The sequence below is a fragment of the Somniosus microcephalus genome, chromosome 18, assembly GCF_052327205.1.
Source record: "Somniosus microcephalus isolate GS21.2 chromosome 18, FLI_Smic_1.0, whole genome shotgun sequence".
Taxonomy (NCBI): Eukaryota; Metazoa; Chordata; class Chondrichthyes; order Squaliformes; family Somniosidae; genus Somniosus; species Somniosus microcephalus.
In genome coordinates this window covers 30,681,460-30,969,817 of record NC_141004.1, presented here as the reverse complement: position 1 = coordinate 30,969,817, position 288,358 = coordinate 30,681,460, and positions in this window count along the sequence as shown.

Below are 288,358 nucleotides of genomic sequence, written 5' to 3'. Positions count from 1 at the left end.
GACGAGTCGAAAGAAGAGATGAATAAGGCTTTTATTAGCTAAGAAGAGACCATGCTTCTTCGTGAGTGACTGAACAAGTCTGAACGAAACCCACACAGTGGTGGGTGGAGTCAGCTGAGGCATGCCTCCATACACAGCGCCACCCAGAGGTGGCAATATACAATACAGTGGTTTACCACACCCCCTCCCTCCCTTTCTCCCTTCCCCCTCCTTCCCCCACCCTTCCCCCCTTCCCCTCCCTTCTCCCCTCCCCTTCCCCCCTTCCCCTTCTCCCCATCCCCCTTCCCCTCCCCCTCCCCTCCCCCCTCCTTCCCCCTCCCCCTTCCCCTCCCCACCCTCCCCCTTCCCCCTCCTCCCCAACCTCCCCCTTCCCCCTCCCCCCGCCCTCCCCCTTCCCCTCCCCCCAGTCGCTCTCTCTCTTCCCCCCAGTCGCTCTCTCTCTTCCCCCCAGTCGCTCTCTCTCTTCCCCCCAGTCGCTCTCTCTCTTCCCCTCAGTCGCTCTCTCTCTTCCCCCCAGTCGCTCTCGCTCTTCCCCCAGTCGCTCTCTCTCTTCCCCCCAGTCGCTCTCTCTCTTCCCCCCAGTCGCTCTCTCTCTTCCCCCCAGTCGCTCTCTCTCTTCCCCCCAGTCGCTCTCTCTCTTCCCCCCAGTCGCTCTCTCTCTTCCCCCCTAGTCGTTCTCTCTCTTCGCTCTCTCTCTTTCCCCCCAGTCGCTCTCTCTCTCTTTCCCCCCAGTCGCTCTCTCTCTTCCCCCCAGTCGCTCTCTCTCTCTCTTCCAACAACAGCATGCCCTCAAAAATCCCTCGGCACCGCCGGTGTAGTGTCCGAGGATCAATAATACTCAGACTGCAGGAGAACAATAAAACAGGTATTTACTGAACAGAGAGTAATTCAGGACTGACGTACAGAAGCCTGCTATGGCTTTATATACAGGGGTGGTCACTGCCGGTACTGCAGTATAGAATCAGCTCTTCTCTTAAAGGTACATACACAACAGCCGGGCACTTCAGCTAGTTAAATATAAATGAGAGGGTTGCAAATCTATTCTGTCACCAGCTTGCTCTAGTGCGCCCGTTTCTCCGTCCCCCACTTCCAGATCCTCTGCACCTCCGACTATGTCGATAGCAGCCTCCTCAGCATTTGTTAAAGTTGCGAGTGATGGTGGGCCCCCTCCTGTCCTCGCTCTCTCCCTCTTATTGTGGGCTCTCTTTTCCTGCAATGAGGGACACAAGTGGAGTTTCAGCGAGATTGATGGAGTGAGTGTAAATATTACATAACATTGAAGCTTAGAGGGAGGCAAAGATGGAGTGAGGTGCCAAAACCAAGGTGCCTCCCTGTGCCTTGTTAGTTGTTGTCATTGCATAACAGTGAGAGCGAGTGTGAGGGGTGCATAGTAAGATGGTGAAGTGATTCTGTACATAGAGAGAGGGATAGGTAAGGGTGCAAGGGAAGTAAGGGTAAGTTGGGATGTGGAGGAGTAGGTTGACAATGCAGCGTGCTGGTGATGAGAACCAATGGGAAGCAGATTGAAGATAAGTGTGATGTCATACTCACTTTTGCGGAGCTCAGCAGATTATTGTACCTTTTTCAGCACCAGTACCAGTTGCATGAGCACAAGGACCTTGCGCTTAGCCCCTCGGCAACTTGCAGCCAGGCTGCCTTTGTCTGCTGAGGAGGCTTCCTCCGGCCATCGAGAGGGAACAGAACATCCCTGCGCCCTCTTACTCCCTCCACAAGAGAATGGAGGGACTCATCATCAAATCTCGGAGCAGCCTCCAATCTTGCAGCAGTCATTCTCAGAGGACCCGTTTTCAGGAGCAGCATAAACCAAATGAAATGCTGAGGCTACATGGGCCCCATAAAAGCTCCTGAATGGAAGACGTCAGCAGAGGCGAGCAGCAGACCCGAACCCACTGATTGGGCCGGGTAGCGCGCGTCGGGCTTAATAAGCCCAGTTAAATTAAAATCCTGATTTGGGAGCGGCTGAAGCCGGCAGCGGGACTAGAAGCGCCGCCCACTCAATCCGACTTCAACGTGCCTCCGATGAGAAAATTGCAGCCTAATGACTCAACTTTCAAAATAGTTGCTATATCGCAGGGCTATTTGTAAACCACATCTGCATCACATATTCGGGCGTGTGGGCATTTGTCTGTTTTCAAATAGTGTTTGGTGTGGATCCACAAAAGTTTTGTGGTTATTTTTTTCAGGATTCCAGATATTAGCTTCAAGCTTACTTGTGGTGTAATTCTTTGGCCTAGAAATTCGGAAGCATCCATTTTTGGGCGCCTTACCCGCAGAGTGCGAACAGCCCGCGCTCAAATGGGGAGGTCTGAGGAGCCCAAGATTTTGGGCCTTGGACCTCATTATAATGTAAATGGCGCTATGGTGGGAGCCTGCACAGATTAGTGCTCCAAATTTCAGGGATAAGTGCATAAGCAGCGCACTTTATTACATGAACTGGGTAAACCAGTCTTCTAAATTGATTATGGCTATCCCAGAATTAAAAGTCTGTCTTCTTGGGGTGAGTAAGATGGACAGAATTGTTTTTTCCTTTCATTTCACCATACTTTTTAAAAGAGGTTTGTTCCTCTTGGTATTTTCCAGCTGCTGGGACTCGTCTGGCAATGTGTTTATTTACAGTATCTCTGTTGTTATTTTGTGCTGCCGCGATGATCTCTCCCATTCCTTATTGTGCTTTGAATTCATCCAAGCCCATATTTATTTGAGACCTGTCTCTTCCCAAGTTTCAAATGCTGAAGTTCTTGCAGTTGGCTGCGTGGTGCTGCTTGCAATTGGAGTGTCTGCTTAGGTGAATTTTTTAGGAAGGTTGAGAATCTCCAAGGAGATATTCCACAGAGTCAGTTTCTGCAGCATCCAGTCTGAGAACAGAGTGATTGGGTTGGATGGCGGGGGTCTAGAGGATGAACAGATGGGCCTCGGAGCCCTGGATCGGAGTGCTGTTGGGGGTCGGGTAGGAAGATCGCAGGCCTTGGGTGTATTGTTGGAGGGTCGGGAGTGCTGTCGGTGGGGGAGGGGTGCTAGGAGGTCAGGGCCGAGAGGAGAGCGGGAGACCTGGTGGTCGGAGTCGTGAGTGAGGTCGGAGATCTCTGGACCAGGACGGCGGTGATTATGGTAAGTACTTACCTTTTTTCACTTGCGTGGAGTTTAGCGTTGGTTTTCCCGGAAGCAATCAGCACTGATGCTGGCTGCCTCAGGGCAAACCAAAGTTGCAGCAGGGACCAGAAGCTGGCGTTAGGCCCCTTATTTGCATATACAAATGGCCTAATGCTTGCTTCAGACGTGGGTAAAAGACGCCTCTTGTTTGGCCTTTACTAATATGATGTCCAGTGCAGTCCGCACCAGAAGTGTGCGTGTACAGCGTGGACGCCATTTTGGACACAAAATGCCACCCGCGGTGCTGAAATACCAGGCGCTACGTAGCCGGATTTTTATCCCTTGGACATTACTGCAGCTCAACGCCAGCAGAGTTTTGACTTCTGAACTGTGCTACCTTATTCCTCCATTCCTTGATGATGGTGGGAAGCTGTACCTTGTTCAGTTATGATGTTCACAAAGATGCATGCACTATTGAGAAAAGCTGGTAAACTGCAGTGAGGAAGACTTGAACAAAAGTTGCAGATGTAAGAACTATCCTAAATTTTTCCTACAATGGTCTTTGGGCTGCTAAGTGGCAGGTAACATTTGTGCCACACAAGTGCCAGGCAATGACTATCTCCAACAAGCAAGCATCTAACCACCATCCCTTGACATTCAACGCCATTACCATCGCTGAATCCCCCACCATCAACATCTTGGGGGTCACCATTAACCAGAAACTTAACTGGACCAGCCACATAAATACTGTGGCAACAAGAGCAGGTCAGAGGCTGGGTATTCTGCAGTGAGTGTCTCACCTCCTGACTCCCCAAAGCCTTTCCACCATCTACAAGGCACAATGCAGGAGTGTGATGGAATACTCTCCACTTGCCTGGATGAGTGGAGCTCCAACAACACTCAAGAAGCTTGACACCATCCAAGACAAAGCAGCCCGCTTGATTGATACCCCATCCACCACCTTAAACATTCACTCCCTCCACCACCGGCGCACCATGGCTGCAGTATGTACCATCTACAAGATGCACTGCAGCAACTCGCCAAGGCTTCTTCGGCAGCACCTCCCAAACCCGCGACCTCTACCACCTAGAAGGACAAGAGCAGCAGGTGCATGGGAACACCACCACCTCCAAGTTCCCCTCCAAGACACACACCATGCTGACTTGGAAGTATATCACCGTTCCTTCATCGTCACTGGGTCAAAATCGTGGAAGTCCCTACCTAACAGCACTGTGGGAGTACCTTCACCACACAGACTGCAGTGGTTCAAGAAGGTAGCTCACCACCACCTTCTCAAGGGCAACTAGGGATGGGCAATAAATGCTGGCCTTGCCAGCGACGCCCACATCCCATGAACGAATAAAAATAAAATTGTACGAAAATGCGTACTGTGAAGCAAGGTTACTCAATGACTTTTTGCTGAGGATTCCAACTGCAATAGCTAACCCTCTAAATATACCATGGCTCCACCAACAGCCCAGAGCTGGTCAGCTAGTATCAGAGACACATGGAGCAGCAGATTTGCTGAGGGCGCAGTGGGCTGTAGGTGGTCCTGAGTTGCATTACAAGTACTGCTGCAATACAGAGATGCACAACATAGGGTTTCTGTCAGTGAGGCCCCTACGAGCAATAAGTGCTAGATCACAGCTTGAGGTTTATGATCCAAATATGTTGCACTGAAAAACAACTATACAGTAAAGATGTGGTTGAAATATCCTCAAAACAAAAGGTGCAAGATTTGAATGATTTGATCTGGTATTTTAGATAGAAGAAGCTCCAAAACAATATTTAAAAAAACCTAATTTTTGAGATTGCACAGAATTGTTAATAAATGCCTTAGAGACTCAGTAACAGGATATTTAATTAAGTTGAAAGTTATGAATTATAATGTTTGTGTTCTAACTGAAAGAAAGCTGTGGCTTGTTTGAGTATCTGGGGAAATTAAGTATGTATCACCATGGATACTGAAACTGAAATGTAATATTGAAGAATATTAAAAACCAGGAAAAAAAATTGCTCTCCCCCATGTCAGGGAACAAATTAACTTACAGAGGTCTTAATAATGTTCTGACTGGAAAGCTAAGGCTCGGTAGAAAATGGCTTAGAGTTTATATTTCCCCCCACTCTCTGGTGCCCCATTACTGTCGATTGATTGCTTGCAACCTTTTGTGAATCACCCATTAACATTTAATGTGCTAAAATGAATGTGGTTAATAAACTTTCTCTGCAGTGACACCAGGAACAGTCAGGTTTGATTAAGTATTCCTTTTAAAACTTTACACTGGGTAGAAGTCTTACTGTGGCTTGCCTTCCTTGATTAGTAACTACACAAGTTTTCCTCCACGTGTGAACTGGTGGGAGGCCTTCACAATTTACACTTTGCAGATTTGCTTATAAACAGAAGCATGTGCAGACAGCTCAGTCTCTGATTTATTGTTTTAGTACTGATTAGGAAGAGGGAAGGCTGCCAAGTACTGGGAAATTGAACTTTTATAAAATTCACATTTGCATTCAATAACATTAGAAATGAGCAAAGCATTCAAATTTGTCAATTTTCTACCGTGAAGAATCTCATAAGATGTATTTATTAATAAGTAGAAGTAGGAATCATTTGCTGTAATTGTCTGGCTTTGAGATTCCTTAATATTTCATATTTCTTCATAACAAAAATGAAAGCATGATCAAGTAAAGAAATAAAGGATGATGAAAATACTGTAAAGGATTAAATAGATCCATTTCTATATACAGAATGTAGCAATCAGGATGGCAAAAATCTAAGCAGGCCTCAAAATCTGAACCCTTTGCTCATTCAAACCCTGCGCTCCTAAGCCACTCCACCTCTCTACCCTCCTTTAAAATGCTCCTTGAAATCTACTTCTTTGACCAAGCTTTTGATTAACTGTCCTAATGACTCCTTCTTTGCCTAGGTGTCAATATTTGTCTGACTGCTCCTGTGAAGTGCCTTGGCATGTTTTACTGCGTTCAAGGTGCTATATAAATGCAAATTGTTGTGGTACTCTTCAGCTAGTTATAATAAAGTTCAGGGTTGCTTTACCAACCAACTTCTGACTCCCTCCCTCCACCGCCTCACCCCTGCATGGCAATACCCCCTTTACTAAGTAATCAATATTGGAATCTAAAAGACCTCTGTTACGGTGAGCACCACAAAGCATTGCACCAGCTGATCAAGAACACGTGAAGAGTTGGTTGGGTAACGAGTTAAATTAAATTGTGGCATCCTCACATCACCTGTATGTAACAACATAATAGCTCTCCTGCAGTCTTCTGTTAATGTGACAGGAATTTCTCCTCAAGGGGTCGGCCATTTAGGACTGAGATGAGGAACGTTTTCTTCACTCAGAGGTTTGTAAATCTTTGGAATTCTCTACCCCTGAGGGTAGTTAATGCTCAGTCGTTGAGTATATTCTGGACTGAGATCGATAGATTTTTGGGTATTAAGGGAATCAAGGGATATAGGGATAATGCGGAAAAGTAAAGTTGAGGTAGAAGATCAGCCATGACATATTGAATGGCGGAGCAGACTCGAGGGACCGAATGGCCTACTCCTGCTCCTATTTCTTATGTTCTTAAGCATTTGAGTTTAATGCTAGTTTGTTAACATTCTGTTAGAAATCTATATTTTGCAGATTTCTTTTCCTTGTGCAGAGTACAATAAATAATATCACATCCACGTGTATTAATTATGTATCATCATTATTATATTGTACAGATGTCATCAGTTAATAGATGTGTGTAGAAAAGTATGTACTAAAGAGCTGTGCATGCCCTAACTAAATATGGTGTTGAGATTCCTGTTACTCAACTTTAGTGTGGTTCAGTGGGTTGAATGTGAATGTGATGGGGTCTGTTTCGTCTCTAATGTATAGAGAAAAGAATCAGAACAGTGAGAGTGGGAGTTGCTATGGTTACAGCTAGAACTTGCTGGTGCTGAAAGTGGGCTGCCAACAGTTTTTTTTTAGTATCCTTTCAACTGCCAGTGGCTTGTCAGAAAGTTCTTGCGGTTTTATAATCTCTTACATGAATTCTATATCCCATGTATGTGTGGTAACAATTACTTTATGCCATGCTGTTATTAGCAATGTATAAGATATAATGCTACATTTATACTGCAGATAATGATCTGAGATTGTATACAAGACTTAGGGGGAGAAATTCATTATCGCCCCGTTTGGGGGCGGTAACTTTTGAAAGCTGGGAAACTTATTGCCGGGTGCTAATTAGTCCCAGCTTTCACGATATTAGGTTTAGCGCTCCAGGAAGGAAATGGATTGCTGTGCTCCTCTTCCTTCCTGGAGTGCTAAAGGATGCAGGCGGGGCGGTAGTGGTGCAGCGCTGCACAATGTCCCGTGCGGCACTGCCGCGTTCCGAGGCTCCTTCCCTCCCTTAAAGGGAAGGGTCATCGCCGCAGGCTCTGCATTGGGACCAGTTAGCTGGTCCCCAACGGCGGTCGCGATCCGGCTCGATCAGCCCCATGCACTCCAGCAGAGCGCCGGGTGGATCGATCGCGACCCAGGACACGTAAAAAAAGTTGAGCAAAACCATTTCAGAAATGTATGTACTTACCTCGGCTACCTCCCATTTAACTTTCGCCTCCGAAGCGCCCGGCCTGCCGAGCAACACCTCCTGCAGCTGTTGGTGTCGTCGCCTGGCGATGCTGCAGGGGGCGGAACCAAAGTTCGGGTCCGGGGCGCTACTGGGGCACTGCGCATGGCGATGACGTCACAATCTCTGACGAAGAAGACCGTGGCGTAAAGTCTTACTGCCGCCACAAATCTCTCACCGAATTTCGTGGGAGTCGTTCATCTTTCCACTCCAGGGCGGTAAGTTGATAACGCTACGTTATTGCCCCTCACCCCCGGAGGCGATAACGGGAGGCGCTAAAGAGGCCAATTTCTAGCCCTTAGTTCTTGTTGCTAATGACCGAAGGCCATATACAAGATCTGTTACCTGCAGGCAGCAAACTCAGGTGAACAGATTGGGTGACCGCTTTGCGGAACACCTCCGTTCAGTCTGTAAGAGTGACCCCGAGCTTCCGGTCGCCTGTCATTTTAATTCACCGCCCCATTCCCACTCGGACCTCACCGTCCTTGGCCTCTTGCATTGTTCCACGGAAGCTCAACGTAAACTCGAGGAACAGCACCTCATCTTCCGATTAGGCACTTTACAGCCTTCCGCACTCAATATCGAGTTCAACAATTTCAGATCATAACCTCGGCCCCTATTACAGTTTCACTTATTTTTTTATCCACACCTTTGTTTTGGTTTTTCCCCCCCCTCCCTTTCCTTTTTTTTCTCTCTCCCACATGGCAGCTGTCTCCTATCCTGCCAGCGCATTTCACACCTAATCTAGAGCTGTCTTTTGTCTCCACTAGTCCTATCACCATCTCGTCTCGTTTTGAATACCTCTTAATGTCTCTTCTTCTCTTTTGTTCTCTCCCAGCCCGGCCTCAATCTATTTCATTCCCTGTGCCTCTTTAGTCTTGATAAAGGGTTTTGACCCGAAACGTTGACTCTAATTTCTCTCCACGGATGTTGCCTGGCCTGCTGAGTTTTTCCAGCATTTTCTGTTGTTATTTTGGATTTCCAGTATCTGCAGTATTTTGCTATCGTTCAGGTGAATTGATAATGGAGCATTTGGAAAGTGTTGCAGGAGGGTCTGATTTTTCCTAATATTGAAAGATGACCATTCAAAATTGAATGCCTCCAGGAAGGTGAAGAAATTGCCCAGGGCACTTTTTCAAATGTGGCTTTGCACCTGACTGGAGTTATGCTGCTGCCAGTGTGAAGTTCAAAATATAACACCCTGATCCGGAGTACAACAGGCCTCCATGCCTTCAAACCAATACTAAAGCAGAAATTTACAACTGAATGACCAGGCTTATATTGAAATCTCACCACCTTGGCCATTACTAGGGAAGTGTTCCATGCACTTAATTAGCTGATCCCTGGCTATAAATCAAAGTAACATTTATTTCCAGTTGCTTACAAGTAAAAAAATAACATGTCCCTTGCCTACTTAATTGGAAAGCTTCCAGACACCTCCTCGGTGTATATAACTCCTGTTCAGGGAAATGACTCTACTCCTGTTATTAGTATTATTAACTTTCCACAACTTTGCATTCATGTATCAAGGGTTTACATTTATTAATTACAAATATTTATGTTGTACAAAAATTAATTTGTTTACAAAATCCCTTAAAGCTTAAAGAGCTTTCGCTGGTAGACTCCAGCAGGTATTCAAAAGCAGATACTGAACTGGCCAGGTTAAATGAACAATAAACAGTTTAGCATTTAAAATGTTTACAATTACTAGTAAGATCATTGTTTAAATGTATGCCTTCAATGTAACATGATTCTGTAGAAGTAATAGGGAATAAACTGGGCATAATTCTTAGTAAAGGAGAAGTATGCTTTAACTTCTCCCGCGACCTCTTCCACCTAGAAGGACAAGGGCAGCATGTGCGTGGGAACACCACCACCTCCAAGTTCCCCTCCAAGTCACACACCATCCTGACATAGAAGTATATCGCCGATCCTTCATCGTCGCTGGGTCAAAGTCCTGGAACTCCCTACCTAACAGCACTGTGGAAGTACCTTCACCACAAAGACTGCAGCGGTTCAAGAAGACGGCTCACCACCACCACCTTCTCAAGGGCAACTAGGGATGGGCAATAAATGCTAGCCTTACCAGCGACACCCACATCCCATAAGTGAATTAAAAAAAAATGCCTTTGAAAGAAAAGATGTTACTGGATGTTTGCACTCAGTATTCTCCATCAGTAACATTAATTATTTTCTACTATTTTGCAAACCATTTATCTACCTATCTATCTGCATAAAAGTTTTGAGAGCATCTTTCACACTTCAGATGTCACACTTTCAGACATCACAACTCAACGTGTCATTGTAACAAGAAAGAAAAAGAAAGGCAGTCATGCTGTACTGTTTTAATTGTCACAGGGTTGGAATTTGCCGAGCACTTTCCAATCTGTAAACTTTGCTCACCAAATAGTGATTAAACTTTGATTGACCTCGCGCTGTGTTTACTTGCAGGAATTAGATTGCCAGTTTAAAGGCCAGCTTAAATACCTAGCAGCAGAGTAATACAGTGTGATACACATGGTATAGCATTTCTGTAACTGCAAAGATTCCTGTAGTATTACAATAAATGCCTAATGAGATAGGGCAACTGTTTGGAATCCTGACTCAAAATGCGGTTATGTTATGTCCTTGTGCACTAGTCGCTGAGGTAAGCATGCAGGTGCAGCAGGCGGTTAAGAAGACAAATGGTATGTTGGCCTTCATAGCGAGAGGATTCGAGTACAGGAACAAGGATGTCTTGCTGCAGTTGCACAGGGCCTTGGTGAGACCACACTTTGAGTATTGTGTGCAGTTTTGGTCACCTTATCTGAGGAAGGATGTTCTTGCCATGGAGGGAATGCAGCAAAGATTCACCAGGCTGATACCTGGGATGGCAGGAATGACGTATGAAGAGAGATTGGGTCGATTGGGCTTGTATTCGCTAGAGTTTAGAAGAATGAGTGGGGATCTCATTGAAATTTATAAAATTCTAACAGGACTAGACAGACTAGATGCAGGAAGGATGTTCCCGATGGCGGGCGAATCTGGAACCAGGGGACACAGTCTAAGGATAAGGGATAAGCCATTTAGGACTGAGATGAGGAGGAATTTCTGCACCCAGAGAGTGGTGAACCTGTGCAATTCTCTACCACAGAAGGCAGTTGAGGCCAATTCATTAAATATATTCAAGAAGGAGTTAGATATATTTCTTAAGGCTAAAGGGATCAAGGGATATGGGGAGAAAGCAGGGACAGGGTACTGAATTTGGATGATCAGCCATGATCCCATTAAATGGCGGAACAAGCTCGAGGGGCCGAATGGCCTACTCCTGCTCCTATCTTCTATGTTTCTATGTGGGAGAAATGTCAGACCAAAAGCGATTGTAACGTTAAGAAAAAGGACAGGTTATTCAGGCAGAATCTGAATGTCAAATACGTTAAGTTTCAGTGATTTTAATTATGGCACATGGCTACTTTAAGCAGAGAGGCACTTAAGCATTTAGTAAACTATACCAGTAAAGTTTGTGCACAAACAATGATAAATGCTGATTTATTTACCACGTTGCTACCTGCTGGAATAGGTTACCAAGTGCTGTGAAGGTTTAGGATATTATTTTTTATATTTCAGAGCCCCTCCGTATAAGTACTTTTGACTAGAAACCCCATGGACCCTTAACAATGGAAGTACCGTGGAGCAGAACTTTCATCCGCCATTTAGGCATTGCCAGTACCCGGTCCCAAATCGGGGGAATGGAGTCATTTGAAAAATTGAGGCAGCCAACAAAGTCCATTCTGCTATACTGCCGGAGTCTGGCCGCTCTGAGAGGGGGAGCTCTATCTCAGCCCTTATCAACACCAACAACAACTTGCATTTAGATAGCGCCATTAACGTAGTACCCTAAAACGACCCAGGAGTGTGCTCAGACAAAATTGGACACCGAGCCACATTAATGGGCTGAATTTTGCCAGCGCTCAGAGGGCGGGTTTGGAGGCGGGTCCGCTGTCAATATCACAAAGATTGACAGCGGGCCGGTATCCCGCTCTGAACCCGCCTCCTTCTCAGTTTCCCGAGTGCCAGTTCTGCCTGCGCTTTGCAGACACGGCACTAAGCGGCGGGTCATTCAATTATGCTTGTTAGGAAGGCGTTTAAAGTAATTAAATCCCCATTTTACCAGTTACAAAGCATTTTGCCAAGTTTTCCACGAGGTTCCCGTCGCTCGGGGATCACGCCAGATAGGTATGTCAGGTTCTGAACAACTCTCCATTTCTTTCAATAGGTGACAGCTGCAAAAGTGGCTTAAAACCTGCCATTTTACAGCTGGTCAGTATCCAATCTCAGAAGCTTCAGCCTTCAGTATTTGGAAAAGATTTTTCAGCTTTATGCAGTTGGAAAGTGTCATCTCCTTGCAACATCATATCTCACCCTTGATAGATTGCTTCTGTCATCTCGACTTCACCTGCCATCTGAAACATCAGAATGGGCACGATTTATGCTCTGTCACCTTGGTCCTCAGAATTTGATGATGATCACCCATAGCAGCAGCAGAATCAACCACACCAGCAGTAGTAACAACAAGAGCGCCAACCTTCTCCTGAACCACCTGCTGCTCCACAGGGCAGAGGGCATCAGCGCAGGGCTGGACCGTGCCGGAGGTCATACCCACAACACAGGGTTTACAGGCAGAGGATGAGCTTCCTCAACATGACTGAGCAGCAGTGCCAAAGGAGGCTCAGGCTATCATGCCAGGTCGTCGCCGACATTTGCGCTTTGTTGGAGCAAGACCTTCAGCCCAGAGGAACGGGTGGACACCCCTTACCAATGGCTGTCAAAGTCACCCTTGCCCTCAACTTCTTCGCCTCAAGCTCCTTCCAGGGATCAGCAGCAAACTTTTGTGGCATCTCGCAGTCGGTCACACACAGATGCATCGCACAGGTGACTGATGCCCTCTTTAACAAGTCGGCAAATTATATACATTTTGCCACTGATGAAGCCACTGTCAATGAACGTGCGCTTGACTTTGCCACTCTAGCTGGCTTCCCATGGGTGCAGGGAGTCATCGACTGCACACATGTGGCCACAGGGCACCCCATCACAACCCAGTAGCATTTGTTAACCGCAAGGGCTTCCACTCCCTCAACGTGCAGCCAGTTTGCAACCATTGGAAGATTATCATCCATGTGTGCGCCAAGTTCCCTGGCAGCTGCCATGACTCGTAAATCCTGTGCCATTCCACCGTCCCTCAGCTCTTTGCACCGCCAAACAGCCTTGGAGGCTGGCTGCTTGGAGACAAGGGCTACTCCCTGAAGACGTGGCTCATGACACCTTTGCGGAGGCCAACCAACGAGCCTGAGGAACGTTACAATCAAAGCCACATCTCCACAAGAAATACCATCGAGCAGACAATAGGCATGCTCAAAGTGCGCTTCAATTGCCTCGACAGATCTGGAGGAGCCCTTCAGTACGCACCAGTCAGGGTCTCCCGAATAATCATGGTGTACTGCGCCCTGCACAACATAGTGCAGCAGTGAGGATTAGTACTGGATGAGGACGATGGCGCTGAGCGCACAGCCTCATCAGAGGACGAGGAGGAGCACCATGAGGTTGGTGACAAGGATGAAGAACGCCTGGACGAGCCGGCAGTCCCATTGTGACCAGAGCGCAATCACGTTGCTGCCCGTCATGCCAGGGATACCCTTATCAATGGCAGATTTCATTGCAGCTTATACATGTGGCTGCCGCCCGCGTACGCAGGTTTGCATCACCCAACACCAACACCACGGCCGCAAATTTTATTCCTCTGAGGGGGCGGGCTTGGAGGCGGGTCTGTCGCGAAAATCGGAGAATTTGGGAGAGGGCTGCGAACCCGCCTCCATCCCGCCTCCACGCAACTTTCGGAAGTGTCTGGTCAGCCGCTCCAGAACAGACCCGACACCAAATAGCAGGACAGGTTGTTAAGGCAATTAACAGGTCGTTAACTGCCTGGTTAATCCTATTTTAAAGGGCTGATCATATTTTCGTGGATTTTCAAGATGCTGCCCACCTTCATCAAAACACGCCTGGTGAATGGAGGCGTGTTCACCTCGGCCCTCAGTAGTTGACAGCTGCTCGAGCAGCTTTAAAGCCGTCCTGCAATGTTTCATTCTTTCACATGCCACAACTTAGTGGCTTGACGTTTGGGAGACATTTTGGTGCTCAACTAATCTGGTGAGGTTAGAGTCTGACATCCATCATCGTGTCAGCTCCTTGGAACCCCCTCTGGCTAGTTTGTCTGAGCGCTCACAATTCCCCATTCCTTGACTGAGATATCTACCAGTGGTATGGGCTCCATTTATTTCCTCTCATCCTGGTCGTCATAATCGGAGGAGCAGCAGCTGCATGGCTCAGCACAGAGATTCCTCGGAAGAAGAGGAGCAGGACTAGGAAGAAGAGGAGGAGGACTAGGAAGAAGAGGAGGAGGATGAGGAAGAAGAGGAAGAAAAAGAGGAGGAAGAGGAGGAGGAGGCATGCCTTGCGGGCCCTGTTGTGACCAATGCGGCATCCCTCCAGTTCACTGCTGCCCATCAAGCAAGGGATGCACTCTTCCATGCCACATTCGCATAAGCTTACTCTTCAACCATAGGTGGCTACCGTATGACTCTGTAATTGTAGGCGACTTTCCTCCAATGTCATACATCATCTCTGCTATAGCTGATTCTTTCCTATCACTTTCACCATCATCATTACAAATGCAAGTCGCCCTGAACGCTCAATGCGCATTTGCCATTTCCCAGAACACATAGGCCACACATTCAACTGTTTGCCATCACTTTTGTTTCCTACATTGACAAAAGGATCACAATGCAAACTCTTAAGTAGAAGCAGAAAAATCATGACAAAACACCAAAGTGAGTCCCCTTGTGACTATTTGTGCTTTATCTTCCTCTTATGCGTGCTTCTATGTGGTGCTTCCCCTGCGGCTTCAGCAGATGTAGAGGCAGCTTGCTCACTTGGATGCTGCGCCTGCCTAGACGCCTTTGGCGGGCACCCTCTGGGTTTGGGAGCTTGGGAGGGCTCTGCAACAGTCTGCTCTTCCTGCAGCGTGCAGGGGCTGAAACGGCCCTCTCGGTTGTCTCCGCAAAGTGGGTCTCTGACCGAGGGCTCCGCAGTAACATGGTCATGTGAGTGCTTGGAGAGGAGCCCACACTTCCTTGTTGGCTGCCACCAACATCCCTCTCATGAGTCAGCCGCACTTCAGTGCTAGCAAGTGGCTGGAGAGCACCTTGCTGCACATCAGTCGGGCCATGAGGACCTGTATCTGTACTGGCAGTCCTCATAACAAGGGCATCCATGAAGCTCTGGTGTCTCTGCTCAATAGCTGCCCATCTCTCCTCCAGAGATGACAATCTATTTTGAACAGTCACCATGTTTTCGTTACTCTGGCAACTTATGTCCTCCATGGCAGTTGCCAACCTATCCATGGAGGTTGCCATCCTAGCCATGGAGGTTGCCATCCTAGCCATGGAGGTATGTTCATGTGCCATTGCCTCCACAAAGGCAGTGCTCATGTTAGAGATAGACTCCTCCATTCTCTGCACACTTGCTCTTACCCTGGAGACAAACCCTTCCAGAGACTCCTGCACTTGTTCCTGGAGTTCCTGAACCACTCTCTTTCTGGATGGCCCCAGAGGCACAGCGTCCAACAAGGACTCTCCACTGCTGTTGCTGTCTCCACCATCTGCTGATGCTCACTTGTGAGCTGTGATACACCAGGTGACAACACTACTCTAAGTCGCGAGGACCCCACCAAGGTGTGCGTTTCTGCGCTGGTTCTGGGTGCGCTGAGTCCTCATGATGCTGCTCCCTCAAAGGCTGCAGGTTCCTCTGAGGAGTCGTCTGGCTGTCACTCCTGGACAGTGGGGAGGGGGGCGCTCGATGGTCCTGTGGGAAAGTAAAGGCATTAGTTAGACATCTGATTTTGATGTAGCAGACACATCCTTTTGTGCAGATGATACAAAGCAAATCTCTATGAACATCATATGCCATTGCAGTCAATCATTAAATGTAAATGAGAGGGATGAAACTCTATTCTGTCACTAGCTTCGTCTAGTGCACCCATCTCTCCATAGCCCACTTACAGATCTTCGCCACCTCCGACGATTTTGTGCGCAGTCTCCTCAGCACTTGTCAGTGTTGCAAGGGTTGGTGTGCCTCCTCCTGTCTGTGATCTCTCCCTCTTATTGTGGGCTATCTTTTCCTGCAAGGAGTGACGCAAGCGGAGTTTCAACCACAGTGATGGAGTGAGTGTGAAGAATCCCTAACATAGAAGCTTAGAGGGAGACCAAGATGGAGTGAGGTGCCAAGAAGGAGCTAGCTCTCTGTGCGTTGATAGTTGTTGTCAATGCATAACAGTGAGAACGAGTCTGAGGGGTGCATAGGTAAGATAGTGAAGTGATTCAGTACAGAGAGAGAGATGGATAGGTAAGGGTGCAAGAGAAGTAAGGGTAAGGTGGTATGTGGAGGAGCAGTCTTACAAAGCAGAGTGCTGGTGATGAGAAGAGAAGGGAAGCAGATTGAAGGTAAGTGCGATGGGATACTCACTTTTGATAATTGTAGAAGATCATTAAAGCGTTTCCTGCACTGGATCCAGGTGTGTGGACAAATGGACCTTGCGCTGACCTCCTCAGCAATGCGCAGTCTGGCTGCCTTGGTTTGCTGAGGAGGCTTCTTCCGGCCAATTGCAGGGAACAGAATCTCCCTGCGTCCTCTAACTCCCTCCACAAGAGCTTGGAGGGAGTCCTCAGTAAAGCATGGTGTTGCCTTAGCTTTCGATGAACTCATTGTGGCCTTCCCAATTCCAGACTCCAGCAGAATCAATAAATTAAAGGCTGAGGCTGCATGGGGCCCTTGAAAACATCCGCTCTAATGACGTCATCAGAGGTAACTAACAGACCTGATCCCAATCATTGGACTGGCCAGCGCGCACCACTCAACTTAAGGGGCCAATTAAACTAAAATCTCAACTGGAGATCGGATTCAGCCAACAGCGGGTCCGGACCCCACCCACCACGCAACCCGACTCCAAGCCGCCTCCTGAAATAAAATACAGCAGTCACACAATGATTCGTCCCTTGTTTTGACTCTCACCACCATTGCTGGCTGGGTGTGAAATGAGCCCTGACCCTTCACTCTGCCACTTCCATTTCATCACACAAATTTGCCAAAGACCTCCAATTGTGACAATTACATGATTTATTAACAGCACTTCATAGAATACTAACATGACATTGATAAAGAGAGACACACCTGAGTGACTACCCTTGTGACTATTTGTGTGTGCTCTTTCTTTTCCGGGTGCTTCTACGTCGTGCTACCCCTGCGGCTTCAGCAGAAGTAGAGGCAGCCTCCTCAGCTCCATGCTGCGCCTGCTTAGACGCCTTTGGCGGTCGTCCTCTGGGTTTTGGAGCCACTGATGGCTCTGCCAAAGTCTGCTCCTCCTGCGACTGACCATGCACAGACTCGGCCATCACTGTCCGGGGAGGCATCTGGGGCTCTGATCGAGGGGTTGGCAAGGGGGTGGAAATCAGAGAGCTTGGAGCAGAGCCCCCACTTTCAAGTCCCCTCCCACCATCATCCCTCTCATGAACCACCCGTACTTCCCTGCTAGCAAGTAGCTGGAGAGCTGCACTTCAGTGGGGCCATGAGGACCCACCTTTATGCTGACATCCCTCCTACAAAGGACGTCTATGAGCCTCTGGTTTCTCTCCTCCATAGATGAGCATCTATTTTGAAGAAAACCATGTTCTCATGCGACTGGCGCCGTGTCTCCTCCATGCAGGTGGCCATCCTATCCATGGAGGAAGCTATAGTTGCCAGTGAGTGCACCACAGTGTTGCTCATGCTGGAGATGGACTCCCAGTCGCAGTCACCGCGGTCGCAAAACCAGTCAGAGCCTCCTGCACTTGTTCCTGCAGCTCTGGGACCGCCCTCTTCCTGGATGGCCCCCGAGGCTCAGCGTCTGCATGCAGCTGAGCAGAGCTAGGAGACTCGTGCGCCCTCTGACGAGGAGTCTCCACTGCTGTCAATGTCTCCACCATCTGCTGCTGCTCAGTTGTGGTCTGTGAGACACCAGGTGATGACACTACTCTATCTCACGACATACCCACCGAGGTGTGTGACTCTGCGCTGGTGCTGGGTTGCCTTGTCTGAGGTGACGCTGTGCCCTCAGAGGCAGGAGGCTCCTCTGAGGAGTCGTCTTGCTGTTGCTCTTGGACATTGGTGGGGGGGCTCTTGATGGACCTGTGGGAGAGTGGAGACATCAGTTAGATATACAGGATGTCTACTGCAGACACGTACCATTATCCACATGATGAGCATTCATCTTGTCTTGACATCACACCCCATATGAGGCAGTGATGAAAGGCAAGCAATTGTATGGAAATTCATTCTGTCACCAGCTTCTTCTACTGAGACCCTCTGTCCGTCCCCCACTTCTGGAAAGTCCACCACTCCAACAATCTCCAATGCTGCCTCCTCTGCACTCGTCAGAAATGTCATGGTTTGTGGAGGCCCTCCTCCCGTTCTCTCCCTCTCCCTCTTATTGTGGGCTATCTTTTCCAGCAAGGAGGGAAAGAAGAGAAGGTTCAGTGAGAGTGATGGTTTGAGTGTAATGAATGGAATTGCAGAGAGCTTTACACTGACAATTTGATGGAGTGGGTTGGCAATACCAAGGTGCCTCCTTTTGTGCTGTTAGTTGCTGTCATTGCATAATGATGAGGCTCAGTGTGCGGGCTGCATATTAAGATAGCGACCTGATTATGTAGATAGAGTTAGAGGGATGGATGAAGGTACAAGGGATGTTGAGCTGTGTAGTGTTGTGCAGGAGTAGGGGTGGCAATGTAGAGTGGTGCAAATGTGACGAGACACACAGCAGCATCAAGGTCATTGTGGCTTAATACTCACTTTTCCTGGTCTTACTAGATCATTGAACCTCTTGCGGCACTGCAACCAGGTGTGAACCACCACTGACAGCCCCGTGACCGCCTGCGATATCTGCAGCCACGCTGCCTTTGTCTGCTGGGGAGGCCTCTTCCTGCCGTCTTCAGGGAAGAGAACCTCCCCACGTGCTCTCACTCCCTCCACAAGATGATGGAGGGACTCATCTGTGAAGCGAGGTGCTGCTCGTTGGTGCTGCAAGCTCATAGTGCAGAGACTCAAACACTGACAGCACTGAGTGCTATCAATTTGCAACTGACAGTAACTGGGGCCATGGCCCCTTTAAATAAACCGGCAATAATCGCGTCATCCGGTGATGTCACCAGACCCGCACCCTTTAATAGGGCCGGGAAACATGCAGGGTGGGCCTAACAAGGCCCATTATGGCAAGATTCGATTTAACGATGTGATCCACGCAGCAGCAGGGTCGCCCCCCGCCGACAACCTCTCCCGCCTTGAAGCCGCCCAGGTAGGCGAAATCGCGGGCATGGAGATAGTAAGATATGGTCAAAGGCTTGGTCAAAGAGGTCAGTTTTAAGGAGCATCTTAAAGGAGGAAAGAGAGGCAGAGAGGTTTAACAAGGGAATTCCAGAGCTTAGGGCTTAGACAGCTGAAGTCACAGCTGTCAATAGTGGGGCGAAGAAAATTGGGGATGCACGTAAGGCCAGAATTGGAGGAACGCAGAGTTCTTGGAGGGCTGTTGGGCTGGAATAGGTTTACCGAGATAGGGAAGGATGAGGCCATGGAGGGATTTGAACACAATTAAATAAATAATAAGTTTTAATCCCCACAGGGAAAATTTGACCAACAATTCTTTGAATATTTTTAAGGCAGAGGTAGATAGATTCTTGGGCCTAGAAATTCAGTGCCCTTAGCACCGATTTTGCGGCGCTAGAGGGCCTAGCGCTGCAATTGGCGCCGGTTCCTAAATTGCCTGGGGCCCTTCCGCGGCGGTAGACCGGTAGCGCTGCGCCGGCACCGATGACGTCATCGGTGTGCGCAGCGTCCCGGTTGCCGTGGTAACCCGGCCCCAAGCCGAAATTCAGTTGCGCCCGCCTCGCCCGTGGCAGGCGCAACTAAGACTCTGGCAACAGAGTCTTCCCCCAGTGTGCGCCGGCGCATAAAGGTGGAGCGGCGGCCGGCCGCGTTCCCGGCGGCCGCCTGCCCGCACCTCCCTTCCCGGACTCCTGCATTCCCCCCCCGCGGCCCTGATCAGTGTCTCATGCGAGCCCGGCACTTCCCCGAGGTGCCGGGCTCAGATGTCGGGTCAATCCGCCGGACAGTTGTTGGCTGCAGGCAGCTCCTCCTTAACAGGAGGAGGAGGCCTGCAGTTCCCCCACCTGCCGCACCGCATCGGGTGCCGCAGCGGGGGATTAGCGCCGGGAAACCCAAGTTCACGCCCGTTTTGAGGCGCTAAAGGAGGGTTTTAGCGCCCGCCGCCGTCTGGGCCCGGCGCACCCGAATTTTCGTCGGGCGCTGCCGCATTACCGCTGGCGCAAACTTTCTGGCGTTACAGCCCTGGCAAGACCAGAACCCAATTTCTAGGCCTTGATAAGCAAGGGGGGTGAAAGGTTATTGGGGGTAGACAGGACTGTGGAGTAATCAGATCAGCCATGATCTTATTGAATGGCGGAGCAGCCTCGAGGGGCCGAGCGGCCTACTCCTGCTCCTAATTCGTATGTTCGTATCAATTCCTCTAGGATTGATGACATTTACAAAATTTCATCTTTGGGCTTTCTTCTGACCCACAGTGGAACCCATGCTTGCTGTTAGCTCCCATGCCTGACTCGCTGGAAATAATTTACCCTGCTATAACTTTTCAGAACCTTGAATACCTTCCCTACTGCTTAACCTTCTCAGCTCTAAAAGTCTTAACTTCTCAAGTCTCCCTTCAAAACAGACTTTCTAGGACATTTTAAAGGAATAAACAATTGTCTTTGTCATATTTTTGGGTTTAATGCTAAATGCACTGCTGGGTTTCAGCTTAACTGACCACTCCTGTAAGTGGACCTCATACCCCCTATGAACTGTAGGGTACCTTTGCCTGCCTCACATCTAGGTAAATGATAGCATGACCCATGGATTGAACACAGCTCCCTTGCATACCTGCTTATCTGGATGTATGAAATGCTACCATGAGATTCTCCACACCTTCAGTAAGCAGACTGAATGTATACTTTATCAGATTGAGGCTCAGGCTATAAACCAACAGATAATTTATTTAAAATAAAGACAGAAAATGCTGGGAATAATCAACAGGTCAGGCAGCATCTGTGGAGAAAGAAACAGAGTTAACGTTTCAGGTCAACGACCTTTCGTCAGAACTGGAAAGGTTAGAGATGTAAAAAATTTTAAGCAAGTGCAGGGGCAGGGAAAGGGGGGAGGGGAGGAAAGAACAAAAGGGAAGGTCTGTGATAGGGTGGAAGGCAGGAGAGATTGAATGACAAAAGATATGATAGTACAAAGCAAAAGGAGATGGGACAAGTAAAGAAACAAAAGATGAGTCTGGATGAGGTGTAAATGGGAGTGGCAGAATCATTAACAGCTGCCATGTGAAAAAATAGGGGCAGAGGTTATGGTTTGAAATTGTTGAACTCAATGTTGAGTCCAGAAGGCTGTAAAGTGCCTAATCGAAAGATGAGGTGCTGTTCCTCGAGCTTACATTGAGCTTTGTTGGAACAGTGTAAGAGGCCGAGGACAGAGAGGTCAGAGTGGGCGTGGAGCAGAGAATTAAAGTGACAGGCGACCAGAAACTCGGGGTCACGCTTGCGGACTGAACGGAGGTGTTCCACAAAATGGTCACCCAATCTGTGTTTGGTCTCCCCAATGTAGAGGAGGCTGAATCGTGAGCAGTGAATACAGTATAGTAAAATGCAAGAAGTACAAGTAAATCGCTGTTTCACCTAAAGGAGCGTTTGGTGCCCTGGACAGTGGGAAGGGAGGAGGTAAAAGGGCAGGTGTTGCATCTCCTGTGTTTGCGCGTGAAGGTGCCGGGTGAAGGAGAAGGGGTGTTGGGGGTGATAGAGGAGTGGGCCAGGGTGTCGCGGAGGGAGCGGTCCCTTCAGAATGCTGAAAGGGGAGGGGAGGGGAAGATGTGTTTGGTGGTGGGATCACGTTGGAGGTGGTGGAAGTGGTGGAGGATGATCCGTTGAATGTGGAGGCTGGTGGGGTGAAAGGTGAGGACAAGGGGAACCCTATCGTAGTTCTGGGAGGGAGGGGAAGGGTTAGAACAGAAGTGCGGGAAATGGAACGGGCATGGTCGAGGGCCGTGTCAACCACGATAGAGGGGAATCCTCGGTTGAGGAAAAAGGAAGACATATCGGAAGCACTAGTATGGAAGGTGGCATCGTCAGAACAGATCTGATGGTGACAGAGAGACTGGGAGTCCGTACAGGAAGCAGGGTGGGAGGAAGTGTAGTCCAGGTGACTGTGGGAGTCAGTGGGCTTATAGTGAATGTTTGTCAATTGCCTATCCCGAGGAAAGGAAGGGAAAAGTCGGAGATGGACCATGTGAAGGTAAGGGAAGGGTGGAAATTGGAAGCAAATTTATTTAATATGGGACAGGTAACAAACGGTATGAATTGCAAAACATTGTATTTATATTAACTTACAATCCATGCTATCCTTCATAATGTAACAAAGTAATAAAAATGCCTTCCGTGAACTTTCTTTAAACATAACTAGATTGCTAACGGGGCTCTAAGCTCTGGAATTCCCTCCCTAAACCTCTCCACCTCTCTTTCCTCCTTTAAAACACTCCTTAAAACCTACCTCTTTGTCTGCCCTAATACCCCCTTATGTGGCTCGGTGTCAAATCTTGTTTGATAACACTCCTGTGAAGCACCTTGGGATGTTTTACTACATTAAAGGTGCTATATAAATGCAAGTTGTTGTTGTTGCTGTTGTAAAAATGGTTGCTCTCTTGTTAAATAACACAATCAGGCCATGGAGTCAATCTAGCCCAGATCCTCTGCCGGCTTAGGCAACTCCAGATACATCCACAATCAGAAGCCCTGGCTATAGAACTGTCCATCAAATGCCTACAATTAATCATTTACTCTGCCTCTTCATACAGGTCTCAGACACAGCTGTCAATCAAAACCAGCTCCTGAGGCTGGCTTCATTCTTTGATCTGTGGCAGCTAACTTGAACTACCTGCTCCAGAATCTGTGAAGACAAAACAAAAGACATTACCAAGCTATAGCACTTTTAATTACATAGATGGGCTGCCACATCGCAGTATTCAGACACAGACATTGCTGTTGTTTAGAGAAGCTTTGAAACTAAGATTAGCCTTTAAACAATTAATATATTAATCAGAAACGAATTGAAACTCAGAGACCAAAATGTATACTCTTGTGCCTTGAAGAAACAGCCCAAAGAGACTAGAATTAACCCCGTATCTACTGCAGCCCCTGATATAAAAAGCAGTCAACGAACTAACACAGACAAAAATGTTTCATCTTTGTCATAGTCCCCATTATCTGTTCCCCGGCCATTTCCTCATCAGACCTTGTAAGAGAGCAGTAAGTACTTTGTATACCAAGTTACTACAGTAGCTGTACCAAGAAAGTTGTACATTACTTCAAAGCAATTGGTTCTGCATGCAATGCAAATAAACTGTTTTGTCTTTGTTATCATTTGCCTTAAGCTCCATTTATATTAATTTGAGATCTAACAAAGCTCATACTCAGTAAATTAGCCTACCCCACAGGCATGGCTTCAATGAATGTACAGTTCAAAGAAAATTACACCAATTGTAGAAGCTTTAATGGAAGCCAACGGGAGGAAATTTTGCTTTTGAAAACTGAGGGACTTAAGAGTCAGCCAGCTACAAACAGAATTCAGCTGTGTTCAGATGGATTTACGGTAGACTAAAGGTTAACAGGGAGCAGACAGTTGAATGGCCTGCAAATGAATTTTCTGCTGTTTAACACCTGTCAGAAATGACTTTCCTGTATATATTTATATTACAGAATATCATGAAGTAGAGTTTAAAGAATTGTATGGACTAATGCAGTGTCATGAGTTGAAAGCAAGAATAAAACTTTAATGAGTGGAAGGACCATTAGGATCCATTGTGTAATGCAATCACATTATCTCATACAGATTACTAACACACTAATGGTTATATTCATTGTTGGATCCTAATGGCATATCAAAAAGGTATCCCTTTCACTATTGTTTAATCACCTGCCAGTAAACTAATCAGCTTAACATTTACGATAGCAAAATACTGCGGATGCTGGAAATCCGAAATAACAACAGAAAATGCTGGGAAAACTCAGCAGGCCAGGGCAGCATCTGTGGAGAGAGAAACAGAGTTAACATTTCAGGTCGAAAACCTTTCTCTGTTGTTATTTCAGCTTAACATTTAGTTGTGTCCATCCCTTTAGCCAAGCCTGTGAATAATCACTTGGGAAGAATAATAATAGCTCTCTGTAACCAAGTAATTGCTCAAGGATGTTACCAGCACGAATGCAGGTTAAAAGAGAATAATTCTCAATTCACAGTATTCTCAGAATAATCTACAGAACTATATATCAGGGTAGAAATTGCTTTAGGCTTGTTTCCCCCCAAATGAGAGGCCCAATTTACATTAATTGGGTGAGCTGCCAGCATCTGTTGTGCCTCTTTAAAAAGAATTTCTGACTGCTTGCCTCGCTGACAATGGTGTGAAGACATGTTCTTGGAGGCGGGAGAGTCTGATAAATGGCCCGAACCAATATCAGGTCTTTGGGATGTTGGCCCCCGAAATTGGCCCTCGTTGCACAAGTTCTGTGTCCGTAAAATGGATGTAATAAGGTCCAATTTTACCCCTATATGTTTTAAGTTTATTTTGTTGTTAAAATTCTTATCAAAATTCAAAGGTGTTGAATCCGTGATTCTTAAAGTATGATGTTTTCCAATAACTAGACGGAGGCTGTAAATTAACAATCAACAGGTGTTTACTGGAGGAGGGTAGTCTAAAGACTAACAGTACAGAGGCATGCTCAAGGCTTATATACAGGTGTGGTCACTGCCGGTACTACAGTATACAGGAGCTGTAAAAGTAGTTCTCTCTTAAAGGTACATACACTACAATTCCTCCCCTTTTAGATTAACAGTACCCATAACATTCAAATAACAGTTAACACTTCAACATGCACATTAAACAGAAATAGTCCATTTATAGATTCAGTCTTTGGGGCGGCTTCCTGATCCTTTCTGGATAGCGCCTTTCCTGAGGTTCTTGTTCTTGGTGCGGAGGCGATTCTGGCCCCCTTTCGTTGGTTAGTTCATCAGGTTCCGCTGCTACTGTTTCTGAGGTAGATGCTACCGGTATGTCGGGTTCATCCCCAGGTACGCGAGACATGGGGTTGACTCATTCCTGTGACGCTAGGATCTGGTCGACGTGGCGTCTCACAATGTTAACCCCGACATCCACTGTGTACATTAATGGCCCCTGCCGTGTGCATATCGTTCCGGGTTGCCATTTCTCTATTCGGTAGTCGCAGGCCAAGACTGGTTGTCCTACATTGAAGCTCCTTGTCGGCTTCTCATTGATGTGCTGGAATTGCTTATCCTCAACATTTCTTCGCACATTTGGTCTGAGCAAATCCAGACACGATCTCAACCTTCGGTTAAAGAACATCATGGCCGGGGTCTGGTTGGTAACTGCATGTGTCGCATTTCTGTAGGCTAACAGGAAATTGTCCACCTTATGCTGTAGTGGAATTTCATCATCGCACATGGCCCTTATCGCCTTTTAAAAGGTTTGTACGAACCTCTCAGCCAATCCATTTGTGGCTGGATGATACGGGGCGGATGTGTAATGCCTTACCCCATTCCTTCTCATAAATTTCCGAAACTCTTCGGACACAAACTGTGGTCCGCTATCAGAGCAAATCTGCTCTGGCAAGCCGTTCCTGGCAAATATGGTCCGTAGGACTGCAATCGTTTTCTCTGTGGTGGTTGAGGACATTTTGATCGCCTCAGGCCATTTCGAGTGCGCATCCACTGCTATTAAGAACATTGAGTCCATGAATGGACCAGCAAAATCAATATGCACCCATTGCCATGGAGAGGAGGGCCACTCCCATGGGTGTAGAGGGGCATGTGGTGGTGCATTTTGGACCTTCTGGCATCCTGAGCAGCTCTTTGTTAGGTCCTCGATTTGTTGATCGATCCCCGGCCACCACACATAAGCCCTAGCAAGGCTTTTCATTTTCACCCCTCCCAGATGGCCTTCGTGAAGCTCATTGAGCACTCTCTCCCTTAACTTGGGTGGAATTACCACCCAGGATCCACACATCACTGTCCCCTGGCATACTGACAGCTGTTCTCTTCTGGATGAGAATGCTGGCAACAGTGAGTCGCCATGTGTTGGCCATCCCTTCACCGTGAAATCATATACCTGAGACAGTGTCGGATCATTGCAGGTCTACTTCTCTATATCCGCGTTAGTTACTGGCAATCGTTCAATTATCGACGAATAAAATATTTCGATAGGGTCCACTGCTGGTGCTTCCTCCACAGTAGGCAGTGTCAGGCGTGATAGCCCATCAGCGTTTCCATGCTGTTTCGTGCCCTTATACTCTATTTCATATTGGTTCGCCCCTAGAAAAAGGGACCATCTTTGTAGCCGTTGTGCAGTCATCACCGGAACGCCCTTCTTTGGATTAAAGATGGAGACAAGTGGTTGGTGGTCAGTCAGCAAGGTGAACTTCTGCCCATGCAGATAGTGGTTGAATTTTTTTTACTCCCCATACTAGGCTGAGGGCCTCCCTGTCAATCTGGGCGTAGTTGCGCTCGGCTGAGGTTAGTGACCGAGACGCAAAGGCTACTGGCCTCTCCAACCCGTCAGGGAATTTGTGCGACAGCACCGCTCCAATACCATAGGGTGATGCATCACATGCCAACCGAATTGGTAGTGCTGGGTTGAAATGGGCCAACACCTCTTTTGATGTGATCAATTCTTTGCACTTCTGGAAAGCTCGTTTACATTCGTCATTCCACTTCCATGGTACCCCCGTTTGCAGTAGGGTGTTCAGTGGGTGTAATACTGTAGACAAATTTGGTAAGAACTTATGGTAGTAGTTCACCAGCCCAAGGAACGACCTCAGTTGTGACATATTTTCCGGTGCTGGAGCCTTGACTACTGCCTCAATCTTTTCAGGGGACTTATGTAACCCCTCTTCATCAATAACGTGGCCACAATACGAGATCTGCTTCTGGAAAAACTCGCACTTGTGGCGATTAGCTCGTAGCCCATATTCCTTTAATCTATTGAGCACCTTCTCCAGGTTGGCGAGGTGATCACTGTCATTTTCGCCCGTGACCAGGATGTCGTCCAAATAACACTGGGTCCCTGGAATCCCTTGCAGGACTTGATCCATTGCCCTTTGCCAAATAGCCGGAGCCGATGCTACCCCGAACACCAGCCGGTTGTATTGGTAGAGACCTTTATGGGTGTTGATCATGAGGTATTGTTTCGAGGCTTCTTCTACCTCCATTTGCAGGTACGCCTGGGCCAGATCAATTTTGGTGAAGCGTTTACCTCCAGATAGCGAGGCGAAAATATCCTCAATCCGTGGAAGCGGATATTGTACCGTGTGAAGGATTGGGTTCACTGTCACCTTAAAATCCCCACAGATGCGGACCTTCTTTGGTTCCCCAGGCGTGTTACTCAACGACCTCTTCATTACAGGAACGATGGGTGTAGCCCACTCGCTCCAGTCTACTTTGGACAGTACTCCTGAACGTTCCAACCCTTCCAGCTCTGCTTCGACGGCTGGTCGGATTGCATAAGGCACCGGTCTGGCCTTAAAAAACTTTGGGCTTGCATTTTCCTCTATTTTAATCGTCGCTGTTATGCCTTTTAGTGTTCCGAGTCCCTCCTGGAACACTTCTTGCGCGTCAGTTAGCATTTTTGACAGTCGTCCAGGTGTGACGTCGTCATCCTTTTTGGCCTCAACCTTCAGTGCCTGTATGGAATGCCAATCTAATTGTATCTTCTGGATCCATTCACATCCTAGTAGTGGTGGTCCTCCATCTGGCAATACATATAGGTCCATTTTGGGTATTTCCTGGCCTTTGTATATCATGTTCAGCCTTATTTTTCCTTTGGGGTAGACTTTTTGCCCCGTGTACATCTTCAAGACAATCTCTGTAGCTTTCAAGGGTATATGTGAAAATAGCCGCTTGTAGTCCCTTTGGTTTATGACTGTTAGGGCTGATCCTGTGTCCAATTCCATTTTCACTTGGACTCCGTCTATCTTGAGCGTGACCCAGATAGTCTGGTGATCCTCCATTTTGATTACCTTATGTAGTTTCAGACAACCCAGCTCCTTGCTTCCGGAGTCTGTATCACTTTTCTATTCGTCTGAACTACTGTCCATCACCTTATGTACCTTTTTGTACTTCTCCTGTTGAGATTTCTTGCTGCTGGTTTTCTTCCCTGACCTGCAGACTCTTGCTATGTGTCCTGCTTTTCCACACTGTCTGCACACTTGGTCCTTGAACCAACAATCCTTCTGGTCGTGTGTTGTTCTGCCGCAGCGATAACACTTCCCTGCTCCATATGACATTTCATTGGTGCCATATTCTTGCAGTCTCCGTTGTATCTCTGCAGCGCCCCGTGCGGCTGCTTCGTGTGATACTGCCATGCTGAAAGCCTTGTCCAGCGTAAGATCCTTTTCTGATAGAAGCCGTTTCTGGGTTCCTTCACTTTGAAGCCCACACACAAACTTGTCCCTTAACGTATCTGCTAGTCCCAATCCAAACTGGCAGTGTTTCGATAGCTTGCGCAGTTCCGTTAAGTACTCAGCATTTCTTTCGTCTTTATGCTGGTTTTCTTTTGTGGAACTTAAATCTTTCTGCTATCAGCAGCGGTGTGGGGTTTAAGTGGTCTTGTAGGATTTCCACTATGCTTTCGAAATTCTTATCCACTGGCTTCTCTGGGGTTATTAGGTTTCGCAGTAAGCCATAAGTTTTTGCACCCATGGAATTCAACAAAACCAGTGCTTTCCTAGCATCTGGCACTTCATTCGCCTTGCAGTGCACCTCAATGCGTTCCACATATGTCGCCCAATCTTCGACTTCATTGTCGAACGCAGTGATACTGCCACTCTTCGGCATCCCTGGGTGTGATTAAACTGTCTAAAATGGTGTCTCCCGCGCTCTCCCTTCTTCTCCGCTGGCACAAAATGGCGTCTCCCGCGCTTTCCTTTCTTCCCGCGCTCGCCCTTCTTCTCCGCTGCGGCTTCTAAAATGGCCTCTCCCTTCTTCTCCGCGGCTCAATGGCATCTCCCGCGCTTCCTTTCTTTCCCCCGCGGACGCTGTTCAGCCCTTGAGCCCTGGCTGTGCTCTGCGCGTTCTCCTGTGCGCCTCTCTTGTTGCCGCCACTCGGTCCTAAACCCGGCTGCTGCTTTACTCTCTCTCTCTTTTTGTTTTCCGTTGACGCCACTCGGTTTTCAACCCCCGGCTGCGCCCTGTGCGCTTCGCCCTCTCTCTTACCCCGTCGACGCTGCTCGGCCTTTTCTGTGCCGTCGGTCGGCTCCAGCCGCCGCTGTCCGGGAAGGGTCTGCGCTGTACCTGTTGCCAGTCTGTTGCTGGATCGTCGTGGCTGGAGAACCAAGCCCAGCTCTCAACAGCCTCCCCTGTGATGTTCACTCTCTGTCGGATGACTGGGCGGTAGCTCATGGTTGACGCCCGTGCTTCTGGCCTCGACTTTCTTCCACCGTCCTCCCGGAGCGAATCCTTGAAAGGAAATGCAGAGTTGCAGGTAGATTCAAATCGACCTCGTCGCCACTGTTGAATCCGTGATTCTTAAAGTATGATGTTTTCCAATAACTAGACGGAGGCTGTAAATTAACAATCAACAGGTGTTTACTGGAGGAGGGTAGTCTAAAGACTAACAGTATAGAGGCATGCTCAAGGCTTATATACAGGTGTGGTCACTGCCGGTACTACAGTATACAGGAGCTGTAAAAGTAGTTCTCTCTTAAAGGTACATACACTACAAAAGGATTAAAAGGGTTTGATTTTTTTTGTTTATTCCGATCCTGTTAGTCACCTCACTTACAGTCACACCTTCAGTTATAGAGAGAGGGTCTGGAAATTTTACCTAATTCTGCAGGGCACAAAAAGGAAATTGCACAGTGAAATAAATTGCAAAATTGACTAATTGTTTTCAAATTTTAATATTAGCAAGACCAAGAGGAGTTTAAAGAGATATGCACTTACTGTAGCACAATCTCAGAATTTTAATAAAAACAAAAAAATGCTGAAACTACTCAGCAGGTTAGGCAGCATCTGTGGAGAGAGAAACAAGAGTTAACAATACTAGTCGGTGACCTTTCGATGACCAGATTTTTTAAACTGACCAGAAGATAGTAACAAGAAGGTAGTATCAAGAACAGCGCAGTTTTAGCCTAGTTGAATGACTGTTTCTATGGTCCATGAAAAAGCTCTGTATGGCAATATTGATTTAGTGTTGCATCATGTGCTGCGGATGTGCTTGTAGAAAACATTTTTCAGAACAACTGATGAACTCCGTAGAAGAACCCAAGCTCTGTATATAATAATGTATGTAATGAGATATAAGTTTAAGTGTGAGAAGTTGGAAGTCGCTTCCCTAACGCTAGTGTCAATGTTGCAGTTGGGCTACTAGTTAAATCTAAACGGATTGCAGCCAGTCTGCAAGATGAAGGTTGTAAGCAGAGGCTGAGCTGTTGACTAAAACTGCATGTGGAATTACAGCTGCTTTTTTATCATCCAATACAAGATTATTAAGCACCTTAACAACAATATAAGAATACACATAGCATCCCTGAATTCAAAGGCCTATTTGAAAAGGCTTTGAAAAGCTAACTGTAGCATTTGTTGTGCTAACTGTATATTGATTTCCTTTATTCAGTAGGGTTATGGTTCCTGTAGGGAATTTTTAAAAATCCTGTAGGATTTTTGGTCACATTATATCTATTTTTCATTTATTCATTTTTTTTTTGGAATTATTCATTTATTTGAACAAGTTTGGGAAAGGCCAAATAGATTTCATTGGAGAGGCCTTTTAAATCTGTCATGTGCAGGACAGAAGCGATGTTTGAAAATTAGCTTTACTGTTTTCCCTCACGGAGCTACAACTATTTGTACTGAAACAGCGTCCACAAACTGCCGATTTCAATGATTTCCGAGCCAGAGTTCTATGAGGGGGAGGAATCGTTTGCTTTGTTATCAGTAAGCCAGGCTGGGTTTGGATTTTTGTTTCAATTTGACCTGAGCTGACCCTTGCTCAATGAACTTGAAACCAAATACAAACCGCTGAAACTGAGTCAAAGTCAAAAGAACAAGTGAAAACTTGGCTCCGTGCCACACTATCTTTTTTGTCTGCGTTAGTTGAGGGTTCGCATTTCTTGAAGAATACAGAAAGTTCCTTTTTTTACAAGAAATCTGAGCCCATGTGAGCAAACCGCACAAGTTCAAGGAAAGTTTGCCTCTTGAACCCCAAACCACATTCCTCATTGCTAGTGCAGTGCTGCCATCTCCAATGACACATCCCAAGCCATATGCTCTATTTAAGTCCGCAGCAACATTTAAGTGGAAACAGCTACACAGTGAAGCCTGTCCTTCTTGCCACCTTCATTATCTTAAAGTGATAGTGACACTCTGGTAAAGTATCTTGCGAGGGCATTTAGTTTTATGGTCACAGTCTAAATTATATGCAGGAAGACTCATATCTGCACTGAATTCAAATCTAACAATGTTGCAATTGTGCAAGTTCATGATAAGAACACTATGAATTAAATGTTCTGTGATTATCTAAATTCCTTATCCTGGTGAAGCACAGGGTTTATTCCAGTAGATTATCTCAATCATCTCACGGTTTTAAAATGTGATTAAGAAAGTCATTTGTGTTGCTTTCAACTGGAACAAATTCATTTTTCATCAAAATCCAATTATAATATTTCTTGGAAACCATGTTTCTAGCTTTCTTTATCAGACAGTTTTTCCTTAAGCTTTGAAGAGCTTCTGATGGCTGATTCTACTGCTGTGATGTTGACTTGATTGTGAATCCCTTCAGTTTAAGTTTCTAACCAGAACAAATGAAAAGCATTACTCTCCCCACAGAGTGCTGCTTCATGATATCATAATTCAGCTGTGCATTTAGTTACATCGCGATCCTCACTCTCTCACTGGCTAAACACCTTGTTGTGACTTTCCTTCATTTTAATGCATAATGCATAAAGTATGTGTCATAGCTAGCAGTGTGATATGTTAAATATCATCACAATTAAGGCTAACCAATAACTCATAAGAATGCTATGGTCAGCTTCGTAAGCAGAGATATTCATTATCTGACACTGATGGCATTTTCTACTTCTAGCATAAAAAAATGAATTTTAATGAACACTTCTGTAGGATATTTCCCTATCCCTCAATTATTTTCACGAATATTACAAATATGTGATAATCCAAACTGAGATTTTAAATGACCACTCCTGATGCTAAAGTTATCTTCTGAATATTCTATAGGCACAGTAATAATTAAAATTATGACTTCCTTTTGAGTTTACCTTCCATTGATTCTGTAGCTGGTGTGAGTAGATTATAAGATACTAGCAAGTGTATTGGTGAAGAGAATGCCAGCATTCATGCATGCCCTTCTACAATGAGTTTAATTTCCACAATTCAGTTGTAACCTCACCATGGGGGAGGATTGCCCCTTTGTGTAGCAAAATTGTAAATGTGCAAAGGATACGTTCATGACAGAGCAAACAGGAGAGATCTTTCCCTTCATGCATCTGTTAATGGTCATAATAAATTTAGCTCAGTTACAACTTAACATTATCACGGTCTCCAGCACTTCAGGCATTTATTGGGTAATCACGCTTCCAAAGCCCTCGCCATGATGAATAAGATCAGTGCAGTGGGAGCAACTCACGAAAAGGACATCATCCAAGTAATGCTTCATATTTCTCATACTTGCTTTTATTTTTGGCTCCCGCCTACTCAAGACAGGTGTGGCATGGATTTAAAGGTGTGTAGGAAATGGTTCAGATTCTCATCGTGCGTTTATCAAAGTGACGCCTGACACTCCCAGTACAAAACCACAGGAGTCGGAAGGCTAATTACACATCATTTTACACCACGACAACCATTTATCCAAGGCTCTGCTCTCCTTGGATTGTGTGGTTAACCTTTGTGGAAGCACTTATGCATATTTTGTGATCGATGCAGCCAGAGCAAACAGGCAATGGCACAATATGAACACGAAAGTACAAGATTGAAAAGTTAAGGAAGAGGAGAAAGAGTAAAGGCTATATCATTCATCCTGCTTTTAATCTCTTTGTTGAATAATGAGTCAGAATTGACTTACTGATTTTTCCATTATTCACCTGAGAGGTTTCTGTGACCCAATATATTATAAATGTTTATTTGTCTGGATGGATGGTTGGCTGCATTATCTATGGAATAAAGTAACAAAATTAACAGTAACGGAAGACCTCTCCTGGTCCCTCAACACCTCCTCTCTGGTGAAGAAGGCCCAGCAGCGCCTATATTTCTTGAGGAGGCTGAAGGGATGTAATCTGTCACCCCCGATCCTCTCTAACTTCTACCGCTGCACTATAGAGAGCATCCTGACAAACTGTATCACGGTATGGTACGGCAGCTGTAGCTCCCATGACCGGAAAGCCCTGCAGCGGGTAGTCAAAACTGCCCAACGCATTACCGACACCCGGCTACCGACCATAGAACATATATATCAGAAATTTTCATACACTGGGATTAAAGCAGAACTGTATAAAGAATTCTTGGTGCCCTGGGGTTCGGGGTCCCTCTGCACCGCCCCCACCCCCCACACATACCAATCCATTAAAAAATAAATGTGTTTTACCGGGGCCCCATATTTGCAGGGAGCCCCGAGCAGGGGCCCTATTGGTGACTTGGGCCCCTGGTCTATAGACTAGTGCGTTAATCCACCCACCAGCCCTCCGTGCCCACCGCCACACCCCCCAACCCGGTCCAAAGCATTACATGATTATTGAATTATCTTTAAAAATATTGAATACTTTATTCAGTTCCTCGCTGATTCACTGTAAAACCTGATTGGTAATGTAAGTAAAATGAAGTTGCTATTTTAACACTTGGCTTGGGGCCGACGGGGCAAGTATCAGGCTCACCCCAGCTTTCCAGTGCAAGTCCCAGGCCATTTTAACTCCCAGGCCTCATTTTGCATCAGGTAGTCCCGACTCCCACTTGAACCCAGTGTCAATGATGTGGAGCTGGTGAGCGAGTGTGGCAAGAGGCCATGGTCAAGAATGGTCCCTGGCGTTCAATCGCGATTGGGAGAAAGAAGCCCGGGGTTCTAGGGTTGTGGGGCCCAGAGGAGGGGATATAAGGCTGGAGTAGTTTTCAAAGTTATATTGGGATTATGACATGGAGCAAATTGTAAATGACGACAAGCATTTTAAATTTGGTGCACTGGTGACCAATCTTGTGTCAGTCAGAGGACAGGGTGAGGGGCAAGGTTCAGGATGTGGGCTTTTTAGACAAATTTTTGGAAGGTGGAGGTTGAAGACCATGGCTAAAGCCTAGAGGTGTCAAAAGCATGGAGAAAGGTTTTGCTAGCAGTGGAGGGGGCGATGTAAGGGGAAAAGTGGGTGATGTTACAAAGTAAAAAGTAAGCAAACTTGGTGACGGATAGGATAGAGGGATCAAGGTCCAATACTGGTTGAAACAGGATGCAAAGGATGCACACAGTTTGGCTCAATCAGACCAAGCAGCCAGGAAGGCAATGTAGTCAGTGGTAAGAAGGTAGGGGCCAAAATGATATCTTTGGTCTTCCAAATGTTTAACTGGAGGAACTTCTGCCTCATCCATGACGTAATGTCAGCCAATCAGTCTGACAGCACAGAGATTGAGGGATGTGCTGTGGACTGTAGGGTTCTCAAAATTTCTGCACAACCCCAGGACAGAAGGAAAGGTCATTTTTAAAGTGATTTTGGAACATCACAGAAGAAATCTGTAAAAAAGGACAACAGTGTGGTTGGGCCAAACAGAAGGATTTCAAAGAGTTTAATTTAAGGAAGAGATTTTTTTGGACTGGTTTCAGAGTTATTGGGCAAAAAGGATTTAAATCAAAACCCCAGGAAGATTTGGCTGGTTTAAAAAAAAGACATGTTCAGACTTGTAGGAAAAGGCTGCGACAGGAATGTGGGATTGACCTCTGCAGAGGAACAGTTTGTGTATTCGAAAGTAGCCAGACTGTCTGGGAGGAACAATAAACAAAACTCAGCCCCTATCTGGGAATTTGCATTCAATCAATAAATCAATGTAAACCCCAGCCTCACCTAAAGCCCAAAACCCATTAAAACCCATGCATAAAAGAACCTTCACATAATTTGAAGGCCTTACAGGAAATCTAAGATTAAAATACTGTTTGAGACATTCAAAACCACTTTACACCTTCTTCAACTACTCAGGAAGCTATCCCGAAACCAGTTAACTAAATGGGACCATACAAGTGGCCCTTAACGAGCCAGCCAAAAATCTAACAAGATTAGCAGGTTTCATTTTCGTATAAACTAAAGACCTGTCTCCACAAGAAGGCAGTTCATTCGATGGGTTCGATCAGTACAGTTCGGACAGACACGGAAAAAGGCACAGCTCATTCGAAAGACATCAGCCTCGGGACAACAGAAGGAGAACGGAAGGAATCACAGCAACCAAGGGCCCCACAAAACAAACAACCAGCAATATTACCAACAACTAGGTAATATTGGGCCACCGCGACCAACAAGAAACCAACCTGGAAGAAACCAAAGATCTGCAAGTTTTTCCCACTCTACAAACTATTCCTGTGTTTGGTGAGCATTTCCTGGTCCTCTGGAATTCAACCTAGTTAGTATAGTGGGATTGGGAGGGGTAAGGTATTTTTGTCTATTGTCATTCTCCCTCGCATATTCCGAAGTGTTCCCCCTTTTAGAGTGATAAGATTTATTGTGTTGTGTATATTTTCTTGTCTCAAATAAAATCCAAGTTCTTTTCACCAACTCAGTTGTCTGTTGCAATTTCATTACAACCCTCAAATAAGTCCAGGTCTAGAACCAAGGGAGTGGGAGCGATTTGAACCGCTCAAAGGAGTCAGAGGTGAAGCTGACACACACACCACCCCCTACAGGACCAGTAAAAGTGGATGTCATCAGCATGCATATGGATACTGACACTCTGTCTACAGATGATGCCATTGAGATGTAACATATAGATGAGATGAGGAAGAGGAGGGATCCAAGAATGGATCATCAGGAAATTTACTGGTGATGTGTCTGGGTGGGAGGGAAAGCCATTGATGGAGATAGGTCATAGAGGCTGGAGAGGATAGGAGAAGAAAGAGCTAGGAGGCTGCCAACAGGGAAGCAGCAGTGTACATGTGAGTGAACACTGAAAAATAAATGACAGAGGAAGCTAGGCATTGCTGGCATTGGGTTCCAGTAGAAACAACACGTCGGGTGGTCAAGCGGGCCTCTTGTTAAGGATTGATGGCTGAGGTTGATGTATTGATCAGGGCTCAGCACCTACTGTTCACCAGATGAGAGGGTTGGTCTGCTAGATGTTGTCCATCACTGTTAGGTAGTTGTTGATGCAAGCCTATCAGGCAGGCAGGTGATCTCTGGTGTACAGCTGTTTCTGATCAGTGGTGCTTGATGCTTTGGCATTCAGTGGTGCAGGAGACAGGGGAGAGGGTGGCTTCAAGAAGTCTGCTGCATGGTGGTCTCAGGTCTTCATTATTTGCTTGGTTGGCATCTACTGAGTTAACCACTATTAAGTAGCATGAACAATAGCAATTCCTACTGAGATCTGTGGTAGCTGGCAGGAGATGGAGATGCAATAAGTCATTCGATCACATAGTTTCCAGCAGAGGACTGGAGACCTGGCACAGTGGCCCCGGTTTTAATTCCATGATGCACTGGGAGCGGGGATGGGGGTGGGGTCTGATTGCGCGCAGGAAACCGGGAATTAAGTGCAGCGCGTCTCTCAGTAGCCTTTTAACTCAGTCACCTCATTATAATTTTACTTTCGGGCTTCTCGTCCAATTAGCAGCAGCGGATGTGATTTGGACCCGTGTGAAGCGATCTCAACTCCAGTATTTAAAGGGACACTCCAAACATGCAATTTGAAGGAGTTTGGAGTTGGGAACCAAAGAGAAGCAAGTGGCAGAATGGAGTGTAAATGGGCAAAGGCTGTGCCTTGTTTCAGTGCCGCCTCCCTGGATGTACTGCTGGGGGCTGTGAGGAGTCGGAGAGAGATACACTTCCCTAACGATGGGGGAAAGAAGCCCGCAGCGGAGACCAAGAAGGCATGGTTGGAACTAGTGGAGGAGGTCAGCAGCAGGAGCGTAGTGCCACGCTCCTGGCTTCAGTGCAGAAAGCACTTTAATGACTTAAGCAGGTCAGGAAAGTTGAGTACAGTGGCTAACGAGGGAAATTAGGGATAGCATAAGATCCAAGGAGAGGGCATTTAAATTGGCCAGAAAAAGCAGCAAACCTGAGGGTTGGGAGCAGTTTAGGATTCAGCAAAGGAGGACAAAGGGATTAATTAAGAGGGGGAAAATAGAATATGACAGTAAGCTTGCAGGGAACATAAAAACTGACTGTAAAAGCTTCTATAGATATGTGAAGAGAAAATGATTGGTGAAGTCAAGCATAGGTCTCTTGCAGTCAGAATCAGGAGAATTTATAATGGGGAACAAAGAAATGGCAGACCAATTAAATACATACTTTGGTTCTGTCTTCACAAAGGAAGACACAAATAATCTCCCAGAGATGTCGGGTGAGTAGCGCCACCTGTTAGCACCTAAAGAGGCAGTCAGTGGCTGTAGCGCCACTGGCTGCGCCTCTCGCGATATTCAGCAGGGGCGCTAATGGTGGTGTTAGACATTTGCGCTGCGCCACCACCGATGACGTCATCGGTGTGCGCAGCACCCCATTCACGCCCCGTTCGCGATATTTGGTAGCAAACGCCGTAGTTGCTCCGTTCGCTACCCGCGCCCGGTTCACGGGGCCTTACTGTGCCGGCAGAGGCGCAAGTTAAGGTGGCGGTGCAGTGCGGCCACTTTTTTGGCGGCCGCCTGCCAGCACCTCCGTCCCCGGCCTCCTGGTCCCCCGCCCGCGGCATTGCCATCTGTTTCCCGAGAGCCCGGCACTTCACCTTGGTGCCGGGCTCTTTTGCCGGCACTCGCGATCAGGGCTCGCGCTGTTGCAGGCCCCTCCCCCTTAACAGGGGGAGGAAGGCCTGCAGTACCGCAGCGTGCCGTGCCACAGCGTGTGGCGCTGCAGCACGTAGCACTGCCAAATTCACTTTCAGCGCCCTAAGAGGGACACGGAGCGCCTCGAGCCGCGCCCCGTCTCCCTCTAGGGGCACTTCAACTGAATTTGCGGCGATCGCTAATGCAGCGATTGCGGCGCAAATTCCAGCGCCCAGGCGAACTTTGCGCCGCTTGGGCGCCTCAGGCCAATTTCTAGGCCATAGGGTCTAATGAGAGGGAGGAACTGAATGAAATCAGTATTTGTAGGGAAATGGTGTTAGGGAAATTGATGGGATTGAAGACCGATAAATCCCCAGGGCCTGATAATCTACATCCTAGGGTACTTAAGGAAGTGGCCCGAGAAATAGTAGATGCATTGCTGGTCATCTTCCAAAATTCTATAGACTCTGGAACAGTCTCCATGGATTGGAGGGTAGCTAATGTAACCCCACTATTTAAAAAAGGTGGTAGAGAGAAAACGGGAAATTATAGACCGGTAAGTCTGACATCGGTAGTGGGGAAAATGCTAGAGTCCATTATAAAAGATGTAATAGCAGAACACTTGGAAAACAGTGACAGGATCAGACAAAGTCAACATGGATTTACAAAAGAGAAATCATGCTTGACTAATCTACTGGAATTTTTTGAGGATGTAACTGGTAGAATAGATAAGGGAGAACCAGTGGATGTGGTGTATTTGGACTTTCAGAAGGCTTTCAATAAGGTCCCACATAAGAGATTAGCATGCAAAGTTAAAGCACGTGGGATTATGGGTAAGGTATTGACTTGGATAGAGAACTGGTTGGCAGACAGGAAGCAAAGAGTTGGAATAAACAGATCTTTTTCCGAGTGGCAGGCAATGACTACTGGAGTACCACAGGGATTGGTGCTAGGACCCCAGTTATTCACAATATATATAAATGATCTAGACGAGGGAACTAGGGGGGAAAAATTCAGTATTGTCCCGTTTGGGGTGCCATTATCGGCCGTGCTCAAAAATTTAGCGCCTGCCGCTAATTATCGCCTCCGACGGCAAACTTGGCTTTTATCGCCCCTGGAGGCAATTGGAGCGCTAAATCAGGCGCTTCACACCTGCCTTAAGGCGCAAAGGCCGAGGAGCGAGGCACTACCTCAGAGCGCTGGCGAAGCAAGGAAGGGCAAATCAAAATGAACTTGCAAAGTGCTGCTCAGTACCCAAAACTCCTTCACACAGCATTGAATCTCTCCAGAAGTCTCTCTCCCTCTCTCAGAATGTGTGGTGCAAAAACGTCACCAACAAAAAAAGGCAGGAAGCGGTCGCCTTTAAATAGCGATCCCCCAGTCCGTTTCTGACTGCAAAATGCTCCCCTCAACCTGTCGTTGCTAGCGGCAGGCGGTAAGGTGGGGGCGCCACTCAATATCCGGTCCGGGGCGCTACCGGGGCATTGCACACTTGACTGACGTCACGATCTGCCGGCGCAGGAGATCGTGGTGGTAGTGTTTAGCGCCGCCACAAAATGTCTAGTTAATTTCGCAAGCGGCGCAAACATCGCCGCGCCCGGGCGCTAGTTGCTTTGAGCCCAATTAGCACCCTCTTAAGGTGCTAACGGGAGGCGCAAACAACTGAATTCTTCCCTCCAGATGTAATATCTCCAGGTTTGCAGACAACACAAAGCTGGGTGGGCGTATGCGCTGTGAGGAGGATGCAGAGAAACTTCAGTATGATTTGGACAGGTTGAGAGATTGGGCAGATGCATGGCAGATGCAGTATAATGTGGATAAATGCGAGGTTATCCACTTCGGTGGCAAAAACAGGAAGACAGATAATTATCTGAACGGCAATAGATTGGGAAAAGGGGAAGTGCAACAAGACCTGGGTGTCCTTGTGCACTAGTCGCTGAAGGTAAGCATGCAGGTGCAGCAGACGGTTAAGAAGGCAAATGCTATGTTGGCCTTCATAGCAAGAGGATTCGAGTACAGGAGCAAAGATGTCTTGCTGCAGTTGTACAGGGCCTTGGTGAGACCACACCTTGAGTATTGTGTGCAGTTTTGGTCGCCTTATCTGAGGAAGGATGTTCTTGCCATGGAGGGAGTGCAGCGAAGATTTACCAGACTGATACCTGGGATGGCAGGAATGACGTATGAAGAGAGATTGGGTCGATTGGGCTTGTATACGCTAGAGTTTAGAAGAATGAGAGGGGATCTCATTGAAACTTATAAAATTCTAACAGGACTAGACAGACTAGATGCAGGAAGGATGTTCCCGATGGCAGGGGAGTCCAGAACCAGGGGTCACAGTCTAAGGATAAGGGGTAAGCCATTTAGGGCTGAGATGAGGAGGAATTTCTTCACCCAGAGAGTGGTGAACCTGTGGAATTCTCTACCACAGAAGGCAGTTGAGGCCAATTCATTAAAGATATTCAAGAAGGAGTTGGATATATTTCTTAAGGCTAAAGGGATCAAGGGATATGGGGAGAAAGCAGGGACAGGGTACTGAATTTGGATGATCAGCCATGATTTCATTAAATGGCGGTGCAGGCTCGAGGGGCCGAATGGCCTACTCCTGCTCCTATCTTCTATGTTTCTATGTTAACTGCAACCCCTCACTCTGCCTTGTCATGCCTACTCCAGCACATCACTCCTCACATCCACTTACGTTGCAGGTGCACCCCTCCTCTTTCTATGCATATCCTCACAACCCCATCTATCCATCCACCACCCCCACTCACCCTGATCCTTATGCAATATCATGCCTCTCCCTCATAGTCACCCTCACCAAATGCAGTCGATCCATTGGATGAACACATGCCATTACACTCACTCATACATCTCTTCTTTCCCTCCTTGCAGGAGAAGAAAGCACAGAACACCAAGGAGAGGGAAAGAACCGGACGTGGCCCTCCAAACATTTCGTAGCTGACAAGCGCAAAGGCGGAAGCACTGGGGATAAGTGGAGTTTCGGTGTCCCTGGCCCTTGAAGATGGGTATCTCCCAGCTACCTGGTGACACCATTAAACTAAAGCCACCCACATGTCATATGGTGTTCAGTCATGTTGACTTGATTTCAACAGCGAGTGAAATATGATCAGCTTCATAATGATAACTTGCAACATATTCGTACCTTGCTAGGACTAATTCATGTCTTTTATCTCCCACAGGGCCTTCATGCAGTAATTGGAGGTCGCTGACGAATAATGTTTTGTAGTTGCACAAGGGCATGCACATGGGTGTCTGAGAAAAAAGTTGGTTTGATAAAGTTTTGTTATTTATTCAGATCACATAAATGGTATTTTTATCACCATTTTCCCATCTTATCCATTCTTGGGTGCTTGGTGGTAAGTGGCCTTTTAACTTGTTCGATGATGAATGTGAGGACATAAATTGATGGGAACCAATGTGGGGGGTGGTGAAGAGGTGGTTGGTTGGTTGCAGGACTGCTTTGTGTCAGTAGCATTGTCGGGGAGGAGGGGGGCAAGAGTGGCCATTGCATTTTCTGGTGACATGGATGTACTGGTGCAACCTAAGTGAACCTTGCATTAATAAGGTCATCCACTGGCATTCCACGCAGCAATGTGAGCAGCTGGGGGTGCATTTCTCTCATCACCCTCCTCCTCTTCTTCTTCCTCCTCGCCCTCCGAATCATCCGCAGAGGATCTCAGCTCTTCACCTTGTTCCTCCTGCAGGTCCAAGCTCACTGTTACTCAATGTTGTGCAGAGCCCAGCAAGCCATGACCATTCTGGAGACCCTTACTGGTGCATACTGAAGAGTGCCTCCAGATCTGTCCAGGCATCTGAAGCGCATCTTCAGCATGCCGATGGCCTGTTCAATCACATATCTGGTGGTGATATGGCATTCATTGTAGCACTGTTGGGCTTCAGTGGTCAGGTTTCTGACAGGTGTCACATGTCAAGTTTGCAGTGGGTATCCCTTGTCACCTAGCAGCCACCCCTTAAGTTTGCTTCCAGGTGCAAAGAGATCAGGGAGCTTGGACTGCCTCAGCACGACAGCATCATGGCAGCTGCCCGGGAATCTTGCGCACACCTGGATAAAGACCTTTTTGTGGTTGCACACCAGCTGCACATTGATGGAGTGGAAGCCCTTGCAGTTGACAAATACCCCTGGTTATTCTGGCGGTGCACGGATTGCCACATGTGTGCAGTCGATGGTGTCCTGCACCTGTGGGAAGCCAGCCAGAGCTGCAAAGCCGAGCGCCTGCTCATTCTGACTGGCATCATCAGTAGCAAAGTTGATATAATTACCGACGCTAGCAAACAACCCATCAGTCACCTGTCTTATGCATATGTCTGCGGCAGAGCCTTGGAAGGTTCCGGAGGCAATAATGTTGAGGGCCGTGGTAACTTTGACAGCCTCCTTCTAGGAGGCTGCAGATGTCTGATATCACCTGACATGACATCCTGAGCCTCCTGAGACACCGGTGTTCAGACATGTCAAGGAAACTGATACTTTGCCTGTAGACCCTGATTCGTGGGCAGTGCCTCCTATAAGCTGCACCTCTCTGCTGGTCCCCTCTCTGTTCATCCTCTCTCTGCTGTGCAGCTACAGGCCTGTGAGCACCAGGTTGCTGTGGGTGCTGTTGCTGGTGCTGGTGCTGATGCTGGTCATTTTGGTCCTCATCTGAGGTCCAATCTACGGCAGCATAAGTAGCACCCACCCTGATGTGATAGAGCAAACCTCCAAAGTGTAGAATGTAACCTCTAAATTGTACAAAGAAACCTCTCAGCAAAAGTACTGTGAACAAATCCTTTTCCACTAACAGGTCAGAAAGCAGCTGTGAGTTCTGAGTATTTATTTGGCATCTTTGCCTCAGATTGCTTCAGCGCCCTCAATTGTCGCTTTGCACTCGCCTTGGTTTCACTGTCGAGTTTCAGGAAGCTCGGGAAACCCATGGACCTGACGTTAAAGTGAAAACAGTGTGTCAATATTGCTCTAATTCAGCGATTAGCATATGGAAATTAACAACCCACCTCTCCCGAGGGGGTTGCGCACAGGCAGCCTAACACACTGGAGTCAAAATGTGGAATTCAATGGGTTGGAGCCGGCTTCCCGGCGCACTGTAATTTTCAGCGGTTTCAACCCCCACCTGCTCCCAAACCCACGCGCTGTTCCATGTTAAAATTCAGCCTGGTGTGTCTCCATGGAGCTATTTCCACATCTGATAGACAGAGAATTGTTCATCTCAGGGAAGAGCAATTCTCCAAGACTATTTTGATAATAATTTATGAAGAATGTAAATTAAATTAAATGTACTTTTCTCCCCCACCCCCGCCACCACCACCCCTCCCTCCCACTGTGTATTTGTCCTTTCAGTGATTCTAATGGAAAAAATCTAAGCTGTGTTGTAGCTAATGTGGGATTCTACATATATAACCATACTATCTGTAAAACAAAAACAAAGCAGAGGAAATAATGGACTCCGGAGAGTGATTAAAAGGCAGTCATTTTGAAGTTCGGATGTGGTCATAAACTGAGAGAGCTGAACCATAAGGTTATGGTGAAGGGATTATTACTAGTCCTAGCCCCTTTAGGGCTACCCCGGATCAGGCGTTTTTCTCAAGACGTTCACTTTCAACTAAAGTTTGAGGTAGCTGAATCCTAAAGATGCTCAATTGGGTCTAAAGGTCCAGACTATCTCTCCCAAAAGGAAAGGAACAACCCGAGAATGTTATCGTCCTCCAGGTAGCATGTTTAATAAGTTTAGCTAGTCTGTAACATTCCGGATATTATGAGGGTCCGGAAAACTCCCCCAGAATTCTACAACTCCTCACCAAAGAGTGTACAGAGCTTGAGTTTGCGAGTTTTTGATACAGAAGTCTTATGTGAGACGATTCTAAAAATATATAGATTTATTAAAGAGCCAACATGCAATTTACAGTTGGTGAGTCAATCGCAACATTAACAGTTCCAAAAAGAGAAAGCTTACAATCTTATTATCAGAAAACCTTACTTTCAAATCTTAACTTCGCTACAGTTTTATAGTTCTTAAAGTCTACAGGGTATCCACCAAAATCAAATACCTTTGATCCCCGAGGTACAAAGAGTGGTAGACTACAGAGCTGCCTCTGAAGCTGAGAATCGCTTTGCCTGATTAAAGCGAGTCTACTATCCCATTTGAGAGTTCAATATTTATACCCTTTTCCAGTGGTATTTCCTTTAAAGTTTTCTGCTGATGCAAGCTAATTATCTCTAATCATTTTTCTGCTGGCCTCTGCAATTCTTACTGCCAGCTCAGCCAGACTCATGTCTCATCTCTAGGTGTTCTAAGTTTACCATATAAAAATGATGTGACGGCAGGTGTTCCTTACTTTATGTCATCTTTACGAGAGCAGATGTTCCTTACTTTATGTGCTTCTTTACGAAGTGTAAATTAGAGCACCTTATCCATGGTGAACCATTGTTTTGTTCCAAAACGTTCAGCCTGTCAGAGCCCTTAACCTTCTCTTTCAATAAGGTTATTTATTCAGGGTCAACAACTACCTTGGTCTGTATTTTGATACTGGAGGCATGTAGGAGGTGGGACTACAACTTTTGGGGTTGTAGTCCCGCCTCCATCGAGTTGTGGCCAACCCATGCAATTTTCACTTGATTGACCTGCGGGCTCAGCAGGCCAATTGAGGGCCACCCGGCAACAGGTGATGTCACAGATTGACATTTCATCTGTCAAGAGCTTTTTGAAGCTGTCAAACACTGACAATCTGTACACTAAGTTAATTCCTTCCTCTCAGGCTGATTTAGAGATCTCTCCAGAACAGAAAGCTGAATGCTGCAACTTTTGACAGCTCGCGGCCATTCTGCTTTCTGTGCCGGTGAGATGAGGGTCTCCCGAGACCTGAAGGAAGGAAGGCTGTAAAGGTAAGTAAAGATAAGTAAAACTTCTTTAAACACTTTACACAGACCAAACAAACTTACCTCTGCACTCATGCACCCATCACTCACCTGAACACCGGACATCTCGAACCCTCCAAGCCCTTCATCCCGACGGTCCACCTCGCTAACTTGGCATGGTTTGGAGCCATCGGGAATTCCACACTTCAGGAATAAAAATAGGCATGAGGCCAAAAACTGCCTGTTAACTACCTGTTAACAGGCAGTTAATTGGCACTAATCCCCTTCCCGCCTCGGGGAGGCGGCTCCCAGCACAGGTCGGGTATCCACCTCCTTTGAAACTGGCATGGAGGCGGGTTTGGGGCGTGATGGGTTCGTGCCCCCGATTTCGTGATTTTAACTTCCCACACGCCTCCAATCCCGCTTCTACGGCCCAATGAAAATCCTGCCCCTTCTCTCAATAGCCAGAATGCTTTCATAGCTATTTCATCGTTAGGTTTCTAGATTTCCAAACCCAGTTTGTCATGTTTTAATAAGGCCAGAGTTCTTTCATAAGGTAGTTTATGTTTCTGAATAGGTTATATGGCTTATTCCTTCACAATGGTACCATCAATTCATTTTTATCAAGAAATTATATGATAAATGCCTTATTTCTAATGGCATTACTTTTTATGATTCTGCATAAATAACATTGTTCTTTGGAGTATGGAAAGAATTATTTTACTTAATAAAAAGTTGTATTCATTATTGTTTAGCAAATGTCAACCACAGCATATGATTAGTTTCTATACTTAGAATTTATTCACTGAAACCTTGGTAAACAATTTTAGATTGAATTTATGCATAGTTATAGGGAGGAAGTTATATTGAGCATTCAATCCCATAATAGGTAGATTTTCTATTCCCCTTTGCTGTAAAAAGTCGTATTACTTGTTGGCTTACTCAAGTGACCTTGGGTTAGATTTTCACTGGCACCACTTGGCGGAACTAAGGCAGTAGTGATCGTAAAATGATGGAAAAAGCTTACCACCCCGATCATGTTCCTGATCCATCCCCCTCCTCTGAGATCGCTCCCCCTACAATGGATTTATTTTAGGATATTCATCTGAAAATACATAAGAATTGGAACTCAACATGAGATGGCTGGGCTTCCACTTAGTGTACTGTTGCTTCTGCCGCATTACATTTCTATAGCATTCATTGCATACAAAATTATTCAGCCTTTTATACGGTGCTGCATAAGAGAAGTGGGGAGTGAAAAGCAAAAAAAGATGTTCCCTCCAAGGCCTCCAACAATGTTTATCCAACATCTCTCTATCTGAATCTGTGCTAAGTTAACCGATCTCATATGGAGCAGCAGTAGGATTCCACAATGATAATGTCCTGAGTGAGGGAGAGGGAGAAAACTCAGCCAAAGTTCCAGCTCCTATTTGCGAGCCAGTGTAATCCTGTTCGAAGTGTACATGTGTGGACATCGTTGGAGGACAGGACTGACCATTGTTGAATGTGTTACGTCCATGTAATAATAAGAAAAGGACTGCAGAGAATGGTACAACAGGTGTTTACTCAATGTGGTTCAAACTGCAACTGAAACAACAGATTACTGCTCAGCGTTATATACAGGTGTGGTCACTGCCGGTACTACAGTATACATGAGCTGTAGAAAGTAGTTCCCCCCTTAAAGGTACATACATTACAATTTCTCCCCTTTTAGATTAACAGTACCATAACACTCATTTAACAATTAAATATCAAACTAATTACAATTAACACTTTTAACATGCAACATTAGCTGAAAATAGTCTATTTATAAATTCAGTCTTTGGGGAGGCTTCCTGATCCTTTCTGGATAGCGCCTTTCCCGAGTGTCTTGCTCTTGGTGTGGAGGCGATTCTGGCCCCCTGTCATCGGTTGGTTCATCAGCTTCCGATGCTACTGTTTCTGGGGTAGATGCAACCTGTACGTCGGGTTCATCACCAGGTACGTATGGGCGAGGCATGGGGTTGATTCGTTTCTGTGACTCTAGGGTCTGGTCAGCATGGCGTCTCACGATGCTCTCCCCAACGTCCACTGTGTACATTAGTGGCCCCTGCCGTGTGCATATCGTTCCTGGTTGCCATTTCTCTGTTCGGTAGTCGCGGGCCAAGACTGGTTGCCCTACATTGAAGCTCCTTGTCGGCTTTGCATTGATGTGCTGGAATTGCTTACTCTCAACATCTCTTCGTACATTTGGTCTGAGCAAATCCAGACGAGATCTCAACCTTCGGTTAAAGAACATCATGGCCGGGGCCTGGTTGGTGACTGCATGTGTCGCATTTCTGTAGGCTAACAGGAAATTGTCCACCTTATGCTGCAGTGGAATGTCATCATCGCACATGGCCTTTACTGCTTTTTTAAAGGTTTGTACGAACCTCTCAGCCAATCCATTTGTGGTTGGATGATACGGGGCGGATGTGTAATGCCTTACCCCATTCCTTTTCATAAATCTTCGAAACTCTTTGGACACAAACTGTGGTCCGGTATCAGAGCAAATCTGCTCTGGCAAGCCGTTCCTGGCAAAAATGGTCTGTAGGACTGCAATAGTTTTCTCCGTGGTGGTGGAGGACATTTTGATCACCTCAGGCCATTTCGAGTGCCATCCACGGCTATTAAAAACATTGAGTCCATGAATGGACCAGCAAAATCAATATGCACCCGTTGCCATGGAGATGAGGGCCACTCCCATGGGTGAAGAGGGGCATGTGGTGGTGCATTTTGGACCTTCTGGCATCCTGAGCAGCTCTTTATCAGGTCTTCGATTTGCTGATCGATCCCCGGCCACCACACATAAGCCCTAGCAAGGCTTTTCATTTTCACCCCTCCCAGATGAGCTTCGTGAAGCTCATTGAGCACTCTCTCCCTTAACTTGGGTGGAATTACCACTCGGGATCCACACATCAAGGTCCCCTGGCATATTGACAGCTGTTCTCTTCTGGATGAGAATGCTGGCAACAGTGAGTCGCCATGTGCTGGCCATCCCTTCACCGTCAAATCATATGCCCGAGACAGTGTCGGGTCATTTCAGGTCTCCTTCTCTATACCAGCGTTAGTTACTGGCAGGCATTCAATTATAGTCAAATGAAATATTTCGACAGGATCCACTGCTGGTGCTTCCTCCGCAGTAGGCAGTGGTAGGCGTGATAGCCCATCAGCGTTTCCATGGTGTTTCGTGCCCTTATACTCGATTTCATATTGGTGCGCCCCTAGAAAAAGGGACCATCTTTGTAGCCGTTGCGCAGTCATCACCTGAACGCCCTTCTTTGGATTAAAGATGGAGACAAGCGGTTGGTGGTCAGTCAGCAAGGTGAACTTCTGCCCGTGCAGATAGTGATTGAACTTTTTCACTCCCCACACTAGGCTGAGGGCCTCCCTGTCAATCTGGGCGTAGTTACGCTCGGCTGAGGTTAGTGACCGAGACGCAAAGGCTACTGGCCTCTCCGAGCCTTCCGGGAATTTGTGCGACAGCACCGCTCCAATGCCATAGGGTGATGCATCACACGCCAACCGAATTGGTAGTGCTGGGTTGAAATGAGCCAACACCTCTTTTGATGTGATCAATGCTTTGCTCTTCTGGAAAGCTCGTTTACATTCGTCACTACACTTCCATGGTACCCCCGTTTGCAGTAGGGTGTTCAGTGGGTGCAGTACGGTAGACAAATTCGGCAAGAACTTATGGTAGTAGTTCACCAGCTCGAGGAACGACCTCAGTTGTGACACATTTTCCGGTGCTGGAGCCTTGACTACTGCCTCAATCTTTTCAGGGGACTTATGTAACCCCTCTTTATCGATACCGTTGCCACAATATAAGATCTGCTTCTGGAAAAACTCGCATTTGTGGCGATTAGGTCGGAGCCCATATTTCTTCAATCTAGTGAGCACCTGCTCCAGGTTGGCGAGGTGATCACTGTCATTTTCGCCCGTGACCAGGATGTCGTCCAAATAACACTGGGTCCCTGGAATCCCTTGCAGGACTTGTGTTCCATTGCCCTTTGCCAAATAGCCGGAGCTGATGCTACCCCGAACACCAGCCGGTTGTATTGGTAGAGGCCTTTATGAGTGTTGATCGTGAGGTACTGTTTCGAGGCTTCTTCTACCTCCACTTGCAGGTACGCCTGGGCCAGATCAATCTTAGTGAAGCATTTCCCTCCAGATAGCGAGGCGAAAATATCTGCACTCCGCGGAAGCGGATATTGTACAGTGTGAATGACTGGGTTCACTGTCACCTTAAAGTCCCCACAGATGCGAACCTTCTTTGGTTCCCCAGGCGTATTACTCAATGACCTCTTCATTACAGGACCGATGGGTGTAGCCCACTCGCTCCAGTCCACTTTGGACAGTACTCCTGAATGTTCCAAACCTTCCAGCTCTGCTTCGACGGCTGGGCGGATCGCATAAGGCACTGGAATGCCAATCTAGCTGTATCTTCCGGATCCATTCACGTCCTAGTAGTGGTGGTCCTCTATCTGGCAATACATATAGGTCCATTTCTGGTGTTTCCTTGCCGTTATATACAACGTTCACCCTTATTTTTCCTTTGGGGTAGACTTTTTGCCCCGTGTATGTCTTCAAGACAATCTTTGTATCTCTCAAGGGTATATGTGAGAATAGCCGCTTGTAGTCCTTTCGGTTTACGACTGTTAGGGCTGATCCTGTGTCCAATTCCATTTTCACTTGGACTCCTGCTATCTTGAGCATGACCCAGATAGTTTGGTGATCCTCCGTTTTGATCACATTATGTAGTTTCAGACAACCCAGCTCCTTGCTTCCGGAGTCTGTATCACTCTTCTGTTCGTCTGAACTACTCTCCGTCACCTTATGTACCTTTTTGTACTTCTCCTGTGGAGATTTCTTGCCACTGGTTTTCTTTCCCGACCTGCAGACTCTTGCTATGTGTCCTACTTTTCCACACTGTCTGCACACTTTGTCCTTGAACCAGCAATCATTATGGTCGTGTGTTGTTCTGCCGCAGCGATAGCACTTCACTGTTCCGTATGACATTTCATTTGTGCCATATTCTTGCGGTCTCCATTGTATCTCTGCAGCGCCCTGTGCTGCTGCTTCGTGTGATACTGCAATGCTGAAAGCCTTGTCCAGTGTAAGATCCTTTTCTGATAGAAGCCGTTTCTGGGTTCCTTCACTTTGAAGCCCACACACAAACTTGTCCCTTAAAGTATCTGCTAGTCCCGTTCCAAACTGGCAGTGTTTTGATAGCTTGCGCAGTTCCGTTAAATACTCAGCATTACTTTCATCTTTATGCTGGTTCCTTTTGTGAAACTTAAATCTTTCTGCTATCAGCAGCGGTGTGGGGTTTAAGTGGTCCTGTAGGATTGACACTATGTTTTCAAAATCCTTTTCTACTGGCTTCTCTGGGGTTACTAGGTTTCATAGTAAGCCATACGTTTTTGCACCCATTGAATTCAACAATACCAGCGCTTTCTTGTCATCTGGCACTTCATTCGCCTTGCAGTATACTTCTATGCGTTCGACATATGTCGTCCAATCTTCGACTTCTTTGTCGAACGCTGTGATACTGCCACTCTTCGGCATTTTTGGGTGTGGTTAGACTGGCTTAAAATGGCGTCTCCCGCGCTTTCCTATCTTCCCCGCTGCGGCTTAAAATGGCGTCTCCCGCGCTGCTGCCAACGCCGCTCTCGGCGGTCCTCGTGGCAAATGGTGATGCCCTGTGGGTTTCGTGCGCTGCTCCTGCGCTGCTGCCAACGCTGCTCTCTGCAGTCCTCGTGGCAATGGCAGCGCCTCGCGTTTTCCTGTGCGCCTCTCTCCCCCGTTGACGCTGCTCGGCCCTTGGCCACCGGCTGCGCTCTGCTCTCTCTCACCTCTCTCCCCCGTTGACGCCGCTCGGTCCTGAACACCGGCTGCGCCCTGTGCGCTCTGCCCTCTCTCTCTCCCCCGTCGACGCTGCTCGGCCTTTTTCTGTGCCGCTCGGTCGGGCTCTAGCCCGTCACTGTCCGGGAAGGGTCTGCGCAGTACCTGTTGCCAGCCCATTTTGCTGGACCACCGTGACTGGAAAGCCAAGCCTGGCTCTCGACAGCCTCCCCTGCGATGCTCAAATCTCCGCTGGATGACTGGCCGGTTGCCCGTGGTCGACGCCCGTGCTTCTGGACTCGACCTTCTTCCACTGTTCTCCAGGAGCGAATCCCTGGGAGGTGATGCAGAGTTGCAGGTAGGTTCGATCTTGCTCGTTGCCACTGTTACGTCCGTGTAATAATAAGAAAAGGACTGCAGAGAACGGTACAACAGGTGTTTACTCAACGTGGTTCAAACTGCAACTGAAACAACAGATTACTACTCAGCATTATATACAGGTGTGGTCACTGCCGCTAGTAGAGTATACATGAGCTGTAGAAAGTAGTTCCCCCCTTAAAAGTACATACATTTCAGAATGTCTTGTCGAGATTAATTATTCAGACTTACAAATGAAGAACACCCATTCAAGGCAACTGAGAGTGAACGCTACCTGTGGAACCACAAACCAACATGAGTTAAAGTTCAGAGCAGGATGAATAAAGGGAGAAAATGGAGAGGAAACTTAAGCAAAGCACATGAAAAAAAATGCTCTAGTTCTTTTTTGCCACACTTGGGGGGTGATTTTCTCAATGGGAAGCTTTTGGAGGCGGGACTCCCACTTGTCAGGTTTCAGTCCCGCCTCCACCAACTTCTGGCCAACCCACGCTTTAGTCCCTTGATTGACCTTGTTAAGCCCGCCCAGCGGACTCAGCAGGCCAATTAAGGGAAAGCCGGTTACAGAGAACGTCAACGTATGACGTTTCATCCAGATGAGTTGTCACCATTTGACAGCTCTGTGAAGCTGCCAAATACTGATATTCTAGACCTCATCAAACATCTTTCATTTGCAGAAATGAGATGGTTGTTGCATTGGAGAATGCAATGGCCATCTGTCATCTCCAACACGGAGATGCGAGACTCTCCGCATACCCACCGACTGAAGCCTGCAGGAAGAAACAAAGGTAAGTACACCTTCACACCACACTTTTGCACCCCCCCGACCCCCCGCAGACCCAGTACTTGCCTCGCTGACCTGGCGGGTTTCAGAGCCTTCGGGAAGCCCGCACTTGTGAGGGCAAAAAGGGGAGAATCCTATTCTCTGCCTGTTAACGCCCTGTTTAATCCCTTCCCGCCTCCAAGGACACGGGACCCAGTGCGGGACGGCTACCCGCCTCCTGGGAAGATGGCATGGAGGCGGGTTGGGCACCCACCCCCAAATTCTGCTATTTTCCCAGCAGTTCCGCCTCCAAACCCGCCTCCCCAGGGCTGGCAAGATCACGCCCCTAGTCCTACCTTCCTCTAGATGAGCAAGAGAGGGAGGTATAGCAACCAACCGTCCATCTAATGGGTAGTCAATGAAATATAGCTTAGCCCGCAAGCCCTTCACATTTATTTTAATTTTATTACAGCTCTTTTGTACTTAACTGACTGCATTTTAATACAGTGTTTTGTAAAGTAAATGAATAATAAATACTTACTTCTGAAACACTTGACAGATCGCACTTATTATTTATCAAAACAGCAGCACAATTTCAATGCTTCCATACTTTTTAATCAGCATTACCTTTTGACAGCGTACAAGAAAAGTACATAGGAGACGTTTAAAATCCTAGAGGTACACAAAAGAATATTTTGTCACTGAACCTTGGCTCCCAGTCTTGGCTTCAGTCAGCAGCAGCAGGGGATGGTAGGAGCCAAATCTAAGTGAAGAAGTATCACATTTAAACAACTAGCCCTGGAAACATGACACAGCGGGCAGCCCAAATCAGAGGGCCTGAAACCCCATAGTTATTTTTAAAAGTAGTCCAGAATATTTTTTATTTTACTTATTACATATCGATGTATACTTTTTCATATGAATCGTCAAAGCTAAGGTCACCATAAGACAATATTTTGGAGTATGTTTTTCAAGCTTTCCATTACATAGTATCTCAGACCAATTATATAATCCATTGATCTAAAACTTTATAGAGTGCCACTTATTGTATATGTATTATATGATGCTTGTGTAATCAAAAAACATTTGTTGCTATATTACAAATTATCGGAGATGGTTTAAAATAATTACTTAGAATGATCGGTTTACAAAACACAAAGGGGGCAATTTTGCCAGCCCTGGGGAGGTGGGTTTGGAGGCGGGACTGCAGGGAAAATGGCAGAATCTGGGGGCGGGTGCCCATCCCGCCCCCAACCCGCCTCCATGCCATCTTCCTAGGAGGCGGGTAGCCGTCCCGCGCTGGGTCCCATCTCCTTGCAGGCGGGAAAGGATTAAATCCTATTAACTGCCTGTTAACAGGTAGGTAACAGGCAGAAAATAGGATTATCCCCATTTTGCCCTCACAAGTGTGGGCTTCCCGAAGGCTCCAAAACCCACCAGCTCAGCGAGGCGAGTACAGGGTCTGCGGGGGTCGGGTGGGGGAGTGGGGGTGCAAAAGTGTGCTGTTAAGGTAAGTGATGGGTGCAAGAGTGGAGAGGTGAGTATCTGAGGTAAGTGCAAAGTGTTTTTAAAAGTGTACTTACCTTTGTTTCTTCCTGCAGGCTTCAGTCGGTTTGTATGCGGAGACTCTCGGACCTCCGTGTTGCAGATGAGAGATGGCCGTTGCATTCTCATATGCAACAACCATCTCATTTCTGTAAAAGAAAGAAGGTTGATGAGGTCTTGTATGCAAGACCTCATCAAACTGCAGAGAATGTCAGATTTTTGACAGATGAAACGTCATACGTTGACGTGCTCTGCAACTGGCTTTCCCTTGATTGGCCTGCTAAGCCCGCTGGGCTTAACAAGGTCAATCAAGGGAAAATAACATGGGTTGGCCACAAATCGATGGAGGCGGGACAGCGGCAGCAGTCCTGCCTCCAACATGCCCCCATTCACAAAATTGCCCCCTAAGTGCTGGATTCTCCTCCTGATGACAGGTTAAGGGCAGAGCAGGACTAACGCCAACCATGTGACTCCGCTGTTAACTCGCTGCAATTTCCTCCCGGCTCCCTCATTTGAGCTGCAGGGCAGGTTTGGAGCAGTAATACTGTTTCAGGCATGGGCCCTGGACGCCTATTTTTTCGCCTATGCCAGTATAGCGGGCGGCGCACTGAGTGTAATGAGTGTACGCTTCCTGCCCGCCCTGTTGGAGGCTTAGGTGCCCGTTTAGTGCCCAAAGAATGGTCACGGTGCCATTGCAGTACTTTAAGCAAAGCTGAGTAAAGAGATCGACATGCAGGCAAAATAACACCAACCTTCAGTAGCAGCACTCAAAATGAACTCTTCAATGTAATACCTGCCTCAGTGATACCTATCTGCAGCTCCTACTGCTACTTATTTCAGGTGAGTTTGGGGTGGAATTTGGGGGAACTCGGTCGGAAGAGTTGCTTGCACCCCCGACTCCATTTGAATGCAGCAGATTGGGTTCACAGTAGGCCTTAAAGGGAATTTATTGATAGAATAATTCTGGTGCAGTTTCTCAGCTGCTATTTTGAGGTGGTAGCCTTTAAATACTCATTTTATTCTGTTTTATGCCCCAAAATGGGTTTTAAAATTGATCAAAATTATTTTTTGCTGATTATTGTAATTAAAAAGAAATATATGTGCCTTCAGCAAGCATACATTATCTTTTGATTCTTGAAGAATGAACTGCTGGCAATTTTATTACCTTGAGAGTTCACATTCCAAGCGATCAAATGACAAAGCCCCACAGTCTTCACCTTATTGGGCAGAATAATAATAATACATATAACCGTTGGACCATGGACACCACAAATTCTATGCACTTATCACTGACCGCACTCATGATCTAATGAGGCAATACTTTGGTCAGTGCATGCTCACCTCACTCCATTACAGTTTTACTTCTCTCAACTCGACAAGATTGATCTTCTCATGGGTGCCGGTTGAACTTTACAGAAAATCACTTTTTGCAACAGGAGAGCTGTACCTTCTGAAAACAGAAAAGTTCCTTAGGAGCTCAAAAGGTGAAGTAATCAGCCACATTAGTTACACAGATTCAGTTATCTGACCTAGGGCCATTTCTGTCTGAATCAAGTCAAAATTATCTAGCCATTCTCCATTGAAAATATAGTACCATTACCAATCCTTTCCTGATTTTCGGGGGGCGATTTTCTGACGTCGGAGGAGGCAGGTTTGGAAGCGGGAAAGGTGGGAAAATTAGATTCAAAGAGGTTGGGTTCAGAACCCGCCTCCGCGGGATTTTGCCGGTGCCGGTTTTGGAGGTCGGGAAATGCTCCCGCCTCCAGCTGGCCATTGCGCTAATTAACTTCCTTAAATGCTTGTTAAGGGCCTCTCTCTAAGCCTATTTTGAGAGGTCCTCGTGATTTTTCCAGCTTTTTGGTGTGATCCACGTACCTCCTAAGCCACGCCAGGCAAACCTGACGGGTTGACTCATGGGTGGTCTCCTCACTGCTGCAGGTCTAACAAGACATCGTTTATTGCAGCAAGGATTTCTTGCGCATGCCAGACCTTGGCTTTAAAAGGTCTCTGAGCACAGTTAGAAGGCCATCCAAAGTCGGAGGTGCTGCAGCTTGACTCCATCAACTGTGGGACCTCCTTGGAAGACCCTCTCCCTGCTTGCAATGCGCGCTTCCCCAAAGGAGGCATCTACAAGCAGCATGGGAACCATTCGATTTCTTTCTGCATGGACCTCAGATGAGGATGAGGAGGAGGAGAAGGAGGATCTGGAGGAGGAGGAGAAGGAGGATCTGGAGGAGGAGGGGAAGGAGGAGGTTAGAGCCCTGGATGCAAGGGATGAACTTATCATGGCCAGATTTGCATAGGTTGCCCAAGTTGGCACATGTCCTTGGCTCCATCCTGGGACATCATCGACAATGGACATGACTCTCTGGCCTCCTTTCACTCAGGCCACCAACCAGATAATGCAAGTGTGGCGGTGCCCGCACTGTGGAGCTGCCTAAGGTGAAAGAACAGATGACATACCGCCAACATTTTGGCTTCAAATCATTTTAATGCTTTCCAACAGGGATGGCATTTCATCAATACACAGAAACAGTCTCCCAATCTGCACACAGATCGGGAAGTTATATCCCTTGCCAGCTGTACACTCACAGCCTTGATTTCTTTGGCAGGCCTCTTCCTCCGAGATGAGTGGAAGAGCACCTCCATGCTAGCTCTCACCCCCTCAAACAACATTTGCAGTGCCTCATCCAAGAGCCTCGGGTAGACCCTTGCCTTGGAATTGGACATAGTGGTTTCTCAAAAGATGTTAGAGGTGGTGCAGGAGAAGCAGAAATGCTGTGGAATGAGCCAAGGGAGCAAGAAGCCATAAAATCAGACTGGAAAAGTGCTGTCAACAGAGGCGAGTTTCAGTCCCAAAACACTCATTGAGCAAGGGCATCCCACACCTCTGAAATCAAGTGGCCAATCAGGGGAAAATCTCAAATTTTTGAAACCTATCAGTGGAGGCGAGTTTTAAACCCACCCAAACTGAAACCCGCCTCCATCTCGCCTCCAGTGGGAAAATCGCCCCCAAAGAAACAGAAGAGAAATCTCAAAATAAACATTGAGATAAAAGTAACATTATTCACTACAGTGGCAAACATTTCCTAACATGATGGCTGACTTCTAACTGGCTCAGAAATTTAGCTAAAATCTAAAATAATGTGTTCTGCTTTCTAAAATTAAGTGACAATTTACCTCAATGTAGCAACCTTTCTCTTAGTTATTAATTGTGAAAGACTATTTGACTAAGTCCAGTTTAATATTATAGGGATAACTTAGTCTTGTCTAAAAAATGCTTAATCTCAGTATTTTACTGACAGACACAATTCTACGAGTTCTTCAGTTTTCTGAACCTTGTAAAGGTATGTTGAAGAGTAGTCAACAACATAACCACTGCATTGAGCAGCTCTGTTCCTTTCCTTTTCTAATGTGCATGCTACACAGTAGAGTACCACAGTAGTCTAGCGACATGAAGTTTGCAGTTTTGTTAAAAGGGGTAAGATGAGTTGCATGGAGGATCTATGCTTGAGACTGGTGGTTTGCATAAAGTAAATCACGGATTTGCAACGTCATATCTTTCAAGTGTCACAACTACAGTGAGTTATAAAATACTTTTGTATGACAGGAAAAGCTTATGTCTAGTTTGGCGATCCATTCGATGGCCTCCTGAGATGCTGAGTGGAGAAATGAGGTGCCTCCCGCAACAGATCTTAGTGGGCAGGTTGATGTGATGTGTTCCATGGTCTGGACACATGGCCACAGTTGCACTTCGGGTCGTCTCTCATCTTCCTCTTGTGGAGCAGGTGGCTGCTGTAGGAATTAACAAGCGGGGTTGGGGCTATTGTCTCTGGCCAGTCAGAAGACTCTGAGCTGCTCCAGAGCCCCGTGCGGTTTCGAAGCGCTCCCCTATTCCTGGTTCTGACCGCCGGACTTGTTCGGTAGCGAAGTAGACAGAAAAACGTGACTCGTGGTTGGGTGCAAAACAGACCAGTATTTATTGAAACAAAAAGAAAGAAACAACTTAAAAATAATCGATACAACACACCTATGCCAGATACAGCACTTTTGCTTAACACAGTTCACTTATCGTTTACTACAGCACTATTGCTTAGTGAAACACTCCTTTACTTAAATGCAGCACTTTTAACTAATGCAGCACTTTTCTTCCCACAGTACTTAGGCCTAGAAATTCAGTTGCGTTCGCCAGCCGTTAGCGCCTTAAGAGGAGTAGACTTCGAGCGCTAGGCACTTAGCGGCCGGGCGCAGCGCGATCTGCGCCTACGCCCAACTTCAGTAGACATTTAGCGCCGGCGCAAAGTGTTTGCGCGCGCTCAGCTGCGCGCGCAGCTTATGACGTCATTTCGTCGTGCAACGCCCTTTGTGCGCCCCAAACCAGAACTTCAGTCGCGCCCGCCCAATGTGGGCGTGGCGGTGCTAAGAACTGTGAAGTGGAACGCAGCAGAGGCCCTGCGGGACTCGGGGAGCGCTAATTAAAGGGCACTTACACTGAACTATAAAGGCCAGCCATTTTGCTGCAATGACTTTTGTGCAACGGATTTCTGGACAGAGACCAAGGAAGAGACCTTACTGATTTGGCCCAACATAGGAGAGGTATTTTTGGCTTCTGGCCAGAGCTTGGCAATTTGCCTCATTGTGATTTCATTGTTTGCCAGTATATTATGGGGGCTGCATGGGGCGCCAACCCTCAGTTCCAGCATTATGTGCGAAGGGCTCGCAGACGCTGTGTGAGAGGGGCAGCCATGCCTAGACGCAGAGGGGGCATCAGGCGTCGGCAACGTAGGCCTTACCCACTCAGAGAATACCGCCAGCAGGTGTCCTATCTCACCATGACTGCCGCGCAGTGTGTTAAGAGGCTGCGCTTCAGAAGGGAGGTGGTTGCAGAGATCTGCCAGCTGCTTCACAGAGATCTGCGTCCACAGCTGATGTGCAGGACGTCTCTGTCGGTGGAAGTGAAGGTCACGGTGGCTCTGAACTTTTATGCAAGCGGCTCCTTCCAAGCCGCTGCTGGGGACATAGCTAACATATCCCAGTTCGCCGTGCATCGCTGCATCCGGCAGGTCACCGATGCCCTTTTCACAAGGAGACACCAATTCATCTCCTTCCCCATGACCCTGGAGAGGCAGGAGCAGCGTGCAGTCGGATTTGCGAGGATCGCGGACTTCCCCATGGTGCAGGGCGCCATTGACTGCACGCATGTGGCTTTGCGGGCACCTATCGACAATGCCGAGGATTACCGCAACCGGAAGGGCTACCATTCCCTCAATGTACAGCTGGTGTGTGACAACAGGCAGCGCATCCTAGCTGTCAATGCCCGCTTTCCAGGCAGCAGCCACGATGCATTTATCCTGCGCCAGACTACTGTGGCTGACATGTTCCAGGCACAGCCTCCCCCAAGAGGATGGCTTATCGGGGACAAAGGCTATCCTTTGTGTACATGGCTCATGACCCCGCTCCGCGCGCCCAGGACCCCTGCTGAGGAGGCATACAACGAAAGCCATCAAGCCACAAGGAACATCATAGAGCAAACGATTGGCGTCCTCAAGCAACGGTTCCGCTGCCTGGATCGCTCCGGCGGATCTCTGCAGTATTCGCCGGATAGAGTCTCCCAGTTTGTCGTAGTTTGCTGCATGCTGCACAACCTGGCTATCCGCAGGACTCAGGCACTGCCACCTCACGTTGGACCACCACCTCAGGAGGAGGAGCAGGAGGACCATGAGGAGGAGGAGGAGGAGGAGGAGGAGTACCAGCCCAGGAGGGAGCCACAAGGTCCAAGTGCCGTCCGTCGGCGGCTTATTGAATGACACTTCTAGGCCCCCTGTCAGGGAATGGCTTGTGGCAATGAAGGGACATGAATGCAGCCGCTCCGCAAGCCCTCAGCCGATTAACGCAACAACCACTTCAAACATCAAACATGGACAAGCTGAATAAAGAAAAAGCTTTATTGAACAAACTCAGGGCCCTTCCCACATGAAACCCCAAAACAGACAACACCCCCAAAAAACAGTCAAACACATGACTCACTCCCACAACCTGGGGAGGAATAACAAAACTTTTCCATCCAAATGGCCTTCATCCTCGGCCTTACCAAAACAACCACCCCCATAGACAACACAACCACCCCCATATAAAAAAACATTTGGCAACACCCTCTACTTTGTGTGCCGAGAGGGCGAGTCCTTGTCCAGCCTTTTCCGGCCCCTGGCCGACCTGCTGCTCCGCCTCAACCTGGGCCCTGTGGGTGCTGCAAGGCTGGGGGAAGGCTCCTGAGGGGCACATGGCATGACGGCAGATGTCCTTGGGGGTCGGCCTAGACGAGCTCTGGCCCTCGAGGGGCCGGCTGCTGACTGCTGCAGCTGTGGCTGGGCAGCATCAGTCTCTCCAGCAGCTTGTGGCAGCTTCACTGGGGGAGTGGCAGTGGCGACTAGAGCAATGGGGGCAAGCTGGCTGATGCCAGGCGCTCGCTGCTCGCCTGAGACACTGGCACTCGGCCGGGCTGGCACTGCAGCATGCGCAGCAATCTGCTGAAGGCCAGACCGCTGTGCTGCTGCAGCGCGGCGGGTGCCCTGGCGATGCCTGGCTGACACAGCGAGTGTGGCAGCAGTGAGTGCCCGTACTGCCCTGGTCTGTGCCCGCATCAGACCAGCCAGTGACTGCACGGCACCACTGATCAACTGGCCACTTGCTGCCTGTGCTGCCCTGAAGTCGTCCCGACTCGCGTCCTGTGCTGCCCTGAATTCGGCCCGACTCGCGTCCTGTGCTGCCCCGAATTGCTCGAAACCCCTGGCCTGTGCTGCCCCGAGTTGCTCGAAACCCCTGGCCTGTGAGGCCCCGAAATCGGACACACTATGAGCCAGGGACTCGATGGCCTCAGGCAACCGTGCCACAACCCCCATGAACTCGGTGTGCCGGCGATCTGAGTCCGCGGACATTTGATCGAGGAGGCGCACCTCCTGGGCGAGGACCGTCTCCGGACTGGAGGCCGGACTCTCCCTCTGGGGAGAAGGCCGCCGAGCTGCCCGACCCTTCCCGCGTGGCTGGACGCCACTGGGCCCAGCAACTACACTCCCCTGCAACACTTCCCCCCTCTGGGGAGAAGGCCGCCGAGCTGGCCGACCCTTCCTGCGTTGCTGGACACCACTGGGCACAGGAGCTACACCCCCCTCCGACACTTCCCCCTGGCTCTCCTACAGGGAAGACGTGTCCCCTCCATTGCCATCCCCTGGCGCGGATGAGGGTTCCCCCGATGGGCCGCCTTGCTCTTGCTCCTCCTCGTCCTTCTCTTCCGAGGGACTGTCACTGGCAGCTTCAGGGACCTCCTCCTCACCAGCTGAAAGCAGGAAGGCACAAGAGTAGCTTTAGAGTGAGGACAGGGCGTCAGCGAGGGAGGCATGAGTGGTGGCATTCAGCGCATTGGTCGGACAGTGGCAAAGGATGTAGATCTGAAGAGCAAGGGGAACGAGAGAGGTCCAAAAGGTGATGTCCTTACCATTGGGGCCCAGCACAGGGTCGGCATCTCCACATGCAACGGGGCCAATCAGCCGGCCACCCATGAGTCGACCCACGCGCTCCTCCAGGTCACTGAGCTGCTGGAACTGGGGATGGCCTCCCCCGGTGTCAGTCCGGCTCCTCAGATTCTGGGCCAGCTTGGCCTGCAAGAGAAAGGACGGCCTCTAAGTACAGTGTGGTGCCCTGTTGTTGTGTGCACTGCCTCCCATGGTCGAATAGCTTGGCCAGTGTGGTGCCCTGTTGCTGTATGCACTGCCTCCCATGGTCGAATAGCTTGGCCAGTGTGGTGCCCTGTTGCTGTATGCACTGCCTCCCATGGTCGAATAGCTTGGCCAGTGTGTAAAATGCAGAAAGTGCAATTGATGTTCATGCCAGTGCCATAGCTGCTGGATGAGGGCTGGCCATTAGGGCTTTGAGGTCCCTTTGCCCATAATGTGAGGTGCACATGCAAAGATGAGGAGGACACTGGAAAGGGTACTCACCCTGACAATCCGAGTGAGGTCGTTAAACTTTTTCCGGCATTGGACACCAGTCCTGGGGACATCGCAGGTGGCTGTGACCCTCTGGGTGACATCCCTCCAGGCTTTCCTGTACACCCTGGTGGCAGGCTTCTTGCCACTGTCTGGGAACAAGATATGGCGTCTCCTCTCCAAAGCCCTAACCAGCACCTTTAAATCATGGGCAGAGAAGCGCTGCGCTCGCTCACGGGCCCTCTGCATCCTTCCTGGCGCTATTTCTCTCCAGCAGCAGTGTTTAGGCCTAGCTGGAGGGCTGCAGTATCCAGGGTGTGGCAGCAGACGAACTCGACCCTTCCCCCTTTAAGAGCTGGCCGGCGCCAGGGTGTCTGCTGTCAATCAAGAAATGACCGCACCTGCGCTGCGCCCGGCCTCGGCGGTATCACTCTGCACCGCCGGCTTAGCGCCTAAAGATAGCCGTGCATCGCCAGTTTTAGCGCTCGAGCAAACTCCTTGGCCAAAGCTACTGAATATCGGTGAAGTGGCCTCCACTTTGCGCCGGGCGCAAACTTTAGCGGCCGCCCGACTTTACCGCCCCAAAAGTGGCTATACTGAATTTCTAGGCCTTAGTGTCTACTACAGCACTTTTCTGCTTAGTGCAACACTGTTACTTAAATACAGCACTTTTAACACAGAACACTTAGGCCTAGAAATTGGGTATAGCCCCGCTTGAGGCATTAGAACTGGCGCTGCGCAAAGTTTATAGCCAGACGAAACTTATCGCTGCTTGGCGCGATATTGGGTTGCATCGCCCCCAAAGGGGATTGAGGCGTGAATTCAGACGTTGCACGGGGCTCCTAAGGCACAAAAGTTCAGGCGCTACCCAATATCGGCGCGGACGGGCGCAGTGCAGGTGATCTCAATTACCGATAACCACAAGACTTCCAGGCGCTGGCCGGCTCTTAAAGGGGTGGGTCAGTCAGCCTGAGCTGCCACACTCAACGCCCTGTAGGCCTCAGAATTGGCGCTCGCCCTTTGGCGCAAAAAACTTGGTCAGGATGGAGAAGGTGAGACAGAGAGCAGAGCGCTTCAGCACTGAGGCTCTGGACCAGTTGGTGTCTGCAGTGGAGCGCCGTCGAGATGTTCTGTATCCTGACAATGGCAGGATGCCGAATCAAAAGGATTACCGGCGATCTTGGAGGGAGGTTTCTCTGAGGGTCAACTCCAGCAGCATGGCGACCAGGAGCCCTGTTCAGTGCAGGAAGAAGTTCAACGACCTCACTCGGGTCGTTAGGGTGAGTGTTGTTTATGCAAACTTCTGATTCCCTCCATCTGCACCTGACTTCGAGCACCCTGTTGCCATGATGCCCCAATGGCCATCTGTCAGCAAGCACCCATGGCCCTTTCTGGGCACACACATGGACATTTCACTCAAGGCCACATGTAAGGGCTCTTGCACCATGGGGGGCATGCAATGATCTCTCAAGGCCTCATGTAAGGGCTCTTGCACCATGGGGGGCATGAGATGATCTCTCAAGGCCTCATGTAAGGGCTCTTGCACCATGGGGGGTATGCGATGATCTCTCAAGGCCTCATGTAAGGGCTCTTGCACCATGGGGGGCATGAGATGACCTCTCAAGGCATCATGTTACAGAGCTTCCCCTTCTTTCCCCTGCAGTCCAAGCTGGCGGCGATGCAAAAGGACCAGCGTCGAACCGGTGGCGGGCCTCCACAAGTCGTCACTCTCACGGATCTCGAGGAGAGAGTGCACCAGATTCTTGGAGGACGTCTGTGTGGTCCTGTTACCACTGCAGCTGCCGACCCCATTTCCAACAGCGAGGGTAAGGCTCTCACCTTTTCCAGCTGTTTCCTTCCACTTGGTCCCCCCGCCAGCATGCTTCCTCAGTGTGCAGCCATGTCAGAGCCTTGCCGCAATCTGGCATGCCTTTCCGCCAACCTGTCTTTTGCTAAAGCCACTCTTCCACCTCCCTGCTTTCAGATGATTCATCACCAACTCGGGCTCAACGCCCTGAAGCTGCCAGTGCCAGTGCCTCCGGAGGCGAGGATCAGGAGGAAGCCGAAGCATCCGCTCCAATCTCAGGGGAGCATACACATCTGCAGACTGGGGATAGTAGTTCCCTGGAGGGGAGGGGGGGTGCTCTGAGGATGAGCCAGTTGCCGGAACAAGCGGCATGCAGCAACGCAAGGGGGGTAGGCAAGTTCGGCCACCGTCTCCCCGCAGGGCAAGGCAGGTAGTGATGACTGCTGCACAGAGTGCAGAGGAGGTGCGTCGCCTGGCTGAAATGAGCACCCAGGCCCGGCTCAGGCACACTGAGCTGATGGCTGCAGTGGGGAGGATGCCTCAGTCAATAGATACACTGGCAAAGAGTGTGTTGGACTTCGGGGCAGCAATGGAGAGGACTCTCCAGGGCTTCGGGACAACAATGGAGAGGACTGTCCAGGGCTTCAAGGCCGCTATGGAAAGGACTGTTCAGGGCTTCGGACAATCCCTGGAAAGGTCTGTCCAGGGCTTGTCCGAGGCAGTGGAACGGTCGGCACTGGCCTTGTCCGAAGCAATGGAAAGAACTGTCCAGGGCTTCTCCGAAGCACTGGCACCTGCCACACAGGTCCTCACTGCTGCCACGCAGTCACTTGCCGGCCTCGTCCACACCCAGATTGAGGCAACGCGAACTCTCACTGCAGCCACCCTATCTGCATCAGCTAGGATCACCCCGGGCCCTTCCAGTCCCATACAAGGCCAGGAATCAGTGGAGCATGCGATTGTGGTGGATGAGCCGAGCCGGTCCCCTCAGAGAGCCAGTGTGTCGTCCGACCATGGTGCAGGTGTCCGCTCTCGGCAGGTGACCATTGCACATGCCAGCGCTGGTACGTCTGCAGTGCAGCTTCCACCACCTGCAGGGCACACTGCTTCCAGCCATGCTCAGATTAAGCATCCTGCGTCTGCACCCTCCAAGCCCAGAGGTCGGCCAGGCCGTCCCTCAGGGGCTTCTGTGCTTCCACACAGTCAGCAGGCGTCCCCCAGCCTTGACCCCGCCACTGGGGTTCAATTACGTAGGAGCAGCAGGGAGGGAAGTGTCCGACCGTGAAAGAGAAGTCGTTCTCCATCAAGGGGCCAGCAGTAGAGGGAGGTGCTGAGACGTTTCTTTGGCCAAATTCAAGGACACCCTCACCTGTTGTAATTGTTGGAAATGGTTTGTTGAGTTTTGCGGCTTTGCCGAAGAGTTAACTGTTATTTTGTTAGTTATGGTTTCTGTTGACATGACGTTGTTTTGCACGAATGAAAGACTTTTGTGACAATAAAGAAAAGTTTTAATGTGCTATGGTACACGTGACTAATTACAGTGATGCTGGCCTTCAGAGGCTTTCAAACATCCAAAGTGCGCAGGAGTAAAGACACCCATCATTCCGCCAGAGGGGCCTCGAAATGAGTCCTGATGAGCCTCTGACGGATGGCCCTTCCACTTTCAGGAGCCCTTCCATCTTCCTCCTCCTCCTCCTCCTCCTCCTTGTCCGCATGCTCCTCCTCCTCCGCCTGCTCTTCCTTCTCCTCCTCCTCGTCCGCCTGCTCTGCTGGTCGTTGAGGGACAGCTGGAATTGGCTGGGTGCGTCGAATCACCAAGTTGTGGGGCATGCAGCAGACGACGACGATGTGACCCACTTGCTCCGGCGAGTACTGCAGGGCTCCCCCCGAATGGTCCAGACATCGGAAACGCTGTTTGAGCACACCAATAGTGTGCTCTACAATGTTCCTGGTCGCCTGATGGCTGCTGTTGAACAGCTCTTCTGCTGGGGTGGCGGCCACATGGAGTGGTGTTATCAGCCATGAGCAGAGAGGATAGCCCTTGTCCCCAATAAGCCAGCCTCGTGGTTGAGACGGCCCCTCAAAAAGGTCACACACTGAGGTCTGCCGCAGGATAAAGGCATCGTGGCTGCTCCCTGGCAATTGGGCGTTGACTGCCATGATGATTTGGCGGTGGTCACAGACCAGCTGCACGTTGAGGGAGTGGAACCCCTTGTGGTTGCGGAAGTCCTCAGGATTCTGGAATGGCGCCCTCAAAGCCACGTGTGTACATTCAATCGCCCCCTGCACCATGGGGAAGTCCGCAATAACAGCGAAGCCCTGCGCGCGCTCCGCCTGCTTCTCCAGGGTCAGAGGGAAGGTAATGAATTGACGCCTTCGCCTATAAAGGGCAGCTGTAACTTGCCAGATGCAACAGTGGACTGCAAACTGAGAGATATTCGCAATGTCCCCAGTGGCTGACTGAAAGGATCCGGTGGCATAAAAATTGAGGGCAACAGTCAGTTTAACGGCCACCGACAGAGAGGTCCTGCACTGTAGACGCGGCTGCAGATCCTCAGCAAGCAGGTGGCACAGCTCAGTAACAATGTCCCTCCTGAATCGGAGCCTTCGCACACACTGCTCCTCCGACATGTCAAGGTATGACACCTGCTGCCTAAAGACACTCGCAGCATACCCTCGGATTGGCCGACCTCCATTGCCCCTCCTCCTTCTGGCCAATCCCAGCCCTCTCTCCCGCCGTCTCTCTGCCCCTTCATAGTGTTCGGCCATGAGGCCGTCGCCCTCCAAAGCAGCTCCCATTCCGATGCCAGTTGGTCAAAAGGCTGTTAGGTCTAGTGCTCCAACTGCTCCAGACAGGTTTGAAAGTCCCAAGTACTCTAATGCTAAATTCCAAAAACTCTGCTCCACAGTAGCTCACCAACTCTCTCCACCAACGATCGCAATGAACAGGCCAAGTGGCTGCAGCTTTTATACTAGAGCTGTCCCCTTTAAATAGCGCCCCCCAACTACGAGAAGGGCCTGCTAACATTCCTTCGAACTGTCACTAATAGCGCTAGGCGTAAAGGTTCCGGGCGCCACCCAATATCCGTTCAGGGGCGCCTAAAAGGCGTTGCACACTGAAATGACGTCATGATCTGCTTGCGCACGCGGGCGCGCGCAAACACTTAGCGCAGGCGTTAAATGTATAGTCAATATGGGAGTTGTCACTATCTTCATTGCGCCCGCCCCAACATTGGGTAATGCCCCAATTCTTGGTCTCTTTAGGCGCTAACCGCTGGCGCTAACAACCGAATTTCTAGGCCTTAGTGTCCACTACAGCACTTTTCTGCTTAGTGCAACACTGTTACTTAAATACAGCACTTTTAATACAGCTACTTAGTGTCCACTACAGCACTTTTCTGCTTAGTGCAACACTGTCACTTAATAGGGGAGGAGAAAACGGATACAACGAGGGAAAATTTACTAAAATTACAGTTTTAACAAAATTCCCATGAATTCCCACCCCTATACCTATTCTAAGTTGCCTTGTAATGGACCAGAAAATGTATGCTCACCAATGAACGCCTGCCCCGTGCCCTTGCGGTCTTAGATTCTTCACCATCCTGAAAATGGAGATACCCCAGTGTTTAAAAGTAACTGCTGGTATTCCACTCCCTTGGGCGGGCTCCCGAGTTGTAGATGGGGCACGGAGGCGAGGCTGCAGAGAGAGAGAGAGATGGCTTCTTGAGAAGCTATCTTATACCCCATTTGGGGCCGAAATCTTCCCGCCCAAATCTGGATGTATCTGGGCTGAACAAAAGGGATCTGATGTCCCCATTGACTGTGATGGGTTTTGGATGAATTACCCATTTGTTTAAACTGGGTTGAATAAAGCTGTCTCAGTTTGAAAAAAAACATGTTTATTTCCTTAATTGCTGAGTAAACAGCCCTTGGATGTTAGTGTAAACAATCTGATTGTCCTGTGGTCACGCCCAACCACAATTGATTGGCAGTCTCAAGTGGTTAATCCTTTGTGTAAACATTGTAGCAGTTTCCTGTAAACAAACATCGATTGTCCTGCAGGGGAAACTCCCCGAACTGCCTTTGATTGACAGTTTAAATACTCCATTGCTTCAGGGGCTGGGGTTTTTTCTAAATCCTTTGTCAGCCATCTTTGATTTTCCCTTTTCATATGCACACAGACTGTGTGGTGTCTTCTGCCACGAGGTCGGACAGCCATCTTTGATTATCCTTTTTCACAGACACACACAGGCTGCCTTTCAAGTCCTTTTTGTCAGCCTGTGCTTTGCAGGGAGAGACTGTCTTTTGTCTTCTGCCACGAGGTCTGACAGCCATTTTGATCCCTGGATTTTTAAAGGTACCCAGGTCATCTTTAACCAAAAATATAATCTTCGGCTGTAGAAATTTCGGAAATTCTTGCGAAATCTCACACTGCATTGTCCATGTCCTGTGCGGGTTCGGTTGCGCGCTGGCCACTGTCATTGAGGGAGGTCGAAACCAGGGACCCCTGCTGTTGGGTCAGTGATGGGGTGTTGGTTCTTTATGTTGCATGCGTCCCACGATTCCGTCCATCCGGATAGTGGGTCGATACCAGCTGCATGAACAGTGGCTGCTGTTTCCCAAAATGGCCAGTGCGATTTTAAGCACTTTCCTGGTGGGTTTTTCAAGTCTTCATGAATGGGAAGGTCGATATCGCTCATGATTTTTTCCATCTCACGGAACATGGCAGCATCAAAACGAATGGCAGGCGGGGCAATGTGGGACAGCACTGGGAGCCACTTAGTTGGAGTGGACTTAAGCGCCCCTAACACCGTCCTCATGGTGGCGTTTAGCTGCACGTCCACGATCTTTGTGTGACAGCTGCAGGACCGTGAGGCAGAACAGTATTCTGCAGCAGGGTAGACTAGGACCACTCTTGCGTGCCAAGTGTTCTGGTGGTGGGTTATAATAATAAGACACAGAGGTTTATTTTGCATAAGGCCTTTATTTATATACAACAACTTGCATTTATATAGCACCTTTAACATAGAAAAGTATCCCAAAGTGCAATCAAAAAAATGGACAGCAAGGCAACATATTTTATGTAAGTTAACATATTTGCACGACACATTTAAGTTGTAAGATTTTAGTTTAAAATTTAAATTATTTTTTTACTTAGCTTCTGTTGATTTTAGGCAAACTTACTAATGTGGCTTTAGGAAAAAGTGATATAATTCAGAATGGCAAGAAATCGAGGGGGGGCAGAATGTTGAAAAATTAATTTAAACTTAAGAGAAATAGGACAGTTATCGTAAGTGGAGTAGGTTCTGAAAAATTAAACCTCTTCTATTCTGACAGTTTGAAAGAAAAGTTCTGGTAATGACTGAGAGCAGAGATAAACTGTTCAGTATAAACCACTGTTATTAATGAAAAAAAGAACCCTGAAATGTTGCTGTGGGACACCAGTGTACAATTGTTTAATGTGTTTGTGTGTAATTCCTCTCTGCTATTTCAATGATGGCATTAAACCCATTTAAAATAAATGAGTTAATGCCTGCATTAAAATATCAAAGAAAGATAATTTCAGACAAGCACATGAACACTCATAGGCCAGTATCCTGTGGTGTTATTTGAGGGCACAGTTTTATCAATAGAAAGAAAGACTTGCATTTATATAGCACCTTTCACAACCACTGGACGTTCCAAAGCGCTTTACAGCCAATGAAGTACTTTTAGAAGTGTAGTCACTGTTGTAATGTAGGAAACACAGCAGCCAATTAGCGCTCAGCAAGCTCCCACAAACAGCAATGTGATAATGACCAGATAATCTGTTTTTCAGTGGTGTTGATTGGGGGATAAATATTGGCCAGAACACCGGGGATAACTCCCCTGCTCTCCTTCAAAATAGTGTCATGGGATCTTTTACATCCACCTGAGAGAGCAGACGGGGCCTCGATTTAACGTCTCATCTGAAAGACGGCACCTCCGACAGTGCAGTATTCCCTTAGTACTAATACTGATAGAAATAATAAATAGTGTTAATGCATGTGATGTTTTGCCAGAATTGAATGTGTAATCTGAATTTTACACCACAGATTTTGCCAAATTGTCTTCCTTAATTCTCCATTGATTTTTTCCCTTCTCTCTCTGGCTATTTTGTGTCTTTTATGTATTTTATTTGCAATTTTTCTTGCTAGAGTCTTTCCACTTAGCATTATAAGTTAGGAGCAGTGAATTTCTGATCAGAACAATTCATCTTAGTAGCACAGATTTTTGCTGTTGGAATAAAGCGCACAATTAATTGAGCTTCCTCACAGCGAGGAGGTTAGAACTGCTGAATTCTGGATGTCAAAGTAATCTGTACAATTTGAGACTGCATTTCCTGTCATCTGTGACCTTGTGTATCTCTGCTAAAAATTCTGCAAAATAAAATAAAAAAATGATTTTGATAGGTTACAACCACATTTCTTGAAAGAATAGCTATACTGATAGGCATGTCTGAATCCTGACCTGGTTAATTCTCATCACTCAGTCAAACTGATGAGTATACTCCACATGTCACATTTCATATTTGGTCTTATCCATCTGAGACTGAATAGAGTAACAGCCGAATGCCAGAGGTCGATGTGAATTCAATCGAGGCTGGAAAAGGCCATGAATGAAACATGATTATAAAGATGCATACATAGGTATAGGACAGGTGAGTAGATGTAGATGGATGATAGGAAAGAAAGCTGGAAAACTATGTTATTTAAAGTAAGGTGAACAAGCAAGTCCCCTTAGTGAACCATCTGAGTGGCAACCTCCGAATAATTTTGTATTTCACAGTCAGAGCAATTATGATGGACAGGTGTCCTACCAAAATACATAACCCAAAGTTAATTCTCAAGTACCTCAATTGGCCCAAATTAGATACTTTCTAGCCTATGTCTTTAAAAGAATGGGAGAGGAACAAAATGGCTCTACACACATGCTCACTGCTGATTCACATTTTTCATTGTTAGTTCCCTGGCATCATAGTTGGTGGCAAGTGAACCACTAAAAGAAAATCCCTGCTTGTCTGGAGCTGGTATTTGATTCATGACAGCTCAGTTTGGGCCAGGGTGAGAGAGGGTGAAGGTCGTCTGAATCCATGCAGGCTGCACCCGGTAAGTTGAAAACATGAATTTTAGGCCCAATCATAACACTTTTTAAATATATAGTTTTGGGAGGGCCTGTGCTTAGTATTTACAAAGGAAAATAGCTGATGCATGATGAATGCAGTATTGTCTCATTAACATATCATTTGAAATTTTATTTTTCCCCAGGTGACGAGTTTGTATCCAGATGAAAGTTGGTTGCATTTCAAATGTTGCCAGAGTTATTGTTTTAGGGTGATGAATGGCAAACTCAGGCTGAGTTGTTACACTCTATATAAATATTTCAAATAGACATTATAACCGAGCGTTTCAGAGCAGCTTAAGGAGTATTAGGGAGAGGTACAAAGTATATCAACATCTCATGAAGCTCGTTTAATATTAGAGTCCATCAAGTATAAAAGTGACATGTTTTAGTGAACATTTGTTTTCTATGTTCGCGCTGGTACCACGAACCATCTGTGTCTGAGAGGGTGGGCGGGCTGTTTCCAAACCTGTGCCAGTGTTGATCAAGAGCCATTAATAGGAGGTCTGTGGATGCTTTCTGATGATGACTGATTTTCCTCTTTGCTATGGAGGAATATATGGCCTTCCCTCAATGCCTGTCCACAGCAAGGCAATTAAGACAGAGTATACCGTGTCACCATCCCTTCTTTAAGCAAGGACTACATTTAATTGGAGTGGACTTACAAGATGTATATTGGGAAGACTGAAGTCATTGGGCTGGATTTTCATTGAGGAGTCGGGTAAGAGGCAGGACTACAACTTTTGGGGTTGTAGTCTCACCTCCATCGAGTTCAAGCCAACCCATGCAATTTTGACTTGATTGACCTTGTTGAGCCTGCCCAGCGGGCTCAGCAGGCCAATTAAGGGCCACCCGGCAACAGGTGACGTCACAGATTGATATTTCATCTGTCAAGACCTTTTGACAGATGAAATATCAGCGTTTCACAGCTGTTTGAAGCTGTCAAACACTGACAATCTGTACGCTAAGTTAATTCCTTCCTCTCAGGATGATTTAGAGATCTCCCCAGAACAGAAAGCTGAATGCTGCAATTTTTGACAGATCGCGCCCATTCTGCTTTCTGTGCCGGTGAGATGAGGGACTCCTGAGACCTGAAGGAAGGAAGGCTGTAAAGGTATGTAAATGTAAGTAAAACTTCTTTAAACACTTTAAACACACCAAACACACTTACCTCTGCACTCATGCACCCATCACTCACCTGAACACCGGACATCTCGACCCCTCCAAGCCCTTCATCCTGACGGCCCACCTCGCTAACTTGGCATGGTTTGGAGCCATCGGGAATCCCACATTTCAACATTAAAAATAGGGATTAGGCTAAAAACTGCCTGTTAACTACCTGTTAACAGGTAGTTAATTGGCACTAGTCCCCTTCCCACCTCGGGGAGGCGGGTCCCAGTGCGGGTCGGGTACCTGCCTCCTTTGAAACTGGCATGGAGGCGGGTTGGGGGCGGGATGGGTTTGTGCCCCCCGATTTTGGGATTTTAACCCCCCACATGCCTCCAATCCCGCCTCCACGGCCCAATGAAAATCCTGCCTGTTGTCTTCGGTCCCGGCCACAAACTTCATTTCCTAGCCACTGACTCCATCCCGCTCCCTGACCACTGTCTGAGGCTGAACCAGATCATGCGCAGCCTTGGCATCCTATTTGACCCAGAGATGAGCTTCTGACTCCATATCCACTCCATCACCAAGACCGCATACTTCCACCTCTGTAGTATCGCCCGTCTCCACATCTGCCTCATCTCATCTGCTGCTGAAACTCCCATCCATGCCTTTGTTACCTCTAGACTTGACTATTCCAGTGCTCTCCTGGCCAGTCTCCCATCTTCTACCCTACGTAAACTTAAGCTCATCCAAAACACTGCTGCCCATGTCCTAACTAGGCAACAAATCCCATTCACCCATCACTCCTGTGCTTGTTGACCTAGATTGGCTCCCGGTCTGGCAATGCCTCGATTTTAAAGTTCTCAGCCTTGTTTTCAAATCCCTGCATGGCCTCACCCCTCCCTATCTTTGTAACCTCCTCCAGCCGTACAACACTTCAAGATCTCTGCGCTCCTCCAATTCTGGCCGATATTAATCGCTCCACCATTGGCTGTCATGCCTTCAGCTACCTCGGCCCTAAGCTTGTGAAGGAATAAGCCATTTAGCCTATTCAGAAAAAGACACCATTCTATGAAAGACTTCGGGCCTTATTAAAACATGACAAACTGGGTCTGGAAATCTCGAAACCTTAACTGAAAAAGCTGTTACAGTAATTCAGGTAATAGAGATAAGATAGTTGTTGACACTGAATCAATAACCTTATTGAAACAGAAGGTTGGGGGCTCCTGACAGTCTGGATCTTTGGAAAGAAGACAATGGTATATATCCTGGTTAAGGTGTTCTAAGTTACACTTCGTAAAGAAGCACATAAAATTAAGAAACATATGCCTTCGTAAAAATGACATCAAGTAAAAGAAACACCTGCTGTCACACCGTTTTTGTGTTAAACTTAGAACACCTACGGAGGAGAGACACGATTCTGTGTTACAACCAGCTGAGGTGACTAAGAATTGCATAGATCACCCTAGTTAAGGTGTTCTAATTGCAAGAGCACAAACAGAAGGCCTTAATAACAAAGACATCAAATAGAAACACCTGCTGTCACACCATTTTTATGGTAAGCTTGGGACACCTGGGGTAGAGACATAAGTCTGTAATGCTACCAGCTGAGGTGACTGTAAGAATAGCAGGGGTCAGCAGAAAAATGATTAGAGATAATTAGCTTACATCAGCAGAAAACTTCAAAGGAAATACCACTGAAAAAGAGTATAAATATTGAACTTTTAAATGGGAAAATAGACTCGCTTAAAGGGGCAAAGCAATTCTCGGCTTCAGGGCTAGCTCTGTAAGTCATCAACTCTTTGTACCTGGGGGATCAAGGTACTGTATTTGATTTTGGTGGATATCCTGAATAAAACTAAGAACTGTAAAACTGTAGCGAAGTTAAGATTTGAGAATAAGGATCTCTGATAATAAAATTGAAAAGCTTTCTCTTTTTAGAACTGTTAATGTTGCGATTGACTCACCAACCGTAAAATACATGTCGGTTCTTTAATAAATCTATATATTTTTAGAATTGTCTCACATAATACTTCTGTTTCAAACTCACAAACTCAATCTCTGTACACTCTTTGGTGAGGAGTTGCAGAATTCTGGAGGAGTTTTCTGGACCCTCATAATATCTGGAACGTTACAGTCTAGCTAAACTTATTAAAAGTGCTATCTGGAGGACGGTAACATTTTCAGGTTGTTCCTTTCCTTTAGGGAGAAATAGTCCGGACCTTTAGACCCAATTAAGCGTCTTTAGGACTCGGCTACCTCAAACTTTAGTTGAAAGTGAACGTCTGAGGAATACGCCTAATCCGGGGTAGCCCTACAGGGGCTAGGACTAGTAATTATCCTTTCAAGCTCTGGAATTCCCTCTTTAAACCTCTCTGCCTCTCTACCTCTCTCTCCTCCTTTAAGAAGTGCCCTATTACATACCTCTTGGTCATCTGTCCTAATAACCCCTTATGTGGGTCTGTGCCAAATGTTGTTTGATACCACTCCTGTGAAGCACCTCTGGTTTTTACTATGTTAAAGGTGCTATATAAATGCAAGTTGTAGTTGTTGGTGACTTTCTGCATAAGTTAAAGGCTACATAATACAATAGTGTAACATATGCCAGTGACAGCCCACAGACCTTTTTTAGTAAATAGACAGTTTAATGGTACCAATGAGTAATACATGAAAGGAACCATTTTTAGATATGGAATACAGAATGGTCAATGGGCAGTGTGTCTTCACAATTAAAGCCAACTTAGATTATTATCCATTAATGATATATCCATTAACTGTCATTAAGTTAATGACAGTAAGAGAAAGGGCGATAACTAGAGTACCATGTTCCATGCTTTGATATCCTATAATGTTGCTTTGAAAGAATGGATTCATTCCATTGGAATGAAGCCAGTACCACATCTTAGAAACCATACATACTTAAATAATAAGGCCTTGAAAATGCATGAGCCTGGAATCTCAGTAGCTACGCTTGGATCATGCTCGCTGGTAACCTCTGTTGCTGACCCTGAATTTCAGAGGTTTGTGGAGGTTCTTTACTTTGCCAGCAGATGGCAGGTGTCCACCTGCCCCAACCGGCCTACACATCCAGTGATTACTGAAATATCCGAGATGTGATATCGGTTCTCCTCCCGGGAAGAGCCTAGTTATACCTCCAGTTGCGCCCATTTTTTTAAGAGGGCCGCATTTAAATAAAAAATTTTTTTTTTTACTCATTCTTGGGATAATAGGCATCCCTAGCAAGACCGGCATTTATTGCCCATTCCTAGTTGTCCTTGAGAAGGTGGCAGTGAGCTGCCTCCTTGAACCACTACAGACCGTGTAGTGAAAGTGTTCCAACAGTGCTGTTAGGTAGAGAATTCCAGGAATTTGACCCAGCAACAATAAAGGAATGGCAATATATGCCCAAAATAAAATATAAATAAGATTGTTTCTTCAGGGATCGGCCTGGAACCCATAAATGGGGCCTTCATGTGCCCTTCAGTAGGCTGGTAAGGCTAGTCTCGTTGCCACCAATCCTATGCTGAGTCGCTCTGAGGGTCAGTGACATTGGGACACTCCAACTCCTCCTCAGTGTAATCTTTGATGTCAGGCCAGAATCTTCAGCTTATCAGAGTCCCAGCCTAATTTCCAGCCCGAATTCAGACACACTAACTGAGGATTTTCAGTCTCTATATTCTTAAGCCATCTACTTCTAAGGTTAAACCTGATTAAAACTAATCATTACTTATCATAGAATCAGACTTCCTGAGAGATGAATTCCAAAATTAGGATTAAATATAATAAAATCTGAAAATATCTCCAATGGCAAACTCTATTCCTGTTGTGACGCTGGCAGCCACTTTTACTGTTTGGTGCAGGAAGCACTTCATTATCTTTCTGTACCATCAGGCAGCATTGATGTTTAGCTGTTCAGTCACCTGTGTCCCCTGCAGGCAGCTGAATGATGTCCAGTTAGGAGGAGGCGGCGTTGAGGGTGCAGCTAATGTTGCTTGCCAAATCTTTTCAGTATTATACTTTGTGGAACAGTCGTAAACGTTTATTATATTTACTTAAAATATTTATTTGCTCCTCGCAAAAATAGATTTGTTGTTTGAACCCAATTTAAACAAAATGGAGTGGAAATTTCTTCAGGCCGGTGCCTGAAATGGGCGCCGCGCACAGAGCATGTACCCCAACAAGGAGGCCCGAGGCATGCCCGAAATTGGGTCTTGAGCTTCATTAACATTATTTGGGCGAGTTGCCTGTAAAGGCAGGATAATTTTTTTAAATCATCTTTTGTTGGTGGTCACTGCTTAAGCAGCTTAAGAATTCCAAACGGAACAGGCCTTCCTCCAGCTACGCTCATCGCATTCCAATTTCGGCAATGGGGTCTCAAACAGGTAATGCCGGTTTGTTCACTGAAATTGGCCCCTTGTTGCAGCCGTTACATGCCTGTAAAATGGGCATAACGAGGTCCAATTTCTACCCTAATAAGTTTTCTGATTAAAAACGATCTATTTTATTTTTCATGTGAAAAGGATCATATTAGCTGATCTGATTTCTTGACTTTAATTCAGGAAATAAAACCTGAAAATCAGAGGGCTTCACTGTGCTATTCTCTTCTTACCCTCTTTTCACCTGTCTATGCTTTCCTGAGCCACAGAGTCCTTCAGCCTCTGTCAAAGCTATTCAATAGCTGCCTGCTCAGGAGTGAACAAGAGCAAACTTTCCTATTTTTATTTTCCACCCTACAGGGAATGACCTCTGGCCTCCGCTGGGCATCTCCTGACAACGGCATGGTTAAGATCAGAAAACTCACCAGGTGTGGAATCGTTTCGTGCAACATGAGCAAAGCAGAACTCAAACACACTGCTCCCTGTACTGATTATTCCCAAGATTACCGACACTTCTTTAGTTTCACGATCTGTTGTTTGTCTGTGCAGCCAAGCAGTGGCTCTGACAGTCAGCCCTGTGAATGAAATCCGGATCCTGTAATGTGGAAGGCCAATTCCTTTTCTCTTGTGTACCTGAATTTATTTCAGCAGTAACACAGAACCTGATCTGCTGGGTCCTCAACCGTGGCGGTCTGAAAATGAACTGTTAGCAAACTACTGACGAGAACACTAATGATCAACAGCTGCTCTTGCCGACTGGAATTACTTGCACTGTGCAAACACTCGGAGTCCTATTCGCTATCCACATAGCAGGCTATAAAACATTTCCAGAATTGCATTTGTGCTGTAGAAAGTTTACTCAATACAGCAGTTCAATCACTGTTTGCAAAGCAGAACATGTCCGCATAAGGACATGGAACTAACATGGATGTCCATGCTACTCATGCTGAACTCAGCATTTTCCAAATGTAGAACAAAGTGCACATTTTACAATACGCTTCAGGCCAGTTATTTCTTTAAAGTCTTTAAACAGCTCATGTACAAACTGTTAATGCAGCTGCCCATCATATGGATTGATTATAGTTATTCCTTAATACTCCCACTCATCTAAAATTAAATAGTTGCTAAATGTAGTTTTGTATTCCATATGCTAAGAGGGATGTTTGCAATGACAACAAAGGGGTAAATGCTGAGAGGTTGTTTCCCTGGAGAACCTAGAACTAAGGGGCATAGTCTCAGGATAAGGGGTAGGCCATTTAAGACTGAGATGAGGAGGAATTTCTTCACTCAGAGGCATATGAATCTTTGGAAATCTCTGCCCCAGCTGTGGCCGAACTAACGTTTTGTACAGCTCCATCATAAACTCCCTGCTCTTATATACTATGCCTCGGCTAATGAAGGCAAGTATCCCATATGCCTTTTAACCACCTTATCTACCTATCCTGCTGCCTTCAGGGATCTATGTACATGCACATCAAGGTCCCTCTGATCCTCTGTGCTTCCTAGGGTCCTACCATTCATTGTGTATTCCCTTGCCTTGTTGTCCTCCCAAAATGCATCACCTCACACATTTTTCAGGGTTAAATTCCATTTGCCACTGTTCTGCCCATCTAACCAACCTGTCTATATTGTCCTGTAGCCTGAGGCTTCCCTTCTCACTATTTACCACTTCACCAATTGTCGTGTCATCTGCGAACTTACTGATCATACCTCCTACATTCATATCTAAATCATTAATGTACACTACAAACAGCAAAGGACCCAGCACCGAATCCCTGCGGTACACCACTGGACACAGGCTTCCAGTCACAAAAACAACCTTCGACCATCACCCATTGCCTCCTGCCACTAAGCCAATTTTGGATCCAATGTGCCAAATTGCCCTGGATCCCATGGGCTTTTACCTTCTTGACCAGTCTCCCATGTGGGACTTTATCAAAAGCCTTACAGAAGTCCATGTAGACTACATCAACTGCACTACCCTCATCCACACACCTAGTCACCCCCTCGAAAAATTCAATCAAATTGGTTAGACATGATCTCCCCTTGACAAAGCCATGCTGACTAACCTTGATTAATCCTTGCCTCTCCAAGTGGAGACTAATTCTGTCCCTCAGAAGTTTTTCCAATAATTTCCCTACTACTGATGTTAGTCTCACTGGCCTGTAATTCCCTGGTTTATCCCTACTACCCTTCTTGAATAATGGTACTACGTTGCTGTCCTCCAGTCCTCTGGCACCTCCCCTGTGGCCAGAGAGGTTCCGAAAATTTGTGTCAAAGCCCCTGCAATCTCCTCCCTTGCCTCACACAGCAGCCTGGGATACATCTCATCTGGGCCTGGGGATTTATCCACTTTTAAGCCCGTTAAAACTGCTAGTACCTCCTCCCTCTCAATACTAATTTGTTCAAGTATATCACAATCCCCCTGCCTGATTTCTGTGCCTACATCGTCCTTCTCCATAATGAACACAGCTGCAAAATATTCATTTAAAACCTCACCTACATCTTCCGGCTCTACACACAGATTGCCACTTTGGTCCCTAATGGGCCCTACTCTTTCCCTGGTTATCCTCTTGCCCTTAATATACTTATAAAACACCTTGGGATTTTCCTTTATTTTGTCCGCCAGTGTTTTTTCATGCCCCCTCTTCGCTTTCCTAATTTCTTTTTTAAGTACCCCCCTGCACTTTCTATACTCCTCTAGGGCTTCCACTGTTTTTAGTCCTTTGCATATGCCAAAAGCCTCCCTTTTTTTCCTAATCCATTCTTGTATATCCCTTGACATCCAGGGTTCCCTGGGCTTGTTGGTCCCACCCTTGACCTTTACAGGAACATGTTGGCGTTGTACTCTCTCTATTTCCTTTCTGAAAGACTCCCACTGCTCTGATGTGGATTTTCCTACATATGGCTGATCCCAGTCCACTTTGGCCCGATCCTGCCTTATCATATTAAAATCGGCCTTCCCCCAATTTAGAACCTTTATTTCCGGTCCATCTTTGTCCTTTTCCATGACTACCTTAAATCTCACCAAATTATGGTCACTGTCACCATAATACTCTCCTACTGACACTTCTACCACTTGCCTGGCTACATTCCCTAGAATTAGGTCCAGTATTGCCCCCTCTCTTGTAGGGCTTTCTATATGTTGGCTCAAGAACTCTCCTGGATGCACTTTAAGAATTCTGCACTCTCTAAGCCTTTCACACTCTGACTATCCCAGTTAATATTGGGGAAGTTGAAATCCCCTACTATTATTACCCTATTATTTCTACACTTCTCTGAGATTTGCCTACATATCTGTTCCTCTATCTCCCACTGACTGTTTGGGGGCCTATAGTACACACCCAGCAAAGTACTTGCCCCCCTTTTGTTTTTAAGTTCAACCCATATGGCCTCATTAGAGGAACCTGCTAAGATATCATCCCTCCTTACAGCAGTAATTGACTCCTTGATTAATATTACAACACCTCCTCCTCTTTTACACCCCCCTCTGTCTCGCCTGAAGATTCTATACCCCGGAATATTGAGCTGCCAGTCCTGTCCCTCCCTCAACCATGTCTCTGTGATAGCAACAATATCATACTTCCATGTGTTCATCAACACCTTCAATTCATCTGCCTTACTCGCAAGACTCCTTGCATTAAAATAAATGCCATCCAGCCTTGCCATACACCCTTGTGCCTTTACATATTTGCTCTGCCTTCCAAGCTGACTTGTCTTTTCCTCTATATTTGGCTGTGCATCACCCCCTACTATAGCTCCACTCCGTATCCCATCCCTCTGCCAAGTTAATTTAAACCGCCCCCAACGGTACTAGCAAACCTCCCCGCAAAGATGTTGGTCCCGTTCCGGTTCAGATGCAACCCGTCCGACTTGTACAGGTCCCACCTTCCCCAGAAGCAGACCCAGTGATCCAGGAAACTAAAGCCCTCCCTCCTGCACCAACTCTTTAGCTACGCATTCATCTGCTCTATCCTCCTATTCCTATACTCACTAGCACGTGGCACTGAGAGTAATCCAGAGGTCCTGCTTTTTAATCTGCTACCTAGCTCCCTAAATTCTTGTTGCAGGACCTCATCCCTCTTTCTACCCATGTCGTTGGTACCAATGTGAACCACGGCCTCTGATTGTTCGCCCTCCCCCTTCAGAATGCCCTGCAGCCATTCAGTGACATCCTTGACCCTGGCACCAGGGAGACAACATACCATCCTGGAGTCATGTCTGCGGCCACAGAAACGTCTATCTGTTCCCCTTACGATAGAATCCCCCATCACTATTGCTCTCCCACTCTTTTTCCTCCCCTCCTTTGCAGCTGAGCCACTCGTAGTGCCTTGGACTTGGCTGTTGCTGCATTCCCCTGAGAAACCATCTCCCCCAGCAGTATCCAAAACGGAAAATCTGTTGGAGAGGGAGATGGACCCAGGGGACTCCTGCACTACCTTCCTAGTTCTTTTACTCTGTCTGGCGGTCACCCATTTCCTGTCTGCCTGTGCACTCTTTACCTGATGTGTGACCACCTCGTTAAACATGCTATCCACGAAGATCTCAGCTTCGCGGATGCTCCACAGTGACTCCAGCCGCAGCTCCAGCTCCGAAATGCGTATTTCAAGTAGCTGCAGCTGGAGACACTTCCTGCACACATGTTCACCCTGGACACCGAAAGTGTCCCTGACTTCCCACATAGCACAGGAGGAGCACTCCACGCTGCCGAGCTGCCCTGCCATGTCCTACGCTTAATTTACTCCCTTTACTTCCTTTAAATTAAAGAATATTAAATACACTAGGGACCTTACTTCCCTTTAAACACTACTTACTCTAAACTAGAGACCTTACTTTGACTTTAACAACTGGACTGTAGAAATACTCACCAGGTCCTACTTACCAATCAGCTCCTTCCCTGGTTGTGACGTCACTTTAGCGATTTCAAAGTTGTTGTTGTTTGACTGCTCCTGCTCTCGGACTCTTTACTTGGTGTAAAGTAAGAACCAATTCCTACAGGGTGAAAAGTTAGGAAAAACAAAGGCGAAGCAAGGGAGCTCCTCCTTCCACTCCTCACCTAACTCCCTGGCCTAGAAATTGAGTTTGCGCTGCGCCAGGGCTTTAGCGCCGGAAGTTAGCGCCGGCACTAAGTCCCTTTGCGCGCGCCAAAAATTCAGTAGCGCCGCGCCCAAACGGCTGCCGGCGCTACTGAAGGGTTTTAGCGCCTGAAAACTGGCGCAACGCGCCGCATTGCAGTGCTATTCCGGCGCTGCGGCGCCCGCTGCGGTGCGGCAGGCTCGGGAAGTGCAGGCCTCCTCCTTCCGTTAAGGAGGAGCTGCCTGCACCCGGCCACGGCCCGCGCAAATCTCATCAAAAATGAGCCCGGCACCTCGGACAAGTGCCGGGCTTGCATCTGTTCCGGGGGGGGGGGGGGGAGAAGTCCGGGGAGGGAGCTGCGGGCAGGCGGCCGGCGGGAAAGCGGCCGGCCGCCGCGCCTCCTTAAAGCGCCGGCGCAGACTCCGGCAACACTCGTTTGCCGGAGTCTTAGTTGCGGCTGCCACTGGCGAGGCGGCCGCAACTGAATTTCGGCTTGGGGCCGGGTTACCACGGCAACCGGGACGCTGCGCACACCGATGACGTCATCGGTGCCGGCGCAGTGCTACCGGTCTACCGCCGTGGAAGGGCGCCAGGCAATTTAGGAACCGGCGCCAATTGCAGCGCTAGGCCCTCTAGCGCCGCAAAATCGGTGCTAAGGGCACTGAATTTCTAGGCCCCTGACTATTAAAATGTATGATTCAACAAATGACCAGTCAAATTGTCCTTTTTGTGGTAATATTACCAGTTCTTCAGCAGTTAATAGGATAGTTTCTTTGGTGTTAACCTTACTTTTGGTGTAGTTATCACACAGTCACATTTTCAGTTAATCACAGGCATAATGCATTACCACCCAAGGAGAAAATCAGTAAGCAGGAGACTTGACAAACAAGCCAACTAGCAATTCTGTACATCAAAGACCAACATGGTATACATGTTGCACAAGTCACAATCTTCGTAGCTACAAATAGCGTTTGCAGAAACATAGGCCCCGTAATTCCTCAAGCGTTCCACTGATCTCTTGCTGTGACTCCAGTGCGAGACTGGCAGAATGCTCAGGAAAATGGTGAAGACCTGGTTGTGACACGTCTTCAGTTTTTCCATGCATTTCCTCTTTGCCTTGTAAGGGCCGGAAACTCCGGATGGTCATGGGATGGAGCCAAAGGCAGGGACTCCCGAAGCCAGAAGTTCCTGCTCTTTAGACTGGAAGGGGTCCTGGCTTCTCGTTTGTGGCCAGAATGCCGAGTGAGTGTCACCACATCAGTCCTCTTGCTCAGGAGTCCGAGGTCAACATTGAGAGGTTTGATAGGCAGTAGGCAAATGCCAGAGTTTCCATCGTTGTGGAACAGGCAGACACCAGAGATGCACCTGCCCCATGCTAATTTGATGCCCTCCCAGTGACTCCTCAAACTCCAGGGCTGGCGACATGAACCTGGCACAACCACCAAGAACGCATCCTGTGGATTTTCGGCCCTTTTGCAACATTACAGAGCAGTAATGTCTCACGTAAGTAGAATATTACTCTATGCAGTTAAGTAACTTCTGTTAAGGGAGGAAGAACAGAGGAGAGATAAGCCAAGATATGAGGAATGTGTTTTCCCCTGATATATCAACAGTTGCACATGGGCCTAGACAACATTATACCCACTTTATAGCTGTGAAGGCCATTGTTGCTGTTGAACTTCTAAACTTTGAAGAAGGCATCTAGCAGTCTAATTGCATAGAGAAAGAAACTAACACATTGCTATTGAAGGCATTGAGCCAGAGCTGAGGTAGATAACCACTTAACAAATGTTTTATACCATTGTCAGTTTTCAACTGCACACGTTGCAAACAGCAGAAAAGAATGTCCCTCCTTAGATGATTAGGAGAGAATCTCATTCACTGAATATGCAGATGATTTATAAACCGTAGTACTTTGTTATTGATGATCAGTATTTCTCAAGTATAGGCAACAGGCAATGAGTCTTTGCATTTCAAACCTACAATTATTTGCAGCCCTTGTGAATCAATTTTTTCTTCAAAAATTAATGAATAAAAAGGATTCTTCATGATTGCAAAACGTGCATCCTACTGATGATTGCGGTCACCTTCTCCCGCAAGCTGCGATCGTAGCTCATGACTGGGGCTCAGGGAAACATATATTGGTAATATTACAATAGCAAAATACTGCGGATGCTGGAAATCTGAAATAACAACAGAAAATGCTGGGAATACTCAGCAGGCCAGGCAGCATCCATGGAGAGAGAAACAGAGTTAACGTTTCAGGCCTGGGACCCTTCATCAGAAATATTGCTGCCCTTATCATTATTTGCTCAGCTACCTCCCAAAAAAAATTGTATTAATACAGAAATTGCCCTCAGCACTCTCCATGATATTTCTATGATGTTGTTAATTGGAAAAAATGTAAAACTTTTTAGTCTGCCTCTCCAGCCCAGCCAGAAAACACCTGGAGTGCATTCCAATGGCCCTTATATTTTTACTATCCCGCTGTACAAGGCTGCAGCCTGTTTGCTCTCTTTCTCACCACTGTGACACTAATTAACGTGTGTGGCCTCTACAGATGTATGCCCTATAGTTGTAAAATACAGTGTATGGAAACTATCAACTCTGTCTAAATTCTGTTTAAAAATTGTTTGAGAGAAATTACTCCAAGCCACAAGGTCAATTATTGAAAAATAATTCTTAATCTCAAAGCCAACTTTCTTTAGCTGGGCTGAGGTGATCTATAGAATGTTGTACCTAAAGTCGATTAAAATATTTATCATATGCTACTACTGTGTGCTTTCAGGCTTCACCAATTAGTCATACAATGTTTAAGATGCTACCTCTTGAGTTATGTCATTTGGTGAATTCATAGAAGGTCTAAGGATGGAAGCTCAGCCGCTCCAAGATCAATTCAACCAGTTGCATCGGAAAGAAAGACTTGCATTTATGTAGCGTCTTTCATGACCTCAGAACATCCGAAAGCGCTTTACAGCCAATGAAATACTTTTGAAGTGTAGTCACTATTGTAATGTAGTGATCTGTGGATCACGTACTCCAAAACCTTGTCAATCTGGCTTTCAAAGCCTAGGTGATTCTCTGACACCTCCTCCTACCTCCGCCTGGACCATGGCCCCATTACCGAACATCAAGCCACCGTTTCCAAGACTGTCACTGACCTCATCTCCTCTGGAGATCTTCCCCCCATGGCCACCAACCTCATAGTTCCCCAACCCCGCACAGCCCGCTTCTACCTCCTTCCCAAGACCCACAAACAGGACTGGCCTGGTAGATTCATCGTTTCAGCCTGTTCTTGCCTCATGGAACATATCGCTTCCTATCTCGACTCTATTTTTCTTCCCCTTGTCCAGTCTCTTCCCACCTACATCCGCGACTCTTCTGACGCCCTCCGCCACTTTAACAGTTTCTAGTTTCCTGGCCCCAGGCGCTTCCTTTTCACCATGGACGTACAATCCCTCTACACCTCCATTCCCCAGCAGGATGGCCTGAGGACGCTCCGCTTCTTCCTTGAACAGAGGTCCGACCAGTCCCCATCCACCACCACCCTCTTCCGCCTGGCTGAACTTGTTCTCACATTGAACAACCTCTCCTTTGACTCCACACACTTCCTCCAAATCAAAGGTGTTGCTATGGGTACCCGCATGGGTCCTAGCTATGCCTGCCTTTTCGTGGGATATGTGGAACACTCTATGTTCCAGTACTACTCGGGTCCCCTCCCTCACCTCTTTTTCCGGTACATTGATGACTGTATCGGTGTAGTTTCCTGCTCTCGCCCTGAACTAGAAAATTTCATTCATCTTCCTTCCAATTTCCACCCTGCCCTCACCTTCACGTGGTCCATCTCTGACTCTTCCCTTCCCTTCCTTAACTTCTCCGTCTCCATCTCTGGGGATAGGTTATTGACAAACATTCACTACAAGCCCACTGACTCCCACAGCTACCTGGACTACACTTCCTCCCACCCCGCTTCCTGTAAGGACTCTATTCCATTCTCCCAGTTTCTCCATCTCCGCCGCATCTGCTCTGACGATGCCACCTTCCATACCAGTGCTTCCGACATGTCTTCCTTTTTCCTCAACCGAGGATTCCCCTCTACTGTGTTGACATGGCCCTTGACCATGTCCATTCTATCTTCCGCACTTCTGCCCTTAACCATGCCCCTCCCTCCCAGAACCACGATAGGGTTCCCCTTGTCCTCACCTTTCACCCCACCAGCCTCCACATTCAACGGATCATCCTCCGCCATTTCCGCCACCTCCAGCATGATCCCACCACCAAACACATTTTCCCATCCCCTCCCCTTTCAGCATTCTGAAGGGACCACTCCCTCCACGACAGCCTGGTCCACTCCTCTATCATTCCCAACACCCCTTCCCCCTCGCCTGGCACCTTCCCGTGCAAGCGCAGGAGATGCAACACATGCCCTTATAACTCCCCACTTCCTACTGTCTAGGGCCCCAAACACCCCTTCCAGGTGAAACAGCAATTTACTTGTACTTCTTGCAATTTAGTATACTGTATTCGCTGCTCACGATGCGGTCTCCTCTACATTGGGGAGACCAAACGCAGATTGGGTGACTGCTTTGCAGAACACCTCCATTCGGTCTGTAAGGGGGACCCTGAGCTTCCGGTCGCCTGTCACTTTAATTCTCCGCTCCACTCCCACTCAGACCTCACTGTCCTCGGTCTCTTGCATTGTTCCACTGAAGCTCAACGTAAGCTCGAGGAACAGCACCTCATCTTTCGATTAGGCACTTTACAGCCTTCTGGACTCAACATAGAGTTCATAACCTTGGCCCCTATCATATATATATATTTTTTTTTTCACACTTTTTTTTGTTTGTGTTTTCTTTTCTTCTCTCTCACATGGCAGCTGTCTTTCATTCTGCCAGCGCAATTTACACTTCATCTAGAGCCATCTTTTGTTTCTTAACCTATCCCATTACCATCTCCTTTTGCCTTGAATATCTTTTAATGTATCTTAACCGCTCCTGCCTTCTATCCTATTACAGACCCTTCCCCCTTTCCCAGTTCCTACACTTGCTTAAAAATCTGTTCCATTTCCTGCTTTTTTCCAGTTCTGACGAAAGGTCATCGACCTGAAACATTAACTCTGTTTCTCTCTTCACAGATGCTGCCTGAGCTGCTGAGTATCTCCAGCATTTTCTGTTTTTATTTTGTGACTCAATCTATCTGCTGATTTGTCCTGTTTAAATGTTGCTGGTCTTGAGATTTGGAAAGGGCTGTTTATAGCACTGTTGTCTCATTGATGGATACATCCTAAACTAAAGCACAAAAATCTGTTAATATCAGTAGCTTGAAAGACATGCAAATTAATGGGAACACCGATTTAACCTTTAGATGTGGCCTCCAGGACTTTATGGCACTCGCCTTTACAACCCATGAAGAGACACTTCGGAATTAAACCTCCTCCTTCGTGAATCTATACTCATAGGTTTTGTAGCTATTCTCTGCAATGTTATGCCCACAGTAACTGTGAATGAAGGATCTAACATTTATTTTGTTAAGATTTTGTTAATGTACTTTCATTTGATGACTTCACTTATCATTAGCAGCAAATTCAAATGAACAAATACAGTAAATTACACATTAATGCTTGGGTGGTAAATAAGGCTAATTACCCCGCATTTACCAACCAAATATCCTTAATTTAACTCAAGCTTAGGATTTTCAACAACAAACTTTAATAAGTAGTCGTTAAAAGCCAATTTATTTTAAATCTATAAGGCTTTGCAAACGATTCTTGTTTGTAGAGACTGTAAGTTCTGGTCTGACACTTCAGTTCACAGCCAAAGAGGAAATATAATTTATTATCTTGCCTCTGTAATTCTTTAAAATGATGCACACTTTGTGGTCTCTTCCAGTGTTACCATGTTGAACTGATGGCAAGAGGCAGCCTGGAGGCAGTCATTTTGAACAAAGCTCCCCCTGATGTGACATCATTAATGGGAACAGTAGGGTGTGGGCAGTAGTCCCAGACTGTCTGTAAGCAGCAGTTTCAAACATTAAAACATGATAACAAGATATGACTGAAAGACACTGGTAAGTGCACAGAAATATCTCTTTATAATGCTTGAGGTCCAAGAGGCAATTCAATAGAATTTCCTTCCCCTTTAAGAATAACGAGCTATCATTAAAAGCGTACAGAAAATAAAAATCACAATAGTTGTTAATCTCAAGATTCTGGAAATGGTAAGCATAATGGCAGAGGTATATTTGTTTGATTCACAAACTATTTTGTTATTTTTCCTATTTTTTTTTCTCCTCTTCCTCCCTTAAAGGCATTAGCTTATGTTCCACAAGTGCCTTCAACCCTCTGGTACCTCATCACCGTGCTCATTCGTCACATGAGATTCTGAAGTTGGTTGTTCTGTTGAGGTAGGACTCAGTATAGATGCAGTATAACGTGGATAAATGTGAAGTTATCCACTTCGGTAGGAAAAACAGAAAGGCAGAGTATTATTTAAACGGTGATAGATTGTGAAATGTTGATGTACAGAGGTACCTGGGTGTCCTTGTACACCAGTCACTGAAAGCAAACATGCAGGTGCAGCAAGCAGTTAGGAAGACAAATGGTATGTTGGCCTTCATTGCAAGAGGATTTGAGTACAGGAGCAAGAATGTTTTACTACAGCTATAGCATACATGGCCTTGGTGATACCACACCTGGAGTACTGTGGGCAGTTTTGGTCTCCTTTCCTAAGAAAGGATATACTTGCCATAGATGGAGTGCAGCGAAGGTTCACCAGGCTGGGATTCCTGGGATGGCAGGACTGTCGTATGAGGAGAGATTGGGCCGACTAGGCCTGTATTCACTAAAGTTTAGAAGAATGAGAGGGGATCTCATTGAAACGTATAAAATTCTGACAGGGCTAGACAGACTGGATGCAGGGAGGATGTTTCCCCTGGCTGGGGGTGTCTAGAATGTGGGGTTACAGTCTCAGGATACAGGGTAGGACATTTAGGACTGAGATGGGGAGAAATTTCTTCACTCAGAGGGTGGTGAACCTGTGGAATTCTCCATCACAGAAGGCTGTGGAGACCAAGTCACTGAATATATTTAAGAAGGAGATAGATAGATTTCTAGACAAAGGGGTATGGGGAGAGAGCGGGAATATGGTATTGAGATAGAGGATCAACCATGTTCATATTGAATTGTGGAGCAGGCTCGAAGGGCCAAATGGCCTACTCCTGCTCCTATTTTTCTATGTTTCTATGTTCAACTATGGAGAGTATTACAATCCAATCCATTCCTGCTCTCCTCTGACATCTACATATATGCTTTCTCACAATGGTCACTGGATAGCAAACAGGCGCGGGATCTCGGGATGATTTTACTCCTCCCTGGTCCAGAGTTGTTGTGGTCAGTTGCAAACCCTAGCTGACATTAACTAACTCAGCACAGTCCGGGAATTAAACCTGGAAACCTCTGGTCTGAGTGAATTAGTTGTACAGTGGGCGTTGTGTTTCTCCATCAGTGGATTCTGTTCAAAAACAAACTAAAAAGTTACCATTTTATATCTCAGCGACAGTTCAAGTCAAACTTTTTCCTAATTGGAGTTTTTAATTTGCAGTCTACTAACCCAATCTTCTTCTTCCTTCTTAGGCAGTCCCTCAGAACCGAGGATGACTTGCTTCCACATTAAAAATGAGTTCTCAGGTGACTGATGAGTCCAATGCGGGACCTACAGTCTTTGTCACAGGTGGGGCAGACGGTGGTTGAAGGGGCGGGTGGGTGGGGTGCTCGGGTTGACGTGCAATCCTTGCGCTGCCTGCGCTTGGCTTCCGCTTGCTCCCGGCGAAGAGACTCGAGGTGTTTGGCGCCTTCCCGGATGCCTCTCCTCCACTTTGTGCGGTCTTGGGCCAGGGATTCCCAGGTATTGGTGGGGATGTTGCACTTTTTCAAGGAGGCTTTGAGTACTAACCCAGTATTTCCTTAATGTATACTAGATAATATTCTGCAGCCTGATTTTTGATATGGTCTGTATTTTTTGGTCAGATTTAATGTCAACAAGCCTGGATTTCTCAATGTATTACAGAAAATAAATATTCCTACGGGTACGATGAGAGCATTGGACATTAACTAGGCAAATGTATGTACTACAGCAAAGAAGTTGCATTGGAATATTTCTGGACTTGTGATCTTCTTCAGTTTACAAAGCATTGCAATATTATGATGCAACAAGGCGGCATTGGGCTGGTCCTGAAGGCGAGCAGACAGGCTTCTCTCCATGGATAGACTGTTGCTTGGGCCATAGCTTCAACTGCTGCAAGCTGTCATCTAACTATCCTCCAAACTCCCAACAAGGTAATCAGCTCTCCTTTAAGCGTTGCCACACAAAGCTACTGTGCTCGAATGTGGAGAGACAATGGTTATTGTTTTAGAAACCAGTCTCGATTGCCACGAAGAGTGCTTGTGGGAGCACAGTAAACTGAGAAGAGCGCTGATCCTAGTAAATTTTGCCTGGAATGGGAATGTGTGTTCCGCAACCAGGGGGAGGGGAACAGATGGTGAATTTTTCTGAGCTGATTTTTTTTTTCCTGTGGAAAGCATTGCTGACAGGAGCACAGATGCTACTGAATTTGTACTCATTTGGTTTGGAGATTAGAAGTGGGATTTTTCATCAGAAATTAAAATCCTGTTCTAAAATAATAAGCTAAAACTGCGGGCCAAAGAAACCATTCTTCACATACTTTTTAAATATAGAAAAATGCTGTGGCTTTATTTGACTGCAGTGAGAGTTAAAAGTGTTCTATTAATCTTCATCTAGCTTCACCTAACAGATTCCAATGTAGCGGGCGCAGCTAAAATACAATTAGTGCTTAAGAGGATAACAAATCACTGAGATTAAGAATATTTATTTTGTAGTGAAGCCGTGATTTTAAAAGGTAAAAGGTTTTGCAAGACACCAGCTTTGTAAACAGAAGAACGGCAACAAAACCATTCATGACACAACGATAATGTTACAAACACAATGGTCGTCTCCTGCAATACATTTGCAGTATTCGATTGCAAGCAAACATTGAGGGGGGGAAAAACTCAGATGTTGTGCTGTTGTGGACATTAACATCGACTGCTCCAGTGGTCAACTTGCTGGATTTCAGGGAGAACTTTCAGAGCAGCTGCCTGTTTCAGGGGCTTGGTCTGCTTGAATAATGCCAATTGCAGTAACAGTGCTTTTTAATACGACTCTGATTTTATCAGGAATAAAACTGCATGAATAGATTATTGAGCAAAATTGAAATTTCTGATTCTTTGGCCAACAGGCAGCGCTTGCAAATTAGAAATGTTTGGGTTAAAAAGCAAATAGGAGGGTGCTTTTGATCTTTCTGTGCTTCTTCTTGTCTGGATGTCTCATGGCTGAGATAGCAGACAGTTAACCCCTTTAGGGCCTCCACATATGTCATTTTATGACCATCTGCTAGAGGGTGTGCAAGAGCAGCCCAGGGTGGCTCCCTTGATTTCCTTCACTTCTTCCCTAGGCCTGGCCATCACTTGGCCTTTCCCCATGACAGATTGGCTATGATTGGCAACTCACCATGTACAGGGAATCATCAACATGAACTTATGTCACAGCCCTCTGTAGCACAATGTATTGGAGCCCAAATTCACTACACAATGGTGCCCTCAATTCTAAGGGGGCGAAATTTGGTTACGCCCCATTTGGGGGCGGAAACCGAATCATCGCCAGAGATTTAGCGCCCGGCGTGTAAGTGCCGCCCCAGCTGCTAAATTCGGCTATCTCGGGTGCTCCACTTCCTCTCGGGGCGTTGTCGGGGGCGCAAAGCGCGGTAGCACCGGAGCGCTATGCGGCCGCACTGCGTAGCGCTGAAGCGTTTCAGCACCCCTCCCCTTCCATTAAACGGAAGAGACACTGCAAGCTCTGCAGGGCCTCCGATGGCCCACACTAGCCCACCAGGGCGGCGTGATGCTGAGGCTGCAGCCCGGCACTGAGACGCGGTGCCAGGCTGCGTGATGGCGGCCACGGACCACGTCAAGGGGCATCATGGAGGGTCGACCTGGAGGGCGGCCAAAAAAAAATTGGTGGCACGGGTCGCGGCCACACCTCCCTTTAATTAGCGCCCCGCGAGCGGAGGTCGGCCCGGCTCGTGACCCGCAAGGCTGGCGCTGACACCGCCTGTGGCAGCCTCGTGGGGCACAGCCGAATTTCTGTCACAGGGCGGTAAGGGGTCATGGTGCATGCCGAATTTCTCAGGGGGCACTCACCCCCACCCGGGTGATAAGCCCTTTTCGCCCATTAGCGCCCCAGGAGGCGCTAATGGCAGGCGCAAAGGAGCCAAATTTCATGGCCTAAATCTTTAGAGTTAACGGGCTGGATTTTAATGGGCAGACACGCTGGGAGCGGGCAAGCCAAGGAAACCCGGAAATATGTTAAACATGTCTGTCAGTAGCTTTTTAATGCAGCCACTTTATTAACATTATATTTCCAGGTTTCCCGTCCAATCAGCATCAGCGGGTGCGATGATGAACCGCGTGACGTGATCTCAACTCCAGTATTTAAAGTGACAATCCAAACATGCAAGCTGAAGGAGTTGTAGTTGGGAAGAAAGAGGAGGAAGGTCAGAAGTGGAAGCGAGATGTTCAAAGGCTGCGCCCCGCTTCACGGACGCCTCCCCTGGATGTGCTGCTGGGGGGCTGTGAGGACCCAGAGCGAGATAATGTTCCCTACCAATGGGAGGAAGAAGCCTGCTGGGTAAACCAAGAAGACGTGGTCAGAGGTGGCGGAAGAGGTAAGCACCAGGAGTGTCCTGGATCCAATGCAGGAAGCGGTTTAATGACCTCGCCAGGGCAGGAAAGGTGAGACCAGTGGCCCATTCACCTACATCCTGATGTGTGCATCACCCCAACCCCCTAACTCTGCCTTCTCAAGCCTACTGCAGCACATCACTCCTCACACCAACTTACCTTGCAGGAGAGGAAGAGAACCAGAGCACGCCAAGCTCTGCTCAGCTGGATGCAGATGCTGTGTCCTGGGGGCTGGCGATGAACAGGATAATATTTGAGCAGCAGCAGAGATTGTGTGATGTACTGGCAGGCGTTCCAAGCGCACTGTTCGCGATTGCAGATAGATTGGGGCCACCTCAAGCATGAGCTGGATGCTGTTGTGAGCGATTGCGATGATGTCTTCTTCCATGGATAGAGTGGCCAACTGCATGGAGCATCGAACACGGCAATCAAACAAGTGCATGCAGACCTTCAACAAGGCGTCTGCAGACTCTGGATGCCGCCTTAAATAGGATGAACGATACCCTATCCTTGGCCTTGCAGCACCCCACTGATCGGCAGCAAAGTGTTCTCCATTTCAGTGGAAGCAGGGAAGTGCGGCTGGGCCATGAGAGGGATGATGGCTAAAGGGGACATGGAAGTGGAGACTCCACTCAAAGCGCTTCCACTTCTCACCTGTTACCCTCCCCCTGCCACCCCGCTCCTCCCCCCCAGCCCCCCCACCCCACCACCACCCCGGCTCAGTCAGTACCCGACACGCTGCCTCATGTCCCAATGGCTGAGTCTGCCCTGCACAGGTGCAGGCGGAGCAGTCTTTGGTGGGGCCCTCACAGGCTCCACAGAACAGAGGGCATCGGCCAAGAGTATTTCAGCAGCCAGAGCAGGGATGTGAGCAGCCTGCCTCAACCTCTGCTCAAACCACAGGAGTTGCACCACGTGGAAGCACGAGGAAAAGGAAGAGTAAAGATTTGTAATTGCACAAAGGCATGCACATGGGTGTCTTATACATTGTTGTATTGTTAAGTGCTTTTTCTTCATTTGAAGCACATAAATATTATTGTTTTGCACCACTTTCCCGTGTTGCCCATTCTTGGTTGCTGGTTGGCAAGTGGCCTTTTCAATTGTTTGCTGATGAATGGGAAGACATGAATTGACGGTGGCAGTGAAAGGGATGCTTGGTTGTTTGCAGGACTGTGTTAATGGGGGGTGGGGGGTGGGGGTGGTGGTGGAGGAAGCGAAAAGTGGATTTCGCATGAGGTTGTGAGATGTGGGTGCACTGGTGGAACCTAAGTGAACCTTGCAATAATCAGGGCATCCCGGGCAGCAATATGCACCGCTGGTGGTGCATTGTCCTCATCACCTTCCGCCTCCACATCTTCTCCTCATCGGAATTGTCCGAAAAGATTCTGCGATCTGTGCCTGCTTCCTCCTGCAGATCCAAATCTCACTGCTGACCAATGCTGTGCAGAGCGCGGCACACCGCGACCATTCTGGTGACCGTGGCTGGAGCGTACTGAAGGGTGCCTCCATCTCTATCCAAGCACCTAAATCACATCTTCAGCATGCTGTTGGCTTGTTCGATGTCACATCTGGTGGTCATATGGCATTCATTGTAGCACTCCTAGGCCTCACTCCTTGGGTTTCTGAGAGGTGTCATCAGCCACGTTTTAAGTGGGTATCCCTTGTCTCTGAGCAGCCAAACTCCGCTTCCAGGTGTGAAGATGTTTGGGAGGGTGGACTGGCGCAGGATGAAAGCATCATGGCAGCTGCCCGGGAATCTGGTGCACATGTGTATAAAGATCATTTTGTGGTTGCACACCAGCTGCACTTGAATGGAGTGAAAGCCCTTGCCTTTGACGAACACTCCTGGGTGATTATTGTACTGCAGACCAGTCTCGATTGCCATGGTGCTAACAGAAGAGTGCCTTAATTGCTGCATGTGTGCATTCGATGGCGCCCTGCACCTGTGGGAAACCAGCCAGAGCTGCTAACCGGAGCGCCTGCTCATTCTGACTGGCGCCATTGCAGGCAAAGTTGACATAATTGCCAACTCTGGCAAACACGCCATCAGTACAGGGAATGGTAGCATAGTGGTAATGTCACTGGGCTAGTAATCCAGAGGCCTGGACTAATGATCCAGCAAACGTGAGTTCAAATCCCACCACAGCAGCTGGGGAATTTAATATTCATTTAATAAAATAAATCTGGAATAAAAAGCTAGTATCAGTAATGGTTACCTCGAAACTATCAGATTGTCGTAAAAACCCATTTGGTTCACTAATATCCCTTTAGGGAAGGAAATCTGCTGTCCTTGCCTGGTCTGGCCGATGTGTGACTCCAGACCCCACAGCAATGTGGTTGACTCTTAACTGCCCTCTGAAATGGCCCAGCAAGCCACTCAGTTGTAACAAACCGCTATGAATAATAAGAATGAAACCGGACAGACCACGCGGCATTGACCTCGGCCACGGCAATGGCACACCAGCTTAGTCAACCCTGCAACGTCCTCCTCATCAACATCTGGGGACTTGTGCCAAAATTGGGAGTGCTGTTCCCACAGACTAGTCAAGCAACAGCCTGACATAGTCAGAATCATAACTTTTAGCCAATGTCCCAAATTCCTCCATCACCATCCCTGTCCAACTGGCAGGACAGACCCACCAGGCTAGTACCAGGCACAGTGGTATACAGTTGGGAAGGAGTGGCCCTGGGAGTCCTCAACATTGACTCCGGACCTCATGGTTTCAGGTCACGCATGGGTAAGGAAACCTCCTGCTGATTGCCACATACCGCCCTCCTTCAGCTGATGAATCAGTACTCCTCCATGTTGAACACCACTTGGAAGAAGCACTGAGAGTACAACAGGTAAGTGCCTTCCCAGCACTGCTTGTGGATCAAGAGGAGCAGGAGTGCTACCCACCAGGTTCACCTACTTCCATCCCCATGATCAGACTCCAACCACCCCCCATCCCATCCCGATATCCAACTTCCCACCGCCCCCGATGTCCGATTCCCACCCCTGATATCTGACCTCCAGCTGCAGCCTGGTGCTGCAGGCCAACCAGCCTCTCAATCTGGCTGATTGCGGCCTAGAAACAGAATCGAAAAATTTAAAAGAGGGCCTGCTGTTAAATTCGGCAGAACCTCCGGTTCCGGTTTTCCCGACCACTAAATCTCACCCCTGCTCTCTTCCCCACCTCCCCATTATTAACTGGGTCTTGGCATCGACTGACTTAATCTTAAGCAGACCCTGTTACACACAGCATTCCATTTTTACAGAACACTCTATTTATATTTATGGAAAATTAGTATTAAAGTGTTAATTAGTTTGAAAGTTGCCTCTGTGACAAGAAATGAAGAGCTGTTCTTATTTTGACCAGATTGCAGTATCAGCAACACATACAGAACTATTTACATTTACGTCAATAGATTGTATGTGGATTGTTGGTTAGCTCTACATTTTATATTATTTCTGCCCAACACTACTAGAATATATACAGCTTAAAATAGAGGTTGTCATCTTCGCAACTCCGCAAATTTTTAACAAGTTTATGCAAGCAACCTAATTATTATTAAATTGGTGTTTTTTCAAATAAGTAGTCATACAGCACAGAATGAGGCCATTCTGTCCATCGTGCCTGTGCCGACTCTTTGAAAGAGCTATCCAATTAGTCCCAATCCCTTGCTCTTTCCTCATAGCCCTGCAAATTCTTCCTTTTCACATATACCCCTGTATATCCAACTCTCTTTGGATTATTGAATCTGCCTCCACCATCCTTATATATGTAAATGAGGGGCCTAATGACTGTTTTAGGACCACCACCTCCGCCACCACTCCCCCCCGCCCCCCCCCCCCCGCCCCGCGCTAAATTGTATTCTGCACAGGATTCTTCAGCACTCACTGCAACAGTGATTGGCTCCAAAAAATACATATATATTTTTTTAAATCTTGTAGAGCCAGGAGGAGCAGGAGTGATCCCCTGTGGCTCCACAGTACTCGTGATTGCCCCTCCCCCACACCCCCCCTCCCGTTGCCGGCCCACCCCTCAGGATTTATCTTAGTGTTGCTGCCAACAAGCAAAGTGGCCAAAATTCATCGATTTAAAATGACCGAGCTGCCTGCGGAGGCTCGAGAGGTGACAGCAGCTTGTCCAAATAAGGTAAATAAGTCCTTAGGCCCAATTCTGTGACCGCTCCGGCTCAGGCCATAACCAATTTCCACCCCTTTGTCTTGTATGATTTTTCAAATGTATGCTGTGTTTCCTAAAGCCTAATGCAATGGCAGAATATTGTATCTGTCCTCACAACTCTATTGAAAACAGGTGCAGACTCAATAACAAGTCACACACACACCACCCTTGGGCTCTGGCTTGCTTCACACAATGAGGCTGGCACTCAAATTGAAGAGCAAGATATATGACAAGCTCAGTTAAATTTATGTGGGCTACTAAGTGGCGGCTCCCCAGATAAGTGCTGCATCTCCTCACCTCTTTTTCCAGTACATTGATGACTGTATCGGTGCTGTTTCCTGCTCTTGCCCTGAACTAGACAATTTCATTCACTTTGCCTCCAATTTCCACCCTTCCCTCACCTTCACATGGTCCATCTCCGACCCTTCCCTTCCCTTCCTCGACTTCTCCGTCTCCATCTCTGGGGACAGGTTATTGACCAACATTGACTAAAAGCCCACTGACTCCCACAACTACCTGGACTACACTTCCTCCTACCCCGCCTCCTGTAAGGGCTCTATTCCATTCTCCCAGTTTCTCCGTCTCCGCCGCATCTGCTCCGACGATTCCACCTTCCACACCAGTGTTTCCGACATGTCTTCCTTTTTCCTCAACCGAGGATTCCCCTCTACCTTGGTTGACACGGCCCTCGACCGTGTCCATTCTATCTCCCGCACTTCTGCCCTCACCCCTGCCCCTCCATCCCGGAACCACGATAGGGTTCCCCTTGTCCTCACCTTTCACCCCACCAGCCTCCACATTCAACGGATCATCCTCCACCATTTCCATCACCTCCAACGTGATCCCACCACCAAATGCATCTTCCCCTCCCCTCCCCTTTCAGCATTCCGTAGGGACCGCTCCCTCCGAGACACCCTAGTCCACTCCTCTATCACCCTCAGCACACCTTCCCCTTCACCCGGCACCTTCCCGTGCAAGCGCAGGAGATGCAACACCTGCCCTTATACCTCCCCCCTTCCCCCTGTCCAGGACCCCAAACACCCCTTCCAGGTGAAACAGCGATTTACTTGTGCTTCTTGCAATCTAGTATACTGTATTCGCTGCTCACGATGTGGTCTCCTCTACATTCGGGAGACCAAACGCAGATTGGGTGACCGCTTTGCGGAACACCTCTCTTCTGTCCGTAAGAGTGATCCCGAGCTTCCGGTCGCCTGTCATTTTAATTCACCGCCCCATTCCCACTCGGACCTCACCATACTCGGGCTCTTGCATTGTTCCACGGAAACCCAGTGTAAACTCGAGGAACAGCACCTCATCTTCCGATTAGGCACTTTACAGCTTTCCGGACTCAATATCGAGTTCAACAATTTCAGATCATAACCTCGGCCCCTATTACATTTTTATATATTTTTTATCCACACCTTTGTTTTGTGCCCTTCCCCCTTTTTTTCTCTCCCACATGGCAGCTGTCTCCCATTCTGCCAGCGCATTTCACACTTCACACTGCATCCATTTAATAAATATCTAGAGCCGTCTTTTGTCTCTCCACTAGTCCTTTCACCGTCTCGGCTCGTCTTGAATACCTTTTAATGTCTCTTCACTTCTCTTTTGTTCTTTCATCCCCATTTCCCAGCCCCAAAACTGGCCTTTTAATCTGTTTCATTTCCTGCGTTTTCTCTCAGTCCTGACGAAGGGTTTCGACCTGAAACGTTGACTCTATTTCTCTCACCATGGATGTTGCCTGGCCTGCTGAGTTTTTCCAGCATTTTCTGTTGTTATTACAGCAAAAGACATTGGCTGAGCTTGGAGAGAATCAACTTGGAAAGATTATACACTCTGCCTTCCAAACGATGAAAGATTCATTGATGTAGCAATCATTGGAGGAGATGAACAATAGAAGGTTAGTGAGAATTAAAATAGAACTGAGCAAACTGGGCTGATAGCAGACCATACCAAGGTCTGTGGATGCTGCTAATTAAGCCTCTGCTCACAAACCTTTTGAGTACCTATTTCATGGTAACCTCTGACTTTAAGGCAAGAAGGCATATGTTTGAACTTGTGAAAAACAAATTTAAAACTGATATCAGGAAGAATTTCTTCACACAAAGTAATCAACACTTGGAATAGACTTTCAGATAGGATGATAGAGGTGAAAACCTTAGTCATTCAAGAGACATTTGGATCTTATACTGGGAAGACGAAGATTTTCTTTCTCTACAGATAAGCTAAGATGGACTGAATAACCATCCTTATACATATATATATATAGATATATATTTGTCTTGTAATCTGTCAAAATAAATTTCTCTCCAAATTGTAGCATAAAACTAGTGTACTGCCATTTGCTGATGTTTTGCGTATGCTACTTGCTTATGAACTGCAAAATTTTATGAACTGAATCGCACTATTAATCATTCAAACTACAAATTAGAATTCCTGTGTTACTGATTCAAATTTGCCCTGTTGCAAATTAGCACTTTGTGTAGAAATGAATAGAAAGAGCTTCCAACTCCTGTTATTTATTCATAAAATACAAATATTACGTTACAGTCCTGTTGATTTTGTTTCTCACAATGTGATTGATCTATTTTCCTTAAGGCCCATATGATAACAAGGGTTTTCTAAGTACACACAGCAGCAGCAGCGGGAGGTTGGCAAGTAGCACCATTTCCAAATGTCTCAAGTTCAATCCATTAGACAAAAGTGGCTCTCAGATCACCTGCCCATTGTAAGGCTATGTTTTGGAAAATGCTACCCATAAAGTAAGTCCTCCCACTCCAATTCATAGCCAGTCAGCCAGAACTTGTTTCCTCTTCAGCTCCTACTCCATAGCAGATCATCAGATATACTGCTCTGGCAAGGCATTCACCTTTTCCTTCAAATATTATCACAGTCAAATTTTAGGCTGATCTGCTTTCTACCAAAAGGCAAACCATTATGTAGCGGAATCCTTGCAGAGGCCTGGTCCAGTAGCTAGTGACCAAAAAATGATGCTTTCTGTTTTTGAGTGCAGTTCCCTAAACCTCAGTCCTTTATGTTTTACCACCACTTGGTATTTCTATTATTTTTTACTCTGACATTCTGATAAATTAAGCTAACAAAGCCTCGTACATCTGGAGTCTCACAGCCATTGAGAGGATAATGGATCTTTCATTCCGACTGGCCATAGTACATTTTTCTTTTAAACCGCAGCTCCATTTTAATAAGAAAAGCCACTTCTATAAATTCAGATTCAACCGCGTATTATCTAATTCGTTAGTTCACAACTCTGCAGCCCCAAGTTCAAGTCCCACAGTTGCCTCGTACTGAAATCCATCAGTCACATCTGCCATGATTATCAGCCACTCTTGGTTAAGCTGCCAGGCATCGTGAAAATAGAAATCAGAATGTGTTGGATATGTCCTGTCTTGCAGCACACGGGCTTCTCACCTCGGTGGAATTTTCAGCTCAGTGGGTGCAATTGTACGGGTGACATTTAATTAAGGTTTTGACATTGCATTTCGATCATCAAGTGTCCCAGTCGCACCGGCTTCAAAGTAGAAGCCACTGCCAGGGGTATAGTTAGGGGAAAGAGAACAAAATCCAGGGTAATGAGAAAAAAAAAATCCGATGAGCTGACAAACTCCAGAACTCAACATCAAAATGTGAATTTTGTGATGGTAGTATTTCTTGTCAGATAAGCTGCATGGGCTAGAAATGCATCTCGGGCAGTAGTGCAAAATCGGGTTGGCTGCCCGTTATACACAGCGCCCGATATTCAGTCCCATTGACTGGTCGATCCGATAGATGAGAATAGAAAAATATGAAACATTGATGAGGAGGTGAGAGTTGAACTTGCACAAGAACGTAGATTAGGCTATTTTTCTGTTCAATGGTCACAGTAATTATTACCACCCAAGCAAATACACGTTGGGCCAGAATTTATTGTAGCCAGCAAACGAATGGTACCCATCATTTGTTAGACTTGCCCTTGCCCCTTTACTTTCCATGAGCTTTTGCACAGCGAGTAGCTGTTAGTGGGAGAGCGAAATGGCACGGCGCATTCTACAGGGCACGTGGGACCTGTGTGAACAGGGCAAGCAACTGTGTGTGTCTCCTTAGCCAATCAGATCGAAGAATTGTTAATGAACAGCACAGAGTCAGAACCAGGGGCCGCAATTTCGCCAGCCGTGGTGAGTCTGGTGCGGCCGGGGCAGACAGCGGCCTCAAACTCCGCACCCGTCTTCATCCCACTTCCTCCAAGTGATTTTGCCCTGATTTGGCTTGTTAATCCCGCCCTGCGAGGTTCCCGACCAATTAAAAGGAAGTGGGTCTGATGACGTCATCAGATGACATCATCTGATGACGCGTCATCAGCTGGTTTCCTTAAAAGGGCCATGTCCACATTGATTTTGACAGTTGTTCTGTCAGTGTTCTGCAGCATTGAGGTGCTGCAAACACTGACAAGCACTGCACAATGGTGCACAGCTGCACCCAGGCTCTCCCATGACTCCCTCCATATGCTTATGGAGGGAGTCACAGCACGCAGGGAGGTTCTCTTCCCTTCCAATGGGAAATCGCGGCCTAAGATTGGGAAGTGAACAGCTGTGAAATGGTAGCTTTTAAACCACTTTTGCAGCTGTTACCTATTCAAAGAAATGGAGAGTTGTTCAGAACCCGACATACTTACCTGGCGTGATCCCCAAGTGACGGGAGCCTCATGGCAAACTTGGGGAAATGGTTTGTACCTGGTAAAATGCTGATTAAATTGCTTAAACACCCTCTTAACTGTCTCAATTGCATGACCCACTGCTTAGTGTCAGGCCTGCAAAGCGCAGGCAGAGCCAGCACTAGGGAAACTCACAAGGAGGTGGGGTTAGAGTGGGATACCGCCCTGCTGTCAATCTTTGTGATTTTGACAGCGGACCCGCCTTCAAACCTGCCCTCTGAGCGCTGGCAAAATTCAGCCCAGGAAGTGTAAGTTCGAAGTGGAATCAATGTCAAATCAGGTACAGAAAGAGAAATAGAGAGGGAGAGAAAAACTGGATTAAGAGAGAGAGAAAAAAGAGACAGAAAAAAAAGTTTACCAAAATGTAATTCATTTTTTAAAAGATTTCCAACAACATTTAAAAGCTGAAGGAATGAGACTCCTCACTTGTAAAAGTTAATTTTCAGTCCGAGAGAGGTTGTTTGCCAGTAATTTAGACTTATCACACAGTTAAAAATGGTACTTTGACTGAAATGGACAAGCCCTAACTTTCTGTGGCGGGTTTAGCCCATACCTGCCATGCAACTACAGGAACTTCACGCTGTTCAATACATTTGAATGGGGAGCCAGGTGGCGAGGTGTCGTTTCCGCGCAGCTTAAAGAGGAGTGGCACATCTCAGACAGCAACCTCTGGATTTTTGCGTTTAGCGACGCATCTGCCCTCAGCTGAGGTCGCTGTGCCATTTGTGCATAAAAAACAGTGGACGCTGTTAGCCTCACCGTTAATTTTACAGGAAATTCTGTCCCATTGCAGAACAGATAAAAAGTAATGAAAGGAATCTTATATATTCTATAACTTTGCCAAGACACAGAGGGTTGTAAGGCAGTGGAATGTACTACCGGGGTTCACAATCGAAGCAGAGATGACAACATTTAAGAATAGGTTAGATAGATGGTCGATGATAAGGGGAAATAAGGTATATGGGAACAGGGCAGGCACATGGGATTATAATTACTGCTCATGTGGAGGACAAATACCAACATGGGCAGCGTGTTTCCGTGTTGTTATTTCTCTGTAATTCGGTGTGTAGGTAAACACCTACAATGCCAAATGCTGACCATGCCTCCAGCTGCCTCAGCAACGTAAATGATCTATTAATATAGATCTCATCTGGCTAAGCAATGAGTTGGCAATATTCATGTTTTTACAGCAAGGGGACGCATATCTCACAGCGGTAACAAGCATGTACAGTAGTTAATTGATCTGGTAATTTGCTCTTTTTTTGGAATGCAGTTGCCAGTTTTCTCAAGTCAATGCTAAGTCAGTGTTTTCATGTTCTGAAAGTGCCTATCGAATTAACAGGAATTTTTATCACACTTGTCAGCTACTGATACTGATGGGCAACAATTTCTGAATTAAACTAAATGAGAACTGGGAATAATGTGTTCAGCCAAAATGCTGGTCCGGACTGATCCTCAAAGATGTTGGCATGGGTCAAAACTAGGTTAACTTTAGATGAAGACCTCTGCTACTCAATTAAATTTAACAGGATTCAATAAAATTTCCACAGTTTGCTGAACAGTGCTGCAGCACTATTCACTAACATTTCAGTACTTGCTAATCAGAATATTTAAGTAGATGTCAATGACATGCAAATTATAGTTCCTTGAATATTTGAGGGCGGGTGTTGTACTGGCTGTGAAATTGTTAAGCGTGTTGCTGAGTAAGAAAAAGGTGCTCAGAATTTGCAATAATGTCCTAATTTATTTCTTTTCCACATGCTAGCTTGTAGGCTTGTTACAAATATAACAGCAGCACAAGAATTATGAAACAGTATATAGGGCTAATTGTACAATCTTGCAGAAAGTAAAAAGGTGAAATGCTTTGAGTTCCATAACTACATAACTAATTAGACCATATCACCAGTGCCAGCTCTGTAACAAGGCACAACTTCGGTTGTCCAAGGTGGGTTCAAGCCCCACTCCAGCAGTCTTCAGCACATAATCTAGGGTGACACTTCAGTGCAGTACTGAGGGTGTGCTGCACTGTCAGAAGTGCCGTCTTTCAGATGAGACATTAAACCGAAGCTCCATCTGACCTGTCAGGTGGAGGTAAAAGATCCCATGGCACCAATGTTTGCTTTAAGCTGTGCCCCCACACAGCTGGCTTGCCGGCTTTTCAATGAGAAAAAACGCACATGCGTGGTATTTTGAGTGGGCCGCACAGCCCCTTAAAGGGGCCACGCACCCAAAAAAAATTAATGGGAACATTGCATGGCATTATTCGAAGAAGAGCAGAGGAGCTCCTCCGACAGCATTACCCCTCAGCCAATACCACTAAAACAGATTATCTAGTCGCTTATCTCATTGCTATTTGTGGGGACCTTGCTGTGTGCAAATTGGCTGCCATTTACTACATTGCATGCAAAGTGCTTTTGGACTTCCTGAAAATGTGAAAAGCGCTGTATAAATGCAAGTTTTTTTGTTTGTGAGGTAGTCTGCTACAGCATTTGGCAGGAAATGTCTGAATCGATCCAAAATGCTAATTTGGATTTCCGAGGAAAGATGAAAGATGTAGAATTAAATGGAATGCCATTGCAAATTATTGGAGAATTACCATTTACCCAGAAGATATTCAACAAGAGAAGAGCTTATATACCTTTCAGTACAAAATGGTATAATGACCACACATACCACATTATAATGCATTTGTTGAAAAAATGCTCATTATAGACAGGCGATCTCAGAACTAAATGATGAATTTAAAATTGATCCAAGACATTTAGAAAGTCTACAGTTTGATAGAGGTTATTTGATAGAGATTATATTTGCTTGAATGGCCTACTTCTGCTCCTACTTCTTATGTTCTTTCTCATGATTGTTATTGTTATTATTATTTATGTGCTGTCCTAGGAAATCAGGCATCAGAACACAGTTCCCTAACAAAAAAGTTTATCATCTAAGACATGCAATCTGGCATGCATATCTCGAGGCTGCCAGCTAAGGCCCCTGTTAATAATATTAAATGAACCTGGGGAAAAGAAAATTAGAATGGGTTTAACCTTTGCTTAAGCAGCTAACGCAGAATTTCCGAGGGTATTGGAGTGAAAGTACCTGTTGCCCTTATGGAAAGGGGACCAACACTTCATAGATACTTAAGCCATATTGAAGGGATAATTATAAGTCCTAGCCCTTTCGGGCTACCCCAGATCAGGCGTATTCCCCAGATGTTCACCTTCAACTTAAGTTAGAGATAGCCGAATTCCATAAGACGCTTAAATGGGTCTAAAGGTTCAGGCTATCTCTCCCTAAAGGAAAGGAACAATTGAAGATGTTACCGTCCTCCAGATAGCATTTTTAATAAGTTTAACTAGACTGTAACCTTCCGGATATTATGAGGGTCCGGAAAGCCCCCCAGAATTCTACAACTCCTTACAAAAGAGTGTACAGAAATTGGGTTCGCGAGTTTATACAGAATTACTCTTTGAGACAATTCTAAAAATATATTGTTTTATTTAAGAGCCGACATTCAGTTAACAGCTGTTGAATCAGTCACAACATTAACATTCAAAATACAAATATCTTACATTTCTTATTTCTCAGAGATCCTTATTCTCAAATCTTTACTTTGTTACATTTCTACATTTCTTACTTATTTCTAAATCCAGATTATCCACCAAAATCAATTACTTTGATTACCCGAGACTCAAAGTTAAAAACTTACAGAGTGTGCCTGTGAAGTTGAGAAACGCTTGCCCGTTCAGCGAGTTCTGACTTTCTGTTTGAAAAGCTCTTATTTTTATACCCTTTTTGCAGTGGTTTATTCTTTGAAGTTCTCTGCTGATGTCAGCTAATTGTCTTTATTCATTCTCTCTTTTGAATGCTTTCTATCTTACTGTCAATTCAACTATTGCATGCATAATTATGTCTCTACCTTTAGGTGTTTCAAAAACCATCATAAAAACAATATGACAGCTATGGTTTCTGTTTGATGCCATTCTTATAAAATTCTTTCATTCAATTCTTAATATTGGCTTAACTGATTTTTAGCAGACGTTGAGTCTCCTTACTGCTCCAAGTTCAATACAAACACAATGTAATTGCTTGGTGTATCTATTGAAGTCATATCTTCAAAGTGTTCTTGTTGGTATCATATTTATTATGTATATATTAAAGACACTTTGACCAGTGTGTTTCATGCATTTCTAGCTATCTCAATTGGTTGCATATTTAATCATGTTTCCTGTCTTCCAAGTTTAACATAAAAACTATTTGACCAGCAGCTGTTTCTTTTACTTGATGTCATCTTTTCAAAGGCACATGCCTCTTTTAATGTTTGCGTTTCTGTTCAACGTGTTAGCTTATAACACCTTAAACTGGGTCTTCTCATTGTGTTCTCTCCAAACTCTAGACACTGTGGAATCGCCAAACTGCCATTTCAATAGGGTCATTGTTTTAGTATATTTAACTAATTCCCATTTCAAAGCTTGTTTTTTGTTTACAGCCTGTGTCTCCGAGGCTTTAGATTTTTAAACCCAGTATATCATGTATTAATAATATCAGTATTCTGTTCATATTATGGTGTATCTTTCTGAAATATGGCTTATTCCCTCACAATATCTCCCAATTTAGAAGCAGTACAATTCGCGAAGTTGCTGCAGAATGAAACCCGCCATTCCACAAGAAGGGATAGAGCAGATTGACAACGAGGTTGATTTTAACTAACAGAAACAATTAGCTTTACAGTTGCACTTTCTATCAGTATTAATAGGTGTATGATTTTTCTGTCTTTTATTACACAGTCAATCAAAGTAATCTAAATGAATGTGCTGGCGTTGTAGCAGAAAAGGAAGTGCAGTGCCTTAAGGGCTAATATTTGTGAAAGAGTTTGCCGCTGCTGTTTTCAAATAAATGACCGAAGGACAATTACTGCATTTGTTGAACTTTGGTTAATGGGATTGTAATAAAAGCAAAAGATTTATGACAATGCCATCAGAAAGATTGCAGTGTAACATGCAGACAGGCCATAGTTTTGAAGCCTTTCATTTCATTCATTCAACGAGAACATAATAACCTCGTACCCATCTGCAGTAACCTGCTGTGTCCTGTAGGAGGGGTCATGGTTCTCTGTCTCTTGTTCTCCTCTTTTTGGTCAGTCCTGGCCTCAATTGGGATTGTGAACAGTTGGTTGCAAAACAGTTTGAGGCTAGAGCATGAAATAAATAGAGAAGATCGATTGGTACCTTTAATTAAACTGTTATATAAAACTTCTTTTGCTTACAAATTTGGAAAAGAAATGATGGTTTATCCTCCTCAGGGAACAAAAAAAATCCAGAAGCTCCATTTACACAAAAACTGCCAATTCTGTTTGTGCTGCATTAGCAGAAAAAAATAGAACTAGTTAAGGCCAAATGCACCGTCCAAAGTTGTGGTAAAGTTGAAGAAATTAATCCTACCCCCAGGCTACAGATTTCAATCTGCTCTGCATTAAAGTAATTTGACCTCTGGCCATGTAAACAGCCTGATAATACTTAATCAGACAAATTGAGCAGTAATGCATTGGAGTAGGAGGGGGGTGTGGGCGGGTGACCATTTATCTTCACCTTTGCCATGACATCACACCCCAATGAGGATGAGTTGAAAGTGCATTTACACCAGCGTTGGTGTGAAGCTACAGTTATCGTGTAAATTTGGCTCATATCCAAAGCGAAATGAAAATCCCGGGAGGATGGAGTCTTACTCTGCTTTTTTCTGGAGTCGCATCAGACCCTAACTCTGGATTTACACTGCACAATTTACCATTGGTGCAAAGCACACACTGCTAAATTTGTAGTCTAAATGTATCCTGGAACTCAAACTTTTGTTCCTTCCGGTAAGGCACAGTAACCAATTATCTGTACTAATTTCACTGTGAGTTGCAGCTGATGATTGGGTTAGTACCTGCCAGAATCAAATTGCATCCTTATTCTCTTTATAAATGAGATTTAAAAGAATGATTTGAAAAGCCACAATATGGTACACTTCAATATTTGCATTTTCATATTTTATTTATATTTGGTAAATTAAAAGGCTCCTACAAAATCTGAAGGTAATTGGATGATATTTTATTTACGCGATGTAGCTTTCATAACCTGATATAACATCCACCAAAATCACAAATGCAAAATTTAGCAAAGTACGAGAGAAAGGATTCATAGCCCATCTCTTTATTTGCAGTGTTTTCTAGCACGAAGGGGCATCTGTTGTTCATGGCACGTATGAAGATCAGAACGCAGAGGCCTGGAAATCCATCTGCACCTATTTTGGGTGCGAATGTGAGTGGTGGCAACAACCACTGCGCCTAAACTGATGGGCGAGAGGACCTTATATTGGACCCAATATTGGTCCTTTTATGACAGGAGGCAACTGTCATAAAAGCGGGCACTAGTCGTGCCCCAAGAGGCAGTTCACCGGTTGCAAAATGGGCTAGCTGGGATGCCGGCAGAGGGCCTTTGGTAAATTTAGGATCGGAAGGGAGGCAAGCGCAGGCCTGCAGCTGCATGCAGTTTAAATGTGGAACCAGAGGGAGCACTCCTGCTGGTTAGGCCACTGAAGAAACAGCGCAAGCTCAGACATGATATGACAGAAGAGGCCTGCAACAGGTACAGCATCTATCTTAGCATATTTGAATTGGGCCAGCGCTGCTTTCAGACAGCCGCTAGAGATGCCTGAAAGGAGTGCGGTCCAATATGGCGAGGGCCAAACCGTCACCACATATCAGCCGCAGGACCTCATGCACAGAAATTGGTATACATTGCGCCCGTTATGCCTGAAAATGGGCAAAAACGCTTACCACTTTCTACCCTGGAGAGCACAGTAGTCCGAGTAGAAAGGGTAAAGGGAATCCATAGTCAATTTTTATTTAAACAGAAGCAAATGTTTGCTCTGTACTGCATCTTGATCTGCAATTACTTTATATTTTGCTCAGGTTCTGTCTGATGCAACCAATCCAGTAGTAACATATGGAAACATAGACGAGTAGAACAGTGTTTAATAGACTTCTATTTTGTTTGTGATGGTGAGGAATGTTAGTTGTACCAAATGGCACAATGGCAGGATCATTCTCTCTGAGGCCATGTATAGCATAGGCTAGTTGAAGGATAAAACTGACTTCTCTCCCCAAACAATGTGAGTCAGAAAATCAACCCCTACAACCCCTATAACAGTTCCATTTCCCATATCAGCCATCCTTAGACCCTCTCCTGAAACTACAAACCTCGTCTCATTTGGAGCCAAATTATAGGCAGGTATTCTTCTTCTTCTTAGGCAGTCCCTCAGAACCGAGGATGACTTGCTTCCACACTAAAAATGAGTTCTCAGGGGACTGATGAGTCCAATAGTCTCTGTCACAGGTGGGGCAGACGGTGGTTGAAGGGGCGGGTGGATGGGGTGCTTGGGTTGACATGCGCTCCTTCCGCTGTTTGCGCTTGGCTTCCACTTGCTCCCGGCGAAGAGACTCGAGATGTTCGGCACCTTCCCGGATGCTTCTCCTCCACTTTGTGCGGTCTTGGGCCAGGGATTCCCAGGTGTCGGTGGGGATGTTGCACTTTTTCAAGGAGGTTTTGAGGGTGTCCTTGAAGTGTTTCCTCTGCCCATCTGGAGCTTTCTTGCCGTGTCGGAGCTCCGAGTAGAGCGCTTGTTTTGGGAGTCTCGTATCGGGCATGCGGACCTTGTGGCCCGTCCATCGGAGCTGATCGAGCGTGGTCAAAGCTTCGATGCTGGGGATATTGGCCTGAGCGAGAACACTGATATTGGTGCGCCTATCCTGCCAATGGATTTGGAGGATCTTGTGGAGGCAGCATTGGTGGTTCCTCTCCAGTGCTTTGAGGTGCCTGCTGTACATGGTCCATGTCTCTGAAGCATACAGGAGGGTGGGTATCATTACTGCTCTGTAGACCATGAGCTTGGTGCTGGGTTTGCGGTCCTGGTCTTCAAACATTCTCTTCCTCAGGTGACCGAAGGCTGCACTGGCACACTGAAGGCTGCACTGGCACACTGAAGGCTGTACTGGCACACATCTCACTGTCAGGCAGATATACGTATTAATGCATGATACCAGTTAGGAACTGGTCAGAGACCTCCCAAGCTCACTCCTATAATGGTAGAGAGAACAGTCTTTCATTTTATCAGTCTGAAGCAGGTTTCAACCCAGGTTTCAGGGGTGAAAGTACAGTGTGTTGACAAAATGCAAATATTTCATTTTAAACACTGGTACGCATTCTGGAAAAATGTATTAATACAGAATTATAATAAAATACTAAGTACAGTTATTTACCAACGTAATTTAATAATTATTGTACAGAGCACTTAGTTATAATAATATTGATTTTGTATCTTTCTTAAGTATGAGTGCTTAGGAAAAATATGATAGCATTGTAGTAATTTTGGGCTTTTCAGAGTACTATATTACAGTACTATAATCCTTACAAGTGCTGTAGCTTGATTTGGTTTTATGGCAAAAAATGATACCATTTCATCTTGGATCTATTTGTATGAATCTGTGTCTCTATGATCAATTTGTTTCCCTTATAACAAAGGCCCGGACATTTTCCTGACGGATGCTCGTTATCTTGAATCTGTCTGTGTTTGAGTCGTTGAAAAGTTTACATGGTGTCAGAAGTTGGATCCTATCTGCCTAGAACAAAATTGTTAACTTAAGCCATTGAAATGTTCACAGTATGCATGCAGAAAACAAGAAAAAGAAAAGCCAGTGTAAGCACTAAACGGGAAAATAAAAGCCATGTCCATTTGGGGAAAACACTTCTGACATTCCAAAATGTGAGTTAGGTGTCAAACAAACTTAAGTAAGGCAAAGGCTGATATATGTTATAGGTGTTCCAGCAAAATTACATTTTCCCAGGTCTGAGGAATGGCTGAGTTGGGTAAAGCATTTGAAACACTATTGTTTCCTACTGGAAATGGCCAATGGAGCTGAAATTAGACAAGTAAGAAGACTGATATATTGAATGGGTGATAAAGCAATGGATCGCCTGAGGGGGTCAGCAAGGAATTTTACAGAGTATTTTCCCTTACTGGCCCTGGGTTTTTATCCTGGTTTTTTTTTTTTTGCCTCTCCCAGGGGATTGCATTGCTGCATGGGATAGTAAGGGGGCGATTTTAACCCTACTCGCTCAGCAGAAACCTGGCGGGTGGACAGTTAAAATCACCCTGGCTCTTACCTATCCAAAGGCCTCCATGATTGCAACACCTGCAATTTTAACCTGAGCAGGCAGCACGCGCCCGCAGCCAACAGGGTCCGATGACATCATTGAGACCCGACTGTAATTTTAACTCGGGCCTGAGCGGGGAATCCACCTGGAGTTAAAATCATGGCCTTTAAGTGTCTGGTCATGATCCTCGAGCCATCATGAGTGTGGGGCAGGCTTGAAGAACCAGTTGGTCTTTTTCCTGCCCATCATTTTTGTATGTTCTTGAATCAGTCATTGTAACAGATGATGAAAGTAAAATGCACGATACAGATGGTAAAGTTCAATGGGTATTTCATCATCAAGAAACATTTGATTCATGAAAGAGGTAAACTTCATTAAAAAAAATGTCAGCACAGAGAGCTTGCAGAAGTTTCATAACTAAGCTTCATAGATTAGCAGAATGCTGTAAGTGTTGCCCAAAGAAGAAATGATAAATGACAAACTACTAATGGACATGCTGGATGACAGTCTGATTGAATGCCTGCAATTAAACCTAAATCTGACGTTAGAGACAATAGCGATGCAGAAAGAAGCAACTAGGCAAAAATTGTCATTGCTCAAAACAGGTGATCCATTGCGAGTACCATGAGTCGCAGTACCTGTGGATGCAATCCATGTATAATTGCAAGTATCAGAAGAACTGTAAAAGGATACAGAGCCAAGGCGGGTGGATGGACTCCCCCACCAGCGGAAAAAGTTTCTCTCCACCTACCCTATCAATTCCTTACAAAATCCTAAAAACCTCAATCAAATCACCCCCTAACCTACTATATTCTACTTGCACCTCAAACCTTCAATGTTCCTCCTTTTAAAACAACTATCTAATTCCCTTACATTTGTTACAATGACCCCCCAGCATCATCAGTGCACACACATGAAAGGTCCCTGACCCGAACAATAAAAGCCAGTGCTACCATGGGGTGGAAATCTGATGGAAGTGGATCTTGCCCCAAAGTTACCGAAACGCTGTACTTATACCCCAAATTCACCGCAAAATGCAAATGAATTCAGGGCAGACCCGTTAACCTGTTTTTGGTGGCAATGGTTGTGAAATGACTGTTGGCCAGGGCATTGGGAGAAACTCCTTGCTCTTCTTTGAATAGTGCCGTGATGTATTTTACGTCCACTTAAAGAAGCAGATTGAATCATGGTTTAATACCTCATCCAGCGGATGGCACCTGTGTCAATACAGCACTCCATCAATACTGCACTGGAGTATCAGCTTAGATTATGCAGTCAAACTCCTGGCAATCTTCTGATAAAACTTGTACACACACTTTTATAGAAATGACGAAGATGAAACTGACAGCCCGAGTGTAACTGTATAGAATGCACATGATGCAACTCGCTGGATTTTACTCAATTAAACATTGTTTATTCACTTCCACATTTGGAGCATGGATGGATTTGACCTTGACATCTTACTAGTGCAGCTCAGCGCTTATTATCATTCCTAATGAAATAGATGCACTGAAGTACATCTTAACACACACATTTACATAAAATATATATTGTAATATTAATAGCTTTTTACAAAAGAGAATAAACATCAACATTCTATTTTGTCAGTATTTTCAGATTTAAGGCATTTAGATATTCGCAAGCACTCATCCAAGAAATTAAAGCTGATGACTTATTTTTTGCTAATCTTATTATTAAACTTGCAGTGCCTCAGAGTAATTGCAGTTGATATTCCCCAAATGCAGGTTGGTTTCTTTGCTTCCATCGCCTATTCATATTTTGCTGTTTCTTCCGATTTCTGCTCTTTGCTTCTGGCTTCTGGCTCCTAAGTACCGAACAGAGGACCTCAGCGATATAGACTAAGTGCGGCTTCCTTAAATCAATCTCCACCGCTAAACTTTGAATAAGAGTCTGAATGGGGTAGAGGAGAAAAGGGATCCAGGGGTACAGATACGCAAATCGCTAAAAGTAGCGACACAGGTTAATAAGGCCATTAGAAAAGCAAATCAAGCACTGGGTTTCATTTGTAGAGGGATAGAATTGAAAAGCAGAGAAGTTATGTTAAACTTGTATAGAAACTTGGTTAAACCACACTTGGAGTACTGTGCACAGTTCTGGTCTCCATATTATAAAAAGGATATAGAGGCATTTGAGAAGGTGCAAAAAGATTCACAAGGATGATACCAGAACTGAGAGGATATGCTTATCTGGAATGGCTGAACAGACTGGGGCTCTTTTCTCTAGAAAAGAGAAGGCTGAGGGGTGACCTGATGGAGGTCTTTAAGAGTATGAAAGGGGAGATGTAGAGAAAATGTTTCCACTTGTGGGGGAGTCCAAAATTAGATGCCATAAATGTAAGATAGTCACTAATAAATCCAATAGGGAATTCGGGAAAAACTTCTTTATGTAAAGAGTGGTAAGAATGTGGAACTCGCTACCACATGGAGTAGTTGAGGCAAATAGTATTGATGCATTTAAGGGGAAGCTAGATAAGCACATGAGGGAGAAAGGAATAGAAGGATATGCTGATAGGGTGAGAGGAAGATGGATGGGCGGAGGCTCGTGTGGAGCATAAACACCGGCACAGACCAGTTGGGCCGAATCGCCTGTTTCTGTGCTGTACACTTGATGTATTCTAATGTAATGTTCAGATGGATTTAGGCAAACCTCTTTATAACAAGAACAACAACTTGCATTTATATAGCACCTTCAACATGGTAAAACATCCCAAGGGACCTCAGAGGAGCGTAATCCGACAAAAAATTGACACCGAGCCCAAGAAGAAGACTTTAGGGCAGGGGATCAAGAGGTTGGTTTTAAGCAGCGTCTTAAAGGAGGAGAAAGAGGTGATGAGGTTTGTGAAGGGAATTCCAGAGTTTTTAGATCCTTCTTAAATGTTGGTGGAGGGGGATAACTATTGTCACAGGAGGAGCTGTAGCTGTAAATATTGAAACAAATTTTATTAACTGAAAATGAAAAACAAATATCCCCCAAAATAATCATCGTATTTCATCCACTTTATTTTTAATTTTCACTCAAGCTGAGCTTGCCATCTAAGCCATTTAGTCTCACCTGCAGCAAATCTAGAAGGAGTGTCCTCAATTTGGCTTTTAAAATAAACAAATGCTATTTGAGATCCCCTGACATGGCGTATAATGATGTCGTGATTGACAGGCAGGAGCATGAGCTCGCACTGAACATAAAAAGCAATTTCTTTAAATTTAATTTAAATTCAATTCACCAAATGTTCCATTTCAACATTTCCAACCCTAAATGGATTTAAATCACAGTGATTTTTTTTTGGCAGCTCTAATTATTTTGATTGGTGTTATTGACTATAACCAGAACAAAATTGTGGTGTCCTTAAACTTTAAGAGAAAATTGCATAATGGCTGAATTTTTATTTAAATGATAACAACGCTAACCATTGCAGGATTTTCCAATGCTTATTTAAAGAATTTCATAGAAACACTTTTGTTACTGAAAATGAATAATTCAATAATTAAGACTGTTATTTAGAGCTGCATTCTACTGCAATTCTTTTTGTTAAAAGTACAAAAATAAGGGTTGGGTAAGAATATTGCTCAAAAATAATTAGATCCTGCAATGTTAGAATTAAAAATGGATCAGTGTTTGAGTTACCGATAAACTAAATTGGAATTGAATTTCATATGCTGTTTACAGCCTCGCTTCTCGATCGTGGTGTCAGTTAGTCCGAGAATAAAATGATTTTGTAATTTTTCAAACTAAGCACAGATACTTACTTTTGATTTCTCCTGTGATCTTTGGGAATAATTGGTTGTTACAGGACTATTGATCGTGAGGAAATTGAAGTACTGCTGCATATCAATAGTATTTATTTTGTAATTTTCATTCAGCATACTTAGTCAGAAGGGACAGTTCAGCCAGTGGACAGCTCCATGGATGCCATTTATGCCGGGTCTTGTTCATACTATTGCTAATACTTGAAGATCCATCATACAGGGTGTTTAGAAATTGCTCAAAGGTTTCTAAGTTGACCTGTCTAACTTACCAGTTCTAGTAGGTGGCATATACAACCGTTATTTGATATTGAACTTTTGTAAATTATACATGGTATAACAGGTTGCAGTCAGAGACATATGAAACAAGGAGACTTGTCTTATGAATTTGGCATTGGTGATTGTTTGGAGAAATTGTACTGGTTTACCAATGGACACCAGATTTCCCACAGCCTGATCAAACTCCATTAAGCTTGGTTCAACAACTGATGCGTAACTCTGCATGTATATTTCTGCATATGAGAATGAATTTCACTCATTGACTGTCTGAGACAGAGTACCGCAGGCAGGAGAACTATTATGTGAAGCTTTGTTATTGATTTTATGAGCAAAGCTGCCCACATTTAATAAATCCTAGGTGTGAGATTTGCCTCACACCAAAAACATAAGCATGGTTAAAAGTGACAAATTGCATCTGTCACATGGACCACAGCAGATGGGCAAGTGGCATTTATGGATTCTACACGCCTCTTTCCTCTGTTTTTCTCTTTTCTTCTCTTTCTTTTTGCCTATGTATGTCTTGACCAGTTAGCTGGCTATAGAGGTGCAAGCATTTTTTCTTGTTTTCCCTGTTTTGAAGAGCAAGCGACAGTTGTGCCAGCAGGCCTATAGTAGCATTAGATCCCCTGGCATGCTCTCCTCCTTCCAAATAAGAGAAATAACTTCATGTATTCGCGCCAATAGTGCTTCTCCACCATGTTTTAGCGCCTCGGCGGGGATTCCATCTGCTCTTGAGGCCTTGTCGTTCTTCAGTTGTCAGATGGCCTTTTCATGCCGGGCTGGGGTTGTGCTGAGGTGGTGGCGGGTAGCATGCTGCAGGATGGAGTTGAGGACACTCGCGTCGAAGACAGAATCTCGGTTAAGGAGATCTTCGAAGTGCTCCTTCCAGCGGGCACTGACTGCCTCTCTGTCCTTGATGAGTACCTCTCTGTTCTTGGCCCGCAGTGGGGTAGGACCTTGGGTGCTTGGGCCATAGGTGGTCTTGACTGCGCTAAAGAATCCACACACGTCGTGGTTGTCGGCTAGCTGCTGGATCTCCTGCACTTTCTCCACCCACCATCTGTTCTTTAGGTCACGAGTTTTTTGTTGGACCTCGGCCTTCAGGCATCTGTAGAGCTGCTTTCTTGCTCTCGAGTTCTGTTGCTGTTTCCAGATCAGGAATGCCTTGCGCTTGCGGCTTATTAGCTCCTGGATCTCCTGGTCATTCTCGTCGAACCAGTCTTGATGATTCCTGGTCAAGTGACGAGCGTCTCTTCACAGGTGCTGATTTTGGAGGCCTTGAGTGCAGACCAGGCGCTGTGGACATTCTGTATCTCTGCATCACTGGGAGTCGTCAGGTTGGTTGTGAAGCGCAGGCTGAATAGCGCTTTCTTAGCAGGGTCTTTGAGTGCTCCAGCATTAATTTTCCTGCGGCATTGCTTCTGTTGCCGCCACTGTTTTGGGGCTACGTTGATGGAGATGACAGAGCGGATTAGGCGGTGGTCTGTCCAGCATTCGTCAGCTCCTGTCATGGCATGGGTGATGCGGACGTCCTTGCGGTCCCTCGCTCTGATGATGACGTAGTCCAGCAAATGCCAGTGCTTGGAGCGAGGGTGTTGCCATGAAGCCTTGTACTTGTCTCTCTGACGGAACAAGGTTCTAAGCATTTTTGTCAGGAGGAGGGTACCGTTGGAGTTGGCTTTCCCTACCCCCTCTCTTCCGATCACACCTCCCCAGCATCTTCAAGAAAGGTGACAAGTCCGATGCGGTAATTACAGAGGAATCTCCCTGCTGTCTGCCACAAGGAAAGTCATCACAAGAATCCTTCTCAATCGCCTTCTCCCAGTGGCTGAAGGCCTCCTCCCAGAGTCGCAATGCGGATTCCGCCCAATAAGGGGTACAATGGACATGATCTTCACCGCGCATCAACTACAAGAGAAATGCAGGGAACAGCACCAACCGCTGTACATGGCCTTCTTTGACCTCACAAAGGCCTTCGACACTGTCAATTGTGAGGGATTATGGAGCCTCCTCCTCAAATCTAGCTGCCCTCAAAAGTTTGTCACCATCCTCCGCCTGCTTCACGATGACATGCAAGCTGTGATCCTGACCAACGGATCCACCACACACCCAATCCACGTATGGACCGGGGCCAAGCAAGGCTGTGACATCGCACCAATGCTCTTCTCGATCTTCCTGGCTGTAATGCTCTATCTCACCCTCAGTAAGCTCCCCGCTGGAGTGGAGCTAATCTACAGAACAAACAAGAAACTGTTCAACCTCCGTCGCCTCCAGTCCAGATCCAAGGTCATCCCATCCTCTGTCATCGAATTACAGTATGCAGATGACGCTTGCGTCTGCGCACACTCTGAGGCTGAACTCCAAACCATTGTCAACACCTTCACTGAAGCGTACGAGAGCATGGGCCTTACACTAAACATCCATAAGACAAAGGTCCTCTACCAACCTGCCGCCGCCACACAGTACTGCTCCCCGATTATCAAAATCCATGACGAGGCCTTGGACAACGTGGACCACTTTCCATACCTCGGGAGCCTACTGTCAACAAGACCAGATGTCAATGACGAAGTCCAACACTGCCTTCAGTGTGCCAGCACAGTCTTTGGTCGCCTGAGGAAGAGAGTGTTTGAAGACCAGGATGTCAAACCTAGCACCAAGCTCATGGTCTACAGGGCAGTAGAGATACCCACCCTCCTGTATGCTTCAGAGACATGGACCATGTAGAGCAGGCACCTCAAAGCACTGGAGAGGAACCACCAACCGCCACCTCCGCAAGATCCTGCAAATCTATTGGCAGGCTAGGCGCACCAATGTCAGTGTTCTTGCTCAGGCCAACATCCCCAGCATCGAAGCTTTGACCACGCTCGATCAGCTCCGATGGACGGGTCACATCGTCCGCATGCCCGCTACGAGACTCCTAAAACAAGCGCTCTACTCGGAGCTCCGACACAGCAACAGAACCCCAGGTGGGCAGAGGAAACACTTCAAGGACACCCTCAAAGCCTCCTTGAAAAAGTGCAACATCCCCACCGACAACTGGGAATCCCTGGTCCAAGACCGCACAAAGTGGATGAGAAACATCCAGGAAGGCGACAAACACCTCGAGTCTCTTTGCCGGGAGCAAGCAGAAGCCAAGCGCAAACAGCGGAAGGAGTGCACGTCAACCCAAGCACCCCACCCACCCGCCCCTTTAACCACCATCTGCCTCACCTGTGACAGATGTAAGATTTGCAAAATTTCTGCATTTCCCCGAAGGCTGTTATTAATAAACGGGACGCTGCGTGGACATTTTAAATCAAAAAGGGTACCCAAGATGGCGTCCGTGCCTCGTGGCAGAAAGCCTGTGGGATTTTAAAATGGACTCTGCAACGCAGACAGCTTGTGGGTTGAAACCCAAGCTGCAGTTTTCTGTGAAGAGAGACTTTGTATTTTGAAACCAGACAGGACTCTCAATTATGTATTAGACCGAATTGGAGACAAATCTAAATTCAGTTTAGGCCTATAGTTAAGGCCATCAAGCAGTCTACATATATAATCAGAAACAGATTAAGAGAGCCATCGAGGATGGACAGGCCCATCAAGGAACATTCATGACAATACAAGTCAATTATCGGGCCGATAGATGCAATTACCGGCCATCTAAAAACAGTTAGTATGGATTGCTACCATTATTTAAAATAGCCCGCCAAGATTAAGACAAAGAACTAACCTGATTTGGCGCACAGATAAGGGTTTTCAAAAGGAGTATAATTGAAGGCCCCCGGGTAGCAATGGCTCTCTTCTCTTCCCTCTCTGCTCTTCGGCCCCTCGCCCTCGTGGCTGTCGCTCTTTCCCCGTCCTGTGCTTACCCCCTGCCCTTTTCCCGTGCCTTTTGCCACTCCATCTGAAAAATCGCCCCGGCACTGCATCGGGCAGACATGGACAATTCAGGCCAGGCGAGGCGGGACGCGACGAGGGGAGGAGGGAAGACCACCGGAGGGAAGGCCACCTGAGGAAGACCGACTGAAGAAGACCAACTGAGGAGACGAACTGAGGGGAGGCTTCGAATTATCGGGCCTTCAGCCTCAGCCGACCTGCGAATATCTGCACACCAACTCAAACTGTCGGCTAGCGACGAAGAATCATCCATGCAAGGTAAAGTGCCCAAACAGAGACTTTAACTTTGGGGTACTCGAACCTGGATAACGCCCTTGCAGCGCCCAGAGACCACGTGATGACGGCAGGCTCCAGAGAGCACCAAGAGCGAACCCCGAACCCCGCCGCTGTTTTGAGTCCAACAAACACTTTTGATTGGTGAGCATGAAGTTCTGACCCCTCATAGCTTAATCTAGTTAGGTATAGGGGGTGGGATAAGGATAAGGGGATTGTTAAGATAGTTATTTTCCCTCGATGTGCCGTGTGTTCCCCATTCCCTGTATAAGTATATAGTTATTCTTTTGTATTTTTGCCTGTAGAAGTGTACACTAGTAATTTTCCGTAAGATTGTATCAGTTTTCCTCTTCAATAACATCTTGGTTTTTGTTTACATCCAACCACCTGTCGACTCGAGTCTTCTCTCTACCGCCACCTTGTACCTAAGTCCGGTGTCTAGAACCCAGGGGCGTGGGAGCGATTCGAACCGCTCACAGAACAGTCAGAGGCATAACTGACTGGGTGCACGCGCCACCACCACAGGCCACCCCCTACACAGAGACTGTAGGTCCCGCATTGGACTCATCAGACACCTGAGAACTAATTTTTAGTGTGGAAGCAAGTCATCCTCGGTTCCGAGGGACTGCCTTAGAAGAAAAAGAAGATCATAGCATTCATAGTAATAGTGAAAGCACTCTATTACAACAGGACCTATATACTGCCTCCACTGTGTTGTCTTGTTTTCTCTCCCATTCTATTGAAAGAAACTGCATTTACATAGTGCTTTTCACATCCTCAGAATAAACGGGTCTTTTTCCGAGTGGAAGGCAGTGACTAGTGGGGTACCGCAGGGATCAGTGCTAGGACCCCAGTTATTCACAATATTTATTAATGATCTAGATGAGGGAACTAGATGTAATATCTCCAAGTTTGCAGATGACACAAAGCTGGGTGGGTGTGTGTGCTGTGAGGAGGATGCAGAGAAACTCCAGTATGATTTGGACAGGTTGGGTGATTGGGCAGATGCATGGCAGATGCAGTATAATGTGGATAAATGCAAGGTTATCCACTTTGGAGGCAAAAACAGGAAGGCAGATTATTATCTGAACGGCAATAGATTGGGAAAAGGGGAAGTGCAACGAGACCTGGGTGTCCTTGAGCACCAGTCGCTGAAGGTAAGCATGCAGGTACAGAGGCGGTTAAGAAGGCAAATGGTATGCTGGCCTTCATAGCGAGAGGATTCGAGTACAGGAGCAAGGATGTCTTGCTGCAGTTGTACACGACCTTGGTGAGACCACACCTTGAGTATTGTGTGCAGTTTTGGTCGCCTTATCTGAGGAAGGATGTTCTTGTCATGGAGGGAGTGCAGCGAAGATTCACCACACTGATACCTGGGATGGCAGGAATGACGTATGAAGAGAGATTGGGTTGATTAGGCTTATATTCGCTAGAGTTTAGACGAATGAGAGGGGATCTCATTGAAACTTATAAAATTCTAACAGGACTAGACAGACTAGATGCAGGAAGGCTGTTCCCGATGGTGGGGGAGTCCAGAACCAGGGGTCACAGTCTAAGGATAAGGGGTAAGCCATTTAGGACTGAGATGAGGAGGAATTTCTTCACCCAGAGAATGGTGAACCTGTGGAATTCTCTACCACAGAAGACAGTTGAGGCCAATTCATTAAGTATATTCAAGAAGGAGTTAGGTATATTTCTTAAGGCTAAGGGGGTCAAGGGATATGGGGAGAAAGCAGGGACAGGGTACTAAATTTGGATGATCAGCCATGATCGCATTGAATGGCAGAGCAGGCTCGAGGGGCCGAATGGTCTACTCCTGCTCATATCTTCTATGTTTTTATGTTTCTATGCTTCACAGCTAATGAAATGCTTTTGAAGTGTAGTCACTGTTGTTTTGTAGGCAAAAGCAACCATTACAAACTGCAATGAGATAAATGACCAGTTAATCTGGGTTTTTTTCTGGTGGTGTTGATTGAGACGTAAATCTATTGGGGGCGGAAGGGGATGGTCATGAATCCAGGGGGGAGGAACTTGGGCAGGGGGAGAAGGTCAGGAACTTGAACGGGGTGGGAGGAGGAGGTCAGAAACTTGGGCTGGGGGAGGTCAGGCAAGTGGGCCAGGTATGGGTGGGGGAAGGTCAGGTACTTGGGCAGGGGGGAGAGTGTCAGAAACTTGGGGGAGTAGGTCAGGATCTTGGGCGGTGGGGGCAGGAACTTGTTTGGAGGGTGGGAGAAGGTGAGGGTGAGCCCTGCCTGTTCCAATGAGCTCTGTTCCGTCTGGAGTAGGCAGTCAGAATGGCTCGAATTAGACTTTGCAAAGTAACTGATTATGTAGGCAGGGAGGATCTAACTACACACTCCAGAGAAACTGCTGGGTGTGTCTGGTCCTCCAAGGAGACCAATCAGCAATCAGGACTTGTCATCCAAGGGGACCAATCAGCGCTTTTGGTGTTGCAAATAAACACGTCCAATTTTGACTGGAGACTGGGAGAACACTCCTTTGACATCACCTCTTTGCTTTTGTATTCTATTTTGTATTTGTCTTGATAACAAACCATGGATTCTGTTTGCTTACCTACTTGTGGGGCTCGATTTTGCCAGGCCCGAGGAGGCGGGATTGGAGGCGTGTGAGGTGTTAAAATCGCAACAACTGGCGGGCGGGCCCGATTCCGACTCCATCCCTCCTCCGATCAATTTTCCCACATGCGAGTTTTCTGATCCCTTCTCCATCCCGCCTCCAAGAGGCGGGATAGGCCCTTAAGGTCCTTAACAACCGGTTAAGTGCCTCTATAATCCCATTTTGAGAGGCCTTTCTGATTTTAACAGTTTTCCCACGCGCTGCACGCCTGCTCTGAAACATGCCAGTGAAACCTGGTGGCAGCACAAGTGGATTGCTTACTAACAGCTGCAGCTCCACCATTAAAAAGGAGTTTTCAGCAATCTTCATTTACAGGTGGCAGAACTTTGTTGTCTCAGGTCTGGGGGAACTTTTAACAGGCCTACTCATTGTTGTGGAAATTTGGAGACTGACACCCATCTCCAGTGTGACCTCCTGGGAAACCCCTCTCCCCACCTTGAATGAGCGCTTCCTCAACTGAGGTATATACCAGAAGAATGGGAACCATTTATTTCCTTTCCTCCTGGACATCAGATTCAGACGAAGACCAGCCGCGGCAGCAGCAGAACCCTGAACAACAGCAGCACCAACTGCAGGAGCAACAGCAGAAGCTCCAAGCTGTTGCTCACCCACCTGAAGCTGCACAGGCCAGAAAGGATGCACTCATCTTGGCCAGATTTGCTTAGCCTGCACAATCAAACACTTTTGCCTCGCATAATCTTATCAGATCATTGACAATGGCCAAGAACCTACGGATTCCTATCACTCTGACCACCATACTGACAATTGCAAGTTGCCCTAAGCCCTCAATGTGGAAGTCCCATTTGCGAAATGACACACGCCACAACTGCAAAAGTTTGCCATCAGAATTTTTTATGACAATAAGCAAGTGATGGCATTTTAAAAATAAACACATTACACCCAAGTGACTACCCTTGTCACTACTTGTGCATTATCTTCCTCTTACGCGTGCTCCTACATGGTGCTTCCCCTGTGGCTTCAGCAGATGTGGAGGCCCCTTGCTCACTTTCTTGCTGCTCCTGTCTCGACACCTTTGGCGGGCGTCCTCTGGGGTTGTGAACCTGTGAGGGCTCGCCAACAGTCTGCTGCTCCTGCGGCTGTGCAGGGGCTGAGACGCCGATCTGAGTTGGGTGTGGACTCTGGTGGGGCTCAGACCGAGGGCTCTGCAGTGGCATGGTTATGTGAGCGCTTGGAGAGGATCCCCCACATCCCACTCAGGGGTCAGCCCCACTTCAGAGCTAGCAAGTGGCTTGACAGCACCTTGCTGCAATTCAGGGGGGCCATGAGGACCCGTTTCTGTACTGGAAGTCCTACTCCTGAGGACTTGCCTGAAGGTCTGGTTTATTTGCGCAATAGCTGACCATCGCACCTCAAGAGATGTCAGTCTATTCTGAACAATTACCTTGTTTTCACGACCCTGGCGACTAAGCTCCTCCATGGCCGTAGCCATCCTCTCCTCTACGGTAGCCATCCTTTCCATGGAGGTTGCCATCCTTTCCATGGTGATGCTTTCATGCACCAACGCCCCCGTAAAGGCTCTGCTCATGTTCGCGATGGACTCCTCCATTTGCTCCACACTTGCAGCGACCCTGGAGACAAAACCTGCCAGAGACTCCTGCACCTGTTTCTGGAGTTCCAGCACCACTGTCCTTCTGGATGGACCCGGAGGCACAGGGTCGACATGCAACGGAGCCGAGCTGGGATTGTCCTGCGTCCTCCAACGAGGACTCTCCTCTGCTGTCCCTGTCTCCACCATCTGCTGATGCTCACTTGTGAGCTGTGATACACCAGGTGACAACTTTACTCTATGTCCCAAAGGTCCCACCGAGGTGTGAGTGTCTGCACTGGTGCTGGGTGCGCTTATTTCTCCTGACGCTGTAATGATATCAGCAAATAGAGATGGTATTTGCCTGTTCGATTATGATGCCTTAACAGCATGTTTGCATGTATTCATTGCTTGTGCCTGACCAGCAGAGGGCATGTGACCGAGACAAGCAAGGCAGTTCAGTTTAATTTCAGTTTCATTCTAGATACATCACTAGCATGATGTCTCCTGTAAATGCTGTATAAAGAGTTGAACAAGCTTTAGATTAAAAGACATTGGCCTATAAATTCGGTGACGCCCCGCCAGCACGTTTGCGCCGGAAATTTAGCGCCCGCCGCCGAGCCAGTTGTGCCCGCCCCAAATTCACTTTCAGCGCCCCAAAGCGGAAGCGGGCGCTGGTACAGGGTGTGCCCGCCCCGCTTGGGGCGCTGAAAGTGAATTTCAGCGCTGCCGGTCCCACTGCGCCACCCGATGCGGAGCGGCAGGCTGCTGTACTGCAGGCCTCCCCTTCTCTTAACGGGGAGGTGCCTGCAACGGCCGGAGCCCCGTTGAAAGTGCCGGCAAAAGAGCCCGGCACAACGGCGAAGTGCCGGGCTCCACGGAAACCAGCCGGCAATGCCGCGGGGGGGGGGGTGGAGGAGGCCGGGGAAGGAGGTGCGGGCAGGTGGCCGCCGAAAAAGCGGCCGGCCGCACCTCCACTTTAAATAGCGCCTCTAAGGCTGCAGCACGGCCAGGTTTTCAAAACGTTGTTAGCGGCCGCCAGGGAAGAGGCGGCCGCTACTGAAGATGGGGATCGGCATGGTTTCGGGCGGTACCGGGGCGCTGCGCACACCGATGATGTCATCGGTGCCGGCGCAGCGCTACCGGCTTATGCCGATTTAAAGGCCCACCTAATTTCAGCGGCGACGCAACTTCCAGCGCAACCCACTCTTGCGCCCCTAAATGGGTGCAAACCCAAGGGAATTTCTAGGCCATTCTCTTTCGTAAATGTCTCGTCATTGAACCCACAAAGAAATCAATACATGGTGTCAGAAGTGATTGAAAGAGATGAAGAGGAAAAATCTGAAGTTAAATCAGCTCTCCACAGATTAGCAAGCCAAAAGAGAACATTGTTACTTACCATTAGAGAATAGCTAACGAAGTGAAAAATGGAAGGTTTACACCCACCGGCGACGCTTCAGTTGACAGGTCATGTGGCTGAAAATTGGAGGAGGTTCAAACAACATGTGGGGTTGTATTTAGCGGCAATCAGAGCTGATGAGAAAGGTGATAAAAGGAAAGCGTCACTGTTCTTACATGTCGTGGGTGATGAAGCGCTGGAGGTGTATAATAACTTCACATTCGCTGCTGATGGAGACAAAATGAAGCTAGATAAAATAATGGAACAGTTTGAGGCCTACTGCATACCTAAACGTAACATGACGTTTGAGAGGCACAGATTTTTCACATGTGTACAGAAAACGGGTGAGACTATTGATCAGTATGTGACTGAACTGAGAAACAGAAGCAAATCGTGTGAATTTGGGGGACTGACAGGCTCGCTGATAAAAGACAGACTGGTGTGTGGTATTCCAGATAATGGTCTAAGGGAAAGACTGCTAAGAGAGTAAGATCTAGACCTGGGAAAAGCCATAGCACTGTGTAGGGCTACAGAGACTGTGAAGTTGCAGGCAAAGGAGCTGTTCAGTGACAATAGCTGCAACGTGGATGCAGTGAGAAAGAACGGATACAAACCGTTTAACAAAAAGAGCGCCAATGTGAAAAAAGAGGCGTGGCCAGTGAACGAAAATGAAAGGGACAATCGAAAGTCATGTAGTCGATGCGGTACACAGCATACACCAAGAAAGTGTCCAGCATATGGTAAAACATGCAATAGTTGCAACAAAAACAACCATTATGCTCGTTGCTGTAAGAACCAAGCGCAACAAAGCAAGGTCCATACAGTAGATGAAAGCGAGATAGAGGAGTTCTATGTAGATGTTGTGTCTGAAAACAAAAAAGAAGAAAGAGACTGGATGTTGACACTAAAAGTGAATGACATACACATTCCATTTAAATTGGATACTGGAGCACAAGTTAATGTGATATCAGAGACTGATTTTAAGAAAATTAGACCCAGACCAAAGATACATGGAATAAAAGTGAAAGTGACAGGATACTCAGGTACTGATATACCAGTGAAAGGAAGATGCATTGTCAAAGTAACACACAAGGACAGAGAGCACACGCTAGCATTAATCGTGGTGCCAAAGGATGTGCAAGCCATACTAGGTTTAAAAGCCTGTGAGAGACTGAACCTGGTAAAGAGAGTCCTCGTTGTGGAAAGCGAAGGAGAGACAGTCTATGATGAACTCATGAAAGAGTGCAATGACCTATTTAAGGGTCTAGGCTGCATTCCAGGAGAACACACGATCAGAGTAGATAAAAGTATGACACCGGTCATACATCCATGCAGAAAAGTCCCGTTTGCTCTTCAAAAGCAGCTGAAGGCAGAGTTGGACAGGATGGAAAGCCTGAACGTGATTCGGAAGATAGATGAGCCAACTGAGTGGGTGAGTTCCTTCGTCGTAGTGGACAAAAAGAATGGAAAGCTCAGAATTTGCCTGGATCCAAGAGATCTAAACAGAGCAATAAGGAGAGAGCACTTCAAGCTTCCTACACGTGAGGAAATCATGGCACAGTTTGCAAATGCAAAGTATTTCAGCAAGTTAGATGCATCATCAGGATTTTGGCAGATGAAATTGGACGAAGCAAGTTCAAGACTGTGCTCGTTCAACAGTCCATTTGGCAGATACAGATTCCTAAGGTTACCATTTGGCATTGCCTCAGCTCCTGAAGTGTATCACAAAACTATCCATATGATCTATGAACACCTGGAGGGAGTTGATACATCAATGGATGACATCATAGTATGGGGAACCACGAGAACTGAGCATGACGAGAGACTGAAAAAAGTGCTGGAAGCAACAAGGAAAACAAACCTGAAGCTGAATAGAGAGAAATGCCAGCTCGGGGTGACAGAACTGACATTCGTGGGAGATATCCTTAGCAGTGAGGGCATCAGACCAGATCCCAGAAAGGTGTCCGCTATTGAGAATATGCCAAAGCCACAATGCAAAAAGGACGTGCAGAGGTTTAATGGAATGATCAACTACATGGGTAAATTCATATCCAACCTCTCAGAAAAGATGGCGCCACTGAGAAGACTAACTGAAAAGAACATAGAATGGGAATGGAATCATGAGCATGAGAAGTCATGGAGCGATCTAAAGAAACTGCTCACAGAGGAACCAGTTCTGAGGTTTTATGACCCAGCGAGACCCATCAAGATATCATCAGATGCATCACAGAGTAGGCTCGGTGCTGTTCTTCTGCAACAATATGACTACTGGCAACCTATTGCATATGCATCACGCTCAATGACAGACGCGGAGACGCGATATGCTCAAATAGAAAAGGAGCTGCTCAGCATCACATACGCCTGTGAAAGATTTCACCAGTTTGTGGCAGGACAAGCAATCAGTGTAGAGACTGACCATAAGCCCTTGATTGCATTGTTCCAAAAGCCACTAAATAGCTGTCCACTTAGAATACAAAGAATGATGATCAGGCTGCAACGCTATACACTGAATGTTGCGTACACACCGGGTAAACTGATGTATACAGCAGACACGTTGTCCAGAGCTGTTGACCCAAGTGAGCCCGCAAACACCACAATGGATGAAAAAGTGAACGCCTACGTGGACATGATCACAAGTGCACTGCCCATAGCAGATGCAAAAATGGAGCTCATAAAGACTGAGACAAACAAAGATGAAACAATGAGACGACTGAGAAAAAGCATCTTGGATGGATGGCCCAACATGAAGCAAGACTGCTCACCTGACATGGTAGAGTACTGGAACTGCAGGGCGGAACTATCAGTGGTCGAAGACATCATCTACAAAGGAAGTAAAATAGTTATCCCAAAGAGTCTGAGAAAAGAGATGTTAAAAAAGATCCATGGAGGACATCTGGGAATCGAAAAGTGTAAGAAAAGAGCACGAGAGGTGATGTACTGGCCACGAATCAACCAAGATGTGACAAATGAGGTGTCAAACTGCACAATATGCCTGAAATATCGAGCAAGCAATCTGGTAGAGCCACTAAAGCCACATCCAGCGCCAGACAGACCTTACCAGAAGGTAGGCGCTGACCTATTCGTATGTCAAGGGAAGGACTATCTTGTAGTCACAGACTATTACTCCCTGTATCCAGAGGTTTGTAGACTGTACACCACCACTGCAGATGCTGTGATAACATGTATGAAAGCCATATTCTCCAGACATGGCGTGGCAAGCGAGGTCTTCACAGACAACGGACCCCAGTTTTACAATGCAAGTTTCCGACACTTTGCCAAAGAGTGGGACTTTGTCCACACAACGTCAAGTCCTCACTTTCCACAGTCCAATGATCTAGTGGAAAAATCGGTCCAGACAGTGAAAAGACTGATGTACAAGGCAAAAGACAGTGGAACTGACTTCTACCAGAGCATGCTTGTATACCGCACAACGCCGCTCGAGTGTGGTATGTCACCAGCCCAACTCCTGATGGGACGTCGGCTAAGGTCAAACCTACCCATCCCGGAGAACCTCCTGAAAACAAAAGAGGGGGAGAAAGTGAGGAAGTTCAAAGAACAACAGAAAGAAAAGCAAAAGTACTACTATGACAGAGGAACACAAAACCTACCTGAACTCCACACTGGTGACAAAGTAAGGTTCAAAGACAAAACAAACACATGGACTCAGAAGGGAACTGTCCTGAGTGAAGTTCAACCAAGATCATACACCATTCAGACAGATGAGGGTGCTGTTCTGAGAAGAAATCGTCGAGATCTTCTCATGGGACCAGCCACAGCAGGTCAAGAGACTGATACTGTTGAACAACCTGATCACACAGCTGAGAAACCATCATCTGAGGCAACAACTCAGATTCAAGGACAATCAATCAGAAAATCCTCAAGACACATGAAGCCTCCTGAGCGACTCATTGAGCAAATTTAAGGACTATTGTTATAGAAGGAAGTAATGTTATCTTATTCTTTCTTCAAGTTCTAGTGTATTGACATATTTCATGTGAACACACAAAGCAAGTTTAAAAAACCTTGATCATGATAATGATAATGTAAGTTCATTAAGTGTTACAGTTAAAATGCAGATTAATACAAAGAAAACATGTTGTTAGTTAAAAGTAAAATACTTTTGTTTTAAGAAAAGGAGATGTAATGATATCAGCAAATAGAGATGGTATTTGCCTGTTCGATTATGATGCCTTAACAGCATGTTTGCATGTATTGATTGCTTGTGTCTGACCAGCAGAGGGCATGTGACCGAGACAAGCAAGGCAGTTCAGTTTAGTTTCAGTTTCATTCTAGATGCATCACTAGCATGATGTCTCCTGTAAATGCTGTATAAAGTGTTGAACAAGCTTTAGATTAAAAGACATCTGTTTCATAAATGTCTCGTCATTGAACCCACAAAGAAATCAATACAGACGCTTCTCTCTCAGAGGTTGCAGCTTCCTCTGAGGAGTCTGGAGGCTCAGGCTGTTCCTCCTGGATAGTGGGGACGGGGGCTTTCGATGGTCCTGTGGGGGAGTAAATGAAAGAGTCAGAGATGTGAGGCCAAGGTTAAATGCACATTGAATATTGCAGATGATCAAAAGTCAATCTGTTAGAGCATCAGAATCATTATCAGTGAGAGAGATGATAAACTATTCTGCCACCAGCTTGCTCTGATGCACCGGTCTGTCCGTCCCCCACTTGCGCATCCTCCTCCACTCCCACGATCTCCACGGCCGCCTCCTCCCAGGGGGTGAGGTGGGCTACTGAGGGTGGGCCTCCTCCTGTCCTCGCTCTTTCCCTCTTATTGTGAGCTCTCTTTTCCTGTAATGAGGGAGACAAGTGGAGTTTGAGTGAGAATGAAGGAGTGAGTGTAGAGAATCCATATCATTGATGGTTAGAAGGCGACAAAGATGGAGTGAGGTGGCAAAACCAAGGGCCCTCCCTGTGTGTTGTAAGTTGTGTTGTAAGTTTTTTTCATAGCATCACAACGATAGGGAGTGTGAGGGCTGCATAGTCAAATAGTTAGGTGAATGTGACCATAGAGAGGGAATGGGTAAGGGTGCAGGGATGTCAGTGTCAAGTGGGATGTGGAGGAAGAGGTTGTCAAAGCTGAGTGCTAGTGAGGAGAGGCAATGGGGATCAGATTGAGGGTGATGGGAAAGTCATACTCACTTTTCCAGTGCGCAGAAGGTCATGAAACCTCTTCCTGCACTGCAGCCAGGTTCTGCGGCACATAGACAAAGAGTTGACCTCCTGGGCCATTTGCATCCACACAGCTTTCATCTGCTGGGGAGGCTTCTTCCTCTCTGAGGAAGGGAAGAGCACCTCCTTATTTCCTCTTGCTCCCTCCACTACAGCTTGCAGGGCGGCGTCATCGAACCTTGGTGCAGACTTTGGCCGACTGCTGGACATATTGGCTGGAGGAATCTATCACAGCAAAGGGCGTAAGTTTTGCAGTCTGCAGAAGAAGCAAGGCTGCTTGCAGGCCTTAAATCCACCAGCACTGATGATGTCATCGGAGGTGACTTTCAGGATGACGTAAGAAAACTACTTGGTCTGAGTATTAAACAAGGCTTTAATCGACTGTTTCACAACATGGAGATCTAGTTGTGTCCTTCACTAGTTCCTGTTAAAGAATGTCCTGAGCAAGCTGGGCCCATGCCCGTGTATTTATACTCTCCCTGGACAGTGCCACCAGCAGGCCACCCAGTATCATTTCATAAGTCATTTCCACATGAATGGCAAGATTCATGTCACAGGATGGAAAGACTAAGTGGGCCAGGGGTTCCCACAAGCTGGAAATCAATTGCCCAATTAGATGAAAATTGCATGTTTTTCCCACATCAAATTGGAGTTGGGTGGCTAACACGAAAAGCGGCTGACACGCCCCCAGTCCGCCCCAATGGCAAAATCGAGCCCGTGGTGTTTCCTTTAATCACCTATATATCTGGACACAAATGTTTCTTTGTTCCTCTGCTCCATTTAAAATGGATTTCCTTTCCCTATACTCTATTATTTCTTAAAAGAATTCTATATGTTTGGTGAACACAACCTGTCTTTTAGATATCTATGCCACCAGGCCCTGATTAGTTTATGGCCCATATTTTCCGATGCCTACGGGTGTGTACGAGCTGTCTACACTCCCGTAGGGACATCAGAAATGCTGGTTTCAGGCCTGCAAAGCGCATGCGCTGAAAACCAACATTTCCAATCTGTCAAAAATGCTCTTGAGAGATCGGACGCCTGCCCTGGAGAAGGGCCTCTGCGGGGGGAGAGTTCCGCTTTCTGCAGAGCCTCCGCCCGCTGTAAACCCTTAGAAATCTTACGCCTAGTAAAAACAGGCGTAAGGCTTGCTTTTACCAGCATAAGAGTTGAAAAAAGTAAAAAAAAAGTTTCATTCATTTATAATTTTAAAATACCTTTAAAACAGGTAAGTTTATTTTTAGCCCCATAAAAAACTTAAATTATTTTTTTCAAAAAATTTAATTTTTAAAAAAATATTTAATTTAATGTAATTTTAACTCATTTTAAAAACGTGATTTAAAAAAAAAATGTATTTAATGTTTTAGTGTGTTTTTGGGGTGATCTCCATTCATATATTTGACAGGTCTATCTGTCAAAAGTATGAAGGGAGATTCCCTTCTCCTGTTGGCTGGCCTGGTCCGAGTGATCCCAGGGATGTTTGCGAACCGCATGCGCCCCTGGGATACGTGGGCCCTGCACATTTCGACTGTGGAGAGGCCCAGCATCGGAAGTGTCAGGACCTTGGGTAAGGGCGTAGATTTTTTTCCGATAGGAGGCATACGCACGCGGGAAGCCTCCGCTCGTAAATTACGGGCCACTGTTTCTGCAAGTACTTTGTAATGTCATCCCTTATTATAGACTTTAATAATTTACCAACAGCTGAAGTAAACCCTTATTCAGTCTGTTCAGAAGATCACATTCCTCCACCTCCAGAACATTGCTTGATTGCATCGCGATCTTTCTTAAGCCAGTGCCTAAATCTTAATCTTCACTTTTATCGTTGAGGATGATTTCTCACAAACTTAAGCAAATCTAGAACATCTGTCTCCTTTCCTGTACTCCCATCACCTCCATCCTTGCCAAGCTTTACTGCCTTTCAGTGCCCCAGTGGATTGACTTCTAAATCATCATCCTCATTTTTAAATCTCTGCACGGCCTTGTTTGACCCTGTCTGAATAATGTTCTCCAGCTATACCTCCCTGCCGGCATCGTCCAGCTTACTGACTCATGATTACTGCAACCTCACTGCACCATCAGAGGACCATATATCAGCCAAGGCATCCCTGGTCTCTGGAACTCGTTTTGAACAGCACTTTGCCTTGCTACTCCCATCCCTGCTTTTAAAAGTCTGATTTAAAAACTCAGCTCTTTGTTTGTGCCTCCAATCTCTCCCACCCAACCCCTTTCAAATTGCTCCTTTTACAACTTGGTGTCCAAATCTCTCCAACTAAATTTTTTTTTATGGGGTGAGTACTACATAAAAATAATTTGTTATGATAGCTACGAGCAATGATAACTACTTACCCCTGGATGGGTCACAAATAATTAGTTTCTTAATCGATTTGTTTGTAAATAATCTCATTTACAGGACTCTTTTATGATGTCTCATGTTCATCCATTTCAGTAGCTGAACCATGAAGCGGATACACTCAGAGTCAATGTAGACCAAGCTGGATAAGTGGGTATAGTAGTGGTTACAGTACTGGGCTACCAATCCAGAAGTCATGTATTCAATTCCCACCATGGCTAGTGGTTGAATAATATTTAAGATGGTAATAGTTAAGCTGGCACAAAAAAATGACCATGAAAACTGCTAGATTGTTGTAAAGTCCAACTGATTTATTAAATTTGTCCAGGAAAATGGACACTGCCACCCTATTTCTAGCCTACATATGATTCTAGTCCCATATTCTGAATGCCCTTTCATGTAGCCTGACAGCCAGTCAGTTGTCAAGGCAACTTGAGATGAGCGATTACATTTTGCTTTGCCCAAATCCCAAGAACAAAAATAAAAAGTACAGCACCTTCCACTGTGTGTGCCTCTGAATACTGGTATCAGTGTTACCGATCCTTTGTTTACCTCTCCATATTTAAATACGCAATTTAAAGTTGAAAGAGCACAGATCTAGGGGAAGGGGGGAAGGCGGGGGAGGGGAGTGGAAGGCTAACTCAAACAGACAGCTTTCTCACGCATTCCTATATCTGAGCCCAGTGAAAGTTGTATAAAAACAGGCATGTATAATGCATGCGGAAAATATATATAAATGTGAATTTTCTGCCGTGTATGATGAATTTATGAAGTAAGGCTTTCCGCCGAGGTTGGGTACACTAATTACATTTCATGCCCCAGCCCGGATAAACATTAATCTTCGGTAGGCTGCTTGAGTTAGCACTGATGAATGACATGCCTTTTTTTTTTACTACCACTCTCTTACAATTTTACCTACCTTCGGGGTATGAACTAGTACACAACCAACCAGGCAGATTTACACTGCAGTTTTTAAGATTTTAATTCACAGAAATCTGGGGTTTTTCTTCTAGGCAGATAATGTTCCTTAGAAAAATATCCACAGGATACAAAATCTAATTTTGTCTGTCATTTCAGACGGTATATTGTTCATTGAAGTAGTAAAAATTGCTAAACGTCCCACAAAATATAAATTTTTCATTTCAGTCTGTGTGCCAATTTCCGAGTGTAATTCTATTACACTGACGTGAATATCAGTGGAGTTTTTTTAAAATTCAAATCCTTGAGAGCTATGTAATGTTTGGTGGAATATGCCTGCATATTTTTTTGAGCAGAATGCTTGATATTTGTCTGACTCTTTGCCACTCATTGTAAAGGATATATCTGAAAATGTTTCCTCTTGGCTAGGCTGTTCCAAGACACAAAAATAATTCATTGGAAAAACGGAATATCAGTGTATTTTCAAAATTGGTTAAATTTGACATGTGATACATGTTTGCTGATCATAATGATACTTTAAGTACCATGGAAACCCTTGAGGGCTTCTAAACCTTAGACTATTTTTGCCTCGTACATTAACTCAAGAAGTAAAAACCTTGGTGACATCATAGAAATATTAGGAATGTCAAGGGCAGGATAAGGCCAGTTAACCCACCAAGGATCTTCCTCCTTGTATTCCAACTCTGCCAGCCTAATAACCTGTGTTTTAAGTGCCCCTTAAATATCTGTATCTGCTACCCTCCCCAGCAGAATATTCCAGACACTTGTCTCTCTTTTTCTGAAGAAATTCCTTCTGATATTCGATGTTTATGACTCTGGTCCTATTATCCTGCCTTCTTTTAAAGTCATGTTCAAGATTTAGACCCTAAGCTCTGGAATTCCCTCTATTAACCCTCCACTTCTCTCTCCTCCTTTAAGATGCTTCTTACAGCCTACCTCTTTGACCAAGCATCATGTTATCCGTTCTAATGTCGCCTTCTTTGGCAATTTTTGTCTGATTGCGCTTCTGTGAAGCAACTTGGGATGTTTTACAATCCTAACACTGCTATATAAATGCAAGTTGTTTTTGTTGTTACTTTTATAAACCTTTGTTATTTTATATTTTTCATAAAGCAGATCAAAAGCTTTTTTAACCTTTCCTCATAGACATCCAGCTTACACTTGGGATCATTCTTGATTCTTTACTCTACCCTTACCCCCACCCTCCCCTCCTGCACCCCTGACTTCAATACTTGCACATCCTTTTGTAGCTTGCTGACCAAAACTCTTCACAGTTCTCCGTGTGGTCCAACTAGCACATCATACAACCAGAGGAACACTGTAGAATTATCATTTTCATGTGAAATACATATTATTAAGAACATAAGGGGCTGGATTTTGCCAGCCCTGGGGAGGCGGGTTTGGAGGCGGGACTGCCAGGAAAATGGCAGAATCCCGCCTCCGTGCCATCTTCCCAGGAGGTGGGTAGCCGACCCGCGTCGGGTCCCGTTTCCTGGAGGTGGGAAGGGGATTACAGCCACTTACAGCCACCTATGTTTCTTCCTGCAGGATTATCCCAATTTTTCCACCAGAGTTGCGGGCTTCCCGACGCCGGGAAACCCCGCTCGGGTCACCGAGGCGAGCAGTGGGTCTGCGGGGGTCTGCGGGTTCCAAAAATGCGCTGTGGAGGTAAGTGATGGGTGCAAGTGTGGAGAGGTGAGTGTGTGAGGTGAGTGAAAGTGATAGAAAATGTTTACTTACCTTTGTTTCTTCCTGCAGGCTTCAACAGTTGGGGAACCGGAGACTCGCATCTCAATGGCAGAGATGACAGATGGTTGCTGCATTCTCTGATGCAACAGCCATCTGCTTGCTGATCAGCAGATAGGTTTGATGAGTCTTGAATACAAGGACTCATTAAACGACAGAGAATGTCAGTGTTTGACAGCCTCACAGAGCTGGCAAACGATGACAATCCAAAATTTTTGACAGATGAAACTGACGTTCTCTGCAACCGGCTTCCCCTTAATTGACCTGCTAAGCCTGCTGGGTGGGCTTAACAAGATCAATCAAGGGAAAATAGCGTGGGTTGGCCGCAAGTTGATGGAGGTGGGACTGAAACCCGACAAGCAGCAGTCCCGCCTCCAACGTGCCCCCATTGGCAAAATCACCTCAAAGAATTAAGAGCAGGAGTCGGCCATACGGCCACTCGAACCTGCTCCGCCATTCAATAAGATCATGGCTGATCTTCGACCTCAACCCCACTTTCCCTTCCGATCCCCATATCCCTTGATTCCACTAGTATTGCTCCAGTTGTACAGGGCCTTGGTGAGACCGCACCTTGAGTATTGTGTGCAGTTTTGGTCACCTTACCTGAGGAAGGACGTTCTTGCCATGGAGGGAGTGCAGCGAAGATTCACCAGGCTGATACCTGGGATGGCAGGAATGAATTATGAGGAGAGATTGTGTCGATTGGGCTTATACTCACTGGAGTTTAGAAGATTGAGAGGGGATCTCATCGAAACCTATAAAATTCTGTCAGGTCTGGACAGACTAGATGCAGGAAGGATGTTTTGGATGGCCGGGGAGTCCAGAACCAGGGGTCATAGTCTAAGGATAAGAGGTAAGCCATTTAGGACTGAAATGAGGAGGAACTTCTTCACCCAGAGAGTGGTGAACCTATGGAATTCTCTGCCACAGAGGGCGGTGGAGGCGAGTTCATTAAATATATTCAAGAAAGAGTTGGATATATTTCTTGAGGCTAAAGGGATCAAGGGATATGGGGAGAAGGCAGGGACAGGGTACTGAATTTGGATGATCAGCCATGATCTCATTGAATGGCGGAGCAGGCTCGAGGGGCCGAATGGCCTACTCCTGCTCCTATCTTCTATGTTTCTATGTTTCTATGGTCCAAAAAATCTAGCTATCTCAGCCTTGAATATACTCAACGACTCAGCATCCACTGCCCTTTGGGGTAGAGAATTCTAAAGATTCACAACCTTCTGAGTGAAGAAATTCCTCCTCATTTCTGTCTTAAATGGGCGACCCCTTATCCTGAAACTATGCCCCCTAGTTTTAGATTCTCCAGCCAGGGGAAACAACCTCTCAGCATCTACCCTGTCAATCCCCCTCAGAATCTTATTTATTTCAATGATCACTTCTCATTCTTCTAAACTCCAGGGAGTATAGGCTCAATCTCTCCTCATCGGACAACCCTCTCATCCCAGTGAACCTTTGTTGCACCCCCTCGAAGGCAAGTATGTCTTTCCTCAGATAAGGAGACCAAAACTGTACACAGTACTCCAGGTGTGGTCTGTACAATTACTACCCAAATATATAGGGCGAGAATTTCACCAGGGTTCTCCTGATCTCCTGTCATAACTTCAGTGCAAGATAGGCAGAACCCCAGAGAAATGGGGTAAACTGCCATTTTTAGCTGTTTATGTCATTTCTCCGGGGGTTCCAAAGATCTCCCGCCGGAGAATGCATCCTACCCCCTCCCCACCCCCCCATGGATATTCCAGGAAATAGTCTCATCATCTGTTTATGGACATCACAAGCATGTATGAGCAATTGTGTATGTTTGTTTTGCATTTATTTTCTATGAAGAGCACTAACATTTTAAAAACTCTTCTCAGTTCAGTACAAACTCTCTTCAGTTCAGTACAAACAAGCAACATACTATTATGTTGATAATAAGCACAGATTTCAAAATCATATCCTAAACAGTGCAGTGCAAATCTGTAGAAACTTAACTGGACCAGCCACATAAATACTGTGGCAACAAGAGCAGCTCAGAGGCTGGGTATTCTGCAGCAAGTGTCTCACCTTCTGACTCCCCAAAGCCTTTCCACCATCTACAAGGCACAAGTAAGGAATGTGATGGAATACACTCCACTTGCCTGGATGAGTGCAGCTCCAACAACACTCAAGGTGCTCGACACCATCCAGGACAAAGCAGCCCGCTTGATTGGCACCCCATCCACCACCTTAAACATTCACTCCCTCCACCACCGGCACACCGTGGCTGCATTGTGTACCATCTAAAAGAAGCACTGCAGCAACTCGCCAAGGCTTCTTCGCCAACACCTCCCAAACCCACGACCTCTACCACCTAGAAGGACAAGGGCAGCAGGCACATGGGAACACCACCACCTCCAAGTGCCCCTCCAAGTCACACACCATCCTGACTTGGAAGTATATCGCCGATCCTTCATCGTTGCTGGGTCAAAATCCTGGAACTCCCTCCCTAACAGCACTATGGGAGTACCTTCACCACACGGACTGCAGCGGTTCAAGAAAGCAGCTCACCACGACCATCTCAAGGGCAACTAGGGATGGGCAATAAATGCTGGCCTTGCCAGCGACGCTCACATCCTATGAATGAATAAAAAAAAATATTGCTATAATTCAATCATATTGTATAACTGTGCACTCAACAATGTAATAAAAATAACATTATTCTGTTACATTTTCTTGGTCGAAGGCTTATCATCTGGACTATTGCTAAGAACTATCAAGGAAGAAGAAGAAAATAGTAGTGGTTGGACACGGCAATAGGGTTTCTGTCCATCTATCTGACTGAGGCATTTTGAAAATTTCTCTGATTGTTTTGAATATTGAGCTATTCAACCAACAAGTAAACTATATGCAACTGTTCTATGACAAGGCAGCGAAAATAATTCCCTGTAAATTTCCAACATTATGAAATAAAATCTGTGAAAAAGATACAGAAACTTGTGTCATATGAAGATCAAAATAAGAAGCTGCAAAACTGAAATTTAAAAAAGTAAAAAATGTTGGATCGACACTAGTACCAGCATCTATAAAGCGAAAAACATAACTTGACCAATAGGGCAGACTCTGTCCGAACCAAAATGTGTGTCATTTGGAATTCAAAGCTCTGTTTTCTCAAATAAACAGTTTAGATGGGGATTTCAACAATCAATCAAATATATTTGTCATTAAACATCGCTTTGCACAGTTCAGCGTCTGGTTTTGAAGTATTTAATAATTAAGCAATAAAGTCTGTTATGAGATAGTACATTAAAAAAACATATTGAATAACTGCTGAGATCAAAAGCCGCAGTGGCACAGGGAGCTTTTATGTCCAATACAAATCTTATAATGGATTTACTCTATTGTATTATACCTTTGTGAAGACGAGAAAAGAAGCACACTACCTTGCTAAATAATTTAAGTAAATAAAGAGGAAAACCCGTTTTGATGTTACTACCTTTTCAAATGGCTGACTGGATGACCTTTGTATAGTATGCAGCACTTTACACCTCTTAAATCTATTAACAGATTAGTTGCCTCGTTGTATAAATTGTTAGCATGTTTCAACTCTTGACCTCTACCTGCTTTGCTCTCCTAGAATCATAGAATAATACAGCATCAAAGGAGGCCACTCAGCCCAACGAGTCTGCACCAGTTCTTTCGAAGAGCAATCCAGTTAGTCCCACTCCTCTTTGCTTCTTTCAGCCCTATATATGTGCTTACCTTGCCAGTTCTGATGAAGAATCCTGTTTCAAAATGTTAACCGATTGTTCTATTTCTGATGCTGCTTGTGTATTCTCAGCATTCACTTTCTTTTTATCTCAATAATGCCCTTTTGGAGGGGGTATACACTCCAGAATAAAAGGGCATAATCAAAGAATTGGAGCTGGGCCATTTAGGAAATCAGGAAGCACTTTTTCAAAGGGTAGTGGAAATCTGGAACTCGCTCCCCCAAAAGGCTGTGGATGCTGGGCCAATTAAAATGTTGAAGACTGAGATCAATAGATTCTTGTTGGTAAGGGTATCAAGCGATATGGAACAAAGGTGGATAAATGGAGTTGAGGTACAGATCAGCCGTGAATGGCAGAAAGGTTTGAGGCGTGGAATGGCCTACTCCTGCTCCTATGTTCTCATCATTGAGATAAACCTAAAAAAAATGCTGGAATGCTGAAAACGCACATTGTGAGGATATTTACTTTGTTGAATGGTGCTCTTCTACTGCTATTGGCCCAGAAATTCGGGTCGGAGGCTTCCCGCGGGTGCAAGCCCCCGACCTGCACTTACCTAGCGCGCCTGCCGTTGAGCTGTGGGCCCGCGTGAGATTCCGATCCTGGGCCTCCTCCAGCTGCCAGCGCACAGTGCTCGCGTATCCCAGGGGCGCAGTTAGTTCGAAGCGTCCCCTGGGATCACGTGGGCCATGGAGAGCCAATGCAGGGAATGCTTCATTCATAAGTTTGACAGGAAGACCTGTCAAATCTATGAATAGAGATCGGCTCCAAAACCTAACTAAAACTTCAAATAAAAATTTTTTAATTACATTTTTAAAATAACTATAAATTACATAAAATAACTATTTTAAACAATAATTTAAATTTTTGAAAAAATTAATTACAGTTTTTAACAGGGCTAAAAATAAACTTACCTTTCTTTAAAGTATTTAAAAATAATAAACCTGTGGAAAAAATGTTTTAATTTTACTTAATTCACCACTTGCCTTGTTAAAAGCAGGCCTTGCACCTGCTTTTTATACGCGCAGCTGCTGGAGACTTACCCTCCCGGAGAAACCTGTAAAAAAAATGGAAGTTCCAGGCGTAAGTGCTGCCTCTCCGGCGCACGCGTTTGACCTGTGAACCCCTTCCTTCAAGGGAACAGAAGTTCCGGTTTCCAGCGCATGCGCAGTGTATGCACGAAACTGGCACTTTCGTTGGCCCTACGCGTGAGTACACAGCGCGTACTCACCCGTGGGGACCCGAATTTCTGGCCCAATATTCCTCATCCTATGAGATGGACAATCCTCATTCTGGTTTGGCAATGCCCAATGGACTCATTAGAACCATGGCAGAGCAGCAATGCCTCCCTCAAAAAGAAAGAAAAGAAACGGACTAACTTAAGGAGAAATCTTTTACCTGGTTTACCTGGTTTACGGTAATTCACCTGGTCAGGCAGCCTTTTGCTGCTACACTGTAAACCAATTTCCAAACAGCGGTTTTGAATCACTGCCCCACCTTCCAGTTCTGACTGGAGGACTTATAATTAATGATATATTAAAAACGGACAACTGATCTGGGTGTGAGAAAGTCAAACTTTATTAACTAAAGAAACTATAATCAAATTTTAAACTATACCACATGAACACAGTAATTACAGTAAAATTGCTTAACAGGGGAAGGCAGATGGCAAAAACGGGGGATAAATGTCTACAATGTTAATTAAACAATCTTAGCAATTTCCCCTAAATTACCACCCCGTAACCCCTTACTAGGTGCCTTGCTGAGGAGTCAGAAACCTGCTCACCTGGGGTCCAAGGAAGTAAGAGAGAGATAGCTTCTTAGGAGCTACCTTTATATCCTGCCAACTCCTGCTGTTTGGCACTGAAAAGGCCTGTGTGCAAAATTCACACCCAAAGTTCCAATACACAAGAGAAAGACCCTGATTGGCTGATTCAAAGTGGTTGGAGTGGTTTGGATGTGTCTACCTTCTGGGGCCGAAGTGTACCCGCCCACATCCGGAGTTCACCTGGGCTAAAACAAAAGGGAATCCAACTGCCCTATTGTTCAGTGATGGGTGATTCAAAAACCCATTCAATCCAAACTGTTCTCTGTCAAAAGTCCTTTTCCGGAGTTTCATTTTGTCTCAATGTGTGTAAGGGCTTTGAATGGGGCTGGATTACTGTGTAAACAGAAACCGATTGTTCTGCGGTTACTGCTCAAGTGGATAATCCCTTAAGCCAATAAACAAACATCGATTGCTTCTGAGAAGGGAAACTCCCTTTGATTGGCAGGTCTGACTGCCACTGCTTGATCCTCCCACTTACACAGACATCCACGAGCTGCTTTTGTCTTTTGGCCATGCTTTCTGATGGCCATTTTTTAAACCCCTTTACAATGACCAAACTCCAGGGAACAATTTTATTAAAATGTACTGTCTTAAAGTGTGCGAATTTTTCCACGAAGTTCCTTGATTCCGGTGTCCACATGCTGCAACACAGCCCTTTGTGGTTTTGGGCATGTTTTAAAACATTGTCCTACCCAGAGACAATTCAAATCACACAATTCTTCGTCCACGATGTGGACCAATATTTTCCGATCTTCGGGGATTGAGGGGAATTTTGTGAACCCCTACATTGTCTATAAAAGAAAGCTGTGCATCCTGGCAACTCACTGGCTAAATGCACTGGCCAGTATGGTAGTAAGCCACATAACCAGGAAAGCCTCAGTAATACAAAAGCAAAATACTGCGGATGCTGGAAATCTGAAATAAAAACAGAAAATGCTGGAAAGACTCAGCAGCTCAGGCAGCATCTGTGGAGAGAGAAAGGCCACGATTTTGCGTTCGGTGTCGGGATGGGTGCGGGTCAGCTGGTTTCTGGGTTCCGGTCCTGCCCCCAGCTGCCTCCACTCCACAGACGTGATTTTCCCTTGATTGACTTTGTTAAGTTTAACAGCCAATTAACAGGAAGTGTCATCTGCCAGTTTCCTTAAAGGAATCATGCATAATTTTATTTTGACAGTTGATCTCTCAGTGTTTGATAGCATTGAGGTGCTGTAAACATTGACAATTACTGCACAAAGGTGAACTCTTGTACCCAGGCTCTCCAATGACTCCCTCCATATGCTGCAATAGATGGCAGCTGCAGGTGAGATGACAGAAGCGATCTGTCACTGGTGAGAGAGGTTCTCCCAATGAGGTGGCACTGGACATACAGTTGGATTTAAAAACTTGTAAGCTAAAGAAATCTGTATATGTTTTAAAAATGCAGCAACCGACATTTTCTTTGCTCTGAAACTCACCAGGTGCAACATTGCATCCTTCACACCACTTCTGCAGCTGTCATCTTTTCACAAACATTACACCAGACTCAACACGCCACACTTAACTGGCGTGGTGTCCGAACGTCGTGAAACCCGACCCAGAAGCGGGAAAATCGAAAAACAGGTTGAACACTACCGACAAGTACCTGTTAATAGGTAGGTAATTGCCTTTAATCCATTTCCCGTTATTAGGTGTCGGGTCCATTCACAAATCGGGGACTTGACACTTGGGAAGGCTGTTTGGAGGTGGGTTGACGGCGGGCTCGGGACCCGCCGGCAATCAAAAGGAGTTTAACCTCTGACTCACCTCTCTGAGCACCGGCAAAATCATGGCCCACGTTTCAGGTCGATGACCTTTCATCAGATGTCTGACAAAAGGACATCGACCTGGAACGTTAACTCTGTTTTTCTCTCTCCACAGATGCTGCCTGACCTGCTGAGTATTTCCAGCATTTTCTGTTTTTATTTCAGGAAAGCCTTAGGTTTGATCCCTGGCCTATTCAGGGTTGTCAGCTCTCTGGATTTTGGCTAAACAGACTGGATTTTTTCTGAGCAGGCTGCCCGTTATATTTTTGTTTTAAATGTAAATCGAGCAGGAAATGTCCGGGTGATGTTCACCTTTTTTGTTTGGTTGCAGTGAATTTTTTTGTGCGGTATTGCAAGATTTACAGAGAAATATCAAAGCTGGACTGATTCAAACAGTCCCCATGGCTACAAAACTACCAACCCCCTCAAAATGAAAATCAACGCCTCCAGCAACGAGAGGCAGCTTGTCCCGAGAGTTAATGGTGCGGCATCTAAATCTACAGCATCTAAACAAAGAGCTGGCAAACAGGCAGCAGGCTTCCTGTAACAGTGAGAGAAAGAGGCAGCATTGAAATAAATGCACCATCTGTACCAGCCGAACAAGGTTAAGGCTACTTGAAAAAGCTCACCTTAAAAACATTTTTTTTTTAAGTGTTTTCGTAATCCGCACCCCTGCTCTACTCCCACTCCTGCCCTTTGAGTGGGAGTGGATTTGATAATAGGTGGCTGCCCCAGAGCTACTAGAGTTGACTTGACCTGCGGGGGCAGGGGGAGGATGCGGGTGGGTGGGTATATCCAGGTTTACCATTCCCAATCACTGCCAGTGACGATGATGGAAAGTGTGTGCTGGTACTATTGGATTGAAAATGGAAAATGAGTTAAAGAGATGCATCAGAAATTACATTTTTTTTTAACTTCTGTCTTTTTAAGAGGGATTGAAGACTCTTGAGTGTTGTTGGAGCTGCACTCATCCAGGCAAGTGGAGAGTATTCCGTCACACTCCTGACTTGTGCCTTGTAGATGGTGGAAAGGCTTTGGGGAGTCAGGAGGCGAGACAATTGCCACAGAATACCTAGCCTCTGACCGGCTCTTGTTGCCACAGTATTTATGTGGCTAGTCCAGTTAAGTTTCTGGTTAATGGTGAGCCCCCAGGATGTTGATGGTGGGGGATTCGGCGATGGTAATGCCATTGAATGTCAAGGGGCGGTGGTTAGACTCTCGCTTGTTGGAGATAGTCATTGCCTGGCACTTGTGTGGCGCAAACAAATGACTGGGGTATCAGGGGAGTATAAATAGACATCAGTAGAGGAAATGTTATTAAGAAGCTGGGAACACTGTAAGTAAATAATCCACTGAAGGATGGTGGTGTGGTGTATGTAACCTGTTCCACCTTAAGAGAACTTAAGCCTGGTCCACCTTAAGAAAGGTACTACTTTCTTTGGCTGCTGTATACGTAATACCGGTGGTGACCACACCGGTATATAAGCACAGTGTAATAATATTGTATTCAGTATAGTCCTGACCTCCAACCAGTAAAGACCTGTTGAATTTACTCTTGTGGTCTGTGTAGTAATTCTCACTATAACACACAGACTTAACAGGTGGCATGCTCCCAGCGATACTTGAAGAAGTAAACGAGAAAGTAGTGTAGCTTTGTCAAAACTTTTAATAGCTCATTAAAATCAGAGATGATACATGAGATTTGGAAAATGACTAACATAATTAATTTTTTAAGAAATTGCAAAGACATTATCAAGGAGCTTATAGATCAGTTACCTTGACATCAATAATAGTAAAAACACAGCAGAGCATTAAGATGCAAGGCACAGTTCTAGACTGATCAAATTGAAAATAATAAATGAACACGAGCATGTAGATTATGCATTACAAACTTATATAAAATGTAACTAAATTAAAGCACAAGAGCTCAGTGAGTAAATTCAGTGGTGTGGCACTGATCCTTACACAGTAAGAAGGTCTCAGTTAAAATTAGGAGAGAAATGATTAACGACTTTGATCCCTGGATGGCGTCAGCTGCATTAGCTGATCTCGGCTGACGCCCACAGTATGGCACGGCACTTGTTTTTAGCAATCCTGGGCTAGGAAGGGAAATAATTGGCCAGGGTTCCCATTCTTGATTGCTGTCTGTACCCCTGCTGATAATGCATTTGTGTGGTCGCAGGATTATGGGTAGCATCGGGTCACATATGATGGCCCCCAGGTTCTGATAGTCTGCAACACTCGGTGTCTAATTTAACATAAAACATGGCCATCTGCACTAGGCGCCGATGGGCTAATACTGCCTGTGAAATCCTACCCGAGCATAAATCACCATCTTCGGGTGAGGAGGATTAACAGGGGAAAACTACAAGAGGAGAATAATTTGTTGTATCTAAAAGATTGGCGTGTGGCATGCGACCATTAGAAAGTAGTGGGCGCAGGAAAATTTTCAATGTGTCCTTAAGGTGAAAAGCATTCCGACTGGCTCAAATCTTCTAGGGAGCAAATTAAAAAAAACACTTAACAACATCACTCTCTCTGAGCACACTTTCACAAAATTCTTTACAAATCTCTAAACGTTAACTCTGTTTCTCTCTCCACGGATGTTGCCTGGCCTGCTGAGTTTTTCCAGCGTTTTCTGTTGTTATTTCGGATTTTCAGCATCCGCAGTATTTTGCTACCATATTATTGTTTGGTTCACTGCCGCCTCTCTTCTAGGAATGCCCACCTTGAAGAAGTTCTGCTCTTCTCTTCGACGGGATCTCCGTTTGGCTCTTCAACCTTGCTTTGTCATCTGTTTCATTTCCTGCTTTTTTTCTCAGTTCTGAAGAAGGGTTTCGACCTGAAACGTTAACTCTGTTTCTCTCTCCACGGATGTTGCCCTGGCCTGCTGAGTTTTTCCAGCTTATTTTGTTGTTATTTCTCTTCAGGGACTAAATGGCTGAAGTTCCACGCCCATAGGTTGGTGGTGCAGGGAGACACCAGACACAGAAGGGGTGGAATGCTGAGTGGAGGGTCTTATGCTCATTTTGCCCTGATTTGCACCAGCCCTGGGTTTTCCTATAGGCCTGTGCGAGGAGGTAACAGGAGGCTTGTGCTGCTCTGTAGTCTTCAGTTAGGGGAGGGGGCGAGTTCTTGCCCAGGAATTCTGATGCGGTTCACCCTTGAACCAAGGCCGGCGCTGCACACCTTAAAATTTGAAGCAAAGCAAAATCCTGCAGGCACACAGCCATCAAAAGCACTTTTAAAGCTGACTATTTGCTGCGATTTGTGAAAGCTCATTTTTGAATCTTTCTTTTTTGCTTTCCTTGCATTGCACTTTTGTTGGCTTATTGTTTGGTTGGAATTTATTTCTGTCTCTTCTGATCTTAAATTAAAAAATGTTCTCCCCTAGCATTGAAGATAACTTGCTTGAAATAAACAACAGCACCTTGTGAGCAGGGGCATTGTTTTGGGAATTGTCCTCCAGGACTTAGCTAATTACCCCAACTTAAAAAAATAATTGTCCTCTGGATGTCGGTGACACCAGCAAGGGCACATTTATTGCCCATCTCCCGTTGCTCTGAGATGATGGTCACGAGCCTCCTTCTTGAGTTACAATGTTTGAACTTTCTAGTCCAAATACAGAGTAGAATTTCTAAATTTGGCGATAACACCAAACTTGGGGGGGGTGGCAAACAATGAGGATGATACCAATCGACTGCAATGGGACATAGGAAGGCTAGCAGAATGGGCAGACAAGTGGCAGATGGAATTTAATACAGAGACGTGTGAGGTGATGCATTTTGGCAGAAGGAACAGGGAGAGGCAATATACACTTAATGGCACAGTTTTAAAGAGTGTGCAGGGACAGAGGGACCTGGGAGTTAATGTGTATAGGTCCCTGAAGGTGGCAGGACATATTGAGAGAGTGGTTAGCAAAGCATATGGGATCATGGGCTTCATAAATAGAGGTATTGAGTATAAAAGTAGAGAAGTTATGCTGAACCTTTATAAAGCGCTGGTTAAACCACAACTGGAGTATTGTATCCAATTCTGGTCACCACACTTTAGGAAGAATGTGAAGGCCCTTGAGAGGGTGCAGAGGAGATTTACCAGAATGGTTCCGAGGATGGGGGATCTTAGCTACAAGGACAGGTTGAAGAAGCTGGATTTGTTTTCATTAGAGCAATGGAGGTTGAGGGGTGATTTGATAGAAGTGTACAAGATTATGACGGGTTTGGATAGGCTCGATGGGGAAAGGCTGTTCCCACTAGTTGATGGTACAAGGACAAGGGGACACAGATTTAAGGTTTTGGGCACGAGATACAGGGGGATGTGAGGAAAAACTTTTTTACGCAGCGAGTGGTGAGGACCTGGAAGTCACTGCCGATGGAAGTGGTGGAAGCGGGGACATTCAATGTTTTCGAGGGGAGACTGGATAGGCACTTGAGGGAAATAAACTTGCAGGGCTACGGGGATAGAGCAGGGGAATGGGACTGACTGGATTGCTCTACAGAGAGCTGGCACGGACTCGATGGGCTGAATGGCCTCCTTCTGTGCCGTTATGTTATGACTCTGACTCCATTTCAGAGGGCATTAAGGATCAATCACATACTGTAGTACTGGAATCCTGTGTAAAGCAGACTGGGTAGGGTTGGCAGGTTTCCTTCCCTGAAGCGGATTGGTGAACCAGTTGGGCTTAAGACAAGATGGCAGCTTTCATGATCATTTTTTCTGGTGCTAGCCCACGTATCACCAGATTATTTGAATTCAGTTTCACAACTTGCAATGGCTGCTTGTCCTGTACAATAAGCACTGCACTACCGTACTCATCAATCTCTGTGCGGAACACTGACTCGTGGGCCGCTATGTGCAGGGTCAGATCTTTCAGGCATGTCAAAGGCTTGAGATGTAGTGTGCCCCTTCCAGTTTGCCAAATACTCCTTTCTATTATCGCCTTCCTTTACTTGTAATAATAATGAAGAAATTGATGGGATGCTGACTGTTTCCTAAGGCCTGCCAAAGCTGTGCAATTGGTCGCTGTGCTTCCCAAAACAAGAATGCAAGAACATACGGCATGCAAGTTTGTACTGGGGGAGTCTTTAATGGACCAAACCACCATCAGTGGAAGTTTCCCTGCAAGGGTGGAAGATGTGTCACGCATGAATATGAGTTTCAGGGTGCTCCTGGTAGAGAGAGCAAAGGGATGTTCAAAGATTAAAAAGTGCATTCCACGTGAGCAAGCAGTTGGTTAAGAGCAAATGTGTATATTGCAGTCAGGTCATTGTAGATCACTGTTAGAGAGAAGTGCAGGACTCATGGTCTTGTTGAACTTCGACAGGCTGTTGCATTTCTTCCTCAACTGGCAGGATGACCTCTTTACTGCAGACACAGCAGTGGCCTACTCAGCTGCCTCTTATCAGGCCTGACTGAAGCTTGCTGAGCAGGGTGGCCATCACACCCAAACATGGCACGTCTCCTTGCCATCTCCTTCAGTTTGAGCTGCAAGACTCTCTCAAAAAAGAAAACTGCCCCTCCTCATCCCCCCTGCTCCCCCCGTGAATTGGTAAACTCCGATGCCCTTTCAGCAGAATACAGACAAGAAAAGACAGAATTCAACAATTTGCAGCCAACAGGAAGAACAGGTCACACCTTAAGGTATGGCACCTACACATTGATGGTCCCACCCAGGAAATCTTGCCCCATCCCACCCCCGGCCTCTGCGTTCCCAGTGCAGGACACAAATCGCACTGGGAGCCTATTATTGCTATGGACAATGGAAGACCTAGGGAAGATCTCTCAGTGTACTGGCAGTGTGAAGTGTGTCAAGGCAAATACATTAGTGCTGCTAATGCTCCCAAAGTGGAATTTTAACCCTTATATTTCTTTACTACCATTCCACTATCTATACACTTATAAAATAAAATATCATAGGCCTAAAAATTCAATTGATTTGTACCTCCCGAACAGGGCGCAAAGCAACTAGCGCCTGGGCGATGCGCCACCAACGCCTCCCGCGAAATTCAGCAGGAGGTTAGCGGCGGCAGTAACCATTAGCACCCCACTCACGCCCCGGCCACGATCTTTGGTAGCACCCCCTGACTTACCGCCGGACGCTATGTCCAACGAGATCAGGGGGGGCCTACCTGCGGCCGGAGTGGCGCAAATTAAAGGGGAGGTACCGGGCGGCCATTTTCGTTGCTGGCCGCCTGCCGTCCCCAGCCTCCTCCAGTGTCGGCTGCGCTCCGTGAGCCTGGCACTTCTCTTCAGTGCCGGGCTCTTTTGCCGGCACTCCGATCCCTGGTGGCCCATCTGGGCCCCGGGTCGCACTGCACTAGGCCCCTCCCCTTTAATAAGGAGAGGAAGGCCTGTAGTACCACGGCACGACGTGCCGCATCGCGTGGCGCTGCGGCATATAGCGCCGCGATATTCACTCGCAGCGCCCCAAGAGGGAGGCGGGGTGCTTCTAGTGGCACCCCGCCTCCCTCTTGGGGTGCCAACAGTGAATTTCTTATGTGGGAATGCTAATTTTTTCACCCCAGTACAGTTAGCACCACCCCAAAGGTGGCACAACCCAATTTTCCCCCCATAGAATCATAGAAACATATAGCACAGAAGGCAGCCATTCGGCCCGTCGTGCCTGTGCTGGCTCTTAGATTGGGCAGTCATGCTTAGTCCCACATCCCCACTTTTTGTCCGTAACCCTGTAACTTCCTCATCCTCAAGTTCCTGTCCAACTCCCTTATAACATTTTTATGGAATCAGCTTCCACCACCTTTTCAGGTAAAGCGTTCCAGATCCCAACAACTCTGAGTGAAAAAAATTATCCTCCTCTCCCCTCTAGATCTTTTGCCAATGATTTTGTATCTGTGACCTCTGGTTACTGACCCGCTCACCAGAGGGAATAGTTTTTCACTATCAAAACCTCTCATCATCTTGAAAACCTCTATTAGGTCACACCTTAACCTTCTCTGTTCCAAGGAGAACAGTCCTAACTTTTCCAACCTCTCCTTATACCTGAAGTCCCTTACCCCTGGCAACATCCTGGTAAACCTCCTCTGTACCCTTTCTGAGGCCTTTCCATCTTTCCTGAAGTGCAGTGCCTAGGTATGTCCACAATACTCCAGCTGAGGCCTAACCAGTGATTTATAAGCATGATGATCTCTTTGCTTTTATATTCTATCCCTCTATTTATTAACCCAAGTAACCTAAATGCTTTTTTAACCACCTTATCAACTTGCCCTGCCACCTTTAAGGATTTCTGCTCATCTACATTTTTCAAAATCGTGCAATTTGTAGTATACTATCTTTCCATATTAGTCCTCCCAAAGTGTATCACTTCACACTTCTCCACATTGAACTCCATCTGCCATGCTTCTGCCCATTTCACCATCCTTTCTATGTCACCCTGAAGCCTATAACTATCCTCATCACTGTCTACTACTGTGCCAAGTTTCGTATCATCTGCAAACTGTATAATGCTGCTCCCTACACCCGAGTACAGGTCGTTTATAAAAATTGCAAAGAGTAATGGACCCAAAACTGACCCTTGGGAAACAGCACTGCAAACCACCTCCCAGTCTGAAAAACATCCATCCACCACCACCCTTTGCTTCCCATCACTGAGCCAATTTTATATCCATACCGTCACTTTCCCCTTAATTCCATGGGCTTCCATCTTCTTAACAAACCTCCATTGTGGCACTTTGTCGAATGCCTTCCGAAAGTCCATATATACATCTACTGCACTACCTTGATCAACCTTCTCTTTTACATCATCAAAGAATTGAATCAATTTAGTCAGACATGATTTGCCTTTAACAAATCCATGCTGGCTCTCCTTGATCAAACCATGCCTTTCAAAATAAAAGTTTATTTTTTCCCTGATACTGGTTTCCAATAACTTCCCCACCACTGATGTTCGGCTGACTGGACTGTTTATCCTGGTTTATCCCTCTCCCCTTTCTTGGATAGTGGTATAACATTAGCAATCCTTTCCACACTACTCCTGTATCCAATGAGGATTGAATGATTGTGACCAATGGCTCTGCTATTTCTACCTTTGCTTCTTTCAGCTACCTAGGATGCATTCCATCTGGACCAGGTGACTTACCAACTTTCAGTTGTGCTCAAGTCTCTGGAGTGTGACTTGAACTTGTACATAAACATAATAAATGCCCCAGAATTAAAATAATTCTGATATAACTGACCAAGCTTACCAATATAGTTACCCATGCCATCTTAAAACATGTTTAGAGAAATCTGCCCTTGAAAATCCTGCCTCTTCTTTTGAGTCTTATCTTTGCATCCTGCTCATTCCCTGAGCTCCAATTTTTCTGCTGGTGATTTTCACCTTCCATGCCTGTGCAAGAGATCTGTATCCCTCACTCTCACTTTCTGTCTAATACCAACATTGTGTATTCATGCCAATCCTCCCAAAAAAGCTCCAAGCAGCTTGTCCCAGTGGCCGCAGACTCATTACAAAGTCAACGCCTTGTGTGTAGTCCCGAATGTCTGTCCAGCCTGCGAGCTTTCTTAGATTTTGTTTTTCTTCCAATGTCTGCCTTCAAATGTACATTTACATTTTTCTCATTCAACTGTAAATGTTTAATGTTCCTGAGTGTCTGCTGCAGTCATTTCTGTTTTAATGTTGTACTTTAGAATTTAGTCACAATCCTTTTATCTTTAATATCTACTGCACCCACCCACCCAGTCTTCCAGCTCCAATTGCTCTGAAGTACCACCGACTACAGTTTCGTTGGGAGTATTCCCAAATGCAATATCCTAATGAAATTCCCAAACCCTAAGGCCGTGATTTTGTCAATGGATGCGGGTTGGGAGCGGGTCAAGTGGTGTCCGGCTTCCAGTCCCGCCCCCAACTGCACCCGGCCCACGGACGTGATTTTACGTTGATTGACCTTGTTAAGCCCACCCTGGAGGCTTGCCGGCCAATTAAGAGAAAGTTGGTCAGATGATCTCATTTGATGACGCGTCATCTGCTGGTTTTCTTAAAGGGACCGCGCACAATTTTTTTTGACAGCTCATTTCTCAGTGTTTGACAGCATTGAGGTGCTGCAAACACTGATAATCACTGTTCACAGGTGAGCTCTTGCACCCAGCTCTCCAGTGACACCCTCCATAGGCTGGAACAGATGGCAGCTGCAGGTGAGGTTACAGGAGCGATCTGTTACTGGTGAGAGAGTTTCTCCCAATGAGGTGGCAATAGACATTGTTTTCAAAACTTATTACCTAATGAAATGTGGAAAAGCATTAAAAATGATTTTCCCAACATTTTCTTACCTCTGAGACTCACCAGTGCAACATTGGATCATTCACACCACTTCTGCAGCTGTCATCAATGCAGTAACATTACAGCAGACTCACAACACGTCACACTTACCTGGCGTAGTGTCCGGACACCGGGAAACCCGAGGCAGAAGTGGCAAAATTAAAAAATAGCCTGTCAACTACTCCCAACTACCTGTTAACAGGCAGGTAATTGGCTTTAATCTTCTTCCCTCGCCGCTAGGTGTCGGGTCCATGCGCAAACCAGGGACCTGACACTTGGGAAAATTGTTTGGAGGCAGATTGACGGCGGGATCGAACCCCACCGTCAATCAAAACGATGTTAACCTTTGACCCATCTCCAAACCCACCCTCTCAGTGCTGATAAAATTGCGGCCTTAATCTCTCACTACATTGTCTCCTCCTACAATGCACCTCCAATGCCAAGCACTCTTGCATTCAATCTCCTCCCCCATTGCATCAGCGTAACCTTTGACTGATCACAAGCAATGCCATGGGAGGACCACTAGTATATTTGAAGTTTTACAGGTGGTGCCTCTGGCATTGACATTATCAACTATCTCCTTCCAAGGCTGCTGTAGCATCTGCCTGGATGTCCTTCAGCCGTCTGTGAGGAAATGGGCCTGTCTCTGGGCCCTCATCTGCTGCACTAGGACCTCCACCGCAACATCACAGTGAGTCTTGGCAGCAGATATCTATCACAGAAGGAACCAGAAACCATGGCAAAATTGCCTTTCAAATTTAATGTACACCTTGCTACTGTTTAAATAGGCATTGAACCCACCGGGAATTCCACCCGCCAACGTGTGTGAGCTGCCAAATAATGATACTAACACAGGCAGCTTCCCTATGAGGTTTAAATGAGGCTAAACCCATCAAAATGGTTCAGGCCTGTTGCTACTGACATTGGGTAGGCATCTCAATGGCCCCGCCCCTTCCCGACTGCCCACCCAATTTGTTACTCAAGCTGGGGCTAACAAAATGGCCAGCAAACAAATGATCATTAGGTTAACTAGAGGACTTTGACATTTCACCAGTTCTGCTATGGACTGCTAAAACAGTTTGTTGTAGCAACACCTCCTTTGCCTTAGAGGCAAAAAAAGAGCCCCCGCCACCCCGCCCCCACCGCCCTGCCCCCCACAATCCAACCCCTCCTAAAATTAATCTGAAGGAATACATCAAAAACTGGAGAGCTGCAGCACTAATTTGGCAGTACTCCAGAAGTTTACAGAACTCTTAGAGCGACTTATTAGGTTCACTAATGCAAGATATTATGAACATAGTGAGAAATCAGGATGCTCTCTAGCTTATGCTTTGCCAAAGAAACAGATGAACAGAGTCTTCCCACTGGAGTACCTACAGGGACGAGCTGTTATGTCTGATTCAAGCAACATCAACATGGAATCCAAGAATCTTACACAACCCTGTACTGGTCAGATTCCACTTCCTCTTTGGAAACATTTCAGGAATAAATGAAAGGTTTAATCCTGGTATATAATGATAATGATGTATAACCTGGCTTGATTCCTCTATTTTGCTACAATAGCCATTAAGCTGCTTTGGGTGGATTTCCGAACAAAATAGGGGAAAAAACAGTCCCCAGAAATGACACCTTTTATGCTAGAGCAAACACATGCATTAATGCTGGCTCATATTTGCCATAATATTATCATATCACCATTGTCAAAACAGCTGAAGACCCACACAAATGTTTGACATATCTTATAGACCAATTTTCTCACTCGATATTGCTCTTATTGTTAAATTAATCCATCTAGATCACACAGAGTTCATCTGTGGGAGACACTCCCTAAATAATATTTGCCAGATCTTATACTATTACAGTGCACCAAGCTTCTAGAGCTGTGCTGGTGCCCTCTTTGGACGTACAAAAGGCATTTGGCAGAGGAAGCAGCTTTTATTGAGAGAGCATTAAAAAATTAAGTTTGTGACATTTTCATTCATTTGATATTTCCCACACCTTGGTCCTTTGTCAGAATTAGCAATATGAACTCCAAATAATTTAACCTGTTTAGGAGCATTTGGCACTGGTGACAGAACTTGTTGTCATTACAGTATAAGCAGGTTAGAACCTTCAGGGTATTCTATTGGAACTAGGGGGCCTACATTACACAGCCACCTAAAAAGAGGCCTCGCCAAATTTAGCAATGTCCCGGGCACACATACAAATCGAGCACGGGCCTTACTCCCCACAGCCTAAATCTCTTTCCCTACGTTTTGATACTGCTGGTCAAGATGATCTCATGTGCATGGCCAGAAAATGCACCCAATCACGTCCCATCAGAAAGAAAGACTTGGGGCTGGATTTTCATTCAGAGGTCGGGAAGGAGGCGGGACTACAACTTTCGGGTTGTAGTCCCGCCTCCATCGAGATGCGGCCAATCCACGCGATTTTCACTTGATTGACCTTCTTGAGCCCCCCCTAGCGGGCTCAGCAGGTCAATTAAGGGCCACCTGGCAACAGGTGACGTCACAGACTGAAATTTCATCTGTCAAGACGTGTTGACAGATGAAATATCGGTGTTTCACAGCTGTTTGAAGCTGTCAAACACTGACAGTCTTACTTCTAACCTGAGTCCTTCTACGCAGACTGTTAGAAATCTCATCGGCACTGAAAGCTGCAGGCTGTCACTTTTGACAGATCGCAGCCATTCTGCTTTCTGTGCCGGCTGAATGATGGACTCCCAAAACCGAGAGGAAGGAAGGCTGTAAAGGTAAGTACAGGTAATTTAAACTTCTTTACACACTTTAGACACACCAAACACATTTACCTTTGCACTCATGCACCCATCACTCACCTGAACACCGACATCTCAACCCCTCCAAGTCCTTCAACACGACGGTCCGCCTGCTCTAACTTGGCGTGGTTTGGAGCCGTCGGGAATCCCACATGACAATCTTCAAAATAGGGATTAGGCTAAAAACTGCCTGTTAACTACCTGTTAACAGGTAGTTAATTGAAACTAATCCCTTCCCGCCTCGGGTCGGCGGGTCCCAGTGCAGGGCGGGTACCCGCCTCCTTTGAAACTTACATGGAGGCGGGTTGGGGGTGGGATGGTGTCGGGACCCCCGAATTCGGGATTTTAACCCCCCGCACGCCTAAAAGCCCGCCTCACGGCACACTGAAAATCAACCCCTTGCATTTATATGGGGCCTTTCACGACCTCAGGATTCCCAAAGCACTTTACAGCCAATTAAGTACTTTTGAAGCATAGCCTGTGTTGTAATGTAGGAAACGCGGCAGCCAATTTGCGCACAGCAAGCTCCCACAAACAGCAATGCAATAATGACCAGACAATCTGTTTTAGTGATGTTGATTGAGGGATAAATATTGTCCCAGACCCCGGGGAGAACGCCCCCTGCTCTTATTCGAAATAGTGCCATGGGATCTTTTACGTCCATCTGAGCGAGCAGACGGGGCCTCAGTTTAGCGTCTTCTCCAAAAGACAGAGAGAACCCCAGAAGGGGTGGGCCTTTTTCATTGAAGTTGCTCAAAAGTAGATACGCAGTTAATCAAATTGCTTACTGAGTGATTGCTAACCCACCCAATAAGGTTGGGCAGGAAATAAAACAAGCTTAACTTTCCTCTCTATCTGCATTTACACCTTCTGTCTTCTCTGCACTGTTAGGAGCAGCTTGAACTCTAGATATTTTTCCTCTCTCTATTCATGTTTCCTTGATTGATCCATAATTGACTCAGATTTTATAGACATCCTATATTTAATGTACCCAGGTTGACCGTTTAGATACCTTCACAGCAATTTGGCAACAAAAAAGATCAAACAAGTTTGGTTCACTTACTAGTTTATAATGACTTAAAGCTCCAACAAACCCATATAACTTCCTTCTAAACTAATGAAATAATGTACCATATGGAAATGTTCTGTAATACTGTAAATTTATCAAAAAATGGAGAAACAAAAAAAAACTGGAGCTTGTAAAGATTTATAAAACACCATGCTGAGAGAGATTGCAGCTAAAGTATTGAAACTGAGGATAAACATACACGTGGCGAGATAAATTTTATGAAGTTCATTGAATACAGGGACTGGACCAAGCGGTTGCAGGATAGCTAATATGGTTCCAATCACTATAAAAAAACATAAGGACCTTGGGAATTAAAGTCTTCTTAGTTTGGCATTCATCTGTAGTGGAAAAAATACTGGCAGGTATTATAAAATAAATTCAAAAATATCTCATGAAAGTAGAAGCAATAAATCAAAGCCAACATGGACTTACGAGAAGTAGGTTGTAACAAAGAAATTTATTGCTGTTCTTTGATGGTGCAAAATTTGCGGTTGAGGATAAAGATGATGGATATTAGATCTCCTAACTTTTTGAAAGCAGTTGACAAAGCCCCTCACAGGATTCTTTAGCTAAATTGAAAGCTCAAGGGATCCAAGATAAATTGGATTACTAATTGGCTAGATAATAGGGAACAGAGGGTAGTTATCACTGGTCACAGTTTCAGTTGGGCAACGATGATGAGAGTGATCCCCAAGGGCTTAGTTTTGGGATTGCTGCTATTCATACTTATTAATGGCCTAAACAAAAAACATTGAAAGAATAAATGTCTATGTTTGTGGCTGACTTAAAATTGTGCAGGAAGAAGGAAGTTCTGTGGAAATGAATATCATTTAAAGAGACTGACCAGTCAGGAGATGAATTGCAAATGTTATTGCGATAAATAAAGCATTTGCAGAAAATTGGAGCGCAGGGTGTATTAACTCTATAATACATCTCTTAGGCCGTACTTACAATATTGTATTGAGTCATTATCTATATTGCTGGTCACATAAAACATTGGTCTGGGAACGATGCAGAAAACTGTTACAATGAATATTTAGCCAACTGCTCACCGATTTCTACTATGTATTCGAATGAAGTTTCAAATTTTCCTTAGGCTAATAGTTAAAGATAAAATGACTATGCTTTGAAAATAGTTTAAGCGAGCTGGGACTAATCTTTTATTTTTGTAAAGAGTGAAAATAATTAAAATTTGCATTTTAAAATAATGGTGGGAGCAGGTAATGCATGACACTAATAAATGATTTGAACCAAAACTAGAATGCAGGACAAGAAGGAAATTCACGGACTAGTTGATGATTAAGGAAAGGATCAGCTTTTCGATCAGGGCTATCAAAGTTATTACATAGTTCAGTGCATGACCAGTTCATAGAATTCCTTGAAAAGGAAGTTCTTGCTGTGGAAAGACACAGAAGGACATACACTTGAATCCAGCAGTAGGGTGATAAATGGGGTTTATGAGTTTATGAAGGATTTCAATGAGATTTCATAGCTAGAATGACTGAATTTCCTTTGAATTTGTACGTAATGTTCATGTAGGTCTGCTGAAGGAAGATTGACTAACTTGCTAAGATCCTTAAAAATAGTGTTAAGGAAAGTTAGTGGGATTGTAGTTAAGTGAGATGCTGAACAGACTTAACGTTTCAGGTCGATGACCTTTTGTCAGAACTGGTTAGAAAGGTCATCGATCTGAAACGTTTTAACTCTGTTTCTCTCTCCATAGATGCTGCCTGACCTGCTGAGTATTTCCAGCATTTTCTGTTTTTATGTTGAACAGTGCTATCGCTTGTTGTAACTGCGTAAGCTGTTCTACATTACCATAATTAATAATCTACCAATCTCCCAATTTACATGGTAATGCCCCTTTAAATTTTATATCAACATAAACTTATTGGTACATATAGGGTCAGCATATAATGATTTCCCAACAGTATTACTGTACGTTTGACTTGCAGTGTTAGCTGCCTTTGTGGTGCATGTGCAGGTTATCAATGCAATTAGCATTTTTACCAATTTTGAAATGCAAGCGGGTAGATTTTAACTATTGGGTGGCTGACTGACAGTGCGGGCAGGTCGGACACCTGATATTGCCGACAGCAGACCAGGTCCATTTTGAGGGCAAGGTGTCATTAGCATCAGGCTGGTGGGCAGTGGGCAGAAATTGAGCTTCCTGGGACAGCCCGCCAGCTCCACTGCATATTTCAGGTGGCCCTCCAGGCCTCCAGAAGGTAGGCCCTTGGAGGGGGTGGAGGACCCGATCTTGGGAGAGGGGAGGACCCGCAGCAACAGCGGCCTCAGGCTGGTTTTGTGGAACTCAGAGGAGCACCCCTGCTCCTCCAGGCCCCACAAAAATAAACACAAACTTATCTGACAGCTCCTGATCAGCCAGAACGGCCAGCTGATGGTAGGCGGAACTGGCACGGTGCTTGCCCCACCCAGTACCATCCTAAAATGGCAAATGGGATCATGTGTACGCCCGAGGTGCATTTTAAATGGGCCTACCGCCTGTCTTGGGTGAAGGTCCCTGCCGCCTAGTGGTAGACCCGAGGGAAGATTAAGGCGGCCTGCGTGATGGTGGGAATGGCGTGGTAAGTCAACCCCTGGAATATTCAGGGAGCTACCGCTCCATTTCCGCTGGGCAGGAGGCCTCAAAAATCTACTTCAGGCGAGGTAAAAATGCATAACATAAAAGATCTATAAATTGTACTGAGGAAAAAGCTATAGGGGGAGAAATTGGGTGAGTAGTGCCACTTGTTAGCGCCTAAAGAGGCAGGCAGTGGCTGTAGCACCACTGGCTGCGCCTCCCGTGATATTGAGTTGGGGCGATAATGGTGGCGTTAGTCTTTTGTGCTGCGCCGCCACCGATGACGTCATCAGTGTGCGCAGCGCCCCATTCGCGCCCTGTTCGCGATATTTGGTAGCTTGCACCGTTCGCTACCCGCGCCCGGTTCACGGGGCCTTACTGTGCCAGCAGCAGCGCAAGTTAAGGTGGAGGTGCGGGGCGGCCGCCGAAAAAGGCGGCCGCCTGCCAGCACCTCCGTCCCCGGCCTCCTAACCGCCCCCCCACAGCATTGCCGGCTGTTTCCCGAGAGCCCGGCACTTCTCCTTGGTGCCGGACTCGTTTGCCGGCACTCGCGATCGGGGTTTGCACTGTTGTAGGCACCTCCCCCTTAACAGTGGGAGGAAGGCCTGCAGTACCGCAGCGTGCCGTGCCGCAGCGTGTGGTGCTGCGGCACGTTGCGCTGCGATATTCAGTTTCAGCGCCCTAAGAGGGACGCGGAGCGCCTCGAGTCTCGCCCTGTGTCCCTTGAGGGGCAATGAAACTGAATATCTGACGATCGTTAAAGCCTCGAACGCTGTGCTAAATCCTGCGCTCAGGCGACTTTTGCACCACTTTGGCGCCCCAACCCAATTTCTAGGCCATAAAGTTTAAACAAAGCTTCGCAATGGTCATGCCTCAGTGCTGCTTTATTATGAAGTTCTCAATAAAAATATTGACAGATTAACATTGGGAAAAATAATTACAATGGCCCAGATATTCCGATCGCAGGCCTCCCGCAGGTGGAAGACTGCGATCTGGAAAAATCTGCGCCGTTACCTGAGGGCTCCTGGGACAATCCCGATGCTGGGCTTCTTTAAACTGCCGGTGCGCAGGACCCTTTGTCCCAGAGGCGCATGTAGTTTGCAGCGTCCCTGGGATCACGTGGGCTATAGGGAGCCAATCAAAGAAGGGAATCTTCCTTCATATATTTGACAGGAAGACCTGTCAAATATATGAATGGAGATCACCCCCAAAACATAGTAAAACTTTAAATACATTTTTTTTTAAATCACATTTTTAAAATGACTTGAAAGTACAATAAATTAGCTAATTTAAACAAAACTTTAAATTTTTGAAAAAAATAATTAAAGTTTTTTACGGGGCTAAAAATAAACTTACCTTTTTTAAAAGTATTTTTAAATGATAAATCAGTGGAAATTTGTTTTTAAACTTTTTTCAACTCTTATCCTGGTAAAAGCAGGCTTTTACCAGGCGCAAGAATTGTAAGGGTTTTCTGTGGCCGGAGGGTCTCCAAAAAGCGGAACTATCCGCCCGCAGAGGCCCTTCTCCACGGCAGCTGGAGGATCTGTCAAGAGCTTTCTTGACAGATCGGAAATGCCGGTTTCCAGCGCATGCGCAGAGCATGCCTGAAACCGGCTTTTCCGATGTCCCTACAGCGCGTACCCACCCGTAGGGATCGGAATATCTGGCCCAATAAGAGTGCCTAGTGTTGATACAGCTAAATTAATATTTTGGACATAAGCCTTTTCTTTTGTTAGTGTTGTCGGGATTTATACTTATTGTAAGAGATCAAAAGTGTTGTCTACAAGTATGGTCAGGGCAGCCATTTTTGCATATTGCCTTTCCATACTTAAACAACATTACACTTTGCCCGAGCATTTAACGTGAATGCTCACCCTTCCATTCATTCCTAAAGTTTACAAAGGTTACATATCTAGCTTTCCTGCCATACATATTTAATCAAGCCTGTTATAGTTACAACCACATGAAGGGCTGGAATATTGAAAGCTGGACAATTGCTTTTTTCTGGAACCGTTATACACCCATGAAGGAAAAGTGTCAAATAAAACGATATTTACTCTTTTTTTTAAATTTGTGTAATTGTTTTACGCTAATTTATCTCATTTATATTTAAGTTTCCAATGACTGTCCTTCTAAATGCATATCATTCGCTCATTGTTTGATTCTGATCGTATGGCTAAAATTGACAAGTAAGTCATAGAAAAAGAATTGCAGCTGTTTAGTGATTATGTAAAGAAAAAATGGAAATCTGAAATAAAAACAGCAGGGAAATCAACAGCTGAAAGACATGAAAATATTACCATTTGGGATGTGAGCCTACATCAGAACTTAGATAAGAGGGTCACATCTGTAATAGTCACCCCTCTTGCTCTTTCAGATGCTTATTAACCTGTTGTCCATTCTTGATATTTCTAATACTATTCAATGTTATAGAAGGCCATGCAGTGTATCCTTGTGCAGACCAGTTGTATGCATCCCATCACCAACACCAGCACTATCGCCATTACCAGTGAATGTTGTTCTTGTTTTAAATATTCATGCATGAAACTATTATTCTGCATTTCCAAGGAAATAGGAACTTCCAGCTCAAGCATAATTTCAGTGTGGCCAGTGTAGGATGTGTAGGATTACCCCTCGCCCCATCCAACAGGATATAGAGTTCGGACTTGAGACTTATGAGAAATTACACCAGACACACGGGTTCTGTCTTTAACCTTTCATTGTTCCGAAGACAGATTCAAAACCCCAACCACTATTCGAGCAGTTCACCAATAATATTACAGGAAATCATATGTACAACCACCCGCCGATGATCGGTCCAGTGTTGATTGTAGGTCCTCGTAGGTGAAAAGACTGGACAGGCCCTTCCTTCCTCCGACTGCAGCCTGAACCTCGTCGGCGAGATGACTGGCCAAGACACCTTCTTCTGACTGCAGTGCTGATATTCTTAGAGCCATGGTGCTTTATACAGCTTTCCTTGTCTTTTGCATTAAATCATTCATTCAGAGATAGTGAGATGTTCCTTTAATGTTGATCTGAGCTGTTTGAGCAGTCAACTCAAATATATTAACTCATTCTGTGTGGCTTATCCATATCACAGCCCAAAATTGTTCATTCATTCCTAAAGTTTACAAAGGTGGCAGAAAATCACTTGGTTCGGTTCATGAGTTATGTCATATTCTGCATTTCAAAACTACAAAGGTTTGACTTCTCCCCTTTAACCTCAGAGGCATGATGGGCTCGATTTTGCCATTGGGGCGGGTGGGGGCATGACAGCCACTTTTCGTGCTAGCCACCCGACTCCAATTTGATGTGGGAAAAATATGCGATTTTCCCCTAATTGGGAAATTGATTTCCAGCGTGTGGGAACCCCTGGCCCACTTAGTCTTTCCATCCTGAAAGCCGCCTCCGATGACGTCATCAGTGCTAGTGGATTTAAGGCCTGCAAGCAGCCTTGCTTCTTCTGCAGACTGCAAACCATATGCCCTTTGCTGTGATAGATTCCTCCAGCCAATATGTCCAGCAGTAGGCCAAAGTCTGCACCAAGGTTCGATGTCGATGCCCTGCAAGCTCTGGTGGAGGGAGCAAGAGGAAATAAGGAGGTGCTCTTCCCTTCCTCAGGGAGGAAGAAGCCTCCCCAGCAGACGAAAGCTGTGTGGATGCAAGTGGCCCAGGAGGTCAACTCTTTGTCTATGTGCCGCAGAACCTGGCTGCAGTGCAGGAAGAGGTTTCATGACCTTCTGCGCACTGGAAAAGTGAGTATGACTTTCCCATCACCATCAATCTGATCCCCATTGCCTCTCCTCACCAGCACTTAGCTTTGACAACCTCTTCCTCCACATCCCACTTGACACTGACACCCATGCATCCTTACCCATTCCCTCTGTCTCTATGGTCACATTCACCTAACTATTCGACTATGCAGCCCTCACACTCCCTATCGCTGTGATGCTATGAAAGCAACTTACAACACACAGGGAGGGCCCTTGGTCTTGCCACCTCACTCCATCTTTGTCTCCTTCTAACCATTAATGATATGGATTCTCTACACTCACTCCTTCATTCTCACTCAAGCTCCACTTGTCTCCCTCATTGCAGGAAAAGAGAGCTCACAATAAGAGGGAAAGAGCGAGGACAGGAGGACAACCCTCAGTAGCCCACCTCACCCCCTGGGAGGAGGCGGCCCTGGAGATCGTGGGAGTGGAGGAGGATGCGCAAGTGGGGGACGGACAGACAGGTGCATCAGAGCAAGTTGGTGACAGAATAGTTTATCATCTCTCTCATTGACATTGCATGAGTCACTGATAATGATTCTGATGCTCTAACAGATTGACTTTTGATCATCTGCAATATTCAATGTGCATGCAACCTTGGCCTCACATCTCTGACTCTTTCCTTTACTCCCCCACAGGACCATCAAAAGCCCCTGTCCCCACTATCCAGGAGGAACAGCCTGAGCCTCCAGACTCCTCAGAGGAAGCTGCAACCTCAGAGGGTGCAGCATCAGCTGAATTTAGTGCACCCAGCACCAGCGAAGACACTCACACCTCGGTGGTACCTTTGCGAGATAGTGCAGTGTTGTCACCTGGTGTATCACAGCTCACAAGTGAGCATCAGCAGATGATGGAGACAGGGCCAGCAGTGGAGAGTCCTAGTCGGAGGGCGCAGGACTCTGCCAGCTCTGCTCAGCTGCATGTCGACCCTCTGCCTTCGGGTCCATCCAGAAGAAGAGCTGGAACTCCAGGAAGAGGTGCAGGAGTCTCTGGCAGGTTTTGTCTCCAGGGTCACTGTGAGTGTGGAGCGAATAGAGGAGTCCATCGCTAACATGAGCAGAGCCTTTGCGGAGGTGTCGGCGCATGAACGCATCACCACGGAAAGGATGGTAACCTCCGTGGAAAGGATGGCTACCGTAGAGGAGAGGATGGCTACGGCCATGGAGGAGCTTAGTCGCCAGGGTTGTAAAAACAAAGTCATTGTTCAGAATAGACTGACATCTCTTGAGGAGCGATGGTCAGCTATGGCGCAAATAAACCAGACCTTCGGGCAAGTCCTCGGGAGTAGGACTTCTAGTACAGAAACGGGTCCTCATGGCCCCCCTGCAGTGCAGCAAGGTGCTGTCAAGCCACTTGCTAGCTCTGAAGTGGGACTGACCCATGAGAGGGATGTTGGTGGCATACAACAAGGAAGTGGGGGCTCCTCTCCAAGCACCCACACGACCATGCCACTGCAGAGCCCTCGGTCAGAGCCCCACCAGAGTCCCCACCCAACTGAGATCGGCGTCTCAACCCCTGCAGCGCCACAGGAGCAGCAGACTGTTGCCGAGCCCTCACAGGTTCGCAACCCCAGAGGACACCCAGCAAAAATGTCAAAACAGGAGCAGCAAGAAAGTGAGCAAGGGGCCTCCACATCTGCTGAAACCACAGGGGAAGCACCACGTAGGAGCACGCGTAAGAGGAAGATAATGCACAAGTAGTCACAAGGGTAGTCACTTGGATGTGATGTTGTGTTTATTTTTAAAATGCCATCACTTGCTTATTGTCATAAAAAATTCTGATGGCAAACTGTTGCAGTTGTGGCGTGTGTCATTTCGCAAATGGGACTTCCACATTGAGGGCTTAGGGCAACTTGCAATTGTCAGTATGGTGGTCAGAGTGATAGAAATCCACAGGTTCTTGGCCATTGTCGATGGTCTGATAAGAATGTGTGAGGTAAAAGTGTTTGATTGTGCAGGCTAAGCAAATCTGGCCAAGATGAATGCGTCCCTTGCATCCCGGGCAGCAATGTGGTCGCACGCTGACGCCTTCTGGCCTGTGCAGCTTCAGGTGGGTGCGCAGCTGTTGGTCCTGCAGTTGGTGCTGCTGTTGTTCATTGTTCTGCTGCTGCCGCAGCTGGTCTTCATCCGAATCTGATGTCCAGGAGGAAAGGAAATGAATGGTTCCCATTTTTCTGGTATATACCTCAGTTGAGGAAGCGCTCATTCAAGGTGGGGAGAGGGGTTTCCCAGGAGGTCACACTGGAGATGGGTGTCAGACTCCAAACTTCCACAACAATGAGTAGGCCTGTTAAAAGTTCCCCCAGACCTGAGACAACAAAGTTCTGCCACCTGCAAATGAAGATTGCTGAAAACTCCTTTTTAATGGTGGAGCTGCAGCTGTTAGTAAGCCATCCACTTGTGCTCCCGCCAGGTTTCACTGGTGTGTTCCAGAGGAGGTGTGCAGCACGTGGGAAAACTGTTAAAATCAGAAAAGTCTCTCAAAATGGGATTATAGAGGCACTTAACTGGTTGTTAAGGGCCTTAAGGGCCTATCCTGCCTCTTGGAGGCGGGATGGAGACGGGGTCAAAAAACTCGCATGAGGGAAAATTGCTCGGAGGCGGGATAGAGGCGGGATTGGGCCTGCCCGCCAGTTTTTGTGATTTTAACACCTCACACGCCTCCAATCCCGCCTCCTCGGGCCTGGCAAAATCGAGCCCGATGTCTACAATACTCAGGGGGTTTGTTTATCTCTGTTGACTATCACTACCCCCCTGCAGTCACAACCATGTTTCCTGCATTATCAGTGAAAGACTGCTTGTCACATTCACCAACTTTATTTCACTTTGTAAACCCTTCTTGCCTGGCAAAGCATTTCACGAAATATTAAAATTAATTGTCTGTATATACTTTCTACAGCAGTTCAGATAGTGACAACATAACTTCTGAATTTAAATCAGATTCCAATTAGTAGGTTTGTGCATTTTTGCAATTGTTTTGCGTGGCGTATGTCCATGTATTTTAAAAGTCTACATCATCGGCCAACAATTTGATCACATGCCCTTGGAAATAACATGGTCATTCCTGATTGGTCAGGTGTGACAGTATAAATACAGTTGATTAATATATCTGACTTGTAGATTTCTGACTACTCCAGCCATTAAAACCTTTGTCTTCATCTGTCTGGTACTGTCGATTGACAAAGACAGCCATTAATACTCTTCATTTACTGACACTTTATACAGTGCACTAAGCTACAACTTTGTTTGGAGTGCTGAAGAACTCAATATTGGGTGAGGAGCGAGGCTCCAGCTTCACGATGAAGGTTATTTTTTTGAAAAATGGTCCTAGAACTGGCTACTACATTTTTGATGCTTTTAGCTGTCAAATTGCTTTTCAATATATCCGCTGACCCAATTTGGAGTAATTTTTAATAAAGATCATTCAGGATTTTTGAGAATGTCGTCATTATTCTTTCTGTATCATCAGACCCCTGAACATAGCAGAAGAAATTGTTGAACAAGAACCAAAGTAATAAACAACAATTTGCAGAATAAGACTGGAACACATATGATTATTGTTAATTAATGGAATCATGATTTATGACCCAAAACATAGATTCCAGATGTGTTTCAAAATTTTGCCCCAGGCTGAGTTTTTGCAGCAGCAGTTCTGTGCTGGTACATCCCCTTTTTTGCACTGGTCAATCACTAATTAAGAGCATGAAGGGAACTGAAAGCTGAGGTCTTGATTTCAAACATTCCTGCATACATTTTTTGGCGTATCACACACATAAGAACATAAGAACATAAGAAATAGGAGCAGGAGTAGGCCAATTGGCCCCTCGAGCCTGCTCCACCATTCAATAAGATCATGGCTGATCTGATCCTAACCTCAAATCTTCTATCACTGTGCATCCCCCCCGAACCCATGTGATCTCCTGGGAGAGGCGAAAAACCAGATAAAGACCCAATGGCCAATTTGGGAGAAAAAAATCTGGGAAATTCCTCTCCGACCCATCTAGGCGATCGAAATTCTTCCAGGAGATCACTCTGTCCCTATATTTTCTACAGTACTTACCTTCTATAAAGGCGATCTCCACCCCAGCCAGGAACAGGAATAAAACCATCTCCTGAAAGCTAACACAGAATTAGAAAACAGTAGGAGCAGAACCAGGTTACACGGCCCCTGGGCCCACTCCACTACCCACAGGGCCATGACCATTCCGAACCTAGACTCATGTCCAATTTCCTGCCCGCTCCCCGTAACCCTTAATTCCCTTTACTTCTAGGAAACTATCTATTTCTGTTTTAAATTTATTTAATGATGTAGCTTCCACAGCTTTCTGGGGCAGCAAATTCCACATACCTACCACCCTCTGAGTGAAGAAGTTTCTCCTCATCTCAGTTTTGAAAGAGCAGCCCCTTATTTTAAGATTATGCCCCCTAGTTCTAGTTTCACCCATCATTGGGAACATCCTCACCGCATCCACCCGATCAAGCCCCTTCACAATCTTATATGTTTCAATAAGATCGCCTCTCATTCTTCTGAACTCCAATGAGTAGAGTCCCAATCTACTCAACCTCTCCTCATATGACCACCCCCTCATCCCCGGGATTAACCGAGTGAACCTTCTTTGTACTGACTCGAGAGCAAGTATGTCTTTTCTTAAGTATGGACACCAAAACTGTATGCAGTATTCCAGGTGTGGTCTCACCAATACCTTGTACAACTGCAGCAATACCTCCCTGTTTTTATATTCCATCCCCCTAGCAATAAAAGCCAACATTCCATTGGCCTTCTTGATCACTTGCTGCACCTGCATACTAACTTTTTGAGTTTCGTGCACCAGGACCCCCAGATCCCTTTGTACTACAGTACTTTCCAGTTTCTTGCCATTAAGATAATAACTTGCTCTATGATTTTTCCTGCCAAAGTGCATAACCTCACACTTTCCAGTATTGTATTCCATCTGCCAAATCTCTGCCCACTTACTTAGCCTGTCTATGTCCCTTTGCAGGTTTTTTATGTCCCCCTCACTCACTACTTTCCGTCCCATCTTTGTATCATCTGCAAACTTTGATATGTTACACTCGGTCCCCTCCTCCAAATCGTTAATATAGATTGTAAAGAGTTGGGGACCCAGCACTGACCCCTGCGGAACACCATTAGTTACTGGTTGCCAATCTGAGAACGAACCATTTATCCCAACTCTCTGCTTTCTGTTAGAGAGCCAATCCTTCACCCATGCCAGAATATTACCCCCAATCCCGTGATTTTCTATCTTGAGCAATAATCTTTTGTGTGGCACCTTGTCAAATGCCTTTTGGAAGTCTAAATACACTACGTCCACTGGTTCCCCTTTATCCACCCTGTATGTTACTTCCTCAAAAAACTCCAGCAAATTTGTCAAACATGACTTCCCCTTCATGAAACCATGCTGAGTTTGTCCTATTAAATTATGTTTATCCAAATGTCCCGTTACTGTCTCCTTAATAATGGACTCTAACATTTTACCAACCACAGATGTTAGGCTAACAGGTACACATATGTAGAGCAAACATATACAGGCACATCACCTGAAAATTTGTATCAGGATTACTAATAATCAGAGGCCTGCAGTGTTTAGCTTAGAGTTACTGCTGAATGCTATCCTAGTAATACATTTGTATTAATAACATCATGGCAGGCAATAGAACAGTCAGCTCTAGATACTGGAATTATTCATAGTCATTACACAGAGGACAATGAAAAATTGAAGTCAATGGAAAAGAGCGGAGTGTAAAACAGGCTGCCGATTCGCTATCACTCATTTTGCGTTACTGCCCAAGACGAATTTCACCGCCTTAGAGTTAAACAAAAGAAGGTTTTATTGCGTAAATGTATTCGCTATCCTTCTAATTTCATGTACCCGAAAAGACAGACAAAGACAACCATTGCACATCCCACACATTTAGCAAATACAGCTCATAGCCTGAATCAGCAGAATACTCACACGGCCAGAACTCAGCCGAGGCAATATGCATCCTACCTCAGGGTGTTAATTCTCCTCGAGCCTATGGGTCATCCTTCATGCCTCTTAAATAAAGGAGTATTATCACATCCAAATTTAGTTGACCTTGATGATGACTGAAATCAGCCTGCTAAGGTGACTATGATGTCATGAACACTCTCTCAAATAACTAATAATACTGCATGAAATTATAATAGTGACCTTTAGAATCAATGAGAATATGAGAATATTTGTGTAGAAATGGTACACTCCCAAAAATGTCCTGACAGCAAATCCACGTGTACAGCATGCATGTATATGGGTGCAACTCATTCCAGCAATTGATTCAAACTACAGGTGGCATTATGACATCTTCCAATTTATTTATTAGCCTGGCCTCGGGGTTTATCATGTTTCTTTCAAATTCCGTCTTGTGGCTCTAGACTGATCTGAGAATTTCTTTTTGCTTACTTTTGTCTTCCCTCTCATGGCTCCCTACTGTGCGACCTCTGACCCCTCTTCTTTGAGCTTTGTTTGACTGCTGTCATTGCTGTTCTACACAATCACTGTAGCCAGAATTAGTGACATGATTAACACTTATTCAAGCAAATTTTTGTCCTTTAATGTGCAGTTAGCCTGCAGTTACATGAAAATAACAATAATGCATATCGGTGCAAGGCAGTGACAAGCCACAATCTGATAACAGAGGTGGTGTCAAGTTTCAAAAAAAATTAAATGCCGATTCACAGAACAGAATAGCTAATATGGCCCAGAAATGATTTTAGGCCAGTACTCAAGCAGCAAATGGGCGTAGGGAACAATTATTGCGCTCAAAAATGGAGGCTGGAGGATCATGAGAATTTGGTCCTCGGGCCTCAGCTAAATAATTGTTATGCGTTGCTGGCATGTTGCTTACCCGACTGAAGAATCTGATGTTGGGCCACCTGCCTCGCTAGTGGCGGCCCTTCGGTAAGTTCCGGTGGGGGGGGGCAGGTGCGGGGGTGGGGGGGAGGAGGACAGTGGGAGGAGGACCGATCACAGCCGGCAGTGGTCGCCAACAGTGCTTTGGAGCCGGGAAAATATCTAATTAGCTGACTTTTTCCGTGACAGCCATTGGCTAGGCCACATCCACGACTAGAAAGCAAGAGCGAGCAGGCTCAGGCCAGCCCAATTTCCCAGTGTGGTCCTAAAACAGGCATCAAGCTCCTCATTGTTATATCCAAGGGGCCTGACGCCTGTTTTAGGGGGCCTACCAGATGCCTGCAAAATGACCTGAGGCCTGTTTTCCAGGTTTCCTTGGGACACATGACATTGATCCTTAAAACTGGGCCTCATTGCGCCTGTTTTATGCCCCCAAAATGGGCGCAACGGGATCAAGTTTCTACCCATATATCCGTGCCTTTAGTCAGAGTCAGTTAGGAAACTGGATAAAATAGGTTGTGGTTTAATGATTCTTCTTCAGCACCAACTACACATACTATAAGACACATCAAATTACTGTACTGCAATTCCCCTTTTCCCCCCTCACACCTCCCTCCGCTCCCCCGCCATATTGGCACTGAACTGTCTATGAATAGTGAAACTTAAACTACTGAAGAAAAAGATAATTATTGACACAATAGCAAAATACTACGGATGCTGGAAATCTGAAATAACAACAGAAAATGCTGGAAACACCCAGCAGGTCAGGCAGCATCCGTAGAGAGCTATGTAATTATTGACACATAGCTTTGGGCACAACCTACTAGGTAAATAAAAAATAATAATTTTAAGTAAATGTTTTTACACAGATATTCAAACTTCAGTATTTCTCTTTTTGTATTTATATCTGTCTACATCATTCTGCGTTCACAAAGTTTGCTTACTACCACCTTCACAAAGGAACTGGACCCTTTGCATCAAGCTTTGAAGCAGATGCTGGTGCACCATTGCTATGACAACAGTACTGGGTTACAGTTTGTCGAGAAACATGCGAATGAATACAGATCCACCATGATTCTGATTTAAGGTAAGTGTATGGCAAACTGAAGTCAAAACAGCAACAAGTATAGTGCCAAACTATCACTGGTATTTCCATAATTTCATGTCATTTTTTAAACACACACAGTAGTATCTCAAGCAGTGCTGTTCTTGACTCATAACCTGACAATACTTAATTTGACTCCCAAGAGTACCTTTCACTCAAATTGGGTTGCCTTCAGTGAGTTACATCACTTCTTGACTCAGCTACTAGGGGGACTTTAACGGGAGCAGTACTTCTCAATGCAGGGAAGGAATACTTAAGAAAAACATTACTCACCCGCACTGAATCACATTTCCTGTGGGCCAATTTTGGAAGTGAGTGGAGAATTCCACTGTATAGCATTCCGAAACCTGTTCAGCTGGAGGGTGACGCGTGGGAGCAAACCACCTACGAGAGAGAGAAATAGAGGCAGAAGGAAGGAAAATAAATATAAAACAATAAACGCACTATTCTTTTTCCAGGTTTTATACGCCGTTTGTATTGACAGTTATCTACATAATTTGTGAAATCCACCAGCGGCATATGATTAATTGCTTCACGGATCAAGTTGATCAGCTGAATCATGGGCAACAAAGTGCCGAGGAAATTCCGATTAGCACCCTGAGTGGATATAATTATCATATCTCACTGTACCTGTGCATACTCTATGACATGAATCAGTCATTCACGAAAGAAAGACTTATGAAATAATACTGAGCGGCCTGCGGGTGACGCTGTCCAGGGAGAGTATAAATACTTGGGCATGGGCCCAGCTTGCGCAGGACATTCTTAACAGGAACTAGTGAAGGACAGAACTAGACCTCCATGTTGTAAAACAGTTGATTAAAGCTTTGTTTAACGCTTAGACCAAGTGCCTAGTAGTTTTCTTACGTCACTCTATTTACAACGCACAGCTGAAATATAAATTTAGGCTAGCAATTTTTTATGACATCACAAGTGTGGAGATATGAAAAATGTATCCAAATTTCCCAGACTGCACGTTCACTATGTTCCAGATACTGAAATGGTTAGAGAGCTTTGCTCAGTAGTTTAAGTGCTAAGCTCATCGTGTTACCTGACTAGGGGTTGAAATGTCTCTTCCGCTCTCAGTGTTAATGATACTCTGCCCATAAATTTTTAAAATGCATCTTTGTAGATTTCATATGGAAAAGAGAAACACCAACAGTTAATGTTGCTCTGTCTGTTCACGAGTAATCATTCAGATGACACAGAAATGCTACTCCGACTTATAATTGCTATTGACAAGATTAACTTGAATGCAACCATGACAGAAATGGGAAATTTGATCATTAGCACTTTCAAAATGCTAGACCTTTATCTCCAAATGCAAGTAATGGGTAAAACTCTCTTTAACTATATAATTAAACTGCATCAAAAAGGCCAAGTCGGTGTTGCTTATTCAGGAATTGTTGGCTCATTTCTCAGAAATGTCAATATTGAGGTAAGCATCACCCGGTCACAAGTTCCATTTCTGGTGTCAGATGAAATATATGTAGTTGGTTCTCCTATTACTGACTGGAGGCGAGGCAAGAGGTTACAAGTTCTAGGCTTTTTGTTGTTGTTGTGTCTATGCAAATGTTTGACAGTGGTGTTCCATTCACCAATGGGCTTTTATTAGCAATGACATGAAGGGCTAAACATGTGTATGTGTATGTTGGCCGCGTGGCTAATTTCCTGCATGAATGCACAGCTATAACAAGTGCCGATGAAATATTTTAAAGAAATTAACCATCAAGAACTAAGGACATGAAGAATTGTGAAATGATAAAATTAGCATCCTTGGTGGATTAAGTGCTTAGTGTGCTCCTGAGACGTATAGACCTAGAAGGTCCCAGGTTCAATCCATAGTCATCGTTGAGTTAACTAGTCTCAGGGCAGTGGTGGAGCACTGCAATGAGCCTCCGTGTGCCTGGCACAGAAAGGGAAATACGTTTGTCAGGGTTCCTGCTCATGATCATTATCTGATGATTCCTGCAGCAAAATGCTTCTTTGTGCTGTTGGGTGAGGGAAGGATCTGGTTTGGCTGTAACACTTCCCATAGTCAAACCCAGCACCAAGCTCATGGTCTACAGAGCAGTAGTGATACCCGCCCTCCTGTATGCTTCAGAGACATGGGCCATGTACAGCAGGCACCTGAAAGCACTGGAGAGGTACCACCAACGCTGCCTCCACAAGATCCTGCAAATCCAATGGCAGGATAGGTGCACCAATGTCAGTGTTCTCGCTCAGGCCAACATCCCCAGCATCAAAGCTTTGACCATGCTCGATCAGCTCCGATGGACGGGCCACATCATCCGCATGCCCGATACGAGACTCCCAAAACAAGCGCTCTACTCAGAGCTCCAACACAGCAAGAGAGCCCCAGGTGGGCAGAAAAAATGCTTCAAGGACACCCTCAAAGCCTCCTTGAAAAAGTGCAACATCCCCGCCGACACCTGGGAATCCCTGGCCCAAGACTGCACAAAGTGGAGGAGAAGCATCTGGGAAGGCGCCGAACACCTCGAGTCTCTTCGCCGGGAGCAAGTGGAAGCCAAGCGCAAACAGCGGAAGGAGCACACGTCAACCCAAGCACCCCACCCACCCGCTCCTTCAACCGCCATCTGCCCCACCTGTGACAGAGACTGTAGGCCCCACATTAGACTCATTAGTCACCTGTGAACTCATATTTAGTGTGGAAGCAAGCCATCCTCAGTTCCGATAAGAAGAAGAGTCAAATACCCAAGTGTCACTACCTTGGTTCACATATGAAACTCGGGTGAGGTAATAGAGGACTGCCAACAACTGTGAAACTGTATCCTAACATGAGGCAGCACCTTAAGGTGTTGACAAAAGAAATTAGGGATATTAGAGGAAAAAGCTGATATCCATCTGTATATGCTAAAAACACTAGATAGGGATAGCCAATGAGCTGTCTCTGTCTTTATTCTGGAACCTTGGGAAACAGCATACTAGAGAGTTTTAGGAATATAATCATGGAAATCATAATATTCATTAACAAAAAACCATGGAAAAAGGTTATTAGCCCCATGAAACCCAATTTGCCTTTTGTAGATGCTGTCCAATTTGTTTTATCTTTAAAAGTAAAGGTCTACATTATTTCTTCCTGAACACCAAAGGTAGCCTAGGAAAACTACAGAAAATCCCTCGAACGTTACAATGTCCATTATTCAACCCTGGATATCTATAGATTGCATTTCCATGGTTTCACACCACTAGAAACTCAGCCCAGTAAGGAGGTTTAGTGGATGTGCTGCTGCATCAAATGGAAGAAATGAGAGCACCATTATAAGGGACCACTAGTATCTGGCCAGCACCAATGAGGTGGAATTGTTTAGTGTACCTCACTCATGCCAGTGAATTAAATGTAGCAAGGGTACGTGAGAACACTTGCAATCCCTGTACCAATGATATTTCTTTGTAACACTGTAGAGTTTCTTTTCTATATTACTGACATCAAAGCAAAGCTTTATTGTGTACAATGCTGGTTGGCACACTTCAAAAAGGACATATATGCATTGGGGAAGGTGCAGAGAAGAACAACAAGAATGATCCCAAGTATAAAGGGGCTGAAATGTACAGAAAGAAAAGAGAAATTGAAGTTCTACACTTTAGAATGAAGAATATTAAGCAATGATCTCACTGAGATATACAAATTATTAAATCAGGTCATCTCAGATATTACTTAAAGGTCTATCAGGCCAGTAGGACAACAGGATATAAATTTCATGTCTGTGTATGTCTCCCAGGCAAAAGAAACATTGGCTCCGAATTTCCTGGATCACACTTACAGGGAAATTATACTGAAATTTATGCAGTTTTATGTGTCAATCTTGCCGACGGGAACTTACGGTAACATTTTCTGCAGAGTTCATTTGTCTACACTGGAATGTACAATACCAGTGTAAACTAAGCACAAGTGCAGCGCCACCAACAGGGATAATAGCAAGTGGGCTGCTGTCTTCTGCCACACTTCACTCTTAGCACCTCTTGCCTCTGAAGGTCCTCTTCCATTATTATGCAGAACAGGGGTACGCCAGTTGTGAAGGTCAATCCAGCTGCTTAGTCCTTCCAGAAATAGTCCACGTGAGGAGGGGTGGGGGGTCTTAAAAATATTGGGTACACTATACTTTGGTTAAGTACTGTATAGTGTAGGTCTTAGTAAAAAAAAGAAAATAAATTGCAAAGTAAATTGCTACCGAAATCTATAAATCTCAGTTACGCCGATATCAGGTGACTTTGGGAGCTGCTGCACCTAAATTTTGGGGTGCGAATCTGTGCCAGTGCATTATTCACGTAAATCCAGGAAACTCACATAAGCTGTTCTTCTTGCATTGTGGGTTGAGCTAAGTAAATAAGTAGCAGATTGAGGAAATTTGCGCTGTAGCAGTGTCTCAGTGTAAAACTGGTGTAAATCAGTTACATCCCTCACCATTTGAAATGCATTGAATGGCGTGAAGTTGCTGTATTTGCGCGGTAGATACAAACTAAACCCACCACAGAAAGTTAAGTCTTGTCATTACAAGCGTAAATACCCTTTTAACGATGTGATCATTGTTAATTACTGCCAGTCAACCTCTCCGGCATTGAAAATGAACTAGTACAAGTGTGGAGTTTCATTCCTTCAGATATTAATTGCCAAATTTTTTTATTTAATCTTTTTGAACTTTTCCTTCCTTTTTTTAAACTTTTTTTCTCTTTCTAATCCAATCTTTCTTTCCCTCTCTTTGTTTCTCTTCCTGTACCTGATTTGACATTGAATTCACCCAGCCTAATTTACACTTCCTTCTCAGTCCTTGAGCTGTTAATTTCACAATCCTTCAATCTGATTGGTTAAGGAGATACACAGTTACTTTCCCTGTTCATTCCGGTCCCAGATGCCCTGTTTCCTTCGCTGCGCCATTATCAGCTCGCACTTTCGGCAACTTAGTGAGAAAAAATGTTTTAAGCTGAAGGGTGCAGGAGCAAGTCTAACGGCAGATGTCGTTAGATGCCCTGCTACAGCAAAATCTGGTCCAATGAGAGCAGTGGGATTGAGTGACATGGTGCCGCAGAACACCGCCCTTTCCCTCATGTTCAAACGTAGCCAGGATAGATAGAATGACATTCTCCTCTCTTTGATGACTGTTAAGGGTCACAACTTAAATGATTTTGGACAGCTTCAATCCAGTTCCCAGTGGATATGAGCTTATGTTGCAAACCTACCTACACAATCCCCCACAGTGACTAAAAAATAATCAGACAATAAATGTCTAGGCAATCTGTCAGGGCACCATGGCAATATGTATGTACAGACACACACACACTATATAATATTATGTTAATATTATATATCTTAATACTATTTATATTATAGTGTGTGAATGTGAGAGTGTGTGTATGTATATATATCTATATATATATATAAATATACACACACACACAGACACACACACACACATACATACATACATACATGATGTACCTCATTACCTCTGTCAGTATACAATTATCCCCTAGGTGAGTGAGATGCGTTTTGTATTATTTTACTGCTAATCGAAAAAGCAACAGAAAAGAAGGATTTTCACCAGAATTAATTAATATCTCAAGGAACTAAAGTAATCCCTTTTCTCTTCTGGACCTCATTACCAAGCTGCAAAGATACAACAGGAAACTGCCAAAGCATTCTCAAATCTACGAGGAATTGCCTATATTAGGCACTGCATATTTCACACCCACAGGTATTGCTGTTAATATCTATGTGCTATTCACATTCATACCCGATACCAAAGTGTACGGAGATAGCATCCTGTTTATCTGTCCTCAAAATTAGATTGATAACCAAGGTTACAGGTGTCATCAGGTGCCAGCGGGTTCAACGTGCTCAGAATGCTGTTCCTGAATGTCAGCTATATCACACTAAACATTTTAAGTATAAATCTTAATTATTATGACTATGTGGGAGTGATTCTATTAAATGAGCAGCGCAGAAAGATAGATTTATTGCTGCAATATGCAGCAATGAATTTGTCAGCAATACCACACATATAGCCTCATCATTAATGGCATGTGGCCAGAATTTCCCATGGTGTCAGTGGGCAGGATCAGTGGCGGATTGGGTGGGAAAGTGTTTATTTTTTGACAGCGGGTCGGGAACCCGCTGTCAACCCACCGCAACGCGCCTTTCCCAATGTCGGGTCTGTCAGCGCAGAGCAGACCCGACAGGCAGCGGCGGGCAACCCAATTAAACTCATTATAATGTACTTAACAGACCCTTAACAGGCTTTTTAAACTTACTTTTTAACTTTAACTTCATGGCCACGGGAACCACGCTGTTCGGGGGCCACAGCTGTCAACCTGAGGTGGGTGGTCAGTGGCCATTGCTCCAGCTGATTACTTGACAGCTTCAAATGTACAGTAAAAGCTCCCATCTGACAGATCTTCACTTTCCTCTGCCACAAGTTGGTTCTCAGTCCATTTCCAGCACAGATTCTACAGGCTTTCCACTTTCCACTCTCCATCCACTCTCACCTCATTGGAAGAACTCTCTCACCATTGACAGAATGCTTCTGTCACCTCTACTTCACCGGCCATCTATTCCATCAACATTGGTGCCCTTTATATTGGTCCTCAGAATCTGACCATGATCAGCCCCAACACTAGGCACACCAGCAGCACCAACAACAACACCAACCTTCTCCGCAATCACCTGAAGCTGCACAGGACACAGAGCATCAGCACCCGAGCACATTGCTGACCGGGAGGCCAGGGATGGCCTCACCATGGCCAGATTTACTTCACATGACGCTGTACACCTTGGCTGCCACATGATGCACCAGGTTGGCAGCACCCCACACCAACATCATAAAGCATCCCTACAATGCCCAAGCCATTCCTTTCACACTCACCACCATTGCGGGGGGTACCGTTATGTCTCACCATTCACTGTAACTCAGTAAGCTACTTCTAAAGGTGCACACAAATCTGTCCAAGAATGGAAAGTGTTGAAAATAAAGGTTTCAACGTTTAAAAGCACATTAACAGAAACTTTACATGAACATTGGATAAAACACTCAAGTGGCTACCCTTGTGTGTTGTTAGTTGGTATGATTGCACTAGGATGAGGGTGAGTGCGAGGGGTGGCTAGTGAGATGGGGAAGTGATAATGTAGATAGAAAGGGATGGGTGGAGGTGCAAGGTAAGTTGGTGTGAGTAAAGATGTGCAGGAGTAGGGTAGGGAAGACAGAGTGATGGGGATGTGATGAGTGGCACAGGAGGATGAAGGTTGAGTGTGGCTTTGTACTAACGTTTCATGATCTAATGAGATCATTGAAAGGTTTGCGCCACTGCACCCAAGCCCTCCTGATGACATCCCTGCTTGTGACCTCCTCTGCAAGGTGCAACCAGGCTGTGTTGGTCTCCTGGAGAGGTCTCTTCCACCCATCGGAAGGGAAGAGTATCTCCCTGCGTGCTGTGACTCCCTCCATAAGCACATGGAGGGAGTCATGGAAGAACCTGGATGCAGCCCTGCACCTCTGTTCAGTGATTGTCAGTGTTTGCAGCACCTCAATACTGTAGAACACCGACAGCACAAATGTCAAAAGTAAGGTGGCCATGGTCCCTTTAAGGAAACTGGCTGACGACGCGTTATAAATGATGTCACCAGACCCGCTTCCTCTAATTGGACCGGGAAACGTGCTGGGCGGGCTTAACAAGCCCTATCAACGTAAATTCATTTTAGGCAGCGGGATGAAGCCAGCAGCGGGGCCTCGACCCGCCACCAACATCACCTGTATCGGACCTGCCAAGATGAGCAAAATCTCAGCCACAGTTCTGCACTCCACTGGTAGGAGGGTTGGGTGTAGGAAAATCCAAACTTATGCAGCACGTTAAGCACCAGGAAAGCATTTAAGCACTTTGTTCTGTGTTACACAGGCTCCTGTCCAGTGATGCACAGAATGCACCTCGGTGTGAATGGAGTCACGCTTTCCAATAGTTATCATTACTCCTTTCCAAAAGAAATTAATTCAACCTGGGCAGGGCTGCTGAATAAAATCTGTGGTGATTATCTGTAATGTTAAAATTTTGCTCTATGCGATCATTTAGAGGAGGGAACAGTGGCTTATAGAAATACTCAGCGAGGTGCAAAACCAGAATTTTTTTCCAATGTCCTAATTCTAAAGAATAACTTAAATTTCAAACAGTGCATAAAAAATGTAGAGGAGAAGCAAGAAAACATTCGAAAGGCTGAAACAGAAACAGAAAAACAGACTGGAAGGCAACATAGAAGGAAACAGTAAAAGATTTTATAAGCACATAAAACTAAAAGAACAGTTAAGGAAAGGGTTGGAACAATTAGAGAGGAAGAAACAAATTTTATGGATCTCGATAAGCCACTGTTCCCTCCCTAGATTCTAGAACAGTCCCAATGGATTAGAACGTAGCAAATGTGACCCTGCTGTTCAAGAAAGGAGGGAGAAAGAAAATAGGGAACTACAGGTCAATTAGCCAGATATCAGTCATCGGGAAAATGCTGGAGTCTATTATTAAGGAAGTGGTAACAGGGCACTTAGAAAATCATAATATGATTAGGCAGAGTCAACATGGTTTTATGAAAGGAAAATCGTGTTTAACAAATTTATTAGAGTGCTTTTAGGATGTAACAAGCAGGGTAGATAAAGGGGAACCAGTGGATGTAGTATATTTGGATTTCCAAAAGGCATTCGATTAGGTACCACATAAAAGGCTGCAACGCAAGATAAAGGCTCATGTGGTTGGGGGTAATATATTAGCAATGATAGGGGATTGATTAATGGACAAAAAACAGAGAGTAGGGATAAACGGGTAATTTTCTGATTGGCAGGCAGTAACTATTGAGGTGCCGCAAGGATCAGTGCTTGGGCCTCAGCTATTTACAATATATATTAATGACTAAGAGGAAGGGACCGAGTGCAATGTATGCAAGTTTGCTGATGATATAAACCTAGGTGGGAAATTAAGCTGTGAGAAGGACACAAAGAGCCCGCAAAGGGATATACAGTGTTCAGCGCCATTAACAACTCCTCAGATAATGAAGCAGTCCATGCCCACATGCAACAAGACCTGGACAACATTCAGGCTTGGGCTGATAAGTGGCAGGTAACATTTGTATCACAGAAGTGCCAGGCAATGGCATTTTCCAACAAGCGAGAGTCTAACCACCGCCCCTTGACATTCAACGGCATTACCATCGCCGAATCCCCCACCATCAACATCCTGGGGGTCACCATTGACCATAAACGTAACTGGACCAGCCATATAAATACTGTGGCAACAAGAGCAGATCAGAGGCTAGGTATTCTGCGGCGAGTGTCTCACCTCCTGAATCCCCAAAGTCTTTCCACCATCTACAAGGCACAAGTAAGGAGTATGATGGAATACTCTCCACTTGCCAGGATGAGTGCAGCGCCAACACTCAAGAAGCTCGACACCATCTAGGACAAAGCAGCCCGCTTGATTGGCACCCCATAGACCACCTTAAACATTCACTCCCTCCAAAACCAGCATACCCTGGCTGCAGTGTGTACCATCTACAAGGTGCACTGCAGCAACTCGCCAAGGCTTCTTCAGCAACACCTCCCAAACACGCGACCTCTACCACCTAGAAGAACAAGGGCAGCAGGTGCACGGGAACACCACCACCTCCAAGTTCCCCTCCAAGTCACACACCATTCTGACTTAGAAATATATCGTCGATCCTTCATCGTCGCTGGGTCAAAATCCTGGAACTCCCTCCCTAACAGCACTGTGGAAGTATCTTCACCACGCGGACTGCAGCGGCTCAAGAAGGCCGCTCACCACCACCTTCTCAAGGGCAACTGGGGATGGGCAATAAATGCTGGCCTTGCCAGTGATGCCCAGATCCCATAAATGAAATAAAAATATATATAGGTAGGTTAAATGAGTGGGCAATAAGTTGACAGATGAAGTATAATGTGGGGAAATGTGAGGTTATTCACTTTGGTAGGAAGAATAGAAACACAGAATATTTTTAAATGGTGAGAAACTATTAAACGTCGGTGTTCAGAGAGATTTGGGTGTCCTTGTGCAGGAAACACAGAAAGTTAGCATGCAGGTACAGCAAGCAATTAGGAAGGCAAATGGCATGTTGGCCTTTATTGCAAGGGGTTTGGAATAAAAGAGTAAGGAAGTCTTACTATAATAGTTCAGGGCTTTGGTGAGATCACACCCGGAGTACTGTGCACAGTTTTGGTCTCCTTATCTGAGGAAGGACATACTTGCCTTAGAGACGGTGCAACGAAGGTTCACTAGATTGATCCCTGGGATCAGAGTGCTGCCCTATGAGGCGAGATTGAGTAGATTGGGCCTATACTCTCTGGAGTTTAGAAGAATAAGAGGTGATCTCATTGAAAGATGTAAGATTCTGAGGGACATTGAGAGGCTGAGAGGTTGTTTCCCCTGGCTGGAATGTTTAGTACTAGGGGGCATAGTCTCAGGGTAAGGGGTTGGCCATTTAAGACTGAGATGAGGAGGAATTTCTTCACACAGAGGGTTGTGAATCTTTGGAATTCTCTACCCGAAAGCCCGAAAGGGCTATGGATGCTGAGTCATTGGGCTGGATTTTCTCAATGGAGACAAGTTGGAGGCGGGACTGCTGCTTGTCGGGTCAATGTCCCACCTCCATCATCTTCTGGCCAACCAGAGGGATTTTCCCCTGATTGAGCTTGTTAAGCCCGCCCTGCGGGCTCAGCAGGCCAATTAGAGGGAAGTCACTGACAGAGCACATCAACGTCTGACGTGCCATCTGTCAAGACTTCTTGAAAGAAGAAATGTCAGCGTTTGACAGCTCTGTGAAGCTGTCAAACACTGACATTCTCTGTAGTTTGATGAGTCGTTGTGTTCAGGACTCATCAAACCTTTCAACTTTGTAGATTTCAGGTGACTGCTGGGTCGGAGGATCCAACACCCAGTCTGTGAAATCGACAAGGAAGATGTCGGGTCTCCCGATCCAGGGTGGATGAAGGCTGTAGGCAGAAAACAAGGTAAGTGAACATTTTTAAACACTCAGTACTCACATTCCACACTTACCACTCCACGCTTGCACTCATCACTCACCTCTACATCTTACTTCCAGGTGCCTCCGAGCCCCGCAGACCTCCTTCATAGAGTCATAGGGCTCGAATTTCATCGGGCCATTGAGGCGGGATTGGAGGCGTGTGGGGGGTTAAAACTGCAAAAGCTGGCTGGCGGGCCCAACCCCACCTCCATCCCGCCTCCAAGCAATTTTCATTAAATCGTGTCTACTGGTCCCGTCTCCGTCCCGCCTCCAAGAGGCGGTATAGGTCGTTAAGTTCCTTAACAAGCACTAAATTGCCTTTATAATGCCTTTGTGATTTTAACCCTTTTCCCACGTGAAGCATGCCTGTTCTGAAACATGACGGTGAAACCTGGCAGTAGCACAATTGGATTGCTGACTATAAGCTGCAGCTCAACCATTAAAGAGGAGATTTGATCAGCCATCATTTGCAGGTAGCAGGACTTTGTTGTCTCAGGTCTGGGGGAACTTTTAGAAGGCATAACCACAGCTGTGGAAGTTTGGAGCCTGACACCCATCTCCAGTGTGACCTCCTGGGAAACCTCTCTCGCCACCTTCACGGAGCGCTTCCTCAACTGAGGCATAAACCAGAAGCATGGGAGCCGTTTATTTCCTTCCCTTCTGGACATCAGGTGAGGATGAAGACCAGCTGTGGCACCAGCAGAACCAGGAACAACAGCAGCACCAACAGCAGCAGCACCAACAGCAGCAGCACTAACAGGAGCGCCAAGCTGCTGCTCACCCACCTGAAGCTGCACAGGCCAGAAGGGGCCAGCGCATGGAAGCCCATCGGCGCAGGAGATACCCCCCAAACAGGGTCTACAGACACAGGGTCAGCTACCTCAACATGTCTGAGCAGCAATGCCAAAGGCGGCTCCGACTTTCGCGAGAGGTAGTGGGTGACATCTGCGCAATGCTGCAACAAGACCTGGAGCCCAGAGGACCAGGTGGACAACCCTTACCAGTGGCCATCAAAGTCACCACCACACTCAACTTTTTTGCCTCAGGCTCATCCCAGGGATCAGCAGCAGACATCAGCGGCATCTCCCAGGCATCCGCACACACTTGCATCACGCAGGTAACCGATGCCCTCTTTGCCATTGTGCACAATCACATCCATTTCCCCAAGGATCAAGCAAGTGTCATGGCACGTGCGGTTGGATTAGCTAATCTGGCAGGCTTTCCAAGGGTGCAGGGCATCGTTGACTGCACACATGTGGCCCTTAAGGCACCCCATTGCAATCCAGGTATTTTTGTCAACCGCAAGGGCTTCCACTCCCTTAACGTTCAGCTGGTGTTTGACCACAAGAAGGAAATTTTGCATGTTTGTGCCAAGTACCCTGGCAGTTGCCATGACTCCTTCATACTGCGCCAGTCTAGTGTGCCTCCGCTATTCAGTCCGCCAGACCAACTTAACGAATGGCTACTTGGAGACAAGGGCTATCCCCTGACGACGTGGCTAATGACGCCATTGAGGAGCCCATCCAATGAAGCTGAGGAGAGCTACAACTCCAGCATCATGTCCACCAGGGCCATAATCGAGCAAACCATCGGTTTGCTGAAGATGCGCTTCAGATGCCTGGATGGATCAGGTGGAGCCCTGCAGTACTCAGCAGCCTGGGTCTCCAGAATCGTCGTGGCTTGCTGTGCACCTCACAACATGGCACAGTACCGTGGTTTGCAGATCCCTGAGGACCAAGTGGATCCTCACATATCCTCCTCAGATGAGGAGGAGGAGGAGGAGGAGGAGAGCGAAAACGAACATCTTGCAGATGTCCATCAACCAGCAGCAGCAGAATGTGAGTACATTGCTGCCTGGGATGCAAGGAACGCATTGATCTTGGCCAGATTTGCTTAGCCTAGCCAATCAAGCACTTTTGTCTCACAGCTTCTTACCTGAGCATCGTCAATGACCAAGAACCAGCGGATTCCTAGCAATTTGACCACCATACTGACAATTGCAAGTAATCCTAAGCCCTCAATGTTGAAGTCCCATTCGCGAAATGACACACGCCACAACTACAGCAGTAGCCATCAGATTTTTTATTTACAGTAATCATCTGATGGCTTTTTAACATAAAACATCAAATTTCACCCAAGTGACAACCCTTGTGACTATTTGTGCAGTATCTTTCTCTTACACGTGCTCCTACGTGGTGCTTCCCCTGTGGCTTCAGCAGATGTGGAGGCCCCTTGCTCACTTTCTTGCTGCTCCTGTCTCGACACCTTTGGTGGGCGTCCTCTGGGGTTGCGAACCTGTGAGGGTTCGCCAACAGTCTGCTGTCCTGCAGCTGTGCAGGGGTTGAGATGCCGATCTCAGTTGGGTGTGGACTCTGATGGGGCTCTGACCGAGGGCTCTGCAGTGGCATGGAAGTGTGAGCGCTTGGAGAGGAGCCCCACTTCCTTGATGTCTGCCACCAACTTCCCTCTCATGGGTCAGGTCCCCCTCAGTGCTTGCAAGTGGCTTGAGAGCACCTTGCTGCACATCAGGGGTCCATGGGGACCCGTATCTGCACTGGCAGTCCAACTCAGAAGGACTTCCATGAAGGTCTGGTTTCTCTGTTCAATAGATGACCATCGCTCCTCCAGAGATGTCATTCTATTCAGAACACTCACCATGTTTTCTGCACTCTGGCGACTTATCACCTCCATGGTGGTTGCCATCCTTTCCATGGTGATGCGTTCATGCGCCAATGACTCCACAAAGGCTCTGCTCATGTTCGCAATGGACTCCTCCATTCGCTCCACACTTGCAGTGACCCTGCAGACAAAACCTGCCAGAGACTCCTGCATCTGTTCCTGGTGTTCCAGCACTGCTGATCTTATGGATGGACCCAGAGGCAGAGGGTCGACATGCAGCTGAGCCGAGCTGGCAGGGCCCTGCGCCCTCCGACTAGGACTCTCCACTGCTGTCCCTGTCTCCACAATCTGCTGATGCTCACTTGTGAGCTGTGATACACCAGGTGACAACACTACTCTATCTCGTGATGTTCCCTCCGAGGTGTGAGTGTCTGCGCTGGTGCTGGGTGCGGTTAATTCTGCTGATGCTGTGCCCTCAGAGGTTGCAACTTCCTCTGAGGAGTCTTGAGGCTCATGCTCTTCCTCCTGGATAGTGGGGATGGGTGCTTGCGATCGTCCTGTGGGGGAGTAAAGGAAAGAGTCAGAGATGTGAGGCCAAGGTTACATGCACATTGCATATTGCAGATGGTCATATGTCCATCTGATAGAGCTTCAGAATCATTATCAGAGACTCATGCAATGTCATTGAGAGAGATAGAAAACTATTCTGTCACCAGCTTGCTGTGATGCGCCCGTCTGTCCATCCCCCACTTGGGAATCTTCCTCCACTCCCACAATCTCCAGGACCGCCTCCTCCCAGGTGGTGAGTTGGGCTACTGAGGGTGGCCCTCCTCCTGTCCTCGCTCTTTCCCTCTTATTGTGAGCTCTCTTTTCCCGCAATGAGGGAGACAACTTTGTGTGAGAATGAAGGAGTGAGTGTAGAGAATCCATAGTATAGATGCTTAGAAGGAGACAAAGATGGAGTGAGGTGGCAAGACCAAGGGCCCTCCCTGTGTGTTGTAAGTTGTAATTGCATCACAGTGATAGGGAGTGTGAAGGCTGCATAGTCGAATAGTTAGGTGAATGTGACCATAGTGAGAGAAGGAATGGGTAAGGGTGCATGGATGTCAGTGTCAAGTGGGATGTGGAGGAAGAGATTGCTAAAGCTGAGTGCTGGTGAGGAGAGGCAATGGGGATCAGATTGAGGGTGATGGGGAAACCATACTCACTTTTCCAGTGTGCAGAAGGTCATGAAACCTCTTCCTGCACTGAAGCCAGGTTCTGCGGGTTATTGACAAAGAGTTGACCTCCTCTGCCGCCTGGATCCACACAGCCTTGGTTTGCTGGGGAGGCTTCTTCCTCCTGAAGAAGGAAAGAGCAGGCAGTTAAAAGGATTTAATCCCTTTCCCGCCTCCAGGAGATGGGACCTGAAGCGGCACATCTTCCCGCCTCCTGGCAAAAGGGCACGGAGGCGGGATGGGGGCGTGTTTGCCATCCACCCCCACTTTCTGCTACTTTACCGGCAGTCCCGCCTCCATACCCGCCTCCTCAGGGCTGAGAATATCCAGCCCATTGAGTATATCCAAGGCTGAGAGAGATTTGGCGATTCTAGGGGAATCAAGGGATACGGGGATCGGGCAGGAAACTGGAGTTGAGTTTGAAGATCAGCCATGATCTTATTGCATGGCAGAGCAGACTTGAGGGGCCATATGGCCTACTCCTGCTCCTAATTCTTATGTTCTTATGAAGGAATGGCAGAGATACTAACTGAGTATTTTGTCACAGTTTATACGATAGATTATGGTCGTGGGAATGAATATGTACAAGGGGAGATGAAGCAGCTAAATAGGATAACTATAGACAAGGAAGTAGTCCTGAAAAAAATGGTGTCACTCAAAGTGTAAAAGGCACTGGGCCCTGAGGGTTTGTAGGATTCGCAAAATTGGACTTTGTATTAATATGGGTCAAATGGCAGAAGAGGCCATGATTTTAAAGACTGTTTTAAAAGAAGCCCAGAAAAAGGGGCATACAAAATGGCCACCATACCATGTGACCAGCTTATTGGGACACTTTAAAATGGTTCCTGCGCAACCTCAGACAGCTTTGTGGATTCAACCTACAGCAAGTTCTGGAAGCCGTTTCTGAGAGAACGAAACCAGACCCACACGTATGCATATGGATTAGATGCAGATCTAGTCGAGATCGGCCTGGAGACAGAGGCCATCAAAATGTTGACCCAGACAAAAAGGGGCAATTTCATATACATGAGAACAGTACCCAGGACTAGATAACGAGATCAGCCGGACATTAAAAACAATGAAGGTAATTCCAGACCAGGGATGGGCCTTTACCAGCCGTTTAAGACATTTTAAAATATAATAACTACCCCACTGTGCTCCCAGCCCGCCAAAAGTAAAACAAAGACTAACCTGATTTTGGGCGGGAGACGGAGGTTTCTGGAAGAAAGTATATCTGGAAGACTTTTCGACAGTTGGACACACAGTTTGAATCCGGACACCCAGAAGAAGAAGCAGGCACGCGCAGGAGGAAGAAGAAAGCCAACGTCGAGAAGGCCGTCTCGAAGCCGGCGTCCCGCCCCGGGGAAACACATCGGGAGATCATCGACCATCCCCGGGCTGTTGCCGGAGCGAGAGGCCATCGACCCAACTTGGGAGAAGAAACAAAAAAAATAAAGGTCCCAAGAGAAGAAAACCTTCCATCGGGAGAAGAGAAAAGAAACTGAAGAAGCGATGGGAGCCAGCCCAAGGCTCCTCTAACCAGGGTCGAGCCGACGATCCTCGACCCCGCCGACATCCAGGCCCGCCGGTGTCCAGCCGCCCCTGACCCCCACCTCAGGAGAAAGGTGTGGCGCAGCTCGCAGGGGCTCCACGATCTACGTGGAGACGAAACGCCTGAAAGGACCAAACACAGACTCGATTTCAAAACCGTGCACTTCCTAGTGGGATTGGTGAGCATGTTTCTGGCCCTTCACAATCAGATCTAGATAGGTTTAATAAGGGGGTGGATTTAAGGGTACAATTAACATGAGTTGTTGTCCCTCGATGTTCCGTGTGTTTCCTTATTTCATGATGATCTTTGTAGAGTATAAGATGCCTGTATTTGCCTTAGTTAGTACTGTGTCGTTATGATTTGTTTTGTGTTTTTCCCTCCCATGTACTCCCTTACCTGCTTGCATTTGATTTGATATTTTTCCTTATGCAATAAAATTTCATTTTGTTTCATCAAACTTGGTCTACAAGAGTTTTCTCTACTTTGTAGTTCCTGCCTCTAAGTCCAGAGTATAGAATCTAAGGGGCGAGTGGGTCGAACCACTCAAGGTTTACTGTGCAAGAGAGGCCTCTAGAGAGAGAAACCTCAGGGAAATCTCTCAAGGAAGACCCCTTACAGGTTTACACCCTAGATTACTGAAGAAATCAGAGAGGAAATAGCAAATACTCTGACCACAATCTTTCAAACTTCCTTGGTTATATAGGTTGTGTCAGAAGACTGGAGAGTTGCCAATGTAATATGTCTATTCTAAAAGGAACAAAAGGATATACTAGATAATTATAGACCCATCAGCCTAACCTCAGTAACGGGTAAGCTTCTAAAGGCCATAATACAGGATAACATTAATACTCACTTAGAAAGACATGAGCTAATAAAGGAAAGCCAGCATGGATTTGTAAAAGGCAAATGATGTTTGACAATAATAGGGTTCTTTGCAGAAATAACAGAATGGATTGATAAAAGAAATGCAGTGGATGTTATATTGATGGATTTTCAAAAATCATTTGACATGTTACCACGTGTGGCTTAATAGAATTCAAGCACATGGGTGGAAATTTGTTTTGGCATATTTTTGGGCCTGAAAGAGGCAGCGTGCAGGGAGTGCACACTAGAAGCCTGAGGCTCCAAGGCTTACTCAAAATTAGGCCTCATCGGAATATTGCCGGCGAGCTGTGGGCACCAATCAGATAGTTAGGTTGGCCGCTTCTCTGTCAGTGGCACTCAGGTATGTCAGTTATGTGGTATCTCAGGAGGGTGCTGAAAAAGTGATCAGGAGGGAGAGGGGTGGTCGGGAGGGGCGGGGTGATCAGGGAGGTAGGGTAGGGAGGCCATCCAAAGGGGCTCGAGTGGGGGCCAGCAATGGTATTCGTGATTGCTGTGGAGCTGCTGAAGTCAATCAGGCATCAAGAGGCAACTCACCGGTTCCACACGGACAGCGGCCCTCAGGTAGGTCCTGGGAGGAAGGAGGCGATCAGGAGGAAGGGGGCAATTGGGACGTGACAAAGTGAAGGCCAGAAACGGAGGGCTGGATTTTACCAACCTCGGCGGGTCTGTGGCGGGCAACGTCGGTGGCGGGTCCCAACCTTGCTGCTAGCTCCAGCCTGTTGTCCAAAATGATTTTCCCCTGATTGGGCTTGTTAACCCCGCCCAGCGTGTTTCCTGGCCAATTGAAGGTAGTGGTTCTGATGCCGTCATTTAATGACATGTCTTCAGCCAGTTTCCTTAAAGGGACCATGTCCAAATTGATTTTGACAGTTGTGCTGTCAGTGTTCTACAGCATTGAGGTGCTGCAAACACTGACAAGCGCTGCACAGAGGTGCACGGCTGCACCCAGGCTCTCCCATGATTCCCTCCATATGCTTATGGAGGAAGTCACAGCACGCAGGGAGGTCCTCTTCCCTTCCAGTGGGTGGAAGAGACATCCCCAGGAGATCAACGTAGCCTGGTTGCACATTGCACAGGAGGACACAAGCAGGGACGTTGTGATGAAATATATTCCATTCATCACTGCCTGTTTTCTGTGTCTTGTAACTGCCTGCTTTCTGTGTCTTCTCCCTTCCCCCAGTCCTTATGTATTATGTATTGGAATGTGCTGGAATTGGTTGTGTGCAGGGCTCCGCCCATACCTGGCTCCTTTGTAATCTAAGTCAGTCAGGCATCAGCCTCCTGAAGGAAGACATCTCTCTAGTTTACGTGTTATGTTCTAAGTTAATAAAAGCCTTACTTTTGTTCTGCTAACTTCGAGTCTCGGAATAATTGAGGCACATCAATTTTATTAACTTAATTTTCAACACTATGGATCAACTCCTGAAACCCGAACGTTTGGATTTGGATCAACATGCTCCGGACGCATCAGCACGCTTCGAACACTGGTTTGACTGTATGGAATTCTTCCTGGACAATTCCGCAGCCGTCAAAGACGCTACGGACACTGCGAAGATGAGACTCGGAATGCTACGGAATTGGGTAAGCCACCGGGTTTACCCCCTCATCCAAGACGCCGATACGTACCTGGCCGCCTGCAACACCTTAAAGGCGCATTACCAGCAGCCTACGAATGAGGTGTATGCTAGGCATCTACTCGCTACTCGCGCACAGCGACCTGGGAAATCGGTGGAGGAGTTCCTAAGCATCCTGAAAAAGCTTGGCAAGGACTGTAAGTGCCGAGATGTAAAAGCCGCAGTGTACACCGACGAGCTTGTTCGCGATGCCTTTATCACAGGCCTCAGCTCCACTCACATCCGGCAAAGACTGCTGGAAAAAACGGAGTTGAACCTGAAACAGGCTGCGGACACCGCGCGGTCCCTGGAGATGGCCCAGAGAAACTTGGACGCCTACTCTTCAGCCCGCGCCGCCCACGCCGCCACGTGTGCGCCGAGGGCACCGCCATCTTGGAAGGCATCTTCCCCGCCCGGCAGCCCGACACCGGCGGGGCCCAGCTCTCCCCCCAGAAGCCCTACGACAGCCGCGACGCGTCAAGGACCCAACTGCTACTTCTGCGGGCAGCCAAAGCACACCAGAAACCTGTGCCCGGCGAAAGGCACCACCTGCTTTAAGTGCGGTAAGAAGGGGCACTTCGGGAAGGTGTGCAGAGGGAACCCCGCCGGAAAACCAACCGCCGGAAAACCCGCCACCGCCGCGTGTGCGCCGTGGGAGCGGCCATCTTGGACGCCATCTTGCCCGACCTCGTGGGGTCCGCCATCTTATGAGCAGACAGCGTGGACACCATCTTGTCTCGATCAGGGCCCTACAGTGGCATCGGTCACAGTGGACCAGACCAGGCCGCATCCGCTATCCAAATCAATGGTGGACATCGAGGTAAACGGGTGCCGGGTTAAATGCTTAATTGACAGTGGAAGCACGGAGAGTTTTATCCACCCTGAACTGGCACAACAACTCTCCCTAAAGGTGGTCCCTGCTCAGGGTACCATCTCTATGGCCGATAAAACCCAGACATCGACCATTCTGGGTTACTGCACGGTACAATTGTGCGTTAACGGAACTGTGTATGATAATTTTAAAGTATTACTCATGAAGAATCTATGTGCGAGCGTGATCTTGGGTTTGGATTTCCAGTGCAACCACCAAAGCATCACGCTCAAGTACGGTGGGTCCCAGCCGCCCCTCACAGTGTGCGGTCTGGCTACCCTGAAGGTAAAGCCGCCTTCGCTATTCGCGAACCTTACCCCTAACTGCCAGCCAATAGCGACCAAAAGCAGGAGGTACAGCTGGGAGGACAGGCGGTTTATCGCGACCGAGGTAGACAGGCTCCTGAAAGAGCGCATTATTGAACACAGCAACAGCCCGTGGCGCGCCCAAGTGGTAGTGGTAAGGGGTAGCGAGAAGAAACGGATGGTGATCGACTATAGTCAAACGATCAACAGGTACACCCTACTAGACGCCTACCCGCTACCCCGCATATCAGAAATGGTGAACCAAATCGGCCAATACCGGGTGTTCTCCACCATCGACCTCAAGTCAGCGTACCACCAGCTCCCTATCAGACCAGAGGAGCGCCCGTACACCGCCTTCGAGGCGAACGGACGCCTCTACCAATTCCTCAGAGTCCCCTTTGGGGTGACGAACGGGGTCTCGGTCTTTCAGAGGGAGATGGATCGCATGGTCGATGACCACCACTTGCAGGCAACCTTCCCCTACCTCGACAACGTCACCATCTGCGGTCACAACCAGCAGGATCACGACTCGAACCTCGAGAGGTTCCTGAAAACCGCACAAAAACTCAACCTCACCTATAACGAGGACAAGTGCGTTTTCAACACCACGCGCCTCTGCATACTGGGCAGCGTGGTGGAGAATGGGGAAATCGGACCAGACCCCGACCGATTGCGCCCCCTACGGGAGCTGCCCCTGCCCAACATTCCCAAAGCCCTGAAAAGGTGCCTGGGGTTATTTTCTTACTATTCCCAATGGGTCCCCAACTACTCCGACAAAGCCCGCCCCCTCTTGAAAGCATCCTCTTTTCCGCTCTCTGCTGAGGCCCACGCTGCCTTCAAAAGCATTAAGCAGGATATTGAGCGGGCCACGCTACAGGCAGTGGACGAGAACACTCCATTTCAAGTGGAAAGTGATGCGTCCGACTTCGCCTTGGCGGCCACCCTCAACCAGGCGGGGCGGCCCGTAGCTTTCTTCTCGAGGACCCTCCAAGGCCCCGAGATCAGACACTCCTCCATGGAAAAGGAGGCCCAAGCCATCGTGGAGGCAGTGCTCCACTGGCGCCACTACCTAGCCGGCAAACGCTTCACCCTACTTACCGACCAGCGATCGGTAGCGTTTATGTTCAACAATAAACAGAGGGGGAAGATTAAAAATGATAAGATTCTTAGGTGGCGGATCGAGCTCTCCACTTTCGAGTACGACATCATTTACCGGCCAGGGGCCCGCAACGAATCCCCTGACGCCCTCTCACGAGGGATGTGTGCCAGCGCCACCGAGGATCGGCTACAGACCCTCCACAACGACCTCTGCCACCCAGGGGTCACGCGGCTGTTCCACTTCATAAAGTCCCGTAACTTACCCTACTCGATTGAGGAAGTTCGGTCTCTGACCAGGAACTGCCGCACTTGCGCTGAGTGCAAGCCTCGGTTCTACCGCCCAGATAGAGCCCACTTAATCAAAGCTACACGGCCCTTCGAGCGGCTCAGCTTAGATTTCAAGGGCCCCCTCCCGTCCGTCGACCGCAATGTTTACTTCCTGAACACTGTGGACGAATACTCCCGTTTCCCATTCACCTTCCCCTGCCCAGACATGACCAGCGCCACGGTCATTAAATGCCTCAACAGCCTGTTCTGCCTGTTCGGTATGCCGAGCTATATCCACACGGATAGGGGGGCGTCCTTCATGAGTGAAGAGCTACGCCAGTACATGCTGTCCAAGGGGATCGCCACGAGCCGTACCACCAGCTACAACCCCCGGGGTAGCGGCCAGGTGGAGCGAGAGAACGGGACAGTGTGGAAAGCAGTCACTCTAGCTCTAAGGACCAAGGGCCTCCCTATCTCCCGCTGGCAGGAAGTCCTCTCGGATGTGCTCCATTCGATACGGTCGCTATTGTGTACGGCCACTAATGCCACGCCTCATGAACGAATGTTTGTCTTTCCCCGGAAATCCACCTCAGGCGTATCCATGCCGTCATGGCTCTCCACCCCAGGTCCGGTACTCATGCGAAGGCATGTGAGGGGCCACAAGACGGACCCTCTCGTGGAGCCAGTACACCTACTCCACGCCAACCCCCAATACGCATATGTCCGGCACGCCGACGGAAGGGAGGACACCGTGTCCATAAAAGACGTCGCCCCGGCCGGCATCGACAACAACCACGGCAATAGCAGCGACGACGATCACAGCAACCCTTACCCACCCACTACTCTTCCATCACCCCCGGAAGAACATCGACCAACGGCACCCCCACCAACTACCCCTTCAACAACCCCGGCGGCACCCCCGGCAGAGACCCAGGAGGCTACCGGGGACACCCAGCCGACACCCGCAGCACCACAACAGCCACGTCGGTCGCAGAGGACTATCAAACCCCCGAACAGACTAAATCTATAGAAGGGGTGAATGTGATGAAATATATTCCATTCATCACTGCCTGTTTTCTGTGTCTTGTAACTGCCTGCTTTCTGTGTCTTCTCCCTTCCCCCAGTCCTCATGTATTATGTATTGGAATGTGCTGGAATTGGTTGTGTGCAGGGCTCCGCCCATACCTGGCTCCTTTGTAATCTAAGTCAGTCAGGCATCAGCCTCCTGAAGGAAGACATCTCTCTAGTTTACGTGTTATGTTCTAAGTTAATAAAAGCCTTACTTTTGTTCTGCTAACTTCGAGTCTCGGAATAATTGAGGCACATCAGACGTCATAAGGAGGACCAGGCTCCAGTGGTGCAAACCTTTCAATGATCGCAGTAGATCACGAAAAGTTACTGCAAAGCCACACTGAACCTCATCCTCCTGTGCCTCTTATCACATCTCCATCACTCTTCCTTCTCTACCCTACTCTTGCACATCCTTACTTGCACCAACTTACCTTGCACTTCCACCCATCCCTCTCTATCTACATTATCACGTCCCCATCTCACTAGCCACACCTCACACTCACCCTCATCCTAGTCCAATCATACCAACTAACACACAAGGGTAAGCACTTGTGTGTTTTAGCTAATGTTCATGTGAAATTTCTGTTAATGTGCTGTCAAACATTGAAATCTTTATTTTCAACACTTTGCGTTCTTAGACAGATTTGTGTGCACCTTTGGAAGTGGCTTAGTGAGTTGCAGTGAATGGAGAGACATAACAGTGCCCCCCGCAATGATCATGAGTGTGAAATGAATGAGGTGACACTGGATAGAGAGTTTACTCCAAACCCTTGCAACCTGCATAAAGTCCAAGCTGTCTTCCAAATGCAGAGAGCAACAGCTTCTTTTATAGCACATTAGCAGCTGTCAAGTAATAAGATGATTCTATGGCCATTCAACTCCTGACCTCCTTACCTGATGTGATCCCCGAGCAGCATCGACCCCATGGACGACCTCATAAAACGTAAAGGTGAGCTCGATATACTTCTTACTCAGCTGTTGACAAGGTCCTAATGACCTGAATTGCTTCTTCCGCCGCTGCGTGTTGGGTCTGTTCAGCGCTGACAGACCCGACATCTGGGAAAGGCGCGTGGTGGCAGGTTGACAGCGGGGTCCCAACCCGATGTAAAAAAAATATATTTCCCACCTGACCCACCACCGAACGCACCCGCTAACCCTCCGAAAAATTCCTCCCAGTGTTTGGGATTACTGTGGAGCCAGGAGGAGCACTCCTACTCTGCCCGGCTCCACATTCAGGTAAGTATTTTTAAGGAAACTTACCTCTTTGGTGGCTGCCTCCAGCAGTTCTTTAAGGACTCCTCTCCTACTTAGGCCACATGAAGACATGGTTATCCTGAACACAGCCGGTTCAGCGCCGGCTGTGTTCAGGCAGCCCAATTTCGAGTAGGGTGCCTTAAACGGGCATTGGGTCCCCTATTTGTGTCTGCAAAGGGACTAACGCCTATTTCAGGATGCCTATACTGGAGCCTTTACAAATATGGCTGGCAGCGCACTTCCAGCATGGAGTGCGTGCGTGCATGACGTATGCCACATGGCGCGATTTTTCACCCGTTTTATGCCTGTAACGAATTTCTAGTCCAATTCGGCAGTGTGGATAAAAAGTTGATTATGAGGGCAGAAGACTGAGTAGTGACTAATGGATGTTTTTTTCAATCTGGAGGGAGGTAAACAGGATGTTCCCCCAAGGGTTAGTATTGGGACCATTGCTCTTCTCAATATGCATAAATACATTGGGTTCGGTGCAGGGACACAGTATCAAAATCTGCAGATGACACAAAAATATTGAGCATGGTGAACTGTCAAATGGATTATCTGAGGTTTCAGAAGAACATAGACAGGTTAGTAGATTGGGCAGATAAGTGTCAGATGAAATCTAATGCGGAGAAATGTGAGGTGATACATTTTTGGAAGAATATTAAGGAGAGGAAATGTACACTAAATGGTAAATCTTTAAAAGGAATAGAGGAGTATAGAGACTTAGGATTCAGATACACGTATCTTTAAAAGTAGAAGGATGAGGCTAAAACTGTTTAAAAAATGAAAGCATATAAGATCCTAGGTTTTACAAAAGCAAAGAGGTACTGCTAAACCAATACAAATCACTAGTATATTAGGTCCAGTTTTGCATGCCATACTTAAGGAAAGGTATCAAGACAATGGTGAGGGTGAAAAAGAGATTCACTAATCTGATCAGGAGATTTGATAGATAGAGGTGTTCAAAATTATGAGTGATTTTGTTGAGGTAAATAGGGCAAAACTATTTCCACTGATTAGTGAGTCAGCACAGATTTAATGTCATCATCAAACGTACAAAGGGAAAGGCTGTGAGAGTATTGGGCCACAGGAATAGAGTTGTCAGGACATTAAAGCAGCCCGCTTGATCAGAACCCCATCCACCACCTTAAACATTCACTCCCTCCATCACCGGCGCACCGTGGCTGCAGTGTGTACCATCTACAAGATGCACTGTAGTAACTCGCCAAGGATTCTTCGACAGCACCTCCCAAACCCACAACCTCTACCGCCTAGAAGGACAAAGGCAGCAGGCGCATGGGAACACCATCACCTGCAAGTTTCCCTCCAAGTCACACACCATCCTGACTTAGAGGTATATCGTCAATCCTTCATCGTCGCTGGGCCAGGATCCTGGAACTCCCTCCCCAACAACACTGTGGGAGTGCCTTCACCACACGGACTGCAGCGGTTCAAGAAGGCAGCTCATAACCACCTTCTCGAGGGCAATTAGAGATGGGCAATAAATGCTGGCCTTGCCAGCGACGCCCACCTCCCAGGAACAAATAAAAAAAAACATGGAATGCGCTACACGAAACACTGGTAGAAACAGAATCAATAATAGCTTCTGAAAAGGGAAGTAGATAAATATTTGAAAAATAAAAATGTAATTGGGTATGGGGAATGAGATTAATTGGATCGCTCTTTCAGAGAGCCAGTACAAGCTCAATGGTTTCCTTCTGTGTGGTAAATCTCTATGGTTGGGAATTTCCTCGTGCCTGCTACCACGCTGCCCAGGTAACTTTGCTGTAAGCGCATCGGAAACCCCATTTACACATGCAAATCGGCTTTCCGCCACACTTCCGGCAAAATTACACCAGCGGAGTGGGAGCAGCTCCAAGGAAATTCATGGCCTATGATTCCATTATTCTACAAGAGGTGTGGAGATATTCGCAGCAAAGTAACCAAATGATATCAAACTTCAGCGTAATACATCATTTATTACAGTGTAAATATCATGCCCAGCATTTTCTTTCCGCCGTATAAACACACAGAAAAGAGTGTGAGAGTGCGGCAGCTTATACTGGCAACCACCATTGTGCATTTGTTGTACATTCTCCCCTGCCACAGGTTTAAGTCTTGAGCTTTCCTTGCATTGTAAATGGGCCCTTTTTCCCAAACACACAGATGCATTGGGTGTACTGGGTTTTTAAGGTTAATTGTCACAAATATAATTCTTTAATACTTAATGCTACCATTCATAATATTTAATAATTTACTTGTCATCTTTAATAAGAGCTCTTTAATATTTTATGAGTGAAACTATTTAATCTTACTACACCGACTATTTAGCACATTTAATTATTTAATGAGTTGTTAATATAAAAACAAATTTATAATGTCTAAATAGATGTCTACAAATATTCAACTGGATTCCAATTGTTTCATTAAATAGGCTTCAGATCTTAAAAGAACCAAAAGAAAATTGAACAAGGCAGAGTTTGCAATCGGGCAATAATCAGGCAATGTGTATTTAGCTGACCTGTCTGATTTGCAGAGCCAGCTTTATTTGCATAATATGGGAGAGCTCCTGGCCTACTCTGCGGCTAGAGTTGGAAGCTCACTGGGTTTGGGTGAGGGGAGAGGGGGGGAATTGTGTATAAGCAGCGCCTTAAGAAGTAGTGACGACTACATGAATAGGAATATGGTCCCTATAGATAAGTGTCTGCATATGGAGATAAAAAGATTGTTTGCAATTACAAAGGCTGCTAAGATTTCTCATTTATATTTTAACCTTTGCAAAGGTTGTTTAAGTAAAAAATTGCCAGGCAAATCTCAGTGGCTGGCACAGTAAATGAGGAAGCAAGAAACCAAATCTGTGGCCAAGTCATGGGGGGCGCGGCAGGGGTGTCAATGGAAATGAAATTCGGGAGAATTGTATAACAGGCGGCTGAATCAATTGTGTTGATTTTACACTATCACCCAAAGCCAAAATTACCCCCATGGTACAACACTCCAACCGTGTTTGATAGCTGACAAACTGGAAATGGTGCAAAATGAAGTGGTAGCAAGGAGGGTGGCCCTAATTCCTAGTTCAGGTCATCTTCTGCTGAGGCCAGCATTACAACATGTCTAGAAGGAAGCAGAGCAAGAGGGCTTGAAGGCACAGCTGACCAATTTTGCCACTGCCAGTGCCAGCTCTATTGTGCATGTTAGCTGCAGGTGTTTCTGCAGCAGGTAGTTCGGCTGTTTATCTGGTTGTCTGCTGACCTGGAGCCAATTCCAAATGGCCATGGTCAGGTAGATGCATCTCTGCTCGTAAACACGGCTAGGAGGGCACTGGTAGGTTGGCATAATCTGCATCATAATCTGCCTGGCATCCTGCCATTGCTTTTCTTCTTCCTCCAAAAAACTTAAGCAAAGGCAAATGCCATTGAGGAAGCCACTGTTCTAAATTATTAGGCACACCAAAAGGAAGGTCATGCCAATGCACTCTCCAGCAAGCTGACGCCATTTTACGTAGGTGCTGGCTTTTAAATCCTGTAGCAACAAGTTTCCTCCACTCCTGAGCATATGTTTCCCCTTTTATATAGGAGTTGGGCTGCTGGACCACCCTCGATTGTGATATTGATAATGAGCTGACCTCACAAAGTCCCATCCTGCCATTATTATAACCTCCTGACAGAACCTCAGGAAATTCAGGGCCATTATGTATTATTGACTGAGTTGATGCAGTTTGGTTAAGTGTTATCACCTGTCCCTATCTCATTTACTTATGCAAGTTCGTACGGGGTGATTTTTCCCAGCCCTGGGGAGGCGGGTATGGAAGCGGGACTGCTAGGAAAATGGCAGAAACTGGGAGCGGGTACCGACACCGTTCCCAACCCACCTCCGTGCCATCTTCCCAGGAGGCCGGTCCCTGACTCGCACTGGGACCCATCTCCTAGAGGCGGGAAGGGGATTAGAGCCAATTAACTGCCTGTTAACAGGTAGTTAACAGGCAATTTTGAGGCTTATACCTGTTTTACCCCTGCAATTACGGGCTTCCCAATGGCTGTGAACCTCGCCAGGGTCAGCGAGGTGAGCAGTGGGTCTGCGGGGGTGAGAGGGGTCAAAATGTCAGCTGTAGAGGTGAGTGATGGATGCAAGTGTGGAGAGCTAAGTATGAGAGGTGAGTGCAAAGTGTTAGAAAAAGTTTACTTACCTTTGTTTCTTCCTGCAGGCTTCAACCCTTGGGGATCCGGAGGTGTCTCATCTCAACGGCAGAGATGACAGAATGGCTGCTGCATTCTCAGATGCAGCAGACATCTGATTTTTGCTGAGGGGAGAGGTTTTGGTGAGTCTTCTGTGCAAGGGCTCACCATAGAACAGAGATAGTCAGTGTTTGACAGCTTCTCAAAGCTATCAAACGCTGACAATTCATCTGTCAAAAATGTTTCGACAGATGAAACGTCATACGCTGACGTCCTCTGTCCCCGGCTTTCCTTAATTGGCCGGCTAAGCCTGCAGGGCGGGTTTAACAAGGTCAATCAAGGGAAAATAGCGTGGGTTGATCCGACGTCGCTGGGGGCGGGACTGAAACCCGAAAACCAGCAGTCCCGCCCCCAGCGCATCCCCATTGACAAAATCCAGCCCGTAGACTCAGAAGAAAAGCCGTTTTGCACTGTAATTGTTTAATTTTGTTTGGTTAACAGAAAAATATAGGAATAAGAAAAGGTAATGCGGCCAATCCATTAACAAGGTTACATTCCAATATTGGAGAACAATTACCTATTTAATAAAAAAGCACACTTTATAGAGATGTAATTACAAACTGCCATAGATGCTTACAGCGATACGTGAAGCACACAGTTTTGTTTTAAAGCCAGTAGATCCAAAATATTGACAATAATAGCACTCTTTGCAGCCGACCTGCGCAGTGTGAGGAGCTAGCTTGAATAGATTTGGCCTAAGTCGTCTGTACCTCATCTCATTTGTGCCGCGGACCTTGTGGTTTGTTTTATATTTTAGCGTAAATTTAATGGCTGGTCCTCCCAGCCTTCATGAACATCCCTGGGCAGCTACCTTGACAAATACATCAGTCAGCCTGTGGAGTCAGATCCCACACATCACATTACCAGATCAATAATGTCAAACAGGGCAAAGAAAGGAGTGCAGCTGGAGCTCCGACATTGGCTTAGTTCCAAAATGGCAGGCCTAATATAACTTGAACAGCGCTGCCTTGTTTAGTAAAAAATGTATGTTGTAAGTCATTTTCCAAATTATTACCTGTAGGTAGACCAATAATTCTTAATTTGAATAGACAAGCACAGTTTAGGCAGAAATTTCAGAAATAAAATGTTTTGTTATTCTGCAGTAAAAGCAAAGCCTGTACCAAATTTGCATCTTATAAGATCTGGTATAAGGGATCTTTGCCCTTTTTCCCTCTACTTTGCACCCAGGTCCTGAATGTTCCCCAAGTGGATAGCAGAGGAAAATTGGCCTTGTTCATTATTACATAGGATTACATAGGCTATACAGCACAGAAAAAGGCCATTCGGCCCAACCAGTCCATGCTCCACTTGAGCCTCCTCCCATCTTTCCTCATCTAACTCTATCAGCATAACCCTCTATTCCCTTCTCCCTCATATACTTATCCAGCCTCCCCTTAAATGCATCTATACTATTTGCTTCAATCACTCCCTGGGGTAGTGAGTTCCACATTTTCATTTGCCAATTATATGCCCATTCTGCAAGTTTATTAATGTCTTCTTGTAATTTGTTGCAGTCCTCCTCAGTATTCATTATCCCCCTACCCCCCAATTTAGTGTCATCCGCACATTTAGAAATTATGTTTTTGATTCCAAAGTCTAAATTGTTAATATAAATTGTGAACAACAGTGGTCCCAGCATTGATCCTTGTGGAACACTACTACCCATCTTCTGCCACTGTGAGTAGCTACCCTTTACCCCTACTCTCTGCTTTCTGTCATGAAGCCAGCTAGTTACCCATTCTGCTACTCGTCCCCTGACTCCACATTCTCTGACCTTATTCATTAGTCTATTATGTAGTACCTTATCGAAGGCCTTTTGAAAATCCAGATAAATTATATCTATTTTTTTTTATTCGCTTATGGGATCTGGACATTGCTGGCAAGGTCAGCATTTATTGCACATCCCTAGTTGCCCTTGAGAAGGTGATGGTGAGCCGTCGCCTTGAACCGCTGCAGTCCGTGTGGTGAAGGTACTCCCACAGTGCTGTTAGGTAGGGAGTTCCAGGATTTTGACCCAGCGATGATGAAGGATCGATGATATACTTTGGCGATCTACTGCATTACCCTTGTCTACACTCTCTGTTACCTCTTCAAAAAATTCAATGAGGTTGGTCAAGAAAGACTTTCCCTTTTGAAATCCATGCTGACTATTCATTATTATATTTTTGGTTTCTAGATGTTCTTCTATTTTCACCTTTAGTAGAGATTCCATTATTTTTCCTACCACCGATATTAAGCTGACTGGTCTATAATTCCCTGCACATGTTTTATCTCCCTTTTTAAATATCTGTATTACGTTAGCTATCCACCACTCCTCTGGCACTATACCTTTTTCTAACGAATTAATAAATATGTGTAGTAATGTCTCTGCTATCTCTTCCCTAGATTCTTTTAAAATGCGCGGATATAATCCATCCAGACCAGGGGATTTATCCTCTTTGAGTTTGATTAGTTTATTTAATATTTCTCCCTTTTTTATTTTAAATGCAGTTATCTAATTTCTAATCTAATCATCTGAGGTTACATCTACCTGTTCTGTCTTCCTGGTAAATACTGAAGCAAAGTAATTATTTAATATTTCTGCCATCTCTCTATCGCTGCCTGTGGTATTATCCTGTCCATCCCTTAGTGGCCCTACTCCCATCCCGACTTTCCTTTTTTTATTTATGTGCCTGTAAAATATTTTACTATTTTGTTTTATGTTCCTTGATAATTTAATTTCATAGTTCCTTTTATCCTTCCTAATTTTTTTTTGACTTCTCTCCTAATCTCTTCATATTCTCTCCCGTCATGCTCTCCCATGCTGTCCATGTACTTAGTGTATGCCTTTTTCCTTACCCTCAATTTTTCCCTTATGTCTTTATTCATCCATGGTTTCTCATTCGTTTAGCTTATTCTTATTTTTTAGCATAATATATTTTTCCTGGACTCTGTTAAACACCGTTTTAAATCTTTCCCATTGTTGTTCTATATCATTGTTTGCTAATATTGTTGTCCATTTTATTTTCCCAGGTTCTATTCTCAGCCCCTCAAAATTGGCTTTTCTCCAATCTATTATCCTGGTCTTCGTCATACTTATATCCTTCTCAAATATTATCTTAAAGCATATTATATTATGGTCACTATTGCCTAGATGTTCCTCTACTTTTACTTCTTTTATCTGCCCGGTACTAAATCCAATAGCAAATCCTCCCTTGTTGGGCTTTTTACATATAGGGTCAGAAAGGAGTCCGATACACATTGCAGGAACTCCATTCCCTTATCCCCTTTACCAACCTCTTCTGGTCAATTAATATCGGGGTTGTTGAAATCCCTCATGATTATTATTCTATATTTTTTACTCATTTCCCTCATTTGTTTGCATATTTCTTCCTCCACCTTCCTTCCACTATTAGGTGGTCTGTAGACTACCCCTATTACAGTAGTGTGATTGATCCTTTATTATCTTTTATCTCTATATACATGGATTCTATTTTTGTCTTGCTGATAGCTGTGTCACTTTTTTCTGCTGCCATTATGTTATCCCTAATGAGTACAGCTACTCCACCTCCCCTTTATCCCTCTCTATCTTTTCTAAATATGCTATACATATTAGTATGGCATTTCAATACCATGAGAACACGAAACATACAGGAATGATCATTATCAGCCATCGTGCCAATTACAAAGTTCACAAATTATTGTGTATTATAGTTTTGTTTTTACTTAAATTGTTTTTTCCATTTATAATGGGGATTTAGTTAGTAATGAAGTAGATACTTGATAGGTGGGTAAGTGCATTAGCTGGTTGCAGAGAGAGTGCCATACCATTTGTCCCTAAGTATAACTTTGCAGATATCACAGGGGCGATGGTTACTATTGGTGCAGAAAGGCAGAATGTCAGGTGGAGCCGTTTTGAAATGGAGTGATACATCAGAAGTGAAATTGTTATCCTGGTGAGCTCTTGGGCACAAAATCTGGGTTGACGCTCCAGTGCAGTACTGAGGGAGTGTTGCACTGTCGGAGGTGCCGTCTTTCAGTTGAGATGTTATACTGAAGCCCCACCTACCTTCTCAAGTGGACGTAAAAGATCCCATGGCACTATTTTAAAGAAGAGCAAGGGAATCATCCCCAGTGTCCTGGCCAATATTTATCCCTCAACCAACAGCACTTTAAAAAAAAACAGTTTATCTGCTCATTATCACATTACTTTAGTCGGCCATGAACTCATTGAATGGAGGAACAGACTCGAGAGGCTAAATGGCCTACTCCTGTTCCTATGTTCCTACTGTTTGTGGGATCTTGCTGTGCACAACTTGGCTGCAGTGTTTCCTATGTTACAACAGTGGCTACACTTCAAAACTAATTAATTGGCTGTAAAGCCCTTTGGGGTGTCCTGAGGTCATGCAAGGCGCTATATAAATGCAAGTCTTTCTTTATTCTTTACCATAGAACTGTGGTGTTGTATCACATGGGCACTGTCATTCAGCAATGAGAATCTCTATTGGCTGAATGTTGGACAGAATTGGATACATTGGTCATGGAGCCATGACTTTATCTATTCTCTGAATAAATAAGAGGGCCTTGGATCAGACAGTAAGGCAGTTCAATTTGGTTAAGACGGTTGTCTGCCTGGTAGCACAAACAGTGGAGCAGAGAGTCCAGGAGGACATTGGAGCAGAGAGTTGGGGGGAGGGGACATGGAACAGAGAGGCTCTCGGACATTGGAAGAATATAACTTGGTGACCGATTTCAGTCAGCGGGTTAAATCTCACCCCCCCCCACAAAAAAAAACTGTAGACACAACTACAAAATAATAAATTTGATTTAAACTAAAACTATTATTTACAAATAGAAATTAGCCTTTTAGCATTAGAACCAAAGAAGCTCTGCAAAGGCTATTTTTATTTATTTTTTGGTCCAGGAGGAGCAAGAGTAAATATTGTAAAAGTTAAATATTGCCTCTCGGTATGCCTGAACCCCACCTTCTGATTTCCTTCTTGCCAGGAAAGGAAGTTTGCCTCAGTAGTGCAATGCTTCCGACCATGACTGAGAACAAAATTCAGGGTCTCATGCGTATAAACCAGTGCCCACCACTCTGGCTCTTGCTGGTAGTGCGCAACACTTTGTAATGATGGAACAGTATTCAAATTAAGATGAGGTCTACAAGGTGCACTGCAGCAACTCGCCAAGGCTTCTTTGACAGCCCCTCCCAAACCCACTACCACCTCTACCACCTAGAAAGACAAGGGCAGCAGACGCATGGGAACACCACTACCTACAAGTTCCCCTCCAGGTCACCCACCATCCTGACTTGGAAATATATCGCCGTTCCTTCATCATCGCTGGGTCAAAATCCTGGAACTCCCTCCCTAACAGCACTATGAGAGTACCTTCACCACACGGACTGCAGCGGTTCAAGGCGACGGCTCACCATCACCTTCTCAAGGGCAACTAGGGATGGTCAATAAATGCTGGCCTTGCCAATAAGACTTGAGAAGCTTGACACCATTCAAAACAAAACAGCCCACTTGATTGGCACCCCATCCACCACCTTAAACGTTCACTCCCTCCACCACCATCGCACCATGGCTGCATTGTGCACCATCTACAAGATGCACTACAGAAACATGCCAAGGCTTCTTCAGTAGCACCTCCCAAACCCGGGACCTCTACCACCTAGAAGGACAAGGGCAGCAGGCGCATGGGAACACCACCACCTCCAAGTTCCCCTCCAAGTCACACACCATCCTGACTTGGAAATATATTGCCGTTCCTTCATCGTCGCTGGGTCAAAATCCTGAAACTCCCTCCCTAAAAGCACTGTGGGAGTACATTCACCACACGGACTGCAGCAGTTCAAGAAGGTGGCTCACCACCATCTTCTCAAGGGCAACTGGGGATGGTCAATAAATGCTGGCTTTGCCAGCGACGCCCACATCCCATGTATGAATAAAAAATAGGTACAGTAGTTGTATTGCTAATAGAAGAAGCTCTGAGCCAGGCCATTTTGTGTACTGTGGAGTCATGGTTTTGGCAACTTGTTACATAGATTAGATGCAACTCAATTCACTGAGCAGCAACACTGTGATTAACAATGAGCACAGCTGACAATTGTCTTTTTTAATGTCATGACAGGCATAAAGAGTTCTATTTTTAATCTGTTGGGTTGTTACCTTTTTGATACAGGAAAGTAAGTTGAAATCACAGATAATTCAAAGTTTTGCTTGACCTTTGCTGCGGTTCGAATTCTCTGAAAATTAGCTTTTAGGTTTTCTATGTATCAATTCACCGAATTCCACCCCTCACTGAAATATTGTGGCCATTATCAATTTTGGTTACGGGCACATTGATGCATGGATAAAGCTGATAAGGTATTTAGCAGTGAGTTCTTTCAGACCTTATTATACAGGCGCATATTTCCACTGAAGGAAATGGGAAGTAAATCCTCATCCTGGTAGTAATGTGAGCCTAGTACCAGCAATGTGGAAGGCACTCTCCAGGTAACAAGAATCAATATTTTTCTTATCAAAATAACCTTATTTCTGCTTGTTGTTAAACCCAAGCATATGCTCACAGAGATACATTTAAATGAGTTCTTTGCGATTCTGCAGCTCAGCAGGAGTTGTCAGGACATGTTACCACAGTTAGATTTTAATGAATTAAAGGAATTAGGTTACAGTGCAATGAAGCAGAGCTGACTGTGTCTGTGTCAGTCTAATTATTTATCCTCTGGTAACTCTCATATCAGCTTCTGATTTATAAAAAAAAAAAATCCCTCACTCCCCCACATGCACTTTTTTTAATATTCGGCGGTGCCTATTGCTAGTTATCCTGCTAGGTGTAAAGTGACTTAATAATTTAAACATTTGAAGTGAAATTGTAAATAAAACTTAACAGTGTGACAAAACTGTACATGAATGATTTGGTTGCAATGAATTTTCTAGGAGCAATCAATTAGGAAAGCAAAGCGCCTTTCTAATTGACAAGCTGAGGAAAAGCAACTGCTGCAGCTTCACGTGTGGGAGTTGCGCTGTGCGCAATGTTTCTTTATCAGAGGCCAGAAACTTGAGGCGCATTTACCAAAGTCAAATCAGAAGGGCCGGATCATTCACTTGTCTGATTCACAGGGCTGGATTTTGCCAGGCCCGAGGAGGCGGGTTTGGAGGCATGTGGGGTGTTAAAACCGCAAAAAATGGCGGGCGGCTCAGATCCCGCCTCTGATCAATTTTTCCAAAAGCGGCCTTTTAGACCCCATTTCGATCCCGCCTCTTGGAGGCGGGATAGGCCATTAAGGCCCTTAATAAGCGCTTAATTGCCTCTATAATGCCATTTTAAGAGGCCTTTCTAACTTTAACACATTTCCCCCGTGCTGCACATCTCCTCTGCAACACGCCAGTTAACCCTGGTGGCCTCAAGTGGATGGCTTACTAACAGCTGCAGCTCCACCATTAAAAAGGAGTTTTCACCAATGATCATTTGCAGGTGGCAGGACTTTGTTTTCTCAGGTCTGGGAGAACTTTTAACAGGCCTACTCATTGTGGAAGTTTTGAGGCTGAGATCCATCTGCAGTGTGACCTCCTGGGAAACACCTCTCCCCACCTTGACTGAGCGCTTCCTCAACTGAGGTATATACCAGAAGCATGGGAACCATTTATTTCCTTTCCTCCTGGACATCAGATTCAGACGAAGACCAGCCGCGTCAGCAGCAGCACCCAGAACAACAGCAGCACCAACAGCAGGAGCAACAACAGGAGCGCCAAGCTGCTGCTCGCCCACCTGAAGCTGCACAGGCCTGAAGGCGCCAGCGCATGGAAGCATGTCACCACAGGAGATACCTCCAAAACAGGGTTTACAGACAGAGGATGAGCTACCTCAACATGACTGAGCGGCAGTGCCAAAGGAGGCTCAGACTTTCGCGAGAGGTAGTGGGTGACATCTGCGCAATGCTGCAGCAAGACCTGGAGCCCAGAGAAGCGGGTGAATACCCCTTACCAGTGACCGTCAAAGTCACCACCGCATTCACCTTTTTTGCTTCAGGCTCATTCCAGGAATCATCAGCAGACATCAGCGGCATCTCCCAGGCGGCCGCACACACTTGCATCACGCAGGTAACTGATGCCCTCTTTGCCATCGCGCACAATTACATCAACTTCTCCAAGGATCAAGCAAGTGTAACCATATGTGTGGTTGGATTTGCTAATCTGGCAGGTTTTCCAAGGCTGCAGGGCGACGTTGACTGCACACATGTGGCCCTTAAGGCACCCCATCACAATCCAGGTATTTTTGTCAACCGCAAGAGCTTCCACTCCCTCAACGTGCAGCTGGTGTGTGACCACAAGAAGGAAATTTTGCATGTTTGAGCCAAGTACCCTGGAAGTTGCCATGACTCCTTCATCCTGTGCAAGTCTAGTGTGCCTCCGCTCTTCAGTCCACCAGACCAATTTTTCGGATGGCTACTTGGAGACAAGGGCTATCCCCTGAAGATGTGGCTAATGACGAAGCTGAGGAGCGCTACAACTCCAGCCACATTTCCACCAGATCCATAATAGAGCAAACTATCGGCTTGCTGAAGATGCGATTCAGATGCCTTGATAGAACAGGTGGAGCCCTGCAGTATTCAGCAGCCAGGGTCTCCAGTGTCATCGTGGTCTGCTGTGTACTTCACAACATGGCAAAGCATTGTGGCTTGCAGATGGCTTAGGTACAAGTGTCTCAGCGCATAGCCTCCTCAGATGAGGATGAGGAGGAGAGCGACAACGAACAGCTTGCGGAGGCGCATCAACCAGCGGCAGCAGCATGCAAGCACATTGCTGCCTGGGATGCAAGGGACGCACTCATCTTGGCCAGATTTGCTTAGCCTGCCCAATCAAACACTTTTGCCTCGCACCTTCTTACCAGAGCATTGACAATGGACAAGAACCTACAGATTCCTATCACTCAGACCACCATACTGACAATTGCAAGTCGCCCTAAGCCCTCAATGTGGAAGTCCCATTTGTGAAATGACACAGCCCACACCTTCAACAATTTGCCATCAAGTTTCTCTTATCACATAAAGTCACGGATGGCTTTTCAAAATTAAACACAACATCACACCCAAGTGACTACCCTTGTGACTACTTGTGCATTATCTTCCTCTTATGCGTGTTCCTACGTGGTGCTTTCCCTGTGGCTTCAGCAGATGTGGAGGCCCCTTGCTCACTTTCTTGCTGCTCCTGCCTCGACACCTTTGGCGGGCATCCTCTGGGGTTGCGAACCTGTGAGGGCTCGGCAACAGTCTGCTACTCCTGCGGCTGTGCAGGGGCTGAGACGCCCATCTCAGTTGGGTGAGGACTCTGGTCGGGCTCTGACCGAGGCCTCTGCAGTGGCATGATCACGTGAGCACTTGGAGAGGAGCCGCCACTTCCTTGTTCTCTGCCACCAACATCCCTCTCATGGGTCAGCCCCACTTCAGAACAAGCAAGTGGCTTGACAGCACCTTGCTGCACTTCAGGGGGGCCATGAGGGCCCGTTTCTGCACTGGAAGTCCTACTCCAGAGGACTTTCATGAAGGTCTGGTTTCTCTGCTCAATAGCTGACCATCGCTCCTCAAGAGATGTCAGTCTATTCTGAACAATGACCATGTCTTCAAGACCCTGGCAACTAAGCTCCTCCATGGCCGTGGCCATTCTCTCCTCTACTGTAGCCATCCTCTCCTCTACGGTAGCCAGCCTTACCATGGAGGTAGCTGTAGTGTATGTATCCGTCTACCTTTAAGAAAACCATTGTATGTAACCGTTCACCTTTAAGAGAACTATTTTAGGTGTGGCACTACTTTGTTGGCTTCTGTATACTGTAATACCGACGGTGACCACACCGGTATATAAGAGCTGTGTCAGGATTTATTTGGCAGATTCGCCCTGACCTTCGAATAGTAAAGTCCTGTTTTAAGTTACTCTGGTAGTCTGTGTATTAATTAACTAAACAACCCACAGACTTTACAGTGGCGACGAGTCCGATCGTACCCTGTGGCAACAATACTTCCGAAGCAGTTAACGAGCGTCGAGAAGAGGCAACCGCCCTCGTCGTTCTGCTGGGAGAAAACTCGAGGCAGCAGAACTAGAAAGGAAGAAGAAGTTAGAGACAAAGGCCTAGAAATTCACTGGCCTTAGCGCCGCTTTTGAGGCGCTAGAGGGCCTAGCGGCGAAGTTATGGCCAGTTTTGAAATTGACAGGGGCCCTAAATCGGCGTTAGGCCGGTAGCGCTGCGCCGGCACCGATGACGTCATCGGTGTGCGCAGCGTCCCGGTTGCCATGGTAACCCGCCCGAACTCGGAAATTGAGTTGCGGCCGCCTCGCCCGTGGCAGCCGCAAGCAACGTTCTGGCAGAGGTGCCTTACAGAACGTTGCGCCGGCGCATTAAAGGCCCCGCGGCGGCCGGCCGCTTTCCCGCCGCCCGCCTGGCCGCAGCTCCCTCCCCGGACATCCCCCCCGCCCCCCCCCGGAACAGAAGCAAGCCCGGCACTTGTCCGAGGTGCCGGGCTCATTTTTAAAAAGATTATCGCGGGCCGCGGCCGGGTGCAGGCAGCTCCTCCTTAAGGGAAGGAGGAGGCCTGCACTTCCCGAACCTGCCGCACCGCAGCGGGCGCCGCAGCGCCGGAATAGCGCCGAAATTCAGCGCATAGCGCCAGTTTTCAGGCGCTAACCGCTTTCAGCAGCGCCGGCAGCCGTTTGGGCGCAGAAGTAGTGAATTTTTGGCCCGCCCAGCGCGACTTAGCTCCGGCACTAACTTCCGGCGCTAAAGCCGTCGCTGCGCCAAAACCCAATTTCTAGGCCAAAGACTTCCATCAGCAACAGGCACTGACTGTCCCTTCTGCCACGGTGAGGAGTGAGCCGATCAGCACGAGAAGCAAGGCGGCCACGGTGACTGTGAGTAAGGGAAAGCACAAAGAATAACCGGAGGATAGGGGGAAAGGAGCCGGACAGAAGTCGGGTCCAGAGGCACTGAGACTGGGGCAGCGTGGAGCAAGGAAGCCGCGGTACAGACAGGCTGGGGGACGCAATGGCGTCATGAGACAGCTAGACCGCGACCGGCGAAAAAGGCCGGGCAGCGACCGAAGCCACGAAGCGCTGCGACCGGGAGCGTAGGCGCAGGGAGAGATAAACTCAGCCGCAGCCGGGGAGGGAAGCACCGGACTGCAAGAAGGCTGGGAGGCGCGATTGGGAGCCGAGTGAGCGGGAGAGGCAGAGCCGACCAAGGGGGAACTGAGCGAGAGCCAGTCCAGCGGCTGAAACTGTTCTCCATCAACGGGGTGTACCCAGCGCCGGTAGAGCCGAGCGAGCGGGAGAGAGACAGAGCCCGAGCAAGGGGAACCGAGCAAGAGCCAGCCCAGTGGCTGAAACTGTTCGCCGTCAACGGGGTGTACCCAGCGCCGGTTGCCCTGCCGAGAAAAGGGGAAGCCCTGAAGCCGACGCGCAGGCTGTGAACCTGAAAGCCAGCGGCCGTCGCCCGTGGGGAAAGTGTACCCCTCCCGCTAGGGAAGAAACGCGGGAAGCCGCCATTAGGCGGGGAAGAAGACAGAAGCGGGAAACCGCCATTGAAGTGGGCGGGGAGAGAAGATAAGCGCGGGAAACCGCCATTTTTGCGGGAACCGCCATCTTGGAAAAAAAAAGAAAAGAAAATTTAAGAAATAATTCGTGGTGTTATCAGGAAGAGAGGAAGATGCCTAAGCGTGGTAACATCGACGATTTTAATTCCGAGGTAGAAGACTGGGCCACGTATGTGGAACGCATCGAGATCTATTGTGAGGCCAATAAAATAGAAGAAGATGACAAAGCTATAACCTTGCTAAACTCGATGGGCGCGAAGACATACGGGCTCTTGAAGCATCTACTAGCACCAGCTAAACCGACGGATCAGACTTTCGATGATATTGTGACTGTTCTGAAGGATCACTTGAACCCCACACCGTTGATGTTGGCGGAACGATTCAAATTCTATGCGAGAACGCAAAGGAAAGACGAAAGCAACGCAGAATACTTGGTCGAACTGCGTAGACTAGCGAAACACTGCCAGTTTGGAGGGAATCTGACAGAGGCATTGCGAGACAAGTTCGTGTGCGGGTTGTCAAAGGAAGGAACGCAAAAGCGACTACTCGAAGAGAACGACCTTACACTTGACAGGGCTGTCCTTATTGCAGCATCGCACGAAGCCGCAGCGAAGGGAACTGCGGAAATGCAGCTAAAGGCAGCGGCACTCAGTGTGGATCAAATTACCTCGAGTACAACAAAATGCTATCGTTGTGGGAAGACAACACACGACCAGAACCAATGCTGGTTTAAGAACCAGGAATGTAGGAAATGTGGCAAACTGGGTCACATAGCTAAGGTATGCCGGTCAGGGAAGAAGACCAACAACCAAAGGAAGCCATCACAGGAAAAGTACAACAAGGTACACAAGGTGGCTGAGAAGAGTTCAGACGAACAGAATTCGGACTCAGACCCAAACGGCCAGGAGCTGGGCAGTCTGAGAATTCACAATGTGAGTAAGGAAGCTGACCTACAAACTATCTGGGTCATGCTAAAAATAGCTGGAGTCCAAGTGAAAATGGAGTTGGACACTGGATCAGCTCTATCAGTCATAAATCGAAGGGATTACCACCGGCTATTCTCACATATATCCTTAAGCGATACCAAGTTCGTATTGCAGACATACACGGGGCATAAAGTATACCCCATGGGGAAGATAAGAGTCAAGGTGAGAGATGGGGGTAAAGAACACCCAAGAATGAACTTATACGTACTACCTGAGGGAGGACCACCACTTCTGGGACGGGAGTGGATCAAGAAAATAGACATGGAATGGCACTATCTAAAAGCCATAACGAGTGAGGACTCGGTGCAGACAATCAGCTCAGATTCTGAAACGGATGACGATAAGACCAACCCAAATATGAAAGACAAGGCTAAAATGGACTTGCCGACTAAGGTTGGAAGAACGAAGGCATGCATAAAGGCTTATGCTCCAGAGAAGAACAAAGTTTCAGAACAGAACTCCACCGAACAACGACAACATAGTTTGACAGAGAATTCTGAGTCTGTTCAGTTTACGGACATATCCATGACTGACGAACACCGAGCTCGGACTCAACTTTATTTCAAATTACGACAGCAAGTAGAACAAGTGAGTTACCGTCTCGAACAAGAGATGAAAACAATGAAAAAGTTCTATGACACCGAATGGGAGAATCTGGAAAGACAACAGAAGCAGCTAGCTCAAGCAGAGAGCGACCATAGAGCCATTGTGACCAATTACCGATCACATCTCCCTTATGCTGTTCAGGAGTTAGAATATTTGCAGGAAGGAGCAAATGAAGAGGAATCTTCAGGAAGCCAGGATTTTATTCCCGTTCTTCTCTACGACTCCTTACAAGCAGAGTTTGAGAAGTTGAAGGAACAGTATGAACAGGCCCAGGCTACAATCCTGGAGGGGATTAACTCGGCAACCTCCGAAAAGCTAGTTTCAGTAGAAGCATATGAGCAACTAAAGGTTGAACATGAGCAAGAAGTCCAAGGGCTGCAGGAAATTCTTGATGAGCTCAAGGCCAAGACAGACTCATCAGTAGAAGTTCCATCCATAGATGAGAAATTAGAGGTGAAAGACATGGCAGAACATGAAAGACAAGATGTCCAAGAACTCATAAAAATATTGAAGGAAACCCAAGACAAATATGAGGCGGCAATGACCGAGGTTCAACAACTTGAAGAACAGATTCAACTGGGAATCCTTTCAGTGGAAGAAAAGGAAACTGTAAGAAACACAGAGACTGTAAGAATGGCCCCTGAACATGAGCTAGAGAGCATCAAGGCGCAACTTCTCCGAGCGCTGAAAGCCAAAGTACAAGAGGAAAAGAAGGTGAAAACATTGGAGGAAAAGGTGGATGAAATGGAGAAGACTCTGATCCACAGTGTTCCCGTGGAAGAGTTAACGTTCAGCCAACTCCTTCATATGCTGAGGGACAAGACTCTGCAATGGGAACAATCTGAACACGAGCTTCAATCTTCAAAGGGAAGGAGTTCGGAGCTCTCAAAAGTTATGGAAATAGCTGAGGTTGCAACACAGATTTTACTGGGATGCCAAAAGTACGCTGAATCACGTCTATGTGAACAACAGAATGTTAAAACAGCTGCTCCAGTAGAAGGATTGAATAGCCCGATCAATCAATCCCCGATGGAAGGGGAAGTATTGAAATCACCAATGAGGTCATTAGTGAAGGATTTGCAGGAAACCCAGGAAGAGCGGGATGAATATGAACGCATGAAGAAGTCTCTTCAGGAAAGATGTCTAGGGAGGGAACAACAGTCGGCTAACGTCCAGTTGGGTAAGGAAGAAGTAGCAGGCCCTCTCGCTAGACTAGTTCAGGACGACACCGAATATTACCATGACCTGTTGAGTGACACGGAATATTACGAGGACTTGGTCTGCCCAGCTTGTGATGAAAACTCCCAAAGTGCAGAAATCAGGATGAAGCACTTAAAGTCTAAGGAACATAGGGAGATGGTGGCGCTACAGCTGGCAGCTGATAAGGGAGCCCCAAGAGTCTCCAAGAAGCAGAAAAGAAAAAGACGAAGCAGAAGGTGATAACCATCTAAATCATTATCACTTCTACCAGATCATGTACGTGGGCCCTACGAAGGGAGCCAAATCAGTTGGCAAGTAGGAAAAATTAACAAGGCAGTCCAGCTGTTTGTAAAAGTCAGCACTGCTGGTTCAGCAGGACGGAAGTTCAAGCTGTTAAGTCAAGGGAAAGACTATTGGATGAGTCACGCTAGCAATGTGAACCGGCTACACCACAGAGATGTTGTTCGGACCGAGTCAAGACCAGAGACTGAACCTGTGAACTGTTCCCGCAGAGACTGAATCTGTAAACTGTTTCCCGCATAGATTATACCTGTGAATTGTTTTACATGAAGTTGAATATATGTTATGTTTAATGGGGGACTAAGTATGTTGTAAGCTAAAAAGGGAGGATTGTAGTGTATGTATCCGTCTACCTTTAAGAAAACCATTGTATGTAACCGTTCACCTTTAAGAGAACTATTTTAGGTGTGGCACTACTTTGTTGGCTTCTGTATACTGTAATACCGACGGTGACCACACCGGTATATAAGAGCTGTGTCAGGATTTATTTGGCAGATTCGCCCTGACCTTCGAATAGTAAAGTCCTGTTTTAAGTTACTCTGTAATTAACTAAACAACTCACAGACTTTACAGTAGCCATCCTTTCCACGGAGGTTGCCATCCTTTCCGTGGTGATGCGTTTATGCGCCAATGACTCCACAAAGGCTCTGTTCATGTTAGCGATGGACTCCTCCATTCACTCCACACTTGCAGCGACTCTGGAGACAAAACCTGCCAGAGACTCCTACATCTGTTCCCGGAGTTTAAGCACCGCTCTCCTTCTGGATGGACCCGGAGGCACAGGGTCGACATGCAGCTGAGCCGAGCTGGGAGGGTCCTGCGCCCTCCGACAAGGACTCTCCACTGCTGTCTCTGTCTGCACCTGATGCTGATGCTTACTTGTGAGCTGTGATACACTAGGTGACAACTCTACTCTAACCCCCGAAGGTCCCACCGAGATGTGAGTGTCTGCGCTGGTGCTGAGTGCACTTAATTCTGATGACGCTGTGCCCTCAGAGGTTGCAGCTTCCTCTGAGGAGCTTGGGGGCTCAGGCTGTTCCTCCTGGACAGTGGGAAGGGTGGCTGTCGATGGTCCTGTTGGGGAGTAAAGTAGAGTTAGACATGTGAGATAAACATTGCATGCCCATTGAATTGTGCAGATGATCATAAGTCAATCTGTTAGAGCATTAGAATCAATATCAGTCACTCATGCAATGTCAATGAGAGAGATGAAAAACTATTCTGTCACCAGCTTGCTCTGATGTGCCCATCTGCCCGTCACCCACTTGCGCATTCTCCTCGACTCCCATGATCTCCAGGGCCACCTCCTCTGCAGTGCTGAGCTGTGCTATTGAGGGTGGCCCTCCTCCTGTCCTTGCCCTCTCCCTCTTATTGTGGGCTCTCTTTTCCTGCAATGAGCGGCACAAGTGGAGTTTGAGTGAGAATGAAGGAGTGAGTGTAGAGACTCCATAGCATAGATGCTTAGAAGGACACAAAGATGGAGTGAGGTGCCAATACCAAGGGCCCTCCCTGTGTGTTGTAAGTTGTTGTCATTGCATCACAGTGATAGGGAGTGTGAGGGCTGCATAGTCGAATAGTTAAGTGAATGTGAACATACAGAGAGAGGGAATGGTTAAGGGTGCAGGGATGTAAGGGTCAAGTGGGATGTGGAGGAGGAGGTTGACAAAGCAGAGTGCTGGTGATGAGAGGCAATGGGGATCAGATTGAGGGTCATGGGGATGGAATACTCACTTTTCCTGTGCGGAGAAGGTCATGAAACCTCTTTCGGCACTGCAGCCAGGTTCTGCTGCACTTCGAAATGGCATTCACCTCCTGTGCCACTTGCAGCCACACAGCTTTGGTCTGTTGGGGAGGCTTTTTCCTCCCTGAAGAAGGAAACAACACTTCCTTTTTCGCTCTTGCTCCCTCCACCAGAGCTTGGAGGGAGTGCTCATCGAATCGGGGTGCACACTTTGGTCTGCTGCTTGACATGGTTGGAGCACAAATCCCTCAGAAGTATAATGTAAAAGTTGTAAGGCAGAAAAAGAACGAAGGCTGCTTGCAGGCCTTAAATGCAGCGGAATAGATGACGTCATCAGAGGCAAGTTTCAGCACCAAAATACTCATTGGGCCCGGGATTCCCACCCGCTGGAAATCAAGTGCCCAATTAGGGCAAAATCGCTCAATTATCCCGCCTCACATCGGAGGCGGGGTCGTGACCCGCCGGCCAACTGACCTGCCCCCAGCCACCCCCAATGACAAAATGCAGCCCATAGAATCACAGAATGGTGTGGCACAGAAGGAGCCCAGTCGGCCCATCGGGCCTGTGCCGGCTCTTTGAAAGAGCTAGCCAATTAGTCCCACTCCCCCTGCTCTTTCCCCATAACCCTGAAAATTTTCCCCTTTAATTATTTATCCAATTCCTTTTTCCCCTCCTTTTTAATATTTATGAGCCTCTTTTCATACAAAGGTTTGGCTAATTCTAGATCTGCATTTGCATTGCGGAGTCCACCTGCATTAGTGTCCTGTGTATCGCTGTGGAACAATATAATTCTGGTTTCGATTTGCATGAAGCATTTACACCTTGGTGATTAGAATTAATTTTGGACTTTGTGAATTCACACCTGCTTGAGGTATATTTTTAACCCTTCCCTTAGGGAACATACCTATAAAGGACATAGAATATTCTATGTTTAGTGACAAATAGAGGTTGCAGTCACTTCCAAACCAACCTTGGCTTGCTATTCTAAATACAGGTATAACAAATTACAAGTTCCGAACTGCTATCAGCCATACCCACCTCTCAAATAGGTCTCAGTGTGGAGTTGCGTGACTGAATGCCGGTCTGATGAGCCAGCGGGTTTGACACAGAAAATGTTTCTTCGCCTCAGCTTTACACTCCACCTCCGCCCACCTACGGGTTGTCACTTCCTGTAGGCGCGCCTGGTGTGAAAGATAAAGTTAAACCCTACACAGCAGGAACACAAGATTCAGAGAAACAATTATGTTTCCTAATGACTGTGTTGAGCGAAAATACCAGGGGTTTGACAACATTTTAATGGCCAATCACAGCAGTACTACTGTTTCAACGGTTAGCAAATATCGTGCAGATTCTCTCCTGTAATAAACAAGTATCTAATGTTCAGTTTGAATGGAGGCAAACTGAGGGTATTTCTAAAGCTTGAAATAAAATATGATAAACTGTAATTAGATTTATAGGAATGGTAATTCTGTAGTATGGTTAGGAACATTTATCAAGTGACCTTTAACTGTACTTGAAATTACAGAGTCTGATGCAGAAAAACACTTATAACACCATTAAAATTATATTACAAGAGGCAAATAACTATACAAGTGATGTTTTGTCTAGCATTGCCTTCTTACCAGAACTTAACCTTCCCACCAACTGCTATTCACCACATCCTGGCTATACCCTTGCCCCTTCAATTCATAAACTTATGGTTCCACCTAGGTGGTAAATATATTCTTCATATTTCTGCTATTCTTTAAACATAAATTGCATACAGTACTTGTCACTCATGCTTTAGAAGTCAGCTTATCTAGTTCCTGAAGAATGCAAGGCCCTGAGGAATATACCTGACCTCCCAAATGATTCTTCAATTTTCCCTGCAATGTTGCTGTAGGCGTTTGCAGTCTGCATACTTCAGCCTGTTCATGCTCACTAGATTTGTCACCCCTGGTGCGTGCATCATCTGTCAGACATTGCTCCAGGTCTCTTTGACAGTCACTCCAGGTTTCCCCTCAGAGACACTTGCAGCTTCTGTAGCCAATGTTCTTTGTTGCCCAAACAGAGGCTCCAGGCTTCCCTTGTATAATGCAGGCCTCAAGGAATCCCATCACAAGTACTCAATATATTTTAGCACCACTGATCCAAGAATCCCCAGCGAGTGTTATAACCTGCCTCTACCAAAAGCATTCCTCCCGTTTATCTCTTAAATCACAATGTTCTCACTGGTATGATGTGAGACGTTTATTAGTTTCATCTTAAAGGGCAACAGCCTGAGCTTCTAGCTGCAGAGGCCTCTGTTGTATTTTGACTTGATGAAACCAAACATTTTTTATATTAGCTGCTGGCCGGCTTTTGCCTATCCTCAAGACTGCCGATTACATAAACTTACACCATATGCCATCCGTATGCCTGACAGGCAAGCAATGCCAGGAATTCTATGCCGCTTTGATTTTGCTTTAAAGGAGCAAGCTATTGCCAGCAGAGACAGAGCAGCAATGTTATGGCTAACATGTCCTAAACCATGAATAAAAGACCGAATGGCCTGGATTTTGCGGTCAGTGGCAAACGAACGGCGCTCACCATTCATTGCACTTACACTTGCCCACAAAAGCTCTTTGGGCTTTTACAGTACGAATTGTGGTAATGAGAGTGCCCTCTACAGGGGATCTGGGACCTATGTGAACAGGGCAAGCAACAACATGTCCCCTCAGATTCAAGAACCCTTACTGAGACATGCAGGCCGCGATTTTGCTGGCGCTCAGAGGGTGGATTTGGAAGCGGGTCAGTAGCGAAAATCTAAATCATTGACGGCGGGTTGCGAACCTGCTGCCACCCCACCTCCACGCATCATTGCAAAGTGTCGGGTCGGTGAGTCCCGATCAGACCCGACACCAAACGGCGGGAGAGGCACTTAAGGCAGTTAACAGCTTGTTAACTGCCTGGATAATCCCATTTTTACAGGCTCTTCCCCATTTTCCTACATTTTCAGCGTGTTCCACGTCGTGCGACAAACACGCCAGCTGATTGTGCCAAGTTCAGCAACCACCTGAATTCTTGACAACTGCTCCTGCAGCATAAAAGTGGACCTGTAACATGGCTGACTTTCAAATGCCAGAACTTTGTGTTTTGAGGTTTTGGAACACATTTTGTAGGTCTACTGAGGTTGTAAGTGTTTGAGCTGAGATCCATATACACTGCGACCTTCTTGGAAAACCCTCTACCCACATTGACTGAGCGCTTATAACATCTCTTCCTCAACTAAGATATATACCAGCGGAATGGGAATGATTTATACCTCATCCTGGTCCTCAGAATCGGAGGAAGAGCAGCCACGGCAGCAGCAGAGCCAGGCACAACAGCAGCAGCAACAGCAGGAGTGCCAACCTCCTCCTCACCCACCTGATGCTACACAGGGCAGAGGGCGCCAGCACAGGGCTGCACCTCGCTGCAGGAGATACCCCCAACACAGGGTTTACAGGCCGAGGATGAGGTTCCTCAACATGAGTGAGCAGAAGTGCCAAATTGGGCTGAGACTTCCGCGAAAGGTAGTCGCTGCCATCTGCGCAATGCTGCACCAACATCTGGAGCCCAGAGTAGCAGGTGGACACTCCTTACCAGTGGCTATTAAAGTCACCACCGCACTCAACTTCTTTGCTTCAGTGTCCTTCCAGGGATCAGCAGCAGACATCAGCGGCATCTCCCAGTTGGCCCCACACACTTGTATCACGCAGGTTACCGATGCCCTCTTTGCATGGTCGCACAATTACAAACACGAATTCTTCACGGATGAAGCAAGTGTTACCACGGGTGCGGTTGGCTTTGCAAATATGGCAGGCTTCACAAGGGTGCAGGGCATTGTAGACTGCACACATGTGGCCATTAGGGCACCCATCACAACCCAGCTGTATTTGTCAACCGCAAGGGCTTCCACTCCCTTAATGTGCAGCTGGTGTGTAACCACAGGTAGAATATAGAAACATAGAAAAATAGGAGCAGAAGTAGGCCATTCGGCCCTTCGAGCCTGCTCCACCATTCAATATGATCATGGCTGATCCTCTATCGCAATACCATATTCCTGCTCCCTCCCCATACCCCTTGTAGCCGTTTGTGTCTAGAAATCTATCTGTCTCCTTCTTAAATATATTCAGTGACTTGGCCTCCACAGCCTTCTGTGGTAGAGAATTCCACAAGTTCACCACCCTCTGAGTGAAGAAATTTCTCCTCATCTCAGTCCTAAATGTCCTACCCCATATCCTGAGACTGTGACCCCTCGTTCTAGACCCCCCAGCCAGGGGAAAGCATCCTCCCTGCATCCAGTCTGTCTAGATCTGTCAGAATTTTATACGTTTCAATGAGATCCCCTCTCATTCTTCTAAACTCTAGTGAATACAGGCCTAGTCGACCCAATCTCTCCTCATACGACAGTCCTGCCATCCCAGGAATCAGTCTGGTGAACCTTCGCTGCACTCCCTCTATGGCAAGTATATCCTTTCTTAAGTAAGGAGACCAAAACTGCACACAGTACTCCAGGTGTGGTCCCACCAAGGCCCTGTACAACTGTAGTAAGACATTCATGCTCCTGTGCTCAAATCCTCTTGTAATGAAGGCCAACATACCATTTGCCTTCCTAATTGCTTGCTGCACCTGCATGTTTGCTTTCAGTGACTGGTGTACCCAGGTCCCTCTGTACATCAACATTTCCCAATCTATCACCATTTAAATAATACTCTGCTTTCTATTTTTCCTAACGAAGTGGATAACTTCACATTTATCCATGTTATACAGCATCTGCCATGTATTTGCCCACTCACTCAACTTGTCTAAATTGCCTTGAAGCCTCTTTGCATCCTCCTCACAACACACAATCTCACCTAGTTTCATATCATCAGCAAACTTGGAAATATTACATTTGGTTCCCTCATCCAAATCATTGATATATATTGTGAATAGCTGGGGCCCAAGCACTGATCCCTGCGGTACCCCACTAGTCGCCGTCTGCTACCCCGAAAAAGACCCATTTATTCCGACTCTCTGTTTCCTGTCTGTTAACCAAGTTTCAATCCATGCCAGTATATTACCCCCAATCCCATGTGCTTTAATTTTGCACACTAAACCTCTTATGTGGGACTTTATCAAAGGTCTTCTGAAAATCTAAATACACCACATCCACTGGTTCTCCCTTGTCTATTCTACCAGTTACATCCTCAAAAAACTCCAGTAGGTTTGCCAAACACGATTTCCCTTTCATAAATCCATGTTGACTTTTTCTAATCCCGTTGATATTTTCTAAGTGTCTTGTTATCACCTCCTTTATATTAGATTCGAGCACTTTCCCTACTACTGATGTTAGGTCTGTAGTTCCCTGTTTTCTCCCTCCCTCCTTTTTTAAATGGTGGGGTTACATTTGCCACCCTCCAATCTGCAGGAACTGTTCCATAATCTTTTGAATTTTGGAAGATGACAACCAATGCATACACTATTTCCATGGCTACCTCTTTTAGTACTCTGGGATGCAGATTATCAGACCCTGGGGATTTATCGGCTTTCAGTCCCATTAATACATCATTAATACAATTGCACAAAGATTATGCATGTTCCCTGGCAGTTGACATGACTCGTTCATCCTGCGGCAGTCTACTGTGCCTCAGCTGTTCAATCCGCCAACCCAACTTTCCGGATGGCTACATGGAGACAAGGGCTATCCCCTGAAGATGTGACTAATGACACCAGTGAGGAGGCTATCAAACGAAGCTGAGGAGTGCTACAATGTGAGCTACATTTCCACCAGAAGCATCACAGAGCAAACCATCGGCTTGCTCAAAATGCGATTCAGATGCCTCGACAGATCTGGTGGAACCCTACAGTACTCACCAGCCAGGGTCTCCAGAATCATCGTGGTCTGCTGTGCACTGCACAACATCACACAGCAGCATCGCTTACCATTGCCTGAGGAACAAGTGGCTCAGCACACAGCCTGCTCCTCCTCCTCCGAGGAGGAGGAGGATGCAGATGAGAAAGACTTTGCGGATGCGCATGTGCCAGTTCCACCAGCACGCGAGCACATTGCTGGCTGTGAGACAAGGGATTCGCTAATCCATGCCAGATTCACGTAAGTTTACGCAACCAACACATGTGGCTGGCACATGGAAATGAGTGTCTGGCTGACCTTCTTAACACACCATACAGCACCTGTACAGTAAAATGTGGATTCCTATCACTCTCAGCACCATCATTACAGATGAAAGGCGCCCTGACCCCTCACTGTGGCACTTCCATTCCTGAGCACACGGAATCATAATCATAATCATAATCAACTTTATTGTCATTGTTAGTGCACAAGTGCAGTACAACGAAATGTAGGCTTGCGGCTCCCGAGAGTGTACATTTAGATTAAGACATTTGAAGCTTTGCCATCGCATCTCTTTATTACAATTGAAATAACGATGAAAATCATCACTTTGTTTTATATCAAAACCCCCAAGTGACTACCCTTGTGACTATTTGTGTGTTAACTTTCTCCTACGCATGCTTCTACGTGGTGCTTCCCCTGTGGCTTCAGCAGATGTACAGGCACCTTTCTCACTTCCATGCTATGCCTGCTTCGATGTCTTTGGCGGGCGCCCTCTGGGTTTGGGAGCCTGGGAGGGCTCGGCAACAATCTGCTCCTCCTGCGGATGTGCAGGGGCTGAGACGGCCATCTCAGTTGGGTGAGGAATTGCGGCCTCTAGCCGAGGGCTCAGCAGTGGTATGGGAGTGTAAGCGCTTGGAGAGGAGCCCACACTGTAAAATCTGTGTGTTATATTGCAAATTATTACACAGACTACAAGAGTAAACTTTAACAGGACTTTACTATTCGAAGGTCAGGGCAAATCTGCCCAATCACTCATTACACAGCACTTATATACCGGTGTGGTCACCACCGGTATTACAGTATACCGCAGCCAAGATAAAGTAGTGCAACACCTAAAATAGTTCTCTTAAAGGTGGACGGTTACATACAATAGTTCTCTTAAAGGTAGAACGGTTACATACACTACAATCCTCCCTTTTTAGCTTACAACATACTTATTCCCCATTAAACATAACATCATAACATATATCCAACTTCATGTAAAAACAGTTCACAGATGTAGTCTCTGCGGAAAACAGTTCACAGATTCAGTCTCTGCGGAAAACAGTTCACAGATTCAGTCTCTGTGGAAAACAGTTCACAAATTCAGTCTCTGTGGAGGCGCCTCCTGTGCTTCTTGACTCGGTCTGGACAACGCCTCGGTGGTGTAGCAGTTCCCTGTGGTGTAGTCGGTTCACTTTGCTGGGGTGACTCATCCAATAGTCCTTCACTGGACTTAACAGCTTGAACTTCCGTCACTTCTGAACCAGCATTGCTGACTTCTAAAAGCTTGAGTACCTTGGGAAGTTTTTCTACTTCCAAACTGATTTGGTTCCGTTCGGTAGGGGTGATAATGTTTCAGATGGGTCATCTTCTTCTGTTTCGTCTTTTCCTTTCCTGCTTCTTGGAGACTCTCTGTGCTCCGCTGCCAGCCGCATGCACAGTTCCTCCTCCTCTTTCTCCTGTTGCCTTAGCAGCGCCACCATCTCCCGGTGTTTCTTAGACTTTTTGTGATTCTTCAGGGTTTTTGCACTTCGGAAGATTTCCCCACAAGCTGGGCAGAACAGGTCATCGTTATATTCGGTGTCGTTCAACAGGACGTGGTAATAATCGGTGTCGTCCTGAGCTAGGCCAGCGAGAGGGTCTTTTATTTCCTCCATGCCCAGCTGGACGTTAGTCAGCTTTTGTTCCAATTCCAGACATCTCTCCTGAAGAGACTTCTTCATGTGTTCAGCTTCCTCCAGCTTTTTCTGGGCTTCCTGCAAATCTTTTACTAATGACCTCATTCGTGATTTCAATACTTCAACTTCATTCGGAGATTGATTGATCGTATTATTCAATCCCTCTACTGGAGCAGTTGTTTCAGCATTCTGTTGTTCAACATTGACGTGAGTCAGCGTACTTTTGGCATCCAAGGGTTGCTCTGCTGCCATCTTCTCAGTCTGTGTTGCAACCTCAGCTATTTCAATAACTTTTGAGAGCTCCAAACCCCTCTCCTTTGAAGATTTAAGCTCATGTTCAAATTGTTCCCATTTCAGAGTCTTGTCCCTCAGCATATGAAGGAGTTGGCTGACCGTTAACTCTTCTGACATCATCCGTTTCCCAGTAGCTGCAGGGATGTTTATAACCTTGCCCTGGGGCTCCTTTGCTGTTTCTACTTCGCCATCATCCGCAGCCTCCACTATTTGAATTTCCACAAATGAATCGTCCGGTGATGCTGCACCCAACTTCAGTAGGAGCTCGGAATTCATGGCGACCAAATCAGCCTTTTCTGCCTGCAACCTGCTAACAAGCGCCTTCAGTTGCTGAACATCTTGCTCCACCAGATTAGAGCACGCACCTTCAGAAACCGAATCAGCTTTGATTCGTTTGGCCTCCTCGCGCAGACGGTTTGTGTGCTCCTGCTCCCTTTTCTCCATCAGCTGCTTCTGTTGTCTTTCCAGATTCTCCCACTCTGTGTCAAAGAACTTTTTCATTGCTTTCATCTCTTGCTCAAGATGGCAACTCAATTGTTCTAATTGCTGTTGTAATTTGAAATGGAGTTGAGTTCGAGCCCGGTGTTCCTCAGAATTGTGCATGTCTGTAAACTGGGCAGACTCAGAATTCTCTGTCAAACTATGTTGTTGTTGTTCAGTGGAATTCTGTTCTGAAACTTTGTTCTCCTCTGAAGCATAAGCATTTATGCACTCCTTCGTTTTTCCAACCTTAGTCAGCAAGTCCATTTTAGACTTGTCTTTCGCACCTGGGCTGGACTTATCGTCATCAGTTTCAGAGTCTGAGCTGATTGTCTTCACCGAGTTCTCACTCGTTATTGCTTTTAGGTAGTGCCATTCCATGTTTATTTCCCTGATCCACTCCCGTCCCAGAAGTGGTGGACCTCCCACAGGTAGTACATATAAGTCCATTCCTTGGTGTTCTTTGCCCTTGTCTCTCACCTTGACTTTTATCTTTCCGATGGGGTATACTTTATGCCCCGTGTATGTCTGCAATACGATCTTGGTATCTCGCAAGGGTATATGTGAGAATAGCCGGTTGTAATCCCTTCGATTTATGACTGATAGGGCTGATCCTGTGTCCAATTCCATTTTTGCTTGGACTCCGGCTATTTTTAGCATGACCCAGATAGTTTGTAGGTCAGCTTCCTTACTCACATTGTGAATTCTCAGACTACCCAGTTCCTGGCCGTTTGGGTCTGAATCCGAATTCTGTTCATCCGAACTCTTCTCAGCCACCTTGTGTACCTTGCTGTACTTTTCCTGCGGTGACTTTTTTTTGTTGCTGGTCTTCTTTCCTGACCGGCATACTTTAGCTATCTGGCCAAGCTTGCCACATTTTCTACATTCCTGGTTTTTAAACCAGCATTGGTTCTGGTCGTGTGTTGTCTTCCCACAACGATAACATTTTGTTGTACCCGAAGTCATTTGATCCACGCTGAGTACTGCTGCCTTCAGCTGCATTTCTGCAGTGCCTCTCACTGCGGCTTCGTGCGATGCTGCAATAAGGACAGCCTCATCAAGTGTAAGATCGTTCTCTTCTAGCAGTCGCTTTTGTGTTCCTTCCTTCGACAACCCGCACACGAACTTGTCTCTCAATGCCTCTGTCAGATTTTCCCCAAACTGACAGTATTTCGCTAATCTACGCAGTTCAACCAAGTATTCCGCGTTGCTTTCCTCTTTCCGTTGCGTCCTCACATAAAATTTGAATCGTTCCGCCAACATCAGCGGTGTGGGGTTCAAATGATCCTTCAGGGCAGCAACAATATTAGCGAAAGTCTGACCCGCCGGTTTAGCTGGTGATAGAAGATGCTTCAATAGCCCGTATGTCTTCGCCCCCATTGAGTTTAGTAAGGTGAGAGCTTTATCATCATCTGCTATTTTATTGGCCTCACAATATATCTCGATGCGTTCTACATACGTGGCCCAATCTTCCACCTCGGAATCGAAGTCGTTGATGTTACCATGCTTAGGCATCTTCACTATCTTTCTGAGAAACAACAACGAATTTGTTCGTTACTTTTTTTTTTCCAAAAATGGCGGTTTCCCGCGCTTGTCTTCTTCCCCGCCCACTTTCAAAATGGCGGTTTCCCGCTCCTGTCTTCTTCCCCGCCTACTGGCGGCTTCCTGCGTTTCTTCCCCTGGCGGGAGGGGTAAGCTTTGCTCTCGGGCGACGACTGCTGGCTTTCGGGGTTCGCAGCCTGCGCGCCAGCTTCAGTGCGTTCCTTGTTCCCTTTTCTCGGCAGGGCAACCGGCGCTGTGGACAACCCGTTGGCGGCGAACAGTTCCAGCCGCTGGGCGGAATCTCGCTCGGTCTCCCTCGCTCGGTCCCGTTCCCCCTCGCTCGGGCTCTGTCTCTCCCGCTCGCTCGGGCTCTGTCTCTCCCTCAGCGGCTTCCAATCGCGCCTCCCAGCCCTCTCACAGTCCGGTCCTTTCCTCCCCCGGCTGCGGCTGAGTTCTCCGCGGTTTTATTTATTTATTATTTTTTTATTTCTTCCTGCGCCTTACGATCCCGGTCGCAGCGCCTCGCGGCCTCGGTAGCTGCCCGGCCTTTTTCGCCGGTCGCGGTCGAGCTGTCTCACGATGCTGTTGCGTCTCCCAGCCTGCTTGTAGCCCGGTCTCTCACACCGGCTGCGTTCCCGCTTGTAGCCCGGTCTCTCACACCGGCTGCGTTCCCGCTTGTACCGCGGCTTCCGTGCCCTACGCTGCCCCAGTCTCAGCGTCTCTGGCCCCAACTTCTGTCCGGCTCCTTTCCCCCGACCGTGGTCGAGTTCACCGCCCTTATCCTCCGTTTCTTTTTATTTCCCCCCTACTCACAGTCAACGTGGCCGACTTGCTTCTCGTGGCTGATCGGCTCACTCACCACCGTGACAGAAGGGATGATCACTGCCTGTTGCTGATGGAAGGCTTCGTGTCTGAATTCTTCCTTCTTCCTTGCTCTGCAGACTCGAGTCTTCTCTCAGCAGAACGACGAGGGCGGATGCCTCTTCTCGACGCTCGTTAACTGCTTCGGATGTATCGCTGCCGCAGGGTAAGATCGAACTCGTCGCCACTGTAAAATCTGTGTGTTATATTGCAAATTATTACACAGACTACAAGAGTAAACTTTAACAGGACTTTACTATTCGAAGGTCAGGGCGAATCTGCCCAATCACTCATTACACAGCACTTATATACCGGTGTGGTCACCACCGGTATTACAGTATACCGCAGCCAAGATAAAGTAGTGCAACACCTAAAATAGCTCTCTTAAAGGTGGACGGTTACATACAATAGTTCTCTTAAAGGTAGAACGGTTACATACACTACACACACTTCCTTGTTGTCCACCACCAACATCCCTCTCATGGGTCACCCACACTTCACTGATAGCAAGTAGCTGGAGAGCACATTGCTGCACATCAGTGGGGCCATGAGGAACCATCTCTGTACTGACAGTCCTCATAACAGGGACGTCCATGAACCTCTGGTTCCTTTCCTTAATAGATGCCCATCTATCCTCCATAGCAGACCATCTATTTAGAAGAATCACCATGTTCATTTGTGTCTGGTGATTTATGTCCTCCATGGAGGTTGCCATCCTTTCCATGGTGGTACCTACATTCGCCATTGAGTGCACCACAGCATTGCTCATGTTTGAGATGGACTCCTCCATTGTCTCCACACTCGCAGCTACAGTGGTTGCAAACCCTGTCAGAGCCTCCTGCACTTGTTCCTGAAGTTGCAGCACCGCTCTCTTTCCGGATGGCCCCAGAGGCCCAGCATCCACATGCAGCTGAGCAGAGCTAGGAGCGTCCTGCGCCCTCCAACGAGGACTCTCCACTGCTGTCCCTGTCTCCACCATCTGCTCATGCTCATTTGTGAGCTGTGATACATCAGGTGACAACACTAATCTAGCTCGCAAATGACCCACAAATGTGCACATCTCTGCGCTGGTGCTGGGTGCACTCAATTCTGCTGACACTGCGCCCTCAGAGGTTGCAGCTTCCTCTGAGGAGTCTTCTGGCTCTTCCTCCTGGACAGTGTGGAGGGGGGCTCTCGATTGCCCTGTGGGGGAGTAAAGGCATGAGTTACACGTGATATTAACGTAGCAGACACATCCCACTGTGCAGATGATCAGAACTCAATCTGTATGAACATCAGATGTCATATCAGTCACTCATACAATCTAAATGAGAAGGTTGCAAATCTATTCTGTCACCAGCTTGCCCTACTGCGCCCGTCTCTCCATCCCCCACTTCCAGCTCCTCAGCACCTCCGACAATGTCGATTGCAGCCTCCTCAGCGGTGGTCAAATGCGCCAACGAAGGTGGCCCTCCTCCTGTCCGCCCCCTCTCCCTCTTATTGTGGGCTCTCTTTCCCTGCAATGAGGGAGACAAGTGGAGTTTGAGCGAGAATGTTGGAGTGGGTGTAGGGAATCCATAACATAGATGCTTAGGGGGAGACAAAGATGGAGTGAGGTGCCAATACCAAGGGCCCTCCCTGTGCGTTGTTAGTTGTTGCCATTGCATAACAGTGATAGTGAGTGTGAGGGGTGCATAGTAGAATAGTGAAGTGATTCTGTACATAGAGAGAGAGGGATGGTTAAGGGTGCAAGGGATGTAAGGATAGGTTGGGATGTGCAGGAGTAGATTACCAATGCAGAGTGCTGGTGATGAAAGGAGATGAGGAGCAGATTGAAGGTAAGTGTGATGTTATACTCACTTTTGCTGAGTGGAGCAGATCACTGACTCCTTTGCGGCACTGAACCCAGGCACGTGAGCACAAAGACCTGGCGCTCACCTCCTCAGCTATTTGCAACAAGGCTGCCTTGGTTTGCTGAGGAGGCTTCCTCCGTCCATTTGAGGGGAACAGTACCTCTTTGTGCCCTCTCACTCCCTCCACAAGAGCATGGAGGGAATCATCATCAAATCGTACAGAGGCCTTTGATCTTGACCCACTCATCTCTCTATCTGCCACACTGAAAAGCATCAGAAAATGAAAGAGAAATCACAAGGCTTCATGGGCCCCTTAAATGCAGCTGAAAGGAAGATGTCAGCAGAGGCGAGCAACAGACCCGAACCCACTGATTGGGCCGGGCAACACGCACGATGGGCTTAATAAGCCCAGTTAAGGCAAAATACTTAATGCAGAGTGAATTAAACCGGCAGCGGGACCGGAACCCGCCGACAAGCCAACCCGACTCCAACCTGCCTCCACTTGGGAAATCACGGCCGCAAAGTCTAAACCAGGAAGTGTAAGTTAGAATATTTAATTCAATGTAAAATCATGTACAGAGAGTGAAATAAAGAGAGGGGCAGAAATATGGGATTAAGAGAGAGAGAGATAAAAGAGACAGAAAGAAAAAGTATTTTTTTAATTTTAATTTTTTAAAATCTCCAACAACAATTAAAATCTGAAGAAATGAGACTCCACACTTGTAAAAGTAAATTTTCAGTGCCAGAGAGGTTGTTTGCCAATAATTAAGACTTATCATGCCGTTAAAAAATCACATACTCTTGAATGGAAAAGCCCTAACTTTTTCTGGTGTGTTTAGTGGGTATCTATCACACAAGTACCCCAACTTCACGCTGTTGCATGTATGTGAATGTCGTGTATAGCACAACTTGTGGAGGAGCAGGGCAACTCGGACAGCAACCTGCTGATTTCCATAATTAACTGCACATGTGCGGACACCAAAAGTTGTTATCCGATTTACTCTTTAGTAACGGTGAGCATTGATAGCCTCGCCATTATTCTTACCACAAAATCCAGGCCAATATCTTCAGGAACTAATGGCATTTTACCTGAAACAGTCATTTTTAATTTAAAAAATAAACCCCATAATAAATAGCATCGATAAATATGTAAATTACAAAGAAACTAACCATTAAAGATTAGTGCTAGAATTCTGTTTACTTCTCAAGTCCAAGATTCAATGATTGATTTTTGCTTATAGTCACATTGTGTATAATTAGTGGTTGCAGGGAGGGAGAACACATCTGCGTTTTGAGTAAGGCTGACTGGGGTAATGCTCGTCAGACACTAATTGCTAATTGAAAAATTAGAAAGTCTCACTGAAAAACAGAATCTAATTAAAGGTAAATCAAATGAAGTTTCTTCCAGTGCAATCCCATCTAAGCAAAACAGACCTGCTTGTCAATATTCATTGTTGCTGTTTGTTAACCTTCCCCACACAAACACACGCACACACACAGCATACATTCTGGTTTTATCTGATACAAATGTCTTGGAAACTTTTGCAATGTCTTTTATATTCTGTAAAATGTGGGTGACACGACAACTGTGCATCTTGCTTATTAATTTGTTAATTTTTAAATGGCCTACGCTACCTAAATCAAGAGTGCTTTCAAAAGGCCTTCGATAAGGTACCCCATAAGAGACTGATGAACAAGGTCAGAGAATGCAGAGCCAGGGGACAAGTAGCAGAATGGATTGCTGGCTGGCTTCAGGACAGAAATCAGAGAGTAGCAGTAAAGGGTAGCTACTCACAGTGGCAGAAGGTGGGAAGTGGTGTTCCACAAGGATCAGTGCTGGGACCACTGCTGTTCACAATTGACATTAACGATTTAGACTTAGGAATCAAAAACACAATTTCTAAATTTGCAGATGACACCAAATTGGGCGGGTGGGGGGGAGTAGTCAACACTGAGGAGGACTGCAACAAATTACAGGAGGACGTCAATAAACTTGCAGAATGGGCATATAATTGGCAAATGAAGTTCCTCACAGATAAATGTGAGGTACTACATTTTAGTAGGAAGAACAGGGAGGTCACTTATCACTTGGAGGGTGCGAGTCTAGGTGGGGTAGAGGAACAAAGGGATCTAGGAGCACAAATACACAAATCACTAAAAGTTGCGACACAGGTTAGCAAGGCCATACAAAAAGTAAACCAAGCACTAGTGTTTATTTCTAGAGGTATAGAATTGAGAAGTAGGGAAGTTATGCTAAACCTGTAATGAACCTTGGTTGGACCACACTTAGAATACTGCGTACAGTTCTGGTCGCCATATTATGGAAAGGATATAGAGGCACTGGAGAGGGTGCAGAGAAGATTTCCAAGGATGATACCAAAAATGCGAGGGTATACATATCAGGAAAGGATGAACAGGCTGGGTCTCTGTTCTCTTGAAAAAAGAAGGCTGCGGGGTGACCTAATAGAGATCTTTAAAGTTATGAAAATTTTGATAGAGTGGATACAGAGAGAATGTTTCCACTCGCGGGGGAAGAGCATAACTAGAGGCCATCAATATAAGATAGTCACCAAGAAATCCAATAGGGAATTCAGAAGAAACTTCTTTACCCAAAGAGTGGTGAGAATGTGGAACTCGCTAGCACAGAGAGTGGTTGAAGCAAATAGTATGGATGCATTTAAGGGGAGGCGAGACAAGCATATGAGGGAGAAGAGAATAGAGGGCTATGTTGATAGACTTAGATGAGGAATGATGGGAGGAGGCTCCTGTGGAGCATAAATACCAGCATGGACTGGTTGGGCCGAATGGCCTGTTTCTGTGCCGTATATCCTATATAATGTCCTATGTACCAATTGAGCTAAACTGACAGTTGTCAGCCAAGTTTCAGCTTGGCTCAATTGGTAATAGTCTCACCTTTGTGTCAGAAGGGTGTGATCTGCAGTCAAGCACCAGATCTGATTACAGAATCATAGAATGGTTACAGCACGGAAGAAGGCCATTTGGCCCGTCAAGCTCGTGCCAGCTCTCTGCAAGAGCATTTTGGCTAGACCCACTCCCTCGCCCTTTCCCCATAGCCCTGGAAATGTTTTTCCTTCAGGTACTTATCCAACTCCCTTTTGAAAGCAGTGATGAGTCTGCCTCCACCACCCTTTCAGGCAGTGCATTCCAGATCCTAACCACTCACTGAGTAAAAAAGTTTTTCCTCACGTCCCCTTTGGTTCTTCTGCCAATCATCTTAAATCTGTGTCCTCTGTTTCTTGGCCCTTCTGTCAATGGGAACGGTTTCTCTCTATCTACTCTGGCCAGACCCCTCATGATTTTGAACACCTCTATCAAATCTCCTCTCAATTACCCCTGCTCTAAGGAGAACAACACCAGCTTCTCCAGTCTATCCACGTAACTGAAGTTCCTCATCCCTGGAATCATTCTCATAAATCTTTTCTGCACTCTCTCTAAGGCCTGCACATACTTCCTAAAGTGCGGTGCCTAGAACTGGACACAATATTCCAGTTGAGGCCAAACCAGTGTTTTATACAGGTTCATCATAACTTCCATACTTTTGCACTCTATACATCTATTCATGAAGCTCAGGATCCCGTAAGCTTTTTTAACCGCTTTCTCAACCTGCCCTGCCACCTCCAACGATTTGTGCACATACACCCCTAGGTCTCTCTGTTCATGCACCCCCTTTAGGATTGTACCCTTTAGTTTATATTTCCTCTCTTCATTCTTTCTACCAAAATGTATCACTTCGCAATTTTCTGTGTTAAATTTAATCTGCTACATGTCCGCCCATTCCACCAGCCTATCTATGTCATCTTGAAGTCTATCACTATCCTCCTCACTGTTCACTATACTTCCAAGTTTTGTCTCATCTGCACATCCAAGTCCTTAATATATATTAAGAAAAGCAGTGGTCCTAGTACCGACTCCTGGGGAACACCACTGTATAACTTCCTCCAGTCTGAAAAACAACCGTTCACCACTACTCTGTTTCCTGTCACTTAGCCAATTCCGTATCCATGCTGCCATTGTCCCTTTTATTCCATGGGCTTCAACTTTGCTGGCAAGCCTATTATGTGGCACTTTGTCGAACAACTTTTGGAAATCCATGTATACCACATCAACCGTATTGCCCTCATCAAGCCTCTCTGTTACCTCATCAAAAAACTCAATCAAGTTGGTTAAACACAATTTGCCTTTAACAAATCTGTGCTGGCTTTCCTTAATTAATCCACACTTGTCCAAGGGACTGTTAATTTTGTCCCTGATTATTGTTTCTAAAAGCTTTCCAACCACCGAGGTCAAACTGACTGGCCTCCAGTTGCTGGGTTTATCTTTACACCCTTTTTTGAACAAGGGTGTAACATTTGCAATTTCCAATCATCTGGCACCACCCCTGTTTCGAAGGAAGATTGGAATTTTATGTCTAGTACCTCCACGATTTCCACCTTCACTTCCCTCAGTGTCCTAGGATGCATCCCATCTGACCCTGGTGACTAATCTACTTTAAGTACAGCCAGACTTTCTAGTACCTCCCCTTTATCAATTTTTATCCAATCCAGAATCTCCTCTACCTCCTCCTTCACTATGTCTATGGTAGCATCTTCTTCCTTGGTGAAGACGGATGCAAAGTATTCATTTATCATCACAACCATACTCTCTGCCTCCATGCGTAGGTCTCCTTTTTGGGCCCTAATCAGTTCTACCCCTCCTCTTACTACCCGTTTACTATTTGTATGCCAAAAGAAGACTTTTGGATTACCTTTTATGTTAGCTGCCATTCTATTCTCATACCCTCTCTTTGCCCCTCTTATTTTCTTTTTCACTTCTCCTCTGAACTTCCTATATTTAGCCTGATTCTCAGATGTATTCTCGACCTGACATCTGTCATACTCGCTTATTTTCTGCTCATCTTACTCTCTATCTCTTTCATCATCCAGGGAGCTCTTACTTTAGTTGCCCTACCTTTCCCCTAGTGGGAATGTACCTCGACTGTACCCAAACTATTTCCTCAATAAAGGCAGCCCATTGTTTCATTACAGTTTTGCCTGCCAATCTTTGATTCCAATTTACCCGGACCAGACCTGTTCTCAACCCACTGAAATTAGCCTTCCTCCAATTAAGTATTTTTACTCTAGATTGCTCCCTGTCCTTTTCCATAACTAATCTAAACCTTATGATACGATGATCACTGTTCCCTAAATGTTCACCTACTGACAATTGCTCCACTTGACCTACCTCATTCCCCAGAACCAGATTCAGCAATGCCTCCTCCCTCGCCAGGCCGGAAACATACTGATCAAGAAAGCTCTCCTGAACACACTTCAGAAATTCTTCCCCCTCTCTGCCTATTACTATCCCTGCTGTGGAGATGCCGGTGTTGGACTGGGGTGGATAATTGTGAGAAGTCACACAACACCAGGTTATAGTCCAACAGCTTTATTTGAAATCACAAGCTTTCAGAGCGCTGCTCCTTCATCAGGTGAAGTGAAGAGATGCATATAGGCACAGCATATATAGTCAGAGAACACTGCCAGATGATTACAGGTAATCTTTCTAACTGCCCTTTATCGCACCTCGGCAGAGAGATAATCACAGCTATTCAAAGGTGTGGAGGGTGTCCAAACAGGTCAGTCAGGAAAACATTACATCAAAGAACAATGAGGTGGGTTCACAAGGGGTCAAATGTTGCAGATGCTGGGGTCTGTATGAAAAACAAAAAACAAACAAAAAACAATTAAAAAAAATATTTTTTTTTTGCTGGAAATCACAGCAGGTCCGGCCGCATCTGTGTAGAGAAAACAAGCCAACGACGACTCGAGTCTGGATGACTCTACACCAGGTGGGGTTACATGTAGCATGACATGAACCCAAGGTCCCGGTTGAGGCCATCCTCATGAGTGCGGAACTTGGCTATCAGTTTCTGCTCGACGATTTTGCGTTGTCGTGTGTCTCGAAGGCCGCCTTGGAGAATGCTTACCCGAAGATCGGAGGCTGAATGTCCTTGACTGCTGAAGTGTTCCCTGACTGGGAGGGAATACTCCTGCCTGGCGATTGTTGTGCGGTGTCCGTTCATCCATTGTCGCAGTGTCTGCATGGTCTCGCCGATGTACCATGCTCCGGGGCATCCTTTCCTGCAACGTATGAGGTAGACAACGTTGGCCGAGTCACATGAGTATGTACCATGTACCTGGTGGGTGGTGTCCTCATGTGTGATGATGGTATCTGTGTTGATGATCTGGCATGTCTTGCAGAGGTTGCCGTGGCAGGGTTGTGTGGTGTCGTGGTCGCTGTTCTCCTGAAAGCTCGGTAATTTGCTGCGAACGATGATCTGTTTGAGGTTAGGCGGCTGTTTGAAGGCGAGTAGTGGAGGCATGGGGATGGCCTTAGCGAGGTGTTCATCGTCATCGATGACATGTTGAAGGCTGCGAAGAACATAGCGTAGTTTCTCCGCTCCGGGGAAGTACTGGATGACGAAGGGTCCTCTGTTGGTTGTGTCCTGTGTTTGTCTTCTGAGGAGGTCTATGCGATTTTTCGCTGTGGCCCGTCGGAACTGTCGATCGACGAGTCGAGCGTCATATCCCGTTCTTACAAGGGCGTTTTTCAGCATCTGTAGGTGTCCATCGCGTTCCTCCTCGTCTGAGCAGATCCTGTGTATTTGCAGGGCTTGTCCATAGGGGATGGCTTCTTTAAGGTGGTTAGGTTGGAAGCTGGAGAAGTGGAGCATCGTGAGGTTGTCCGTGGGCTTGCGGTAGAGTGAAGTGCTGAGGTGTCCGTATTCGGGGACATCCTGAAACCCATCGTACAGGGAACCCCCAGCTTCTGTCACGACACTACAGACTTCTTACAGAAACTCAGCACCCATGGACCAGTTGAACCAGGAACACTCCTCGCCATGATGGACGTCTCGGCACTCTACACCAGTATCCCCCACGATGACGGCATCACTGCAACAGCCTCAGTACTCAACACCAACAACAGCCAATCTCCAGACGCCATCCTACAACTCATCCGCTTCATCCTGGACCACAATGTCTTCACCTTCGACAACCAGTTCTTTACCCAAACACACGGAACAGCCATGGGGACCAAATTCGCACCCCAATACGCCAACATCTTCATGCACAAGTTCGAGTAAGACTTCTTCGCTGCACAGGACCTCCAACCAACGTTATACACCAGATACATCGACGACATTTTCTTCCTATGGACCCATGGCGAAGAATCACTGAAAAGACTACACGATAACATCAACAAGTTTCATCCCACCATCAAACTCACCATGGACTACTCTTCAGAATCGGTTTCATTCTTGGACACTCGAATCTCCATCAAAGACGGACACCTCAGCACTTCACTCTACCGCAAGCCCACGGACAACCTTACGATGCTCCACTTCTTCAGCTTCCACTCTAACCACGTTAAAGAAGCCATCACCTATGGACAAGCCCTGCGAATACACAGGATCTGCTCAGACGAGGAGGAACGCGATGGACACCTACAGATGCTGAAAGACGCCCTCGTAAGAATGGGATATGACGCTCGACTCGTCGATCGACAGTTCCGACGGGCCACAGCGAAAAATCGCATAGACCTCCTCAGAAGACAAACACGGGACACAACCAACAGAGTACCCTTCGTCGTCCAGTACTTCCCCGGAGCGGAGAAACTATGCCATGTTCTTCGCAGCCTTCAACATGTCATCGATGACGATGAACACCTCGCTAAGGCCATCCCCACGCCTCCACTACTCGCCTTCAAACAGCCGCCTAACCTTAAACAGACTATCGTTCGCAGCAAATTACCCAGCTTCCAGGAGAACAGCGACCACGACACCATACAAACCTGCCACGGCAACCTCTGCAAGACATGCCAGATCATCAACACAGATACCATCATCACACGTGAGGACACCACCCACCAGGTACATGGTATATACTCATGTGACTCGGCCAACGTTGTCTACCTCATACGTTGCAGGAAAGGATGCCATGGAGCATGGTACATCGGCGAGACCATGCAGACACTGCGACAACGGATGAACGGACACTGCACAACAATCGCCAGGCAGGAGTGTTACCTCCCAGTCAGGGAACACTTCAGCAGTCAAGGACATTCAGCCTCCGATCTTCGGGTAAGCATTCTCCAAGGCGGCCTTCGAGACACACGACAACGCAAAATCGTCGAGCAGAAACTGATAGCCAAGTTCCGCACTCATGAGGACGGCCTCAACCGGGATCTTGGGTTCATGTCACGCTACAGGTGACCCCACCTGACGTAGAGTCATCCAGACTCGAGTCGTCATTGGCTTGTTCTCTCTACACAGATGCGGCCAGACCTGCTGTGATTTCCAGCAAAAAAAAATGTTTTTATTGTTTTTTGTTTGTTTTTTGTTTTTCATGCAGACCCCAGCATCTGCAACATTTGACCCCTTGTGACCCCACCTCATTGTTCTTTGATGTAATGTTTTCCTGACTGACCTGTTTGGACACCATTCACGCCTTTGATTGCTGTGATTATCTCTCTGCCGAGGTGTGATAAAGGGCAGTTAGAAGGATTACCTGTAATCATCTGGCAGTTTTCTCTGAATTTATATGCTGTGCTTATATGCATCTCTTCACTTCACCTGATGAAGGAGCAGCGCTCCGAAAGCTTGTGATTTCAAATAAAGCTGTTGGACTATAACCTGGTGTTGTGTGACTTCTCACAATTATTACTATCCCAGTCTATATTAGGATAGTTGAAGTCCCCCATTATCACTACTCTATAGTTCTTACATCTCTCTGTAATTTCTCTGCAAATTTGCTCCTCTATATTTTTCCCATTAGTTTGTGGCCTATAGAATACATCTAGTATTGTAATGGCACCTCTATTATTTCTTAACTCTAGCCATATGGATTCTGTCCTTGACCCCTCCAGGGCATCCTCTCTCTCCAGCATTGTAATATTCTCCTTAACCAATACTACCACACCACCTCCTATCTTTCATTCCCTATCTTTCCTGAGCACCTTATATCCAGGAATATTTAATAACCAATCCTGCCCTTTTTTGAGCCAGGTCTCCGTTATTGTCACAACATCATATTCCCATGTGGCTATTTTCACCTGCAGCTCACCAACCTTGTTTACTATGCTTCGTGTGTTCACATACATACACTGTAAACCTATCTTAGACCATCCTGTGTTCTCTCTTAGTCTGACCCCACCTAATACCTTACTATTTCTTACTTTAGTGCTATCCATCTCACACAATGCTTTGTGCCCTTTGTTTCTCCCTTCTAATGCTACATCCTGGTGCCCACCCCCCTGTCAAATTAGTTTAAACCCTCCCCAACAGCACTAGTAAACCTCCCCATGAGGATATTGGTAGCAGCTCTGTTGAGGTGCAGCCCATCTGGCCTGTACAGGTCCCACCTCCCCTAGAACCAGCCCCAATGCCCCAGGAATCTGGAGCCCTCCCTCCTGCACCATCTCTCCAGCCACATATTCAACTGCTCTATCCTTCTATTTCTATACTCACTCGCGCACGGCACCAGGAGTAATCCAGAGATTACTACCTTTGAGGTCTTGCTTTTTAATCTATTTCCTAGCTCCCTGAACTCTGCCTGCAGGACCTCATCCCTCTTTCTACCTATTTCGTTGGTATCGATATGGACCATGGCCTGTGGCTGTTCACCCTCCCGCCTCAGAATGTTCTGCAGCTGCTCGGTGACATCCTTGACCCTGGCACCAGGGAGGCAACATACCATCCTGGAGTCATTTCTGCGGCTGCAGAAACGCCTGTCTGCGCCCCTGACTATCGAACACCCTACCACTATTGCTTTCCCTATCTTCCTCCTCCCCCCTGTACAGCTGAGGCACCCGTGGTGCCATGGACTTGGCTCTGGCTGTATTCCCCAGAGGAACCATCGCCCTCAGCAGTACTCAGAACAGAATTCTGGTTGGAGAGCGAGATGCACTCAGGGGACTCCTGCATTACCTGCCTGGTCCTCCTCTTCTGTCTGGCGGTCACCTATATCCTCTCTGCCTGCACACTCCTTAGCTGCGGGGTGACCACCTCCTGAGACATGCTATCCACGTAGCTTTCAGCCTCACGGATGCACCGCAGTGACGCCAGCTGCTGCTCAAGCTCCGAAACCCGGAGCTCGAGCTCCTCCAGCTGATGACACTTCCTGCACGTGTGTTTGTCCAGGACATAGGAAGCATCCTGGATTTCCCACATTGCACAGGATGAGCATTCCGCAGGACTGAGCTGCCCTGCCATGCCTTTATTTATTTGACTATTAACTAATTTTACAGTAACTTAAGACTAAGATGTACCTAATTCAAGTTATTAATATAATATATTATTAACAGTTACTAATTTAATATAGTATTAACAGTTACTAATTTAATGTGGTATTAACAGTTACTAATCTCCAAGCTCCTGCTTTATCCCTAACCAACTACTTCACCCCAGCCCCTCTCCGACCACGCTCTTTAGCAGAACTTATCAGAAATAAACTTAAAACTTAAAAAAAAACACTTACCAGCTACTCATCAATCAGCTCCTTATGCTGATGTCACTTTAGGTTTTTTACTCTGACATCCCTCTTTCAAATTCTGCCTGTGTTGAGTTGCTCCGCTCTCGCCGCGCTCTTTATCCTCGCTCAGCTCTCAATCCGCTCCCACTCAGGCCTGCTCCTTCTGGTCTCGGGCCTCCTGTTGCCGCGTTCTTTATCCCCGCTCAGCTCTCAATCCGCTCCAGCTCAGGTCCGGTCCTTCTAGCCTGACACTTTAGTGCATAACTGAGGGAGTGCTACATTGCTGCAGGTACAGATTTTTGGAAAAGATGTTAAACCAAAACCCAGTATCCCTGTTCAGGTGGATTTTAAAGATTCTATTTGAAGAACAGCAGTGAGTTCTCCCGACGTTCTGGGCAACATTTCTCTTTCAACTAACATCACCTATGGACTTCGCTATGCACAGATTGGCTGGCATGTTTGGAACATAGGAACAGGAGTTGGACATTCAGCCCCTTCGGCCTTTTCTGCCATTCAATTAGTTCATGGCTGATCTGTATCTTAACTCCATTTACCTGTCTTGGTTCCATATACCTTAATACTCTGACCTAAAAAAATCTATCAATCTCACTTATGAACATTTCAATTGACCTTACCTGAACAGCTTTTTGAGAGAGAGTTCCAGATTTCTACCACCCTTTGTGTGAAGAACTGTTTCTTAACATCACCCCAAAATGGCCTAACTCTAATTTTAAGGTCATGCCTCCTTGTTCTGGACTCCCCCACCAGACAAAATAGTTTGGCCACGAAACTCGGGTGTTGTAGCGCCAGTTGTTAAGGTCGGTTTTGTTGAAAAAATGGCAGCCGCCTCGCTTCCGCCTGCTTCCAGCGCAGAACACGGCAGCCGCCATTTTGGAGAGGTGGGCTGCGCTGCCGTTGCCTGCGCTCGCCTCTCCTCGCCAGTCCCCCTTGGGCTGCAACATCACATGAAGATGAAGCAGAGGCAGCAAAGGGGACAAGCTGCTTGCAGAGGGAAGAGGAGGGAGCAGAAGAGGAAGAAGCAGAAGAGGAGGACGCGGAAGAGGAGGAAGCGGAAGGAAGGAGGCAACCAGACAACCCCTTTCTGGCCGGGATATCCAGGATCAAATCATCCGCCAGTGGTACCAGTGACCACACCCCAATTCCCCTTTCAACATTAGTCCCACACTTTACCTTTCCTTGTTACTGACCATCACAGCGCCTTCTTGGCCACAATGCTGAAATAAAAGCCAACTTTATCCATATATGCATCCAATATTACATCAAAAAAATCAACTAATCACCCTTGTGCATTCCCTTAGTGACTGTCTGCGTGTGCCTTTGCCTATCGTAGTGATGTCACGCAGTGCTACCCCAGTGGCTGCAGCATGGTTGGTGGAAGGCTGCTGACTTTCAGTGGGAGACGCTGCAGATGCCTTGCAGGACAACCACGAGTAGCTGGTGCCTGGTTAGTGTCAAATCAAGTGACGGTGTTTCTTCTTCACTTTCCTCTCCCTCTTCTTGGTGAACCATTGGCTGGGCAGGCTGGATTTCTTGGGTGTCTGAAATGAGGAAGGCACAAGAGTAGGGTTGTGGTGAGGGGAGGAGATAAAGCAAGAGTTGCTTGTAAATAAGAAGAGATTGTGATATGAGGGGGAAGTGGGATGTGGAAAGGAGGATATTGTATGAGGTTACTGGCATCTTATATTCTTTCAACCCCGCTGCTGGCCAAGGGCTCAGCCATGCCCCTGCCAAGAATGGCCAGCACCGTCTCCTCCAAGGAGGTGAGGTGAAGTTAGGAATATGAGGTGTGCCTCGTGTTTGGTAGAAATTGTTGGTAGGTGAGTGATGGGGGAGTCGTTCATTGAGGAGTGTGTGAGGCTAGTGGTGCAGTTGGTAGGAGATGGCTTTTGAAGATGCATTCATTGACCTTGACCAAGCATCTGAGGTTATGAAACTTCTTTGGGCACTGGAGCCAGGTCCTGGGGATGACACTGCAGGCAGTGATGCCCTTGGCGATCTGGTCCAGCATCATTCTTTCCGGAATGCCTCCTGGCCCCCTGTGGATAGAGAACCTCTCTTCCAGTGTTGACCCCCTGCACAAAGCTAGAGTGCTGCATCCGAGACCCTGGATGGCATTTCCCTGGCCTGTTGAGCCATTTGTGTTAGTGCTGAAGCACTTTTACCATTTTTTTACATGCAGAAGGCAGTTCAGCTTTAAGAGCTGACTACTGCCTATTTTTGAATGATCTTTAATTTTTTTTCAGAAGGCAGTTCACCTGTAAGGGCTCGAGACTGCTTTAAAAAATGACAGCCTTGCTTTAAGAGAATGCAGTGTCGCTCCAGCAATGCGACATTGGGCCTCCTGTTGAGCACAAAGCCTGAAGCAGCGCGTTTGTCGTTGGGCTGGGCGCTAAAATCATTCAAAGTAGCAGGCAGCACCAAATTAACATCCTGCCTGCATTTTCTAAACAGATGTGAGCAAATCTCGCCTTGTGGTGCCTCCCACCCATTTTTAGGCCTTATCGAATTTCACCCCCTTTCTCTCTATCTACCCTAGCAAATCTTTTAATCCATTTAAACACCTCAATTAGATCACTCCCTAATCTTCTATACTCACGGACTACAAGCCCTGTCTCTGCAACCTTTCTTCATAATTTAATCCTTTTCGCCCCAGTATCATTCTGTTAAATCTGCGCTGCAGCCCTTCTAATAACCTTCCTGAGGTGCGGTGCCCAGAACTGAATGCAGTGCTGCAGATGCGGCCTAACCACAGCTTTCTACAACTGCAGCATGACTTCCACCCCTTTGTATTCCAGCCCCCTTGAGATGAAGGATAACATCCCATTAGCCTGTTTAATGATTTTTTTTGTACCTGTCCACTAGATTTTAGTGATTTCTGTACTTGGATTCCTAAATCTCTCTGCTCCTCCACAGTTGCGAGCTCCTTACCATTTAGAAAATACTCTGATCTTACTTTCTTAGGTCCAAATTGGATGACCTCACGCTTCCTCATGCTGAAATCCATCTGCCACAGTTTTGCCCACTCATTTAATCTATCGATGTCCCTTTGAAACATTCTGTTCTCATCTACACTATTTACTGCACCACTGAACTTCATGTCATCAGCAAACTTGGATATACGGCTCTCTGTTCCTTCATCTAAGTCATTGATAAATATAGTGAAAAGCTGAGGCTCCAGTACAGATCCCTGGGGAACACTACTAGTCACATCCTGTCAATTTGAGCACATACCCATTATCCCTACTTGCTGTCTTCTATCTCCTATCCAATTCCCCACCCATGTCAATAGGCTGCCTCCAATTCCATGCACTTTCATTTTTGCTAACAGTCTCTTATGTGAAACCTTATTGAATGCCTTCTGGAAGTCCATATAAATAACATCAATAGACCCTCCTGTATCTACCACATTACAGGAAACTCTCAATTTACCGGCACCTAAATAACCGGAAATCTCTGTTAACCGGCAAAATTCAGGTGTAGGTTCAGGTAAGTTTTACTTCATATTAGTGGCCTTTCCTGGATCTGTGGCCGTGTAACTGGGGTTTCTGCACCTGTTGCTATGCAACAGGGACACTTGGTCTGTGGCCGGGGTTTCTGCACCTGTTGCCATACAACAGGGATGCCTGGATCTGTGGCCGTGTACGGGGCTCTCGTACCTTTCACTATACCTCTCTGTAGTCTGGACTTTTTGATAAACCGGCACCACGCCGGTCCCGTTGGTGCCGGATAAAAAAGAGTTTCCTGTATTGACCTCAAAAAATTCATCTAGGTTAGTTTGACATGACTTACCTTTTATAAATCAAGGCTGGCTCTCCCTGAGCAATTCATATTTGTTCAAATGCTCAGTCACTCTGTCCCAAATGACAGATTCTAGTAACTTCCCCACAACAGATGTTAGACTACTAGGTCTATAATTTCCTGGTTTCTCTTTCACACCTTTCTTAATTAATGGAGTGACATTGACCATTCTCCAATCCAAGGGGACAATTCCTGAATCAAGAGAGTTTTGGAAGATCATGACTAAAGCATCTGCAATTTCCCCACCTGGGGTGGAAATTATCAGGTCCTGGAGATTTTTCAATCTTTAGTCTCATTATTTTCTCCATTACCACCATTTTATTACTTATATTAAATCTAGCACATTTCTCCCCTTGATTTATTTTAAATTTTATTCATATCTCTGGTACATTATCCTCTTCCTATACTGTGAAGACGTAAAGGGATTTTAGTTTATTGTGAAGCATTAACCATATATCTACAATATTCAGCTACAAATGTCAAGTATTCTAATCCACTGCTTCTTACTACTAATGGTATGTTGAGATATCCATTTGGATGATACTTTAAATAACTGAAATTTACTGTTTGAATAAGTAGAAATGAAGCAGTCCATTAAGCAAATGATTGCGGCTTATAACATTTTGACAGTAAAGGCCAGTGCGATGGGTAGGGAATGTTGAAACATTTCAAATCATAAGTAAGTCTATATTTTTGCTATTAATTGAGTTTTGACTAATCATTTTAAATTGTTTTACTGTAAGCTCGGTTTCTCTGGGTTGGGGTAAATTTCACGGGGTAGAATTTTGTCTTGGGTGGTAGCCCAAAACTAGTGCTTTTCTTTTCCAAATTTCTACTAATACATTCCTTATGGTCAGCTGGAGAGTGCCACTGTGAAGGAACCATTAACAGGGATATTGCATTGCTCATATACTAATGTAGTTTGATTGCAAACTCATTAAGAATAGTTGGAACTCAATTAAATAACCATTTGATTCCACTGGCTGCCTTATTCTGTGAAGAATCAATGGTCTGAAAAGGAGGCATGGCAATCAGGTGACAATGGGTTTTTGTCCAGCATCCATTTTGAATCAGCAGACATCTTAATATGATATGATTGGGATTATGGAAACATGGCTCCAGGGTGGCCAAGGCTGGGAACTCAACATCCAGGGTTATTCAATATTCAGGAAAGATAGGCAAAAAGGGAAAGGAGATGGGGTAGCATTGCTGGTTAAAGAGGGGATTAACACAATTGTAAGGAAGGATATTAGCTCTGATGGTGTGGAATCTGTATGGGTAGAACTGAGAAATACCAAGGGGCAGAAAACAATAGTGGGAGTGGTATATAGGCCTCCAAACAGTAATGCAGAGGTTGGGGATGGCACTAAAAGGGAAATTAGAGAAGTGTGCAATAAGGGCACAGCAGTTATCATGGGTGACTTTAATCTACTGTGAGCTATGGGGGCGGTTTGTGGTGGAGGGACGGTATGTGGCCACCAGATGGAGACAAAGTCCCCCTCTCACTCCAATTCAGGTGAAGGCCACACCCACCTCCAACACACCTGAGGCAAATCTACCCATTAGCTCACGAGTTCAAAAGGCAAACTAGTGCATCCCTTCAGGGCCAGTGCCTGAGGAGAGAGCCAGGACAGAGCCAAGACTGTTGTTGAAGACCGGCTTGCAGCTACCACAGAGAGGTCTGCTGTTGAACCCGGGTGGAATATTGTTTAGTTCTGAGAGCCTGATATGATCCCTGGACCGGCTGAGAAAGACCCAGTGGTAAAGTAACCCTGGCTTATTGTTTTTGGAGAAAATTGATTTAAGGACTGTCTTCCTAACCACCCGGGGTGGGTGATGATTTTGTTCTTCATTTCTCTGTTTGTACGTCATATGTTTGGAGTTTGCCAGACGTGAACCTTTTTCCCCGTTGTCTAAAAATAAAACACACAGCTAACTGCTGTTTCTCATAGACCAATCTTGTGACTGTGCTTGTGTTCTCCCCCTCCCCGCATCAACACACCCTTCGGTCTAGGGGGTGGTTGGTCACACTACATATAGATTGGGTGAACCAAATTAGTAACAATACTGTGGAGGAGGAATTCCTGGAGTATAGACAGGATGGTTTCCTGGACCATTGTCGAGGAACCAACTAGAGATCAGGCCATCTTAGACTGGGTATTATGTAATGAGAGGATTAATTAGCAATCTTGTTGTGCGAGGCCCCTTGGGTCAGAGCGATCATAATATGATAGAATTCTTCATTAAGATGGAGAGTGAAGTAGTTGACTCAGAGACTAGGGTCCTGAATTTAAATAAAGGAAACTACGATGGTATGAGGCGCGAGTTGGGTAGGATTGATTGGGGAATGTCACTCAAAGGGTTGACAGTGGATAGGCAATGGCAAACATTCAAAGATCGCATGGATGAACTACAGAATTTGTTCATCCCAGTTTGGCATAAAAATAAAACAAAAAAGGTGACTCAACCGTGGCTAACAAGGAAAATTAGGGATAGCATAAGATCCAAGGAGAGGACATATAAATTGGCCAGAAAAAGCAGTAAACCTGAGGATTGGAAGCTGTTTAGGATTCAACAAAGGAAGACAAAGGGATTGATTAAGAAGGGGAAAATAGAGTATGAGGGTATGCTTGCAGGGAACATAAAAACTGACTGTAAAAGCTTTTATAGATATGTGAAGAGAAAAAGATTGGTGAAGTCAAGCATAGGTCCCTTGCAGTCAGAATCAGGGGAATTTATAATGGGGAACAAAGAAATGGCAGACCAACTAAATACATACTTTGGTTCTGTCTTCACAAAAGAGGACACAAATAACCTCCCAGAGATGTCGGGGAACATAGGGTCTAATGAGATGGAGGAACTGAAAGAAATCAGTATTTGTAGGGAAATGGTGTTGGGGAAATTGACGGGATTGAAGGCCGATAAATCCCCAGAGCCTGATAATCTACATCCTAGGGTACTTAAGGAAGTGGCCCTAGAAATAGTAGATGCATTGCTGGTCATCTTCCAAAATTTGATAGGCTCTGGAACAGTATCCATGGATTGGAGGGTAGCTAATGTTACCCCACTATTCAAAAAAGGTGGTAGAGAGAAAACGGGGAATTACAGACCAGTAAGCCTGACATCGGTAGTGGGGAAAATGCTAGAGTCCATTATAAAAGATGTAATAGCAGAGCACTTGGAAAACAGTGACAGGATCAGACAAAGTCAACATGGATTTACAAAAGGTAGATCGTGCTTGACTAATCTACTGGAATTTATTGAGGATGTAACTGGTAAAATAGATAAGGGAGAACCAGTGGATGTGGTGTATTTGGACTTTCAGAAGGCTTTCGATAAGGTCCCGCATATGAGATTAGCATGTAAAGATAAGGCACATGGGATTGGGGGCAAGGTATTGACTTGGATAGAGAACTGGTTGGCAGACAGAAAGCAAAGAGTTGGAATAAACGGGTCTTTTTCTGAGTGGTAGGCACTGACTAGTGGGGTACCGCAGGTATCGGTCCTAGGACCCCAGCTATTCACAATATATATTAATGATCTAGACGAGGGAACTAGATGTAATATCTCCAAGTTTGCAGATGACACAAAGCTGGGTGGGCATGTGTGCTGTGAGGAGGATGCCGAGAAACTCCAGTATGATTTAGACAGGTTGGGTGATTGGGCAGAAGCATGGCAAATGCAATATAACGTGGATAAATGCGAGGTTATCCACTTTGGTGTCAAAAACAGGAGGGCAGATTATTATCTGAATGGCAATAGATTGGGAGAAGGGGAAGTGCAACGAGTCCTGGGTGTCCTTGTGCACCAGTCACTGAAGGTAAGCATGCAGGTGCAGCAGGCAGTTAAGAAGGCAAATGGTATGTTGGCCTTCGTAGCGAGAGGGTTCGAGTATAGGAACAAGGATGTCTTGCTGCAGTTGTACAGGGCCTTGGTGAGACCACACCTTGAGTATTGTGTGCAGTTTTGTTCGCCTTATCTGAGGAAGGATGTTCTTGCCATGGAGGGAGTGCAGCGAAGATTCACCAGACTGATACCTGGGATGGCAGGAATGATGTATGAAGAGAGATCGGGTCGATTAGGCTTATATTCACTAGAGTTTAGAAGAATGAGAGGGGATCTCATTGAAACTTATAAAATTCTATCAGGACTAGACAGACTAGATGCAGGAAGTCTGTTCCTGATGGTGGGGGAGTCCAGAACCAGGGTCACAGTCTGAGGATAAGGGGTAAGCCATTTAGGACTGAGATGAGGAGGAATTTCTTCACCCAGAGAGTGGTGAACCTGTGGAATTCTCTACCACAGAAGACAGTTGAGGCCAATTCTTTAAATATATTCAAGAAGGAGTTAGATATACTTCTTAAGGCTAAGGGGATCAAGGGATATGGGGAGAAAGCAGGGGCAGGGTACTGAATTTGGATGATCAGCCATGATCTCATTAAATGGCGGAGCAGGCTCGAGGGGCAGAATGGCCTACCCCTGTTCCTATCTTCTATGTTTCTATGATCGCTTTATTTAATTATGAAAGATGCATACTTGTTTTCGCTTGTCCCAGTTTGTACTTCAATGATGACCAATGGTATATCTCACCCAAACGTGCTACCGTTCATCAGTTTTTCTGGGATTATTGTGATAGTGGTTGGAGATTTTGGGGGTAGAATTTTTCCTAATCTCCCGCTGGAACAGCAATCTCAAAGCCTGTCCAAGGAGTTAGTGATTAAAGAAGAAACCATGCCAACATTTCAGAATAGGTTAGATAAATAATTGAAGGAAAGGGGAATAAGGTATAAGGGAACAGGACAGGCAATGGGATTAGTACTACTGCTACTGTGGAGGATAATCAACAACATGTCTGTTGGGCTGAATGGCCTGTTGTAATTCTATGTTGTTGTTGTTATTTTTTTATTTATTATTATTATCAACTTTATTGTCATTGTTAGTGCACAAGTGCAGTACAACGAAATGTAGGCTTACTGCCCTTTTTTTCATTCTCAGGATATGGGCATCACTGACAAGTTATTGCCCATTCCTAGTTGCCTTTCAGAAGGTGGTGGTGGGCCTTTTTCTTGGGCCACAGTACTTCATGTGGTGAAGGTACACTGTCACGTAGGAAGTTCCAGGATTTTGACCCAGCCATGATGAAGGATCATGATATATGTCCAATTCAGGATGATGTGTGACTTTGAGGGGAACTTAGAGGCGATGTTGTTCCCATGCACTTGCTTTCCTTTTCCTTCTAGATGGTGGAGGTCACGGGTTTGGGGGGTGCTGCTGAAGAAGCCTTGGTGAGTTGCTGCAGTGCATCCAGGATAGTAGACACTGCAGCCGTGGTCCACCGGTGGTGGAGGGAGTTTAGACTTGTAGATGAGATGCCAATCAAGTGTATTGCTTTGTCTTGGATGATGTTAAGCTTCACTTGTGTTGTTGCAGCTACATCCATCTAGGCAAGTGGAGACTATTCAATTACCCTTCTGATTTGTGCCTTGTAGATGGTAGAGCAGCTTTGGGGAGTCAGGATGTGAGTTTTTTGTCACTAAACACCCAGCCTGTGACCTACTCTAGTAACCATGGCATTTATGCAGCTGGTCTAGTTGAGTTACTGGCCAACAGTGACCCCCAGGATTTTGATGGTGGGGGACTCGCCGATGGGAATGTCATTGAATGTCAAGGGGAAGTGGTTAGGCAATCTTTTGTTGGAGATGGTCATTGCCTGGCACTTGTGTGTCGCAAATGTTACAAGGCACTTATCAGACCGAGCTTGAATGTTGTTCAGGTCTTGCTGCATGCGGGCATGGGCTGTGCAACTTTTATATTCTATACCTCTTGTCCTAAAACCCAATATTCCATTAGCTTTTTTTATGGCCTTACCCACTTGCTCACTCGGAGGTCGAACTCCAAACCATCGTCAGCACCTTCACCGAAGCGTACGAGAGCATGGGCCTTACACTAAACATCCGTAAGACAAAGATCCTCTACCAACCTGCCCCCGCCACACAGTACTGCCCCCCCGATTATCAAAATCCACGACAAAGCCTTGGACAAAGTGGACCACTTTCCATACCTTGGGAGCCTACTGTCAACAAGGGCAGACGTTGACGACAAAGCCCAACACCGCCTTCAGTGTGCCAGTGCAGCCTTCGGTCGCCTGAGGAAGAGAGAGTTTGAAGACCAGGACCTCAAACCCGGCACTAAGCTCATGGTCTACAGAGCAGCAGTGATACCCACCCTGCTGTATGCCTCAGATACATGGACCATGTACAGCAGGCACCTCAAAGCACTGGAGAGGTACCACCAATGCTACCTCTGCAAGATCCTGCAAATCCATTGGCAGGATAGGCGCACCAACGTCGGTGTTCTTGCCCAGGCCAACATCCCCAGCATCGAAGCTTTGACCACGCTCGATCAGCTCCGATGGGCGGGTCACATTGTCCACATGCCCAATACGAGACTCCCAAAGCAAGCGCTCTACTCAGAGCTCCGACACGGCAAGAGAGCCCCAGGTGGGCAGAGGAAACGCTTCAAGGACACCCTCAAAGCCTCCTTGAAAAAGTGTAACATCCCCACCGACACCTGGGAATCCCTGGCCCAAGACCGCACAAAGTGGAGGAGAAGCATCCGGGAAGGCGCCGAACACCTCGAGTCTCTTCGCCGGGAGCAAGCGGAAGGAGCGCACGTCAACCCAAGCACCCCACGCACCCACCCCTTCAACCACCGTCTGCCCCACCTGTGACAGAGACCGTAGGTCCCGCATTGGACTCATCAGTCACTTGAGAACTCATTTTTAATGTGGAAGCAAGTCATCCTCGGTTCCGAGTGACTGCCTAAGAGAAGACCCACTTGAGGCATTGCTTTTAATGCCTTGTAAACCTAAAAAACTGGCTATTTTTTCATTACCACCAATGAACTCACATTCTGAAGAAAACAGTATTTCTGAACTGTGAATCCCTGTGATTTTATTACTGGATCATAACTAATATTGAAAAGTAGACATTTTTTCCTTTTTTTGGACAAAAGGCGATATGACCCAGGGTATCTTGGAAGCCCATTTTTGTTTCTTGTCACACAGTACCCCCTTTCTAGTGGTCAACATAGAACTGGTAAAACTTGCCCAATGAGGACACACTGGTTCAAACATAAATCTGTGCAAGATTCAACCTTGTGACACTTTGGTTGGCGTGCCAATGCTCTACCACTGGTGCTGACAAGCTCTTCCCCATCCTGTATCATATTTTCAACCACTTTATTTTGCCGTGGAAAAAGTTAGCCTTTGTCTTTGTTGCTGTTTTGGTCATTATTTCCAGACTAGCATTGCTATACTAATAGCTTTTTGACAAACACAAATGAGTCTGTGGAAGGAGTTAAGCTTCCCTAGTGGTGCTAATGAATTAGCATCTCAAATTAAACAGTGGGAGATTATGTTCACTCCCCAATAATTGTCTTGTTCTCTCTATTAGACAGAACTAATAGCAAGGTGTGCTTGTTATTTTTGGAGCGCATTCAGTGCATTCAATTACTTGAATTCGGCCAGAGTTCTGTAATTCCTGACTTGGAGTCATGTCCAAAATGTGGAAAAATCACAATCATGGCCACTGACCTGGAAGAGGCAGTGCTGCAGTAAATGGATTTTGCTGCCACTTTGAAGAATCACTTAAAAAAAACAAGCGCCTCATCTGCACTGTGGCAGGCAATCTGCACTCAAATGGAAATAAATAATGAAAAGAAGGGAAGATGTGACTATCCTTGGAATAAGCTGTTATTCTGCCTGAAACTATGCCGACAATATAGAAAAAAATGAGGAAGACTTGGGTACAGCGGTGAGCCAAATACCAGAAAGAAGAGTCTCTTAACAGACACACAGTTCTTTTGTTGAAAGCTGCTGAGCTATTCAAAGAAATCTGTAGGAATGAAGCAAGTATCATATTTTTTTTTAATGAACTGAATGTTATTGAAGGCGGATTTTAATACTTTTAGTTTTCTTTTATCTTGGGGGAAAAAATGGTTGCCCAGTGGCTCCAGCTTCAGGTTCAAATTCTAGCCTCGGCTAATAGTTGAACTTTTCTATCCTCATTTGATGAGTTTAACTTTTCTCAGTTAGAGAGCTCGGTAGGAATGTGGAAGACTTGTAAAACTAGACAGTTACTGAGGACTAGAAATTCCGTAGCGCCCCGTTTGGGGCGATAACTTTTGAAATCTTGGAAAAGTATTGCCAGGCAATAATCATTTTCTGGTCCTGGGAAATTGAGCTTTAGCGCCCCAAGAGGGAAGCGGAGCGATAAATCAAGCGCTAACCACTTCTCTTAGGGTGCTAAAGTGCGAGAGCGGGGCAGTAGCGGCAGAGCGCTGAACAATGTGGAATGCAAAGACACCGGCATTGGAGGCTGCTTCTCTTGCTCATCATTCACTTTTTTTACCTCTAGTTTGCAGCCTCTCGCAATGCAGCACCCCCTCAGTACTGCACTGGAAATTATGCGATCAATCTTCTAGTCACATTAGGTAAAACAAAAAGTATAATAAATATGTATGTTTAGTTGTATAAGTAATTTTTATACAGAAAAAATACTTGTATTGTGTTACAGGGGATCTGTGGAATTTTTATAACACGGGAGGGGGGCGTCAGAAGCAAAATGGTTGACGACCCCTGGTCTAGATGCTATTAGCTGCTTATGGTAGAGTTGTTGGCATCCAAGGGGGCGTTCATGGCCCAGAATACCATGCTTTCCTAACCAAAGAAGCAAACATGACAATGAAAAGAAAAGACATGGCCCCAAGTTTTCCTCAGGAATTCCACCAGACTCCCACTGTAACATTGGCGAACCCACCAGAAAATGGCAGACACCTGGTCCTCATCAGATCTGAGAATTTCCAGTTGGCCTCGTAAGGAGCTGAACCTTCACCCACCCTTTACAAGCCCAATAACACAAGGACATGGACTTTCTACACTGAGAGTTGCCACTTCCCTGGCTCATTCAGGACCCATTGTAGACAAGGCTTTCTAACCTTGCAGTGGGTGTAGGTTGGCAAAGGAAGCGACCTGAAACCCCCCAAAAATTGTATGTTCTTTAAAAAAAAATTGGATCTAACCCCTCGAACATGAGGCTGAGGGAGACATCATGGAATCTTGGGGACAGCTCCTCACGGGCAGTGCAAAATCGGAAAATGACGCCTTTACTGTCTTCTTGTCAATTAAGCTTACATTTTCTCCAGAAAGTCTGTCAACTTTTGTCAGGAGGTTGGATCAGGAAGTCTAGGTAACCAACTAAGATTACTTCCAGTAAGGCTCCACAAACAACCAACAATGCTTCTAGTGAATATCAGTAGTGCCAGCTTACACAATCTCCTACAGCTCTGCTATTGAGACTTCAGGAGCAAACTGATCAAATTAAGCTCAAATGATAGCAAAATACTGCAGATGCTGGAAATCCGAAATAACAACAGAAAATGCTGGAAAAACTCAGCAGGCCAGGCAACATCCGTGGAGAGAAATTAGAGTCGACGTTTCGGGTCGAAACCCTTCTTCAAAACTGGAAAGGAAATTAAATAGATCGAAAGGAGGGCTGGGGAGGGAACAAAAGAAGTGAATAGACATTAAGAGGTATTCAAAACGAGACGAGATGGTGATAGGACTAGTAAAGAGACAAAAGGCGGCTCAGATTAGGTGTGAAATGTACTGGCAGAATGAGAGACAGCTGCCATGTAAAAAAACACTGAGTGAATAATTGCTAGGCTTCTGTATCATTCCATTCCTAATAAGGTTAATACAAGAAGCACTGCATTATTGTATATGCCAGCTATTCATGCAGTGCTTTATTGGTACCAATTCTAAAATGAACGTAGGCTAAAATTTTGAATTGCAGTATCAGCTCTGTGTATATTCACGGTGTGTATAAATCCAAGATCCTGTACATGTCCAAAATGTCTGATGGGACAACAAAAGCCTTAATAACTCTTTAATCTTCTTTACTTCTTATTTTAATACTTATCTCCATGTAGTTTTTCCCAGCTCGGAGAACAAACAATTTATACGATTTTACTTGACTCAGTTGCAATGTTATTCCACAAATAGCCAACATTAGTTGTACTTTTTGCCTTGTCATGAGATGTATTGCTTTACTTCTCCAAGGTGACCCACCCATTAGTAGTCTACCCTCAAGCTTAGAAAACTCACCACAAGCTTGCTGGAAGATTTTTGCTGTTAGGTCACCTTGGCCTAGAAATTCAGTATAGCCACTTTTGGGGTGGTAAAGTCGGGCGGGCGCTAAAGTTTGCGCCCGCCGGAAAGTGGAGGCCACTTCGCCGATATTCAGTAGCTTTGGCCAAGGAGTTTGGGCGAGCGCTAAAACTGGCGTTGCACCCCTCTCTTTAGGCGCTAAGCCGGCGGTGCAGAGTGATACCGCCGAGGCCGGGCGCAGCGCAGGTGCGGTCATGTTTTGATTGACAGCAGACACCCTGACGCCGGCCAGCTCTTAAAGGGGGAAGGGTCGACTTGGTCTGCTGCCACGCCCTGGATACTGCAGCCCTCCAGCTAGGCCTAAACACTGCTGCTGGAGAGAAATAGCGCCAGCAACGATGCAGAGGGCCCGTGAGCGAGCGCAGCGCTTCTCTGCCCATGATTTGAAGGTGATGCTTAGGGGTTTGGAGAAGAGAAGAGATATCTTGTGCCCGGACAGTGGCAAGAAGGCTCCCAAGAGGCTGTACAGGAGAGCCTGGAGGGAAATCGCCCAGAGGGTCACAGCCAACAGCGATGTCCCCAGGACTGCTGACCAATGCCGGAAGAAGTTTAACGACCTCACTCGGTTGGTCAGGGTGAGTACCCTTTCCAGTGTCCTCCTCATCCTTGCATATGCACCTCACATTATGGGCAAAGGGACCTCAAAGGCCTAATGGCCAGCCCTCCTCCAGCAGCTATGGCACTGGCATGCTCATCAATAGCACTTTCTGCACTTTACACACTGGCCAAGCTATTCGACCATGGGAGGCAGTGCACACACCAACAGGGCACCACACTGGCCAAGCTATTCGACCATGGGAGGCAGTGCACACACCAACAGGGCACCACACTGGCCAAGCTATTCGACCATGGGAGGCAGTGCACACACCAACAGGGCACCACACTGGCCAAGCTATTCCACCATGGGAGGCAGTGCACACACCAACAGGGCACCACACTGTACTTAGAGGCCGTCCTTTCTCTTGCAGGCCAAGCTGGCGCAGAATCTGAAGAGCCGGACTGTCACCGGGGGAGGCCGTTCCCAGTTCCAGGAGCTCAGTGACCTGGAGGAGCGCGTGGCTCGACTCATGCGTGCCCGGGTGATTGGCCCCATTGCTATTGGAGATGCCGACCCTGTGCTGGGCCCCAATGGTAAGGACATGACCGTTTGGACCTCTCTCGGTCCCCTTGCGCTTCAGATCTACATCCTTTGCCACTGTCCCACCAATGCGCATAATGCCACCACTCATGCCTCCCTCGCTGACGCCCTGTCCTCACTCTAAAGCTACTCTTGTGCCTTCCTGCTTTCAGCTGGTGAGGAGGAGGTCCCTGAAGCTGCGAGTGTCAGTCCCTCGGAAGAGGAGGACGACGAGGAGCAAGAGGAAGGCGGCACATCGGGGGAACCCTCATCCACGCCAGGGGATGGCAATGGAGGGGACACGTCTTGCCTGGAGGAGAGCCAGGGGGAAGTGTTGCAGGGGGGTGTAGCTCCTGTGCCCAGTGGCGTCCAGCCACGCGGGAAGGGTCGGCCAGCACGGCTGCCTTCTCCCCAGAGGGGGGAAGTGTTGCAGGGGAGGGCAGTTGCTGGGCCCAGTGGCGTCCAGCCACGCGGGAAGGGTCGGCCAGCACGGCTGCCTTCTCCCCAGAGGGGGGAAGTGTTGCAGGGGAGGGCAGTTGCTGGGCCCAGTGGCGTCCAGCCACGCGGGAAGGGTCAGCCAGTTCGGCGGCCTTCTCCCCAGAGGGAGAGTCCGGCCTCCAGTCCGGAGACGGTCCTCGCCCAGGAGGTGCGCCTCCTTGATCAAATGTCCGCGGACTCGGAGCGTCGCCACACCGAGTTCATGGGGGTTGTGGCACGGTTGCCTCAGGCCATTGAGTCCCTGGCTCATAGTGTGGCCAATTTCGGGGACTCGCAGGCCAGGGGTTTCGAACAACTCGCGGCAGCACAGGCCAGGGGTGTTGAACAATTCGGGGCATCACAGGACGCGAGTCGGGCAGAATTCAAGGCATCACAGGACGCGAGTCGAGAGTTCATGAGTGGTGCCGTGCAGACACTGGCTGGTCTGATGCGGGCACAGACCAGGGCAGTACGGGCACTCCATTCTGCCACACTCGCTGTGTCACGGACGCATCGCCAGGGCACCCGCCGCGCTGCTGCAGCACAGCGGTCTGTCCTTCACCAGATTGCTGCGCTTGCTGCAGTGCCAGCCCGGCCGACTGCCAGTGTTTCTGGCGACCAGCGAGCGCCTGGCATCAGCCAGCTTGCCCCCATTGCTCCAGCCGCCACTGCCACTCCCCCAGCAAAGCTGCGACGAGCTGCTGGAAAGACTGATGCTGGCCAGCCACAGCTGCAGCAGTCAGCAGCCGGCCCCTGCAGGGCCGGACCTTGTCTAGGCCGACCCCCAAGGGCATCTGCCGTCACGCATTGTGCCCCTCAGGAGCCTTCCCCCAGCCTTGCAACACCCACAGGGCCCAGGTTGAGGCGGAGCAGCAGGTCGGCCAGGGGCCGGAGAAGCCTGCACAAGGACTCGCCCTCTCGGCACACAAAGTAGAGTGTGTTGCCAAATGTTTTTTTATATGGGGGTGTTTGTGTTCTCTATGGGGGGGGGTTTATTTTGGTAAGGCCGAAGATGAAGGCCAATTGGATGGACAAGTTTTGTTATTCCTCCCCAGGTTGTGGGAGTGAGAGATGTTTTTGGGGGTCTTGTCTGTTTTTGTGTTTCATGTGGGAAGGGCCCTGAGTTTGTTAAATAAAGCTTTTTATTTATTCAGCTTGTCCATGTGTGATGTTTCAAGTGGTTGTTGCGTTAACCGGCTGAGGGCTTGCGGAGCGGCTGCATTCAGGTGCGTTCATTGCCACAAGCAATTCCCTGACAGGGGGCCTAGAAGTGTCGTTCAATAAGCCGCCGACGGACGGCCCTTGGACCTTGTGGCTCCCTCCTGGGCTGGTACTCCTCCTCCTCCTCCTCATGGTCCTCCTGCTCGTCCTCCTGAGGTGGTGGTCCAACGTGAGGTGGCAGTGCCTGAGTCCTGCGGATAGCCAGGTTGTGCAGCTGGGAGACTCTATCCGGCGAATACTGTAGAGAGCCGCCGGAACGATCCAGGCAGCGGAACCGTTGCTTGAGGACGCCAATCGTTTGCTCTATGATGTTCCTTGTGGCTTGATGGCTTTCGTTGTATGCCTCCTCAGCAGGGGTCCTGGGCGCGCGGAGCGGGGTCATGAGCCATGTACACAAAGGGTAGCCCTTGTCCCCGATAAGCCATCCTCTTGGGGGAGGCCTGCCTGGAACATGTCAGCCACAGTAGTCTGGCGCAGGATAAATGCATCGTGGCTGCTTCCTGGAAAGCGGGCATTGACAGCTAGGATGCGCTGCCTGTGGTCACACACCAGCTGTACATTGAGGGAATGGTAGCCCTTCCGGTTGCGGTAATCCTCGGCATTGTCGATAGGTGCCCGCATAGCCACATGCGTGCAGTCAATGGCGCCCTGCACCATGGGGAAGTCGGCGATCCTCGCAAATCCGACTGCACGCTGCTCCTGCCTCTCTAGGGTCATGGGGAAGGAGATGAATTGGTGTCTCCTTGCAAAAAGGGCATCGGTGACCTGCCGGATGCAGCGATGGACGGCGAACTGGGAGATGTTCGCTATGTCCCCAGCAGCGGCTTGGAAGGAGCCGCTTGCATAAAAGTTCAGAGCCACCTTGACCTTCACTTCCACCGACAGAGACGTCCTGCACATCAGCTGTGGACGCAGATCTCTGTGAAGCAGCTGGCAGATCTCTGCAACCACCTCCCTTCTGAAGCGCAGCCTCTTAACACAATGCGCGGCAGTCATGGTGAGATAGGACACCTGCTGCCGGTATTCCCTGAGTGGGTAAGGCCTACGTTGCCGACGCCTGATGGCCCCTCTGCGTCTAGGCATGGCTGGCCCTCTCTCACAGCGTCTGCGAGCCCTTCGCACATAATGCTGCAACTGAGGGTTGGACCCCCATACAGCCCCCATAATATACTTGCAAACAGTGAAATCACAATGAGTCAAATTTCCAAGCTCTGGCCAGAAGCCAAAAATACTTCTCCTATGTTGTCCCAAATCAGTAAGGTCTGTTCCTTGGTCTCTGTCCAGAAATCCAAAGCACTAAAGTCATTGCAGCAAAATGGCTGGCCTTTATAGTTCAGTGTAATTGCCCTTTAATTAGCGCTCCCCGAGGCCCGCAGGGCCTCTGCTGCGTTCCACTTCACAGTTCTTAACAGCACCACGCCCACATTGGGCGGGCACCACTGAAGTTCCGGTTTGGGGCGCACAAACAGCGTTGCACGACGAAATGACGTCATAAGCTGCGCGCGCAGCTGAGCGCGCGCAAACACTTTGCGCCGGCGCTAACTGTCAACTGAAGTTGGGCGTAGGCGCAGATCGGTCTGTGCCCGGGCGCTAAGTGCCTAGCGCTCGATCTACCCCTCTTATGGCGCTAACGGCTGGCTAACGCAACTGAATTTCTAGGCCCTTGTAAATAAATACAGGTCATTGAAGCACCTGAGTCAGCAGTTTATTTAGATCCTGATAAATGACCTACTGTTGCTTAAGATGATTTCACAGGTACCTCTTACCTTTGAAGACTATTGTGGACTATTAAACTGTAGACCCTATGACCCCAATTTTCATCTCTGTGCCTGGAAGAAAACAGACTCAAAGTTGAGTCCAATGACATCCATGTGAAAACTGGTGATTTCCTGCCAGGCACAGCAATGGGGAATATAAACATGTAAACAAGGATAATTCTTATCCCGATACATGCATACAGTGCAGCAGTAACAAGCACCGTGTTACTATACCAGTAACTGGTATATCATAAAATTGTTTGCATTTAAAAAAAATAATAAAACAACTAAACTGTTGCCCCAGTGGATAGAGAAAAGCATTTATGGCATAAAAATAGAAAATACTGGAGATACTCAGCAGGTCAGGCAGTATCTGTGGAGAGAACAGCCTTAGGGCTAGGAATTCCCCTCAAGCCCCGTTTGGGGCGCTAAATCAGAAAAGCTGGAAAAGTTAGCGCCAGCTGCTAACCTCTTCCAGCCTCTCTCAAATTCCCATTTTTTGCTCCAAGAGGGAAGTGGGGCACTAAATCAAGCACTCCACTTCCTTCTTGGAGCGCAAGAGCGAAGGAAGTTCGCAACCCGGGGTGCACAGCTCAGCAGCGCCACACACTGAGGACGCGTAGCACTGCCGCATTGCAGGGACTCTTCCCTGAATTAAAGGGAAAGGCCCCATGTTGCGAACTCTGCTGTTGTTTTTAAACTTACCTGGACCACCGGGGAGCAGAGTGCCGCGCTGACCGATCGCGGCACGGACCCCCGTGTCCGGAGGCACAAAAAAAAATGTTGTTAAAAAAATCCGACATTTTTTTCAAGGGGGCCGGTCACCTCACCTTTAAATATTGCCCCGCTAGCAGCCGGCCGTCCTGCCATCGCCCGGCGCTGCTGCAGGGAGCGAAGGGGAATTTTTGTGCTGGGGCGCTACCAGGGCAACGTGCTCGGAGATGAGGTCATGAGATTCAGGGCGCAACCCGGCAGCGCCGCCGCTAACCTCCCGCGGAATTTGGCGGGAGGCGAGGTCAGCGCCGTGCCCGGGCGAAAAGGCCTTTGTGCCGGTTAGCGCCCCCCCCACGGGAGGCGCAAAGGAGGGGAATTTCTCCCCCAAAATATTTCGGGTATGGACTCTTCCTCAAAGTTGCAGTGCTTTTGTTTCAGGTTTCCCGCATCGGCAGTATTTTGCATTTTGTTCATTTATGGCATAATGTTGGATTTAAGGGGAAAGCTGTTATGTAGCAAGCACGAATAAGGTCTCCCTTAGGGTAGGTGAAATAGAATTTCAACACCAACATATTTAGTGCACATTTTGCAACCAACATCTGCACGGAAAACAGCATTCAAGGAACTGACTGGAGCTCTGAGTTTCTTGCCACTCCACTCCCACTCTCCTGTGACATCTATCCTGTGTAGCTGAAAAGCTAGTTTCCCAGTTGCCTGCATTAATGAGTTTTTAAAAATTAAAAAATAAGCGCCTGGGCATTTTCAGTCACATTGGATGAAAATAACATTTTCTGTCAGGTCAGCAGCATCTGCAAACCTGTGTCCAATCAAAAATTGACATCTCCAAACCTGGAGAATCAGATCATAAACGGAGACCAATAATACAGTGTGTTAAAGCACACCTTTTCACCTTTGGTATCTTGGATCATTTGGGGATGATTGTTTCTTCAGTTAGAAATTTTGCCAGTTCCCAGTCAACATACGAGTCACAGCACAAAATTGTACATTGGGATTGTGCTTAGAGATTCATCTTTCACCCCCTTAGCTTGGTGTCCGCGTTCATGAAACAGTTAGCATGGCGGTACAGCAAGTAATTAGGAAGGCAAATGGAATGTTGGCCTTTATTGCAAGGGGGATGGAGTGTAAAAGTAGGGAAGCCTTGCTACAACTGTACAAGGCATTGGTGAGACCACACTGCGTACAGTTTTGGTCACCTTATTTAAGGAGGGATATACTTGCATTGGAGGGTGTTCAGCGAAGGTTCACTAGGTTGATTCCTGAGTTGAAAAAGTTTTCTTATGAGGAAACGTTGAGCAGATTGGGCCTATACTCATTGGAGTTTAAAAGAATGAGAGGTGATCTTATTGAAACATATAAGATTCTGAGGGGGCTTGACAGGGTAGACGCTGAGAGGATGATTCCCCTCGTGGGGGAATCTAGAACTAGGGGGCATAGTTTTAGGATAAGGGGTTGCCCATTTAAAACGGAGATGAGGAGGAATTTCTTCTGAGGGTTGTGAATCTTTGGAATTCTCTACCCTAGAGAGCTGCGTAGGCTGAGTCAGTGAATATATTCAAGGCCGAGCTAGACAGATATTTGAGCTACAGGGGAGTCAAGAGTTATGGGGAACAGACAGCCTCAGCTCCACTTTCCTAACATCAGATCAGCCATGATCTTATTGAATGGTGGAGCAAGCTCGAGGGGCCAAATGGCCTACTCCTGCTCCTATTTCTTATGTTCTTATGTTTTGATTCCAGACTAGACCAAGGCAATAGAGGTTTCCTTTCTTTATAGTTTATTAGGGGCCTTAGATACAATGGGCTGGATTTTCTCAGCCCCAAGGAGGCGGGTATGGAGGCAGGACTGTCAGGAAAGTTGCAGAATTTGGGGGCAGGTGGCAAACCCGCCCCCAACCCGCCTCTGTGCCCTCTTGCCAGGAGGCGGGAAGCTGTCCTGCCCCGGGTCCCATCTCCTTGGAGGCGGGAAAGGATTAAAGCCTATTAACTGCCTGTTAACAGGTAGTTAACAGGCAGAAAATAGGATTATCCCCATTTTTCATGCTGAAGTACAGGCTCCCCGACCTGGGGGCCCCGCCGGGGTGTAGGAGTTGAGTAGGAGGTCTGTGGGTGTTAGATCCGTGTATCTTGATGTTGTGTCCTTCAATAATTAGACAACAAGACTGCAGGGAACGATTCAACAGGTGTTTACTGAATGAGGGTTACTCTAGAACTAACTGTACAGATCACTACTCAGGGTTTATATACAAGTGTGGTCACTGCCGGTACTACAGTATACAGGAGCTGTAAAAAGTAGTTCTCTCCCTTAAAGGTACATACATTACAATTCCTCCCCTTTTAGATTAACAGTACCATAACACTCATTTAACAATTAAATATCAAACTAATTACAATTAACACTTTTAACATGCAACATTAGCTGAAAATAGTCTATTTATAAATTCAGTCTTTGGGGAGGCTTCCTGATTCTTTCTGGATAACGCCTTTCCCGAGTGTCTCGCTCTTGGTGTGGAGGCGATTCTAGCACCCTGTCGTCAGTTGATTCATCAGCTTCCAATGCTATTGTTTCTGAGGTAGATGCGACCTGTACGTCGGGTTCCTCACCAGGTACGTATGGCCGAGACATGGGGTTGACTCGTTCCTGTGACTCTAGGATCTGGTCAGCATGGCGTCTCTCAATGTTCTCCCCAACATCCACTGTGTACATTAGTGGCCCCTGCCGTGTGCATATCATTCCTGGTTGCCATTTCTCTGTTCGGTAGTCGCGGGCCAAGACTAGTTGCCCTACATTGAAGCTCCTTGTCGGCTTCTCATTGATGTGCTGGAATTGCTTATTCTCAACATCTCTTCATACATTTGGTCTGAGCAAATCCAGACGAGATCTCAACCTTCGGTTAAAGAACATCATGGCCGGGGCCTGGTTGGTGACTGCATGTGTCGCATTTCTGTAGGCTAACAGGAAATTGTCCACCTTATGCTGTAGTGGAATGTCGCCATCGCACATGGCCTTAACTGCTTTTTTAAAGGTTTGTACGAACCTCTCAGCCAATCCATTTGTGGCTGGATGATACGGGGCAGATGTGTAATGCCTTACCCCATTCCTTTTCATAAATCTTTGAAACTCTTCGGACACAAACTGTGGTCCGTTATCAGAGCAAATCTGCTCTGGCAAGCCGTTCCTGCCAAAAATGGTCCGTAGGACTGCAATAGTTTTCTCCGTGGTGGTGGAGGACATTTTGATCACCTCAGGCCATTTCGAGTGCGCATCCACGGCTATTAAAAACATTGAGTCCATGAATGGACCAGCAAAATCAATATGCACCCGTTGCCATGGAGATGAGGGCCACTCCCATGGGTGTAGAGGGGCATGTGGTGGTGCATTTTGGACCTTCTGGCATCCTGAGCAGCTCTTTATCAGGTCCTCGATTTTGCTGATCGATCCCCGGCCACCACACATAAGCCCTAGCAAGGCTTTTCATTTTCACCCCTCCCAGATGACCTTCGTGAAGCTCATTGAGCACTCTCTCCCTTAACTTGGGTGGAATTACCACTCGGGATCCACACATCAAGGTCCCCTGGCATACTGACAGCTGTTCTCTTCTGGATGAGAATGCTGGCAACAGTGAGTCGCCATGTGCTGGCCATCCCTTCACCGTCAAATCATATACCCGAGACAGTGTCGGGTCATTTCGGGTCTCCTTCTCTGTACCAGCGTTAGTTACTGGCAAGCATTCAATTATAGTCGAATGAAATATTTCGACAGGATCCACTGCTGGTGCTTCCTCCGCAGTAGGCAGTGGCAGGCGTGATCGCCCATCAGCGTTTCCATGCTGTTTCATGCCCTTATACTCGATTTCATATTGGTGCGCCCCTAGAAAAAGGGACCATCTTTGTAGCCGTTGTGCAGTCATCACTGGAACGCCCTTCTTTGGATTAAAGATGGAAACAAGTGGTTGGTGGTCAGTCATCAAGGTGAACTTCTGCCCGTGCAGGTAGTGATTGAACTTTTTCACTCCCCACACTAGGCTGAGGGCCTCCCTGTCAATCTGGGCGTAGTTACGCTCGGCTGAGGTTAGTGACCGAGACGCAAAGGCTACTGGCCTCTCCGAGCCGTCTGGGAATTTGTGCGACAGCACCGCTCCAATGCCATAGGGTGATGCATTACACGCCAACCGAATTGGTAGTGCTGGGTTGAAATGAGCCAACACCTCTTTTGATGTGATCAATGCTTTGCTCTTCTGGGAAGCTCGTTTACATTCGTCACTCCACTTCCATGGTACCCCCGTTTGCAGTAGGGTGTTCAGTGGGTGTAGTACGGTAGACAAATTCGGCAAGAACTTATGGTAGTAGTTCACCAGCCCGAGGAACGACCTCCGTTGTGACACATTTTCCGGTGCTGGAGCCTTGACTACTGCCTCAATCTTTTCAGGGGACTTACGTAATCATTATGGTCGTGTGTTGTTCTGCCGCAGCGATAGCACTTCACTGTTCCGTATGACATTTCATTTGTGCCATATTCTTGCGGTCTCCATTGTATCTTTGCCGTGCCCCGTGCTGCTGCTTCGTGTGATACTGCAATGCTGAAAGCCTTGTCCAGCGTAAGATCCTTTTCTGATAGAAGCCGTTTCTGGGTTCCTTCACTTTGAAGCCCACACACAAACTTGTCCCTTAAAGTATCTGCTAGTCCCGTTCCAAACTCGCAGTGTTTCGATAGCTTGCGCAGTTCCGTTAAATACTCAGCATTACTTTCATCTTTATGCTGGTTCATTTTGTGAAACTTAAATCTTTCTGCTATCAGCAGCGGTGTGGGGTTTAAGTGGTCCGGTAGGATTGACACTGTTTTCAAAATCCTTTTCTACTGGCTTCTCTGGGGTTACTAGGTTTCGTAGTAAGCCATACGTTTTTGCACCCATTGAATTCAACAATACCAGCGCTTTCTTGTCATCTGGCACTTCATTCGCCTTGCAGTATACTTCTATGCGTTCGACATACGTCGTCCAATCTTCGACTTCATTAATAAACGCTGTGATACTGCCACTCTTCGGCATTTTTGGGTGTGGTTAGATTGGCTTAAAATGGAGTCTCCCGCGCTTTCCTTTCTTCCCCGCTGCGGCTTAAAATGGCATCTCCCGCGCTGCTGCCAACGCCGCTCTCGGCGGTCCTCGTGGCAAATGGCGACGCCCTGTGGGTTTCGTGCGCTGCTCCTGCGCTGCTGCCAATGCCGCTCTCTGCGGTCCTCGTGGCAATGGCAGTGCCTTGCGTTTTCCTGCGCGCCTCTCTTCTCCCGTTGACGCTGCTCGGCCCTTGAACACCGGCTGCGCTCTGCGCGTTTTCCTGCGCCCCTCTCCCCCGTTGACGCTGCTCGGCCCTTGAACACCGGCTGCGCTCTGCTCTCTCTCGCCTCTCTCCCCCGTTGATGCCACTCGGTCCTGAACACCGGCTGCGTCCTGTGCGCTCTACCCTCTCTCTCTGCCCCGTCGACGCTGCTCGGCCTTTTTCTGTGTCGCTCGGTTGGCTCTAGCCACCGTTGTCCGGGAAGGGTCTGCGCAGTACCTGTTGCCAGCCCGTTTCGCTGGACCACCATGACTGGAAAGCCAAGCCTGGCTCTCGACAGCCTCCCCTGCGATGCTCAAATCTCCGCTGGATGACTGGGGGGTTGCCCGTGGTCGACGCCTGTGCTTCTGGACTCGGCCTTCTTCCACTGTTCTCCAGGAGCGAATCCCTGGGAGGTGATGCAGAGTTGCAGGTAGGTTCGAATCTGCTCGTCGCCAATGTTAGATCCGTGTATCTTGATGCTGTGCCTTTCAATAATTAGACAACAAGACTGCAGGGAACGATTCAACAGGTGTTTACTGAATGAGGGTTACTCTAGAACTAACTGTACAGATCACTACTCAGGGTTTATATACAGGTGTGGTCACTGCCGGTACTACAGTATACAGGAGCTGTAAAAAGTAGATCTCTCCCTTAAAGGTACATACATTACAGTGGGGGTCGGAGAGGTCTGAAAGTGCAATGTAGAGGTGAGTGATGGGTGCAAGTGTGGAGTGGTAAGTATGTGAGGTGAGTGTAAAGTGTTAGAAAATGTTAACTTACCTTTGTTTCTACCTACAGCCTTCAGCCGCTGTGGAGCCGTAGTCCCTGACATCTCCATTGTAGAGATCACAGACTGGCCATTGCAGCCTCCGATCCAACAGCCAGCTAGCTGATTTCTGCAAAGTAGAAAGGTTTGATGAGTCCTGAACACAAGGACTCATCAAACTACATGGAATGTCAGTGTTTGACAGCTTCACAGAGCTGTCAAACAATGACGTTTCTTCTTTCAGAAGTTCTTGACAGATAACATGTCATACGTTAACGTGCTCTGTCACTGACTTCCCCCTAATTGGCCTGCTGAGCCCGTCGGTCAATCAGGGGAAATTCCCACTGGTTGGCCAGAAGCTGATGGAAGCGGGACTGAGAACCGGCAAGCAGCAGTCCCACCTCCAAAAGCTTCCCATTCAGAAAATCCAGCCCATTAAATCTGAACAGTCACAATCCAGGTGATTTTTGAATCAGATCCACGGTGCAAATCTGCCTCCAAATCTGGCAGTAATTCAGCAATCTTATTTGGAGCAGTGGAAGGCACAAGGATAGAGAATGTTAAAATGAAAATATCACACTGGGGTAGTGGTAGATGATTATCTCTGAGTGAGACTGTAACATGCAGTTTGGGAAATTTAGGATATTGGTATCATACCTCAGCTCAAAGACATTGTTGTTTGTGAATTTTAACTTTTTTTTTAACCATTTCTCTGGATAGATGCCCCTAACCACAAATTGTCACTCTCTTAATAGATATTTCTGGCTCCAAGCAAAGCTAACTCCACCGAAAAATCCTCTTGGAATAGTTATAGATATCTCCTCGCTGGCTAGAATTTTGATTCTGGTGAAAATGGCATAGTCAATTAACCATTTTATCTTTGTCCGTGTAATAGAACAAATTACATAAATGGGAAAGTGGATATTCTGATGGTGGCAGGAGAATAAATTTGCATATGAAGCTTCTGGGATATATTTGATATGCAAAAAGGGGACAATATTAATGAACTATACTAATTAGATCTAATTTCTATAGTTAAATTAAGTTAATTGCATAACAGACTTTGCCCTATAGCTTAAACCAGAAGTTCTATACATGTTTATGCAATTTGTTGGGGAAATTTGTTGTGCTAATAGGAGAATATATTAAAATGAGTTTACACGTGGAAATGAATTTCATTATAATGTAAAATTTCTCTTGTAACTCAAAGGATAACCTATTTTCATAATATTTGGAAGATATATTAATTGACTATTATTAAGTATAATCTGCCAATTAATTATGCCAATTAAAACTAAGTTTCATATGGAAATAAGAAATAGGTGCAGGAGTAGGCCATTTGGCCCGTCGAGCCTGCTCTGCCATTCAATAAGATTATGGCTGATCTTCTACCTCATCTCCACTTTCCTGCAGTATCCCTTAATTCCCTTAATATTCAAAAATCTATCGATCTCTGTCTTGAATATACTCAATGACTGAGCCTCCACAGCCCTCTGGGGTAGAGAATTCCAAAGATTCACCAGCCTCTGAGTGAAGAAAATTCTCTACAAAAAAAATAAGTAAATTACTATAAATTCATACTACATGGGCTAAATCTGTGATATGAATATGTTTTCTAGATATGACACCAGTAACATTGTTTCAGAAGATAAAGTTTGATGAGGTTTTGATGTTTTTAATTAAAAAAGGAGCATTCTCACATGATTTTACCTTATCACATTCATTACACTGTCATTTCTGTTGTTTGCTGCTAACAGTATTCAATTTGCACAGCTGCAATGATGAGCCATCTGGTGTCTATCCAGGACCAGGGACTTTCCATGGGAAATGCGCCAAACTGTCTTCAGTAGTGAATTTGTTTTAAAGGGTAAGAACTGATCTTTCAAATGAAAATCCCTTCTTTGGTGGAACATGACTGAGCTGATGGATTTCTGGCTCAGATTTCTGCTCGGCTCTGATTACTTCAGTGTATTTTTCCTTCACATGAGACTAACTTGATTTCATGTAAAGAGTTATTAAAAACTGATGAAACAACCCAGTGCCAGCACCCCTGGACCAGGGGAGGAGAAAAACAGCCAGGATTCTTGCTCCTGAGCATTATCTAGTGACTCCCACTGGATAGCGGAAAAAAACAGAAGCAGATGCTTGATGGGTTGGTCATTTTACGGCATGCTGTATATCAGCCCAAGCGTTAAGTGCAGTATTAACTTCCTCTCGCTGACTGGTGCATCTGTTAATTCTCTTACTCTCCTTTCCATTTTTCCAACTGTAGAAAAATGCCTGTATAGTTTCAGGGGGGAAAATGTGGTTGTTTTGCGCCTCCCATTAGCGTCCTAAGAGGGCGCAAATGGGGCGCAAAGCAACTAGCGTGCGGGTGCGGCGATGTTTGCGCCACTTGCGAAATTGACCAGACATTTTGCGACGGCACTAAACACTACCACCACGATCTCCTGCACCCGCAGATCGTGACGTCAGTCGAGTGTGTAATGCCCCGGTAGCGCTCCGGACCGGATATTGAGTGGCGCCCCCTGCCGCTAGCAACAACAGGTTGAGGGGAACATTTTGCAGTCGGGAAGGGACTGGGGGAGCGTTATTTAAAGGCGACCGCTTCCTGACTTTTTATGTCGGTGTCATTTTTGCACCACATATTCTGAGAGAGAGAGAGACTTCTGGAGAGATTCAATGTGAAGGAGTTTTGGGTACTAAGCAGCACTTTGCTGGTTCATAATGATTTGACCTTCCTTGCATCGATTTAGAAGAGATTGTGGGGGCTGAGCTCTTTCCCTGGGCCTGACCATTGTTCTTTCCAGCAGAATTGATGTACAGGTCTCTCCAGGCTGTGATTCAAGGCTGCAATGAAAAGGGTGTGGATGGAGAGCAAGATCGATACTCCCCTTTAAGAACTGGCCGGCGCCAGTGTGCCTGTGTTCCATTGCTGACCGACATCACATGAGCTTCGCCAGCGCTCTGAGGTAGCGCCTCACTCCTCGGTGTTAGCACCTTAAGAGAGGTGTGTAGCGCCTGATTTAGCACTCCAATCGCTTCCAGGGGCAATAGAAGCCAAGATTGCAGTCAGAGGCGATAATTAGTGCCAGGCGCTAAACTTTGCGCCCGGCCGATAATTGCGCCCAAACAGGGCGATGCCGAATTTCTACCCCTCAGTCTTTAGTTCTGATTGAGGGTATAGACCAAAAATGCCCTAAACTATTTATTCTCTTTATAGCTGTTGATTAACCTGCTGAGTACTGCCAGTGTTTCTTGCTTTTATTTCAGACTCCCAACGTCTGCATGTTTTTCCATTTTACTTTGCCGTGTTTGTTATGTATGTACCTTTAAGGGGGGAACTACTTTTTACAGCTCATGTATACTGTAGTACCGGCAGTGACCACACCTGTATATAACGCTGAGTAGTAATCTGTACAGATCAGTTGCAGTCTGAGCCACGTTGAGTAAACACCTATTATACCATTTTCCGCAGTCTGTCTTCTTATACACGGACGTAACATTGGCGACAAGGCAGGTTCGAACCTACCTGCAACTCTGCATCAACTCCCGGGGATTCGTTCCTGGAGATCAGTGGATTGGAAATCAAGGCCAGAGACTCGGTCGTCGACCACGGGCAACCGCCCAGTCATCCAGCAGAGACTCGAGAATTGCGGGGGAGGCTGTCGAGAGCCAGGCTTGGCTTTCCAGTCGAGGTGGTCCAGCGAAACGGGTTGGCAACAGGTAGTGCGCAGACCCTTCCCGGACAGCGGCGGGCTAGAGCCCAACCGAGCGGCACAGCAAAGGGCCGAGCAGCGTCGACGGGGGAGAGAGAGAGGGCAGAGCGCACAGGGCACAGCCGGTGTTCAGGGGCCGAGCAGCGTCGGAGAGAGGGAGAGAGAGAAGCGCGCGAAACCTACAGGGCACCGCCATTGCCACGAGAACCGCCGGGAGCGGCGTCGGCAGCAGCGGGGGAGGAAGGAAAGCGCGGGAGACGCCATGTTAAGCCATTGGGAGACGCCATTTTAAACCACACCCAAAATGCCGAAGAGTGGCAGTATCACCGCATTTGACAATGAAGTCAAAGATTGGACTACATATGTCGAACGAATAGAGGTGTACTGCAAGGCAAATGGGGTGTCAGATGACAAGAAAGCATCGGTATTGTTAAATTTAATGGGTGCAAAGACGTATGGTTTATTACAAAATCTAGTAACCCCAACGAAGCCAATGGAAAAGAGTTTTGAAGACATAGTAACGATACTAAAGGAACATTTAAACCCCACACCGCTGCTGATAGCAGAAAGATTCAAGTTTCACAAATGGAACCAGCATAAGGATGAAAGCAATGCTGATTATTTAACAGAACTGCGCAAACTATCGAAACACTGCCAGTTTGGAGCGGGACTGACAGATGCCTTAAGGGACAAGTTTGTGTGTGGGCTTCAAAGTGAAGGAACCCAGAAACGGCTTTTATCTGAAAAGGACCTTACGCTAGAAAAGGCTTTCAGCATTGCGGTATCATATGAAGCAGCAGCACGGGGTGCTGCAGAGATACAACAGAGACCGCAAGAATATGGCACAAATGAAATGTCATATGGAACAGAGAAGTGCTATCGCTGCGGCAGAACAACACACGACCAGAATGATTGCTGGTTCAAAGACAAAGTGTGCAGACAGTGTGGAAAAGTAGGACACATAGCATGAGTCTGCAGGTCGGGAAAGAAAACCAGCAATAAGAAACCTACCAAAGGAAAGTACCAGAAGGTACATAAGATGACGGAGAATAGTTCAGACGAACAAAAGAGTAATAACGACTCCGAAAGCAGGGAACTGAGTTGTCTGAAACTACATAATGTGATCACAACGGAGGATCACCGAACCATTTGGGTCACTCTCAAGATAGCAGGAGTCCAGGTAAAGATGGAATTGGACACAGGATCAGCCCTAACAGTCATAAGCCGACAGGACTACGAGCGGCTATTCTCACACATACCCTTGAGAGACACAAAAATTATTTTGAAGACGTACACGGGGCAAAAAGTCTACCCCAAAGGAAAAATAAGGGTGACCGTTATATATAACGGTAAGGAAACACCAAAACTAGACCTGTATGTATTGCAAGATGGAGGACCACCATTACTGGGACGTGAATGGATCCGGAAAATACCACTGGATTGGCATTCCATACAGGCACTGACTGTGGCTGACAAAAAGGATGATGACGTCACACCTGGGTGACTGTCAAAGATCCTAACTGACGCAAAAGAAGTGTTCCAGCAAGGACTCGGGACACTGAAAGGCATGACAGCGACGATTAAAATTGAAGAAAACGCAAGCCCCAAATTTTTTAAGGCCAGCCGTCGAAGCAGAGCTGGAGAGTCTGGAACGTTCAGGTGTACTGTCCAAGGTAAACTGGAGCGAGTGGGCTACACCCATCGTCCCTGTGATGAAAAAGTAGTTGAGCAGCGTGCCTGGGGAACCAAAGAAGGGTTGCATCTGTGGGGACTTTAAGGTAACAGTGAACCCGGTCCTTCACACTGTACAATATCCACTTCCGTGGATTGAAGATATTTTCGCCTCGCTATCTGGAGGGAAACGCTTCACTAAGATTGATCTGGCCCAGGCGTATCTGCAAATGGAGGTAGAAGAAGCATCAAAAAAATACCTCACAATCAACACCCATAAAGGTCTCTACCAATACAACCGGCTGGTATTCGGGGTAGCATCAGCTCCGGCTATTTGGCAGAGGGCAATGGAACAAGTCCTGCAAGGGGTCCCAGGGACTCAGTGTTATTTGGACGACATCCTAGTCACGGGCGAAAATGACAGTGATCACCTTGCCAACCTGGAGCAGGTGCTCACTAGATTGCAGGAATATGGGCTCCGAGCTAACCGCCCCAAATGTGAGTTTGTTAGAAAACAAATCTCGTATTGTGGCCACGTTATTGATAAAGAGGGGTTACATAAGTCCCCAGAGAAGTTTGAGGCAGTAGTCCAGGCTCCAGCACCGGAAAATGTGTCACAACTGAGGTTGTTCCTCGGGCTGGTAAACTACTACCATAAGTTCTTGCCAAATTTGTCTACAATACTACACCCACTGAACACCCTACTGCAAACTGGGGTGCCATGGAAGTGGAGTGACGAATGTAGATGAGCTTTCCAGAAGAGCAAAACACTAATCTCATCGAAAGAGGTATTGGCCCATTACAACCCAGCATTACCAATTCGGTTGGCATGTGATGCGTCACCCTACGGCATTGGAGCGGTGCTGTCGCACAAATTCTCGGACGGCTCAGAGAGGCCAATAGCCTTCGCGTCACGATCACTAACCTCAGCCGAGCGTAACTATGCCCAGATTGACAGGGAGGCCCTCAGCCTAGTGTGGGGAGTGAAAAAGTTCAATCACTATCTGCGCGGGCAGAAATTCACCTTGCTGACTGATCACCAGCCTCTTATCTCCATTTGTAATCCGAAGAAGGGCGTTCCGGTGATTGCGCAATGACTACAAAGATGGTCACTTTTTCTAGGGGCGCACCACTGAGATTGAATATAAGGGCACGAAACAACATGGAAATGCTGATGGGCTATCACGCCTGCCACTGCCTACTGCGGAGGAAGCACCAGCAGTGGATCCTGTCGAAATATTCCATTCAACTATAGTTGAATACCGACCGGTAACTAACGCTTGTATCGAAAAGGAAACCCGAAATGACCCGACACTGTCTCGGGTATATGATTTGACGGTGAAGGGATGGCCAGCACATGGCAACTCACTGTTGCCAGCGTTCTCGACAAGGAGAGAACAGCTGTCAGTGTGCCGGGGGACCTTGATGTGTGGATCCCGAGTGGTAATTCCACCCAAGTTAAGGGATAGAATGCTCAATGAGGGTCATCTGGGAGGGGTAAAAAATGAAAAGACTAGCCAGGGCTTATGTGTGGTGGCCGGGAATCGATAAACAAATCGAGGACCTGACCAAGAGCTGCTCAGGATGCCAGACAGTCCAAAATGCACCACCACAGGCCCCTCTACACCCATGGGAGTGGCCCTCATCTCCATGGCAACGGGTGCATATTGATTTAGCTGGACCATTCATGGACTCAATGTTTTTAATAGCCGTGGATGCGCACTCGAAATGGCCTGAGGTCATCAAAATGTCCTCCACCACCACGGAGAAAACTATTGCAGTCCTACAGACCATTTTTGTAGTGTCCGAGTATAAATAATACACAGACTGCAGGAGAACAATAAAACAGGTATTTACTTGAACAGAGGGTAACTTAAGACTGAAATACAGAAGCCTGCTATGGCTTTACATACAGGGGTGGTCACTGCCGGTACTGCAGTATAGAATCAGTTCTTCTCTTAAAGGTACATACACAACAATTCCTCCCCTTTTAGATAAACAGTACATAACATTCATTTAACAACTAAATAATAACTAATTACTATTACAATTTTCTCTGTACTATATACATCAACTGAAATAATCATTTATAAGTTCAGTCTTTGAGGAGGCTTCCTGATCCTGACTGGATAGCGCCTTTCTTGAGTATCCTGTTCTTGCGGCGGAGTTGATTCTGGCTCATTATCATTGGTTGGTTCGTCAGCTTCCAATACCACTGCTTCTGAGGTAGACGCAATCGGTACTTCGGGTTGATTACCAGGTGCACCTACTCGTGGTATGGGTTTGGCTTGTTCCTGTGACTCTAGAATCTGGTCAGCATGGCGTCTCACGATGCTCTCCCCAACGTCCACTGCGTACATTAGTGGTCCCTGCTGTGTGCATATCGTTCCTGGCTTCCATTTTACTGTTCGGTAGTCGCGGGCCAAGACTGGTCGTCCTCTCTTGAAGCTCCTGCTTGGCTTCTCATTTATGTGCTGGAATTGCTTATCCTCAACATCGCATTTTATGTTTGGTTTGAGCAAATCCAGGCGACATCTTAGCCTTCGGTTGAAGAACATTATGGCTGGAGCTTGGTTGGTGACTGCATGTGTCGCATTCTGGTAAGCAAACAAGAAATTATCCACCTTGTGTTGTAGTGGTATGTCGTCATTATACTTTGCCTTTATTGCCTTTTTAAAGGTCTGAACAAACCTCTCAACCAATCCATTTGTGGCTGGATGATATGGGGCAGATGTGTAATGTTTCACCCCATTATTCCTCAAAAATCTCCTGAAATCCTCGGACACAAACTGTGGCCCATTGTCGGAGCAAATCTGTTCTGGCAAGCCATTCCTGGCGAAGATGGTCCGTAGGACTGCAATAGTTTTCTCCGTGGTGGCGGAGGACATTTTGATGACCTCTGGCCATTTCGAATGGGCGTCCACAGCGATTAGGAACATTGAGTCCATAAATGGACCAGCAAAATCAATGTGTACCCGTTGCCATGGAGATGAGGGCCACTCCCATGGATGTAGCAGGGCCTGTGGTGGAGCGTTTTGGACCTTCTGGATTCCTGAGTAGCTCTTGGTCATATCCTCGATTTCTTGATCGATTCCCAGCCACCACACAAACGCCCTGGCTAGGCTCTTCATTTTTACCCCTCCCAGATGACCCTCATGAAGCTCATTGAGCACTCTCTCTCTCTCAACTTGGGTGGAATTACCACTCGGGATCCACACATCAAGGTCCCCTGGCACACTGACAGCTGTTCCCTCCTTGGCGAGAATGCTGGCAACAGTGAGTCGCCATGTGCTGGCCATCCCTTCACCGTCAAATCATAGACCCGAGAGAGTGTCAGGTCATTTCGGGTTTCCTTCTCTATACTTGAGTTTGTAACAGGTAGACATTCGACTATGGTCGCATGGAATATCTCAACAGGGTCCCCTGCAGGTGCTTCCTCTACCGTAGGCGCGACAGCCCATCAGCGTTTCCATGCTGTTTCGTACCCTTGTACTCTATGTCTTACTGATGTGCCCCTAGAAAAAGTGACCATCTTTGCAGACGTTGCACCGTCATCACCGGAACGCCCTTCTTTGGGTTAAAAATGGAGACCAGGGGCTGATGATCAGTCAGTAGGGTGAATTTCTGCCCATGCAGATAGTGATTGAACTTCTTCACCCCCCACACCAGGCTGAGGGCCTCCCTGTCAATCTGGGCGTAGTTACGCTCAGCTGAGGTTAACGAGCGCAACGCAAAGGCTATTGGCCTCTCTGAACCGTCAAGGAATTTGTGTGACAGCACCGCTCCAATGCCATAGGGAGACACATCACATGCTAACTGAATCGGTAGTGTTGGATTGTAGTGGGCCAATACTTCTCTTGAAGTGATTAGGCATTTACATTTCTGAAAGGCACGCTTACACTCATCACTCCATTTCCATGTTACTCCAGTTTGCAGCAGGGCATTCAGTGGGTGCAGAATTGTAGATAAATTCGGCAAGAACTTATGGTAGTAGTTTACCAACCCGAGGAACGACCTCAGTTGCGACACATTTTCCGGTGCTGGAGCCTTGACTACAGCCTCAATCTTGTCCGGCGACTTATGCAACCCTTCCTCATCAATCATGTGGCCACAATACGAGATTTGTCTCCTGAAGAACTCTCATTTGGGGCGGTTGGCTCATAGCCCATATTCCTGTAATCTCGTGAGCACCTGCTCCAGGTTGGCAAGGTGTTCACTGTCATTTTCGCCCGTAACCAGGATGTCGTCCAAATAACACTGGGTCCCCGGGATGCCTTGCAGGACTTGTTCCATCGCCCTCTGCCAAATAGCCGGGGCTGATGCTACCCCGAATACCAGTCGATTGTAATGGTAAAGGCCTTTGTGAGTGTTTATCGTGAGGTATTTCCTAGATGCTTCTTCCACCTCCATTTGTAGATACGCTTGGGCCAGATCAATCTTTGTAAAGCGTTTCCCTCCAGATAGTGAGGCGAAAATATCTTCGATCCGTGGAAGTGGATATTGTACTGTGTGCAGGACTGGGTTCACAGTTACCTTGAAGTCCCCACAGATGTGAATCTTCTTCATTGAGCAGCACGCCTGGGGAACTGATTTCTTCATTACAGGAACGATGGGTGTGGCCCACTCGCTCCAGTCCACCTTGGACAGCACACCCGAACGCTCCAGACTCTCCAGCTCTGCTTCAACGGCTGGGCGGATCGAGTAAGGTATCGGTCTGGCCTTAAAAAATTTTGGGTTTGCGTTATCTTCAATTTTTATCGTTGCCGTTACTCCTTTTAGAGTCCCAAGTCCTTGTTGGAACACCTCTTTCGCGTCAGTTAGAATCTTTGACAGTCGTCCAGGTGTGATGTCATCATCCTTTTTATCAGTCACAGTTAGCGCCTGAATGGAATGCCAATCCAATTGTATTTTTCGGATCCATTCATGTCCCAATAATGGTGGTCCTCCATCTGGTAGTATATATAGATACAGTTTCTGTGTTTCCTTGCCATTGTATTCAACTGGCACCCTTATTTTTCCTCTGGGGTAGACTTTTTGCCCCGTGTATGTCTTCAATACAATGGACGTGTCCTTCAAGGGTATGTGTGGGAATAGCCGCTCATAGTCTCGTCAATTCATGACAGTTAGGGCTGATCCTGTGTCCAATTCCATCTTTACTGGGGACCCTGCTATCATGAGGGTGACCCAAATGGTTCGGTGATCCTCCTTTGCGTTCACGTTGTGTAACTTTAGACAACTTAATCTCCTGCTCCCGGAGTCCTTATCACTCTCCTGATCTTCCGAACTACTGTCTGTCAATTTCTTTACTTTCTTGTACTTTTCCTTCGTAGTTCTTGTAGTGTTGGTTTTCTTTCCCGACCTGCAGTCTCTTGCTATGTGTCCCATTTTCCCACATTGCTGCATACTTTGTCCTTAAACCAGCAGTCCTTCTGATCATGGGTTGTTCTGCCGCAGCGATAGCACTTTTCTGCTCCATACGCCATTTCGTTAGCGCTGTATTCTTGTGGTTTCTGTTGTATTTCTGCAGCTCCCCGTGCTGCTGCTTCGTAGGATACTGCCACGCTGAAAGCCTGTTCTAGCGTCGGGTCCTTTTCCGAAAGTAGTCGTTTCTGGGTTCCTTCACTCTGGAGCCCGCAGACAAACTTATCCCTTAAGGTGTCTGCCAGTCCTGCTCCGAACTGGCAGTGCTTCGATAATTTGCGTAGTTCCGTAAGACAGTCAGCATTGCTCTCATCTTTGTGCTGGTTTCTTTTATGGAACTTGAATCTTTCTGCTATCAGCAGCGGTGCAGGGTTTAGGTGTTCCTGTAAGATATTAACAATCTCTTCAAAACTTTTCTCCGTTGGTTTAGCTGGGGTAATTAAATTCCGCAATAGGCCGTACGTTCTCGTGCCCATCCTCCCTCTCTCTCTCTCTCTTCCTCCCGACGACGCTGCACGGCCCCTTTGCAGAGCCGCTCGATCGAGCCCAAGCCCGCCGCAGTCCGGAAGGGTCAGCGCACTACCTGCTACCAGCACGACTTGCTGGAACACCTCGAATGGGGAGCCAGGCCCAGCTCCCCACAGCCTACCCTGCAACTTTCCGATGGATCCCTGGGCGTTTGCCCACGGTCGCCGCCCGCCGTTCTGACTTCGACCTCCAAAAGGCTTCTCTTCAGGGAAAAGATCCCCGTGAGGTGATGCAGTGCTGCAGGTGAGTTCGAACCTGCCCGTCACCAGTGTAGTGTCCGAGTATAAATAATACACAGACTGCAGGAGAACAATAAAACAGGTATTTACTTGAACAGAGGGTACTCTTTTATTTGGACCCAAAAAAAACCAATTCGACTGTAAATAAACAAAAGTTTAACTAAAGCTTAACAAATCAAATTAAAATTTGGTTTTCCATGTTGATGATGCACTCCAGTCCCCGCGGCGCCCACCGGTCGCGGAAATACTCAAGCGCACCGGCGGACACCGCGTGCTCCATCTCCAGGGCCACCCGGGCGCGAACATGGCCGCGGAAGAGATGCAGGCAATCCGGCTGGACGACCCCCTCGACCGCCCGCTGCCTGGACCAATTGATGGCTCTTTTAGCCAGGCCCAGGAGCAGGCCCACAAGGAGGTCCTCCAACCTGTCCGCTCCCCTCCGCACCGGGTGACCGTAGATCAAGAGCGTGGGACTGAAGTGCAACCAAAAATCGAGGAGCAGCCCCTTCAAGTAGTGAAAGAGGGGCTGCAACCTCTCACAATCCATATAAATGTGAAACACGGACTCCTCCAGGCCGCAAAAAATGCAGGCGGCCTGGGAGTCCGTGAACCTACTTAAAACCTTATTGCACGGGACCGCTCCATGCAACACCCTCCAGGCCAAGTCCCCGATGGAACAAGGGAGGACTCCCGCATAGAGAGCCCTCCATTGGGGACCTCCGCTACCGCCGGTCGGCAAAACGCCACGCCAAGGCGTGTCCGGACGGTAGACGAAGATGGCAAAGTGGAGAGTGTGCAGGAGCAGCCCGTACAGGAAACCCCTCCGCGCGGAATGAAAAGGCACGGAGGGTATTTCCTCGAGACGGCTCAAGTTGTGAGGCGCCGGTTCCCGAGGGGAGTTTCGGGGCCGGGCGCCGATGAGGAATTCCGTCCGAACGGGGGTAAGCTCGGACGGGATCGCCCCACGTGCTTGAGCCGCCTCGATACACCTAGTGGAGTCGGGGCCCAGTGCCGCTTTTACCGATTCGATGGTTTCGACCGCGAGCTGGACGTTGGCCCAGGACAGGCGCCGCGCCAGCTCCTCCGGCGCCATCCAGCCCGCTCCTCCGCCATCGAGCAGGTCCCCGACTCTGGTCACCTTGCCAGCCACAGCCCTACCCTCCGCCAGCCGCCCGAACCCGTGTTCGTGGAGGTGCGGATTCCTGAGCAGCGGCTCCCGAAGGAGAGCCGCCGCTCCTGACGGGGGAGAGCTCCGCCTGGAAGCGACGTAGTTCCAAACCCATAGTAGTTCCTGGTAGAAGACAGGCAGCTCCCGCAGGCCGGCACGCCTGCTGCCCACTTTCGCAAACAGGAGCTGCGTGTCGTAATTGAGGCCATGCAGCTGGCGGAAGAAAAACGTCGCCAGCGCACACCATCTCGGAGGATTCTCGACGTACAGGTATCTCTGCAGCGTCTGAAGACGGAAAGTCGCAGCCTGGGTGCGAAGGCACACCAGCGCCTGACCGCCCTCCCTAAGCGGGAGACACAGAACCGCGGCAGAGACCCAGTGCTTCCTTTTGTCCCAGAAGAAGTCGATGAGCTTCTTCTGAATCTTGGCGACAAACGCAGGGGGAGGGATCAAAGTGACCAACCGGTACCACAACATGGCGGCCACCAGCTGGTTTATGACCAGCGCTCGACCCCTGTAGGACAACACTCGGAGCAGTCCTGTCCAGCGTCCTAGGCGAGCGGTGACTTTGGCCTCCAGCTCTTGCCAGTTCGCCGGCCAAGCGTCCTCGGCAGGGCTAAGGTAGACTCCCAAATAGAGGAGGTGCGTGGTGCTCCAGGCGAAAGGCCTGAACTCCTCCGGCAGGGAGTCCACCCGCCACTGACCCAGCAGGAGTCCGGAACATTTCTCCCAGTTGATCTTGGCGGAGGATGCGTCCGAGTAAATCTGCTGGCATTCCCGCATCCTCCGCAAGTCAGCGGGATCCGTGACCGTGAGGAGCACGTCATCGGCGTAAGCCGAGAGGACCACCTCCACGCCCGGCCCTTGCAGAGCCAGTCCCGTCAACCTCTTCCGCAAGAGGCACAGGAAAGGCTCCACGCAAATGGCATATAACTGACCGGACATGGAGCATCCCTGACGCACCCCCCTCCCGAAGCGAAGGGGCGCCGTCAAGGACCCGTTAACTTTAATCAGACACTCCGCGGCGGCGTACAGAAGTCGGATCCGGGCGACGAAATGCGTCCCGAACCCGAATGCGCGCAGAGTCCCGAAGAGATACTCGTGATCCACCCTGTCGAACGCCTTCTCCTGATCCAGGGAAAGGAAGGCGACCGACAGACCAGCCCTCTGGGAGTGGTGGACCAGGTCCCGGACCAGATGGATGTTATCGTGGATGGTCCGGCCCGGGACCGTGTAGGACTGGTCGGGGTGGATCATGTGGGCCAGCACGGTGCCAAGGCGAGCAGACATGGCCCTGGCAAAGATTTTATAGTCCGTGCTGAGGAGGGAGACCGGGCGCCAGTTCTTAAGGAGGCGGAGATCGCCCTTCTTAGGCAGCAGGACAATGACCGCCCTGCGCCAAGAGAGGGGCATCTCCCCGGTCGCCAAACTTTCCCCCAGGACCCGCGCGTAGTCGCCCCCCAAGACGTCCCAGAACGCCCTGTGGAACTCCACGGTCAGCCCGTCCAGCCCCGGGGACTTTCCCCTAGAGAGCTGGCGGAGGGCGCCGGTCAGCTCCGCCAGACTTAGCGGAGCGTCCAATTTTTCGGCGCCTTCCGGGCCAACCTTCGTCAGGTCCTCCCACAAAACTCTGCGCGCATCCTCGCTGGACGGATCCGGAGAGAACAGAGCCCCGTAATAGGCGCGGGTCTCCGCGCTGATTCCCTCCGGATCCGAGACCAGAGATCCGTCGTCGGCCAGCAGCCCCAAGAGCTGCTTACGGACCCCCCGTCTTTTTTCCAGCGAGTAGAAGAAGGGGGAGCCGCGGTCCAGGTCCCGCAGGAGCTGGATCCGCGACCTCACGTACGCGCCTCGGGACCTGACGAGCTGCAGGTCCTTCAGCGCGCCCTTCTTCTCTTCGTACACCTTCCGCAGGGCCGGGTCCTCGACGACCTGACCGAGACGGGACTCCAGGTCGAGCACCTCCTTCTCCAACCGCCCGACCCGGGCCTCCCGCCTCTTGGTCGACCCCTTCGCGTACTCCTGACAGAAGAGACGGATGTGAGCCTTGCCCACATCCCACCATAGCCTCAAGGAGGGGAAGCCCCCCTGCTTCCTTCTCCAGTCGGCCCAGAATCGACGAAACGAATCCCGGAACCGTGCGTCCTCCAGCAGCAGGTTGTTAAAATGCCAGTACACGGACCCCCCCCGCGCGCGCAGCGGAGCGAGCTCCGCCCACACCAGGTGGTGGTCCGTGCACGGCACCGGCCGCATGGAAGCTGCCGGAACGCAGGAGACGAACGCCCGGGAAATGTAGAGGCGGTCGATTCTGGACCTTCCTCCCCCAGACCTCACGCTAGTGAAGGCGCTGGAGTCGGGGTGGAGATTTCGCCAGACGTCCACCAAGTCGAAGGACCCAACCAGGTCCCTCAACTTCTCCATCGCCGCCGGGCTTCGCGGGGGACCCGAACGGTCCCTCGCCTCGAGGGTGCAGTTAAAATCCCCCCCGAGGATGACGCACTCGCCCACGTCGATGGAGCCCAAGAGAGCGGACACTTCTTCGAAGAAGCGCACTTGCTGCGCACTGGTCTGAGGGGCGTACACGTTCACTAGATGGAGCGGCACGCCCCCCAGGCGAACAGTGACATGGAGCAAGCGGCCCGGCACGTGCTCCTTGACCCCCAAGATCTCCGGCTGAAAATGCGGGGCCAGCAAGATAGCCACCCCGCTGGAATTGTTGGAGAGGTGACTCATGCTGACCCCTCCTTGCCACTCCAGGAGCCATGTGGCTTCGTCTCCCGGAACGGTGTGGGTTTCTTGCAGGAAGCACACCGCATACTTCCCGTCCCGAAGGACCGAGAAGTTATTGAATCTGCGGCGCGCCTCCCTGCTGCCGTTGATGTTGAGGCTGGCTATGGTTATCTTCATGTCAGAAGCATAGTGCAACCTCTACCTACACCTAACGGGGCGAGGAAGCGCAGCCGCTGGTCCGCCGCCACTTCCTCAGCAGCCCAGTGAGAAACGTTGTGAGCCGACGCAGCTCGAGCGGGTTCACACCCTCGTCCGCGCCCAAGATCTTAACGGCGGCGCGGACGGAATCGATGAGCAGCGCCAGCTCCGACCACCTGTCGAGGGCCAGCCGGACCTTATTGCGCTGACCCAGGCACGTGGCCATAAAATCCCGGAGTTCCCTCACGGAAATGAGGGGAGACTCGGCAAGGGGCACGAGGTCATCCATCGCCACGTCGGCGCTGGAGTCCGAATCGTCCTCCGTGCCCATCACCGAGTCCCCATCCTCCTCCAGGGGGTCGTCACCAGCGGCCGACCCGTCCGCCGCGCAGTGCGAAGCGAACGACTCGGCCGCGCCAGCCAGCCCCGCCTCCGCCCGGATCCCACCCCCAGGATCGGCGGCAGAGGATTTCTCCCTGGGCTCCTCTAGGGGTGCCGGGCCAGAAGACGGCGGCGGTTCAGAGCTCCCCTCCGCCTCAGACGCCGGAACGACCGGAGAAACCGGGGAGAGAACAATTTCCAGCTCCTCCAGTACGTCCGGCACCAGAGACGCAGCCAGGGGGCCATCCTCCTCCCCGCCACCAACCTCCGACCCAGCGGACGGGGGGTTTTGAATTAAAAGCTCTACCAGGACGAGCATCCCCTGGGAGACGTCCGGGTCGCATTGGGCGAGCTCATTATCCTCGAGCTCGCCCGACCCAGCCCCCAGGCTGCCCGACCCGGCGAGGGGTAACGACACCGATAAAAGGTCAACTTCAATTACTGCCGCGGGTTGTTCCGCAACCCCCCCCACGGGCAGGGTCTCATCCCCATCCCCGGGAGGGACGTGCTGGACAGACACATCTGCCTCAGCCTCCCGAGGGACAGGCGACCCCTGCCGATCGCTGGTGATGACGACCGCGCTGGGGGGGCGGGGGGGCGCAGTACCCGCGGCGGGCGACGACTCCCCCTGCTCGGAGGGACCTTCCTCCTCCCGGTCCTCCTCCTCATCCAGGGGGTCGCGCCTTCTTTTTAGCACGGAGGGAGCGAGGGAGACCTCCATGTCTGCAAAGGCCTCCTCCTCGACTCCCTCCGGCGGAGCAGGTTTGTCGGGTTCCTCGGGCCCGATCCCGGCCGCAGGTATTGGCATTACCGCTGCGGCGGTTGCGGCCACAGGCTCGGGCACGGGGCCCCTCCCGCTCACATCTGCCCTGATCAACTCCGCGAGGAGCGCGGGTGTAAGGGGCTCAAGGGGCAAGGGCTCACCATCCACGGGGGGGCCTGCCCAAAGGTGCTTCTTTTTTCCCCGCGCCTTCTTTCCGGCCGGACACGCTCCCTCCCCCCCGCCGGAGGCCTTGGTGGCATCGGCCCCCGACGTCAACCGCGCATCAGACGTACTTGACGCGCGGGCAGATCCGGGGGGAAGGGCGGCGGCGGCGGCGCCAGCCTCGGCCGCACGAGATGATCCGGCGGCCTTGGAGGCAGGGCAGTTCCTCCTGATGTGCCCCACCTCCCTGCAGGCATGGCACCTCACACCGTCCGACGTCCAAAAGGCGCGGTAGGCGGTCCCCTCGTGGAGGACGACGAACGCCCCTTCAGTGTCCTCCTCCCGCGCCAGCTGGATAAACAGCTGGCGCCGGAAGGAGAAGACGTGGCGAAGGCTGGCCTCCCGGAAGCCGAGCGGGATGGGCGTGATCCCCGACCTCACCTCCCCAAGTTGTCGCAAATGGGGAAGGAGGAGCTCACCAGGAACATAGGGCGGGACGTTGGAAATAATGATCCTCTGCGCGGTGGCCTCGAGAGGATCCACCGGCAGGAAGGTCCCGCCCACGGTGAGCCCCTTGGCGACAGCCAGGGACACCGCCCGCTCCGACCCCAGGAAGAACACAGCCTTCCCATACATTTTCGAGGCCGCGACGATGGCTGAGGGGCCGACAACCCCAGCCATGGCCTTGACGCAGGCCTCGATGGTCATAGTGGGGTGAGTGTAGCTCTTCACCCCAAGCTTTTTCGTTATTAATCGAAAAGGTGACGGGGCAGCAGGAACAGCGGGAGCAGCTGTGGCTGTGGCTACCACTCTCGCATAGGTCCCGGCTGGCCCCGCCACCGGCGAAGATGCAGTCGCCATTCTGGGGTGCTTTTTTTAAGGGCTACACTCACCCCAAGTCACAGGCCTGAAGGTGTTAATGGCCTCGGTGTATATATATATATATACTTTTTTGTCCTCTATTGAGCAGAGGGAGCTGATTAAAATGAGGACACACCTCTCTCCTTATTGATTTAAATTGGGAGAGGAGCCCTCGCCCCTCTGCTCAATTGGCAATTAATAAAATAGATGAAACTAAGGTGCCTTAGAAAGACAGGCAGAGAGAGACAAAGAGAGAGAGAGAGGTGGGGGGGGTGGGAAGGAGGGAGGCCGCAAAGGGCAGTGTTGCCACTCAGGATGGTGGGTGGGTGTAGGCAGGGTTGCACTCTCTGATGGAAAAAGTCTTTGGTGATGGTGGTCTTCTGGCAGGGGGAGAAGACGTCTTCACCTGGAAAAGCTGGAGAAGCCCAGGCTTAGTCCTGCAACAGGTCTTAACGATGTAATTACATTAAATTAAGGACTTCACCTTGGGCAGCTCCAAGCTCTCCCAGGGCAGGCAATAGAAGGGATGCTAATTAGTGGTGTGTGTGGCCTAGCTTTTAACAAGAGCACACACACACACACACTACACCCCTTGATGATCCGGCCTTGCTTCTTCTTTTCTCCCCCCACCTAAAATACAAAGTCTTGGGAGAGTGCCCCAAATAACACCCACCTGTAGATGTTCCGGATGAAGTTTTCTTCCCTCCTTTCAAGCAGTTGGTTTCTCTCCCCTCTCTCCCTCTCCTGAAGTGGAGGCCAAATTGGGGAGGCAGTGATAGAAAGGCCTCTCCCCTGGTTGATGTTGATGTAGGCCTCCTTTCTCCTTCTCCTCCTCTGTCCTCTCTCTCCAGGCACCTCAGCTGATGTAATGATGGTGGAGTTGGTGGTGGTGGTCCAACGTTCTCCTCCTCTTCCTGGTCAGGGGATCACCACTTTAATCCACTCTCCAAAGTCTGGCTGCTCCCTCTGCTCGTGCTTGCAGCTGAACAGAGGGTAACTTAAGACTGAAATACAGAAGCCTGCTATGGCTTTATATACAGGGGTGGTCACTGCCGGTACTGCAGTATAGAATCAGTTCTTCTCTTAAAGGTACATACACAACAATTTTTGCCAGGAATGGCTTGCCAGAACAGATTTGCTCCGACAACGGACCACAGTTTGTGTCCAAAGAGTTCCAAAGGTTCTTGAAAAAGAATGGGGTAAGGCATTACACATCCGCCCCGTATCATCCAGCCACAAATGGATTGGCTGAGAGGTTCGTACAAACCTTTTAGAAGGCAATAAAGGCTATGTACAATGACAACATTCTGCTGTAGCACAAGGTGGACAATTTCCTGTTCGCCTACCGGAATGCGACACATGCAATCACCAACCAGGCCCCAGCCATGATGTTCTTTAACCGAAGGTTAAGATCTCGCCTGGATTTGCTCAGACCAAACGTACGAAGAGATGTTGAGAGTAAGCAATTCCAGCACATCCATGAGAAGCCAACAAGGCACTTCAATGTAGGGCAACCAGTCTTGGCCCGTGACTACCGAACAGAAAAATGGCAGCCAGGAACGATATGCACACGGCAGGGCCCACTAATGTACACAGTGGACGTTGGGGAGAGCATCGTGAGACGCCATGCTGACCAGATCCTAGAGTCACAGGAACAAGTCAACCCCATGCCTCGCCCATACGTACCTGGTGATGAACCCAACGTACAGGTAGCATCTACCCCAGAAACAGTAGCATCGGAAGCTGATGAACCAACCGACGACAGGGGGCCAGAATCGCCTCCGCACCAAGAGCAAGACACTCGGGAAAGGCGCTATCCAGAAAGGATCAGGAAGCCTCCCCAAAGACTGAATTTATAAATAGGCTTTTCAGCTAATGTTGCATGTTAAACGTGTTAATTGTAATTAGTTTGATATTTAATTGTTAAATGAGTGTTATGGTATTGTTAATCTAAAAGGGGAGGAATTGTAATGTATATACCTTTAAGGGGGGATCTATCTTTTACAGCTCATGTATACTGTAGTACTGGCAGTGACCACACCTGTATATAATGCTGAGTAGTAATCTGTACAGATCAGTTGCAGTCTGAGCCACGTTGAGTAAACACCTATCATACCGTTCTCCGCAGTCTGTGTCTTCTTATACACGGACGTAACAGTATTAATGTCGTTCCATGGGAAATTAATGTTTCTGTGCTAATCGTGGAGAAAACTGTGCGCTACCAAACGTTTCTGTGACAGACTTTCCGTGACAATTGTGAAGTGAGCTCTCCAAGCATCCGAGTGATGTAAATCCGACCCTGACGAATATCCTGAGGTCAGACCTAATTACATGTGCAAACTGAGTTCCCAACTAGTAATTCGCCACTCACAGGGAGTTTGTTGATTTGAGAACAGTGATGATCCTGGTGGTTACTCTGGGATTGCAGCTGACAGGGCTCTCCAGTGGTGACCTCGCCAGAGTTTGTGAGCTCATTGGGAGGGGATTTTATTAGTACAGGTTAGGAATCTCATCACCTGCCTCCATACCTCTCAGAAACCGTGGTGCTCACCTACTCATTGGGGTGGAGGGTGGTCAACCAGGCCTCCCCCTGACTGCTTGCATGGTGCTATCAGCTTCCTGAGAAAGGGGGCAGATATGCAAACATTACTTTTACATTTTTTAATTCTTCAGGGATCTAGGCCTGGACCCCACTGGTCCACAAACACCTTTGTGGATGTCAGTATGTCTCCACTCTCCCAACATATTGGGCACTGCAGAAATGCTGGAATAAAAACAGAAAATGCTGGAAATACTCAGCAGGCCAGACAGCATCTATGGAGAGAGAAGCAGAGTTAACATTTCAGGTCGATGATCTTTCGTCAGAACAGAAATTCTGAGTCCACTTCCAAGTCCAGAAGCAGGAACTCCGAAATTAAGGAGTCCATGCCCCTGGTTCTGACTCAATGGCCCAGAAATTTGGGTCGGGGGCTTCCCGCGGGGGCAAGCCCCCAACCTGCACTTATCTAGCGCGCCGGCCGTTGAGCTGTGGGCCCGTGTGGGATTCCGATCCTGGGCCTCCTTCAACTGCCGGCGCGCAGTGCTTGCGTATCCCGGGGCGCAGTTAGTTCAATGCGTCCCCTGGGATCACGTGGGCCATGGAGAGCCAATGGTAGCAGGGAATGCTTCATTCATAAGTTTGACAGGAAGAGCTATCAAACCTATAAATACTATAAGCCCCAAAACATCACTAAAACTTTAAATAATTTTTTTTTAATCACATTTTTAAAATAAATATAAATTGCATGAAATAAGTATTTTAAACAATAATTTAAATTTTTGAAAAATTAATTCTAACAGGGCTAAAAATAAACTTACCGGCCCAGAAATTCGGGTCTCCACGGGTGAGTACGCACGGGGTACTCATGCGTAGGCCCAACGAAAGTGCCGGTTTCGTGCATGCGCGGAAAACCGGCACTTACGGTCCCCTGAAAGAAGGGGTTCAGTGGTCGAACGTGTGCGCCGGAGAGGCAGCGCGTGCGCATTGAACTTACGTTTTCTTTGCGGGTTTCTCCGGGAGGGTAAGTCTCCAGCAGTTACACATTTAAAAAGCAGGCCTTAGGTAAGTGGTGAATTAATTAAAATTAAAACATTTTTTCCACAGGATTATTATTTTTAAATACTTTAAAGAAAGGTGGGGGAGAAATTCGGTATCGCCCCGTTTGGGGCACAATTATCGGCCAGGCACAAAGTTTAGCGCCTGACGCTAATGATCACTTCCGACTGCAAACTTGGCTTCTATCGCCCCTGGAGGTGATTGGAGTGCTAAATCAGGCACTTCACACTTCTCTTAAGGTGCTAACGCCGAGGAGCGAGGCGCTACCTCACGGCGCTGGCGAAGCTCATGTGATGTCAGTCAGCAATGGAACACAGACACACTGGCGCCGGCCAGTTCTTAAAGGGGAGGGTCGATCTTGCTTTCCATCCACACCCTGCTCATTGCAGCCTTGAATCTCAGCCTGGAGAGACCCGTACATCAAATCTGCTGGAAAGAACAATGGAGAGGCCCAGGGAAAGAGCTTAAAGTGCAGCCCCCATAGTCTCTTCTAAATCGATGCAAGGAAGGTCAAATCAAAATGAACTTGCAAAGTGCTGCTCAGCACCCAAAACTCCTTCACACAGCATTGAATCTCTCCAGAAGTCTTTATCTCTTAGAATGCATGGTGCAAAAATGTCGCCGACAAAAAAAGGCAGGAAGCGGTCTCCTTTAAATAGCGCTCCCCCAGACCCTGCCTGATTGCAAAACATTCCCCTCAACCTGTCATTGCTAGCGGCTGGCGGAAAGGCAGGCGGCGCCACTCAATATCCGGTCCGGGGCGCTACCGGGGCATTGCACACTCGACTGATGTCAGGATCTGCGGGCGCAGGAGATCGTGGCGGTAGTGCTTAGCGCCGCTGCAAAATGTCTGGTCAAACAACGCCGCACCTGGGAGCTAGTTGTTTTGCACCCCATTAGCGCCCTCTTAGGACACTAACGGGAGGCACAAAGCAACTGAATTTTCTCCCCCTGTTCTTTCTATGGTTCCCTTGGGTAGGAATACCCAGAAGTCAGTTATGCAGAACAGCACCTAAGGTTTAAAGGTTTGTGAGGCAAGAGGCTGCCATGATGGCTCAGTATATTTATCCAATGTGTACTTGAACCATATAAGCCAAGAAGGCCCCTCATGTGCACTGAGTTAGCTGATCTTCAGCCGGGCAGTGGAATGAACACAACAATTGGATTCAATGCCTTGGGCTAGGGAGAAGAAACTGATCAATGTCCCTGGTCCTCATCCTAAATTTCCAGACTGCTGTCCAGCAAGTCCTGCTGGAAGTGTACATTTGGCGACATTGAATGAAGACAGGACTGAGCTCGTCTTGATTGAAGTGTCCATCAAGACTCCAAGTTAAGGCTCACGCACAAATAATGGCCACTTGTGCAAGGTACCTGAGGATGATTAACACCCCGAGAAGTGTACTACGACAAGGAGCCAATGACTTCAAAAAAAAGTAGGGTGAGGAAGAAAATGAGTGGAAAGATCGATAAGAGAATTTATCTGGTCCAAGCTGGTCTGAAATAGATAATGGGTTATGAGATCGGAGCAATAATTCTCTCAACAGTGCACTTCCGGGAAATTTAACTTTCAGCAATTTTTTAAGAATCTGCTTTTCTGGATTATTCACTTTAAAGGAATACATAGAAAGCATGATATAGTACAATATGTAAATCCATTGACAGGCCTATCTAGGGCATTCACCTATGATAGAATCAATGCAATTAATAGTGAGCTGGTAATGGTTACTTTCTACATCATTATGATTACTGAACAAATCAGCTCAGAACATCTTGTTTAGATATGACACAAAACCCAACCAACTTATACTATAAACATCCTTGTTAAGTTTAGGGACAAACATTGGCTCCCATAATCTTTTCCATAATTTATGCTAACTATGTAACAATAAAATGTGAAAACAGTCTGTACCTAAGATACTGCAGAAATCTCATTAACTGTTTAATTTGTTATTGACGTGTTTATTAGTGTTTGGGCGTGAATCAAAATGCACTTCTTAAAAACATCAGTTGATAAGTAGCTTGTGATCTCCAGAGAGAACTACTCTGATCTTTGTTGGTCCTTGGAGAGATAGCAAGTGCCGTTTTGGCTCCAAAATGGCATCTATGGTGCAAGCGGACCCTTCTGGTGCGAGTCGGGTCGGACGCCATATTGGTGAGGGTGTGAGCATGCGCGCAGTGAGCGTCCGCCGGAAGTATGCAGAGTAGGCAGATCATGACGTCAATCAGCTGATTTGACACCAGCACTGCCATTTTGGAGCTCAACACACCAACTAACGCCCTCGCTTAAGCTCGCACAGCTGAACATGTATTCAGCCGCAGGAGGAACACCCACCAGTGCTTTTTAAAGGGATCATCAGCTACTTACAGGTTAGTTGCTGATTGAATTTTGCTGGCTGTTGCTGCAATTGTACTTGGTGCTTTCTAGATTTCTTTAAAGATGCTAAAGTCTACAGGGCGTGTTGTGGCGGGTGCCGAAGGACTTTGCCCTGACTGGAAGGCTTCTGCACAAACCACTTGCTCCCAGACATGGGTGCAGCAGTAGGCATTCCCCTTGGAATACAGCATGACTGGAAGAATGAGCAGAGGTGACACAGAGCAGGGCAAACTGCTAGAAGAGGAAGGAGGAGAAGGGCTCTCAGCAGGAGGCCCTATCTGCCCAGGGTGTTCAGGGAGCAATTCTTCTACCTGAATCTCAGCGAGGAACAGTGTATCAGACGTCTGTGCTTCACTAAGGACCGCATTGCCACTGGCTGTGAAGGTGATCGTGGCCATGAACCAGACTCCTTCCAGGCTGAAAGGATTGCAGGCTTCCCCATGATGCAGGGTGCCATTGACTGCACGCACGCCACTTTGCGGCACCGCATGTCAACTCTGAGATGTATCGTAACCAACAGGGATTCCACTCCCTCAACATCCAGCTGGTGTGCGACCATATGCAACGAATCATGCAGGTCAATGCCCAGTATCCTGGCAGCAGTCATGATGGCTTCATTCTGTGACAGTCCACTGTGTTATCTGCATTTGAGACTCCACGACAAAGCAGAGGGTGGCTACTGGGCGACAAGGGCTAACCTTTGATGACATGGCTCATGACAATGGTGCGCAACCCATGCAGACATGGGCAGCATGCATACAACGAAAGCCATGCTGCCACACGAAATGTGATGGAGCAGACCACTGGCATGCTGAAACAATGCTTCAACTGCCTGGACCGCTCTGAAGGAGCCCTGAAGTACTCGCCAGAGCGCGTCTCAAGAATTGTGGTGGTCTGCTGCATGCTGTACAACCTCACCATTATGAGGGCACAGCCCTTGCCACCAGCTATATGGTGGCCAGCTGTGGAGAAGGAGCAGGAGTAGGAGGAAGAGGTCGAGGAGGAAGAGGAAGTGATGAGGCAACCTAGAAAGCTCCTTTCTGGCCGGGCTGTCCATGAACAACTCCTCAATTGCAATACCAGTAAACGCAACCCCAATTCCCATGTACCAACAGTCCAACACCTTACCTTTCCTCTGTTGCTGACCATCACAGCGTCTGCTTGGCCACAATGCAAAAATAAAAGCCACCACAAAATAAACATTCCAAACCAAGTTTATTAATCAAAGCATGCCATATTGCATACAAACATTAACTAATCACCCTTATGCATTCCCTTAGTGTCTGTCTTCCGTGTGCCTTTGCCTGTTCTGCTGCTCCTACACAGTGCTACTCCAGTAGCTGCAGCATGATCAGTGGAAGGTTGCTGACTTTTAGTGGGGGAGACTGCAGATGGCCTTGGAGGATGACCTTGAGCAGGTCTGGGCCTAGAAGGCCTGGCTTCGGACTGCACCATCTTGGCATGGGCTGCAGCAGGCTGGGCTGGCTGGCTGACAGGCAACAGCAAGGGCACTGGCGGGGCGACAGGGGTGGTATGATGAAGACTGTCATCCTGAGGGAGGACAGCAGGTTCATGCTCCACGGAGCCACTGCCACTTCCCTGGGTCGAAGCCTCAGCAATCCTAGTAATCTGTTGAAGGACAGATTGCTGGACTGCTGTGGCACCCTGCAAGCCCCTTTGAACACTGGTATCCGCAGCCATGATGGCAGCAGTCTGAGCTTGCAGGAGAGTAGCCTGAGCTTGCACGGCAGCAAGCTGACCTTGCATGACAGACGTTTGAGCTTCCACTGCAGCACCCAGACGTTGGGTGGCTTCTGTTTGTGCTGTAATGGAAGCTGAGACATCGGCCTTCAGACACTGCATCACGGTTGGGTCCGCAAGTGTACTAATGGAGTTGGCCACCACTTCCAAGTTGGTGCCGGACTCCTCCATGCTCCTTGACATTGCACGCAGGCTATCTGGCAGGCCTGCCAATGCACCATGCATTTCATTGTGCGTACCCATCAGCCTTCTTCTGTAGCTCGCCCCATCAAAGTGCTTGTCTGAGTCCTCTGCAGCAGAGCTCATGTGCGACCTTGCCCTCTGGCGAACTGGCACCTGCACTACCCTTGCCCCATGCTCTGGCTGCAGGCCACTAGTGCCCGGTGTCTCATCATGTGCAAGTCCTGCATCTAAGCTATCCTCTAAATTACGCACAGTGACAGTATCTGAGCTGGTGGTTGCGACTGTGCAATCGAGTGATGGTGTTTCTTCGTTATCACTGTCTTTCTGCTCTTCCACCACTGCCTGGTCAGGTTGCAGTTCTTGTGTATCTGAAAGGAGAAAGGCACAAGGGTAGAGTTGTGGTGAGGGGAGAGGGGGAAAGCAAGATGTGCATGCTTACACCATCTGCAGCTTGTCCATCAGAAGAGATTGTGGGATGAGGAGTGTTCTGGACCAATGAACATTTTATGTGTGCAGATAGCACCCTCTGGTGGTGGTTATTGTGTTAACAGTTTGTATGCTGGAAAGGTCATCTGATCTTTCTTCCTGTGTGAGGTCATTTGACCTTTGTTCCTTTCTTCCTGTGAGAGGTCGTTTGACCGTCCTACCTTTCTTCCTGTTGACCCCAGGAAGCAGTTTTGCCAGGAAGAACCTGACTTGAGTAATGGAGAATCTGCCATGAGAGGTTCCATTCACAATCCAATGTAATCTGATTTCATATGTTAGGCCAAGCGCAATACCTGTGAGTATCTTTGTTCCTTAGCATAATAGCAACATTGTCAGAGTAATATTTTGATAATACTATGTTTTATAAAAGGTTAATATTTGATAGTTATAGAAGTTAGTCCAACTGTTAGTTAGTTATACAATTAGTCTATTCTACTGTTGTAAATATGTTTATATCTTATGTAAT